The sequence below is a fragment of the Hemicordylus capensis genome, chromosome 4, assembly GCF_027244095.1.
Source record: "Hemicordylus capensis ecotype Gifberg chromosome 4, rHemCap1.1.pri, whole genome shotgun sequence".
Classification (NCBI taxonomy): domain Eukaryota; kingdom Metazoa; phylum Chordata; class Lepidosauria; order Squamata; family Cordylidae; genus Hemicordylus; species Hemicordylus capensis.
In genome coordinates, this window is record NC_069660.1 from 32,780,784 (window position 1) to 33,069,141 (window position 288,358).

The window sequence follows — 288,358 nt, forward strand, 5'->3', positions numbered from 1 at the left end:
TCATTACTTTAGACTGTGTATGCACTTGATGGAATTTTCCTTTCTACTGAACTCTTGGTGGTATAGGAGCTCGCTCAGGATCAGGAACAAACAACCCTAAAACCTTCTGGCTCCAAAAACTGTCTTGACATTTAAATAACAAATATCATGGAATTATTGGGTATATTTGAGCATAACTTTACAAAGTTTCCTGGACTGACTCCAGATTAAAAAGCAAGCAAGACATCAAGAAGCTTAATCCATGGCAAAAAACAATAATGTTAGTCCTAAAATTGTAAACATAGTTTTATTGCCATTCACTCATCACAAGGTAATTCTTCCTCCCAACCATGCGAAAACAAGATGGCAGCCTATGTAGACATGTGCGCAGCCCACATGCCACAGTTTTTATAAACTAGCTATAATTCTTACACCAACAGGCCCAAATGTGCTCATTTCAAATGGACGTGATAATGATTGTTCCCCAGAATTTACCTTGGAGAAAAGAGCTATTAAATTAGAATGAGCTGAGTTCATCGAACCCGGCAGATACAAACACAGGTACTGAGCTTAATATCAGAGTAATAGGATTAGTTCATAAATTAAAAAAATACAAAAAAATCATCTATTTCCATTTTTATCTTCCTCTTCCTCAGAAACTCATCTGAATGGATAAACTGTCCAGCAAATATGCCTAGAAACTCCATGTCATGTCTTCCCACCCCATTCCCATTCATTAAAACAAGGGGTTGGGGTGGGGGTGGGGAGAGCTAACAAATTAAACCAGGACTGGTCTTCTGCAAGCCTGGAAGTCATTTACATGGCAAAAGTCCCACTTCAGTTCTAAGCATCCAGTTGTTAGGTTATTTGAGGGTTTCTCCTCCATCCAAAGAAAAAGAAACTTGGTATGCTGTGCTCATGGTGCAGATTTCTTTTAAAGGCTTTCATACAAAAGAGCTCCACCCCAAGGAAGGCATGGATAGCATAAAATGCCAATAAAATAAGTTGTGTCTTCAGGTGTGATGTGAAGCCCACCTTGGAAACATCTAGGTCTGCTACAAGTATTCCAGCTCCAGTGCGTGCCGCAGAGCCTCAAGGTCAGCATGACAGGAGATCCTCCAAAAAGGCATGTTGTGCTATAATCATACATTAAAAGAAAAGAAAAAGTTCAGAAGATGTTTACTAAATAATTTCCCAAATAGTGGGAATCCTGCAAACCTGGCTGCTAGCTTGAGACATTTCTACAGAACAGAAAAATCCTCTGAGAAATACATGAATATTAAATAACCAGGGATGGGGCAGACATATTGTACAGCTTATCCTAAGCACCTATGGGGGTTGGAAAGTTGTTTTCACAGAGCCTATTTGATTGGTGTGCCTCCTGCCATGTGAGTGGTGCCAAAAAGTCCTTTCCTGTTAAACTCCATGTGGAATTGGTCCTCTCTACATGGAGATAGAGCAGTTGTTCTCCCTCTTTCATAATACTGGAACTTAGGGTGTTCCAACAAAACTGAGTGGCGGTAGGTTCCAGCTAGATAAAAGCATTGCTTCCACTCCTATATCTCAGGGAGATTCCAGATGGTGTCGCTTGGACACTATTCTTCCTTTAAATGGGAGGTTTTGTATGGAGACCCACAGGGCTACAGACTGTCTCCTATGTTTTTTCAACATCTATATGAAACTACTGGGGGAAATCATCAGGAGATTTGGTGCTGGGTGTTACCAGTATGCTGATGACACCCAAATCTATTTCTCCACGTCCATTTTTGGAGGAGAATGGCCTAAAAAACAATGGTACATTTGCTGATAAACTCCATAGCCAACTACTGCAATGTGCTCTATGTGGGGCTGCCTTTATACATATTCTGGAAACTACAGTTGGTACAATGTGCAACATCCAGGTTTGTTTCCGGGGCAACCTGAAGAGGCCATATTACTCCTACTTTAAAAGCATTACACTGCTTGCTCATATGTTTCAGAGCAAAATATAAAGTGCTGGTGATTACCTATAAAGCTCTAAATGGTTTCTTCTTCACCGTCTCCTTCAGAACCACCCCCACCTCTTATTCAGGAGAACCTGCAGCTGCCCCCGTCTCATCAGGTGGGCGACTCAGGGCTGGGCCTTTTCTGCAGCCACCCTGAGGCTTTGGAACAAACTCCCTCTTGTTGTAAGAGCTGCCTTATCTCTAGCAGGTTTTAAAAGAAGGCTCAAGATGCATTTCTTTGTTTCACCAAGCCTTGATCAGCTGTAAGTTGGTTTTATAGTTGTTCTGCTGTTTAAATTTGTTTTAAATTTTGTAACTGTTTTAATTTGGTTTTAATTCTGGTTTTATCATTTGTTTTGTAAATTGCCACTTGACGTTGGTACAAATTTATGGAATTCACAGGCGATGGTCGCAGCCCATAGCTTAGATGGCTTTAAAAAGCAATTAGACAACTTTATAGTGGATACATATATCAACAACTGTTAGGCATGATGGGCTGTATGGAACTTCCGTGTTCAGAGACAACATGCCACTTAATTATCAGCTTTTTGGGGGTGGGTGGGCTGTGGCCTTCATGTTCTGCTTGTCAGCTTTCCATAGGTATCCGCTTCAGCATTCTGTTTCCCACTGAGGATCCCCAGGGGCTGAACTGCAGAGTTTGTGTTCTACCACTGAGTTACAGCCTCTCTGTAATGTAAGACAAGAATAGCAACATTCTGGATGCATGGAAGACAGTTATAGAGAAGACCAATTATAATAATTACTGTCAGTGATAATTTTTGTTCACATTTCATGCTGCTTCTTTTTGCACCATAGACTCAGCCACAGAAGATCAGAGGCTGAGCTTTGATGTGAATAGATGATAACAACACGTAGCATTTATGTCGGACATTTCCATGGTTCAAAGCAGTTCACCTACATTATCTCAGTAATCTTTACAACCAGTAAAGATTATTATCGACCAGTATTATTATCATTATAATGGTAAATGCAGGCTGAGGTTGAGAGAACAGTAGTTTACCTAAGACTACCTAGTGGAATAATGGCTGAGGTGGCATTTGAACCAGGGACTTTCAGTTCATATTCTTAACCACAATGGGAACACAGAAATCTGTCCTATCCTGAAACAGACCCTATGGCCATCTACCTCAGTACTGGCTACACTGATTGCAGGGGCACTCCAGGGTTTCAGGCAGGGGTCTTTCCTGGCCCTACCTGGAGAAATCAGAACCCGGGACCTTCTGAATGCAGAAGCCATAACAGTGGCTATGCCACTGAATAACATCCCCTTCCCACTGTAAGAGTATTCCATGAACATTCCATGACTCCTTCTACTGAGTCATTAATATTATTATTATTATTATTATTATTATTATTATTATTATTATTATTATTATTATTATTCGATTTCTATACCGCCCTTCCAAAAATGGCTCAGGGCAGTTTACAAAGAGAAATAACAAATAAGATGGCTCCCTGTCCCCAAAGGGCTCACATTCTAAAAAGAAACATAAGACACACACCAGCAACAGTCACTGGAAGTACTGTGCTGGGGGTGGATAGGGCCAGTTACTCTCCCCCTGCTAAATAAAGAGAATCGCCATGGTAAAAGGTACCTCTTTGCCCAGTTAGCAGGGGTATGCCCAGTTAGCAGGGGTATATATTCAGTACAATTATACATTGGTCCGTCTACCTCAATATTGTCTACCTTGACTGGCAACAACTCTTCAGGATTTTGGACAGGGTTCTTTCCCCAACTCTACCTGAAGATGCCAGGGCTTGAACATGAGACCTTCGGTATACTAAGCATATGCTCTACCACTGAGCGATGACTCCCCCACCAGCCAATGATTCATGGATACTGGGAGACTAAGGCCTGTAATTTTATGTACTCTTACCTAGAAGTAAACCATACTGAATACAGTATATAAGACTGTGCAGCAGATGATGTGGTGGAAACAGAGCACTGAACTTGGACCGGGAAGAAATGGCTCTTGGGGAAGCCACTATTGCTCAGCCAAATGGACCTCAAAGGGTATGAATGATATCATAAGGATAAAATGGATTAACCTCATGTTCACAGTCCAAGAGTCCACCCTTGCAAGGAGGGCAGGAGACATGAGTGCTAAAAGAAGTATAAAATAAATCCAAAGCAAACTGCTTAAAAAGAAGAAAATGCCAGCCCCACCCACTCCTCATCTCTTTTTCCCACATGGCTCTGCTTCCATATAAATGATCTGTTTTCCTTTCTCTAAAGAGAGGAGAAGTTGGCAGTTCAGCCACGCCTGCTGCTCAGCTCCCATCAATTTATCACTCGCCCGACAGGTGAAGAGAAATGACCCACTCAAGCCAAGATATCATCAGTGCTGCTGGCGAAGCAGTGAAAGGCGCCCTGTTCTCCCCATGGGTTTATAAAGCTCAGGTGTGTAGTCACCCGCACTAATGATCATCATCAATCAAAGGCCCTGACAGCTCCGGCAAAGAATGCATGCCCATTAATGGGAAAGAGGTTTAAAGCAGGAGACACCAGCAAAGGGGACTCATGGAGCACAGTTTCTAAAAGGTATTGCTGAACTCTACTGTCGGGGAGCCTAGTGGCCTTTGATACACTCATGTGCGCTGACCCCCTTTACTTTTGAAGTTCACAGGGGCCCTGTCAAAAGCATCACACCATTATCATTTCACTTTCTTCCAATGCATTTGTGGTGTTCTTTAACTCCTAAAGAGTCACCACATTTGCCTGGGATCTGCTCGGCTCATAGAAATCTACAGCAGCCAAAGGGTGAGCTGGTGGTGGCACACAATGTCCTATTTTGAAGAAGTAGGTGGACATTTTACCACACTACTGCCAGATTCTAAAAGCCAGAAGGAAAATTATGCAGGAATGGGTGTTGAGCTAAGGGTATAACTACATGTGCCAAAACAGTAGATTTGCCAAGATAGTAGAAATCTGCCCATGCAGCTTGCAGGCATCTGAACACAGGAATTGGCAGGCATCTGAACACAGGAAGGAATGCTGCCTTATAGTCAGAGAACTGGTTCATCTAGCTTAGTATTGGGTACACTGATGAGTGGTGGATCTTCAGGGTTTTAGACAGGGCTCTTTCCCAGAACTACTGGGAGATGCCAGATTGAACCTGGGACCTTCTGTGTGTAAAGCAGATGTTCTTCCAATGAGGTATGGAGTTACCCCTGAGGGAAAAGATATTTAACCCTCTCAAGCCCACCCAATATTAACATTTGCATTGTGAAGGAAACATGAGGTCGGTAATTAGTGCTGCCCTGAGACAACAGAATTCAGGTATTTACTGCTTCAGGGGTGTGTTTGTGTGTGTATGTTTTCATATCGTGGAATACCTCCCCCCGCCACAAAATCTCCCTCCCTACATGTAGTAAACTACCAAAACAGAAAGAAAGGCTTAGCATAGCGCTTTCCCTGGGGGCGGGGGCTAGCCCGGAATTCTATCACCCATTTCTCACATTGTCATTATAGCACTGAAACTGCTGAAGGAGAGCTCTGTCCTGCACCACAAAGGTAACACAAGAAGGCCCAGGTCACATGGATGAGTCCACACTCTGGCTCCTCCTGAGGTCAGCATTGTTCTCGTTTCCTATGCTGGGATGAGTTGCAGTTTGGGACTAACTCATGCGATCTGGGCCTTCTCTTGTTACCTTTGCAGAAGATGAAACCATGCCGGAGCAAGTCCCATGCTGCAAAATAATATCATGTAACTTGAGGCTGGTCAGCCACATCATTCTGCATAAGGTGTACATAAGCTAATAATGCAAGAACGGCTCTGCTGGATCAGACCATAGGTCCATCCAGTCCAGCATCCTGCTGCCTATACTGGCCAGTCATATACCTCCAGGAAGCCAGTCACATACCTTGCATGAAGACCAAAGCCCTCTCCCACTGGTGCCCCCGTTTACTGCCCCTGAACTTGTAGATTCCATATAGCTATCAGGACTTGGCAGGTTTATCCTCCAAGAATTTCCTTTTGAAGCCATCTAAGCTAGTGGTCATGGCTGGCTTAATGGCTGACTTCCTGACTAACAAAGCGCTTGCATTCATTAAAGAACAAAGTTACACCAGCACAAGAAGATTGCATAATTGCACACAAAAAGGGTGTGTTTTTTTAAAACAGAATTGCACACTTGAGCAAATGTTTCCTTTCAAATAAAATAAGGCATGCCACAAGTTGTGCAACTGTTATGACTGTGCAACACTAGTCTGGAACACAAGCTCCAGACTTGGCGCATCTGGCTAGCACAACAGATTTGCATTTGTGCAGCATGCTTCCGCAAGTGCTTGTCAGTCAGGAAGTCAGCCAATGTTTTAAATAATATTAGCCATCATGAAAGGATAGTGCTGTGAGGTATGTGGTATAAATACAACATATTCATGCACACACACATACACACAATACAGTATTGTGGTAACAAATCAATGGTGCACTGTGTGAAGTACTTCCTTTTGTCTGCCCTGAATTTATTGCCTCTCAGTTTCATTGGGCTGAGTTCTGTTAAAAGAGAGTGAGGAAAAAAACCATTTTCTATCCACTTTCTCCACATCTTGTATAATTTCATAGGATATTAATTTTCTATTATGTTTTCCTCTTTAGTCACATATTTTTCCTAAACAAAAAAACTCAAACATTTAGCCTCTTGGGCTGAGACTTGTCTTGTGGTGGGGTGGGAAAATATCCACACAGCAGGCTCTGTATTGGAAAAACAGGGTCTTAGGTGTGCAGTCAAGCAACCATGTCACCATACTGGCCCAACTCAAGGCTATACTCCCCAAATCCACCGTTTTGCTTGTTTACACAGTTGTGAGAACTGGCCCTCAGTCTGTGTCTGCAAGTTCCTTTAAGATCTTTACAATTTTATTGTTCAGAGTGCCAGAAATCCCCATTCCTGTTTTCTTTCAGTTGCAACAAATCATTCATTATATTAAAAAAGCAAAAAAGCAGAAAGCAGTCACTTGTTATTAGCCAACTGTGCAAAACATCCACCTCATGGAGCTGCATTCAATCACTCTTCCCAATAGTGTTTGGAAGTGTAACCACACTGTAGAAATGAGAAATGGTCGATCTTGACACACTCACTGATCTGATCTTGCTCCTTATTTATGTACCGAACAGCATCACTGTTAATCAAGAACAGTTTCTACAGCAAGCGGAAACTGTTTGTTGGAAAGGCCTCAATAGCTGCCAGGGGCAAGGAGGGAGGATTTACAGTAGGAAATTGCTCAAGATGCTTTATGGACTTTCAAACAGGAAAAATAGACTAATTGCACATAGCTGAGAATAGGAAGGAATTTCTATCCTTTTTTCTCTAGACAAAGAGGGAGAATAATTAAAAATAATTGGAGTGCTGAACTCAAAAGCGGTACCTTTTTTGCTCCTTGTTCCTCTTCAACACCATCTCCTATTACAACGTACACAGCTTTCCGCCCAAACCTCTGCATTATCCTTTCGAAACAGCTCTCTTTCCCTGAATAATGAAGGGGGGGAAGGAGCATTAATTTTCTGAATAAAGTGGATAGCAGAGTAGAGGATTAGGAGACCTCTAATTTCATCTCTCTGCTTACATTTCCAGTTTGTTTTTTACTTGAGATCGTAGGGGTATATTCATTCAGCCATTCCTTTCGCTCCAAATTCAGGATGAAACATAAATGGAACTGGGCGGAACGAAGAGCCCATTCAGTTGGCTTGTGGGCCAGGAAACTTCCAGCACTGATTTACCAATACTGGGACTGTTGCTAAATTTGGCTATTCATACAACCTAGTTCCATGCATTTCCCTGTGGCAGGAGAAAAATGCTGGTGCAGACACTGAACTGTTAACCAAGGAGGCACAAGGACTTCTTAAAATTAGCATTGAGGACTCAAACCTGATCTTACCTGTCTTTGTTGCACTATAAATATTTTCAATGGGGAAGACTGTGCCCAGTCCGTACAACAGCACTTTCGCAAGTGCAGGTATGAGCTGAGTTGTAGTGACCAAAACGTTTACACAGTTAGGCCTACAAGACAGAAAGTGCTATCAGAATTAAAGTCAGAAGATCACCCACGCCAACAAAAGTTTATCTTTGACACATAAGGAGAATCACAACAGACTATCTTTGTTTTTCTGCTATATTAGCCTGAACTGGAAGCAAGATGTTAAGGTTTGCCAGCAATGAGTCCCATGAAATCAGTGATTAGCACAGTCAGCAGTGGCTAGACTTTTAAATGTTTTTCTCCCCCATAATTTATTATAACTCAAACAAGTCTGAAAATGAAGTACGTCACAAGAAATCACACACCGGGGATATAAATGGTGTAAAACTCCAATAGCATTTACACTGTGTCCCCCCTTGGGTAGTCAGTTCCCTTTATGACTTTCCTGCTCTCTCCAAAAGGTATATTTGGGAGCCAGAAATGGGGCCTGATGGTTCTCATTTTAGATCTCGCTCCCCATACCATGTCCAGATGGGCCCCCCACAAATTTGTCCAAAGGTGTCCTATAAATAAATGTTCCTTGGTTTGTTTGGAGAACAGGAGAGGAAAGTAAAGCTTTGCAGCCTGGAGACGTCTCCTTAAGCCATTCTTACCGGGAATGTATCAAATCCAGAGCTTTCAGAGCATGTGTTAGCCAGAGATCAGTCAGCGCTTCCAGTTCTGCTCTTAACTGCAGCCAGGTTTCCCTCTTAGGAGCTCCTATTAAACCTGCAGATAGAGCAAGCAACATTATTCGTAGCTAGCTCCAAGGGGAAGGCATAGAATAGTTTGCACATGGCTTTGTAGAGCCATGGAATCATAGAGTTGGAATGTACCAGAAATCCAACTAGTCCAAACTGATGCCCCAAAGGCAGAACCATGTGTCTTCCAGTCAAATACATAACCTGTCTGCACAACGCAGAGATCAGCATGCCAAAGGCTGAGACACAGCAATCACCCTGCAGAAAGATGCTTGCAGAAAGAATAAAAAGCATGATGCTGTGACTTGGTCAATTTTATCTTTTCTAGAGTTGCCTCTATGCCATTTATGGAAGAGCTCTTTCCCTCTCCCCAGGTGTGTCCAAAGACTCTGCCCTGAGATCCCATGTAGCTGTCCTTTTAGAACCTTTATCTCTCCCTCAATCTTGTGCACTCTTGTTCATATGACCTCACAGTCCCAGCTCCAGTATTTTGGGGGCCCTCAGGCAAGACTCCCTCAGTGGCTCCTGTTAAATATGAGGGCTAGGGCAGGGGATCCTACCCATGAGTGCCCAGATGTTCTGGGACTAGAGCTCCCACCATTACCAGCCACTATGGAAGGCCACTGTGACTGGGGTTAATCAGGGTTGTAGTCCAACATAAAGCCACCTAATGGCGCAGTGGGGAAATGACTTGACTAGCAAGCTAGAGGTTGCTGGTTCGAATCCCCGCTGGTATGTTTCCCAGACTATGGGAAACGCCTATATCGGGCAGCAGCGATATAGGAAGATGCTGAAAGGCATCATCTCATACTGCATGGGAGATGGCAATGGTAAACCTCAAAGACAACCACAGGGCTCTCTGTGATCGCCAGGAGTTGTCATCAACACTTTACTTTTACTTTAGTCCAACATAATCTGGGCACTCAAGGGTGGGAACCCCTGGGCTAGGGTAGTAATAATACTTAGCATTTTTATAGCATGTGCTCCTCAGACACTATTGTACTGCAATCCTTAAAACAATCTTGTCAGGGAGTACTGCTATCTCCCTATTGCAGCTCTCAGCTAAGAAGCAGTGGCTTGCCTAAGGCCACCTTGTGAGTTCATTGCAGAGGCAAGATTCAAACCAGGGACTCCCTGATCTGTAGCTCAGTCTCTTAGCCACTTTGCTACACTGCATATGGCCACAGTCCCGTCCCCCCGGGAGGTGGATTAGGGCCTTTGCTGGTGCTTTTGGAAGTGGGATGCAGCTCACCTCTTCCCACAGAATACCCACCAGAGCCCCTGGTGGCGCAGTGGTAAAACTGCTGCCCTGTAACCAGAAGGTTACAAGTTCGATCCTGACCAGGGGCTCAAGGTTGACTCAGCCTTCCATCCTTCCGAGGTCGGTAAAATGAGTACCCAGAATGTTGGGGGGCAATATGCTAAATCATTGTAAACCGCTTAGAGAGCTCCGGCTATAAAAGCGGTATATAAATGTAAGTGCTATTGCTATTGCTATTGCTATCCCATCAGAACACCTTGGTGTCAAAGTCGAATCATTCTGCATATGGCCGCAGTCCCCCCAGGGAGGTGGATTAGGGCCTTTGCTGGTGCTGCGCAGAGGACCACCCTGAATGGAGGTAAGTGCTGTGCGCTGCTGTCTCCCCACAGGGCCTGAGGCGATGTGCAGATGATTTGGCTTTGATGCTTTGGAGTGGAATCTTTGCACAGTCCTACTGAGCATCATTCGTGGTTTGATTGTTATGCTTCCTTTGAATGAATTCTGAATTCTTCCAAAGCTATTGCACGCACACAGTTAAAACTAGCCCAAACTGAACCTCAAGATTATATTTTGGGACTCACCTTTATCAGCTGTTAACATTTTACATGCACTTTTAAAACATGTTTAAAACATGCACACAGCTTAAACGATAACCATTAAAGGTGCAGACTATTTCCTGCAGATTAGCAACGGTCTGCAAGGAGCCAATGGTCTGAGCTGAAACAGACGGCCGGATAGGTCCAACCAGTTATTATTTCAATTCCCCTGAAAAGCTGTGTGCCAGGTCATTATTCCCATTATACACGGGAAAGTAATTATTCTGGATAATGGCATACAATACATATGTTTAAAATACCTAGAGGGGAAATTGTCATTTCCGATCGGGGTGTGTGTTGTTTTTGTTCTGGTTCTAGCAATGTGACAGACATAATGATGTAATGCCAGGCTAGTTATGAGAGATGCTGGGCTTTAGCCTGGACAGGGATTCCCTGCTGCCTTGTGATGAGGTTTTGAAGGTAACCAGCAGTTTCACCAGTGAAGTTTTTCCCCCCTGGTTGAGCAACAATGGTCCCTTCCAGGTCTGAACATACCCCAGATATTTTAGATGAGTGTGCTGTGCACAGCAAGAGAGTGGCAGTCTGGTGCAGTTGACAGAGTGTGCAGTGGACTCTGGCCCAGCCATTAAGCTCACTGGCTGGTCTTGGGTCTATCCCAAGGGAAGCCCAGTGGTGGGAGCTGTAATTGGGCAGGCGGGTTCAAAGAACTCAAGCCGCCTAGCTCCTGGGAGCTGCCTGGCTTGTCCCTCGCCCCAACTGGCTTCATTGTTGGCTGGGTGTTTTCTTCGTTCTCTCCCTTGCTGGGGGAGAGAACAAAGGAAACACCTAGCCAACAATGAAGCTGGATGGCAAACAAGCTCCAGATTGGTTTCACGGGCCCTTCTGGATGCTGATCATGCCCCCTGTGTGTGACATCACATCCCAGCACCCAGAAAGGTCCCACAAGGCCCTCTGGATCTCTTTCCCCCAGCTGGCTTCATTGTTGGAAGGGTGTTTTCTTTGTCTGCTCAGAGCAAGGGAGAGAACAAAGAAAACACCCAGCTGACAATGAAGATGGCTGGGAAATAAGCTCCAGAGGGCCACGTAGGCCCTCCAGGACGCTGGCCACTCCCCTGTGTGTGACGTTACACACAGGGGCGTAGTTGGCACACACGAAGGGCCACTGGGTAGAGGGGTGAATACGAGCCCACTCTCCCCTAGCTACACACCTAAGGAAACCAAGCCAGATGTGAAGGGGCCATTGTTCATATACAAAAAGGGAGCGGTCAGAGACAGTGTAACATCGTGGTTATGTAGGATCGTCGGACTAGGGCTTGGAAAACTAATGATAAAGTTCTCTGCTCAGCCATGAAGCTTACTAGGCGGCCTTGAGCTTGTCACCATCTCTCAAGTCTGATCTTCCTCAGGCTTGTTATGGGGATAAAATGGGTGGGGTGGGAGAAAGACCATGTATGCCACCTGAAGCTCCTTGGAAGGATTAAAATAAAATAGTAATAATAATTTTAAGAGTAGAAAGAGTGTGCAGGAGAGGCACAGAAGTCCTCTTACCCTACCTCCTGCAGCTGGTTGCATTAGCTACATTTCTCTGTTCTTGGCTGTCATACTTGAAATGAATGAGGAACAGAGTCTGGCTGGATATAGACTGCAGTGTGTCAGAGCATGAAAACATTGAGCAGCTATCTCCTATGCATTCTGCATTCTATTATTTTTATACATGCTGTTCGCCTGGGGGAAATGCATGAAAATCATATCTTGTTTGGACCCGAGTCATAGGGTAGTGTGAGGATAAATGTATGTTACCCTAAGCTCCTTGGAGGAATGATGGGGCACAAATATGACAGAAATAGGAGTGACTAGTTTCCTTAAGCAGAGTTGTGACTCATTTAACATTAAACATTGGCTCATTTAGATCCACTCCTGATAGCAAAGGTATTAATGACGACAAATAATTACAGATAAACGTATTAGTCATTTTCCTGTAAAATGTAACAAAATAAAAACAAATTCAACATATTGTAATTGAAACAGTGGCCCACATTTGCAGCCTATGCTCACCTCTTGCCTGTGTGCTTCTCAGAGGCATCTGGTGGGCCACTGTGAGAAACAGGATGCTGGACTAGATAGGCCTGGTCTAGCAGGGCTATTCTTATGTTTACACTGTCTGACATCCTCCACAGCCTTATGAAGACAAAGAAAATGCTCTGCCCTTGCAGGGAGCCTGTAGACTAGCTACACTGTACATCAGTTGCCTTATACAGCCACACCACTGGTCCATTCGGCTCCATTTCAAGAGGCAGCTGCTCTCCAAGCTCTCAGGTAGAGAGACTTATCCCTATTACCCAGCCCTATTACTCAAGATCCTTTTAACTGAGAAGTGAGGGATTAATTTAGCATGTGAAGTTTGAATTATTTCACATGATCCTTGCCTGCAGGTGTGCCTAGCCTTCGTGCCTGGAGGAGCAAGTAAGCAAACAACCCATAAGTCCATACAGTTCAATACACACGTGCAAGATATATGCAACCCTTAGCCCCAGCTCAATTAAGGGAAAAGGTAAAGTGTGCCGTCAAGTCGATGTCGACTCCTGGCAACCACAGAGCCCTGTGGTTGTCTTTGGTAGAGTACAGGAGGGGCTAACCATTGCCATTTCCCGCACAAGGTACAAACACATTAATGAATGTGTGAAGAGCAACAACCTCATTCTCTTTCTCTCTCCTCTCCACCTTTTCTTAAACAAATTAGCTGAAACTTGGCCCCTGAAGACATGGGTTAAGAGTATTCCATTAGCAACCTCCTCTTCAGAACTGCACTGTAAAGGTGCCAAACAAACTGGAGCTGATGGAGGAAGGAAGCAAGGCTTATGTCCGTGTGCACATGCCTGTGCCTAAAAGGAAAACAGTGTGTTCTTGGATGCATTGCACTGGCCAGTTTAAACTCTGCAATGTGGCTCAGGCAAAAATACTTCTCCACTTCCATGTAATGAAGAGTCAGGGCTCAGGAGCAATCTTGACGCCAAGTCTGTTGCCGCAGTGACAAGGCTATAGCGACCTCTAAAACAGTCCATCTATTTTTGTAATCTCTCAGCTCATCAGTCAAGAGAACTGGAAATTAAAAGGCAAAACGCTTCCCCTTCTGTGGTTCTTGCATTTCTGCAGATTGCAAGGTATGTAGGCTCCTTGCCTACAGGAAAACAAGTTTTTAGGAAGATGAGAAAGAGCCTTCCCTGATGAGTTTTGGGGAGATACTTACTGCCGACATTGTTTTTGTAGGTGTTGTAGAGCTCTTTCACCCGCCGGTAGCGGAATGCTAATTTCCTCATCCAGTCAACTCCCCCATGGACTCCGGAGCCCAGACAAAGATTTGTTCCAGCGGTTGAACTGTGAAAGCCATCTGCTGAGAAATTATATGTGCTGTGGCAAAGGAAGGAGGAAAAGGGGAAGGAGTGAAATTATAACATACACTTCCCACTAGGATGAAGAAACTAGTAAAGAGAAAAGAGGGGAGAGGAAGACATACTCCAAAGTTCTGGCCTTGTTAAAGACAGCAAGTGCAAAGAAAAGAAAAAAAGGAAGTACTGTTCTTATTACATTTGTCCTGCAGGTTTGCTGGCTCTGCCTATGATTTAGCAATCATTTTAAGGATTCTAGCTCACTAGAAAGGGAGATATATTGAACCACATCCTCATCTAGTTCCCATATACTTTTATCAACATGTTGAAGAAATCAAACAAAAAGCCTACAATCCACCTAGAAGTTCTCATGTGAAATGCCCACTTCAAATTAGTGGGAGTTGTGCAAGAAGTTTAGGAGAAGAGGAAATAGCCACATCGCAGCTCTTGTGCTATTGCTGAGGATCATATGAGGAACATATGATCCTCAGTCACACTTAGGCCAACCTGCTTCTTGGTGCTTCCACCACAGGACCGAGCATTTCCCCAATGGCTATAGTTGCCCTGATGAAGAAACAAGACATCTCAAACATAGGGCTTGACTGCTGGAAGGAAGGGATGCATTTCTCTAGTATTGTTATGTGGATTCTAATACACCTTTGACGTGTCTAGTACTGGGCCATTGCTGGGGGGAAATAAAATAACTGTCATGTTCCAATATGACAGTTCCAATATGAAAAGGCAGAAAAATAGTTAAGATCATGAACTTATGCCACTAGCTGACCTCAAGATATTGATAGCTGTGGATTGCTTGCACTGGACAACACAGCACAGAGATATTATACCTTAAATCTTGCCCATTGTCGTCTGATGATACATCATCTATGTGTATCTGGTCACAATCCTGAAAAACATTTCCAAAAATAAATCAGCCAAGAAGCAAATATTGCTTTGTAAAAACAATGAAGATATTTTGTGCAACTGAACCCATGCTGAGAGAAGATCCCCCAACAATTTCTGGTCAATTACAGTAATCAGATTACAAGCAACATTTCAGATTCCGCATTCCAAGAACATGAGTATTATGTGGTTAGACACAGTAATTCTCTCAGACAATAAGGTCGCTCATAAAACTTTTCATTCACCTAAGGGGAAATTGTTTCCTATTCATTCAAGATAGTGTTGAAACATTAAGGGGGGGAAATCATTGTCTTTCAGGCAAGCATTGTTAATAGCTACTAAGACTAAACCTCCATATTTTCATCTTGAAAAAGCAGGAAGTATTATGGAAGATGAACATACTAACTGAGAACCACGGCACCAGTTTCATAAACAGTAGTGTGGCATGCTCCCCACTTCCTCAACTAGTGGCAAATTAGAAGTGCTACTTGAATTTGGTTTTCTTTGGACAAGAGAGCACTAGAGATTTATGTTACATTTATGTGGATAGGGCCAGAGATTTATGTGGATAGGCCCAGATTGTAACTGGCCCTATCCACCTCAGCACAGTACCTCCAGTGACTGTTGCTGGTGTCTATCTTATGTTTCTTTTTAGATTGTGAGCCCTTTGGGGACAGGGATCCATCTTATTTATGTATTATTTCTCTGTGTAAACTGCCCTGAGCCATTTTTGGAAGGGCGGTATAGAAATCAATCAATCAATCAATCAATCAATCAATCAAATAAATAAAATATATATTGCTTGATTTAAAAATAGAGTTCAATCGGAGGCAAGAAACATAGGAAACATAGGAAACTGCCATATACTGAGTTAGACCATTGGTCTATCTAGCTCAGTATTGTCTTCACAGACTGGCAGCAGCTTCTCCAAGGTTGCAGGTGGGAATCTCTCTCAGCCCTATCTTGGAGAAGCCAGGGAGGGAACTTGAAACCTTCTGCTGTTCCCAGAGCGGCTTCATTCCCTGAGGGGAATATCTTGCAGTGCTCACACATCAAGTCTCCCATTCAGATGCAACCAGGGCAGACCCTGCTTAGCTATGGGGACAAGTCATGCTTGCTACCACAAGACCAGCTCTCCTCTCCTCTCCACAAGACCCCTCCTCTCCACGAGACCAGCTCTCCTCTCCAAGGAACAGGCACTCCTTCAAGATCTGCTACTCCATGTCGGATGCTGAAGAGAAGTTCTGCATCCTGAGCTGCTTTCAGCTGCCATATCACACACAGACACATACCCCTCTGCCTACTCCCTCTAGCTGCTGTATGAGTGAATGAGGCCTTCTGTAAACTCTGATGGATCTCTGATTCAAAACACTGGAGAGATCCTCAGCTATCAGGAGACCACCTTGTAACTCACTAATGAGCCATCAACCACCCATACAATGGGCCATCCAGCTGCAGACTAATGATAGATAGATAAATAGATAGATAAATCTTTATTGTCATTGTCCTGTGCAGAACAACGAGATTGAAAAGAATCTACAACCACTACTACAGGACCTAACAAGAATAATCTAAACATATACCCATACGCCCCCCCTCCCATCAACCCACTAAAAACCCACTAAAAAACTCTAAAAACTAAATACAAAAAACCCCTCAGAAGCTGTGTTTTGCTGCGATGGTTAATGAACCATCAACCACCTAGCTAGCAGCCATAACAGTACTGATACATCACCATCATCATTGGGTAGCTTCTGAAGGACCAGAGCCTTCAGAAGGGTCCACTGCTGATCCCAGATACCACATCTATGCCTTTGGGTGGTGTTGGGAAGCTACTCTTCCAGGCTCAACCAGGTAGGAGGTGGCCCATGGAGGGTGGTTTACTGAGACCTGCGACCTTGAGTGGCTCTGACCACTGGACAGATTTGCAATGTTAATTGTTGTGTACAAATAATCGGTATTTCTAAACGGAAGAAATCTGGATTAGTGATTACGTGTACAGAACCCGCTCTGACAATTATTCCACGTCAGTGAACACAGTACAGGTATATGAACTTCTGTATCAAATCAGTACAAAGTGTAGTGCAGTTCCCTTTGTACTGGGTAACCTTAGGGACCAGGTTCACTGTCTGAAATGCAATTTCTATCCTCTAATTGGCTCAAGAAGATCATACCTTTGTAGTGTGTTGATACAGAAGATCATAAGAAACCAGGAACAGTTGTCCCAGAAGTAATATATTGTATAAGGCATTTCTTCTTGTTTTGCTGACTTACAAGAATTCTTTGGGGATTATATTCTCCCTTTCCTAGGTGTGGCAGAGCTTGCAACAGGAAAAGAGAAAAGACTTTTGCAAAAACCTTATTTCTTGTGCACACCTATAGAAGTATAAACAAACTATGGAAGACCAAAAGAGAAGAAGGGAAAAAAAGAATAAGCAAAGCACAACTTGGAGCTTAGCCAGTATAAAATATGCACTCCAAACCTTATCTTCCAATTTCTTTATTATCTGAGGGGAAGAGGCCTCAACCTCAAAAACTTTGAAAATGTTATTTTAATGGTTTCTTTATTTGGTTTGACATTCCAAATTCCTAAAAAGTCAGGAAGCTTCCTTCTATGACCTTTGCAGAGCAGAAAGAAGAATGTTGGCTGCAAAGCACATGCAAATTGGGAAGTTGTTTTTTTCTCATGTTGGTTTAGTATTTTATGGAGTTGCAGAAGCTACAAACAGAAATTTTTTTATTAGTCATTTTTATGGCACTTTAAAAATAAAACAAGAAGTTCTGTGAGAATGAATTTGCCTACTTCCCTTTCACTATAATTGTGATTGATAATTACCATCTTCAAATTCATGTATTTCTTTTAGTGTTAAACACCAAATGCAGTATGCAGGATACAGTAAAACAGTATTCGCCAGAGCCTCATCTATAAGAACAGGGAGCCTCATGCATAATTGGAAGATGGCAATAAGATAATGATGTCATCATAAAACACACCATTGAAATGTCCCTATGGGGCACACAACTGTACTAAATATGATCCAAATTGGTCCAGGCATTGCAAATTTGTTGCTAGGGGGAACACAGCCATATTGAAAATGGTTCTGGAATTAATTTATGGGACATCCAGGTTTAATGTCCCCTATAATCTTACATGCATACCGTTTGGTACAAATCAGGCAGTTCATAAGTTAGCCCACCTCCACCTCAAAAGTTCACATGTTTGCCATCTTGAATTGGGGTGGATGATGTAATCACAAAATATACTGTTGCAGTGCCCCTATGTGGCACTACTACAACTGTACCAAATTTGGACAAAATCGGTCAAAGCATTGCAAAGTTGTTAGGGGGATACACACACAGACCCACACAAAGACCCAGTAAAATGATCTCCTGAGACTACTTTCCACGAGGAAAGTAGGCTAAAAAATGCAAGGGAATACATGTAGTTAATCAACTAAAAAATACTTAATCAATTAACAGTTGTGTAGTAACATGCAATGTGGCCTTGTAATATCGTTCAAAAGGCCATGGTTTACCCAACAATCTGCTTTGTTCTGATCTGCTTCGATGCTGAAAGCACTTTGCTGTTCTTTTTCACTTGGGATTTGATATGTAAATTTTCCAAATCTATGTGTCCTTGGGATTCATATTAATAGAAAGATCTTGTACATGTGCAGGTATGCCTCTCTAGGTATTCTTTGAAACAATTGTCTTTAAAAGTTGAAGAACCATCAAATTAGAGAGACAGATGCTGGTTTACAGTAGCTGTCTTGCGTGTGCTATATATAAGACAGATTTTTGCTGTGGGCAGATTCAATGTGCCAATTCCATACTGATGGTTATATCTCTAGTTCCTTCCTTCCTTAGTCACTTTTAGACTGCATTTTAAGTGAGGGCTGACTCTACAAACATGGCCTGAGAAAACAGAATTGAAAGCAGATTTCTGCTGGCACACACTTGCACGCCTTTCCAAAATGATAAAAACATTCTCAGCCGTGCATGTGAATTGTGAAAGCCATGCTGGAATAATATTGTCGCAGCCCACTCAACTTCAGTTGCTCTGTGCTGTGCAATTATGTCAGGAGAAAGGTATTTGTAGGGGTATCTGCTTTTCTCATTTGTGAATGAATTGTTCTGTATGCTAAAGTTTGACAACAGTAGCGATCACATTTCTGACTTAATAAAATACCATGACACTTAGTGAGACACTACCTCATAGTCCACCGCTGACCGACACTATCATGTTACTGGGTAAAACATAGCAAAGCTGGACAAAGCAAAAATGTAGACCATATTTTACTACAGTACTTGGTTACCAGACTAATTTTTCATTCTTGCAGATTTTGCTTTTGAGACCCTGGTGTGTGAGGAAGGAGGATGTGAACATCTGGGTGGCTGAGTAGGAGGTTCCAGTTGTGCTTGAATAAAATTTGGTAATGAGGACATTTCCAAACCCAGGCTCTATGTCTGTTGGCTTTAACTGATATGTAGAGATCGCTTAGGCCTTGGTGATTAGCGTACCTTACAGAGGCCATGTGGGTAATTAAAATGAACCACAAACACCACTTGTAGTCTCCCAGAGCATTTGCTACAGTGCTGTACTGTTTAGGTCATCACATTTACTTTGGTGATCAAATGTGAATTGATGCAAATAAGCCAACAAGAGACAGCATGCCCTCAGAGGAATTCTGGATTTAATGGGCTTGAGAAGTTGGGAGGCAGCTCCTGATAAGGTAGGTTGTCGAAACACCAAGCTGAAACACTGAAGATGTTGATGTTCCTCCAGTTAGAACTGTACGCTAGCAAATGTGCACATTCGCAATGCTGCAGGGCTTTCATCCTGAGCAGCAGGATCTATTTTGCCATCATTTGGGACTAGGCTGCCAACATGATTTTCTAAGTCCAATACAAAATTTGTAGGCCCTCCTCGTCAAACATATTTCATTTGGAAATAGAATTCAATTAGTTTGGAAAGTAAACCCTAGCCTAATTAAAACTCTTAAGTTGGTCATTCAAATAAACTTTCCTCTTTTTGATTTCTGTTTTAACATACTACATTAGGAACAACTCTGTTACATAGAACCCTGAATATTGGCTAATGCTAATAAAAGTATTATTTTTGCTTTCTAGAGAACTCTGTTCTGGTGGAACAAGATGTGTGTCTACCTGTTTTTCAATCTGCTAATTAAAAACGTTGGCTGAGATCCTGACTAATAGTACACTCACTGCACAAGCGCAAGACAATTGCATAGCTGTGCTAAAAAGAGAGAGAGAAGAAAATTTCAGAATTGCTTTCTTGCACAAACATTCAGCTTGAAACATATGAGGCACACTACAGGTTGCACATGCGCTGTGCAAGTGCAAACTTGTTTGCAGTAGTGCAACGTTAGTCTGGAATGCTGGTTCCAAACACACAGGCAGCGAGCACAGCAGCCTTGAGCAAGCACACTGTTAAGCGGAATGTCTGCCATTATTTATTTTGATAGTAAATATATCTAGTTCTTTTTGATTCCAGTGTGGCAATTGACTCTAACTGCAGAATGTCCTGCTGTTGTACATAAGAACAGCCCTGCTGGATCAGGCCCAAGGCCCATCTAGTCTAGCATCCTGTTTCACACAGTGGCCCACAAGATGCCACTGCAAGCCTACAGGTAGGAGTTGAAGCATGCCCTCCCTCCTGCTGTTACTCCCCTGCAACTGGTACTCAGAGGCATCTTGCCTCTGAGGCTGGAGGTGGTCTATAGCCCACTGACTAGCAGAGGCGTATCTAGGGAAAACAGCGCCTAAGGCAAACACTGAAATTGCGCCCCCTGTCCAAGCATCTGACACCCATCTTTCAGATAACTTTACCATAATATCAGCTGAAAAATACAAGTCAAGCTCGTTACTCTTTTAATATTTCAAAAACTATTTAGTAGTGGACTTAGCCAGACCAAAAAATGCTAGAAAACTACAAATTTCAGTATGTGGGGGCTCATGAAATACCCAAATACTATGTGGAGATGTACTTGGAAAACTAAACAGAAGTGCCTGTCTAATTCTCTACTATGCATTGTAGCATCACCATTACATAAGTTTTAAAAATCAATGGAGAATTTGACTTTTCCCAGATACTCTGTAAATAATTAAAGGATATGCAGAGTAAACTGTGTCACTGCTTGGAATATATTCTAGTCTTTCAGAAAGACAGTTAAAATGAGAGAAAGAGAGCAAGAAACTCCCAGTGGGCCTTAATATTAAGGGTTTCACACTGATTCAAAGACAAACTCACCATTAATAGCCATATTAGCAAGACATCACATTTAACTCACTTACCACAAGAAGCAAAGTAAGAGCAAATAAATACAATCCTAGCTCTTAAGCGTCAGCTCAGTATTCACAAGCCCTGATTCTCTGTACATAGTGCCAATCTGAATATGTGTACAGTGTCTTATATTATATTTTTATTATTATTATTTTTACCCGTAGCCCCTTTGGGGGGCTTCCTAAAGGCTGGGAGGGTTGCAAAGATTCCCCCTCACCCCGCTGGCCTCTAGGGTCTCGCAGGGACCATTTGAGCATGTGCAGTGGCCGTTTTTAAAAATAATCTTTTTTTTTTTAAAGGCCACTGAAAACAAAATGGCCACCGTGCATGCTCAAATGGCCTCTGCAAAGCCTGGCATGACCTAGAGCCTCACAGAGGCCATTTGAGCATGCACGGTGGCCATTTTGTTTTTGGCAGCCATTTTTAAAAAAAAATTAATTTTACGAAATGGCGCCCCCTTCAAGTGGCGCCCGGGCACGTGCCCTGCCTGCGCTACCCCTAGATACGCCCCTGCCGACTAGTAGCCGATGACAGACCTCTCCTCCATGAAGTTATCCAAACCCCTCTTAAAGCCTTCCAGGTTGTTGGCTGTCACCACATCTTGTGGCAGAGAATTCCACAAGTTGATTATGCATTGTGTGAAAAAATACTTCCGTTTGCTGGTCCTAAATTTCTCGGCAATCAATTTCATGGGATGACCCCTGGTTCTAGTGTTATGTGAGAGCGAGAAGAATATCTCTTTATCTACCTTCTCCACTCCATGCTTCATTTTATAGACCTCTATCATGTCTCCCCGCAGTTGTCTTTTTTCTAAACTAAATAGCCCCAGGTGTTGTAGCCTTGCCTCGTAAGAGAGGTGCTCTAGGCCACTGACCATCTTGGTTGCCCTCTTCTGCACCTTTTCCAGTTCTACAATGTCCTTTTTTAGATGTAGTAACCAGAATTGTATGCAGTACTCCAAATGTGGCTGCACCATAGATTTGTATAAGGGCATTATAATACTAGCATTTTTATTTTCAGTCCCCTTCCTAGTGATCCCTAAAACGGAATTTGCCTTTTTCACAGCTGTGTCAAACAGAGTCGACACTTTCAACGCGCTGTCTGCTGTGACCCCAGGATCTCTCTTTCCCTTGATCAGTTACTGACAGCTCAGTCCCCATTAGTGTGTATGTTGTTGTTTTTTGCTCCAATATGCATCACTTTACACTTGCTTATAGTGAACTGTATTTGCCATTTTGTTGCTCACTTCCCCAGTTCAGAGAGAGCCTTTTAGAGCTCCTCACAATCTGTTTTGGATTTCACTACCAGAAAGAATTTGGTATCATCTGCAAATCTGGCCATGTTGTTGCTTACCCCTATTGCTAAATAATTGATGAATAAATTAAAAAGCACTGGTCCCAATGCTGATCCCTGGGGGACCCCACTTCTTACTTCCCTCCACTGTGAAAACTCTCCATTTATACTCACCCTTTGTTTCCTGTCCTTCAACCAGTTAGCAATCCACACATGCACTTGTCCCCTTATCCCATGACTGCTAAGTTTTCTCAGGAGTCTTTGATGAGGAACTTTGTCGAAAGCTTTTTGGGAGTCCAGGTATACTATGTCAACTGGATCACCCTTATCCACACACTTGCTGACACTCTCTAAGAACTCCAAAAGGTTGATGAGGCAAGATTTACCTTTGCAGAAGCCATGCTGGTTCTCTCCCAGCAGGGCCTGTTGTTCTATGTGCTTTACAATTTAATCCTTGAGGATGCTTTCCATCAATTTGCCTGGAATGGATGTTAAGCTAACTAGCCTGTAATTTCCTGGATCGCCCCTGGATCCCTTTTTGAAAATTGGTGTTACATTTGCTACTTTCCCGTCCTCCGGTACAGAGCTTGATTGCAGGGATAAGTTATATATTTTAGCAAGGAGGTCGGCAATTTCACATTTGAGTTCCTTGAGGACTCTTGGATGGATGCCATCTGGCCCTGGCGATTTGTTAGTTCTTAGTTTTTCCAAACATCATCTCTTGTCACTTCTATATGACTCAGTTCTTTAGCCTCCATCCCTGAAAAGCCAGGTTCAGGAACAGGTATATGCTCAGTATCCTCTGCTGTGAAGACGGACGCAAATAACTCATTTAGCTTCTCTGCAACCTCCATATCCTCCTTAATAATCCCTTTCACTCCCTCATTATCCAATGGTCCAACCGCCTCCCTGCCAGGTTTCCTGCATCTGATGTATATGAAGAAGTTTTTGTTATTCCCCTTGATGTTTTTAGCTATATGTGCCTCAAACTCTCTTCTTGCCTCCCTTATTGTCACCTTCCATTTCTTTTGCCAGAGTTTGTGTTCCTTTCTGTTCTCCTCATTTGGGCAGGCCTTCCAATTTTGGAAGGAAGTCTTCTTCCCTTTTATGGCTTCCTTGACGGTACCCATTACAGTGCTACTCCACCCCAAGGCGCACCTCCCTGTCCTTTCTATAGAGTTTATATCCAGGGATAAAAGTGTCCCACTGGTTCTCACTGTTCCACCATGTTTCTGTGATACCCACTATATCTATTTCTGTATTAGCAACCAAGCACTCCAGCTCACCCATCTTGGCTCGAAGGCTTCTGGCATTGGCATATAAACACCTATACACTGAATCTTTCTTTTGACTCTTTAACCAGCTGCTACAGCCTTCTGACTGCTCTTTATGTGGTTCTGCTCTGTCCCCTTCTGTTTTATCTGAATCCTCGGCACCCTCACACTTTAAAGGATAGCATTGCTGAACCAGATACTGTTCAGCTCCTGTCAGTCATTTTAAAAGCTGCTCTACAACCTTTTTGATTTTAAGCGCCAACAGTCTGGTTCCATCTTGGTTTAAGTGCAGCCTGTCCATTTTGTACAGGCTTTGCTTGCCCCAAAATGTATGTCAGTGCCTAACAAATCTAAACCCCTCCTCCCGGCACCAATGTCTCATCCACTCATTGAAACCCCTCAGCTCTGCCTGTCTCACTGTACCTGCACGTGGAACAGGTAGCATTTCTGAGAATGCTACTTTGGGGGTCCTGAACGTCAAAACACTACCTATCAGCCAAAATTTGGCTTCCAGGACCTCCCATGTAATTCAATGAACCTCAATTTAAACAGTGCTATTACAGTTACACAATCAGGAACAAGACCCATAAATGCAGGCATACATATGTTAAGGGTTGTCATCACATTTGGTAATATCAATTGCGTCTCACAGAAATAGAAGGTTATGCTGCTTGTGAGCCTAATATATGGGATATCACACTCCCAGGTTCTCATCGTTTCTCTCCCCATTCTCATTATAGGGAGAGAAACCATCATGGTTTCTCACCACTTCCGCACATACCAATGTACAAGTAAGTCTGCTGGGCAGATTCAGTAACATCCATTACTCTGTAGATGTAAGCTAACCAGCTCAGTTCATTGTACACCACTGGATGGTGCTGCAGCATATTGCAACTTTGGCAGATCAAACAGTACACCAGTCCTGCCGCACACTCCTCTCTCAGAGAATCTCTTTTCCTGCATTTATTTAGGTCAAACTAGACAAGATGAATCAAAGCTCTCCCGGCATTTTCTTTCTTTGTTTTTACACCAAGGTCATGGGGTGGGGGATACCTGCAAATCTGACTGGACTAGAAGGAGGGCACTTAATCCTTTCCTTGTGGATATCTTTCTGATCAAAATTGCCTCCCTCAGCTGTATTTCTTCTTAGAGGAGAGAAAGTACCTTTTTCCCCAAGGAGGAAAAACAGCGGGGGGGGGGCACAGTGAAAAGGTACCCCACTTTACTGGTCTGATCGAATTCCTAGCCTCCTGCTTTTCAGTAAAGCAAACAAAATGGAGACACTGTTCATGCATCTCTTGTGTGTTTCTCACAGGAGCGTTCCAAATAATAAAAATTGTCTCTCACTAAAGGATGGTGTAGGCTCAGTTGACAAGGGACCACAGGTTTGAAAGAGGCATCCGAAGACCTCTTCTCTGGCACCTGAGGGACATCTGACAAACTGCCAGTGAATGGGAGACCTGCAAGGGCAGTGACCTACAATGGGCCATCCAGCTACAGACGTCTCAACATCTGGGACTTGTCCTCTCCCATCCCTTCATCAGGAGATTGGGGTGACCAGTCCCTCCAAAGTAGGAGGATGCCAGTTACCTGATCCAGTGGGAAATCTCCCATTGGCTTCAAGGAGGAAAGGGCAAGCTGTTACTTATGCATGAGGACCACCAGAAATCGTGTAAGGCAGGTGCTAAGTAAAGGGAGACTGGGATCCATGACATAAGGTGCCCTGGTGCTGAGACCTCTAAAACCAGGTAGAATGCCAACAACTATTGCCAAGTGTATACATCTGTGCTCTTTGTTTGTGCAACTATTCTGTACTAAAGTTCTGCTCAATTATATTAATCCATAATAATAAGTCCTCTGTGCCTGTAAGAAGATGGCAGGTAGAGGTTGCTAGGAGCTCTGTCATCTGTAATAGTCTCACTTTGGGACTATATATCCACCTGGGACACTTTTCTATCCTGATGGTTTCTATCCTAATCATTGGTCTTTCTGAACTGAATGTATCTAATGGCAAACTGGTTGTGGGAGATGCACAGTCTCAGGTGCTTGCATGTGTGTGATGAGTTTGTCTGTATGGACATAGGCTAAAAAAAAAAAGGGGGGGGTCAAATGAATTAGAGTATAACAGCCAGAAGAGAGAAGGATGCAGTAGCATCTTCCAGACAGTGCTTTCTAGAAGGTTCTGAAAGAACCTTCTGCAAATGGGGATCATCTTCCATGTAAGGGAATTCACAAAATCTCTCAAAGTATTTTGTTTGTTATGGATCGAATTCCATTTTAAAAGACCATGGTAATAAGATACAATTAAAAATCAATAACTATTGATTTTTCAGGCCTTCAGCTTCCACTACTGTGGAAATGCCAAACCTGCTCTAACAAGGTACATTTTTTCCAGCAAGAAATGCAGTGGTCTGCTGACTCAAGGGGCTCAGAAGGACAACCGCTTGTGAGTGAGTGACCTCTGTGCACTGTGTCTGCCTCGTTTTTTCAGCACCAAGTGCCACAGTATGCTCTTCGGGTGCAAAGCAAGGACAGATGAGTTGGACAATTTATTAACAAACAGATTATAAGCACAAGAACATTCTTCCAGTTTATGTTTTCCCTGTGCATATACTCAACCTTTGACCCATTCAAAAGTCTGACTCTAATTATATTAGTACACGAAGTCTGCTCAAGCAAATCGCTGCCCCATTATGAGAAAAGACTGACACTACGAAGTTGTTCTTCTTTCTCCACACCAATCTCCTGGAACCAGAGGTGTGTTGTCCAAGGGCATCTAAGCTATAAGCCGATGCAAACATTTCTATGCAGCTGAATAAACTAAACATATTTTTAGTTACGTAATTGCTGGTTTGTGCTGGGGCAATATGCAATCACCTTAGCAAGGGCCTATAGTTTTCTCCATAGCTGTCATCACATTGCAAATATCAGAATTTGGATTTCAGTGTGGTAGCCAAGCAGGGCTTATCCTTGGCAAACTGCCCTCCATGGGCCCCCTCCTTTCTAGGAGAACTCAGAGTGTTGCTTTGTGCCCATACACTTGGGCATAGAGGTGGTCTCAGGGAGCAGCAGCAGAGGGCCCTTCTAAGGGACTTAGGCCTTTGGCAGCTGTCCAACAATGCTAACCCTGTAACCAGTGCTCCTATCAGGTTTCAAGTTTTGGGTTGGTTGTGTGTGTGTGTGTGTGTGTACCAAAGTTCTAATCCTTAAATCTACAGACAAAAGCTTAAAATAATGAATGCTGTATCTGCCAAAGGTGGTTACTACAGTGGTCTGAAGATCTCACCCAACTTACTGCCATATATCGCCAATGGCCCACAGGTGCCATTCCTCTTCTCAAAGAGGCTAGTGCCTTACTTAGGTACTAGGTAAGTACCTTACCTAGCTTGGGTAGAACTGTACCTGTTCTGTTGATGAAACCTGGTCTGTTAGATGAAACTGGAATGATCCAATCAGTTCAAATAATGTTTACATACATTTATGCAGTTTGTAGGTGATTCTTGTTATTGTAAACCTGCATATTTTGGTTGCTCACACTATTTAAACAAGTATTTGGAGTGTATGTAGAGAGGTAATTCAAATGCTAAAGGGGCATGCCAGAAAGGCATCGGGTCATGCACAGAGGATGTCATGACAGGTTTGCTCTTGGCACGCCTCCTTGCTAATTGCATGGGCCACTAAGCTATACACCAAATTGGCCCTATATTCAGGGAGTTAAGACATATTTTTATTTATTTATTGTTGAATTTATATACCGCCTTTCGTTAAAAACAACCCCAAGGTGGAAGAACCCCACATATGGAAGAACGTATGAGGTATTTTTGAAATAGGCACAGATCAGCATTTAATTTACTCATTCATAAAAACATTCTAGAAGAGAGAAGCAAGTGTTCTCAATATGGATGTCAGAGGACAAAAGTTAAGATATAAAATAAAGCAAAATCATTATTACTTACCTCCAGGTCATTAAAGAACAGGTGCGTATCTGCAAGGTTAAAGATCATTTCTTCCATCATAAGACCTATCCGGACAGATGTAGTCGTGTCCTGTTTGAAAGAAAAGCTGTCAGCTATTTTATTTTTCTGTCCATAATTTCTGACTCTTGGGATGAAATGTGGGGAAAGCAGATAGAATGGGAATGATAGAGCATCTGCTTAGCACGAAGGTCCAAGGTCCAGTCCCTGGTATCTCCAGGTAGGGCTGAGAAAAATTCCTGCCTGAAGCCCTGGAGAGCTGCTGCTAGTCAAGAGTAGACAATACTCAGCTACATGGACCTATAGTTTGACTCAGCAGACAGAAGTTTCCCATGTTCTAAGATGATATTGGCTGCAATTCAGAAAAATACTTCTTTAATACAGGCTCTGCAAATGAGTTTTACTTTTAAATAGAATTGGTTTAGTGTAATGGCTAAGACTCTGATCAACTCTTCTGCCTGCCACAAAGGTGGCCTTGGGCAAGTCACTCCCTCTCCACCTCAGTCCCCTCATCAGCAATATGGTGTTAAAATACCCCTTTACCTTAGGGTTGTTATAAAGATTACAAGATCATCATGCACAATACGCACTTTGAACACTCAAATGCACTCATACAAGGGCTAAGCACTACTAAATCAGGCATGTGCACATGTTATCTTCAGTTCTTAGTACATTATATAATCAAGCCCATTGTGAAAATAGCACTGAAATCCATTCTTTGCTAAAGAAATAACATATATGGAAAAGATGCATTTAGGAATTTTTAGACTGAAGGACACTCCTTTAAAAAAAAAAATCACAATTTTTTATTCTGAAATGTTTTGCCTGAACTAAATGGGGAGAAAAAGGTTTGGTAAGTTGAATTTATCCCTTCATTTAGAATTCTTCATTAGGAATGTTATTTTTCTCTCCCTTTCTATCTATAGATGGGATCATGGAGCATTTGGAAACTCTGTTAATGCTGAGCTCCACACAATGGTCCCTCAACTTCAGGAATGTGCATTTTCCACTTCCATACCTTGCAGGCAGCTACTTCCTTTCTAGGTTAGGGTAAGCCAAGATTGGTTGGTTCAGACGCCATGACCAATCTTAGCTTATTACAACCTACTCATTACAGAGAACACATGATATGAAACTCACTTCAACCCTCAGGTTCAGATCTCAGGTTCTAAGCAAGGAGATTAGAATAAATTGAGATTGGTGGGTTGGACATCACCATCAATCTAACCAAGAACAAGCAAACATTTGCACAGGGGTGGGAGGGAGGAGTGCATACTCCAGAGGCTGAGGGATGCTGTGCGGAGTTCAGTTTTAACAGAAGTTTTGTGTGATGTCTCAGCCTGCCCTAAATGAACTCTGAAGCTTCAAGGGTGTTTTTCTCCCACTGTAGTTACAAACCATGACAAAGAAATACAGATTTCTGTAGGCCTTGACCTAGTTTTCTGCAGTTGTGTTACAGCCAGGTGAGGTCAATCAAATGAATACATCTGGCAGAGCTTATAAACATCTTCACAACAGTGTTCCCTCTAAAAGGGATTCCCAGTTGTTGGTTACAACTCCCAGAATCCCCAGCAATGCTTGAAGACAGAGAGGCTGTGCATATGAACAGCCCTACCCAAGTTACGGAAGCACTATCTGGATAAGGCTGCTTGTGTACAGTGCTGGGATCCAGGCTGATTCTGGTGCTGCCTCCTCTACAAGCCCGAGTTTTGTACCCAGGCTTTTACCTGGATTAAAGGGTACAAGTGTACCCTGTACCCCAAAGGTACAGGGTCATGCACCCAGCTCAGGGAAGATCCCTCAATGCACCGCGCTCCTGGTGCAGTGCATTGAGGGATGCTGGAGAACTTCCTTCTCCGACTCCCTGCTCTGCCACTCACCATGGCATTGATAATGTGATGGGCAAGCACAGAGGTGTAACTAGGGAAAACGGCGCCCGGGGCAAGCACTGAAATGGCGCCCCCCCACCGCCCCCCCAACATACTACATTATACTTAGGTTTTTCTTCACAAGCGCCCGCCGCAGCCGCCGCCAAGCCAGGCCACTGACTGGCCGCCAGGCGCCAGCAAAGCAATGGGGGGGGGGGCCGCAGGCGGCGCGGAAGGGACCGCTCGTGGGGAAGGGGGCACCGACGCGCTCCCTTGACTGCTGCAGCGCTGCTGCACTGAGCAAGAAACATTTGTATTAAGAATTAAAAAAAAAAAATTAAAAAATTTGGTCATGGCGGCGCCCCCCCCACGTGACCAGAAAAGATGGCACCCGGGGCACATGCCCCCCCTGCCCCCCCTATAGTTACGCCTCTGGGCAAGCAGCAGAGCCAGGAGACCAAAATTCAACGTGTGCTGGGAGAAGGGCCGAAGTCTGCCTCCCTGCCCGCCCTCTGCTCCGCCCACTTATTTGGACAGGAGTATAGCTTTAAGGTAGGTTTTAACTAATCTTTGTGATGAATACTGTTGCCAATGGCTCGTGTATTTATGCACTAATCAAGGGGTTTGCAAACTGGTTCTCCAGATGTTGCCGGACTACAACTCTCATCATCATAAGTACAGCCTTGCTGGATCAGACCAGCATTTTATCTAGTCCAGTTCTGTTTCCCGCAGTGGCCCACCAGATGCCTCTGGGAAGTCCCCAGCCACAATGGACAAAGGCTGTAGTGGGAAAGTTGTAGTCCAACATCATGTGCGGATCCAATTGTGAAAACGCCTGTACTAACCTAATGATTACATTTTCTTGGTATAGTGGTCATTAGTTAGAAGAAAATGGATGAAGTTCTAGAAATATAAAATACCCATAAGTGGCTACATTAAAGCATAAGGGAAGTTCTGTTATTTGGTTGTTGTTTTTGAATAGGTCCCTGAATTTTCTTTGGATCAGTTCAGACCTTAATTTAATCTATGTTTTCCCCATGTGTGAAATATTATACGGCTTAATACAAACCAATGCATTGTTCTAAGTGCTTCATGTGCACTTGTGGGTAAATATCTTACCAAATATGAGCCACAAATTCAGCCAGATAGGGAAGCATTTGTGTGTCCAAATGGTTGAATGTGATCTCTGTAGTGATAAATTATTGTGGGCAGCATTGGTCTTAGTCCTGTAGCTCCATCTCTCCTCCTTGAGGATAATATGCTAGTTAGACAATCCTAGACATTTCCCCCCTTCAACTATGGTACACAAACCCAGTTTATTTCATTTATTTATTTAATGTTTATACCGCCTCACCCAGATGGCTCTAGGCATTAGCATAAGTCAGGCAGGCAGAAAATCTACAATTTCTCTCAGACCAAAGAAATAACCACCCCCAAAAATGTTCCTCAGTGCCTCCCCATTAAAAATATAGCTTTGTGGCACAATGTCTACTGTTAACTTATCTTTTAAGCTTCATTTCTGTTAGCTTCATACTGGACCTGCACTGGGGAGCTTTTTGTTTTAATTTCCTTTTGCTTTTCCAGTTATTCTTCAGGTCCCAACACACTGCTCTTTATAATTTATTACATCACCACAGGCACTTCAGTCAAAATGTTCTTGTACTTTTGTTAAGTCGTCTCTATTGAATTTGGTTTGATTTTGTTTCATAACCTTTTGCAGTCTGAATAAATATATGTACATGGGAATTTGGCTATATCAAGTATAAAGGGGAAGAAGATGGTGTGCAATTCATAATTAGTACTTCACTTGAAAAAACTCAATGTTCTGTACCAATCAAAACTCATCGCCCAGGCCCAACAGCTGGATAACCGTGTGTGTGTGTTTGTGCATCTAGAACCCCACCCTACTGAAGAATTCAAACAGCCGCAGACTGGCTCAGCATCTCTGCTTGGTATCTCCTTAACGACACTCACATGCCCAGGTCAGCCTTTTCTTACTGCTGTAACTAAGGACTTTACTGGGTGTTACACTAAATGTGCAACCAAAACAAAAAAAAATTAACATTATATTTAAAGTTTCCCTCTGCTCTGTCATGGCTAGTAAGAATGCACCCATGCCCTGACAAGTTCCAACATCTTCTAAAAGTGGTAGCCTATGTTGATGGGTGGAGGGAGGGAAACACAGAATGTGACATCAGTATGTGGGTAGGTTCCACTAGACATTAAGAAGGGAGGCAAAATGTGCAGCTGCTGTTTTGGGGAACAGCTTCACGTATAGCATAACATCGAAGCTTCATTCAGATGTGTGTGAGTGACACTGCGCTCATACTTACAGTGCCAGAAGTGGGGAGGAAGTCCCACCCCACCGCTGTCACTTACCCCCCTTCTGCCTGTCATGTATGGTTACGGCTCCATTTGTGTGAAGGAGTAAGCACCGTGACTATGATGGCCAGCGCTTCTGTGAGCGGCAACCTGGATCACCCCGAGATTGCCACTCATGGAAGTGCTGGCTGTCACGATCATGACACTTTCCCCTTCAAATAGAGCTGTAACCATGAGCTGTTGGCTGGAGGTGGTGAGTGACCATGCCAGGGCAGGACTTCCTTCCCGCTTTCAGCACTGTATGTCTGAGTGCCAAATGTCTGAAGAGGGCTCTAGTGTGGCCCTGATCGGCTTGCCCATTTATGAAGAGATGTATTGAATCAAATCTTGTGAAAATTCCAGTGCGTGTTCAGATGGTAATACAGTATAGGACATTTTCAATAATCCTGGAAAAGTGAGTTTAAGCAGAAAACAGCAGCTGACATGCTGACACCGATCAAGCACCGATGCAATGGGAGAAGCATTAGTGTAGCCCCTGTGCTTTTGGAGAATTCCAGACTAACGCTGCACCAGTGCTTGTATGCACATGGGGTAAGGAATTTTAACAACCTCTGCTTCCCCTGGAAGCCCTCCACGACACCTGAAAATATGTTCTTGAGGAATTCTGCATGACCTTCAGAGACATATTCTTGGGTAGCACAGTGAGCTTCCTGGGATAGGGGAGGAAAATTTGCTCCTACTGCTGAACTAACAGTAGAGCTGAGTTAAAGTTCTCAGAAGCACTTGTGCTTCATCAGTCAGGATGTCAGCCAGTAAAAACTAATTTTGGATGTGCACTAGATAGAACATTCACAAGGCTAGTTAATACTAAAGCTCCTTTTCTCCTGGGAAAAAGGAAAGACAGATTGTGTGATCCACTGTAGGGCTGTTGTGTGTGAGTTTTGCAGCTGTACACATACATTCACCAGACAAAAAGGAGAAAGGAAATTACACGTCTGCTTCTATGCGCATGTGTGGTCTGCAGTGTGTGCAACATGCACCCCCCCCCCATGCTTTTGCAAGTGTGTACAGTTCACACTACTGGAATTCAGAGTTGTGAGCAGTTATGTTTATGGTGGATAGCCTGAGTGTGAAGCTTCAAGGGGGGATGGGGAGAGTTACTAAATTACTAAATTCCAACAATTACTAAAGTCCATTTCCTGCTGCCCAGAAATAAAAGAAATTTTTGGCCCCTGAAGCTGTGGCTTTTGGTTTGTTTGTTTTTAAGGCAAACATTTGCTTATATGTCTTTTAAAGTGTGCACTAAGACCCACAATGTATTTTTTTAACCACCTGCAGCTTCGCCACTCCAGCTGGCTGGACCTTTGCATCCAGTTACTTTCTCCTCTACAGCTCTTGGTGAAATTGTAAAAAGGAAGTTGGAGGCGGACTTATCTTTGGCAATCTCTCAAATGCAAGTCACTCTTTCTTACCTCTGTTTCTGGCTCCAAATCAGCCATAGTTTTAGACTTATATCTTAACTGGTAAACTGTTAAGACTTGTATGCCATTAGTGAACGGGCGGAGATTGAGTGTCCTTCCATTTCCCCCATGTGCCAATTCAACTGACATTCCAAATGTTTGTGCAATGTATTTCTACATCTCTGTCTTAAGTTTTGCTTTTCAAAAACACGACAAAAGAAATCTCCCCCGCCAACTCCTCTTTATTAAAACAATCAGACTTTCTGCACTCCTGCCAAATACTTGCTTATGCAGTGAACAAATAATGACTTTTCCACTAGGAAGAAAGCATTAATTAAGCATATGTGTCAGTCTTCTATTCTGTGGGGATGGGGGGAGGGTTATCTTCTGGAGGTGTCAGCCAGAGGTGAAAGACAGATTAGTACGCAATTGAGGGCCTTCCAAGTCAAATCTCATCTTTGTGGTTAGCTGTTAATAATGAAGTTGTCACTAAAGAAAGGGTTTAATGGTTTTAATTTGATTTAATTACTTGGAAACGCTCGGAAATGGGACTGGTTTGTTTGCTTGTACTAACTAGAAGAAAGAAATAGAGGTTGTGAGAGAGAGAGAGAGAGAGAGAGAAGCAGGCTAAGCCACATGTCTGGATGAGGAAGAGTTATAATCTACTCTCTGGTTGAAGAGTTTCATGCCTTGATGAAAATATTTTAAAAAATCACATCGCTTAATACATAAGCAAGGAACAGAGACAAGCATTTTGCAAGCTTGTCTGAGCTCTAACATATCTTCTCCTCAGTGCCAATTTTTATGTTCTTTCTCTCATGCCCCCCTTTTCAAAATGAGAGCTAAAAGGAGTATTTTATGTCAATATCAAACTATGTCTGCCAGCCAGTCTTAATCACATGGGGAAGAAGCATGTGTGCACATATTTCTCCCCACCTAGCACACCACCTCATCTAATTGCATGGATTAAATACTACTTAAGTACTTTAAATTAAAGTACTTTAAAAGTTTTGAAAGTGCCTACTTTTGGATGAACCACCCCACTGTGCAATTAGATAGCAGCAGGATGGCATGCCAGGTAGGGGAAGGAAGATGTGTGCCCACATGCTCCTCTCTCACGTGATTAGGAAGTGTCAGCTCAAATTTTGTTGGAACAAGCCCTATATATTTACCCAACAATTTTTATCATCACCACTATTATTCACAACAAAAACTCAACATAATACATTAGTGGCTAGGGACCTCAAGTACAGGCCAGTCTGGGTTAAATAATAACCCGTTGTATCCAAATCATGCCTTCCACTAACACCATCTAGCACGTATATAAGGGGGAAAGGTTGTGATTTTCAATGGTTCCCCTTTTGCTCTCTGCCCTCCTTGAAACTGTGTTCCTATGGGTTGAAGGACCTTAATGAGCAGATTTTCAGGGGCTGCTGGGAACTGTTGAGGGAAGGGGAAATCAGCAAAAATAACCGCCCCGCCCCCATCCCTTGAGTGATAGACAGTACGAGCAGAAGGCAGTATGAGCAGAAGGCATCATACAACCCTATGATGCTTTTTACTAGACTATCTTTTTAAAGTGAATTACAACTACAAATATTTATATACTGTTTTCCAACAGAAGTGATTCTGTTGCAATTTACATAGAAGCGATTCTCAAAGCGATTTACATTGAAAAACAAATAGGGAAATAAGATAGTTCTCTGTCCTCAAAGGGTAAAAAACAACAACCCCAAAACAAAAAGTGGACACTAGCAACAGACACTGGAGGGACACTGTGCTAGGCCGAATAGTAGGGATGTGAGTGAACTAGTTTGTGCACTCCCGAGAGGCCGGGGGGTGTCCTTTAAGGGGCAGGGAGGGTGCCCGTTACCGCTTCCCCCCACTGGCGCTCTTCCCAAATGTGTTGGTACCTCCCTGCAGCCCTGGTCAGCCCTGCACGCTGACGCATGTGCACATAGCACACACACGCATGCACGCTGGCCACTTCCAATGGTGCAGGTAAGGGCAACCCTCCCTGCCCCTTAAAGGACCCTCCACCTCCAAACTGACTCGAACACACGGACTTTCAGTTCATGCATATCCCTACTGAATAGGGCCAGTTGCTCTCTCCCGGCTTAATATAAAAGAATCACCACTTTAACAAGTTAGCCTTTGCTCAATTAGCAGGGGAGTAAGATTCCAAATCACGTAGGACTCTCAATGAACAATGGGAAAGATTGCTAATTTACATCTCTACAGAAAGCAAGATTATTTCTGCTTTCTTTTAGGCTTGATTTAGGTAAGTTAGAAACATTTTAATCCAAGCCACACACAACTGAATGCTTTAACCAGCAAACAGGTTACACACAAGAAGGAAGTCCAAATCATCCTGCCACTTCAGGTGAAAAAGACTATTTGCCACTCTGGTGTCCTCCTCCAGCTATAGACTAAAGAGCCCCACACCAAGGAGCCTCTTATTTGGTATAGAGTGCCACGTTTTCTCTGTAGGAAGTGACTCAACCAGATTCTTCCTCCTTCCCCCATTTTGTGCAAGGCTTTTGAGAAGAGAGGAAGTTATCCAGATTCCTCTTTTCTCAAGCATCTTGAGAGGATCACTTGTGTGTGAGTTATCTCCCTTGATGCACTCCCTGGCCAAGGGAGAAGGCAGCAGTGGCAGCTGGGAGCAAATGGAGAAGAAACTCACCTCTCATCACATTTGTTGACCAGGAAGGTCAGAGGACAAAAAGAAAGGAGGAAGTAGCACAGTTTCTTTTCCTTCAGTGAGGAGGTCAAGCTGCACCATACTCCACTGTGCATCCCAAAAAATTCTGGTGCATGGGCAGTAGGCAGAGTATCGCAGTGCACTGAAACAGAGCAGGCCAGTGGTCCACTGGACCTGGTAGTAACCAGGTGTGACAGAGACCTGCACAACTTGTGCTCAAGCAACCAAGCCAAATACAGCCCTAGTCATGTAGTGTAGCCTGATGGGCGCTTGACAAGCCTGTCTGTTTCTGCAGTCTCTTGTAGACAGTAAAAAACCAGGATCTTTATAGAGCTTCTTAGAGTGGCCATATCTAGCTGGTAGGCCACAAATTGTGCAGGCCTGGTAAGAGCCATGAGGAGAAGCAGTGCACAGGATGTGGGTACCAGGGAGCGCTGACAGGCAGAGGACAAGCCAAAGGATGGCTGGTTGGTGTAGCTGGGAAGTTCAAGGTGGTCCCTCAATGTCTGACAACAAACATTGTGCTTGCTGGGTAGAGGGGATGAGTCTAGTGATCTGCTAGCTACAGAAATTCATTGTAGAAGGTAACAAAAACACCAAACAAGGAGGAAGGAAAATAAAAGACTAGAACTGGTAGGCAGCATCTTGATGGGGAGATGTGCAACTAACCTGAGCACCTCAAAGGCTTCAATTAGCTCTTTAATATTAGAGATGATGCAGGCTTAGCAGCTGTTCTGTTAGCAGTGGTTTTCATTCCTGGCATCCTGGCAATTCATGAGAGCCTCCATGTACTCTGACATGCCCTCCCTCCTTTAAGCTGACAAACACCAACTGTCTTGTACAGCTCTGCTAATAAATAATACAATGGCACAAATGAAATAGACTTAAGATTGCCTACAATGACTAAATGTTTATATTATTTAATCTAAAAGAGAACGGAATAAAAGATTTAGCCTCCAGTGGGTTAAAAAAATATCTCCTGCTTCCTCAGAAAATCCTCCCCAAATTGTATTCATCTTGAGTTAATCCACCATGTACTGAGTGAATTAGGCCGTATTTGTTTTTAAAATCTATTTTATAGAATTCCAAAGGATGGTGTTTTCCTTAGGAAGAGCTTATTCTGCCTTTTTCCTGCTCCCTTTTCTTTCTTTCATAAAAGGTGGGGAGGGGTTTGGTGCCTGCTAGTAAGCCATGGTGGGGTTTTAACGTCCCAAAGTACCCAGCACATATGAGTAACAAAATGTAAATAAACACAGCTGAACCAGGAAGAAGATGGAAGGTTTTCTCATTAAAGAAATAAAATAAACAGATGTCCTTAAGCACTTTGGCTTATGTTTGTCAAAGGAATGGAGAACTCTTACATGTCTGAACAGCAGCAGCAGCGGTGCATACATATTAGGCCAATTCTCAAACAAAGCAAAGAAGATATGTCACTCTGAATTAGCTAATAGAGCTCAAGGGGGAAGTGTATATTTGATTTGAACCTTAGCAAACCAAGCAAGTAGATTTGAACCTCTACAATTAGTTTCTAACTGCTAGGTAATAAAACAAGTTTTTTACTCCATAGTGCAGGGTGTTGTAAAAGGGCAGATTTAGCTACAAGAAGCATGAATCAACATCACAGCTGATTACATTTCTATGGAATTTCAAATAAGCCATAATCTGAGAGAAAGGAGCACGACTGTTCTAAGCATGTTACTCTGGAAAAGACAATTTAAATGTTTTAATATGCCATCCAGTTACATATTGATCTTTGATTCAGCTTCTCCTTGACTTTCGGACTATTTGAACTTGACTGTTTGAGTTTGGCCAGGTCAGTCCAAAACAAATAGGAAATCATCCACGATTTGATTCTGGATGAAGGAGCTGATCTTGCATTTCAGAGCAGAGACCTGGTCAGGGGAGGCTAGTGGCCCAGTCTGGTCCCAGCTTCTCCCAGCAGGATACTCTGTGGTGGAGCAGGTGAGAGAATGTGGGCGAGTTGCTGAGCTGATAGATTTGGTTACAGGGTTGGCACTGGAGTTGCCCAGTTGGTGGTGAGCGACTTCAATGTTCACTAAATGACTGGATTGTCAGGAGCATCTCAGGAGTTCATCGACCATGAAAACTATGGGCCTATCCGAAGTGGTCTCTGGACCAATGCAAGCTGCTGGTCACATGATCAGTTTAGTCATTTTCTCTGATCAGGGTGGTGTTCCATGGATGGGGGCTCCTGTTATTTTCACATTGTCATGGATGGACCGCCATCTGGTTAAGGTAGGACTTGCAACCACAACCCACTTCTACAGGGATGAAGGACCCATTAGGTTGGTCCACCCAAGAAGGTTATTGGATTCCAAGAAGGCTTGGAAGGGTTTCGAGCTGGCTCTGCCAATAATTGTGTCGATGTTCTGGTGCCAACTTGGAATAACCAACTCACTATAGCAGTAGACACAATGGTTCCTAAGTGTCCTCTCCAACCTGCTTCAAAATTAACCCCGTGGTATTTGGAAGAATGACAGGAGCTGAAGCAGCGAAGTAGACAACAAGAGCACAAATAGAAAATGACTCAACTCGAATCCCACAGAGCACATCTGAAGATCTATGCTCTGGCAATACGCACAATAAAGAAGCAATTGTTTTCTACCTGAATTACATGCACAAGTTCATGTCCAGTTGAGTTGTCTAGGGTTGTGAGAGGGCTAGTATGAGCCCCCTCCCCCTTGAATCCAAATTTGGAACATCGGTTCCAAACCGATGAACCATTGGTTACACGCTGTGATGCTTTTAATGATTTTTGAAGACAAAATCTCACGTGTTCGTGTCGAACTAGATTTTAAAATCAGGGCTGAGTCTGTTAGGGAGGTTTCCAGCAATTCCTCTTATTATACATCCTCATACATCCTTATACATCCTCAGGAGTCACAAATTGAAAGTGATCCAGTCTGATGTGATCAGACTGGATCACTTTCAATTTGTGACTCCTGAGGATGTGGACAAGCTGTTTCGGACTGTGCATTCTACCACCTGCTCTCTTGACCAACTTGATTTATTTTCTCTAACTATCAGATTATCTGAGAGGGTCTGGTAAACATCATAAATGCTTCTCTGAGGGAGGGTAGGATTTCTCCTTGTTTTCAGGAGACTATCATTAGACCATACTTGAAAAACTTACATTGGACACCTCAGGCTACCATAGGCACATCTCTAATCTCCCATGGTTGGTCAAGGTAATTGAGAGGATGGTGGCCTCTCAGCTCCAGACAGTCCTGGAGGAAACCGATTATCTTAGACCCATTTCAAACTGGCTTTCTATGGGGTTGAGACTGCCTTGGTCAGCCTGATGGATGATCTCCTATTAGGTATTGACAGAGGGATTGTGACTCAGCTGATCCTTTTGGATCTCTTGGTGGCTTTCGATACCATTGACCATGGTATCTTTCTGGGTCATCTGAGGGAGGTGGAATTAGGTGGCACTGTTCTACAGTGGTTCCGTTCCAACCTCTCAGGTAGATTTCTAGATGGTGTCACTTGGAGCCTGTTGCTCTGTAAAGTGAGAGTTACTGTACAGAGTTCCACAAGGCTACCTACTGTCCCAAATGCTTTTAAACATCTACATGAAACTGCTGAGAGCGCTCATCAGGTGGTTTGTTGCAGGGTGTTATCAATGTACTGATGACACCCAAATCTATTTATCCCTATCAACTTCATCAGGAAATGGCATAACTTCCCCAAATGCCTGGCTGGAGGTGATAATGGGCTGGATGAGGGGAAAACTGAAGTTGAATCCAAATAAGACAGAAGTACTGACTGGGTGGGGGTGGGGGGTTACAACCAAGAGATGGTTTGGATCTGCCTGTTCTGGATGGGGTTACACTTCCCTTGAAAGATCAGGTACATAGCTTGGGAGTGCTCCTGGATCCCAAACTCTCCCTGGTTTCTCAGGTTGAGGCAGTGGCCAGGAGCGCTTTTTATCAGCTTTGGTTTTATAGGTAAGTGCTGGTCATTATAGGTCTTTATAGGTAAGTGCTGGTCATACCTATAAAGCCCTAAATGACTTGAGTCCAGGGTACTTAAGAGATTGACTTCTTTGTCATGAACCCAGTCACTATAAGATCATCTGGGGAGGTCTGGTTACGGTTGCCGCCAGCGTGTCTGGTGGTGACTCTGGGTTGGGCCTTCTTTGTGGCTTCCCAAGGGCTTTGGAATGCACCCCATCAAAATAAGAGCTTCTCCATCTCTGATTCTCTTAAGACACACCTGTTTAATTGTTTTACTCTGTGAATTGTTTTTAATTGTTTTTATTCTGTGAAAGTGTTTTAATTGTTTATTTTATTTTTATATTGTATACACCATCTAGAGATAGATATATCAGGCAGTATATAAATAGGATGGATGGACAGATATTAATAATATTATACAGCAGACTAGTCAGTTCTTTCCTGCTGACATGAAAAGGACGTCATATGGGCTTTATGAGACATCAGGACATCACTGTAGCTGCTGGAATGCAAGTATATGGAGTTCTTACAAATGTATGTTCACCAAATGGTAAAGCTACAAGAGAGAAGCCTAAAGTGTGCTCCAGTGATATGTGCATTTATTTGTCCTAGATGGAGAATGGCTCCTTTTAATTTATTGCTAATATGGTAGCAATTTGCCACCAAATTTCATGCCACAGACATGAAATCCTGGATAATATTCTAGAATATTGCACCTCGCACTATACAGAAGAGACAGATATAGTGCCAATCTTTGGCAGCTGAATCTGCTTCTCAATAGAGCAGAAGTCTAAAGGGTGTTGAAAAGATCAGATATTCATAATGAAAGCCCTATTCACACTCAGAGCCTATATAGAAGTAGTTCATGCTTGATTAGCCAGCTGTATTAAATGTTAATGTGTGTTTCCCCCCTTCCATGTGTTCTAATGGTGGTAAGGCTTCCTCACATTTCCCATGGAATTGGATGGTCATCTTTATTAATGATCCATGACTGGTAATGTTGAGTGGGGAAGGTATTCATTCCCCTGATATACAGTTTCATGGCTACAGTAATCTGTTAAGGAACAGCTAGTCTTCCCTGCTTTTTCTCAACAGTTTTCAGATTTTAGAGTACCAAGCATTTATTTTTGAAAGATTTAAATACTTGCAGTTTTTGTGAGGTATTTTGTTTGTCCTTTATCCTGTGGGTGATACTATACTATCACTCAGAACAAACTGAAAACACCTATAGGTCTGATTCATATGTCCTCCAAACTATGACATCCAAACTATGCTTAGCACCTAGTCTCTAAACCATATATTTGAAACTATGTTTGAAGAAGGTTTGCATATCATGGTCGGGAAGCTCAGTAATGTGATTTGAGCTTCTGAACTCCATCGTCTCCCTCCTATACAGTACATAGGGTCCCCTCATCCATTTTCTGACTCTCTCTCACCATAGGGCTGGTTCATATGTACTGCAAAACTTTGGTTAAAGTCGGGCTTTCTGAGTGTCATCTCTGAATCTCAGGAGTATGTGCTTCCTCCTCCTAACCCTGCACAAACATCCACTTCCACTCTAGGTCACAGTAAACTGAGACTGGTTGAACCCACTGATATTGGTTTATGGTAAAGTTACCATCTCCCCAGATTTCTGGGTATTTACTGGATTTTAAGCATGTGCCCCAATATGTTAGTCCAACAGGTTGCCCAGATTCCCAGCTTTCATTAAAATAATAATAATAATTTAAAAAGCTAAGTTCTAGTCCTTGTAGAAGTGGAGTTAAGGAGCAAAACGTGTAGTCACTATTCTATACAATTGCTGAACTTAGAGGCAGATGAAGCACAGGAGGCTGGTTGGGAGAGGTTCACAATACGTAGGAAGCAGGGAAGTCACAGTCACAGAATGTTGCAAATCAGAGTTTTATTGTCCCAGCCAATAAGCCATGGATATTGCTCTCAATGGAGTTGAGATGCCTGTTCTGCTTAATGGTTTTGGCGTAAAGTATATAATGTTCCTTTTCAAGGCACCTTACATGGTCTGCAGTGCTCAGCTCTGTTAAATCCCATTATAGAGCAGTGAAAGTCCTATGTGCATAACAATCTAAAGCTCTCCATGCACTCTACACTTGAAAACTGCAATCCTATGCATGTTTAGGAATAATCCCTTTTGAACTTGATGGGACTTACTTCCAAGTAAACAGACATAGGATTTTACTGCACATCTGTGTGTGTAATAGGGTGTTTCTAAACAATTTCAGTGGCCCACATATTGTGAAGGTTTACGTTAGCATATCTGATCAGCCCATGTTGCTACGACCACCTTAGGAAGCATTGGCAGTCTTGTGCAAGAGCATGCCCACACTTCAGGAATGTAACATACATTGCAAACAACACAAGTTGCACTTCCACTTTATGCTCTTGTGCAAAACTGCTGGCACTTCCTTAGATGTTGACCAATAAGATGTTGACCAATAAGAAACGCTGGAATGTAAGCCTCAGCAGCATGTGAACATTTTGAGTGAGAACTTTAAGGTTTTTTAACCAATAATATTAGAGAAGGCATTTTCAGTGGTGGCACCCCCTTTATGTAATAGCCTCCCCAGTGAGGCATCGTAACTTTGTTCTTTTAGATGCATCTGGTTCCTTTCTGTTCACTCAGGCCTTTTAATACAGGTTTTTAGAAGGTTTTTAAAATGTTTTTGTATTTTATTGTAACTTTCTGTTTTGTTTTGTGTATTAATTGAGGTAGTTTTGATGGTGGTTGTTTTATTGTGAGCCGCCCAGAGAACATGAGGCGACTAACTACGTTGTTGTTGGTTTTATTTATTAGAAAATTTTAAAATGTGTTTAGAACATAAGCAGACCATCATGTTTAGAGCAACAGTCCACCAAATACCTCTGAAGCTCAGAACCAAGGCCCAGTTTGCCCTGGCATTACATAAGGACATAAGAACAGCCCTGCTGAATCAGGCGCATGGCCCATCTAGGATGTGAAACATCCTGTTTCACACAGTGGCCCACCATTCTCTGATATGATTCTGAATATGAAGGTTCCTTTGGCTATTATGGCTAACAGCTGTTGTATAATCTTTTCAAAAGTCACCCAAGTCAGTGGCATATCTTCTAGTATTTTCCTTCTCGAGTTTTGGCTTCTTATTATGTGTTGATATGAAATAACAGGCTATACATGGTAATCTGAGAACTCTATTTGTCACAATAGTGTATAATTTTATAATGGAAATGCACAGTAAGAAAGATATAACCGAGCTGCTTTAGTAAATCAAGGTTTTGTGACCTAACTTGAAGAAAAGCTTCAAGCCATTTGTAATTGGTTATGTTTTCAGAGCAGATATGTTCTTTCACTATAGTTACACATCACAAGCCTGGTCCTCCAAACCATGGTTAGTTACACTTCACAAGCCTGGGGAAATGTTGCAGAATTCATATGTTTCTTCTCTCTCATGCACTATCCATTGGTTCCTGGTTTTCTCTAACCATAATTTGCTGTGACATCCCATTTGGCAAGCTGTGGATAACCCCTTGCCTCCTATTATTGGTCCATGGTTTGGAGTGGATTTGTGAATCATGGTTTGCTGATTCTGATGTCACAGAAATAATGGGCTGGTTGAAACTATGGAGGCTTTGTTAAAGCCAGGCTCCACATGACATCGCTACGCCTCAGGAGCATGCACTTCCCCTCCTGTAAATGCATGAGCATCTGGTTCCTCTCTACATTACAGTAAACAAAGTTCAGTTGCGACATCCAAACCCACCAATCATGGTTTATTTTAATCTGCTTAACTCAAATAAGCCAATGTCAGTAATTTACTTCAACTTAAGTACAGCTCTTGGCTTATTTGAGTTAAGCAGGCTACCATGAACTAGAATTGCCAGATTCAAGCTCTCCAAATTCAGGCACCCTAATTTGTAAATTAGCTTGCAAATAATTTTCATATGCAAATTATGTGAATTACCTGATGCACTGTCCAGTTTCCTTGTATTTGCTCTGGATATCTACCAACAATAGTTGGGGAGGATCTCTTTACCTTGACTTGAACATTAAACACGCAGACTTTTTATCCCAACACTTTCCAATATACAAATTCAGTTTTAATCTTGTCTAATTAGCTGTGTGTAATACTGTCATGGATTCCTCATTAACTGCAAACTACCACCCCAAACAGAAAAGCGAAAAAGGAGACCGAGTCTCATGGTTTTGTGAAAACTTTAACTAGCCTAATGCATTTCAGCTGAGGGCAAAGGTTCAGGGACAAAGGTTCGATTGTGAAAAGGTCTCTTGGAAACACCACAAATGTAAGTAGTCATGAGCTTTACATGTTATTGATCTTATATTGTTCCAAATGTGTCTTTTAAGTGGTTTAATTGTAATTTTAAAAAATGTTATTTTAGTTTGCCCCTGAAGGTGACCTCGGCCAAAATGCGTTGGGCTAATAAAGGTTTCACAGTACTGTGAGACTTTGTCTCCTTTTCCGCTTTTCAATAGGGCTGGGCCTGCCTCCTGCCCCCTCGTGGCCAATCAGAGGGTGGCTGCTGATGTCATGAGGTTTTCCCTTCTCCTGGCAGTGCAGTGCATTGTGGGAAGGTTCTTCCAATTCTCACAGGACTTCCCTGCTCCAAGCTTGCTGCTGCAGTGCTTGTGTGTACGCTAGGCTTGCAGAGCCCAATGGAGGCTCTGCTGGTGTGTTCAGCATGGGGTAATTCTTCCCACCCCCAGATAATTGTACAGCTCTAACTTCTAGCATTCATTATTAAGGTTTTCAGACTATGGAAAATGTTTCCTACTACAATAATGCACCGGAGCTACAACAGCTTTATAATTAGGGCATCTGTGGAAAATCCAGGTTTAGAATACCATTGACACAATTTCAGCACAGCATTCCCAGCTTCAATTTCCTGACTTTCCTACAAAAGTCTTCTAAGGTCTTTATAAAGATTATCATCCGGAAAGGCAACCTTTCTGCACATGCAGTGTCAACAAAAAGCAACCTTGACATTTCCTTCTCATTAAATTTTGTGCAGTGGGGAGGGACTGCAATGACTGTATAGTCCACAGAGTTGTGGACCCTTCAAGAATCCCAGAATCTGGAGATTTTGCTTGATAACAACCTCACTTATTATTTCATTTATTAAAATATGATTATTTTGCTTTTCCTCTCAATAGAGGGCCCAAAGCTGCTCACAAATTAAAACCACCAACAAAAATAATAAAACAGCAGCAGCAAAATCAAAACCAAAGCAAGGACTGAAGCAGCAGTCGTGTTTCATTGGAACAAGGGCCAGGTGGACCAACAGAATGAACAAATAACTGCAGCAGACAAATGTTAGTATATGTTTTCAACACTAATTGCACTGATAAGTCAATTGAAGCTTGTAGCCCTAAGCAAATGATAACTGCATTTTAAAAATATGCAGTACAGTCGACAAACTGAATACAACACGCATACACAAACGCTCCCACTGATCTTGTGAAGCAACTGTGTTCAAAATGGATTAATGGTCAGGTCTACTGCTGACAGACTGATCTGCAATCATGATATGTGATCATTATTTTTAGCGCCCCCCCCCCTTCCCAATTTTTGTAAGTGGCTATTTGCAAATTTCATAAAACTAGTTCTGTTAGTCTATCAGAGCAAAACAGAAGAGTGCTGTGTGGCACCTTAAAAGACTATTTGTGGCATAAGCCAGGGCTCTGAAACTCAGGCCCCCAGCCATTGTTGGACTACAGCTCCCATCATCCTCAGCCACAATGGCTGTAGACCACTGAAAACCCCCAGGCTAGGCTGATTTTTTTTGGCCACTCGGCTTTTTAAAAAAAGTATTACTATACAACTTAGGTGAATGGACAGGGCTCTAGCCTTAGCCCTGCACAAAACCTATGTGCCCCACCTCTTGGCCCACTCTGGGTTTCCACTCCTGGAATAGAACCTGTCAGTTTTTGATTTCATTCAGTGTCACATGCAAAGGTTGCAGGTATATGATCTTTGTCCGATTTCCTGATTTGTTAACGAATTATGGCTCGTACAAACCACCATTTACCACATTAGGTCAAAACGGGAAACCATAATTTTGCGTTATGTCTGAACTGAGCCTTTTAGTCTGTACTGTTTTTATGCCCTTTAGACATTTTTCTGTTTCTCTGCAATCTCAATGCAACTTGAAATATGTTGAAACTGTGTGCCCGTAAAACATCTGAAATGTTAATTGAGTAACAAATTCCAGAATTGTCGTGGAAACTGATCCTAGAATATAGTTCAGGGCAATACATTGTAGGGAACTGAAATTGGCATCCTTAATCTAAAGAGGTAAAAGCTATTCTTTCAGCTTGCGATGGTGTTTGTCTCTCCCAAACATAATCATAACTTTGCTCTAATTGTGCTCCAAGCTGTCTTATTCTGCTGCCATCCTCCACCTTCTAAGTACTAAAAGCCAGGATTAGCATTGTGTATTTTCATGCTTTATCACACCTGTTGTCACCTGAAAGCCACAAAGGAAAAAAGAGAAAAACCTGGAACAATAACGTCGAGGTACATCTGGTGTTCACAGGCCTCTGCTGACCTCAGTTGTCCAGAGATTTGGTTTTAATCTATACAGGTTTTTTGACAGTGGAATTAATGCCTGTCATGTGTGATTAATGAAGGATTATGTTGCAAGATTTGCATGGGAAACCAACTGACTACAAAGAGGATCAGAGCTAAGGCTACTAGTATTACTCCAACTTGGCCACAATTGGCCAAATGAAGGTGAGCTCATGCAATTGATTGTAGCAGGAAAAATCCATTATGACCTTTCAATGTCATCCTCTTGCGACTGTACCCCAAGAATTATATTTCACCATCTGTCATGAAATCTTAGTGTCTTACAGTCTTTTACAAGGTAGTATTGAGACAGAACTGGTTGTCTTTGACACTTATCTTTACATTGTCATTCGCACTATGCTATATTTTTATGTTTTAAGAATTTGTCTAAAGAGATATTCTTTTCATTAAGCTTTCTTTAATGGGCTTCTGCATTCTCTCCTTACTAATGGCAGTTTCTAAGCATAGCTGAGAAAGTTCTGCTCCAAATTAGGTTTGCCTAGTGTGTCAAAGAGCAGCATTTTCTGTTATAGCCCTAGTTCTTTCAACATTCTGCCCAATGAAGTCTCCATGTGCCTGAATTTACTAATTCCCAGAATGTACATAAAATGTTTCTATTACAGAAAGCTTTCCCACACCCTCTGATTTTCCAAATTGCACTGAGGAGGCTAGACCAGCAATCGCCCCAGCCCCGAACCCTGGGGACAGACGCCTCACAGCTGGGATTCCTCGAGGGGTTCCCTGCAGGGCCTGCACTCCCTGGGGCAGCACCCTAATCTGAACCCAGTCTGCTTCCAAGCAGCATCGAGTCAACTTGCTCTCTTTGACCTCTCCAAGGTTCTGCAGACGTGACCTGCCTCACCTTGCAAGCGACCCAGACAGGACAGTCAGGCCCTGTAAGATGACTTTATGGGAGACTGCTTGGGAACCCTATTTAACCAAGGTTTGTTCAGATCAGATTAATGTTCATGTTACGAGCCCTTCAGTAGCACTGGGGAGGCAGGAATTCATACTTGGGAAGGGGAGGGCTTAGCGCTGTAGTAGCTCTAGTCCCATGCTCTTATGTCCTTTTGTTCCCGTATACTGGCAAGGGACAGAGTTAACCTTAGTGATGAGGAATAGCCTGTCCAGGGAGAATCCAGAGACTAAAAGCAATTAGGAGAACACGCTGGAGGTGGTGAGCATATATAGCCACTGAGCACAGAGCCTGAGAGAAGAAGTAGGGAGAACTCCAAGAAGTTCACACTGGAAGGCAATTTAAAACAACACAGAGTCAAGAGGTACAGCAGCTAGCAATGTGCCTGCAAATGTTATAACAGACATCATCATCCAAAAATGCTAGCAGACATGCTTGCTATGGAGAGTAGTCGTCACACCTTAGTCAGATCTCTGTGAAATGGTGGCCAATGTCCTGATTATTGATGTGCTTGTGGAAGGATGTTGTATAGACAAGCTCTGCTATATTGGGAGCTTGCATGCCAGACTGGTGTAATGTGTTAGCTTAAGGATACTAGTCTGAGGGCTACAGGCCACCTCCAGCCTCAGAGGCAGGATGCCTCTGAATACCAGCTACAGGGGTGTAACAGTGGACAGAGGGCATGTCCTCAGCTCCTGCCTGTAGGCATCCAGAGGCATCTGGTGGGCCACTGTGTGAAAGAGGATATTGGACTAGATGGGCCTTGGGCCTGATCCAGCAGGGTTATTCTTATGTTCTTAAGGATGTTGCACAAAGGAAGGGATGTTGCACAAAGGAAGGGATGTCTATTGCCCGAGCAGAAGATGCTGACAGATGCACAACTCTTATTGAGCAACCTTGTCTACGTCCTGGAGAAGTCTTCATTAGCTGCTGTGCGACATCATGGAGCACTGCATGCAACTCCGCAACCTTCTTGAACAAGAGCAATCTTGTTAGTTGCACAAGTGCATTGTTAGTCAGAATGTCAGCCAATGATCTAGCATGTGTGCATGCCTCAAGGATCCTTTCCAGGAGAAAGAAGGGCAAACTCTCTTTCCTAATCTGACAATATCCTGCTGTTGCTCTTTGCAGATATGGAGTTACACCTGCCAAAGAACAGTAGCAAAATATTCATGAGTAGATCTGCTGGCTGGGAAGGCCTCAGCCTCTTGCTTAAAATGGAGCTCTCCCCAGCCAGCAGATATACTGCAAGCCTTTGCAAACTGGCTGGCAAGGGTGAGGAGAAGCTCTGTTTCAAAACAGCATACTCAACTTCTGTTGCTTTTAACAGCTCTCCCCAGGTGGCAGATATGTAAAGGATGGCTCTATTTCAAGTGAAGGCTGGAATTCTCCCAGCCTGCAGATCTGAGGCTTCACACGGTATCTATTAAATCCTTTATATTTATTTATTTTATTTAACATATTTTTATACCACCCAAAACTTACGTCTCTGGGCAGTTTACAACAAAAACAAAAAGTTAAAACATTAGTTGAAACAAATAAATGACAAATTAAAACATTGGTTAAAATAAATTACAACAAAAAGTTAAAACATTGTAAGAATTTAAAACCTTAAAACAGTATTTTAAAATGAAGTTAAAACTATTAAAATGGCATTTAATTAAAAGCCTAGGTGAACCAATGTGTCTTTAAAGATTTTTTAAAAATTGTCAGAGATGGGGAAGCTCTTATTTCAGCAGGGAGTGCATTCCAAAGCATCGGGGCAGCAACTGAGAAGGCCCATCCCCGAGTAGCCACCAGACGAGCCGGTGGCAGCTGCAGACGGACCTCTCCTGATGATCTCAATAGGTGGTGGGGTTCATGCCAAAGAAGATATTCTCTTAAATACACAGGGTCCAAGCCGTTTAGGGCTTTATAGGTTATAACCAGCACCTTGTGTTTTGCCCGGAAACCTATATGAAACTTATCGGAAGCTTATATGAAAAGTTTGTTCCTCAATGAAATGCATACTTTCCCTGCAACCAACCCCACTCAAGTTCTGTTTCTAATAGCATCAGTTGTTGCCAGGATACATTCTGGGAAACAAGCTGTTGTGAACACATCTGGAGAACAACGGTGCTTCCTGTGTTACTTTGAGCGGTTTGTACAGTCTGCTCATAAGAAGGTAATTGTCTGGATAGGTCCTAAATCCTCAGGTTCGCCTAACATCGAAAATAAACTCACAGATTAACTTTAAAGGCAGCAGTTGTAATCAGAAGTTCAATCACAAGGAAAATAAAATTTCCTTGCAAGATCATGAAATGCTGCATGAGAATGAGAAAAGCTCACAATCTTGGAAAAAAGAAATGCAAACACAAAGGAGACACCAGCAGTGTCTCTCCATGCTAAGAAAAGAGGGCAACCACTTCAAAAGGTGCCTCTTTACTATTCAAGATATTAATAAAGACCTTGACAAGATTATTAGCTTTGCCATCAGAAAAGTCCTCCAGAGCCATCAGGAATCCATAAACCTGCAGGGGCAGACAATCTTAATTGGTCCTCTACTCTCGTGAAGCTTTGAGGTTGCAACAAGTCTTAACTCTATTAGGAAGTGATCTGTCCAAGACAAAGGAATGATGTTCACCTCCACTCCTTTCCGCAGTAAACATTAGGTCAAGAGTATGCTCCACTTGGGAAGGAATGCCACTATCAGATGGGACAAGGCTATGGTTGCTATGGCAGTTATGAACACCTGAGCTGTATCTGGGAATGGAGCTCTGGCATGAACGGTGAAATCACCCAACCAACACTAAAACCTGGAAGATCAATACCATACCAAAGACCACTCCGGCCAGCTCAGGCAGAGAGACAGTTGGCCAGCAGGGTGTGCAGTCCATGAACAGAATTCCTATCTTGTCCTGAACATCCAGGTTTGAGGACAGGCACTCAAACCCCGATGACTGCTGGAAGGGACACCTAGATAGGGGATGGATTCAAGATAGACTATTAGGATTCCAGCTCCCCAGTCTTAGTCAAGGCTACTGCAGTATCCTGCAACCTGGAAAACAAAGCTGAGAGAGGACAATCCCCTCCAGCTTGTCCAGGTAGATCTTGGCGCTACACACCAGGTCAGCTATTAAACCAGATTAAAACCTGGATTATTAGAAGTTTATTATTCACTGGTCTGGCATTCAACAACAGCCCCTTCAGACTGCAGGGCTTGCCAACAGCATTATCAAGGTCCCCCAAGCAGGAATGGCTACTACTTGGTGAACCCCCTGCCATTTCCTGTAATGGCCAGCCTGAATCCCATCACCACATCTGTCTTAGCCCATCACCATATCAATAGTGATGCCCCCCCCCACTCCTGCCTTTCATCCAAGAGAAATAAATAACCGGTAAGTTCCTAGACACCCTGACATGGCTAGAACCATGACACTGACACAACTCCTATAACACAAAAGGGAAGGAGGAGGAAGAAAGAGACAAAAACACCTTTCTAATCCTTAAAAAAAAAGACCAAGAGAAGTCCCAGAATAACAGAATTTGGGTCAAGGTCCGGTTCCTCCTATCAATTCATCAAAAAACTAATCCTTGGGTTGAGCTCCCATCTTCAACACAGGGGGCGAAGAGGTACTCCCTATACCCTTACAGCAAAGGTTTTTGCTAGGCTCTTGAATTTCAATGGTTTTGGAATTGTCTTCTCATCCTTCCCTCAGACCTGATGCATGGAGATCCCCCCTCCCTCCACTTACAAGGCAATTGCAGTACTAACCTGTCCTGGTAAAATCCTATTGAGGCTTCTCAGGGCTACTGTACCTTTAATTAGAAGTGGTCTTCTTGTGGCTCCTGCCCCTGTTTTTTGTGGTATTACTGATAAATTGCTCCTTAGTCAGTAAACTCTTGCTCCCTATAGGGGAGTGGGCCTGGAATTGAGATTTCCTTTTATGTTTTCTTTTCTTCAGTTGCCAAATAGCACTTTTTTCCAGTTGAAAAGGGGGGGGGGGAGAGGAAACCATGGCATGCAGTTCATTATTTCTATGAATTACAGCAATTCATCTCCCATGCCCTTTCCCCCATGAGGTACAGGAGCTGCCTAATTAAGTGGCAAATCATCCATAATGCTGCATCCATAATGGTACAGAAACCATAATAAGGAAGCTACTAATTTAAGCTGCAAGGGATCTGTGTTAAACTGGATTTACTTCTGACTAAATATTACATATTAGATATTTAATATAATACATTTATATTAAATCTTGATCACAGGGACAGGCAATGTCAGATAGTATTATGCTTATATATTAAGTCCTATTCAGACATGATGATGTATGAGTACAGATGTCTGTATACAGGTACATATTTTTGTGCAAATAACTGCACTTGCATTCAATTAAAAATGAATCTGGGTACAGGCCCCTCAAATGTATGGTACAGATAGGAAGCATACTGCTGTCTCTATGTTTAACATAAAGTGACTAACTGTACCTAACTGTAAGGAGAGGAAAGCTGGTCTTGTGGTAGCAAGCATGACTTGTCCCCTTAGCCAAGCAGGGTCCGCCCTGGTTGCATATGAATGTGAGACTAGAAGTGTGAGCACTGTAAGAGATTCCCGTTAGGGGGATGAGGCCACTCTGGGAAGAGCATCTAGGAACCTAGTTCCTTCCCTGGCCTCTCCAAGATAGGGCTGAGAAAGATTCCTGCTTGCAACCTTGGAAAAGCCACTGCCAGTCTGTGAAGGCAATACTGAGCTAGATAGACCAATGATCTGACTCCTATGTGGCAGCTTCCTATGTTCTTCCCTGTGTACACACATACATTGTATGAATGTTCAACATAATGTCTGAACAGGGCTATAGTGTCATGCACAGGGGTGTAGCAAGGTTGGAGTGGGCCTAGAGACAAGATTTTAAAATGCCCTCCTCCCCCCACATCCTAAATTATTTTTTTAAAGGTTTTGTAAATTGTGGAGGATGCAAGTCATTTAATGGTACTAGAGAAAGACATGCTGCTCTGGTAGCTCCAGGTCTTAACACTCACATCCATTTCGGAGGATGAATACAACCAAAGGAAGCCCAGGTGGGTGCGCAGCTGGCGGAGTCAGTCATGTGATTTGCTTCTGGGGGGCCCCCCAAGGCAGGGGGCCCCCAGACAACTGTCTCCCCTTGCCCCCTGGTCATGCAGAACCAATTCTGCTTCCAGCTGATTACGGAAAAACAGCAGCTCGGGGGCATTTAAAGATCCTAGTACTGAAGCAACTGGAGCTCTGAACAAATTTATGCCTTCAGTCACATATGCTCTTTTTTCACAGGAAGATAGTAGAAGCCTTCCAAACACTTCAGTGGGTTTCTGAATCACAAAGTTTTACATATTTCTACATGTGGATAACTCTAAAGGAGGACAATAAATCTATCTTGCTAATTACACATATGGCTTGTTATAACTATCATAAAACAAGCCCAGCTGGTAGAGTCATAAAATGATGTCAAATCATATTCCTGCAGCAGCAGCAGCAGCAGCATTCAAAGCTGTTCCAACAGCTGCCAAATTGATCATTCCATTCTAATAAACAGCAGATACACTCTTTCCACTCTGTATTAAAATGCTTAAGCATCCTGCAGCATAAAGCAATTTTTAAAACAATTATTTTATTTTGTTTTATTTTCAACAAATGCAGCACATGTGTAAAAACTGTGCAGCAGTGGAAAAGAACAAACAATAAAAACTTGAATATAAGTCAGAAATTAAGAGCATTTGAGGTTATACGCAAGTCCAGTGTTAAGAAGAGATTGTCAGTTGCTGAGCGTGAGAGTACAACTTTATAGGAGACAACTGAAAACAAAATTCAAGAAATATCATTCCAAAATTTGATTTGAGTGGATGGAGGTTTACAAACTGATATCCTTTATTGACATATTCAATAAATGGAAACCACATTTCCAAAAACTTGTTTTGTTTTGTTACTCCTCTACCTGATTTGACGTGTTAGCTTTTCGGAAAATGTTATCTTCCAGAACCAATTTTGAATGCATAGACCCTTTGAGGATTTCCAGTGTTTAGCTACCTCTATCTTGTTATTAGATCTTTATAAGGTATATCTTTGTGAGTACTTTTGTAAATTAATAAAAGTGCTAACACTGGGTCAGGCTGAAACTGAGCTGGACTATTTCAGAAATTATATGAAAAATGTGCTGCCAATAGCCTTTTATGTATGGGCAAGCCCACCATAAATGAAGGAGAGTACCTCTGTTTTTACATCCCCGCTAACAAAATGGGGAAGACATTTTGGTGATGTAGTGCATCTTGACTGGAGTAAGATGCCATCTATGTATAACCTTTAATGTTGCCTCCCTTATCTGGGCAGATGCGTTTCTAAGTTGTTTCAGCCAAATTGCTTCCCATTCATTATCTTCAAGAGAGGTCCCTAAATCAGTTCTCCACGTTGCTTTTCGCCCTCCTGAGGAACCACAGGATTCAGAGATGAGGGTATTTGTATATAAACAAGGCTATCCCCCTTGTTTTGTTAGTTGGTGAGATGCACAAGTTTTCATAGATAGTCAAAGATCTAGTAGTCTCTCCTTTCTATAGCAACTTGGATGCAAAGGACTGGATTTGAATTTTCTGCATCCAAGTAGCTTGGTTGCCAATCAGCATAGTATCAAGTTTAACTTCTGATATTGGCTTTCCTTTTTCAATAATGTTGCTCAGTCTGTAAATCCCTTTTGATGCCCACTTCTTATATTGTTGACATTTGCTTGGGTCTGCAAACACAGGGTGATCTAAAATAAGGAAGAGTGGTGCCAAAGCAATTTTGAACTTATTTGTCATTATCAGTAAAAGGAAAGAATGTTGTACAAACAAAGACCCCTTTAGAGCCCTGTGGTAGTCTACTCAGGCTGCTACTCTGGAGCTTGCAAAGAAATCTACCGTACTCAGTACTGCTCTGGAGCTTGCAAAGAAGAAACATCTGTGAATTTGTGCTCCTGGGCAGCTGCTTCTGCTACTTGCAGATAAGTTTTTTGATTAAATGTTGGTAAGGGTCATGGAAGTTAAACAGTTTCGAAACTGGTTTACATATGCTTGTGATGTAGACATGCCCTTTGTAATGCTGAAAGAGTGAGTGAGTGAGAGTAAAACCTGCTTTTTGCAAAACGCTTTGAACTGTTCTGCAATTCATGCATCCAGTATCTCTGCCTGCCTTTGCTAGTTCTATAAATAATTTGCAATAATTTGGGACTTGGGGAAGCCTGATACAAGCCGGTATTCAAGGCTACAGGCATACAAGCCTGTATTTGAACTAAATTACTTACTATATATATAAAATAATAAATATATATTGTATTAATATAATACATTTGTTGCAGGACTGTACCACATCTAATTCAGATAGAGGAGTGAGTATAAAAATGTCCCTGTACATGCAGAATTATGTACAGTGAGAAGCATTCTAGCTTAGCATTTTCCATGATGTTAATTCTGAATTTTCAGGGAGATTTGTTTTTTTTAATACACTGTGAAGAGGCAAACATTCCATCCGCACACACTGTTTGAAGTGGTACGGTCCAGCAACAGATGCATCACATTAGGCTGCTGTGTTGTGTCTTCTAATCTAAATAGAGATTATTTGACAAAAGCTGTTAAATACAATACAAAACAGCCTAGCGGAAAAATATATAGCATCTCAACTAGACAAGAGTTTTTCCATCATGTCTGCTGAATAAAATGCTGCTTTTTAAAAAAGAAGAAGAGAAAAGCTTTAACACAAAAAACAGCCCACTGTCCTATCTAACATGAGGTGGAACAATAGTCTCTTCTGAGAAGTTCAGGCTTTGGGTAAGGTGACGCAACGTTAATTAAGTTTTCACATGTTTGAGGGAAATGCCACTAGACTTATATTAAATATGTTCTGAAGAAAATGAGCAACATCTGTCTAAAATGCTGTGCATGAGCTCTTACAATCCCCTAAGTGTTTGGGGTGGACAAACAATAATGGGGGTGGCGGGGAGACACGCAGAGATGAATTCAACAGTACCTTCCCATATCTGGATGCAAAGGTTCCCGTGAGTAAGGAGTGAAAAATAATTATTGTCTCGTCCAAGTCCCACACAAACACACGCTGTGAAAGACAAGAGGGGTGGGAAAAGAAAGAAATCATACCAATTGCTTGAAAGAGTTTATTCATTTGGAATTACATAACTACAGGTTAAGTATCCCTTATCCGGACTGCTTGGGACCAGAAGTGTTCCAGATTTCGGATTTTTCCAGACAAAGGAATATTTGCATAATGAGATATCTTGGGTATGGGATCCAGCGTGCCAAAACAGACACCAACAGAGCAGGCGCCAAACTGAGCAGTAGGGATGTGCACGGACCACGGAGGTGCAGTCCGACACTGGGGAGGGTGGCTCTTTAAAGGCAGGGGGGTTGTACTTACCCCTCCCGCACCTTTCCCCCTCCCGCGCTCCATTTCTTAGTGAAAATTTCGGGATGGCAGCATTCCTCCCTGCCGCCCCTGCCCCCTTGTTGACTGGTAAAAGCGGAAGTAACTTCCGTGCATGCGCCTGCTGCGATGCACGCACACGCGCTATGCAGTGTGTGCAGCGTGCACACAACATGTGACATGTGCAGTGTGTATGTGTGGCACGTGCGTGCGTCAGCGGCGGGCGCATGCGCGGAAGTTACTTCCGCTTTTACCAGTCAACAAGGGGGCAGGGGCGGCAGGGAGGAACGCTGCCACCCTGGGGAAGGTAGAGAATGTCTAGTACTCTTACTTCAATTTCGGTGTCAGCTGCTGGGGAGGGATCATTACTCCTTTTTGATCGGCCTCGTAGTTTTCCATCAGTCCCTCTGTGCTGCCTGTCTGTTTCTGTGTCTTTTACAGGTGTTGTGTACTCTCCTTTGGGGATAAAACAATTTTGATGAAAAGGATTATTATGGTTATACATTATTATACATTATGGTTCTTGTAACCACTACAGAAGAGCATCCAACTTGTCAAGGTACTGGCTTCTCTGGTAATAAGAACAGCTACAGCCTTGTTTGATAAAGCCTTTGCTTCCTTCTCCATTGAGGGGGAAATTTAGTGAATATGGTCTCTAACAGTTACATACACAAGATATTTTCAAGGGATTTGTAAGTGGCACTTCTACATTCTTAGCAATAGCAATAGCACTTACATTTATATACCGCTTTATAGCCGGAGCTCTCTAAGCGGTTTACAATGATTTAGCATATTGCCCCCAACATTCTGGGTACTCATTTTACCGACCTCGGAAGGATGGAAGGCTGAGTCAACCTTGAGCCCCTGGTCAGGATCAAACTTGTAACCTTCTGGTTACAGGGCGGCAGTTTTACCACTGCACCACCAGGGGCTCTTAGCCACCAGACATTCTTAGCCTTTGTCCAATCTAATCTCAGTTTGAAACAGCCATATTTATGTTTATTTTTAGGTCCAATAACAAGGATTCAATGGGCAGTTTCACATGGTACACAGCAAGTTCGGTTGCTGCAAATCACCGATTCCCGATGAGCACATGTTTCCAGCGTGAGCTGTAGTCTAGTTCCTCTGCCGCACTTCCCACTACCACCCAACTCCAAATCTTGGTCCCAGATGTCAGGTGTCTTTGTGCAAGTGAAGATGTTTGCACAAGAGTGGTCTGGATATCAGCCACAGTTTATGATAAAATTTTACAATTTTATAAATTTAAAAGTTGGAAAGGAAGTGAAAAGACAGAGAGGCAACAGGAAATAAAGGGGATGAGGGGTGGTCTTGAGGGTGAATCTCCATGTCCAATAGGTATGACAGGTTTGGAGTTATTTGCCTGTTAGTAGGCAAAGGTCTCATCAGTGTAGGCTGTCCATATGCTTTGATAACTGAGTTTAAATATTGTCATAGCATACAAATTTGATTCTGGTTTTTATCATATGCTTATGTGTCACCTGTCCCACAATAAGTGGTGAAGAACAGGTGCATATATCCCTGAAGCTCATTCTGCTACTTTTATTCTATCTATCTATCTGTCTGTCTATCTATCTATCTATCTATCATATTTATATACCACCTGATACGTGCATCTCTAGGTGGTGTACACAATTTAAAACGCAACAAATATAAAACAGATTAAAAACAATTAAACAATTTCACAGAATAAAAAGTTAAAACAATCTCATAAGATAAAAACAAATTAAATAGTTAATTTCAGTTAAAAGCCTGAGAAAACAGGTGTTTCTTGAGGGTCTTCCTAAAAGCAAACAGAGAAGGAGATGATGATGATGATTTATTCGATTTCTATACCGCCATTCCAAAAATAGCTCAGGGTGGTTTACACAGAGAAATAATAAATAAATAAGATGGATCTCTGCCCCCAAAGGGCTCACGATCTAAAAAGAAACATAAGACAGACACCAGCAACAGTCACTGGAGGTACTGTGCTGGGGGTGGATAGGACCGGTTACTTTCCCCTTGCTAAATAAAGAGAATCACCATGTTAAAAGGTGCATCTTTGCCAAGTTAGCAGGAGTGCTCTTATTTCAACAGGGAGCATACTCCAAAGCCCTGCGGCAGCCACAGAAAAGGCCCAGTCCCAAGTTACCACCAAATGAGCCAGTGGCAACCAGAACTGGAACTCTCCAAATGATCTTAATAGGCAACAGGGTTCATGGCAGAGAAGGCACTCTCAAATACCATTGACCCAAGCCATTAAGGGCTTTATAGGCAATAACAAGTACTTTGTTTTTCCCTTGGAAACATACTGGCAACCAGTGCAGTTCTTTTAAAATCGGTGTTGTATGGTCCCTTCAGGTTGTCCCAGAGACTAGTCTGGCTGCCATGTTCTGTACATATTATACTTTCCAGACGACATTCAAAGGCAACCCCATGTAGAGTGCATTACAGTAGTCAAGCTTGGAGGTTACCAGCATATATACCATTGTTTTAAGGTCATTTATGTCCAGATGTGGGCGTAGCTGACATTTCAGCCAAAGCTGATAAAAAGCGCTCCTGGCCACACTGCCTCAACCTGAGAAATCAGAGAGTTTTGGATCTGGGAGCACTCCCAAGTTACATACCTGATCTTTCAGGGGGAGTGTATCCCCATTTGGAACAGACAGATCTATACCATCTCTCAGGTTCTCACCCCCCCCCAGTCAATAAAGGTAAGGTAAAGTGTGCTGTCAAGTTGATTTCGACTCCTGGCACCCACAGAGCCCTGTTGTTGTTTTTTCGTAGAATACAGGAGGGGTTTGCCATTGCCTCCTACCACGCAGTATGAGATGATGCCTTTCAGCATCTTCCTATATCCCTGCTGCCCGATATAGTACCAGTGGGAATTTGAACTGGCAACCTTCTGCTTGTTAGTCAAGTATTTCCCTGCTGCACCTTCGTCTTATTTGGATTCAACTTCAGTTTGTTATCCCCCATCCAGCCTATTACCACCTCCAAGCAGGCATTTAGGGAAGTTATGCCATTTCATGATGGGGTCCATATGGAGAAATAGATCTGGATGTCATCAGCATATTGATAGCACCCTGCACCAAACCTCCTGATGATCTCTCTCAGAGGTTTCATGTATATGTTAAAAAGCATTGGAGACATTATGGAGCCTTGTTGAACTCCATACTTCTTTAGTTCTTGCTTTGAAGAACACTGGTCCCCAAGCAACACCATCTGGAACCTACCACAAAGGTAGGAATGGAACCACTGTAAAACAGTGCCACCCAATCCCACCTCCCTCAGATGATTCAGAAGAAAACCTGAGTTGATGGTATCAAAAGCTGCCAATATATCCAAAAGTATCAGCATAGTCACACTCCCTCTGTTGACAGCCAATTGGAGATCATCCACCAGGCCAACCATAGCAATCTCAACCACATAGCTCGCTCGAAAGCCAGTTTGAAATGGGTCTAGACAATCTGTATCATCCCAAACTGCCTGGAGCTGAGAGGCTACCACCCTCTCAATCACCTTGCCCAAACATGGAAGCAGGTTTGTAATTAGCTAGCTCTGAGGGATCCCATACAGATTTCTTCAAATAAGGTCTAATAATAACCAACTTAAGACAATGTTTCTCCCTCATAGAAATATTTATAATATTTACCAGACTCTCTCTGATAATACGATTACCAGGTGAAATAAGCAGAGTAGGGCAAGGGGGAAGAGAACAGGTTGTAGGATGCACAGTCTGAAGCAATTTGTCCACATCCTCAGGAGTCACAAACTGAAAGTGATCCAATCTAATCTGATAAGAGGAGTTGCTGGACAACTCCACAATAGAATTAGTATTAACTGTGGAATCCAGTTCGGCCCAAATACGAGATATTTTACCCGCACAAAAATAATTGAAGATGTCACAGTGAGTGACTGATATTTCCAAGTTCAAATTCAAGGAGGAGGGGGCACAGACTCTCCTCTTCGTGAGGCTAGTATGTGCCTGCTGGACGCGAATTTGCAGAAGCAATGCGGGCAGAAAATATTCGCTTCTTGTAGCACGGAAAACTTGTACACTCTCTATAAGTGCAAAAGACTGCCATTACTTTTGACCAGTCAAGATATTTATAGATTTTTCTCAGTCATGCTCACAACATTGTGAAAATATTTCTCCTTATTTCCATTTTACGGATTGAGAATTTAGATAATGAAACAGGGACTTGTCTAAGGCCACTCAAAAGGTCCACAACTGCTCTAGAATTTGAACCCAGTCCCAATTGTGTTCATCGAATCCCACTAACCTATGCATTTATTATTTCCAAAGCTTTTTCTGCAATCTAATAAACTTAATTGCTTTGATCAAGCAAGAAAATCCATGTGTGGAAGAACTACAGCTGATGTGGATACAGATACTCATCTAGATGCACATCCCATCTGTGGTGCAGTGCCAATCAAGATCCTGTTAAACTGTCAGGGTGGATCTTGATGAAGATTAGAATGTGAATCTCCATCCATGATTATTATTAACCCGTCCACTGGATGTTACATAAAACTAGAGCTGGGGGCAGCAGGGGGCGAGCGAGGTAAAGAAAATCCTCCTACTAATTAGCTACATTTATATCTTGCCTAACAAAAATAATCTCTAAATGGTTTAAAAGATAAAAACAAAATGACTGAGTCAACAGAAAAAGATGGCATCATTAACCCTGATGCTTCTCGTGACAATTTTACCTTTTTGTAGTATTATAACCCTTCTTTTAAAAGTGCTTTTAAAAAGAAAACTAATTATTACACAGAATTAATACAGAGCTGTTTTTTAAAAAATCCTACAAGTTCTGAAACATTCCAGGTGTTTAAAAACATCTTCAGGGCTTAGTTTATCTAAATCTTTAAACATTTCATCACCCTGCCCCCCACCTTCAAATTTTGGCCAAGAATTTCATTCCCTTCAGTCAATGAAAACTGAGATGTTTTATACACTGAATGACATTTTTATCTTGGCATTTTCAATTAAAAATCATAAGCATTTTTAGAGCCTATAACATAACCCCAAGCAAAGGTGTGTTCTAATTTTGTTTGTACGAACTTGGAATTATATTTCATTGAAATCAATGGCACTTGTTTCCAAAAACCAGGCACTGAACTGAAGTTTTAATTCAGCTGAGCAGCTTAGCAGAGGTCAGCAGTTTTAGCTATTTGAAATCTTTGGAAGAGGGTCAAACATTTGTTACCTGCCTTGGGCCCTTATTGAATGAAGAAAGGAGAGTTAGAAATGAAACAAAGAAAAGGAAGGTGGGTGGTGATCATGGTGGAGAACGTCCATATTGATGGGATTCATTTTTATAAATCTATTTAGATATTGTTGACCTCAATTTGCTTTCTGCCTTTTATGTGGTCTCTCAACCTCTCAAGCGCTTATAAGGCAGTGTTTTAAAGGGGAATCTGTGCTGTTCATTCCTGGGGAGCTTTTTTGAAAGGAAGTTGAGATAAAAATCTAAGGAGGGGGAAAATATCTCTCTCAAAGTACTTTCAGGGCGATCAGTGATAGTGTTCTCCTCCCCAGCCCTGCCACCAAACCAGTATTAGTTTATTTTTCTTTCTGAGCAACAGCAGATGTACAGGCTTGTTCCAGAAGTGGGCAGACCCCATTCTGAGCATGCATAAAGTGATTATCCACAAATGATGTGGTGCTAGATAAATAATGTGGACAGATAAATGATACTGTCTGTAAATGAAAAATTTCTCTAGGAAAGTGATACTTGAAGACTACATTCCAACAGTACATAGGAAAGGGAGGGGCCACAGTAGTGGTAGTGCACATGCACAATGGGCTCTCTCCACATGTAATACATAGAAGGTTCTAGGTTCAATCCCTGGCATCTCCAGCTAAATGGATGGGGGAGCAGGTGATGGGGTGATGCACAAGAGACCCTGGAGAGAATCATACAGAAAATACTGGGCTAGATGAACCAATGGTCTCACTCTAAATAGGGCAGTCCATATGCTCACAGTTAATGACAATTTATTTATTGAAACTTCTTATATACCCCCTCCTCCCAAGACTCTAGGCGGTGAACAACAGAAATACCAACAACAATCAATTTTTTTTTAATTAAAGGGCAAATGCCTGGCAAAACAGGTGTGTCTTAAGAAGGGCCTTAAAAGCAACCAGGGAGGGGGCTGAACGAATCTGGGGGAAAGAGTGTTCCAAAGAAGAGGGGCAACCACAGAGAATCCCCTCCTACGGGCCCAGGCACTACGCACTACACCAGGGCCTGGGACACTAAGGAGGGCCAGCTGAGAAGACCTCACAGGATGGGATACAACTGGCCAAGAGAGGGGATTCCGGAGATATACAGGTGCTAAGCCTGTAAGGGTTTTGTTGGTGAGAACCAGCACCTTGAATTGGACCCAGAATGATATTTGGAGCCAACAGACGTTAACACTCTAGGAAGCCTGGAGAATAAGATCCCTGCTAACTGGGCAAATTAATCACCTTTTAAAAGTGGTGAGTCTCTTTATGTAGCAGGGGGATTATCTTTATTTAGCAACTGGCCCTATCCATCCCTAGCACGGCACCCCCCCAGTGGCTGTTGCTGGTGTCTATCTTATATTTATTTATTTTTAGTTTGTGATCCCTTTGGGGACAGGGAGCCATTTTATTTATTTATTTATGTCTATGTAAACCACTTTGGGGAAAGTGGTATATAAATATTCATCATATTCATATTATTTTTGAGAAGTATTTGAATTTTTTTAATTTTCAAGGTGCAGCTCATTGTGGATGGTTATCTACAGCTTTTAAAAATGGGCTTCAAATAATGTAAATTCTCTGAAAAGCTACATCTTATAGACTTTTCATTGTAAAGCCTGGGGGCCAGTGGCAGCCCCCATCAACCCTAAGCGCGGCTCCCTGACTAACTGTATATTGCCCTTTGGCAAAGCTGAATATCCTGCACAGTCCCTCTGACACTGTGCAGGGATGGCCACTCTTCACTGTGTAGTGCTGCACTTGGCCCAGCACTGGGGGACTCCTTTAAGGAAAACAGCGCTCCCTTGAGCCCCTGCACTATCTTAGAAGGAATGCACAGAATGCTGGGTAGAACAGCCCTTCCCGGCACTTTACAGGGCTCTTACACTCTCTTAAAGGGCCCTCTCAGCACTGAGAAAAGTGAAATACTGTGTGGAGGTCAGCACAGTGGGAAATAGCTCTCACATTGAAAGTGTCCCCCGTGCCCCAGTGGCCCCTGAATGAAAAACAGTGAAGAGCATTGTTGCCAAAACCTTGGGTTTCTTGCAAAGAAATTGAAACCAAGTCTGTCTGAGTGACATCCTTGCCTCCAGTAATGTAATCCTACTACAACTTCAGTTTAATTGCAGCCGCTGCTCCCTCAGTGACAATTCCTTGCCCATCTCTGGGCCCTGTCCCCTTCAGCCAAGGATAAGTCTTCATTATAGTTTTAGGGACAGAGGGTGAGAGGAAACAAGCAAATCCTCAGTCCTGAGGCCAATGTAGGGGCCAGTCACCAAAGCTATCTCAGGAGCTGGAGATTCACCACTGCAGGTGGAGTTCTGGCTCATACAGAGAGACTGCAGCAGCCGTTTCCATTTGCCCTTTCTACTTTTCTTCTTCCCTGAGTCAAAACTTCCATCTTTCTCCTTGACCTTGATCCCAACATTCTTCCTCCATCCTAGAGCCTACTCATCTCTCCTACTTTCCACCCACCTTCTCTTATATCTGCCATGTAATATTTTGCAGGGCTTTACTTGCAATTTGCAGGCAGGTTTATTACATCTGATTTTTTTTAAAAAACACACATCCATTCTGAAATCAGCAGCTGACACTCAGAGCAGTGTTTGGATGACTTGGTAAGAGGGTCCCTGTAGGCAGAGTCTTCCCAAGTAGGAGAGCGTGCATGAGCATTTTCACTGCTCTCCCCTGTTTCCATAAGTGCTCTTTGCAACAATTTGATGTTGTTGTATGCATTCAGAAGGCAGACCAATGTTTGGCATTTGGGCGGGGGGATGGCCACACAACTGACGCCTACCTGGAAGTCAGCCTCTAGCATCTGTAATCTTGATCTTCTATCCGGCTTTGGTTACTTATTAGTGAGGCAAATACACTCTGCACGTGCTCCACACACTCTGCAATGTGCAAGTCCCTTCAGAACAGGGAATGCTTTTCTTATTTTTATTCCTCTTGCTATGTAAACTGCTTTGACAACATTTTTGTTGAAAAGCAGTATATAAATAGCAACCACAATAAATAGTAAACAATAGTTTGAGTGACCTACCAGAAAGTGATTCGGTGCTCTGACTGTTGATGTTGTGCGATGACTCTTGGAGAGAATAAGTGGACGTTGGGATGGCTGATGGGCTGATGCTATTTGCAGACATGTAAGAAGAATTGTAGGAAGAACTGTAATACTGTGAATACTGGCTTTGGGTGAATCCAGGATATGAAGAGTACTCCTTTGAAAGAAGAGATAGTTACTCTAGTCAATCTGCAGCATAGACTCTGCAGAAAGCAAGCAAACATGTAATAAGCAACAAATGTAATTAAGAGTTACACAACGTGAAATCTAAGGGCAAAGAACAGCTAGGCTTGCAAATATTTTCCCATTCTTGCCACTTTTGAATCCATCACTGCTGTGCCCAACAGTAAGTCATATTCTCCATCTTAAAATTATAAACTCCACCCCACCCCACCCCCAAGCTGCTATGAGCCATGGAGGAGAAAATCTACGGGCATAATTTGTGCCTAAGTTTTCCTCTGTTGCTAACACCAACTTTGGTAGGGAAGGCAATTTGGATGAGACTCTCCTGTACTCTGTGCCGTGGCCCTGATTCAATTCAGGAGGCCCTGTGGCTGCTTTTGCAATAAGAAAATTATGTTAAGAGTTGCAATCATGGTGCTCCCACATAGCATGTAATCTGCTCCTATGTTCTGTAGTTTGCAGTTCAATACATGCTGATTTGCAGCAGCCCTCAAAATCCCAAGCAGAAGAGTTTCCCAGCATTGCTACTTGAGATTCTTTTTAGCTGGATAAGGCAGGGACTGAGCCTAGCAATATACAAAGGATTTGCATTATTATTAAAGGCCAAACTAGATGATATATAGATTGTGAGACTGGGAACAATACACTTGATTTCTCTCATGTAATTGCAGGGGCCTCAATCCAGATTGGGACTGCAGTGAGGGAGGCGGCACCCTTTGCCCCTGCTGCTGTCCAAGTCCAGATTGTCTGCCTCCTCGCACCTATGGGAATTTTTCTCCTGGGGCAAATACCAGCTGTATGAAGAAGAAGGGAAGATCCAGATTGATTCCCGTACGTGTTGTTTACTTCAGAAAAATCAAGCAAGCAGACCTCAGTCATGCAATAAGCATATTGTCTGGTTTGGTCCTTAGGTATAGTCTTTTCCCCTTAGAACACCCAGGTGGGAATCTGCTGTCAAAACTTATGGAAAATGGAATTTAGGATGTAATTCTTAGAAGTTTTCTATGTCTCAGAATTTAATTTAGCCTTGAAAGCTCACTTTAGCATTTGCATTTTTTAAAAAATACGTTTTAAAAAAAAGTACAGTGACTTCATATTTGGTCTACACATCAAGCTTTACCAGTAAGCATTCTCATATAGTATTTCTGCATGAAATGTATCCACACCACATATTTATACACATGCTTTATATATAAAGGTGCTAACATATGCAAAGCGTGAAGTTCACGAACAGGTGTACATCCAAATAAGGAAGAGTGCAAGCAAACTCCGATGGTTTCATATTAACAAGGGTCTCTATGTGACATTTAAAAATGTTTATTCACATTTATTACCTAAAGCCAAGTTTGGAAGGGAAAGAAGTGAGAGCTCTCTGCAAGATGATGGAAATAACTAGCTTTAAAAAAAAAGAAAAAGCCGTTCATATGATACTGCGGTCTCCCCAAAAGAGTTGTGAAATGTTTTCAGCATTGCAACCAAAGTGTTGAGCCAGGGCCAAGAATGGTAGGAGGAGGAAGAGAAGAAAGAGAAAGGAAATGGTTCTGAGAGTATTTGATTGCCAAGTCCCCTGCTAAGCTGTTGAGCTCCAGGAGCGCCCACAGATACGTACTTCCTGCCTGCACCCAAAAATCAGATGTTAAGTATGATTATCAGAGACAGGTATCAAGCAAATTAGTCATATCAATGTAGGCCCAATACGACGAACCTCCTTTTCAGGACATTGATATAAAACAAATATGGTTAAAGTTGTACCTGGTGCACTGTGCTAAATCCTGCAGAACTTGTCAGGCCATTAGGTCCCTGATAAATCCCTGAGGTACCTAAGAGAAGAGAAAGATGAAATGGGAAGACTGGAATTTTATTATTTCATTAGGTCCAATACCACTTTATCTCTTGGGCCTAGTTTGGTCTTCTGTATCATTCTGTAAAACAATAAAAGGTAGCCTACATTACATTGTAGTTAGCCATGTTTGATCCATTAGCAAAATTCCAAACCATCACAGATAGGTAATTTTTGTATTAGGAAGACCAGCACAACCAAAATAACACGAAGTCTTAGGCAAGCTTTCTCCAGACCTCTTACTCAGGCTAGATATTATACAGAGCAAAATGTTGGGGCCCAAATGCTTGCAGTTTAACAGTCTTAAGATGGAGTGTAGGTGGAGTGAAACACACTTAATTTGATTAGCCTATATTAAGTTAACTGTAACATGCCCTCACATCTGCTAACATTCTTCTACTAAGCGGGGATGGGTTGGTCACATAGTGATTTACTATATCTTCGTAGATTTTACCTGATTCCATTTGATAATTTTTACTGTATATTTTGAGCAGTTTTTAATGTTTTACTGAAAAGTGTTAGCTGCCTTCTTTAAAGAAGACAGGCAGAAAAGCAGGATATAATTTTGTATAAAATAATGCATACATAAATACAGATCTGGGGTAGAATGGTCATTTGTATCCACTTAAATGGATGAATGAAGTGGAATCAGAATGAAGTGGAATCTCCACTATTCGAGTTGTATTTATTTAAAAGATTTTTGCCCTACTAAGTCACCACCAAGTGGATTAGAAGAGGTTTAAGAAATAACACACAAACCTGCCCACGCCCCACACACTGCAAAATGCCACATATGTACAGTACCTAACTGATACATATTAAAATTAGTGACAACAGTAGTCTACATCTTGCCTAACCATGCACCCAAGTGTCATGAAAAACTGTTCCTATTGCAGCACCTACTGGCTGATCTCTCTCTCCTGAAAGTGACCTGTGCCACTCGGAAATACATCCCAAAGGACTACACAGTCCTCTTGGACGTATTTTTGGGTGGCACAGTGCACTTTTGGAAGAAGCAGAGGGAAGCAAAAACTACAGGTTACTCAACTGTAACATTAGTTCTTCTAGTGGCCATCTGTCCTTTTACACTAATGGGCTATGCGCCTGTGCAGTCACTGATAAGGCAACCACTTGGAAGTTTTCTGTGGTTTAGTGTTTGAGGATGAGTACGACATGGATCGCGCTGTGCTCCTCAGCTGTTGCAATTTCTGGAGCATGTCATCTGTCTGCTCTGCAAACAGGTTAGAGCCCTCAAAGGGCAGGTCCTTGACCCTAGCACGGGCCTTGTAGTTCAGCCCAGACGAACGCAGCCAAGCACGTCATCTAAGCGCCACGGACGTGGCCGTCACTTTGGCCACGTACTCCACCAAGTGCCTGGTCGAAAACAGTTCCTGTTTAGCCACTTGAATAGCCTCACGGAGGAACAGCTTAGCAGATCCCTCTTGTCCTGAGGCAGGAGATCCAAGAACGGGCCCACCTTCTCCCACAAAAAGTGGTTATATCATGCATTACAGGCCTGATAGTTAGCCACTCTTAAGTGGAGGGCTGAGGCCGAGTAAAGCCTTCTCCCAAAGGAGTCCAATTTCCTGCCCTCTCTGTCACTCGGTGTCGACTGGCCGTGTCCTCTGGTTTGCTGCATAGACACTTCCAAAACAATCAAATTGGGTGCTGGATGGTTTTTAAGAAAGGCTGTATCATTTTGCAACTGTATCCTGTAGAAATTTTCCAGGCACCTATTAGGCTGGGAAAAAGTCACTTTTTCCCCCCAGCGACCCTTCATGACCCCCAACAAAGCTGAATTGAGGGGCAGAGCAGCTGGTACCTTTGCTTCAGAATTGATCAGGCTGAATGACAGATCCAGTTCCCCTTTTTTCTGGGTACTGAGGCTAACCCCCTGGGCCGAAGCCATATGTGCCACATAAGCGGAGTATTGTTTTAGGTCCTCTGACGGGGAAACCAGCTTCGAATCCAATTTTATGTCAAGCGGGGATGACCCCAGGAAGCACAGTCCAACTCCTGAGAGCTGGTATCACTCTCATATTCCGACTCGGGGGAGCCAGAGAGTCCTGGACCTGCAGGGGAGACCACTTTGCTAGCTGGATCATCTGGTACCGAAGCTGGTATTTCTGCTGGCAGCATCTGGATCTGAACAGCAGCCTGCTGTAGCGAAGAAGCCGAAGGAGGAGGTTCACGACGCTCGGTTTGTTCCCGGGGGAGCATTGTGGAGAGCAGGAACACGACCTCCCTTCCGAGTGTGACGGGGGCTCACGCCAGCCCCTCATGGTACCAGGCGTCCCATACAGGGGAGCTTCCACAGAACGAGAGCCGTATTGAGGCCTACCGTAGTCAGAACAGTCCGATCTATACTCTACCTGGAATCGACTGTATGATCCAGAGTACTGGCACCAAGCATTATAAGATGGCTCAACCTCCACCAAGGGAGAACAGTGCTCTGACGCTCAGTACCGATCCAAGTAGGCAGATTCATGACGGTCCCAGGCCCGATCCTGCCTGTAGTCTGATGAGCGCTCTTCTGAGTCCCAACGATCACTACAGTCCCTAAGAGGTATACGCTCCTGGCAGTTCTGAGGGGGCGAACAACACCTAGGGGAATAGGCTTCCCTGCCCGATGAGGCGTAACCAGGTTCATAGACGCCACAGAGCGCTCTCTATTTGAGTCCTCCTCTACAGGTGAGCAAAACCTAGCCGAGATCAAAGACTTTGGAGCAGGATGATCCGAATCTGCTTTTGATTTCTTGGCCACAGGGGCCTCCGAAGCAGGAACTGACAGGGCTGCCTTCTTCCTGGGTATAGGAGGGAGATGTTGACCCACCGGCAAATCACGATGTGACTTAGACTTCTTCTTCTTCCTCTTAGGTACTGAAGTCACAGGGATCAAGGATGATTTCGGTATCACAGGTGCGGGATGATCTTCTGAGTCCTCTGGCTCACTCGAAGTCGAGTAGGAGGTACCGATACCGTATCAAGCCTACGTTTTCAGCCTCTACAGAAGCAGAGACAGAACACTCTGATGTCACTGATGAAGCCATTTTCACAGATTGCTTCAACGATAAGGCTTCCGACAACCGGAGAGCCAGATCTCACAGGGCTGCGTGCAGGCGAGAAGCCCTATTTTTGCAAGCCTGTTTCATAAACTTCTGACAGTGAATACAGGTCTCGACAATGTGGGATTCCCCCAGACACAAGAGACACTCAGTATGAGTATCAGGCAAAGGGATCTTAGATTCACACCGGACACACTTTTTAAAGTTTGTCATGCCCAGCATAAATGCCAAAGACCGGCCAGCCACCACGCTCTGTCCCAGCCAGGACTGGAGCTCCAAAGAAGAAAGATCGTAAAAATCAAAACACCAAGAAAAAACCACTACTATGCGAAGAAATAAAGAATAAAAGGAAGAAAGGGGGGAAAGCAGGGAGAAAAACAACAAGGGGAAAACCAGATCCTACTCGTTGCCAAGCTGCAGACTCCATGATGTTCACTGAAGCGCGGACAACGAAAGACTGAGGGGATGACGAGTGGTGCAGCCACATATAGTGGCTGGAGGTGGGGTTCCCGCCCAAAGCAGGAGAATTGAGCTTGTCAGATTCCAACGAGGTCTCTGCGCAGGTGCATAGTGCATTAGTGTAAAAGACAGAGACCACGTTGAAGAACTGCCCCTCCTTGAATAATCAACGCCATGAAAGCTCTCCAGAGAGGGGACGCTTCTTCCGGACACATGGGAGCAGTTATGCAGGATGTTGGCTAGTTATATTCTTACAAGGATTTTGAAGCCTCAAACCTTTTAGGTCCAATTGCCAGACTGTACTCAGAACCACAGGTCTTTTTCGAAATTCCCTTTTCAAGCACTGGGAACAGGAGGGAAAAATTGCATCTTGCCATAAAACTCAAGGCTGACCCTGGGCCAGCCATTGTGTCTCAGCCTAATCTACCTCACAAGGTTGCTGTAAGGAGAAAAGGCAAGGAGAGAAGCATGTATGCTGTCCTGAGCTTCTTGGAGGAAGAGCAGGATAAAAATTAAATAATTTTAAAACAGGGTTTTTTTCTCCCCGGGGGGCAAGGTGTCTTAGGGAAACATACAGATAGCAACTCTTCTCATGGTGAAAGGGAGGCTGTGGGGAATGCAATGCACCACGCTGAAATAATCAGGCAGACTTAAAAAGTAATAACAATGAAGCTTTGACTTCATGTTAAAGATGAGGGCACCTACCATCTCTCAATTTTGTATCCCTGACGAGCTGTTGAAATGGCCTGCATTGAGCAGGAAGAAGTTTAACTCCTGGGTTCCCCCCTCTGCCCTCTTTCTCTTTAATAAAGCTTGAAAAACCAAATCCCTGACACAGATTCCCATTGTAGGAATTGCCAGCTTCTTTAGCTGTGTTGGAGCCAATACATGGGTCCAGCAGAGTGCTGCTTCAGCCAGAGCACAGGAACAAATGCTTCTCAGTGTCTCCATGCTGTGTCCTTTCTCTGAATATCCGCTTGTTTGTTTTTATTTTAAGACCCTAGATTAAACAGGGGAATGGACAGCTGAACAAACTGCAGCTCGCCAAGTTCAGTCAGTCTCAAAGCACATGCAGAGAGAAATAAACCTCATGCCAAAAAAAAAAAAGGCGGGGGGAATCTGCTTCCAGAACTAATTTGCCATCACATCTGGTCTTTAAAAGCATTCTAGACAAAGAGCAAGGGGGGTGGGAAGCACAGAGGGGTCAAGAGCTAATGATCTCTTGCCATGGTGCCTGCCTTAGGCGTGCCAGCCTGAGCCACGACTTCAGCTGGATATCCTCCACCCAACTCTGCTGATTAGCATGTTCATGCCAAGGAGATCAATCACAAAAGTACTTCCATGTCAACAGCTTTGCATTTCCAACCCTCAAAACACCAAACCAACCAAAAAACACACAGCCCACCAAAAGCTCCCAAACCCACCTACTCTCTCAAGACTCAACACTTACATTAAAATCAGAATCTAACCATGTTTAGAGACTGGGGTGGGTGATTTGAAGACACAGCAATGGAAGTGGCTCATGGGACATTCCTAAGAAACTCAAGCAAAGTGTAGAAGGTCCCTAGCTAAAGTGGAAGAACAACATTTCCCACACTATTAGTGTTGTAACATTCTGCAATACTCCCTTGCAACTGAAGGAGCAAAGGAAGGAGCTGGATTCAAGGCAGAAGTAGACACATTTATGCTAGGCGAGTTAACTTTTAGAAATACAGATTCTTTCAGTTATGGGCTGTTGGCATCAGGAATGTTATTCTTCTTGATTTTAAGAACGCAAGAAAGGCCAAGCTGGATCATACTGGTCTATCTAGCCCAATATTCTGTTTCCCACAGTGGCCAACCAAATGTCACTGAGAAACCCATAAGCAGGAGATGAAAGCTGTTTGCCCCTTTCTTTAGCCTGACTACACAGGCAGCGAAATGAGGTGGTAGTGATGCAAGTAGCAATCCCACATTTCTACTGGAGATCACATTTTAAAGCTTTTCTGTTTAAAAACAAAACAAAACAGCAGAGGAGGTTAGGCGAGACCCTTTCTCCTTGTTGTGCTAGTTTTTTGTTTTTAAATGGGGACATAGTAAAAATGGCACCCTATGCCCGCAGGCTGGAATCGTATAGCCCATTCTACCACTTGATTTGGTTGTATGTGTACACCAGGCTTTTGTGTTATCAGAGACTGGTGCAAAAGGATATTGGGTGACAGAAAGTTGCTCCCTAACGATCCCAGTGAGCAGATTCAATGGACGGGTTTTGCCAACATTCAAGCAAATGTAACATAAAATATAATGAAAGAGGTTAAAAATAGGGATGTACAAAATGTTTTGAGTGTTTCAAGCTCAAAACAAAACACCCTTTTAATAAAGGGCCTATTCTGAGCTTGGAACAAAACAACCCTGTTTCAATTTGAAATGTTTCAACATTTTGAGCACCAATTTGGAAGCCTGGTTTTCCCATGCTGGTTAGTTTTATGGCACTGGCTTCTGATTGGCTTGCTTGCCCATTTCTTTTACAGTTTGAGTGGTTGGTAGCATCCATCATGCCCTACCACCCAACCCACTTTGGAGTCCCTAGGAGCTACTCAGGGTGAACAATGGGGTGTTTCAAGTTTCCCCATTGTTCCCTATGGCCAAAACACTTGAAACGTTTTGAGTTTTGTTTTATCAAAACAACCGGAGTAACCACCATTTCGACAAAACGTTTCAGCCTTCTGGTTTTCTTTTGAGCTCAAAACAAGATCTGTTTTGTGCACATCCCCAATAAAGAACAAACTTTTATACAGCATTTGGAAGTATACCAGAGGACTGGAAAGTAGTTGATGTAAATCTCATTTTCAAAAAGGAAACCAGGGGGGATCCAGGAAACCAGAGGCCAGTTAGCTTAACGTCTGTGCTGGGTAAGTTGATGGAAAGCAAATTTAAAGACAAAATTGTTAAACATATAGAAGAATAGGCCTTGCTGAAGGAGAATCAGCATGACTTCTGCAAGCGCAGGTCTTGCCTCACTAACTTTTTGGAGTTAAGAGTGTCAACAGACATGTGGATAAAGCTGATTTGGTTGACATAGCATACTCTGACAAAGTTCCCCATCAAATGCTCTTGAGGAAACATAGGAGTCATAGGATAAGAAAACAGCTCATGTGTGAATTGGTAACTGATTGAAGGCCAGGAAACAGAGGGTAGGAATAAGTTGACAGTTTTCACATTGGAGGGAAGTACAAAGTGGGGTCCCCTAAGGATCTGCACTGGGACCAGTGCTCTTTAACTGTTCATATATGATCTAGAAGTTGGGTGAAGCAGCCAAGTGGCCAAATTTGCAGATGACACTAAACTATTTTGGGTAGTGAAATCCACAACAGATTGTGAGGAGCTCCAAAAGTCTCTCTCTCTGAACTGGGGAAGTGAGCAACAAAATGGCAAATACAGTTCAATGTAAGCAAGTGTAAAGTGATGCATATTGGAGCAAAAACAACAACCACATATACACTGATGGGGACTGAGCTGTCAGTAACTGATCCAGGGAGAGAGATATCCTGGGGTTATAGCAGACAGCACGTTGAAAGTGTCGACTCAGTGTTTGACACAGCTGTGAAAAAGGCAAATTCCATTTTAGGGATCACTAGGAAGGGGATTGAAAATAAAAATGCTAGTACTATAATGCCCTTATACAAATCTATGGTGCAGCCACATTTGGAGTACTGCGTGCAGTTCTGGTCACCACATCTTAAGGAGGACATTGTAGAACTGGAAAGGTGCAGAAGAGAGTAACCAGGATGATCAGTGGTCTGGAGCACCTTACTTATGAGGCAAGGCTACAGCATCTGGGGCTTTTTAGTTAGGAAAAGAGGTGACTAAAGGGAGGCATGATAGAGGTGTATAAAATTATGCATGGAGTAGTAACCTCACAACACAAGAACCAGGGGTCATCCCATGAAACTGATGGCCAGGAAATTTAGGACCAACAAAAGGGAATACTTTTTCACCCAGCACATAATTAATCTATGGAATTCTCTACCTCAGGATGTGGAAATGGCCACTAGCTTGGATGGCTTTAAAAGGGGGCTTAGACAGATTCATGGAGGACAGGTCTATCAATGGCTACTAGTCTGCTGGCCATGGTTCACCTCCAGCCTCAGAGGCAAGTTGCCTCTAAATACCAGTTGTAGGATAGCAACAGCAGAGGAGAAAGCATGACCTCACCTCTTGCCTATGAGCTTCTCAGAGGCCACTAGTGGGACACTGCAGGAAATGGGATTTTGGACTAGATCCAGCAGGGCTGTTGTTATCTTCTTATGATATTAAATCACTTCACATATGTTAGCTCAGAATACCATCCACGGAACTTGTAAGGTTGGTTAATGTTGTCAGCTCATACTGGCTATGGGCCGCGGGGGTGGGGCATTAAGGCTAGTGGCTTGCCCAAGGTCATTCAGTCGCTGGAGTGAGATTAGCCCTGAGGACTTTGTATCGCAATCCTGCCCTGAGTAGTGACTTTAGCTCTATTCAGATATTATGTTGTATGAGTGTACAGATGTCTGTACACAGGTACTTATTGTGTGTGAACGACTATACTTGCATTCATTTTAAAAGTGAACCTGGGTACAAGTCCCTCAAATGCATGGTACAGGGAGGTGGTGTACTACTATGGAGGTGAGATCTATTAATGGCTACTAGTCGGAGGGCTATAGGCCACCTCCAACCTCAGAGGCTGCCTCTGAGTACGACTTGCAGGGGAATAACAGCAGGAGAGAAGACATGCCCTCAACTCCTGCCTGTAGGCTTCCAGTGGCATCTGGTGGGCCACTGTGTGAAACAGGAGGCTGGACTACATGGGCCTTGGGCCTGATCCAGCAGGGCTGTTCTTATGTTCAATACCACATGTAAATAACTGTTCCTGTGTACAGATCTGTGCCTGTGTACACTGTACAAATGTTGTACAAGCACTGAACACATGTGAATAAAGTACAGAGTTTAACCCAGAGAAGACAGGACCAGTACTAGAGTCCTGGATCACGACACTAGAGCTTAAAAGAATCTCCAGAACTGGAGCATCTTGAAATAGCACCCTCAGAGCCTGTGCCCCTGAAACCGTACTCTCAGAATCAGAACCCCCTGAAGAGTCAGCCCATCCCACACTGCTGTACTCTTTGATATCTGCATGCTAATACTAGCAACAATATCAGAGAGAGATGAGGAGGAGGAAGAGGAGGAGGAGGAGGAATGCTGCCTCTTTAAGGCTTCCATTCTCCGGGCAGGGAGCTGGAACGGAAGAGGGGTAACCTGTAGAGATATGTGGAATATTCTGCCTTTGAAATGGAATGTTTTGAGTATTCTGAGCTCAGAACAGAATACCCTAAAAGGGTTTGTGTTTTGCATTCGAACAGAATGATCCTATTTCAGCCAGAATGTTCTGACTATTCCGACTGCCATTTTGGCGGCTGGAGCAATACAGTGGAATGGGGTCACTGCATTGGAACAACTGGCTTGACTGGTCATTCCGATTAAATGTTTCACACATTTTGCATTCCATTCCAAACTTGGAACGGAACACAAAATGCGTTTTGTGCACACCTCTAGAAGCCTGTGCTCGGAAGTATTTAAAAGTGCAATCTGCCTCCAACTGATGTCAGAGCAACTTGTTCCTGGGAGCTATCCATGGTGCTGTAACCCAGCTACTCTGGCCTTGCCAACTTCTAGGCCTTATGGTTCTTGTCAGAGGATGGGACAGAATTCTTTTCTATTTCACAACTCTTAGATTTAGCTACATTTTGTGAAACAATTTTATCTGGTCCACAGTGGCCCTGCAAAAAACTTTTAACAGGCTTCATAAAAGTTCTGTTCTCTGCTCACCTTTAAGTAAATAAAATGTATTGCACCACAAACAAGTGAGAGAATCTGGGCATAAAAGGCTGGTGCAGACCTACAACTGGTTTCCCTGTTATTTGTGGCTGATCAAATGGGAGTCACTCTCCCTCCTCCCCTCCTGGAAGTAAATTTCCCTCTCCAGTTAAGTATCAACATACTATTAACTGTGGTTAACAGAAAGAAGGGAATTTGCTTCCATGTAGGAAAGGAGCTGAAAGGGAACACATATTCTTGAATATGACTCTTGGTTGACAAACAGCCAAACTATTTATTTACTTATAAGTACATTTATATCCCACTCTTCCTCCAAGGAACTCAGAGTGGTGTACATATTTATGTTTATCTTAACAACCCTGGAATTTAATAGATTAGGCTTAGCGAGATGCAATTGGCCCAGAGTCACCCAGTGAGTTTCATGGCTGAATGGGGATTTAAACTCAGGTCTCCTCATTCCTAGTACAACCCTTTAACCACTACACTACACTGACTCTCATGATTACCTGTCACTAGCGCTGATAGACGTTAACTTTTTCCTCTCAGTTGGATTGTACCCCCATGGATCAGTACCATGATGTGAAGGGCGTTAGGGGGGCTTTAACCCTCCCCTCCCACTAAATTTCTGATCCAGATAAGTTTCCTCCAGATACAAACAGCTGCTATTTGACAAGGAAAAATAGTTTCATTGGAACCATTAACTCACTAGGTGATCTTAGGTAAGCCACTCACCTCAAATCCTCCTATCTGCAATTTGTGATTTTAAAAAAAATACTTATCTTTCAGGTTTGTTGTAAGGATTACAAAAGGACAACACATATGAAGTGCTCTGAACTTGAAAGCACTAAACAAATGCTAAGAATTATTATTCGAACATCTGCAAGGTGCCCCACAAACGCAGCTATATGCACAGTGGGGTGCTCTCCAAGAAATTGGGAATCATGTCTTTGCAGGATTTCCAAGCATATATAGAAGGTTATCTGCATGTAAATCTGTGTTTTATTTATGGAAGCTCAACAGGTGATTTGTGCACAGGGTAAAGAGCTCACCAACACAATACCCCCCTTTCCACTGAACACCTGCAAAGCAGGTAGCAGTCTCTGCTACCGCCATGCCCACTTACCCATAATCCCTTGGGTCAGACACTAATCTCTCAGCCTAACCTACCTCAAAGGGCTGTTGTGCTGATAAAAGGGGGTATCCCATATATGCAGCCCTGCGATCCTTGGAGTAAGGATGGGATATACATTTGAGCACCAAAACCACAACCATTTATTTTATTTTAGATTTTGTCTTTCAAGTTGCAACTGCTACAACCTTACACAAGCAGAACTTTAACCCCCTGTATGAAAGCAAAGAGAGGGGCTGTAACCCAGAGGAAGGACACCTGGTTGTGTTTGCAGAAGGTTCCAGGTTCAATCCTTGGCATCTCCAGGTAGGGCTGGGAAAGACCCCTGTCTGGAGAGCTGCTTCTCATCAGTGTAGACAACACTGTGCTAGACAGTCGAACAGACTGACTCAGAATAAGGCAGCTTTATATGACAATCTAGTTTAGCAGCCTGTCAACCTTCCAGGGCAGCCAGGCAGATGCCCCAGGAAATAAGGCATGATGGAGGCATTTATCCCCTGATATTTACTCTCCTAATCTTATCAGAAGAAGGAGATAGTTTCGGAACATAAACATTTCCTATCTAGCCATCATGTTTAATAGCCCTTGATAGCTCCATCGTACATGAATTTGTCAGCCACCATTCACTGTTTGCTCATCTCAGGCTTTACTGTGTCCTCCACCTTGGAAAAGCCTAAAGGGAAACCAAGACTTCTATTGTGCTCATGTTTATACCCCAGTACCCCAATATACAGATTCCTGCTGCTTCTCTAGCCCTATTCACATGTTATGTTCAATACTTATACAACCAAGTACATAATAACTATTCACATGTTATGTTGAACACAGGTACATTTACTATCTGTGCAGTATACTTTCTGTCTGTAGCATGCATCTGAGGGATCTGTACCCAGGTCCACTTTCAAAATGAACACAGGTGTAGTTATTCACACAACATGTACAAGTGTTGTTTGCAACTGTATACTTGTACATGTCTCCATAGGGCTTCTCTCATTCTCTCTCCACTGACAATTCTTCTCTTTCCAAACAGGTCCTACCATGGTCGCTGTTCCATCCCACCTACCACATTTCTGGTTCCTGCTGAATAATAAGATATTAATCCATGCTTGTTAATAATGGAGTTGGAGACTTCTGAAAGAATAGTCTATACAGAGTAGCTTCAGATGTTAGTAAAGAAGCACACTTTAGCCACTTGTGAGTCACTTGAATGTGAATTCAACTGATAGCATATCTGGTGACATTTACAACATTTAGTTAATTTCAAAATTTTTGCAACATAGCACACTTCTGGGAGAAGAGGAGGCTTTTAAAGGCTCCATTTTTTTGTTCTATCTGGTAGGTTCTTTAGCTTTTTATAATTTTCAGTTTTTAGCTTTTAAAATAACCTTTAATTTGAACCTAATAATGATTGTGGTTTTTAATCTGACAACTTTTTTTGTTTAATTTAGTTAATTTTATTACTTTTATTGTATCTTGTGTCTATCTTATTGTTGTGAGCCGCCCCAAGCAGTAGTGCAGTAGTGCACTGGAGGGGTGGGGTATAAATATTTTAAATAAATAATAAATAAATATTCTTCCCCCTATGGTCACTATGGAACTTTTGAGGGGCAGCAGTCAGAAAAGCTAGAATAGCAGCAGTTTAACACCTGAGCCAATGGGGTGAACATTTTAATTCCTTTTATGCGTTAATGATCTCTGCGATGGTTAAAAACTGCCTTGGGATCTTTGGATGAAAGGCAGAATAGATGTGAAAATAAATAAAAATAAGGCTGGTGCCACAAATGAGAAGGCCCTGCTCCTGGCTGACTTCATTCCTTATCAGGGATCCAATTCAAATGGATGCGATAACCCATTTGGCAACAACACTTCCATCAATAACGTGCATTCAAAGGTGCACTCAGTCTCCCTTAGCTAGTTTCCAAAGCTTCTGCCCTTCACTATAGGATGGGTGCATGAGGAAAACCCTATGCAAACATTATATTGTACATGTGTACAAGCATCTGTACACATTTACATGTTTTTGTGTGAATGAGTGTACATGTGTTCATTTTAAAAGTGAACCTCGGTACAGGCCCTCTCAATTGCAGGGAACAGAAAGGAGTGCACTGCTGGATGTACGCTGAACATAACTTGCAAACGGGTCTTAGTGACACTTGCATTCACCTATGCTGGTGGTGGGTCTGCATCATCCGGCTTTCACTCAATCAAATGAACTCGTTTTAAATCAGAAGCACAAGTCAAGATCTTTCCCTTCTGGATCTTCTCCACATGGAGCACAGTTCACATCTGTGTTCAATCAAATCAGTTGCTAAAATGTCACAATGCCCTCATTCACAGGTAACACAGAGAACATTTAACTGGTAATAAAACAACCTAGGTATTAGAGGCGAACAGCTCTTCAGATATATGGTACTGGAAAGTCCTTGGTAGGAAAACTCTAAAATTGACCTTGCGCCATGGGCTTTCCTAATGATGGATTGTGAAATGAGACATCTGAGTGTACAAGGGCAACACTCAAACTGAAACCATTAGTAAACCCATGAATGAAATGGCCTGTGTCCTTTTCATGACAAACTGATTCCATTTGCCATTCCTTTAATGTTTATTTTTCAAAGAAATGTGTGCCACACTTTAGCGCAATTGCATCTGTGCTTGAACCATAGATGTGGTCCTCTTCAACCTTGGTGGGCCACATGCTGGAAGACCTTTAACTTCTGGCAACTTGTGATGCTGAAGCATGAAGGGAAAATGTTCCCACTACATTCAGTACAATTAATAAGATTTAATTGTTGCACAAAAAATAAATCTGCAATGTAATTAAAGGGTAAACATTTGGACATGTTGTAAAGTCACTATGGTTTGTTTATATTTTTCCAAATTTTAAAAAAGACATCCTAGGCTCAGAGAACAACTTAATCACCTAATACAGTATTTTTACACGAGTCAGTTACACAGCTAGTTTAATTGTAACACTTATTACCATCCTAAAACAAGCAATTTAACAATTAATGAAGATACAGTTATTGATTGTCCATCAGGCCTTAACTGTATCTAGTGGTCTATTCTGCTTCTACCCCAAATGCGCAGATAAATAATTCAAATCCAAAAATCATGGATTTTCCAACAGTCACGCATAATGTGTCTTATTCAAGCTTATGACAAAAGATCCATAAGCCAACCATGCTGCATAAGAGTTTGTGCAGCTTTCCTCTATCTGTGTCGCCCATGCTGATCTTACCATTTCCTTGGCATGCAACTTGCAGGGATCAGATTCTTACATCAGAGCTCTCTGCACCCTAACCCACGCCAAAGCAATAAGAAATGTAGCTGCACCATAACACTCATCCCCCAGATGTAGCTGGACCATAACACTCATCTCACTCATGTTCCCCAGCCTTATTGGCTTTTGGGCATTGTGCTTGAGGAGCATGGGGAGTTGTAGCCCAAAAATATCTGGAGACCCAAGCACTGTTCCCTCTAAGGCGTGTGCATGCTCATACATTTTCTGATGTCTGCTCAGTTAGTTTTAGATCCCACTCAGGTTGAATCAGGAAGGCCCTACTCCGAAAGCAAGTGCACACACACGGCCTTGATACTGCTGCCCAGAACAAAACTCATTCCACACACGGATGAAAAAAAATTGAGAGAACATAGGACCCAAGTCTGCCAAAAGTTCATAAAATGGAACATAAGAAGAGCCCTGCTGGATCAGACCAAAGGATCATTTTATCCAGCCTCCCATTTCCCACAACAGTCAACTACCCGATTTCAGAAAAGCCCACAAACAGAGCATGAAGGCAATTGCCCTCCTCTTCTGTTCCCTCAAGCAGCTGGTATTCAGCAGCATACAAGCCCTATTCATATGTTATGTTCAACACACATACAGTGACTCACACATTACATTCACCACCACCACCACAACATGCACTTCCTGTCTGCACCCTGCATCTGAGGGGGCCGGTACTCAGGTTAACTTTTAAAATGAATACATGTACAACCATTCACACACAAAAATGTACATCTGTAGAGACACTGGTAAAATGTAATGGCCCTATCCAGACTTTGAGGCTATTCTCATTACACAAGATGTTTGGGTAGGAGAGAGTTTACCCAAGCAGCCTATGTCATCTGGGTCACCAGAGGCCTCCCAACCCAGCTGCTGCAGACCTGAGCAGCCCTGATCCACTACCTGGGCAAAAGGTGAGGTAGGAGGGGGAAAGGAGTTCGTCCTACCTCACGTTTTGGTCATCTGCAGCACTGCAGCTCTGAAAATGGCCACTGGGATTGGTGGCCATAAAGCACTGTGGAAAGTGCAGCCAGGGAGAGAAGTGCTGCTATACTGCCACAGGCTGCTTCTTTGCTGCCCACGCAGTGTGCGGTTGGATGCGGGAGGAGTTCCTCCTCCCAATCCCACTTCAGGAGTCCACTGTCACACTGGTCATATAGAGGTGTGAGTCGTAAAGCCCCAAAGAGGCTCAAATTGTCTGGGGGAAGGTAGGTAGGATCCGGCCTTCCCTCCAGTTCCACCCCCAGTTGGTTTGTGAACAACCTCATTATGTTGTACAACTGTCCAGATGTCTGTACATTTGTATATGTTTGTGTGTGAATGACTGTTCCTGCATTCATTTTAAAAGTGAACCTGGATACAGGCCCCTCAAATGCATCCTACAGACAGGAAGTGTACTGCTGGACCTGTGTTCAACATAATGTGTGAATCACTGTAATTTTGTACAGCTCTGTATCTGTGTACACTGTCCACTTGCGTATTTATTTATTTATTACTTATCTTACTTATTTATTATTAAGTACCATCTTACTTTTTTTTTTAATTTCTCTGTGTAAACTGCCCTGAGCCATTTTTGGAAGGGCAGTATAGAAATCGAATGAATGAATGAATAAATAAAATAATTATCAAAAGGGGTGGGGTGGGGAATACAAGATCTCTCCTCTAGCCGTGAGTGGTGCTGAAGCGCACAAAAATGAACAAGCCACCAGGCCCTGTAGCTCTCTCTGCCTGAAACTTGTCTCAGAGGAGCAGAAGTAAGATGTCAGGGCCCTGCCAACAGATTCTCTGCTTCAATCACATTGACATCCTACAGAAAATATAGAATAGTGTAGGATGTTATGACTAATGGCACAGCGGGGAAATGACTTGACTAGCAAGCCAGAGGTTGCTGGTTTAAATCCCTGCTGGTATGTTTCCCAGAAACACCTATATCAGGCAGCAGCAATATAGGAAGATGCTGAAAAGCATCATCTCACACTGCTTGGGAGATGGCAGTGGTAAACCCCTCAAGTAGTCTACCAAAGACAACCACAGGGCTCTGTGGTCGCCAGGAGTTGACACCAATTCGACGGCACACTTTACTTAACCTTTAGGATGTTATGGACCCCAAGGCCATACACTCCAAGCAGCCATGACTTATGCACCCCTGGGAGCTTGATAACACTCCTGCTTTGCAGCCTCAGGAGAGTCACAAAAATGGCTATGAAGCATTTGGCCAGGTATAGCACTTGGGGTGTGTATATATAAAAAACAGAGGGGCCATATGTTGTGCAGGTTTGGAGTATTAGAATATAACGGAATATATGAGGAAATGAAAATAGCCACAAAAGAAGTAGAAATCTTCAAATTCCAGATCTTTTCACAGCCTGCATGCTTTTAAATGCAGATCCCTAAACATGAGGCCTAGAATTTTTTATTTTTATTTTTTTGGTTGAAGAATGAAAACACACATTCTCAAATCCTAATTCTGTCACATGTGGAAATTTCATCAAACAAAACACCATGCTTATTTTTCCTGCATCACACTTGATGTGCATAAATCTTGGACTAGATTTTATTTCTGCCCTAATTCAGGCCATGTTCCAGTGAAATCCCATTGGGAAGGAATTTTCAGCACAACAAAGCCAAGTTCAATACAACCACTGGCAGTACTGAAGCTCCCATTACTGAAAGCTGAAAATGGAAATAGTAAAGCCACCCTGTGAAAAAAGTAACTATGCCAAGCATGTAGTTAAGAGGTTTGGGTCTTGGAAAAGTCAGCATGCTGAAGAAGTTTTAAGATTTTTAACTTGTTTTAGTTTGTGCGTGTGCATTACAACCTTGGTATTAGAATATATATACACATAGCAGTAAAGCTGATGCCGTTGCCAGTAACTGAAGGGCTTTCCCCGCCAACTAGCAACCCTGGTTGCTACGTAGGCAAGCTGTTTAGTTACTATAGTCACAAACCATAGAAGGTTGTTCCAAAGTCAATGCTTTTCTTTCCAGTACTTCCATACACTGCAATAAGCAAGGATTGCAAAGTATGTATTTTTTTCATGACCAAGATTGAAACAATAGAAGATCATTTTTCACAGCAATTGCTATTTTAAAATACTTGCTGACAGCTTTTTAGAAATGTGTGGGTTTTGAACTCCGTTAGACTTACATGTTTGAGTCCAATTACATACAGCACCACTAGGCATACATGGGGCTGCTGAAAAATGGTTCACATGATGTGCAATGCATGCTGGTACTGCTGCACACATTGCTGGCAACCCTGGCACTGTGCTGCAAGAGCACAGTTGCACGACTCAACCAGAGATAGGGCTGTAGTTCAGTGGTAGATAATCTGCTTTACATGCAGAAAGTTCCTGGTTCAATACCGAGCATCTACAGGTACACCTAGGAAAAACTCCTGCCTAAAAACTTGGAGGGCTGCTGCCAATCAATGCAGACAATACTGAGCTATATGGACCAATGATCTGACATTGCGTAAGACAGCTTCAGTTCTATGTAACTACTTAAAACCGTGTGCCCACAGTTGCACAGTGCTACTTACATTGGCCTCCAACATAAACAGCGTTGCCTAACTGTGAGTGTGCTGTTTTAAGCATTTGTGCAACAACACTATTGCACAACAACGCCAGGGCTGCCTGAAATGTGTGAAGTGCCTCTTGGTGCTTACCAATGGCAGCATTGCACATCATGTAGGCCAGTGTGCATGCTGCATTTTCACAAATATCAATGAAAACTAAATCCTGTGCCAAAAAAGTGGACTATGACCCGACTGAAGTGTGCACATGTGCACCAGAGCCCCTGGTGGCGCAGTGGTAAAACTGCCGCCCTGTAACCAGAAGGTTACAAGTTCGATCCTGACCAGGGGCTCAAGGTTGACTCAACCTTCCATCCTTCTGAGGTCGGTAAAATGAGTACCCAGAATGTTGGGGGCAATATGCTAAATCATTGTAAACCGCTTAGAGAGCTTCAGCTATAGAGCGGTATATAAATGTAATTGCTATTGCTATGTGTATGTTTAGTTCTATTCCCGGATTCCTCCCTCTACCTAATGCAACCTAATTTGCCCTGTATTTGTACTTCTTTCCTGTGGAAAGTTTTAAATTGCTGCAGGATCTTTTGTGGTGATTTAAGGAGATTTCATTTATTTATAATCACGATTCTATCCTGCCTCTCTTCCATTCTGTAACATAACTGGATGTACATAAAGTGCCCAGGAAGTCTACCATCCAGGCAGTGATCAAACCCAGATCTGCCCCTGCTAACTGAGCAAAGAGGCACCTTTTTAAAGTGACGATTCTCTTTATTTAGCAGGAGGAGAGCAACTGGCCCTATCCATCCCCAGAACAGCATCCTTCCAGTGGCTGCTGCTGGTGTCTATGTTTCTTTTTTTAGATTGTGAGCCCTCTGGGGAAAGAGAGCCATTTTGTTTGTTTGTTTGTTTATATCTATCTATCTATCTATCTATGCAAACCGCTTTAGAAACTTTTTGTTATTGTCGTATTGCAACACAGTTGCTGTACCATGTGCCTTCAAGCCATGCCATTAAGACCTACACACAAATTACACAGAAATCAATGAGTCATTTATTTGCATGCAGCCATGGGCCTGTTCACACATAACCTGATTACTCATCACTCAGGTATTTGCAGCTGAATATGTGAACAGATTCACACCACATAAAGGCATCTGAGCTGACATAATGGGATATAAACATTCTGCGTGTACTGGCTCAATCATACATGCAAGTCATCACTTGCAGAGTAGGAGAGGAGAGCTAGTCTTGTGGTAGCAAGCATGACTTCTCCCATTAGCTAAGCAGGGTCTACCCTGGTTGCATCTGAATGGGAGACTACATGTATGAGCACTGTAAGATATTCCCCTCAGGGGATGGAGCTGCTCTGGGAAGAGCAGAAGGTTTCAAGTTCCCTCCCTGGCATCTCCAAGATAGGGCTGAGAGAGATTCCTGCTTGCAACCTTGGTGAAGCCGCTGCCAGTCTGTGTAGACAATACTGAGCTAGATAGACCAATGGTCTGACTCAGTATATGACAGCTTCCTATGTTCTCATGTTCCTTAACCACCACCACCCAACAATGAGTCATGAAGTGTGAACTGCCTCACTTTGATGGAAGGGTTACAGACTTCGGACAACACCCCAATAAGTACTTTTGCAAACAGAAGAAATTCCACTTGCTCATTGAGGCATTTTACATCAACCCCACTTCCCTTTGCACTTGCCATGCCCCCCTAAAATGTGTCACCAAGGGTTTCAGGGCCCTCAGGAGTGCTAATTTTTGGAGGTGCAGTGGACTGCAGAGGAAAAAGGATTAGCAAATTCCCCCCCTCGCCTGAGCAAAACATCTTCCATTTGTGAAAATACTAGTGGGGATGCTAACCTAACGTTTTACACTTTCCTGAAGATTATGGACATATGGAGTTGCTTTACCATTAAGTTGTCAGACCATTAGTCCACATACCAAAGTACTGTCTACTCAGAGACCCTCCAGGGTTTCAAAGTGGAGGGCTTTCCCATACCAGCACTGTCCACTCCAACCAGCAGCAGCTTTCCAGAGAACTTTCCAATCTCTGCTTCCCAAGATTCTTGCAAGTAAAGATTTCAGGAATTAAATTGTGACCTTTTGTGGCACAATGCAGCATTCTAGAAAAACTACAAATATGGCGGGGGAGGGGAGATCTACTGCTGAAAAGCATCAGAACAGCATTAACCCGCACAGTAAGAATGTCAAAATTAAGGTAGCTTCATCTTAACACAGAAGGAATTCATGCACTGCACCCAGCAAAATGTACAAATTCCCATATTTGTACATCATATTTGGCTATGGAGAAAACTGGACATTGTAAAAGGCTGTTCACAGTTCCTAAGTGCCTGACAGACAAATGTTTCCTGCAGTAAATATATTCTCCAAGATGATACTCTGCGATCGAGAGGTTAAGAGCTCAACAAAATTACCTCCCACCAAGAATGCTCTAGTGGCTTGTTAAGGGTTCAAAATTCTGCAGCAATCCCTCCATTCACTGAGCAAAGGAGTACATAAAATGTTACATGGCTGTCAGTGGGGGATACTTCAACTTGAAAGCAACCTGCAAAAGCAAAAGATAACTAAACCCATATGCAGGCCTTGTCATATTGCTCAAACTGTCTGCTGTTTGGCATAACGATTCCTTCCAATAAGCTCTGCATGTATCTGTATCTTGGAAAGTTTGAAAACTGCAGTAAAGAGCACCTTAAAAATCTAGATGGAATAGGAGCCAATCTGCAGCACAGAATTATGTGGCACAGAGTGTATTACACAGAAGTGTTTTGTGCTTTAGCATGTATTGATCTCTGCATAAAAACAAACAGCTCTCCAAAAAAAGAAGAAGAAGAAGTTATTTTATGCAGCCACTTAAAGAGCAATTGCAATTATGAATGGTCCTATTCAAGAAACCTCTCTCTCAATGGCTGATCAATTGTTTTTTAAAAGTGTGAGCAGTTATACCATAATACAATTATTATTGTAAACAGTAACAAATATTGTTAATAGTAACAATAAGTTAAGACTGAGCTGAAACGGCATTTTTGCCACCCCATGTGTGATTTTGGTGATTTTCAAGTGGGGAGCAAAATCGAAGGAAAAGGGTATGAAAGGAGGGGGCTGACTGGAGGTGGCAGTGGTGCTTGCTCCTTCTGACAGCTGCCACCAGAATGCCCATGAATAACACTGTGTCCAACAGGAAGCTAGCAGCTACCAGAAGGAGTACCACTATGGAATTGGTGGCAGTGGCAAAAATGGGGAAGTCAGCAAAAAAGGTAAGCCTGTATCCATCCCCCAACCCCACCACTTTGATTCTGACTCCCAGAAAGTGAAGCCAGAACTTCTCCCCTGAAAATTTTTGGCACAGCCCTAAACCATATAGGATATTATTCTTATTTCTATAGCACTATCAATACCCATGTTGCTCTGCAAAGTATAGGGAGTCATGGACCTGCCCAGAGAAGCTTACAATCTTAACATGGGACACAAGGGAGACAACAGTGGAAGAAGAGGGAGATGGGCATATAAAGGGGAAGCAAATATGATTTTAAGTTTTATGTTCTTAGTTTTAGTTACCATAGGGTATGGGAACTGGGGCATTGTGCCAAAGGGGAGCCTCATGGAAAAGGTGGGTTTCAAAAGATATAAGAGAGGTGTTTTGAAGGAAGAGCAAGTAGAGGTGTTCTAGAATGCAGTTCCAGGCATAAGGGGAAAAGAAAGGGAAAAGGTGTTTGAGAGGGGGAATGAGAGAGCTTCAGATGTTAAGGGTGGTGGAGTTGGAGAAGTGAAAGTCATGGACAGAGATGTTGGGATATGAGAGCAGAGGGAAGGCTAGAGGGGGCAAGATGCAACACCACAGAGGACTAATCTTTCACCTATGTTTTGTTATTTTCTTTGGAACTCCCTGATGATAGAGTTCTAGCCAGCCATCTGCCGGAACACCTTTTAGCATGAGTGGAACTGCTTTTTGGTTGTTCTCTTTCGTATTTGCTTGCTCCTAAAATTTGCGTTAAAAACGTATTGCTTATATCAGGAATGGTTAAATTAAACAATAAGGGATGCAAAAAGAAAATTTGAGGAGCATATAGCTAGTAGTGTCATAGGGAAGCAGAAAACCTGCCAGTTCATTGGAAGCAGAAAACCTGCCAGTTTTGGAGGCTCGAACCAGTTTGAACCATTTCGAATAGAACCAGGCTCTGTTTGGATCGAGCTCGGACCGGCATTGCCAATTCAATGCCCTGTTTGGTTCAAGTTTGAAATGAAACGGTTTAAATTCAAACCTGTTTGCACATCTCTAGTGTGAATAAGGTGGTCCAATTGACGTAGTATACTTGGACTTCCAAAAAGCTTTTAACAACGTTCCCCACCAAAGGCTCTTGAGTAAAGTTAGCAGTCATGGAATAAGGGGACAAGTTCATGTGTGGATTGGTAACTGGTTGAAGGGTAGGAATAAATGGACAGTTTTCACAACGGAGGAAAGAAAGAAGTAGGGTCCCCCAGGGATCTGCATTGGGACAACTTGTTTATAAATGAACTAGAAGTTGGGATAAGCAGCAAAGTGGACAAATTTGCAGATGAAACTATTTAGGGTGTATTTAGCTCCTCACAATCCAAAACAGATTGTGAGGAGCTCCAAAAGGAGCTCTCCAAACTGGGGGGGAGTGGGCAACAAAATGACAAATGCGGTTCAATGTAAGCAGATGTAAAATGATGCATAATGGGGCAACCCCCCCCCCCACTTCTCATATACCCTGATGGGGTCTGAGCTGTCAGTGACTGATCAAGAGAGAGAGAGATCGTGGGGTCATGATGGACAGCTCGTTGAAAGTGTCGATTCACTTCACGGCAGTTATGAAAAAGGCAAATTCCATGCTAAGGATCATTAGGAAGGGGATTGAAAATAAAAATGCTAATATCAAACCTTATACAAACCTGTGGTATGCACACATTTGGAATACTGTGTACAATTCTGGTCACTGCATCTTAAGGAGGACACTGTAGAACTGGAAAAGTTGCAGAAGAGGGCAACCAAGATGATGAGGGGCCTAGAGCACCTTCCTCATGAGGCAAGGCTACAGCATATGGGCCTTTTTAGTTTGAAAAAGAGGCAACCATGCAGAGACATGTTAGAGGTGTATAAAATTATGCATGGAATAGAGAGAGTGAACAGAGATAAATGTTTCTCTCTCTGTCACAGCATTAGAACCAGGGCCCATTCCATGGAACTGAAGGCCAGGAAATTCAGGACCAACAAAAGGAAGTACTTTTTTTAAACAGAGCATAATTAATCTATGGATTCTCTGCCACAAGATGCAGTGATGGCCACTAGCTTGGATGGCTTTAAAAGAGACTGAAGACAAATTCATGGAGGAGGAGTCTATAAATAGTTACTAGTCTGGTGGCTATAGGCCACCCCCAGCCTCAGAGGCAAGATTCCTCTAAATACCAGTTGCAAAGGAGCATGCCCTCACCTCTTGCCTGTGGGCTTCTCAGAGGCACCTGGTGGGCCACTGTGTGAAACAGGATGCTGAACTAGATAGGCCTTCAGCCTGATCCAGCAGGGTTGTTCTTATGTTTCATATTTTCTGAGACCACTATTATCTAGTATGGAGGCCAGAAGTATATTTTCCACACTCTAACGTCTTCACAGGTAGATTCCATAATAAAGGCGACATCACACAGAGGTAAGAGCATCAATGTAATGGAACATATGATCTTAGGCATCTTCAGCACACAACATACAGACTCCAAAGAAATTTGCAATACTGAAGCATGTAATCATTAACACAACTTTGCTTCTCCAAAGTTGCACTGGCTGCTAATCCACTTACATGTCAGCTACCAGGATGCACACTAGATGGAAATACAAGCTACAACATCTCAATATTCCCCCACCCTTCACTAGATATGGTTGCTGCACACTACAGTTACAGCAGGCTGGTTGAGCAGCACGGGGGGGGGGGAAGACTTGCATTGGTTTTGATTATTTGATAGTGGTTTTGATTATTACAGCGAAGAGTGCATCTTCCTTAGCTTTCCTAACATTTGTATCTAACAATCTAAACACACACACACTTCAAATATTTTATTTTTAACCCTTACTACCTTTCTTTCCCCCCAGGAAAAAACTAAACAACTTCACAACAACCAACGGAATACAATGTTATGGTTCATAGATCAATATAAACAAATCCTACACACTCTCCTCCTCCTGCTTCTCACTTGCACCTGAGAAAAACAGTCTCCCCAATACATACCAACATTTCTCCTACTCAGTCTTACTAATGCTTAAAGAGGCATATCTTCCAGATCTGCTCAGTGTTCCCTCTAACAGGGATTCCCAGATGTTGTTCACTATAACTCCCAGCATTCCCAGCTACAACGGCCTTTGGCTGGGGTTTATGGGAGATGTAGTCAATAACATCTGGGAATCCCTGTTAGAGGGAAAACGGGTCCTGATGTATCTTCAGTTAATGAGAGGGGGAGGTACTTAGTTAAATGCTGCAGCAACCCTGAAACTGGATGGTGCTTTCCTACTTAGTCATTTAACAGGGTGGGGGCTAGGCTGTAGCTGTAGCAACAGGTCTGATGAATGGTGACTGTTATTCTAGATACAGCAACTGCTTTCATAGACCCAGTGAGGGATCTAGCTGCAATGGAATAAAGTTATTCTGCAAAAACATGCATGCATGTCCAGCTGCCAAAAATGCACTCTCATCAGGGAGAATCTTTTTCAACTGTGTGCGGAATGAGTTTTGTTCTGGGCAGCAGTATCAAGGCAGCATACTGATAGCAGCCTGCACCAAATCTCCTGATGATCTCTCCCAGCAGTTTCATGTAATTGTTAAACAACATCGGAGACAATATGGAGCCCTGAGGGACACCATACAAAAGTTCAGATTTTGAAGAACAGCAGTCTCCAAGGGACACCATCTGGAATCTGCCCGAGAGGTAGGAGTGGAACCACCGCAAAGCAGTGCCTCCAACTCCCAACCCCCTCAGACGCTCCAGAAGGATATTATGGTTGATAGTATCGAAAGCTGCCGAGAGGTCCAAAAGGACCAACAGAGTCACACTTCCTCTGTCCATTCCCAATTGGAGATCATCCATCAGGCTGACCAAGGCAGTCTCCACCCTATAGCCAGCCCAAAAGCCAGTTTGAAATGGGTCAAGATAATCAGTTTCCTCCAAAACTGTCTGAAACTGGGAGACCACCACCCTCTCAATTACCTTGCCCAGCTACGGAGACAGGCTTGTAGTTACTCAACTCTGAGGGATCCAAGGTAGGCTTCTTCAGAAGCAGTCTAAGAATTGCCTCCTTAAGACTTGCCTCCTTAAGCCTACCTTCCCTCAGAGAAGGGATTTATAATCTCATTTATAATCCACATTTATAATCTCTACTAGGATCTCTACAACAACCCCCTGCCAGATAATATAAGCCATGTTGGGCAAGGGTCAAGAGAATAGGTGCTAGGCCGCACTGTTCCAATCAGCTTGTCCACATCCGCAGGAGTCACAAACTGGAACTGATCCAACCTAATCACACAAGAGGAGTTGCTGGACATCTCCACATCAGATACTGAAGTAATTGTAGAGGTGGAGTCTAAGTCGGCCCGAATATGAGAGATTTTTTCCATAAAGAATTCATTAAACACATCACAGTGGGTAAAAGATGGTTCCAGATTCTGATTCAAGGGAGGAGGGGCACATACTAGCCCTCTCACAACCCTGAACAACTCTGCCGGATGTAAACTTGCGGATGCAATATGGGCAGAAAATAATAGCTTCTTTGCCGCACGTATCGCCTGAGCATAGGTCTTCAAATGAGCTCTATGTTGCAATCTGTCAGATTCAAGCTGAGTCTTCCTCCACTTGCGCTCCAGTCGTCTACCTCATTGCTTCAGTCCCCATAGTTCTTCCGTATACCAAGAGGCCAATTCTGAAGCGGGTAGGAGATGACACTTAGGAGCAATCATGGCTACTGCTCTGGTGAGTTTGCTGTTCCAATTCTCCACCAGGGTATCAACAGGATCACCAGCAGAGCCAACACTAAATCCCTTCAAGGTTTCTTGAAATCCTATTGGATCCAATAACCTTCTCGGGCGGATCATCCTAATAGGTCTCTCGCCCCTGTGAAGGTGGGAAGTGATTGTGAGTCCAACCTTAACCAGATGGTGGTCTGTCCATGACAATGGGGGAGTCACAGGATTCCCCACCCACGGAACACCTCCCTGATCAGAGTGAAAGACCAAATCAAGCGTGTAACCAGCAATGTATGTTGGCCCTGAGACCACTTGAGATTGGCCCATAGCTGTCATGGCTGCTATGAACTTCTGAGCCACCCTGGACAAATTGGTCCCAAAGTGAACACTGAAGTCTCCCAGCACCACCAGCCTAAACCTTTAGACAGGAATCTCCTGTTGTGGATTTGGATTAGCTCTACCGAATGTTGAATGCCATTAATAACCATAGATTGCAGTCTGGAAGCTTGTCCTACAATACCTTTCTACTTTTAAAATATATTAAATACAGTTGGGGAAGGGAGAAAGGAAAAGCAATATACAAGTTTTTAGATGTCTATTTTATTAGCATTTTTGGCCTATGTCTCTGTATTTACTTTACTGCAGTTGCCAGTTTGATTCAATTCGACTAATGAAAATTGGTTCCTTTCCCATGATGTATCGATTCAAAGTTCTTGGTGTTTAAAATGAAAGATGAATTTCACATGTGAGAAGTTTTACGCATGTATCTTTCTCTGGGCTATCACATTTCCAGTGCACTCCATTCCTGCCATATGTGCGAACAAGAGACAGCTGCTTACTATAGACAAAATCTAGAATTCCTTTTCCACAGATGGAAAGCACTAAACCTATTGCATACCGTGTTCTTGTCTCAGACAAAATTACAGTAGTTCACCAATATGAGAGAGTGAGAATGCACAGCAAATCAATTTTCTCCCAACACAAGTGACTAACACTTCAAGTCTGCACTGCCTATGAAAACTTATCTTGCTAAGGTCATGCCCTTACTCGTGCTCTTCAAAAGCAAGATCAAGGTCCATCTAGTTCAACATCCGCTTCCCACATAGCCAACCAGATGCTTCCAGGGAGCCCACAAGCACGAAGGCAAAAGTCCTCCACTGCTGCCGCCCTTCCGCAACTGAGATTCAGTGGTCTAGCAGTTCTGGACAGTCAATATGATTAAAAGTCATCAACAGATTTCTCCATGACCTTGCCAAATCCTCTTTTAAAGCCATCTAAGGCAATGGCCATTATCATTATCTCATGACGCTGAATTCCATAAATCAGTTATGTGTTCTGTGAAGAGGTTTCTTGAGATGTACCTATTGCCATCAATTTCATTTGAGGACACTGACCAACATGTCCCACAGCATTACAAGGGTGGAGAAAGAGCTGCACCTTCCCAGAGAAACTTCTGCAGAACTTAGTCAAAGATTTGTCACACAGTTGATCACACACTCATGGGCGGGCAACAACTATTGCTTCTCTCCCCTCCCTATTTTTTAAGCCAAAAAGTACTTTTGCAGAGAGTAAAGAGCAGCAAAAATTGCTCCTTCTCTTCCTGCACAAGTGATCAGGCATGACAAGCTTTTGGTTGAGTTCAATAGCAGCCTCTCTGCGAGGGCATAGCTCTTGCTCTGCCCTTGTAACACTGTAGAACATGTCGGCCACTGAAAGTATAATGGATAAATATAGTGTAGTATAGTGTATTTATAATGGATAAATATAGTGTAGTATAAAGTATAATGGATAAAAACGTCTATCCACTTATGATGTTGCATAATAAATTATTGAGCCCATTCACATGATCATGAAAAAGATAATAGAAGGCAGCATACCCAAGAACTCATGGTGGTGTGAACCCAGAGGAATCTCTCCAACCCAGCTCACTCAAATCTGGGTAACCCAGAGCTTCTGCCTTGTTCTTAACTCAGGTAGGACGAAAACTGAGTGCTGCTACCATAATGTTTTGGTCATCTGGGTGCATTTGCCTTTGGTAGCAGCAAATGCACTACCAAATTCCAATTTGGGAAGCAGCAGCCATGATTATAATAGAGCGCTGTGGCTACAGGGGATATCTGTGAATGTGCTGTGCTGTGATCCTTTGCTTGCAATGCCTTCAGTACAGCTGGTCCTGCCTCCCGCCCCTTTGTTGCCAATCAGGGGACAGCTGATGATGTAATTAAGTGTTCACAGTCTCCTAGTAGTACAATACATGCTGGGATAGCTCTTTCGATCCTTGGACCCAGCTCCTGACTTCAAAAATGGAAACCGCGGCTGCCTGAGTTTACAGAGTTGAACAGAGGTTCTTCTTGTGTGTGAAGACCAGAGTTGGAACTTTTTGCCCCCCAAAACCACCCTCAGATTATCAGGGCTCATTAGGTGATCAGCTACTGCACATTACTACATCAACTACCGTAATAATAAATTGGTCTCTCAGGTACAGCCTATCAGATAACCTTATTTTGTGAACTTTACTACTTCTAAGACTATGAAATATATATTCCTCAAACTTGGTGATATATTTTCCCTTTGCTTTTGACACTGCTTTCAAATAGGGAGGCAAAGTTTTCCAACTTCTTTCAATTAGTGTGGAATGTGAAGATGGATCAAGGCTTTCTTTTTAAAAGGTACCCACTAACTGAAAACATCTGAAACAAATATGAGTGTGACATAAACTGATGAATGCCTCAAAACTAGAGTGCTCTTGTGGGTTCCCTAACTTTGCTTATAACACCGGGAATGTAATCAAAGTGCTGGTGAATGAATGCCTAGCTGGAGAGACATCCAAATTAGATGTGATGGTGGAAAACATGTTTCTTTTTAGGTGCCCACCCTGCTCATATATAAAGTGGTGGCAGCCATGGCAGGTCTTACTTTCGCTGTAGGAGGAAAGCTTGGGAAGGGGCACTGAAACTTCCCCACTCCCATTGTTCACTTAATGCCTGGAGCAACTGGCTGTTCTCGCTTTCCAGCTTTGATATCAGAAGTGAGCTGAGAACCGATAAAAGGTGGAGAAGACAAAAAGCAAGAAGTAGGTGGGAAAGTTTTTCACTCCAAGAAAACGGCTACAGCCCAAGATAGCCTAAGGCAGATCCCAACCACATGTTCAAATCTATACTCTGGGGTGACATCTAATTACAGTGAAAGCAGTTTTATAGTCCTGTTTAACAGTGCTGAAAAAATGGGTCACTACGGCTTTAAACAATGGTACACGAAGCAATAACTAAATGGGATTTCCCATCTAGACAGAAGCATATGAGGAGGCAGCCTTTCTGACCTCCCCGCTTTCTACCCTGCATATCTTCCTCACCACATAATCACTTTATAACAGCCTTTAAACCAAAGTATATTTAGCTAAATATTTATATTTAGCCTTGAGTGTTCTGAAGTCCTTGAAAAAGAGGGACCTTGCTGTTCAAGGGAAACTTATTTATATTGTTAAAAAGTGAGGCCTGAACCCTCCTGAGAGGAGGCCTCTCCCCCCGCCCCTGACTCCTTGTGGTATGAAGCACAACGCTGCCGCCACCATCTTAGACTGCAACTAATGCAAACCAGCTGTGAGGGAGAAGCTCCGGGGAAAAGGGACAACTAATTTTCTATGGAGGTTTTCATTTTATGAAGCTAAAGCATCTCAGTGACAGCTTGCCTAACACAGTCTCTCCATCTCCTTCACTTTCCACTATGTTAGCAGGTCTAATGTTTATAAGGTACAGAGTAATTTACATTTCTCAAGGAAGAGCTGAAATTATGCCACTGAAGCACATAAGCAAGTTTCAGAGGCAAAGACCTCCAGGGGATACACGTAAAAATACCAAAAAGCTCTGTCAATGAAACATCCAATCATCACTGCTAATGTGTGCAATGAATACTGGGGGAGATTCTTAAACATGTACAGGAAGATTTATGTCAAGTATTCAATTGAAGCAATACAGTATATGGTTTGCAACCAAGCCACAGATGCTTGTTGATTTTTATTTTGGTGGATAGTCATTCTTTAACCTGAAATGGACTTTGATCTCCATCCATGCTAAAAATAAAAAAACTCAGTTGCAACATGCCATTACAAAGTCACCTTTGTTAAAGGAGGACAAAGGCTTCCACACCAGTGTCAGCAAAGTCTTTCAAAATTGCCCTGTCTAGAGGATGTGCACTTTTATTATGGTGTGCTTTCCCCTGATTCTTGATCTTTCATTGCTGGATTATTGTGACTTTAGGTTGTTTGCGGGTTATGTTTTGATGATTTTTAATTATTTTATTTTAATTGACTGTGATTACCTGCATATTATGGAATCTTATTTCGGCAGACCGCTTTGAACCCTTTTGGAGGAAAGCAGTTTATAAATCCAAAAACACTATCACCACCACAACATGGTCTGCACACGGTAAATGGTTGTACCTGGTTATCAGAAAAATTGGTAGGAGCACAGACTCACAACATGCCGACACATTTCTACTATGCATCCTGCTTTTGCTGGTGCCAGGAAGACATGGGCTGGTTTTAACTTCATTTTTATGTATTTTTAGGGGCAAACACTCTTCAAAAAGGACAGAACAGGGATGGGCAAACTGAGCTCCTAGCAGAAAATAGTGGCTCGAGGAGGCAGAGTCAGTCACAAAATGGCAGCTTGGGGTGGCAGAATGAGTCAAAAAATGGAAGCTTGTACAGAAAATGACACCCACAGAATAACAGATTTTAAGATCAAATCCCCTGAATTCCTGGAGAATTTTATTGCATGACGGGAGGGGAGCAAAGAAGCTGCTTGGTAGGCGAAGAAAATGGAAAGAAATTAATGAGAGAGAAAGTAAAAGCAGCCCTGATCATCTGAAAAGAAAGAGATTAAAAAGAGAGCAGCCATGCCTGCACTCAGCCAGCCAATCATATTCGTAGTATTGGCTCGAAGGGAAGAGAAGGAGAAGGAAGCCCAAAGGGCCCAGAAAGCTACTTCAGATAAATCTGGGAGATACCTGTAGCTCCTGAGCTACTCCTGGGAATGTATGCTTCCCCCTATCTTTTTACTCCATTTACATACACTTTCTCTTACAGGGAGTGGAATGCAGCTTTCTACCAACTATTTGTGCCCAGAGGTGCATCCAGGTAACTCTGGAGACTGGACCCAAAGGACTTTGGAGCCCGCGCCCACTGCAAGTTAAGCACAATATTTTAACATGTAGGTTCTTGAGGGCACAAACTACACCACCCAGGACAGACTAAAGAGGATTTGGGGGGCCCCAGGGGGTTAGTCCAGGAGGGGTAAGAGTCCAAAGTCCAGGAGTAAGAGCGCCTCTGTTTGTACCACCTTCTTTAAAGCAGCCCCTTAAAACAAAAATAGCATAAAAGGGGTGGATCCAAAGGTGTTTTCCCTCCCACAGATGTGCTGTTTTACAACTTGCAATAGAGCAGTGTGCAAGAAAAGTGAAACTAAATCCAAAAGATATTGTTTTGCTTGTGCTCCCCTGCATAAGCATGAGAACTCCTGAACAGTCCACATAATTTAGTGCCGTGCAAACTCTCAAGACTGGCCTTCCCCACCAGGGCATTTTCCAGACTAGCTGCTGGAACAGCAGCAAAATGCCTCCGTTCGGGCAAGTTGCATTCGGAACGTAAACAGCAGGGGGGGCAGTCTCGAAGCAACTAACAACCTGGAAAAACAGCAGCTTTTTCATGCTGGATATACGATGTCCTTGCTCTATATCGCAGCGATTAAATTTGCAACAAGGCATTGGAAATGTGAATGTCACCCTGCTGTCTGCATAGGGACTGCGGTGTCACGACACAGGAAGTGTGGAAGCACACATCTTAGATACGTCCTGACCCCGTTGTAGGGTCTAGTCTGGAAAACGCCCTGGATTCTTTGAAGAGTTTGGGGATCTAAAACAGAACTGAAAGGGACCAAAACAGCACCAAGTTCCATGTTTTCTTAGCAAGATGGGACCAGTCATACATCAGCTCCAAATCAGATTACCACATGTACATAGTCCACACTTCTAGAAGCCACAAAGCAGAAAGCAGCTACCCTGCAAAAAGATGGCTGCTGAACAAACAGGTGTGGGCAGTTTTAGCAAATGAGCCAAACCAAATGCTACAGGCAAAGTCAGAAACCAAGACAATACACATTTTTCCTTGGCTGTAGGGTCAAGCACATCTGTTACATTGAGAAAGAACGCCACCATCCACCCTGCCCCACCCACAATGAATTACATGATTTGATTGGCACAGGAGACTGCCACTACAGCTGTTCCACCCTCTCTCATCACCACCCTTTTCTGATTAGTCTTGCTGACTACACAGCACTGAGGCTGTACAAGGTGTTAGTGAAGCCATGCATTAGAAAGAGACCCTGTTTTCCTTTAAGTGACTTGTTACAAGCAAGGCACAGAAAAAAAGAAAGACCAGAAAAGAAACGAAAAAAAGCCCTGCCTACCCTCCCAGGTGCATTAAGTGTGGGAAAGTTTTTTAAGAGCACATTCCTCAGTAGCAACTAGGAAGGAAGGCTCTGAGCATCCCATCCAGACCTTTCACTGGCACTTTGGAAAGGTAAACAAACCCCAGAGATGAAGAGCTAGTTAAAGAAAAGCAGGGGCGGGGAGTGCCTTTCCTCTCTTGAGGAGTTAAAGGAAACTTGGTTTGGATCAGGAAAGGAGCTGTGCATCTCTGGACAGTGTTCCCGAGTTAAAATGAGTTTAACTTCAAAAACTGCCTCAGGTTTTGTTTTTTTAAAAAGGGAATATATAAGCACTAATGAAGCAACATTCAAAGAGTGCCAATAATTCCATGGGAGACACAAATTTGACCCTGAAGGCTACTTGCACATATAAGTTGGATACCTTAGATATAAGTTGCAATATTCTAAAGATATTGGTGAACAGTCACATGGAATATTAAAGCAACAGCACTGCATGCAAAAGTCACTTCCGTAAACAAAAGAGATTTTCCTCCCATGTTTCTGAGCTTGCAGAGTCCTTCTGGGGCATGGTGAGCACTCTGAACTCTAAGGGCTGCAACAGCATGTGCAACAGCATGTGCAAAGAGGGGCTGAGGGGTGGCATGCAGGCTATCAGCATGTTCCCCCAGTCCCTTGAGGCATGCATACTTTATTTATCAGCCTTTGTCCAAAGTAACAAAAGTTTGCGAAACAGTACTCTAGCTTCCCCCCAACACATGCACTGTAACCTGCAGGATAAAATGACAGCAACCACTGAACATGATCAAAACTGGAACTGCTTGATGGTGCAGAATTTAGTAAACAAAACTTCTCAACTACATAGAGCCATACTTACCATGCATCTGGTAGGTGTAGGGTGTTTGTCCCGGTGTTGCAGTGCTGAAGCTTGATCCATAGCTAAGGAACCCGGTCTGCCCTGGTGAATGGCTCAGACTGTCTTCTGTTTTGATGCCTTAGGAGGGCAAAGCAGAAGTCTGATTAACAGAGGACACTGTCACTAAAACAAGCATAGGTATCCAGTAGGTTACACTGAGTGTGCGTAGCAGGTACAAGGTCACCCAGTGAGCTTCATGGCTGAGAGGGGATTTGAAAAGGAGTATCAAGTTGAACTAAAGTTGAAGAAGAATTATATAATTTGAGTGGCATATTACTGAGAATTCCGTGAGTATATTTCTCCACCTGATTCCATGTTTATTTGCAAAAAAGCAAATACTTGATGAGAAAACAAAGATTAAACTAATAATATACTGAAGTCCCGAGCTTCTGTTTTAAAAGTTAGTACAGTCTGAATACATGCTTGTAGAGAACATCAGCCCTGTAATACAATGAATATACTTGGATAAAGGGACAAGTTCAATTGTGGATTGGTAGCTTTACAAGATGCTGGACTAGATAGGTCTTGGGCTTGATCCTGCAGGGCTGGTCTTAATGCTCAAAAACTATTTATACCCATTGTGGGCAACACAACATTGTTTATGTCGACTAGAATTGTCCTCTGCAATTCTAATGGGATTTGGGAGGCCTCACAGACGTGGAAAGTCGTGGAAAATATCTTCAAGATCACTCACCTCACAAATTTCTTGATCTAAAGACTTAAGAGTCTTTCAGGTCTTGTAAACTGGACTCCAAGAAAGCATTATAGAGGGCACGTGAGTCCACTTCGCAGTCCCACAAAGATACCATCCCTTTAAAGCGATATCCCTGACATATTTTTTATAACAAATATTAAATTTGAGTAGTTATCAAATATATCCCACTGGTTCTTTTAAACTCTGGCTTAACTGGGCTCTATTTGATCGCAGTACCAATATCACTTTTGCAAGTAGGTTTCTGCCCCTTGAAAAAGATGTTACCCCAAAAATGGCCCTTACTGGGTGTGATGAGATGTATATAGGAGCTGGTGAGTGAGTGTGTGCATGTGGGTTACCCTACTAACCAGGCACAGAAGGTTCGGGCGGGGTGTGTTTAAGAAAGGCAGTGGAGACAGAGAGGGGAGAGAGAGATTTGGATTTAGTTGCATGGAAGTAGGAGGTGTTTTTGAGCTGGGGGCTGAGAGTTTGTGGTGTGTGTTCTGAACAGGAGAGATTGTTCAGGGTGTGTGTGTGTGTGTGTGTGTGTAACTTGAAGGGTAAATGTGTGGAGGCTGGAGAACCAGCAGTGTTCTGGGCAGCTCCTAGTAACAGACAAGAAGGTCTGGAGAAATTCACTAAGTTTACAAAAACAAGTTTAAATACCTCTGTCCCAGTTATCTCACCTTCCTATACACTATATTTTATCCAGAACAGCTAATGTACCTACTAACTTGGTAGAGAAGCTTGTGTGCCCTGCTTTGCAGAGATCTTTATTCTAATCAGTAAATCATAAACTTATTCTTGTTTTCATTTTATACGTCAAGTTTTGTTTCATTTTATATCGTGAACATAGATACCTATCCTGTGCTCATGAGGCTACGCAGCCAAAGATGTTGAGTACAAATAATTTATAAGGTGGCAGAGAGGGAAAGTAAAAGCTGAATGAATTCCCAGAACCTGGAGACTAAACTGTCATAGAACTATAAAAACAAATCACCTCCCTGGAATTAAGAGGGGCATCAGGGAGGCACCCTGACACTGGGCAATGAATATGTCCCCATTATCCAGCTTTAGGGTCTCAAAGTTATCAGGACCCAAAACTGATCACCTCTGGAAATTTTCAGTTCACACCCCAGCCTACCAATGATCTGAGTGAACTAAAGAATTATTTACTTAACATATCTCTTCCAATTTATAGCACTAATCTTTCCTGTGTGGAAAGTATTTTACAGTGTTTCTCACTTCTTTTCCAGTAACACCGCAAAAGAACTCTTCAAGGCAGTTAGTCACCTTTGACATTCAAAAAGACTTGCGGCACTTGAAATAGTAATTTTGCTGTGAATTTTCAGATGGAAGAGCCTACCTATGTCAAGGCGTGAAGTGGGCAGAAAGTTGGCTGGTGGACATGGACACACACACCAACGAAGAGGAAGAACCAGCTTTACAAGGTGAGAACAGCAAACAGCATAACAGCAAACTGAGGCACAATGCCCAATTCAATTCATTTTTTTAAAAAGCATAGGTTAATGCTATTGCCCCATTGATTTCAATTGGATTCAGGCATGCTCAGCTCTTGCTGGATGGTGCTCTATCTAATGGAAATAGAAGCATGAGCACTGGAAAACATACTTGTACACACACACACATATATCCTGCTCATCCTCCAAGGAGCCCAGAATGGAATTCATACTTATGTTAATCCTCACAGCCACCCTGTGAGGTAGGTTAGGCCAAGAGATAAATGACTGGCCAGAGTCACCCAGTGAGCTTCATGGCTGCATGGGGATTTGAACCTGTGTCTCCCCAGTTCTTAGGGCAACACTCTAATTACTACAATTACCCTTTGTAGGGCAATAGTCACATGTAGCCTTTACTTAGACCAAGGGAGACAGTAACCGATTTGTTGATGAAATTTAATTCAGTAGATCTACATTCGATCAATCCCTTGCCTTATTTTTTAGTTAAAGGCTACTATACTAGGCACCCTTAGATATCAGTATAATCAATGGGATGTTCTTCCAGTTAAACATAGTTACAACTGGGCTGCAATATATTAGTGTCAAAGATAATAAAGACTGCTTCCATGCTCTGTGCATTTATAATTCTAAGGTCCTGTGGTAAACTTCTGGTGGTGACAGACTCCCCAATCTGACTACTTCCCACACTCATTTGGCAGGAGAATGGATTACAAGGAACCTGTTACCACAAACACTGAAGGGTGATTTATGGCCCAAGCTCAGTACTACCCCCTTTTCCATAACCCTGTAAGTTACATACGTTTATTTTGTTGTGCTTCTGTTTGTGAACTGTGCTGGTCAGTGACTGTAATAAAGGTTGTTGTACTACCCTTCAAAGGCTGGGGTGTGTCTGTGTGAAACCCTACTCACATGTCATGTCCAACATTCATACAATCTGCGTATAGCCTATAAAGGTACAGATCTGTATACAGGTACAGTTATTCACATCTTATGTTGACTGCAGGTACAGCAGTACATTTGCTGTCTGTATCCTTCATCTGAACGGGCCTGTACCCAGGTTCACTTTTAAAATGAAATACAAATATAGTCATTCACACATCTGAGCAAAACAGTGTCTGAGCAGGGTTTGTGTGTGCAAGCAATTGCCCCAGGCTGCAGTTTGGATCCTTTGGTCCAAATCGCAGGACCAAAGAGAGGGGAGGAGAGATCATACAAAAAAGAGACTCCACACAATTCGGTGTGTGGATGGAATACCTAATGCGGCATTCATCCCTTTAGCGGAATGGTATGCTCTCTGTGGAACCTCCTGCCGTGAATGGAGAATTAGGCTTATCGCAAGGGGTTCTTGTGTGCATGGATGTGCACGAAATGTTTCAGACAGGTGGGGGGTGGAAAGCAGTAGCTTTAAGGAGCAGGTACGGAAACCTTTACCTGCTCCTCCACTGCCCCACCACCGTTCCAGCGCTGCTTTCCTGTTCCCATCAGCCTGTGCACGGTGTTGACATGTAGGCGATGAAACATTTTGTACACGTGTGTGTGTATCCCTTCTGTGAACAGAAGGAGTTTCTGCCAACAAAGCACTGCTCCACTAAAGGTCTGTATATGACCCCTACTTTACACTGCATGTTGACATTGTAATGGATGGGAGGGGCTTGCATCACACCTTTACCATGCAAACTGAGCGCTGGCCTCTGTTTTGGCTTGGAGATGGGCAGGGGGTTAGATCCCATTAGTAGCCACCTATGAATTCAAAGAATGAAAAAGTTGCCCTGCAGAAGTGCTCTGGTGCATAAATGTCCTTGGTTTTTCACAGCCATTTAAAAACTAGAAAAAAGAATGGAAAAGAATGCCCTGAGGCAAATTACTCGGAGGATAACAGCATCCCATGCCAAAATCAAGCCAAGTTGTTTGGGCAACTATGATGGATTATGTCCTATTATGGCAGACTCCATTGTTGCTGCTTGGGTTGGACTTTTTGTGGGCGCATGCTAAAAGAAATTGCTGTGCATAACATGACATTCGTATTTTGATTACGATCAGCAACACACACACAAAACACTCAACCAATTACAGACCTGACCATGATTAATCTTCAGTGACAGGCTCTTTCTGGAAGCCTGTTGTCAGACAGAGAAATAACTTGGCACCAAATTAATTTCCACATAGCTCTCAGTTTTGTCTAGGAACTTGAGATAGTTTTATTTCTTTGAGCCAAAAAAACAATAGTACTTCATTGTTCTTGGTTGTCTGCCAGGTGGGCTTTTTCAAAATGTACAGTATCATATGCATTATGGGTGACAGCGGTGGGGGCAGGGAAGAGGGAGAGACAATTGTTCAAAAGATAGAGAAATAGGTAATCTATATATGCAGCATGTGGGCTGCTTTGTATATGCCCTGAAGACACCAGCCAGTAGCCAATGGCCAAGCTTTCACGTGCTGTTAACAGGGACAACTGTTCAGAATTTATCTTGGCATCCATCCAGCTGATATAGCACACAAATGTAATTCTGGAAAACCAAATCTAAATGTTTCTCTGACTTCCTTGATAGAGAGATAAATGTTATGAAGCCAAGCCTTTTCAGGGAGACTGTTTGGAGAGTTTCATAAACGGATCTTCATAAAATTATTATTATTATTTTATTATTTTTACATTTATATCCCGCTCTTCCTCCAAAGAGCCCAGAGCGGTGTACTACATACTTGAGTTTCTCCTCACAACAACCCTGTGAAGTAGGTTAGGCTGAGAGAGGAGTGACTGGCCCAGAGTCACCCAGCTAATATCATGGCTGAATGGGGATTTGAACTCGGGTCTCCCCAGTCCTAGTCCAGCACTCTAACCACTACACCACCCTGGGTTGATACCTGCTCATTTGCACAAACAGGTGATAACACATTAAAATGATGGGCATGTTCAGAGGTTAGAGATGGCGATTTTAAAGTGGGTATGAATTAACTCAAGCAATCTTAAAAGCACAAACCTTGGGGAAAATGAATGATAAAGGGCTAGTAATTCTGGAACACGTGCCTAACTATGACTTGAAAAGAGCGAGAAGTTTCTGGTCTCAGAAATAGGGCTCTCGCACACTAAGAAATGCAATTGAATTTCTTCTTATTCATAAAAATAATGCTACTACCACAATGATCAGAAGATACATTCAATCAAAAAATAGCTAACACATTCTGAAGTGGTTCAGATGTCACATGGAGTCAGGATTAAACCATGATTCAGTGTGATGTCACTGAGTCTCAGACCCACTCCCCTATTTCCCTTTGCACCACGAGGTAAGGAAGGCACCACAATGTTTGAATCCAGCAAATTTTGGCTTAGTTTAAACCAGGATCAAAGTATATTTTCCAGTGGTGTGCACAAAACCATCTGGCCCAGTTCAGTTCGAGTTCAAACCAGACCTGGCCAGTTTGGTTTTGTCCCTCATCAAAAATCCCACTCCCCGCATTTGTTTCAGATACCCCATCACCTCTGCAGACACCTCATCACCTCAGAGAAGCTCCCTGGAGGGAGTAAGTTTTTTTTTTAAAAGGCTTGATTTTTTTTTTAAATGACTTGATGAACCCCCAAACTCTGTGTGTGTGTGTGTGTGTGTGTGTTTGGTTTGGGGTCGAGCTGAACCAGGGGTGATTCAGCTTGACCCCGAACCTTCAAACTGAACCGGTTCGATATCAAACCAGTTTAGATTCAAACCTATTTGCACACCCCTATCCCTTTCTCCTCACATGTGCAAAGAGAAAGTGTGGGAAGTGTGTGAGCATGAGACTTGTGGACATCTCATGGAGGCATATGTTTACTTTTGGTTCTGCATCATATTTGAACTGGGCCTCTGCATCATACTAAAAACATTCAGAGGAGTGAGAGCATTAGAGACCAATTCACTGCTTACATCATTTGTGAAAGCATCCTTTCTCAGAATTAGGAATATGAAGATCCTATGAATATTTCCCCATAATTCTAAAGGGCTCATAGATGGTAATGATTATGGGAAGCTATATTTTGTAATGCTTCAGGTTGGGAAAACATCACCAGACTTTGACCAACAATGACCTGTGACCTGGCTCACTCACCCTACCTGCATGGAAGGGAATAGACAGTAGGCCCATTCACACAATCCTAATCAGGGTAGGAGAAGTGCCTAGCCAGGGTAGGTGAGGTGAGCATGCTCCCAAATTCGCTGTCATGTAAACCCAAACGACGAGGTAGGAGGAGGGGAGAGTGATCATATGGGAGGAAGGAGCATTCTCTTCCCAGCATTTTACCAAGGGTGGACAAAAAATCCAGCTCCTGTTTCCACAATCACTCTCCTTGTTGTTAGGGTTTACAGGACTGTCAATCAGTAGTGCTCTCAGCTCTCCTATTCTCGCTCGAAGCTTCTCCTACCCTGATTAGGATTGTGTGAATGAGCCTAGTGTACCCTTTCCATGGTGCCAGGCTTACATGTCTCTACAACCCGCATAATCCCCTGCCATACTGGCCAATAGCCAGGGATTATGGGAATTGTAGGCCAACATCTGCAGGAGGGCCAAAGTTGAGCAGCCCTGCTGTAGGGTCTGGTCCTGGTCCCAGCCCCAGTGCATGAGAAATAGGCCTGAACCAGATGTTGCAAAGGCTGTCAATGAAGCAAATTATCCAAGTAAGAAGTGAGATCTTTTCTCCTCCTCAATCTCTTAAAGGTTGCCCTTTTCCCTCAGATACAGTTTTAAGTATAGTCTTCATGATTCCACACAGGCAAGGCTGGACTACTTTTCATATGATGAGTGTAACATGTAGCTCAACCCCAAGTCCTGGTACCCACTAAGCACCTAAACTATGTTGCCTGCTAATGTCTCCTATGTGCATACTAGTGCACATGTGTGTTCATTTTCTGATATAGCTTCCAACATACTAGAACAAGGCTGCTCAACGTCGGCCCTCCAACAGTTTTTTGGACTACAATTCCCATAATCCCCAGCCACAGTGGCCAATAGCCAGGAATTATGGGAGTTTTAGGCCAACATCTGCAGGAGGGCCAAAGTTGAGCAGCCCTGCTGTAGGGTCTGGTCCTGGTCCCAGCCCCCAGTGCATGAGAAATAGGCCTGAACCAGATGTTGCAAAGGCTGTCAATGAAGCAAATTATCCAAGTAAGAAGTGAGATCTTTTCTCCTCCTCAATCTTTTAAAGGTTGCCCTTTTCCCTCAGATACAGTTTTAAGTATAGTCTTCATGATTCCACACAGGCAAGGCTGGACTACTTTTCATATGATGAGTGTAACATGTAGCTCAACCCCAAGTCCTGGTACCCACTAAGCACCTAAGCTATGTTGCCTGCTAATGTCTCCTATGTGCATACAAGTGCACATGTGTGTTCATTTTCTGATATAGCTTCCAACATACTAGAACAAGGCTGCTCAACATCGGCCCTCCAACAGTTTTTTGGACTACAATTCCCATAATCCCCAGCCACAGTGGCCAATAGCCAGGAATTATGGGAGTTTTAGGCCAACATCTACAGTATCCCTACAAGTTAAAAGGGATACAGTTAGTATCTCTGCTAACTTGGCAAAGAGGCACCTTTTAACGTGGTTATTCTCTTTATTTATCAGGGGGAGAGTAACTGGCCCTATCCACCCCCAGCACAGTACCTCCAGTGACTGTTGCTGGTGTCTATCTTATGTTTCTTTTTAGATTGTGAGCTCTTTGGGGGCAGGGATCCATCTTTTTAATTTATTATTCTCTGTGTAAACTGCCCTGAGCCATTTTTGGAAGGGCAGTATAGAAATCAATCAATCAATCAATCAAACAAACAAACAAACATCTGCAGGAGGGCCGAAGTTAAGCAGCCCTGCACTAGTGACCTGATTATTTATGAACCAGCTTCTTTTATCACTACTCCATTGGAAGGCCTTTTGTCACTGATGCTATTTCTCCAATCACTCAGCTTGGCAATTTCCAATTACTCAGCACCGACTAGGTACTGAGCTATCCAGAACTTATTTTGCCTGTATCAGATCACACCAAGGCTGCTTGCATCACAGCCAGCTGTAACCAAACCAAAATGAAAACAGAACAAAAATGAAGAAGTGTGTGGTACACTTCAGGGGCAAGCCCATCATCTTAGGTTTACTGGCTGACATCGAGACCAAATTATTAATGGGGGTCCCACTGAAAGTCATGGGACTGCTCATGAGCAATTTAGTCTCAACAACTGCTACTGTCTTGGATGACTGTTTTGAATTGACTATTGCATGTGCCAATTACTATTTACAAAGATGTGCAATGGAATACAACACATAGAACACACACACAAATCACAGTGCCCTTTATATGCAGCAAAAATACGCACAGTGCAAGCCCATGAACTGGAAGTTCCACTGAGAAAACAAAAGAAGCCCTCTGCCTTCCAAACATATCTAATATGATATCTATTTACACAAGATGAGGCATGGCTGTTCCACATGGTGTGCACACAGGGTCTGAGCTGCTGAAAACAGTAAGGCAGAGTCTCAAAACAAACATCTGTTCTCTATTAACTTTGCTACAGTTTATGCCTGAAAATGTGTACTGCATCTATATGCAAAATACACACATCGTTTAGTACTCCCTATGCTTTACTGTAGAGAAATCCCTTGGCCTGCCACCTACTGAAGATGTACCACCCAGGAGCTGAATGCAAGACTTTGCGCCATCAGTACCCCATGCCAGTACTTGGGAAGGAATGAGAAACAAACAATTTGTCTAATACTACCAGCTGACATATCATGCAAGGCAATGAGGGCTGTAGGAGCACCAGCACCACCACGCTGCTGCTGCATCAGTATAAACACAGTAGATGGTGTTGTGAACCAGGGCAGTTTCGCTCTAGCATCAAGTTGTGCAACAGGACACCCATTATTTTCAATAGGCAGCTGGTTGGGCAAGTACATGTGTTGGAGTACATGGGCCAGAAGGGGTGTCTGCCTTCCCCTCCAGCTTGAAAATATTGAGGTCATTCTGACAACCAGCCCTACCTGGGTAGGACAGGGCAAGCCCAGGTAGGGTGGGTCATCTGCAGCCCCAAGATCGCTCCTGATCCTGTTTCCCCTCCCCTGTGTAGCCCAGATTGGCAATGAAGACTTAAAGTGAGGTAGGAATACAAGTGCACGCCTCCTACCTCACTTGATGGTCATTTGAGTGCTGGCAGCTACTCCTGGTCTACCAGCAGGCAGCCATCTCTATCATAGAGCCGGGGAAAGAAGAGGCCAGAAAGCGCTGAGCTTTCCTTCTGTGGGTACATGGTTTGCTTCCCCCATTCCTGACCGCTGCTGGGCTTGCCACCACACCACTCATGTGAGTGCATGGGCCACAGAGCCCAATGGAAGCTCAAATCTTGTGGGAGGGAGGGAGCATGTAGAGAGAGCCTTCTTCTGCATGATCCCCACTGCATGCTAAGGTCATCTGAGGAGGTCCATCTTCAGTTACCACCAACAAGTCTGATGGCGACTCAGAGGCAGGCCTTCTCTGTAGCTACTCCTGGCCTATAGAATGCAATCCTGGCAGAAATCCATAGTCTGAGTTCATTGTTGGCCTTCAGGAGAGCCCTTAAGACCTATCTGTTTGGCCTGGCCTTCCAGGGTTTTAAAACTGTTTTTAAACTGTAAAGGTTTGGCCTGGTTTTCCAGCGTTTAAAAAAAAAGGTTTTAATAATGGTTTTATGCTATTATAGTTTTTGATTTTAACAGTTAATTGATTTTAGTTTTATTTAAATGTAAACCAGCCTGAGCCATTTTTGGAAGGCCGGTAAATGATCAATCAAATTAAATTAAAATAATGTAGGTTCCATCCTTCCCTCCAGCTCTCCCCAGTTTGGTCATGAGAACAACCTCATTGATTAGTTGCCTTTCTCTCCTCTCCTTGTATCTTCCCAAACTTTGTCTCCCCCAGTTTTTATGTTTCTGATAATAGATATCCTCAACAGTGGCCCATTGGATACCCCACTAAGAACTGCTGCACAGCTGTATCTATTCAGAAATTAATAAATTACATCTTTCAAAGACACCATCAGCAAAGCAAGACACCATCAACAAAGTTTAATCAAGTAGACATCACACTACTCACTGTAGGAAGGTATTCCATAAGGCTGCCCAGGTGGTGGGTATGCACTGTAACCGGCAGTTTGCTGGATTCCTGCACTGTACTGAGTCTGTCCATATGTGGCCATCGTTGGAAGAGACGGGATGGTTACTATATGGGGATAATGTCTATTTTAAAAGAGATAGAGAAAAAAAATCTAAGACACAATGGATTATTTTCAACAACGTCTGGTTGATTTGAACAGTAATATTCAGTGCTATATCAAGTCATGTTTTTAAATCACTCACTGAAAGTTTTGGGGCAATCATATGGGGCAGTACAGTTTTATCTTGGGCTAATTTTTCCTGGATACATCTAATCTAGAGGGAAGATCATGCAATGGACAATTACCAAGTACTTGTGCACTGGGAAGGTAATTGGGCAATACACACAGGGAGAGCCAACGTGGTATAGTGGTTAGAGTGCTGGACTAGGACCAGGGACACCAGAGTTCAAATCCCCATTCAGCCATGATACTAGCTGGGTGACTCTGCGCCAGTCACTTCTCTCTCAGCCTAACCTACTTCACAGGGTTGTTGTGAAGAGAAACTTAAGTATGTAGTACACCGCTCTGGGCTCCTTGGAGGAAGAGCAGGATATAAAATGTTAAATGTTAAATAAGGTACACATGGTAAAAATCCAAAGCAAAGTAATCTTTCTGTAGCTGCATATGGTTTTTAAAAAAGGTTTTTAAAGTGTATTTCTTTAAATCACTTTACCACACATCTTCCACCTGGTTAGGATGCTCAGAGTGACAAGATCCAACAATGGAAATATAGATACAATCAATACAAAGTTAAACTAATTAAATAGTTAACACAGCATTAGAACTTTATAACAGCTAAACTAATTGTTCAATAAGCAGTACACACTCAAAAAGTAGTTTTCACTTGTCAGAACATTTTCTCATGTAGCTGATTGAATTTCTCTAGGCAATAAGTTCCAAGGCCGGGAGTTGTTATTAAGGAGGTCTAACCCTGCACTCCCACTTGCTGCACTTTATTGGGTGCTGGCAGGGGCGTAACGATAGGGGGGGCAGGGGGGGCACGTGCCCCAGGCACCACTTGGGAGGGGGCGCCAAAAAGTGCCCCTGCCAGTCCCCTGCTTTTGGCAAAAAAAATTTTTTGTGTGATTTCCCCCCCCTCGTCATTACGGAGATCTCCGGTGGGCGGGAGCTCCCATTGGCTGCCGGAGAACACATGGCCACCATGCTGGTTGTCTCAGTTCCTCCCTCCCTGCTTGCTGCACGCAGGAGAAGTGGAGCGGAGTAGCTTGCGAGAGCTGCTGCTGCTGGGGACGTTCCCTGAATCTGCCTGCCTGCCGTTTGCCCACCACACTGCCCTCTGGCTGCATTTTATTCTTCTGTTCTGCATTAACAAAGTAAGTTTCATTGCTCAAATCTCTCTCTCCCCTGTGTGTGTTGTGTGTGAGAGAATGCCCCTACTCCCTTGCATAACGTCCTCCTTTTAGCTCTTCTGTGCTTTGCATAGCAGGCTTCACCCCACCCCACCCCTAAACCGAGGGTAGCTGCCTGCAAGTGGAGCCAGTGGCGCTCTCCTGGCTTGCATTGTGTGAGTTTATGGCTTGCAATGTGTTTCTGGCTTGCAATGTGTTTCTGGCTTGCAGTTTCTGGCTTGCATTGTGTGAGTCCCGGTGGGATTGCAAAAGGAAACTCACGTAATGCAAGCCAGGAGAGCGACTTGTGGCTCCACTTGCATTGCCCGAGTTTCCTTTTGCAATCCCACCTCTGCAAAACAAAACTTATGCAATGCAAGTGGAGCCACAAGTCACTCTCCTGGCTTGCATGCATGAGTTTCCTTTTGCAGAGGTGGGATTGCAAAAGGAAACTAGTAGTACTAGTACACAAGATCTTTGCAGCTCTGCTAGTAATTACAACTTCTGGATCATCCCTTAGCATGGGGGGTGGGGTGGCAATTTAATTTGGAACTCATTAATATAATTTTTGAATAATGTTCAGTCTGTCTGGATTAATACTAGGTTTATTCTTTATAGCAGATTTTTATTAGCAACATACAGTCTACAACATTTTCAGCCTTGTTCATTTGGTGCATATTGTAGATGTTCTGTCTCCAAAACATAAGTACAGCATCTATATTTTTGAAGGGGGGGAAATCCCATTTAATACAGTGTGAACAAATTGGTCCAAAAAGTAGCAATGGGAAGTTTTTCTTTCTGCCCCTGTAGCTTTAATAAGATAGAGTGCACAAATATCACTTGATTAACAGCTGCGATATTAATTTCCCTTTTTGGTTGCTTGACTCACAGAGAGAATCATGTCAAGGCAGTGGAGAACCAATTAAATTGATTTTAATCTTTGTTAGGGAAGATAACATGCCTTTTTCTCTCCTTGTTTAAATAATTAAAGTTTCAGTAGGTATTATTTCTGGCTTTAAAGAAATTGGTATCTTAATGTAATGGAATTCTTCTAATTACATACTTAATAGTTTTTAAAAAGTTAATCACGGTTTTTCATTCAATGTGTATTTTGTTTTACATAGTAAACTTATATTTTCCTTTGAGAGAGTTTTAAAAATAAGAGGAAATTGGGAAGGCTTTTTTAAAACAAAGAAAAATCTCACCCCTACTTATTCATGATCTTTTTGATTTGCCTGTGTAATTTCAAGCAAGTCAGATGTAATTGCAAATAACATGCAGAAGATCCCAGGTAGGGCTGGGAGAAACTCCTGCCTGAAACCTTGGAGAGCTGCTGCCAGTCAGTGTGGGCAATAGTGAGCTAGGTGGACCAATATCTGACGCTGTAGACAGCTTCCTACGTAATCAAACCATAACTTGCCCTTACGTTCAGTCCAATTGGATGCATTCACATTCACAGCTTACATCCAATAAACTGCTGAGTAAGCCCTCCAAACTAGGATCACACAGTGTGGTTTGCAATTCTGGTATATGAAGGGCCCAAACCTCAGTTTTGCTGTTCAGGTGCATAGGCAAACAGTGATTTAATTAAACCAGGAGGTTATTTATTAAGACTGTGTATGAGAGGGAAGCAGAAAGAGGAGAAGATCATGGCTCAAATAATGGTGGCTGAATGTGGCCATTGAGTTTCCCAGGAATACAACCAACGTAAAGTGTGCTACAAATAGACATTATTATAGAATTAATAAACATAGAATATCTATGATAGACTAGAATATATGTCTATTATAATTTAAGTCTCTATTATAATATAAGCATAAATCTTGAATACACTAGAATATCTGTGATGGAAAAGACTAGAATACCTGTCTTGTCTTTTCCATTTTGGGACACAAAACCTATTACTATGTTTAAAAGCATTTATTTTCTGGCCATGAGGACTGCAAACTTAGGCTGTTAGTATGCAAGGCATTTCTTTAAAATATATATTTCTAAAGAGCCTTGTAGCCTCATGTTTCCTTTTTCCTGTCCCAGTATACTTGCACGGATGCAGCCCACAACCCACATTTGACTATGACTGTGACACATTTCGATATTTCCGGGGGGAAGGACAGTGGGGGGGGGCGCAATTTCAGTGCTTGCCCCGGGCGCCGTTTTACCTAGTTAAGCCTCTGGGTGCTGGGATGCGCAAGCCCCCTCCTGTGGACCTCTGTGAGTAAGTTCATGGAGGTGTTGATGAACTGGGCTGGATTATGACCTGCTGAGGCCCTAAGCTATGTTAAGCTTAAAAGGCCCTGTAGCATTACAAAGTGGGTCTGAAGTCCTGCCCCGGAACATCACTCAGTCACCCACCCCTTGCAATGCTGCTCATGGTTACAGCAGCGCTAGTCTGGGAAGTCCCATAATATTTTTGCATCTTCATTTTCTATAACTTTTACAATTTTATGGTCCCACCAATTTTTGGCTACAGGTAGCTTGTATTTTTTGCAGATGTTCCAGTGTATCATCCCTGCTACCTTGTCATGCCTTTGTTTGTAGTCAGTCTGTGCAATCTTTTTACAACAGCTTATTAGGTTGGCCACTGTTTCATCTGCTTCTTTACAAAGGCGGCACTTGCTGTTTGTGGTTGATTTTTCGACTTTTGCTCTTATTGCATTTGTTCTTAGTGCCTGTTCTTGTGAAGCCAGTATTAAACCCTCTGTTTCTTTCTTCAAGTTGCCATTCTTAAGCCATTGCCAGGTCTTGGTGATGTCTGATTTTCCACTTATATTGTGCAAATATTGACCATGCAGTGGCTTCTTTTTCCATTTTTCTGCTTGGTTCCTTACTTGTTCTTTCTTGTAGGCCTGCTTTGTTTCATTGGTGTTTAATAGTTTCTCGTTATTGATCATTTTAAGTGCATCTTCTTCACTGTCCTTTATATATTCTTCAAGGCCTCTTTTCTCCTCCTCTACTGCTTGATGGACTTGCAGCATTCCTCTTCCACCTGAGCTGCGAGGGAGGTATAGCCTATCGACATCACTGCGGGGGTGCAGAGCATGATTGATGGTCATGATTTTCCTGGTCTTCTCTGGTCTGCTAGCCTTTGTTCTGTTATTTCTGTATCTGGATGCTTCTCTTTCCAAATTTGGTACATTCTTTTTAAATAACCTCTTCTAGTTGGACTAGACTTGTAATAGCAGATCATTATTTCCTTGTTGGCATTTTTCGTATATTTTTTTCGGTTAAGCGACGTTTCTTCCTGTAACTTCACTGCGGGGGTGCAGAGAATGATTGATGGTCATTATTTTCCCGGTCTTACGATCTAGCGTCTCTAGCTTTGCCTGGGTCCAGTCTATTATTCCTGCACTGTATCTGATAATAGGTATAGCCCATGTGTTTATGGCTTGTATGGTGTCCCTGCCATTGAGTTTGGACTTTACGATTTTTCTAACTCTCCTGACGTATTCACTTTCAATTTTTCTTTTCACTTCAGTGTGTGCAATGTTATCAGCCTGGAGAATGCCCAAGTATTTGTAAGGTTCTTTCTCTTCCAGGTTCTTGATCTTGCTTTCATTGGGCAGTTCTGTTTTTGTTATTTTCCCGCTTTTCATTATTAATGCAGCACACTTGTCTAGTTCAAACTCCATTGCTATATCGCTACTGAATATACGGACAGTGTTTAGCAGTGATTTGATTTCTGACTGGGACTTTCCATACAACTTCAGATCTTCCATGTACAGCAGATGGTTGATTTTACTTTATGTTTTAGATGTTTGGTATCCGAGTCCTGTTTTGTTGAGTATTTGTGAAAGTGGGGTCATAGCGATTACAAACAACAGAGGGGATAGTGAGTCCCCTTGGAAAATGCCTCTTCTAATGCTAACCTGTCCAAGTGTCTCGCCATTGATTGTTAACTGTGTACTCCACATGCTCATTGCTTTTTTTATATAAATATCTGAATGTTTTTGCTGACACGTTTTTTCTAAACATTTTAGTATTCATGTATGAGGCAATGAGTCGAAGGCTTTCTTGTAGTCAATCCATGCAACAATTAGATTTGTTTTTCTTCTCTTGCAATTTTCTAAAATCATTTTGTCAATCAGCAGCTGGTCTTTTGTCCCTCTGGTGTTCGGGCAGTTTCCTTTCTGTTCAACTGGAAGCTGCTTATTAGTTAATAAATGTTGCATTACTTCATCTGCTATTATTCCAGTTAATAATTTGAACGTGGTTGGCAGGCAGGTTATCGGTCTATAATTACTTGGAACTGCACCTTTTGCTGGGTCTTTCATTATGATATTAGGTTTTTAAATTATTGTTATTGTTATTATTGTTGTTGTTTACATAGTCAGAGAGGTATTATTGACAGGTTTGGTTTATCCAGACATCGAGTTCTTTCCACAGACCTGGAATGGCTGAGTTTTATTTTCAATGTTGTTGCTGTTATTATTATAGATATCATCACAGAATATAGGCTGTTCCCAGTAAAGTTGCTTTTTGTAATTGGCTGATGGTGATTTCTGTGGCCCCTATGGTGTTGAGGTGCTCTTCAAGTTGTTTTGGAATTGCACCTAGGGCGCTGATTGCCACTGTGATTATTTTGGTCTTCTTCTGCCACAGCTCAATTTTTAGGTCTTTGTATTTTGTTATTTTTTCTTATTACTATTATCATTTAGATTTCTATACCAACCTTCCAAAAATGGCTCAGGGCGGTTATGATTTTACTGTTCTGGTACAGAAGTGGATTTTATATTGTTTCTCTTTTATTGTTGTTAATTATAGAAGTTATTGTAAGCCAACATGAGTCAATTGTGAGAATGGCGGGGTAAAAATTATAAAGACATCGTGCCAGACCACAGTTTGCACCATCTGTTTAGAAGCCAAACTGTGGTTTGAGTTTCCAGACATATAACAGACAAACCATGCCCTGAAGCTGCCTGTCTGCTTCCATTTTCTGACCATTCAGCTTTATGCATTTATAAGTTCATTTCCATGTCTATGATGCAGCAACCTCAGGAGGCAGCATGATGGCTGGAACTGTGTTGTTGAGAAATGGTGGTCAGATTCAGAAGAAACCAGGAGGTCCATTCACCTCTGTTTTTGCCAGCTGAACGTCTGAACACAGGGAACTATAATTAAAAGAAAAAATGGACCTGTGGTCCACCACCACCCCCGGCCGCCATTTGTTACCTTCCGGTTGTAGTGAATTACGGCGCTGATAACTACATTTCTACTGCGCCTCTGTTGTGTCTGATCCGGGAGTGCAGTTTGCCTTTGCCTCCAACTGGAGTTGAGGGAGGAAGGTCCTTACTCGCTCCAGCTGCTATTGGCTGTGTGGGCTGTTCTTCAGGAAAGAAGGGAGCCCTCACAGCCAGTTCCCCAACCTCTCTGAAGTCTCACGGCTGTAGGTCTGAACACAGAGGAGAGTGGGACAAGGGCAGATTGCAGAACTGCAGATCCACGGGACCCGTGGTTCCATATTTTATCTGAACCGGCCCTGTATATAACTATTTGAAACAACAATGGTTTGCCAATTCAGATATCCTGCCAAATTACAGTTAGGACAAATAACACCTAGCTAACTCACTACAAACCATGGTTGCCAGCCGAATCACAAACCATTGTTTGTCAATTCTGCAGATAGCATTTCAAATACAGTTAACTTTCCTTAACCATGGTTTAGTGTTCATTTGAACTGAGCCACTGTCTGAAGTTTACCCTTTCAAGTATTTTATTTTAGTCAATATGCAGTTGATTTCCAACTCAACAACAAATGGTACATTCCACAAACATAAACTAGAATTTAAAGTGTTCTTACAAAATTAATGTGGGCTACACTGTTTGATAGATTAAAATTATCATTAACTAATTAAAATCTTCTGTTTGATCAAAAAGGCTAACTGGACAGTAAATTTTTAACATATGGATTATTTTTAGTGTAATTACTTACAAGAACTATGGATGGCAGGTGTACATTCTAGGAGCGTTCCCTCTGTGTAAGAGGGATGGGAAATGCCATAGCTAAGATGGCACCTACTGTGATATGCAAGGATATTTTGTAAAAATAAAAGCTTTATTTGCACATTATATCCAATATGTAGTTTCCCAGACTATGGGAAACACCTATATCGAGAAGCAGCAATAAAGGAAGATGCTGAAAGGCATCCTCTCATACTGTGCGGGAGATGGCAATGGTAAACCCTTCCTGTATTCTACCAAAGACAACCACAGAGCTCTGTGGTCGCCAGGAGTCGATATCTACTCGACGGCACACTCATACAATCTGTGTTCAATGTACATAGGTACAAATCTGTATGCAGGTTCAGATATTCACACATTATGCTGAACACAGGTATGTTGAACATGTTAAGCCAGGCCTGCTCAATTTAGGACTCCCAGCTGTTTTTGGACTACAACTCCCATAATCCCCAGCCACAGTGGCCAATAATCAGGGCTATTCCCTGTAGGCCAACATCTACAGGAGGGCCAAACACCCTGTGTTATTCTGAACACTTCCTGTCCATGCCTTGCATTTCAGGGGACCTATGCACAAGTTCTCTTTTAAAATGACACAGTACAGTCATTCACACAAACTCATTTGCATACGTATAGACATCTGAATACAGGTACAACATATCTGGTTTTTTTCTTCTACATTGTTTTTTTAAAAATTAATTTGCTTGTTTATCCATCTATCATATTTATATACTGCCTAATATGTATATCTCTAGGCAGTGTACACAATCCAGATAAGAATATACAGTAATTTTATGAAAACTTATGTAGTTACAATCAACACATACATGATTTATTTACTAATATTCCTCTTATTCAGAGATAGTCCTAAAACAATACAATTCTTCTTCTCAGCCATCACAGATTTATTCAGGCTTCCTTACTTTGTAGCATAGAGATGAAGAGGATACTGAGGTGCAGCTTTAGTGTTGCCTACAAAACAAAATCAGCAAAATTAATATCAGCTAGAACAAGGCCAATTAGTCCATCACCAGCGAGTTACTCTCCATAACCTTTGTTTTGATTTGGGGTATAGAGCAAAAACCAATGACAATCATAAAGTAGCCCCATAATGTGCATGTTATTTTAATGTGGATAACACATGAATTGGAAGCAATAGTACTGTATGCACGAAGGACTTCAGATTCTATTCGCTCTGAAATGAAATTTTTAGATCTTTACAAGGGCTGTTTCACAACTGAGGGGAGACATTGACAGAGGTACAATGTATGCAGCATAAGGGCAAAAAGGTCAGGTTAACAAAAAGGCGCATCTCAAGGAATCTCAAGTCAGAATTAAAATAGTTAACAATTCAAAAAAACATGTGCTTGTTTTGTCAAAATGTTTGTTGTTTATTTGTTAAAGAAAACTAACCAGAATAAACTTAATACAATTTAAAAGCCTGTTTAGTGATGGTGGTGTTTAGTGATGGTGGAGGCTAGCACATCATGATAAAAATATCCTCCACAAAATTCATGGTTAATTGAACTAGAGCTGGTTCACCTCCTAATGACTTCAGAAGTATGTGCCTGCTTTGGTATTAAATCAAACAACTATGCCCCTGTGGGTCTGGTCAAATGGAGGATATTATTCATTATGTATTCTATAGCCCTTGGTATGCACCAATTAGAGATAAGACCTTAAAACAGATCATTAACAACTTTAGGGGTTCCATTATATTGATATTTCTTTTGTCACCCACCAGGTTGTTATGACCTGCGGTTACAATAAACTTACTAGATAATATGACGGTTACAATAATAAACTTACTAAATAATATGGCCAAATAATCATCCCATTTTGGGGGGGGTGAACATTAATCTGAATTTTTATTCAGAATAAATATAATAATCTATTATATATTTTGAATAATTTGTTTGAGCAAAATAAAGTCATACTTCCCGATGACCTACGAATATCAAATTATGCATGTACAATCATGACACGTAAGTTAGCTGAATGCACTGTTTTTTACACTGGAATATGCTGGGAGGAAATTTAAAGATTTTTATTTTATTTTAAAAAAGAAATTCTGAATGTAATCATCATATTTTAACTGTTATTGTTCTCAACAAATTTTTAACACTCAATAATCAGATCAACAGTTCCAAAGTGACATTATGCCAAAGCAGAAGATCTTCTTGGATTCAAATTTACTTTTATACAAATTTACTATATATGGTAATTATTCCATAAAGTGAAAAATGTTTGAAGTTGAAATCCTACACATTCCAAACTGTTCTTTTATTTCCTTTTTGCAAGCATATTAATACAAAATTCTATTACATGTATTTAGATTACACTTATAGGAAAGTTCAAGAAATTAAATATGGCTTTGCCTGGTCAATGACTGGCCTCACCTACTAGTTGCTTCACAATTTATAGTGGGTATCTTCCTTCTAAAAATGAAACCTAAATCTTAGTAGTGATGAATATATATTATGGTTATATCGGACAACAAGAATGCACTTTTACTAGAAAATGCTAATTGAACAGAATTGTTTAAAAGTGTGTTTGAAGCCTTCTCTGGGAAGAGGAGAAACAGACCTGAGAAGGTAACAAGCTTTTCTAAAATAGCAAACTTTTTCTTCTACAAACAAACAGGAGGAGGGGGAGATTGAGGGACTGGTATTTCTTTAGGGCATAAGTCCCAGTGTCTGCGTCTGGTTTTTGCCAGAGCTTGTTTTTGTGTCTGTGTTGCTTTCAGTTTTAGTTTCTTTCTTGCCTGGAGAGAGACAGTACGGGGAGCAAGCTAGGGCTAATCACACCTGGTGGGAAGGGCCACATTCCTGATGAGCCTATATGCCTCAGTTTGAACCCTACTCTCTACATATTTCTTGCACCAGGTAAGAAATTCAGCATATAGGTGCTTATTTGCCAATACCAGATGTTTCTGAGCCAAGATGGGTGAGCTAGAGTGCTTGGTTGCTAATGAAAACATAGATATAGTGGACACAATGGAAACATGGTGAAACAGTGAGAACCAGTGGGATACTGTTATTCCTGGATATAAACTCTATAGAAAGGACAGGGAGGGATGAATTGGGGGTGCAGTAGCACTGTATCTTAAAGTAGGGATAGAATCTAACAAGCTAGAAAACATAGGAAAACTGGAGTCCTCCACAGAAACTCTGTGGGTGACAATAGTGTGTCAAGTCAATTTCTACTTCTGGTGCCCACAGAGCCATGTGGTTTTCTTTTGGTAGAATATAGGAGGGGTTTACCATTGCCTCCTCCAATACAGTATGAGATGATGCCTTTCAACATCTTCCTATATCGCTGCTGCCTAATATAGTCTGGGAAACATACCAGCGGGGATTTGAACCAGCAACCATTTTCCTGCTGCGCCACTTAAGGTGACCCATGGGTGACAAGACAAGGCCTGAAAGGAAATGTGCTACTAGGGAGGTGCTATCAACCTCCTGACCAAAATGCTGATAGTGACTTGGAGTTATAGAAGGAAATCAGAGATGCATCCAAGAGAGACAGAGCTGTAATAATGGGTGACTTCAATTACCCACACACAGATTGGGTAAATTCACATTCAGGTAATGACAAAGAGGCCAAATTTCTTGATACAATGAATGACTGTTCCCTAAGACAGTTGGTCATGGAACCAACCAGAGAGAAGATGACCTTGGACTTAATCCTGAGTGGTGCCCAGGACCTGGTGAGAGATGTCAGTGTCATGGAACATTTAGGGAACAGGGACCATAGTGTGATCAAATTCAGCATACATGAAGGAGAAAATCACCAAGGAAATCAAACACAGACACGTTGAACTTCAGAAGAGGAAACGTCTCTAAAGAGGAGTTTGATGAAAAGAAAATTGAAAGGGAAAATCAGGCGAGTCACTTCGCTCCAGAATGCATGGAGTTTATTTAAAACCACAATAATAGAAGCACAGATGGAATGTATACCAAAAAGGAAGAAAGGTGCCACCAACTCCGGGAGCATGCCATCATGGTTAACAAGTCAAGGAAGCCATAAAGGGGGAAAAGACTTCCTTCAGAAATTGGAAGGTCTGCCCAAATGAAGAGAATAGAAAGGAAAACAAACTCTGGCAGAAGAAATGCAAGGTGACAATAAGAAATGCAAAAAGAGAGTTTGAGGAACATTTAGCTAAAAGCATCAAGGGGAATAACAAAAGCTTATTTAAAACACCAGAAGCAGGAAACCTGCCAGGAAGCCAGTTGTACCATTAGATGATAAGGGAATGAAATGGATTATTAAGGAGGATATGGAGATTGCAGAGAAGCTAAATGAGTTCTTTGCATCTGTTTTCACGGCAGAGGATACTGAGTGTATACATGGTCCCTGAACCAAACATCTCAGGGATAGAGGCTAAAGAACTGAATCAGATGGAGGTGAAGAGAGATGACATTCTAAACTGTCTGGAAAAATTAAAAATTAATGAATCGTCACGGCCAGATGGCATCCACCCAAGAGTCCTTAAAGAACTCAAATGTTAAATTATTAGCAATAATCAGATTCTGTACCAGAGGACTGGAAATTAGCCAATGTAACTCTAATTTTCAAAAAGGGATCCAGGGGGATCAGAGAAATTACAGGCCAGTTAGCTTAACACTGTTCTGGGCAAACTGATGGAAAGCATTCTCGAGGATAAAATTGTTAAGCATATAGAAGAACAGGCCTTGCTGAAGGAGAACCAGCATGGCTTATGCAAAGGTAAATCTTGCCTCACTAGCTTTTTGGAGTTCTTTGAGTCTGTCAACAGGCATGTTGATAAAGGTGATTATTATTATTTCGATTTCTATACTGCCCTTCCAAAAATGGCTCAGGGCGGTTTACACAGAGAAATAAAAAAATAAATAAATAAGATGGATCCCTGTTCCCAAAGGGCTCACAATCTAAAAAGGTGTTCCAGTTGATATAGTATACTTGTACTTTCAAAAAGCTTTTACAAAGTCATAGGATATGGGGATAGGTTCATGTATGGTTTGGTAACTGGCTGAAGGACAAAAAACAGAAGGTAGGTATAAATGCACAGTTCTCTAAATGGAGGAAGAAAGAAGTGGCGTCCCCTGGGGATCTGTACTGGGACCAGTGCTTTTAAATTTATTAATAGTGATCTAGAAGTTGGGTAAGCAGTGAGGTGGCCAAATCTGCTGGTGACACTAAACTATTTAGGGTAGTGAATTCCACAACAGATTGTGAGGAGCTCCAAAGGGATTTCTTCAAACTATGGGAGTGGGCAACAAAATGGCAAATGTGGTTCAGTGTTAGCAAGTGTAAAGTGATGCATATTGGGGCAAAAAACCCTAGCTTCACATATACACTGATGGGGTCTGAACTGTCAGTGACTGACTAGGAGAAAGATCTTGGGGTCATGGTGGACAGCTTGTTGTAAATGTCAACTCAATGTGTGGCAGCCTTTTTTTAAAAGGCCAACTCCAAGCTTGGAATGATTAGGACAGGGATTGAAAATAAAACTGCTAATATTATAATAACCTTACACAAATCTATGGTGCGGGCACATGTGGAGTACACTGTACAGATTTGGTCACCATATCTTAAGAAGAATATTGAAAATAATATTGCTAATATTATAATGCCCTTATACAAAACTATGTTGCAGCCACATCTGGAGTACTGTGTACAGTTCTGGTAACTGTACTTTAGAAAGGACATTACAGAACTGGAGAAGGTGCAAAAGAGGGCAACCAAGAAGATCAGGGGCCCAGAGCACCTTTCTTATGAGCAGGGTAGATTTGATTTAAATCAAATCGATGTAAATCATGATTTAAATCACTAGTCAGTAAGATTAGATTTAAATCATGTTTTTTTAACATAAAGACTCATTCTTGCTGGTATAATCTTAATATTTACAACCAGATGAAAGTTTCATTTTTGGTCCTCTTCTAGATAGAAAAATTGCCCAAAATAATCTTACAGAAACCTCTGGAAGGGCATGACACTGTGAATGGATTAATGGAATTCATTTACCAAAAAATTTAAACATTGCATATATACAGCCTCATGCTACATAATTAAAAACTAATCCTTATTTTCATGATGAATAACCTTTGGACTATAATGTATCTTAAATAGAAAACTATCTTTAGATAGATTTTCCCCCCCTCAGAAAGCATTTTATTTTAAAAATCCAATTTAAATTTTAAAAAATCCAATTTAAATAAAAAAATGTGATTTAAATATAAAAAATCCAAATGTTTTGATTTTTTTTTTAATCATTGATTTTTATCCACCCTGCTTATGAGGCAAGGTTACAAAACCTGGGGCATTTTTTTGTTTAGAAAAAAGATGACTGAGGGGATAGAGGTCTATAAAATCATGCATGCTGTAGAGAAAATTTTCACCCTCTCTCATTAACACTAGATCCAGGGGTCATCCCATGAAGCTGATTGCCAAGAAATTTAGGACCAACAAAAGGAACTACTTTTTCACACAATGCATAATTAACCTATGGAATTCTCTGCCACAAGATGTGGTGACAGCCAGTGTTTTCTCTAATTTTTTTCATCTGTGTGAAGAATGAATTTTGTTCTGGGCGGCAGTATCAAGGCAGTGTGCGCGCACATGCATTCAGAATGGGGCCTTCCTGATTCAACCTGAGCAGGATCTAAAATTAACTGAGTGGACATAAAAAAATGTGTGAGTGCACACCATGCACGTGCGCACACCTTAGAAGGAACACAGGTGACAGCCAACAGCCTGGATGGCTTTAAGAAGGGTTTAGATAAATTCATGGAGGACAGGTCTATCAATGGCTACTAGTCTGCGGGCTATAGACCAATCAGACTAAGAGGCAAGATGCCTCTAAATACCAGTTGTAGGTGAGCAACAGCAGGAGAGAGGACATGCCCTCAGCTCTTGCCTTTGGGCTTCCCAGAGGCATCTGGTGAGTCACTGTGTGAAATAGGATGCTGGACTAGATGGGCCTTGGGCCTGATCCAGCAGGGATGTGCTTATGTAATCTTCCTGATTAGTGATTTAAATTGTGATTTAAATCACTAAAATTGAGTCTTGCAGAAAAGTGATTTAAATCTAATCAACCCTGGAATTAATTCAGGTAACTTGGGCCTGATTGTTCTTTCAGGGTCTCTGGAGTATCTAGCAGGCTAAACTTCAGAATAATTTGACGATTTATGAGGTACTGCAGAACCACAGCACACAACTTCAACAACTACTTGTAGTTGTGGTTAGGAAGCCAACAGCACAATCCTATGCATACTGTACAATGTGGGCATCCTATGCACATTGTACATTGTACTCACCGAGTACAATGGAATTTACTTCTCCCAGGTAACTGTATATAGGATTGCAACCCAAACATCTTTGTAAGGACTGCATAAGCAAAAACCGTCTTTGGGTTTTAGCCTATAACACATATTGCCATCTTGATTGCCAACTTTATACTGCAACAAATAGGCTAAAAACTGGGACTGGGGAAGAGGCTCGTATATTTCTGTATAATGTATATATTTCCATCACGAGCAACAATGCAACTCAGTATGCCAGACTAACTAGCAACTCAGGCTACTTCATGCAGTAGCATGAAGGACAACATTCATACAAACAATCAATTAAGGCCAGAAATGAAACTTTGCATTTCTACGTGTAAACATTCTCTCCAGCTGTGAAAGGGTGAAAGAACCCAGATTTTCATCAGACAGGGACATTTCCAGCCCTTTTTATGAGGTATACAATATAACACATGGCCAAACACAGCATGTGCTGCAACTTCTTGCATATATTCAGGGAAATAGGACTCTGCTGCTGCTAATTTAATTTGCTGTTTAGCATTCAGTTACTACTGAGCAAGAGACAATCATAGAGTTACCCAAATTTGCCCCCATCACCACAAGAGGATTATCCTCATTAGGAAGTCATCTAAAATGAGAGAACTTTAGTTTATTCAGCAATTCATAAGATAGTGAATTAAACATCTCAGGCATGTTTTATTTAATGAAATATGCAAATACATTGAAAATCAAATATAAGGAAAGAATCCTATGGGCTCACATAATATTGTTATTCTGTAAACCCTGCAAAAACATTTCCAAAATATTCTGCACGTGTTTTTACAGATGATATATTTCTATATACATTGCTGGTTCTCCCTTGGAAATGATCCTCTAAAATAATGTTGCTTGCCTTTGATGTTTTATTGCCTTTGAAAATCAAAATTTAGCCCCATGGTTCTAAGTTGTCTGCTTTCAGTTGATCTTTCCTTTTCCCCTGTAAGAGCAAAGAACATGGATCCACAGACAAGTATAGTCCTATTCAGACATTATGCTGTATGTGCATTCAGGTATCTGTATACACGTACATGGTGTTTTTGTGAATGACAGTATATACTTTCATTTTAAAAGTGAACCTGTGCACTGGTCCTTCAAATACATGGTACAGATAGGAAGTGTACTACTGTATGTAAACTGAATGTAACAAACTGTATATATAGAGAGAGTTGTACATGTATACTGTACCAAGATTGTACACACATTGAACATAATGTGTGAATAGGGCTTGTCTAGTAATATATTTACTAACATTTTACACCTTTCTCTTACAAATCTGATCCTGCTGATACCAATTGTAGTAAATTGGGAACAGAAAGAATTGCTCCGTTCAGAAACAACAGTCAATCTATATTTGGGCAGTATGAAAAGCTTTGGCTTTATACTCTCCTTGGTCACTAATCATGAACTCCTATCCCCTCTCTGCCTGGTTTGAGCAAGCTAAATTTTGCCATGACACCCTGATCAGGCAAACTAGGGTTACTGCAAACCATGCTTTGCTTCCAATCCAGAACTGAAAATCACAGTTTGAACTGGGTTTCCAATTCTGCCTTGGAGGCAATCAGTGGTTTACCAAATACTGACATCATAGCAAGATGTGGTTTCCTCAAACCAGGAATGGAGGGATCAGAGTGCATTAACCCTACACTTGTTCATGATAGTGAAATCATGGTTAAGGGGTCACGCCAAAACTAGGCCAGAGTCTACCCACTCCACACTCAGTATAACCATTCTTCTCCTCTGTCTCAGGCATTAAAAAACCTACCATATACGAAACTATATTATTTATTTAATCAGACAATTGAGTGCATATTCCCTGAGCCATTTTTGGAAGGGTGGTATAGAAAATGAATGAATGAATGAATGAATAAAATATTCTACTACTCAATTATGACCCCTCAGGCCTGTAGATATGCTTCAGTTCCATGGGATCACAGAGAAAACGCAGAATGTTTGAGTGTGAGCAATCACGCACATGTCACATGAGGCAATGTGAATGAGAGGGAGAGCGGAGTAGCAGCAGGGCTGCATAGCACTGAGGCCCACACTCTGTGGCCCGGACTGGCATCACTAGACAACACAAGACAAAGAGGGGCTCTCTCTCTCTGTGCTTCCCGTGCAGATTGGGGCTGCCGCTCCCTCCCCCACACCTGACGATCAGCTGTTTGGCGGGTGGGCAGGGCTTGTGGAGGCTTCTCTAATCTCTTCTGTCTGCCTCGGTGAAGCTCTCCAGAATGGGAGAGCTCTCATGCCTGCCACATGAGTATGGAGAGGAAAGGATGGAAGCAGAGAGCCAGCGCTGGTCACAGATATATCAGTGCGTTGTGCGGCGTGCCCTCTGTCCTGTCTGCCACGGCCTCCTCGGAGAACTCTATGCCTGCCTCAACAGAAAGCATGGGGCTTGTGTGAGTTATCACTCACCCTTTCCGTATTTCCAGATTGGTTTGGCATCGGGCACAGATGTAGGGAAGGGTGGGTGGGGGCACCATATATTTAATTTGAAACATATTGCTCAGTCTGTTTAATTTTAATAAATGTTTGGTTTTTTTCATTTGAAAAGAGTCTAACACGAGGCTTATTTAATGGCAGAAAATGACAAAAGTCTCTAGAACTGTACCCCCACCTGCCCCCCAACCATAATTCCACCCATATGTGGAGAAATTTACCTTTTGCCTTCATAAAAAACGTGGCACGCTTGCTTGTCACCTGGGCTGTCCAGGCCCAGCCCAGGCTTGCCACAGCCGCCATGGCCTTCATAGCCATCCGGCCTGGCTGCTCTTGGCCCTCAGCCCCCTGCAACCGCACACACAAGAGGAGATCGGGTAAGCAGGCTACAGGCTAGCTGCAGCTGCCTCAGCGTTTTGCACTCGGCCCCAGCACAGATCAGCCCAGCGATGCACACTCCCCAGCCCCCTGTGGGACATTTGCCCTCCCCGGTTTGGAGGACCAGACTTCCCCTGGACATCCAGTCCAAAGGATGCCTTTGTCCCGAGTAGCATTATCATCTTAAACTCTTTAAGAGTTAGTGCTCATAGGCTCTATAACTGAACTCAATCTAGCTTCTATCTCACCATTCCACCAAAGAGCAGGTACATAAACATATGACACCACCATCTACTAAGACATACCATGGGGACCTCTGTCCCCATGTTTTCTGGTCAACCTAGCACAAATTGTAGCTTCCCTCCTGGGTCAAGACTGCAGCTGCAGAGGATGGGGGTGGGATTCCAATTGGGACCAGACTGGTGGCAAAGGGTTAAATATCCCCTTCTTCCCCACACTTTGATCCCAATTCCCTTACCTGTTGCAGCTGCTACTTAGGAAATAAAAACCAAAGGCCAACGACCAATGTTCCCTATAAGGCATGTGCCTGCACACACACATTTTTTAATGTCCGCTCAGTTAATTTTAGATCTCATTTAGGTTGAATCAGGAAGGCCCCACTCTGAATGCATGTGTGCCCACACTGCCTTGAAACTGCCGCCCAGAACACAACTCATTTCACACAGAGATGGAAAAAAAATTGGAGAGAACACTGCCAATGACATGCTTAACGTAACATGGAGTCTGGCCTGGAGACCTTGGAAAACTCCGGTTAAGTTGTAAGACAGCATACACACAGGATCATCCTGTTATAGTCATTCCATACATCTGCTGAGCTTACAGGTTACTATTATTTTATTGAAATCTGTATATTGGAAGGGTGGTATACAGATTTTAATATAATACTAATACTACTACTACTAATAATAATAATAATGCCCCCAGTGAGGCACTACCTTGGCGTGGTTGTGGGGCTTGCGTGCTCTGAGGAAGGTGAGAGCTATGCCAGAGGTCCAACCATACTGGACAGGTCTCACCAGAGGAGCCAGACAAAGAGTGCCTCTCCCATCAACAATATGGTGAGACATAACTTTAATAAATCTATACCAGATCGGTCGTTGCCCGGGTCAACAAGGACCGTGCCAGGTGCTGGAGTCCCTGGACATCTGGTGGGAAGTGGGCAACAGGACTCAGGATCATCAGTTGAGCAACCAGGGCTGAAGACAGCAAAGTTACTGGAAGAAACGTCGCTTAACCGAAAAAATATACGAAAAATGCCAATAAGGTAATAATGATCTGCTATTACAAGTCTAGTCCAACTAGAAGAGGTTATTTTAAAAGAATGTACCAAATTTGGAAAGAGAAGCATCCAGATACATAAATAACAGAACAAAGGCTAGCAGACCAGAGAAGATTCATAATAAGAAATAAAGTATTCACAGGAGTTGAGCTGGAAGAACTGCAAAGAGCAACACAGGCTCAAGATATGGAAGAAGAATTACCACCAATTGAAGAAGTTGCTCAGGCGCAGGTGGAGGAGGTGTTGGAAATAGAGGATACCACCGTTGCTGAACTGTTTCAAAATCAAAACCAGGCAACCTTCCCTTTGCCTTCACCTCAAAAACCCAAATGCCGTTTAACGGGAAAGCAACAAGAACTAAAGCAAAAAATAACTGAGCACATGAACCAAACAACCACCACGGTTCGACTTCCAGCTCTAAAAACAGTTGCCAAAAAACAACTTGCTCAGGTATTAAAAGATGTCAATGCTGCACTTGCAGAAATAACAACCAATAATTTGCAAGAAACAAACCAACTAATGTACAGTGCAGCAACAATAACAACACAAGAGCTCGGATATAAGATCAATGGACCTGTCAAAAAAGAAAGTAGTACATCACCTAAATGGAAGATTAGATTAGAAAATAAAATCTCCAGGCTTAGATCAGATGCTAGTAAATTGAAAGATATGAAAGACAAGAAACTGAAGAATGAAAACACCAAACAGTATCTGATCCAAAAAATACCACCTAGATTCAAGGAGAATTAGAGAAGTCCTGGAAATAATAAAGCAGCAAATAACAGCAGTGTCAAAGAAGATTAGCAGATATGAAGCCAGAACTACACAACACAGGCAGAATCTCCAATTCCAGTCGAATCAGAGATGTTTCTACCAAAGCATAGAAGGAGAAACTGCAAGAAACGTAGAAACACCAAATAAAGAAGAAACAGTGCAATTCTGGGGGAAATTATGGGACAATCCAATAGATTATAATAAAAAAGCAGGCTGGATGAAAGAGGTCAAAAATGTAACCAACAAATGCAAGATCTAATAACAACACCAGAATTAATAAGTGAAAGAGCAAAGAAAATTAAAAATTGGACTGCTCCAGGTGACGATGAACTGCATGGCTTTTGGCTTAAACACCTAACAAGCCTTCATAAACAACTATCAAAACAGTTCAATCACATTTTGCAAGGAGGTGATATTGAACAATGGCTAACAACTGGGAAAACTCATCTCATCATGAAAGACCCAGCAAAAGGTGCAGTTCCAAGTAATTGTAGACCGATAACCTGTCTGCCAACCATGTTCAAATTCTTAACTGGAATAATAGCAGATGAAGTGATGCAACACTTATTAACTAACAAATAGCTTCCAGTTGAACAGAAAGGAAATCGCCCGAACACCAGAGGCACAAAAGACCAGCTGCTGATTGACAAAATGATTTTAGAAAACTGCAAGAGAAGAAAAACCAATCTAAGTGTTGCATGGATTGACTACAAGAAAGCCTTCGATTCATTGCCTCACACATGGATACTAAAATGTTTAGAAACAACTGGTGTCAGCAAAAACATTCAGATATTTATTTTAAAAAGCAATGAGCATGTGGAGTACACAGTTAACAATCAATGGCGAGACACTTGGACAGGTTAGCATTAGAAGAGGCATTTTCCAAGGGGACTCACTATCCCCTCTGTTGTTTGTAATCGCCATGACCCCACTTTCACAAATACTAAACAAAAGAGGCCTCGGATACCAAACATCTAAAACATCAAGTAAAATCAACCATCTGCTGTACATGGACGGTCTGAAGTTGTATGGAAAGTCCCAGTCAGAAATCGAATCACTGCTAAACACTGTCAGTAGTGATATAGCAATGGAGTTTGGACTAGACAAGTGTGCTGCATTAATAATGAACAGAGGGAAAATAACAAAAACAGAAGGAATAGAACTGCCCAATGGAAGCAAGATCAAGAACCTGGAAGAGAAAGAGCATTACAAATACTTGGGCATTCTCCAGGCTGATAACATCGCACACACTGAAGATAAAAGAAAAAATGGAAGTGAATACATCAGGAGAGTTAGAAAAATCCTCAAGTCCAAAATCAATGGCGGGAACACCATATAAGCCATAAACACCTGGGCTATACCTGTTATCAGATACACTGCAGGAATAATAGACTGGACCCAGGCAGAGCTAGAGACGCTAGAACGTAAGACCAGGAAAATCATGACCATCAATCATGCTCTGCACCCCCGCAGTGATGTAGATAGGCTCTACCTCCCTCGCAGCTCAGGTGGAAGAGGAATGCTGCAAGTCCATCAAGCAGTAGAGGAGGAGAAAAGAGGCCTTGAAGAATATATAAAGGACAGTGAATAAGATGCACTTCAAATGGTCTATAATGCGAAACTATTCAACACCAATGAAAGAAAGCAGGCCTACAAGAAAGAACAAGTAAGGAACCAAGCAGAAAAATGGAAAAAGAAGCCACTGCATGGTCAATATTTGCACAATATAAGTGGAAAATCAGACATCACCAAGACCTGGCAATGGCTTAAGAATGGCAACTTGAAGAAAGAAACAGAGGGTTTAATACTGGCTTCATAAGAACAGGCACTAAGAACAAATGCAATTATAGCAAAAGTCGAAAAATCAACCACAAACAGCAAGTGCCGCCTTTGTAAAGAAGCAGATGAAACCGTGGCCAACCTAATCAGCTGTTGTAAAAGGATCGCACAACTGACTACAAACAAAGGCGTGACAAAGTAGCAGGGATGATACACTGGAACATCTGCAAAAAATACAAGCTACCTGTAGCCAAAAATTGGTGGGACCATAAAATTGAAAAAGTTGAAGAAAATGAAGATGTAAAAATATTATGGGACTTCCGACTACAAACAGACAAATATCTGCCACACAATACACCAGATATAACTGTAGTTGAGAAGAAGGAAAAACAAGTCAAAATAATCAACATAGCAATACCAGGAGATAGCAGAACAGAAGAAAAAGAAATAGAACAAATCACCAAATACAAAGATCTACAAATTGGAATTGAAAGGCTGTGGCAGAAAAAGACCAAAATAATCCCAGTGGTAATTGGCGCCCTGGGTGCAGTTCCAAAAAACCTTGAAGAGTACCTCAACACCATAGGGGTCACAGAAATCACCACCAGCCAATTATAAAAAGCAGCTTTACTGGGAACAGCCTATATTCTGCGACGATATCTATAACAACAGCAACAACATTGACAATAAAATTCAGCCATCCCAGGTCCTTGGGAAGGACTCAATGTCTGGATAAAACAAAGCAGTCAATAACACCTATCTGACTGTGTAAACAAGAAATAATAATATGTGGCCATAGGGGCCACAGAAATCACCATCAGCCAATTACAAAAAGCAACTTTACTCGGAACAGCCTATATTTTGCGACGATATCTATAACAACAGCAACAACATTGACAATAAAATTCAGCCATCCCAGGTCCTTGGGAAGGACTCAATGTCTGGATAAAACAAAGCAGTCAATAACACCTGTCTGACTGTGTAAATAAATAAGAATAAGAATAAGAATCTGAGACGACCAAGACAAACAGAGCTGGGTCTCCCTTTTAAGCATGTGTTGAGTAGCTACTCCACAGCTATCTCCATAATCCAGCACTGCAAACTCATGATTCACAGCTGCACAAATGGACTGTGCATGCATGTTGAGTAAGACTGGGAACGCAATGCAAGGCTCTCGCAGAACCTCATTTTGGAGCCTGCTGGGAGGCACAGCTTCCACAGATCACATACTGATGGCAGATGAGGTTTGCCAGGTGCCACATTAGCATCTTCCAGACTTTCTGTCTGTTCAGTGTTGCTTTAAGCCCCAGGAAGGATCATGATCAAGGTTTCTACTAAATCATTAATGCCTTAAAACAGCACTGAAGGTAAAGGGTTAAATACTGTAGTGAATAAGCCAGTGCCTTCTTCTAGTTCTGCTCCAACAGGAAGATTGTTGGGCCCTAACCGCAGCAAACAATAGCTGGAATTGTATACCAGCAAAAACTAGTTCAGCCGCATCATTCGCCAATAATTTTAAAAACAGATTTAAACATTCTTTCTGCTCCCTTCACTTGGACAGTATGAACAAAGGATGGGGGCGAGGAGAGAAGATGGGAACTGAGGGAAGGCGGATAAGTTTCCATCCCCTAACCTCAACCACCAAAAGAATGTGTCCTCGGTACCTGCCAAGTATGAGACTTCAGACCACAGATCTGAGGGAGAGAAGGGTGCATGTGTGTCTGTGAGAGAGAGAAATAAGTATTCGGCAATGACAGCAGCAGTGTCAGCATCTGAGATCTAATTTTTTAAGACATGCCAACACAGCAGTATTACCAGAGGGAAAGCTGTGTGAGAAAGACTCACATATAACAACCATATTTATGGTTGTTTTTGTTGCTTCAGACCAATACATTTATTATAGCATAAGCTTCCATAGTCCAAGGCTTGACAAATCCCCAGCGCTAGGGAGCCATGGCGCCTAGAAAATATAACTGCCTAGACTAGGATATTCAAAGGAAGAATGATCTTATATGAACTTGCAGATGCAAAAGCAGCATACTCGAGGGTGAGAGGGAGGTACCAGTAGATTTGGGGAAACCTGCAAAATTTGTTGGTTTCACAACAAATCTGAACTTTAAGAAAATCTAAGAGGGTAATCCCACCCTCAAAACTACCACAATGCAACTCAGTGGAGAGGAATGTTCATAAACCTAGAGGGCACTAAACAGACAACCAGGTGGGCGGAGCTAATGCATATCTGTGGTGAGGGCTGGGAGAAAGGAGGAAGGAGGACTTGAACAAAAAGACTGGAAAATGTCTCAGTTTGAAGAATACTCCCTCAAAACATTCATAACCCCTTCTGCTTCTGAGGGGGAAATATGTCTAAAACTCTTTAGTTTTCTCATCAGCCATTTTACAGCTTTGTATTTCTTCTGACGGAGAAGGGATTTGACACATTTAAGCTCTTGGTGTGTGGGGAGTAGTGGTGGTGGGGGTGGTAACCCCACCCCCCAAATAACACATTTACACACACACACCCTGCACAGTGTGTCATGAAGTCCAGTAATTTTGTCAAGTTTGGGGGCTGGCTCCTAAATCTAAAAAAAAAATTGTCAGGGTATACAATATAATACAATATTATAACATACACCAAAGGGTATGTTATAATACATGTATTAGTCTTTAAGTTGCTACAGGACTCTTTGGATAAGATCCAGGCTAGTTTTGTGCTAGCATAAATGCTGTTATAATATCATAATGACATATTGTGTAGTCACTGCACAAGAAATCCACCTCTCTTTTGCACTGGTTCTTATGCGGCACAACCTCTTGTGCTAGCAGGGAACTCACTGAGCAACATGCATTTTCAGAGGTGTAGCTATAATTGAGCGGGTGGGTTCAAAGAACCTGGCCCCCCAGATCCACCTCTCCCTATTTTCTTCATTAACTCCCTCACTCCAATCTACGCCCCTGTGCATTTGGGTGGCTCCTCTTCCGCTAGTGCAACTCTGTGAAGCATCGCAACCACAAAAGGTCCTCTTGTGAGCACCACTGTGGTTGCTACCCATTGTTGTTTTCGCAGCAGCACTCGTACTCCCTCCAACACCAATGGAAACGGGCCATCTTGTGTGCTTGTAACAACTCTATTATTTCTCCAAAGATCATGGTTTGAGCTCCACCTGACACCCTGTCAGGGTCCTTCCTTGATGCCTCTCTCAATTCCAGGGAGGTGATTTGTTTTTTTATATTGTCCTATGACAATAGAACATGACGATATGACAACCTAATGGCGCAGCAGGGAAATGACTTGACTAGCAAGCCAGAGGTTGCCAGTTCGAATCCTCACTGGTATGTTTCCCAGACTATAGGAAACACCAATATCGGGCAGCAGCGATATAGGGAGATGCTGAATGGTATCATCTCATATTGCGTGGGAGATGGCAATGGTAAACCCCTCCTGTATTCTGCCAAAGACAACCACAGGGCTCTGTGGTCGCCAGGAGAAGACACTGACACGACGGCACACTTTCTGACAATTTAGTCTTCTGGGAATGTATGTTTTGGTTTAAAAAAAATTTCCCCCTCGCTGCCACCATATAAATTCTTGTTACCCTGCTCACGGTACTCAGCATCTTTGGCTGCGTAGCCTCACAAATGCAGGATAGGCATATACGTTCAGGATATAAAACGAAACAAAACTTGGAGATATAAAATGAAAACAAGAATAAGCTTATTATTTACTGATTAGAATAAAGATCTCTGCAAAACAGGACACACAAGCGTCTCTACCAAGTGACTAGGTACATCCTCTGTTCAACTTTGAGCGTTTCTTTTCATCTGGATAAAATGTAACGTATGGGGTGGGGGAGGCACCTGGGATAGAGGTAATTAAAACTGGGTTTATAAACTTAGTGAATTCTTCCAGACCTTCTTGTCTGTTACTAGGAGCAGCCCAGTACACTGCTGGTCCCCCTGACTCGACACACTCACCCTTCAAGTTCCATACCACACTCCCGAACAATCTTTCCTGTTTAGAACACACAAACCAATCTCTCAACCCTCAGCCCAAAACACCTCCTACACCCACGCAACTAACTCCCCTTCTCCTCTCTCTGTCTCACCTGCCCTTATTTTAAATCCCTCCCTGTTTGTACCTTCTGTGCCTGGTTACTAGGTTAACTCGCACACACTCACTAACTAGCTTCTACACATAGGGATGTGTGAACTGGTTTGGGGATGAACCGAACCCCCGCCCCCCAGTTCTGTCTGGTCCAGAACCAAACCCCACACCAGTTTGTGAATTTTTTTTTATTTTAATTTTTTTTTAATTACCTGTAGCCCCTTCGGGGGGCTTCCAAAAGGGTGTGTGTGTGTGTGTGTGTGTGTGTGTGTGTGTGTGGTGTCCGCAAAGGTTCTCCTTCCCTCCACCGGCCTTGTTTATCACTGCTGCGGCCCGTAAAACCTTTCTTTTTGGCCCATTTGGGCCTCTGTAATTTGGCGCAGCAGCCATTTTGCCTGCCACTGCGCATGCACAAATGGCCTCTGCGAGGCCTGGCATGGCCCAGGGCCTCATAGAGGTCATTTGAGCATGCAAGGCAGCAATTTTTTTTGCAGTTCGCACTTGAACTGAACCGGGCCAGCCAGTTCCGTGCACACCCTATCTACATATATGTCCCATCTCTCTCTCTCTCTCTCTCTCTCTCTCTCTCTCTCTCTCTCTCTCTCTCTCTCTCTCACACACACACACACACACACACACACACACACACACACACACACACACACACACACACACAACATGCTGCTGAAGGCTCTTCTCCTACTGAACATTAAAAACTGAGTAAAACAGTTTGCCTTTTAAAAAAAATGTGTTTAATCGAAGGGCTGCTCCGTGGGTGGGGGGGAATGCTCAACATCTTTGGCTATGTAGCCCCATGAGTGCAGGATAGACATAAGTTCAGGATATAAATGAAACAAAAGGTGTCCCCTATAAAATGGCTTGTCCCCGCCACCCCCACAGTGCCTCCATTTCTGTTTCAGAAATCTAAAGTCTAATAGCCCCCTTCTGTGCCCCCCTGCTCAGTTTTTTTCCTGGTGTCACCCCTGGTTTAATCATCTCACAACGAGAATATAAAACTGCTGAAATTTAAACTCATACTCAGCAACATTTTACAAAATGGTAGGACAGTTACAGGGTGATGGTAGTGAAGCATTGCCTCAGCATGTCCCTCATGGATTTATATATGTGAGATCAATTAACAATGCATCCATTCCCCAATTTTTTTTAAAAAATTAATTTATAGAAATCTGGTTTCAGCTCACTCCCCAGAGGAATTATGTGTGCACATCAACAGGTTTTGGTTTTTTAGAGAGATTCCCAACATCTCCCTCCCCCACAAACAGTACATGACATCCTGCCCAATTTTACTAAAGGAAGTCATATTGAAATTTATTAGTCCTTTAGAGTAACTACTGAGTAGTAATACTGAGTATTTTACTCAGGATGCCAGCTAGGATATTACTACTATAGTAATATCGTACGTGTGGGGGTGGGTGGGGTGGGGGTGGTTAGTAAACAAGTAAAGTAGCCACTCTCCTTGGTAAACAGAAACAGCTGAAAAATATATATTGGTAAAGTCCAAGGCCCAAATCAGAACATGTAGGACCAAGGTGAACAATTCACATTTAAGACATCCCTTTCCTTTCTAACGTCCGACAAAAGATACAAAGGAGCTGATGAGTCAATGCTGACATTTATGATGCAAAGAGATGGCACAAAGTTACTAAAAGCCATGATAATATCAAAACAGTCAGATTACATCTAGCATGTGCAATCAGAAAAGCTCCTTGAAGTGGGTCTGTCAATGGCTCATATCAGATCCATCAAGGCTAACCATTATGACATTAAACACTCTCTTCTCCAGTCATTTTTAATCTGCTTCCTTATCCATGCATTAAAAAGTATATGCAAGGAAAAGTCATGTTGAAAACAGCCCTTATTGGACCGACAGGTCAAGTCTGAATAAGAGCATCACTTCAGGAAATGCCATGGGGTGGGAGGAGGTCGAAATAAGGGCCTCATACATATGAAGCAAACATTCCATCACTGAGCTAAAGAACTTTCCAAATATTTTAAGCAAAAAAGCAATTATACAACTGAAGATAATCACTCCCAATATAATTAACAGGAAATAATTAGAGTTGCTTAATGCATTAAAAAGAAACGCCTCTTAAGCCCTAATTCTCACAAACCTAGGCCACATGCCCACCTGTCCTGCTTTTTCAGCTACACACACACACACCCATCTGCTAGGTGTCTAAAGGTAATAACCAATAAAAAGAGCCACCAGCTTACCTTCTATGTCATCTGGAACCGTGGCATAAGTGTTAGAAAGGTTAAGCTTCAGAAAGTCAGGGTGTTCTCTATTTACAGTCAAGCTGGGTGATGTCACTAGATCTAGCATTTCCTTATACCTGGAGGAAAAGAAAAAAAGCCAGATAATTTATTCATTAATTATGCACACTCGCTAATGATTCTACTTTTTTCCCTAGGAGTATAAATATTAAAGCTGATTACCTAAACCCAGGCTTCATATAAATTCTACATAAACAACATTGATGGGGAAAAAGTTTTCATCAAAGGGAAAATGCCGAATTAAAAATCAAGCACTCGCTTCCCTTAGAGATTACACCTATCTGATTAAATGTTTCTCCCCTCAACCTGGATTTTACCATCAGAAGATTATATTTATGTATATCTTAAATGCCATCAAGAACAAGCAGTACATTTTATTATTATCATCACTTTCCAATGCACACAGCAGCACTGGAGAAGCCTGTGGCTTACAGAAATGTTAGGAGCAAGAATGGCACTTGAGTGCATTGCACAGTTAGCGAACATTTAAAAGAAAGGAAACAAGAGCATAGGACAGGTCCACGGTCCTCTTTACTGTGTGTAGGCACTCCTATATACAGTTTGCATAAGCACTGAAACCCACAGCATTTAAACAGACAAAACTCTTTTCCTGTTCTCACAAGCTTTTAATTAGAATTTTAATCATTTGTTTTATATTGTTTTTATCATGTTATGTATTTTAACTTGTGATTTTAATGTTGGGATTTGTACAATGCCTAGAGATTTACATATCAGGTGGTATAGAAATATGATAGATAGACAGACAGATAGATAGATAGATCGGCTAACATCCTGACTGTGTGCAGTGCATAATGGGAAGAAATACCCATGCTGCGTAAGGCTTCCTGACTATTGTAGCCCCGGCATTTGAACAGGGGGTGAATTTCACTGATCTCTCTTCCCCTAGATGTGCCCTGAGCCAGGGTGATCATGGGAGGTTCCCAAATCTACTGTTAAAGTCAAATGCTCAACATTTTAAGAAGAGTCTTGTTATGTTCCCTTTTTTAGCCTACTTTCAGAATGCTTATGAGATCACCAGACATTTTGTGTGTGTCCGTCCGTCCGTCCATGTGTGTGTGTCCCCTATCAATTTTGCAACGCCTGGACAAATATGAACCAAATTGGGTACAGTTGTAGGGACATCTCAATGGCGCAGTTTGTGATGATGTCATCCACCGCGATCCAAGATGGCAGACACACACTTTTGAGGTGCAAGTGGGCTAACTTGTGAACCGCCTAACCAATTCAAACCAAATTTGCTACAGCTATAGGGACACATAGGGATGCCCTAATGGCGTGGTGTGTGATGATGTCATCTACTCCAATTCAAGATGGCGGACACATCAATTTTTGAGGTGCAAATAAGCTAACTTGTGAACCGCTTAACTGATTTGAATCAAAATTGCTGCAGCTGTAGGGACATATAGGGACACCTCAATGGCATAGTTTGTGATGATCCACCCCAATCCAAGGTGGTGGTCGCGTGGACGTCTGAAGCACAAGTTGGCTAGTTTGTGGACTGTCTAACCCATTTGAACTAAATTGGGTACAGTTGCAATGAGTGGCACACAGGGTTACCTCAATGGCATAGTTTGCGATGATGTCATTCAAGACACCGATTCAAGATGGCAGACACGTAAACTTTGGAGGTGCAAGTGGGCTAACCTGTGGACATTCTAACCAATTTGAACCAAATTTGCTATAACTGTATGGACACATAGGGATGCCCCAATGGTGTAGTTTGTGATTATGTCACCCACCCCGATCCAAGATGGTGGACATGTGATCTAACTAATTTGAACCAAATTTGGTCCAGTTGTAGTGAGTGACACACAGGGACACCTCAGTGGCGTAGTTTGTAATGATGTCATCCACCCCGATCAAAGATGGCGGACGCATGAACATTTGAGGTGCAAGAGATCTAACTTGAGGACCTCGATTTGAACCAAATTTAGTCCAGTTGCAGAGACAGAGAAAGGAAAGTAGTCTGATTAGATTAGAACTGATTAGAACTTGTTTTAAATTTGGATGAAAGTGACCAGTGCAAGGTTCTCTGGGGAAACTGACTACTACATCAACATAATGCAGGTGGGTTTAATATGAAATAAAGGATTATTTACTGATGACATGATAGAGGTGTATAATATTATGCATAGAGTAGAGAGAGTATACAGAGAGAAAAAACCTTCTTCCTCTCTCACAACATAAAAACCAGGGGGTCATCCCATGAAACGGAAGGTCAGGAAATTTAATACTGACAAAAGGAAGTACTTTTTCCACACAGTGCATAATTAATCTATTGAATTCTCTGACATGGGATGTGGTGATGCCCACTAGCTTGGATGGTTTTAAAAGGGGCTAGGACAAATTCAGGACAAGCGTGGAGGAGGCTATAGGTCACATCCAGCCTCAGAGACAAGATGCCTCTAAATACCAGTTGCAGGGGAACAACAGCAAGAAATAGGGCATGCCCTCACCTCCTGCCTGTGGGTTCCTCAGAGGCATCTGGTGAGCCACTGTGGGAAAACAGGATGCTGGATTAGACAGGCCTTGGGCCTGATCCACCAGGGCTGTTCTTATGTACAGCAAAGATTGGAACAGGAAACATGCTTCTTAGAAAGCTGCTGCAAGAAAATATTGGCTAAGTTCTAGGCATCAAGAATACCCATAGGGCCATAAAAAATTACAAGGTCTTCTGTATTTTTAATTATTATTTAAGAACCAGTGGGGTTTCATAAGGTGCAATGGTGATTTATTTTGGAGTAATATTGAAGTCATATGTTTTAAGGTGGGGTGTTACAGTTAGGTTGGATTTCAAAACTGTGTGGGCTGCAGCTAGAACCATGATTGCTTTAGCATTCTAGCCCTGTTCACATGTTAGTTTCAACACTTGTACACTCCATGTACAGTGTATGCAGGTTGAGATTCACATGTTACATTGAACACGGGTAAAGTGAAAAGTGTGCTGTCAAGTCGGTGTCAACTCCTGGCGACCACAGAGCCCTGTGGTTGTCTCTGGTAGAATACGGGAAGGGTTTACCATTGCCATCTCCCACGCAGCATGAAATAATGCCTTTCAGCATCTACCCATATTGCTGCTGCCTGATATAGGTGTGTCTGGGAAACATACCAGTGGGGATTTGAACTGGCAACCTCTGGCTTGCTAATCAAGACATTTTACCGTTGCACCATTAGGTGGCTTGAACATGGGTACAGTAGTACAATTCCTATCTGTATTTGAAATTTCAAGGTCCTAAAATGATCTGGTTTTGGAGTCTGATTTTAGACTGTATCAGGGACATGGCTAATTACATTTTATCTTAGACCTATTGAGAATACTTTTCTGTTACATAAAATATATTATATTACACAAGGATTTGGAAATGGTATTCACCTTTTGACAGCTGCTAGAATGACTATCTGTTATAGGTGTATGTACAGCCACCTTCCATATGAGAATGATTATTAAGGGTATAAGAAATGGTGCATTTAAGTAAGCTGCACAACCTAAAAGGCACTCTTATTCCTCTGTGTTTTACAGGTTGAGGCCTTGCATTCAGAGCCGGCCATGGCAGAATCCCTGGCTTGAATTAAGACCAGACAGGGCCCTGCAGTAAACTGAACACTCCCCACAGCTACACAGAAACAGAAAATAAATTTTATTCCGAATCTTAGCTTTTCATTGCCAAGTATACCAGAGTCCTCTGAAGCATCAGAGATGGGCCCAGTGCAGGCTGAACGGGAAAAGATCTAGACGTGTGCTCGCTTGCTCTCCTGCCCTTCCTCCACTTTCCTTTTCACAGCTGTATAGAGCAGATTGCACCATTTGTCAGTCCTGTCGTCACTCTACGTCCCCTGAGGCTACAGCATTAAGGTAAAGCATAACGGAGCTCTTAGAGGAGTATTCCACAACAGTGTCAGGGAGCAGAACTTAGGAGATGACAGCTGGGCAGTAGGGGAAGCAGCACAGGGGAGAAGAGCGACTTCAAAAGGCTCCCACTGCTGCGAATGGATTAAAAGCATATGGAAGGTTCCAAGTCAGGGCCTGAAGCAGCTCACCTTTCTATTTACCCCTGCATGCTTTTGTTCAGCTACCTAGGCTGCAGACAACTATCTACTCAGAGATAAAGATCTAACATTCAGGAGCAGAAAGGTAACAGATGGCAGGGCAGAAATCATGGAGAGCAGGGCAGGGATGCTATATAAGGCATAGATGCCAATTAATGTTTAAATGGGCTTCCTACATGTAGTGACTCATTTATGTATTAACACTGGCATGCCAGTTAATCTTGGCTTCAACATTAATATGCATGATAACCAGGGCCGGATTAAGACATGCCAAGGACCTAGACTTAAAAGGCCCCATAACATTACAAAATGGGTAAGAAGTCCTATGTTCCTATGTAAGTCCTACTCCGGAGCATCACTCATTCCTCCCTTCCTGGACTGCTGACAGTTACAGCAATATTCATCTGAAGAGACAAACATTGTAACTGTGATGGCAGGTATTGGTCTAAACCAGGCCCTGGTATCATAAAATTCCTATATAATTTAGTTATTTCTGCACAAATCACTAGAGATGTGCATGAAACGGGTTTTGTGTTTTGTTTCGAGCTCCAGCCAACAAATCCCTTTAACATTTTGATGGAACAACCAGTCGAGCCAGTTGTTCTGACGGAATGAGTGCCAGTTTGGAGGGCTGTTTTTCTGGGGAAGGCTGTTCTACCGATTGGGGTCAGTGGGTAGACCAGTCCTCCAAGGAGGGCCAACACTCTAAGTCCAGGGTGGAAGCCTGGCCCACGCTCCTCACATAGTGGAGGCCTGGTTCACCCTCCTCACATGGTGGACCAGAACTCTGCACAAGACTTGGTGCGCTGGCCCGCCTCAAAGGACTGGTCTACCGGCCTCATGCAGTGGGTAGACCAGGCCTCCAAGGAGGCCTGTTCTACCTGCTGACCCCAATCGGTAGACCAACTGTCCCCGGAAAAACAGCCCTTCAAATGGCACTTGGAACACTCAAAATATAATATAATACTAGCTTAACCCGCGCAGAGCATCTGCATGCTAGAACTTGATTGCTCCCCTCACCCCCTGCCACAGCCCCCCCACACCTGAGAGATCTCTCCACACTCCTGCTCCCCCTCCACCCCATAGCTTCCATCCCCCTCACCCCTACTGGTCACTCCTCCATCCCTTTACTCCATCCCCCCTTGGTCGCAGCTGCAGCGTTGCTGGCGTCTATTGGCCAAGCTGCAGCCCCCTATCCCCAGAAACCTCCTCACCCTCACTGGAACCCCGCTCCTGCTCCTTCCCACAGCAGCAGCAGCGGTTGACCAGGCCCTTTGTCACTGCCACCACCGCCATGACCAGGCCCTTCCTTTTCGCAGACCCCTGCCCACTATCTTTTTACATATATAGATTCCTCTCCTCTACAATCAAGAACATCTTCCGACCAGAAATGGTTGCATTCCAACTGACCTTAACCATCACAGGCCCCTCCTCCCTATCTGTATATTGAATCCCACTGCCCAATCAGGTGCTCCTGCTTGCCCACTCTCGTAAGAGCTGCCACACACAGGACTAGCCACAGATACACCTTAGAGAATTATATGGTGCCGCCATTTTCTCTGCCCGTCAGCTACCACCATTCTTTTCTCCCTGCCCGGTGGCACCACCTCCCTCTTCCCCTGCCACCAGCTCGCTTGCGAACTCTTGCGAGAGCTGCCACACATGGAATTAGCAATGGGTATGCCTAAGAGAAATAGAGAAATAGATAAGTCATTCAGTAGGCTTCAAGGCTGAACAGGGGTTTGAACAAGAGTGTCTTTGGTCCAAGCTCAAACACTATTTTCTGTTCTTATTAGGCTCCCTCACATGGTGCACACACAAGGCTGCATTTGAAAGATGTTTGATTCCTGGAAAACAGTGGACCACATTCCATGCAAGGCAATGCTAGTGTTTCCAATCGGCCAGCACTGTAGCACATGCATAAGCCAGTCCCAGCAGAGTTGCACTAGAGTGCAGTTACGTAACTGTTTAAGAGACACGTGCACAACTTACATTGTTTGTAATGCAAGTAGCACTGTGCAAGTGCTGGTGCTCTGTTTTAAATAGTTGTGCAACTGCACCCTTAAGCAACATCGCCAAGGCTGACCTCCATGTGCGTGGCAACACTGACTGATCAAGAATGCCAGCGTTCCCATGTACACCATGTGAACTATTATATTTTTATTCTCTTTTGGACTAAGTATCAGTAGGATACTGAAATTAATGGATGTGCTCAGTCACTACAAATACGGCATTGGGATGACCCCAAAGAATCTACTCAAGAGGCACAATTTTATCATGTCAGTGTATTTGTATTTATTGTATCTGTTGTGCCCCATAAGATCTGTGTTTCAGTGAATTTCAAAAGATACTTGATGAGACATCACCCCTTATGCTTTGGTACCACCTCCATTCTCCTCAGGCACACATTCCTTCTTCAGTCACAAGAACATAAGAACCACCCTGCTGGATCAGGCCCAAGGCCCATCTAGTCCAGCATCCTGTTTTGCACAGTGGCCCACCAGATGCCACTGGGAGCCTACAGGCAGGAGTTGAGGGCATGCTCGCTCTCCTGCTGTTACTCCCCCACAACTGGTCCTTCCCTTTAGTGAGTATCTCTCCATCTCATTGTACATTTACTGATATCAACAGGAACCATGGTTAGCATAACCAGCAGTTTGCAAACCCATTCTAACCATGGTAAGGATTAATCATGATGAGCATTAAGATTAGTGCATATGTAACACTAATTTCCTTGGCTCCAAAAAGGTGAAGAGTGGAGTGAGAGAGAAACATACAAGACTGTGAGGGGCGGGGGGGGGGGGGAGGAACACAGAAGCATGAAGCACTCTTGGAACTGTACCTCTAATTCTTCAAGCAGCACCCAGGAAATGCCAAAACTAGTTTTTAGCAGCACAACCAGAGCTTCTGTAATAATGTATACACATTTTGGTGCAACTGCTGTAGATACCTACTGGATACAGACACACGCCCCTACTTTAAATTGCTTTATACATAATCTAATGCAATTCTGTGCATATAAAGAGTGAGAGAAATCTTGTGATTGAGTGAATCACATACAGATAAAATAGATGGCAATCAGCAAAAATTAATTAATTCTTGAAGAGTTTTCATTAACTGTATCATACCTCAGGGCTTGACAAATCCCAGGTGCCAGTGAGCTGTGGCACCTAGAAATTTAACTGTGGTACCTAGACTAGGTTATTCATAGATATATTTATTTAATACAATCTTCATTTGTCCCAGGTTGCCTGTTTCTGTTCTAAGTATTTTACTTGTAAAAGGGATAAAAAGGCGGCCATTCACCCTCCCCGTTCCACAGCGTCAGTCACTAAGTCCAGTAATTTTTATCAAGTGTCCATTATCTGGCTTTTAAATTTTTGAGGTGGTTCCTAGATCCAAAGAAAAGTGGCCAAGATCTAGTTAGGACTAGTTAGTTAATTAGCAAGAACATTTCTGCCTTTAAGTGGTCAGGCTGGGGGTGGGGGAAGAGGAGAGAACCAGATGGGGCCAGAACGATGTGCTGAGTTCTTGGCCGCAGTAGGAGAAATCTCCAACTAGGGTTTATTATAGGCAAAGGCCACACCGTTCCATCAAATTCAAAGCTTTATTGATCACAGTACCAGGCCTCCATCAATCACCAGGGTGAGAGAAGAAGAACTTCACAAAATGGTGGTTACAGATTATATACCAAAGCCTGATCAGTTATGCAAATACATTTCGTCAGAATGAGTACCCATACATTCTGCTTCTTCAGACCAGCATTGACCAATCATGGTACTCTGGACTAGATACATTTCCTCTTGCTACTGCGCATGTTGAGCCTTCAAGCCACAGAGAGGTGATTGTTGTTTTACACTAACAGCATCTTTCCCAAATACCACAGAGAGCAAAACTTTGGTTTACTTCTCCATCTTAGATTTCTTTCTTCCATCTTAGATTTTCCTCCAACGCTGCCTCTATCAGCCCTATCCCTTTTTACTACCTGGCATTGTGGGCCTGCTCAGGAGTGGGGCTTATAATGGACTACAAAAATATACAATTATGGACACTTTTGAATAACTAGGAATGCTATCATATGTGGTCAAAAGGCAGATTAAGGGGGGGGGGAGAAAAAGACTTAGTGCCATGAAATGATATAATCTATTATGAAATCGGAGACCCATTAGCAGAAGACAACACACTGATGAAATGCTGAAACGAAGGAAGTCAGTCAAGGTATGAACTTTAATTTACGTTAACATGGAAATTAACATGGAGTAGACTTAAGTATAGTTATATAAATTTAAAGTGGCAGGTATGAGCACATCCCATTGCAAACAATTATGTCTGTAGTTAATTGAATTCAGATGCACTTTGCTATCTAGTTTCATTGAGATTCACTAAGCTACATAATTTATATGCAAGTACAAAGTCATTAGCCTCTGGCTCTAGAATTATGTATGGAGGTAACTTGTCCCAGGTCACACAGCAAGTCAACAGCAGAACTGGAAATTAAACCCAAGAGCTTCAACTTTGAGTCCCCCCCACCGCCCAAAAAACATTTCCATTTAAATGTTACAACAGCAAACTTTCCAGGAGTTTGCTGAAAAAATGCATCCATTTTCAGTATCAGTAAAGGTCATATGACATAGAACAGGAGCTTCTATTTACTGTGTAGGAAATCATTCAAGTTGAACTCAATGCATGCAGGACTCTTTCATACACGGTAGCCTAGATCAAGCTGACACAAGGTGCAACCACTCTTCCTGGCCAGTCCAAAATCACAGCTGTGGCCTCTACAAGCAGCATAGCAGAAAACTGCAGAGCCTGGTTGGAGCGGCTCCCAAGAGGTAAGTTTCTGTGAAGAGCTCCTGTAAATTTAATTGCTGCAAGAGAACTACAAACACCCAACAGGCAAAGCTTTCCCCAGTTATCTCTCTCCTGGCCTGGGAAAAAGCTTTGCTGGTTGAATTTGTACCTATTCTGCAGCTGTTAATGGTAAAAAGATCCCTGCAAGGGGGTGAAGTGGCAAATATACAAAGCAATCAGCCTGGCTGCAACCTGACTTGGCTTATCATTCACAGGTTGCTACAAAGCAGGGTCTTTCCATATCTTAACACTCGACAATCCTATTGACCCAAAGGACCTTTGCTTTTCATGTGTTAAATACTTGCATGGAAAAAGAAATGGGCTTCCAGTGCTTTTTGGCCAGTCTAGACTTCCAGATGCAGTACTACCAATTTGGATTCAATCCGCAGACATCAATTTTCAATGTTGCTTTGCTATCACACTTTTAAACAAAAGTTCTCAAAGTGGTTTCAACTGAAAAATAAAATAAAATAAAATAAAATAAAATGGTTCACTGTCCCAAAGGGGCTTACAGTCCAAAAAGAAACATAAGACAGCCACCAGCAACAGCCACTGGAAAGATGCTGTGCAGGGGTTGGGCAGGTCGAGTTCCTCTCTTCCTGCTAAACATAAGAAAATCACCACTTTAAAAAGGTGGTCTTTGCTCAGTTAGTAGGAGTACAATATTTCTTTATATTTCTTTATATGCAATAGTGATGTAAATTCCAATTCAGTTACTTTTCTTAATGAATATGCGGGATCAATTTCCTTCAATTATTTGATTTCACAAGTTCATCAAGTGTAATATAATTTGGTAATAATGCCTTTTTGAAATGCCAAAGTTTCAAGAACTAGAAGAGAAGAGGGCAGTTACTATCCACCCAAAGGCTTTCCTCACACTTTCCCCCTTAATGAAGAGATTGCTGGTACTGTTAGCAGAAGAAAAACTAGGATTCCTTCCTTACCAGACATCATCAGCGCAATCAGGCCTGACAGATTCTGTGTGCATTCATTCACAAACCTAGAAGAACCAGGTTCTTCTTCACTTCTGCATGCACAGGATTGGCCTTGATGAATTTGGGTGCATAGATATTAAGTTCCATCCAATTAAATCAATGCCATATCCCTTACCATGACTGCCACATTAACAGCGCAGAGTAGGGATGTGCATGGAATTATATTTGCGTTCCTTTCTGAGTTTGGAGCAGAACACAAATGCCTGGAACATTCCATCAGAACTGGTCAAGCCAGTTGTTCTGGCAAAACGGGCTTGGAAGACACTAAATGTTCTGAGCACCACTCCAAAATGGGACTCTTCTAGCCTCTGTGCGAGCGTGGCAAGCATTTGCGTGGTGATGCTGACCATGCAAATGGCTGTCGGGTGTATGCACAAAGGCCAGAAGAGGGCCATTTTAGAGTCCAAAATGGTGCTCGAAATACTCAAAATGTTCCGACTCAGAACAGGGTCATTCCGTTCCAAGTTCGGAACAGGCATTTCAATTGAACAAGCCTGGAACACTCGAAACTGCCCGTTTTGAGTAGGAACATTCTGAGCCCAGAACATTCTGTACTTCGCTAAGCTGCGCAGCCCTCAGGGACCTCTTCCAGGGTGAGGGAAGATTGGCAAAGAATAGAAGGTGCTCAGTACAACTCTGCACTGCTAAACTCTGCAAAAGCGGTTTACACGCTGTGCCACTGCACCATGAGTTAGTGCCAGTGTCTCCATTTTTGTTTTTTGTTTTTTGTAAATATACTTGGTCAGTACTCAAATCTATCATCGAAGTCCCAAATCTTCTAACATGGATTTAACTTTTCCAAAAGTGTCAGTATAAATCTTTTAAACAATATAATTATCATGAGCGCTAATATTTTCCAATATTTATGTTATACAGGTTTCTTTAACACTTGGAGAGTTATCCTGGGCTATTTGTTTCACCAAATCTGCCAACAGATTTTGTTGTAATAATCTTTTAACAAGAGAAATTTAGATAACATTTATAAAAACAAAACTGATTTTAGATATATTGTGTATTTTAATGACCCCACATGAAAACAAGAAAATTAGATTTTTTCCTAATTAATGGAGTAAAATTTAAGCTTGAGACAGACAGTTGTTGTGAACTGAAGGCAGGTTCAGGGAGGAATGGTGCCAACATCCCATTTTCATCTGTACATGTTCGGCAACATTTGTAATTGGTTCAAATCCATGCAAAATGGTGAACGCACCATGAGAAGTGAACCTCTCTCAAAATACATACAATGATGTATGTATGGGGATGGATAGGGCCAATTGCTCTCCCCCTGCTCAATACAAAGCATCACCACTTTTTAAAGGGGCTTCTTTGCTCAGTTAGCAGGGGAAACTAACCCTATTCACAGATGTTGTGTGTACACATGTGCATGTTTTTGTGTGAAGGATGGTGCATGAATTCATTTAAAAAATGAATCTGGGTGCAGGCCACAAAGAGGAAATGTACTGCTGTACATGCATTAAATATAAATGTGTAAGACTTGTACAATCATACTGTATGTGCATGTACTGTACACAGACTGTACATGAATTGAACATAACATGTGAACAGGGCTGCAGAGTCAGTGTTCTAAAGCCCACATTACACCCATCCACTTTTTCTGGTCAGATTGGTTTTGCAGGTTCCTGTAGTGCTTTGAGCAGTACCTGGGAAAGAGTCAAAGCTCATCAAAACTGCTGTAACGGTTGTGCATATGCATCATGGGTACCCACTGGATAAAGTCTTGTATAACCAAAGCAAACTTCAGAAATTTTTCTTCCTTCTTTTACAGTAGGATGTGTGCTCATCTATGATCATCGCGTAACTCTTACCAAAAAAGGGGGGGGGGGAAATGATGTCAATTTTGTTCTCCTGCTTCTCTCCCAGCCTGCATGTCCAAACAGTCTCTGCCCCCAACTACAAGATGATTTGTAGGAGGAAATAAGGCAGTCCACACAATCAAAACCCGGTAGGACAAGTGTCCTGCCCAGCTTCAGGAGCTGTGTGCACTCCCGAATTTTGATCATGTGAGTAAACTAGGTAGGAAGATGGGAAGTGATCATGTGAGAGATGGCACCATCCTACCCAGCACCTCTTATGCAGCATTTTAACAAGGTAGGGTGAAAAGCCATCCTATCCAGCGCCTCTTACACATGCAGTCACTCCCCCATCCTCCTACCTAGTTGTTTGCTCACACACGATCAAAGATCGGGAGAATGCACAGCTCCCAAAGTTGGGTTCTACTCAGTTTTCAATCATGTGAACTGCCTTAATGAATTCATTTATGAGCAGGACACAAAGGCAGATACACAGAAGCATTCATTATTGCAAGCACTGGCGTATCCACAGCAAGCACATCTTTTAAAAATTATTTATTTATTTAAAATGTTTCTATACTGCCCAAAACTTGCGTCTCTGGGCGGTTTACAATTAAAATCATTTAACACCTAAAATCAATTAACAATTAAAATCATTTAAAACTTTGAAACATTTAAAATTCAGTATTAAAATTTAAAATTATAAATCTAATTAAATATAAATCTATAAATCTACGGTGTAAGCTCTGAGTTGGCTCTCAAGAGTGTTCTCTTGACACTGTTTCTTTTTAAATCCAAAACTGTAACAAATATTCCTTTAGCAAGACTGACAATATATTAGTGACAGCAAAATGGTTTTTCTTTTCCTCCCCAAGGTGAACCTCCAGGCACAATTCCACAGACTGTTTATACTCCTGAGCACTAGTAGCTGTCTTCTGCTGATATGACCAAATTTAAAGCTGCATCAGATTTTTAGATTTGATAACTCCTTTGTTAAAGCTATGCACAGGCCTCAGGGTAAGCAGCAGATTCTGAGTCTCTTAAGTCAGTGACAAGCGGAAAAGGGAAAAAAATATCATACATATCATACTTTAAAACACTGAGTAGGGATCATTACAGTAACATTTGGTGATAGATATGACAGGCCAGTAAAGAGAGCATCCCCCCTTTCCTTCCCCCAAGCCTAGGTTTTAATTGGAAAACAGAAGGGTGGACCTGTTTCAAATGGTACGAGCAAGCCGGCTGAATTTTCACTTATTAGAAGAGGAAAGATTTCCCTGAATTTCCTGCAGAATTGCAGGGGACTGAGGGAAAGAAGCAAGATGCAACACTGTCCATATTATGGATACTCATAGCATGTCTTGCTCTAAACAGGAGATATCCCAGAATATCTCAAAGGCATATCCCAGGAAAGAAAGAAAAATGCTATTTGTGCATTGGTTAAGCAGCAAAGTCAAATTGTCAAAATGTCAAATTGGATCAAAATCTTTATCATGCAATGTGCTACCTGCTTCCAAGCAACAAAGCAAATAATCTAGAATTTTGTTGGTGAAGGTGGATGAGAAACCACACAACCGTCCAGATGTGTGGCATTCACAGAATGCTGCAACCATGCACATCCACTGGTAATATGTGGATTCAGCTTTTGAAACTGCAGCATTGACTGACATTTAGGTATTTGCAATTATATCCCAAGAGCTGTGCCAGTGGGATAGGCAGCCAGAAGTTAACTCCAATAATACTTTTCCTGTGGCTGCCACATACCCAGGAGGAAACTATTTCTAAAGGCACAAAGGAGGTGTTTCACAACTGCAACCCAACAAACAATGAATAAAGCTGGTCTTGTGGTAGCAGGCATTAATTGTCCCCTTTGCTAAGCAGGGTCTATCCTGGATACATTTGAATGGAAGACCACATGTGAGCACTGTAAGATATTCCCCTTAGGAGACAGGGTCGCTCTGGGAAGAGCACCTGCATACTTGCATGCAGAAGGTTCCAAATAGTAGTGTGCATGGTTCGGTTCGGGCACACTGTTAAAGCCCTCCAGACCAGTTTGGAAGTCCGGCGGTCTGGAGGTTCGGATGGGTGGGGGACTGTTACTTTAAGCGGGGTACGACGGGGGCAGGGGCGGCAGGGAGGAACTCTGCCGCCCCAAGAAGATTTTTAAAAGGACAAGCACCGGAGGGGGAAGAGCGGTGGGGGGGTGTAAGTACTACCACCCCCCTGCTTAAAGTAACAGTCCCCCCCATGCCGAACCGGGGGGGACTCCGGACTGTGCACACCCCTAGTTCCAAATTCCTTCCCTGGCATCTCCAAAATAGGGCTGAGAGAGACTCCTGCCTGTAATGTTGGAGAAGCCGCTGTCAGTTTGTGTTGACAATACTGAGCTAGATGGACCTATGGTCTGACTCAGTATATGGCAGCTGCCTATATACTGTAAGTACACACACTTCAGACAACTAAGAACAACACAGCACCAGATAAATGCATGCAAGATCTAAAGCTATTAAGAGAGAACCCAGAATAGGCTCTGTGTTTGAGGACACCCTCCAAGCTGCCTTTCATGGGCCCACTCCTATCTGGATGTCATCACCACCACAAGGCCCTGGCTATGCAGCTGTCTCAGGGAATAGCAGTGATCCCTTCCGAAGGTCCTAGGACCTTGGCAGCTGCCCAATATTGGCCCTGACAGCACCACTACAGGTAAAGTGAAGTGCAGGTAAAAATACAATTACATTTAATTGCAATTTTAAATTTGTTAAAATTTAATTTAAAAAAGACGTAAGTTTGGGCGGGGTATAAATTTGATAAATAACTAATTACAATTTAAAAACAATTCAAAATTAACAGCAACCCCCCCCCACAGCTTAGAGAATTTAAATGCCAGACTTCTTTTAGCCTGTTTTTTTTTTTAAGGCAATGGTAACACCATTGCCACGTATGTCACCCATTCCAGCCTCTCTCATTTTTCACCCAATTTTACCTGTTGACAAAAGAGCCCCACTCCCATGGGATAACTGGGACGAGGTGGAAAGCTGTTGTGCTAGCTACTTTGCGAAGTCTTGAGCTTGTGTTCCATACTAGTGTTGTATGCTTGCACAACAGTGGCACATCTCATTGCTTTAAATGAAACTTTTCAAAAATTGCAAAAATCCTTATTTTTTTAGCACACCTATTTATTGTGCTAGTGTAACTTTGATTGTTACGCAAGTGCTTAGTTGTTCAGGAAAGATGCCAGCCAGTATTATTACAGAAAACTAGAGGAACTTTAAGATCAGCACAGATTTTTAAAAGGGGTGGTGGTGAATTATGCTAAATTATTGTGAGCTCTGTACAACTCTGCAAAGGTGCAGTATTTTTAAATAAAGAACATCAGTTACATTCTGCTCACAATGAGATTCTGGAATCCAAACTTTTAGAAGAACACATACCTGGCAACTCCACTTGGAGTTGACAAAAACAACAACTAATTAGACACAAAATATCTTTAGGGCAGAATGCAAAAGTCCAAGGGAGTTTTTAAAAACAATAAGAGCAAGTGAAATTTTAATAATTATGCTGCATCTCATGCCAATAAAATCTATTTCCAGCTGCATGCTTCATTCGGGTGTCTTTGGAGTATATCTGCCTGCAAACTCAACAATTGCAGCAACCTCAATCCCCCCTTTTACTATTCTGCTTTTGGGAGGGGGAGAAGGAAGAGGAAGGGGGAATGGAAAGTTTCTTCGCACCAAGAGGAAAGAAGAATGCGTAACTCAGTGAACTAGGACCATTAGCTAGAACAAATGCCAAAGTGAAACATTTTCCAGGAAGCCTGGTGCTGAAATGTTTTTACACTGGGGAAGGGAAGCCCGGCTGTAGGGAATGATGTTGAGTTTTTCAGACAAATTACATAGGTTTGCTGTAAGTTTGAACATGCATACTGACTCATAAAAATTATGCCAGCCATTTCCTGAGGAACAGATTTCAATACATATGGTCACGAGGGGCCCTTTATGTAGCATTCCCATGGTAATTTTCAAAAAGTGGGGTGGGGATGTAGTCAAACAGATGAAAACAAGGCCTGCAGCCTCTATACAAGATGTCTTAGGCCAGAGTGAAGCTCCCCAAGGAAGGCGAGGTGAACATAGTCAAATTTGCACAAAATGTGTGTATGCTAATTTATAGGTATAAATGCATGTTTAGAAATAACCACTATAATTCAAATAGAAATACAGCTCACCATAGTGAGGAAGACTGTGACCGAGTAACCTGTGTGCCTACTTCATCACTTGTCCACTACTGAACTTCTCAAGATCAAAACAGAAGAAGCGGGGTGGGGGAAAGGTTCAAGGGTGCTGAATAAGTTATACCCGAATACATTTCGGGGATCAAATACTCTTTCCCAGAGGCAATTGTAAGTTCTAATATCTTTCTGGGGGCTATATCCCACATCTTTGTCACACAGATATTCCGGCTGGTGTGGGAAAGATATTATTATTATTATTATTTTTACATTTACATCCCGCTCTTCCTCCAAGGAGCCCAGAGCGGTGTACTACATACTTGAGTTTCTCTTTCACAACAACCCTGTGAAGTAGGTTAGGCTGAGAGAGAAGTGACTGGCCCAGAGTCACCCAGCTAGTTTTCTGGCTGAATGGGGATTTGAACTCAGGTCCTAGTCCAGCACTCTAACCACTACACCACGCTGGCTGGTGTACAATTGCCTCTGAAGAAGAATGTTTGATGCACAAAATGTGTTGGGCATACTGAGTAAATAATGTAACAACATTTATTCAGCACCCTTGGGAATCCCCCCCCCTTTTGGCTTTTTGGTGCTACATCATGTTTTCTCTCCCCTCTTTCTTTTATCTAACTTCTCAAGGCCCCTGCTCTCCTTTTCTTGGACCCTTTAGCTTGAATTCATCAGATAAATGAATTTATTCTGCAAATACATGCTTGGATCAATTTCTCTGCAATTTGAGGTGCTCAAAGCCCTCTCAAGGGACTGTCATGTCTGCAACTTTTATCCAATTCAGACAGGAAATGACAAAGTTATTGATGTTTCCCATCCCCCACTGAAGAAGCATCCTTTCTTAAATCCAGTCTGCAACTGGTTCCAGCTGCAAATCTTCAAAGACAAAAAATGTCAGGTGTGCCTGCAAAGAAACCTGAAGACCTATTTGCCTGAAATAGTCCTCTGAAATAGTCCTCTGAAGCCCTCCCAAGGGACTTCCATGAGTCATGACTTCATCCTCTCTCTCTCTCTCTCAAATTTGTACACCGCCCCAAACTTTCATCTCTGGGTGGTTAACAATAGCATAAAACCAGTTAAAAACATATACAAAAACTTAAACACAACTCAACAATTTAAAAAGAAACCAAAGACTAAAACCCAAAAATTTTAGGAAGCTGAGAAAGCTTGGGCGAAAAGATGGGGTTTCAGGTGTTATTTGAAAATTGCCAGAGATGTGGAGGATCGTATCTCAGCAGGGAGCACATTCCACGATCTTGGGGCAGCGACCGAGAAGGCCCATCTCTGTGTAGCCACCAAACAAGTTGGCGGTAACTGGAGACGGACCTCAGATGACCTCAATGGACGGTGGGGCTCGTAGTGAAGAAGACGCTTGCTTAGATACCCAGGGCCTAAGCAGTTTAGGGCTTTATAAGTTATAACTAGCACGTTGTATTTTGTCCAGAAACCTATTGGTAGCCAGTGTAGCTCCATTTATCCCATTCCAATAAGAAATTACCATCATTGTAGAACTGGAAAAGGTGCAGAAGAGGGCAACTAAGATGGTCAGGGGCCTAGAGCACCTTCCTTATGAGGCAAGGCTACAACACCTGGGGCTTTTAGTTTAGAAAAAAAGACTACTGAGGGGAGACATGATAGAGGTCTATAAAATCATGCCTGGTGGAGCAAGATGATATAGAGAAAAATTTCTCCCTCTAGAACCTGGGGTCATCCCACCAAACTGATTGCCAAGCAGTTTAGGACTGATACAAGGAAGTACTTTTTCCACATAATTAACCTCTGCCAGAAGATGTGGTGACAGTCACCAACCTTGATGGCTTTAAGTGGGGTTTAGATAAATTCAAGGATGACAAGTTTATCACTGGTTACTAGTCTGAGGGCTATAGCTATCTCCAGCCTCAGAGGCAGGATGCCTCTAAATACCAGTTGTGGGGGAGTAACAGCAGGAGAAAGGGCATGCCCTCAACTTCTGCCTGTAGGCTTCCAGTAGCATCTGGTGGGTCACTGTGCAAAACAGGAAGCTGGACTAGATGGGTCTTGGGCCTGATCCAGCAGGGCTGTTCTTATGTTATTGTATCCCAAACCATTTTGGTCTATGGACAAAGCCTTGACTTCAAAAAGTATTTTCCACATTGGATGTGAGCCAACACCAGACCAGAAACTGGACAGAAGGTCATTCGTAGAGCATCTGCTCTGCATGCAAAAGGTCTCAGGCTCAATCCCTGGCATCTCCAGGTAGAGTTGGGAAAGGCTCCTGACTGAAGCCTTGGAGAGCCATGCCCGTCAGTGTAGACAACAGTGAGCTAAACGGAGCAAGGGTGCAAAAGACAGCTTCCAATGCCCCATTAACACAGAGGTCTGTCCAGGTCAAAAGAGGACACAATCACCCTAAGCTCTGATCAGCTTGAGCCCTGCTATATATACTTCTAAGGCTAGTCTTGAGGAGCAGGGCTATCTCTGGAACAGCCTCCATCCTGTAGAACTTATTCCCCAAAGACACTAATCAAATTAGCTCCCTTCAGAGTTTTAGGGTGGTAAAAGACCCTTTAGTTCTTCAGGGCACTGTGGTCTAATAATTCTACTACAACACATGGTCATCCAGATGTTCCCAGGATATAGTCTTGTACATTATACAGCCACTTTGCTAAAACTAGTCAGATCTAGGCTCAGTCAGTACTTGGACTGGCAACTACCTGAAAACTGCATGCATTGAAACTCCATGCAACTTGGATTCTACAATGAAAGAAAGGCAGGACATTAATATCATAAATTGGCCATAGATTCAAGACAGAACTGCTTCTTCACACAACATATATTTGGTTTAAGGAATTTGCTGCCATAAAATGGGGTCATGGCTACTAGTTTAGATGGCTCTAAAAGAAGATCTAACAAAGTACAAGGAAGAATGACCCATCAGTGATTATTAGCCATAATGGTTATATGAGACCACATGTTCAGAGGCAGTATGCCAATGAATACCAGCTGCTGACAGGCAAGAACTGGGAAGGACTACTGTCCAGCTTGTGAGCATCCTAGGGAATCTGGATGGCCACTGTTATTAGCAGGAATAAATGGATCTTTGGTTGGATCTAGCAAAACTCAACACATATTGTGGAATGTGTTGGTCAATATGTTTGACATCAATCTAGTCTGACTTACGGAACCAGTTTTTCCCCAAATTTTGATTCTGAAGCAATATGTTCATTTGGACTGAATTCAGCACAGATGCTTGCAAAGGGGCCCAGTCCTCTTATAAAGGCATCCTTAAATACTAAACACTGTTGAACTGCTTAAATCCTGTTTTAAATATGGAATAAATAGTATTATGGTCTGATATATTGTTTATAGCATTTTACATTTTTTTGATAAGCCATCATGTGTGTTTGCTGGGTCCAAAACCACAGGTAAATATAATTGTAAATACATACAAATCTTAGGGAATAATTCACTGGAAGTGCCCAATACCCAGCAGAAAATATTGGGAGCACAATTTTGTGCAATAAATATTTATTTCACTGAGCTTGTGCAGAAAAAGAAAATTAGAGGGTGAATTGTGCCTTTGGTGGTACTTTCTATAAAAACAGGAGCATATGAATTTATGGTTCTGTAGTGAGCCACCTAATGGCGCAGTAGGGAAGCAACTTGCCTAAGGAGCAAGATGTTCCTGGTTTGAATCCCTGCTGGTACCTATATCGGGCAGCAGCGATATAGGAAGATGCTGAAAGGCATCATCTCACACTGCGCAGGAGATGGCAATGGTAAACCCCTCCTGTTTTCTACCAAAGAAAACCATATGGCTCTGTGGTTGCCAGGACCTGGCACCGACTCAACATCACAACTTTAGTGACAGCATGACTAAGATAAAGTTTGTCAATTCTTTCAAAGAAATATGCATTTTCAAAGAAAGAGACATCTTACAAAGACCAAGACGTAAGACCAATGATGCATGTTCAGCAAATACAGCAGGCACTGGCCAAATGTTCCTAACCTTTTCAAGTTCTGACTCAACAAAACAAATAAATTAATAATAATAAATAATAATAGCAGCAGCATTTTAGCTGCAACTCTGATAGGTGTATTTTGAACAATCTTCCCCCCGCCCCCAGACTCCATAGTAGCTAAACAACAAAATGAGAATGGTCCACAATACCATAGCGTAGGGGTTCCTAATCCTGGGTCCACAGATGTTGTTGGACTACAAATCCCAAGGCTGAAGACCACTGTAGCTGGAATGAAGATAGCTGTAGTCCAACATCTGGGGACTCAGGGTTGGGAACCCCTGCCATAGAAATAAGGTGGCCTTTTCTCCACCAAATCGTAGTGTGTTGCTCAGAGACATCTGCACGGAGCAGAAGTTCTATTCAGTTTACATGTAATCAGTTGCAGAACCACCTCACTTTGAAACCTAAAAGCCAGCTTTTGGGCTTTACACACTAGTGTATACAATTGGGAAAATAGATCATCTGAATCCATCCCTTGTTTGCCAAAAGGCCAAATTGTCCTCCTATTAAAAGTAGATTATGTGCAAAAGAAAAGAAGCCAGCAGACGAGGGTGACTTTTAGCAATCCAGTTTAGCAAATCTGAAATAAGGTCTCAAATATCTAGGGAAATATTCTGTTTAAGAATGAAAAGGCATGACTGGACGTTAAGACATTTTGCTTGAAATCACTATCATGCATTTACTCAGCATGAGAGCCTGAAATGTATGCAATCATATATCAAATCTTAATGTGAAAAATCTGTGGGAGTTCATTACTACATGAGGAATCGGGCTGCCGGGACTGCAAGCTCCCGACTCTCCTGATTACTCATCATCATCTATTAATAGTTTTGTTCTCCCCGAGGAATTCTCTTTCTGTGGGTTTTAAAGCTTTCCTAAACCAAACGCTTGGTTGCTATGCGCACTGTTAACTGCCAATTGAGCATATTTATGGTTGAAATGGAATTTGAAGCTTTTTCTGTCACCCAACGATAGCACACAACACACAGAGTGACAGATTCTCCTAGGGATAAATTTGTTCCATGTTTAGAAATAATCCCTTCCTACCCTTTGGTCAAGTCTGAAGCATCTGTATATCCTGGTACTTGATACTAAACTCTCTGGCAATCAAAAAGCCAATTCCCCCCATTTCTGGTACAGAAGGACATCTGAAAAGTCAGATTATCACTTAAAAAGAGAAATTTCATGTCAATGAATTGTATGCATTTGAATTAAATGGATACATGTGAACATTTGCAAATGAAGAAAAAAGCACTATTTGTTTTGTGATGTGTAGAAGCATGTGCCATCTTAAAAGAGGTATTCTCCCTTGTATTGGGGGGGGGGGGAAATGCTTTCTAAGACGGTGCCTGATCTCCACGACTTTTGTAAGAACTTGTACCAAAACAGAAGTCTGCTGTCCAGTTAAACTGGAGGCACCTTTTAAATCAAAAATTTTTTTACCAATCAGTAGACTATCTAATGAAGAGTCTCTTACAAGATGCATCCTAACCTTAAGAAACACTTATTTGAAATAATTTTTACTATTATTGTTTATATATCGCTTTTCAACAAAAAATGTTCTCCAAGCCATTTACATAGAAAAAGAATAGTTAGGAAAAAATGGTTTCTTGTCCTCAGAGGGCTCACAGTCTAAAAAGAAACACAAGCTAGACACCAGCAACAACCACTGGAGAAATGATGTGCTGGGGAGGAATAGTTTAAAATAATATCTGTTTAATATAAAGGGAATCACCACTCTGAAAGGTGTCTGCCCAGTTAGAAGTGGGTTTCCTGTTACATTCCACTGATTTCAATGGAACTTGCGCATAAGGTTGCAGATTATTTCACACACACGCACGTACACACACTCACACACACACACACACTACAATTCTATAAAGTCACAGAGGCAGGTCTCACGATCAAGGAAACCCACCTTCATAGAGTTTGTGTGACGGAGCCAGCGGGGGCTGGGAGGTCATTGTTTGATTATACTAGGGTAGCCAGGTCCAGATGGTTAAAAAAAAGTCGATATCCATCATAAAAAAAGTGGAAATAGAGGATGCCTTTCACACACAAAAAAGAGTCTCTACTTTGCATAAAATTTGCATATGTGTTGGTATTTTATGTGCATATTTTGGTTAATTTGAGAATAAATAGAGCTCACCACTGTGAACCTGGCGACCAGGTGAGCTGTTTGTCTGCTCAGTCTGCTGTCTAGGCGCACAGTTCTCAAGGCCCCTGCTTCTTAGCCATAAATTCATCTTCTAGTTAGGTTTGCCACACACAGAAAGGTCATTCACTATCAAAAACTGTGTTCTACCTGGGTTTAGGAGCTGTGTGTGCCCCAAATTTTCAACTGTGTGGAAGCAAGGTAAGAGAAAACCTGGATAGAAGTGATTGTGTGGAAGCAAGGTAGGAGAAAAAGCTACTCAGCTTTTCCTCCTACCTTGCTTCCACACAACTGAAAATCGGAAGCACACACAGCTCCCAAACCTGGGTAGAGCACAGTTTTTGACTGTATGGATGACCTCACACAGTCTTCTGTCCTCCTCCCCATGGATCACCCAGCCTGCTCTCCCCAGCAAGGACAGCAACTTCACCTCTTGGCTCGAGGCAAAACAGCCAGCTACCTGCCGCACCAACTTCTTTGCATGCAGACACAGCAGTCCGTGCACAGTCTCTCACTTACTTGCTGTTCTCTACAACTACAAACATTTATAGATCACTTTTCAACAGAAGGTTTCACAGCGGTTTTCAAAGAAGAATAAATAATAAGATACTCCCCTGTCCGCAAAGGGCTCACTACCTAAAAAGAAGCACACACGAGCATCAGCCATTGAAGGAATGCTGTGCTGGGGTTGGATAGGGCCAGTTGCTTTCCCAAGATAAATAGAAGAGATTCGCCACTTTAAAAAGGTGCCTTTTTACTCAGCAGTGGCAGTCAGTCACCACCACCACCACCACATGAAGGAAGCAAGCTGCACCTGCATCATGTGGCTCTGCAACCGGCCACTAAAGAACCATCTCCACTCTGGCCTCCCCATTGGATGGATGGCCAGTAGGAAGGGGAAGGAGACAGAGGAAGAGGAGCTGCTCATGGGAGCAAAGTGTTCTGAGCAAACAGAATGAACTTTGGAGACAACACAGGCAAAGAGTGTCCTGTAGTCCCCAAATAGTCACATGTCCACCATAAAAGTCCCTAGTTGGCAACCCTAATAACAGTACAAAATGTATAATAAATTCGGTGAGTCAATCACTAGTCATGTATTTGCAAGTAATATGTGCAAATAAATATAGGTGTTATTTACTCAGAGTGTGGTGCCAGGGTGAACATGTTATACTGGAGGACCGCATGTTTCTTTTGCGAGGTCTGATTATTATTCCAAGCAGAGAATGATCAATGTAGGAATAAAGACTCAAAGGGCTCACAATCTAAAATGAAACATTACGGAGATACCAGCCACCGCCACTTGGAGGGATGTTACGCTGGACTGAATCAGGAGGGACTGTTCTCCTGCTGCTAACCTTAAGAGAGCCACCACTTTTAAAAGGTGCTCTTTTGCTCAGTAAAGCTTCTCTCTCTCTGAGGCATGGTGAGCTGAATCTGCCAAGAGGGAGCTGCTTAGCATCATGAACAGCCTGGAGTTTCAGTTTTGTGTGTGCTCTCCTTTCTTTCTCCGAAGCAAAGGAAGGAGACCAGACGTTTATGTTACTGGCATACAGCAAACCATAATGTGCCATTTCATCTTAACTTGGCAAACTATAGTTTGCACAAACCATATTTTGCCCTTAAACCAGGAGTAAACCACGATTAAAGGCTGCTTGTGCTCATAATGCTACACAATAGTTTGGTGTTACCTCCGAGCACCCTCTCAAGGCTTCAATTGCATCTGATTACATTACAGCAGGAATTTCCAACCTTGAGTCCCCAAATATTGTTGAACTACGACTCTGCCATTGGGGCTGGGAGTGATGCGAGTTAAAGTTCAACAGCATTTGAGGACCCAAGGTTTGGAACCCTTATATTACGATATGTAGCAGCAGCACCACCAGCACCTTCTATTCTGCTTCAAAAGATCCCCTCAGCCACTCACTCCTCCTGGCTACTATGAGGCATAACTAGACTGGTTTCATACTGCAAACAACAGAGAAGGGCAGGTCTCTCTCAGTTCCTCTTTCTTAAAGTTGCAGGCAGAAATTCATGGAAACTATGATTACTGAACCTACTCCCACCCAACCCTTTTGATCCCTATTGTGATCACAGCTTGTTACCTACTCTAAATTCTAAAGCGTGTGTTTTAAAGAGCCCTGAACTATATGTTACTACTTCTCTAACTCTTTGCCATCCTACACTTTCCTCTTCAACTGCCAGCACTTACCACTGAAAATGCATGCAACTGAACATGTAGCTGGAATTTTGGACACAGCAGGAAATCAAACTATCTGCAAACATCTTGCATAGTGAGGGTGTAAAAGAGCTAAACTTCCCATGCCACAAAAGAAGCTAAGTCATGGATTAAAAATATGTATCATAGTTTATGAAGCTCGTCAAGAGTAGGTTTCCAACTCAGCTCTATAAAAACCTGGCCAGTGCCACATAAAACACGGGGTGTATAAGTCGCTGGTATCCATTGGTATACAGAGAAAGAAATGTGCCTAAAAAATTTAACAGCTGGCGTGTAGCATAGTAGATTTATGCAGTGGGTTTATAGAGAGTTATCCAACTTCTGCCAGAATATAAAATGAGCACTGGTGGTCTTAAAGCTAGAGCAAAAAACACAGCAGCACGTGAAACACTCCCTGGTTTCTGATCCACTTTGACTGTCAAAATCATGAACATGTTTAGTTTTAAAAGGAATTTTTTTTTAAAGGGTTTTCATGAGTTTAAAGCTGCCCAACTAGGGGTGGGAGAAATGAATCAAACTCATGAAAATAAGTTAACATTTATTTTAAAATGCATGCAATAGGAATCCTGTGTTAGACATTCTGAAAAAGCTAAGATCCAGTGTTACATAAGTGTCTATGAGTGTGAGCCAGAAGTCACTGGTTCAAATCTCGGCAGAGCTGTAAACTTCCCAGGTGGTCTTGGGCAAGCCAATACAATTCTCAGCCTCCCACCAGCTATATGAAGGTAATAATACTGACATACTTTACAGGGTTGCTGTAAGGATTACAGAGATTATATATCTGAAGTACTCTTAATACTCATAAAGCTCTCTATAAAGTCAGTCTTGCCTTTAAACATTCGCTTGGTCACTGCTGGTGACCTGGAATGTGCGTCAGGGCAAGTGGCATTGGCCAGGCTTATTTCTTTTTTTAAACCGTTTTTGCTGCACATCTGAGAGCAATGGCAGCTTTAGTCATGTTTGAAGCTCTGACAACATTCCCAGCAGCTTAAAACAAACAAAACAAAACAAAAAAAGAATGCCCTAGTGTGAGACAGACAGGTTTTTGTGGTCTCAGAAACTCACTCACTGCCAGGGAGATATCACTTCCCAAAGAGGATGGTGGTCTTTAGGTCTCACTTTGGGAACTGTAAGTCTATGATGTTTGCCTAGAGTGAATTAAGGTCTGTTCTTGCCAGCTCACTGGAAGCAGCATCTCGTTCCTAGTCTATAGAGGATTTTCCAGAAGGTTGTCCTGCTGAAACTGACCACACTTGGGTGCCAGTCCTGCAGCACTTCCTGTCTGTGTCCTGTCCAGACTGAGCTTCCTCCCTTTTATGTCAGGAGGCAGTGGGGATCGGATTTCCTCCAACGCCCTTCCCTTCCTGTTTCCTGCTTCTTCACCCAACCTCTGCTGTCAGTGACTCACAAGGAGGCACAGTAGCACGGGCTCGGTTGCTTTGGCTTCCTAACAACCAGATGATCCTACAGGAGGCACCTGCCAGACACATTAATTTATTTTATTTTATTTTATTTATGTATTTGATTTTTATACCACCCTTTCAAAATGGCTCAGGGCAGTATACAATTAAAACAAAACCATTAAAATCAGTTAACAATTAAAACAAAAATTATAAAACAGTATAAAACAACAATTAAGCAATCACAACAATTAAAAACCCTGAAAACCAGGTTAAAACATTAAAACATTAATACTTTCATGTATGACTGAAGCTGCTACTGCCTGCAGAAGTGTACCCTGAAAAAGTTTTAATACACACAAGTAGTTCTAACTAGAATGAATGGACCCTTCTTTCTGCTTCTAGGTGACTCTTACCTAGGCCCCTCACGCATGTGCTGTTAATTTGGTTTGTATATAACCGTAAGCACATGGGCTACCTACATTGAGTGGTTGCCATTTTGAAACATGGCAGAATGCACCCCCAACATTAAAAAAACACACACCCAACAACCCCTTTTAGGTCCTATAGGACCCACTCCCTTGTGCTGCCTTATGCGCTCTAAAAGGAGGTAGGCAGGTCTTACTTGCCCCTCTGTCGTTCCTCCGTCACCCCATCGTAGCACTGCATTAAACACCACACAGCTGCAGGGCTGCTCCCAGCAGCCTGCGGGTGGCGTTGGCACATAAATGGCATCTGTGCATGCGCTGACACCATTTGTGTGGTCAGCAACACCATGCTGACCATGCAAATGGCTAGTCTCTATTTTATTGTATGAGCTTGCTGGTTCATAGACATGCCAACTCATGAAATTTCAAACGAAGGAAATAATCTACCTTGTGCTGTTGAAGGTGTTTCTCCTGCCAATCCATTTTATATATTGATGTAGCCATCAAAAACAACAAAGCTATTCTACTTGCAGTAATTCAAATCCTATTCCTAAAATGGAAGACATCAAATTGCTTCTTGTATTCAGACTGGATAGCAGCTGTTGGCTTTCTGTAAAACCTGAACTAGGCACTGAAGCTACCTGAAAATTCAAATGTAGCCATTTTTGAGAGTAAACCAGCAACACTCTTGATATATCAGGTTATGTTTTTCCAATGATTATTTAAAATCCAAGTGGTGAATGCTGTGTTCTATCTAGTTTTCTTTTGTATTTGTTGTTTGGCATATACATTGTATGTAGATTAGAAATGACATGCAAAACTGTGAACATTTGAGATGGGTAGCTTCAGTGCCTAGTTCAGATTTTACAGAAAGCCAACGGTGGCTATCCAGTCTGAAAACAAGAAGCAATTTGATGTCTTCCATTTTAAGAATAGGATTTGAATTACTGCAAGTAGAATAGCTTTGTTGTTTTTGATGGCTACATCAATATATAAAATGGATTGGCAGGAGAAACACCTTCAACAGCACAAGGTAGATTATTTCCTTCGTTTGAAATTTCATGAGTTGGCATGTCCATGAACCAGCAAGCTCATACAATAAAATAGAGACTAGCCATTTGCATGGTCAGCATGGTGTTGCTGACCACACAAATGGTGTCAGCGCATGCACAGATGCCATTTATGTGCCAACGCCACCCACAGGCTGCTGGGAGCAGCCCTGCAGCTGTGTGGTGTTTAATGCAGTGCTACGATGGGGTGACGGAGGAACGACAGAGGGGCAAGTAAGACCTGCCTACCTCCTTTTAGAGCGCACAAGGCAGCACAAGGGAGTGGGTCCTATAGGACCTAAAAGGGGTTGTTGGGTGTGTGTTTTTTTAATGTTGGGGGTGCATTCTGCCATGTTTCAAAATGGCAACCACTCAATGTAGGTAGCCCATGTGCTTACGGTTATATACAAACCAAATTAACAGCACATGCGTGGGGGGCCTAGGTAAGAGTCACCTAGAAGCAGAAAGTAGGGTCCATTCATTCTAGTTAGAACTACTTGTGTGTATTAAAACTTTTTCAGGGTGCTCTTCTGCAGGCAGTAGCAGCTTCAGTCATACATGAAAGTATTAATGTTTTAATGTTTTAACCTGGTTTTCAGGGTTTTTAATTGTTGTGATTGCTTAATTGTTGTTTTATACTGTTTTATAATTTTTGTTTTAATTGTTAACTGATTTTAATGGTTTTGTTTTAATTGTATACTGCCCTGAGCCATTTTGAAAGGGTGGTATAAAAATCAAATACATAAAGTGTTTCAGCTTCTCAAATTTGAGGCGCCAAAATGCTCGGTGCACATCCCTATTCTTTTGTTAACCAGAGGCAAACGTACAAGGTCATAGAATAAATAGGAGGTATAATTATTTGAGTTGCATTTTAATATAACTTTTAAAGAACTTTAAAAGAGTCCATAAGTTTAAAGCAAGCAGGCAAGTTAAACACCTTATAATATGTACTCAAATGTGCTTTTAAATTCCATTAAATGTCAAACAGCCGTTTAATAGGTGATTGAGAGAGTGGTGGCTAATCAGCTCCAGGCAGTTTTGGAGGAAACTGATTATCTAGACCAATTTCAAACTGGCTTTAGAACAGGCTATGGGGTTGAGATGGCCTTGGTCGGCTTGATGGATGACCTTTACCAGAGTGTGACTCTGTTGGTTCTTTTGGATCTCTCAGCGGCGTTCGATACCATCAACCATGGCATCCTTCTGGACTGCCCGAGAGAGCTGGGGATAGGAGGCACTGTTTTGCAGTGGTTCCACTCCTATCTCTCAGGCAGATTCCAGATGGTGGAGCTTGGCGACGGTTGCTCTTCAAAACGGGAGCTATTATATAGAGTCCCTCAGGGCTCCATTCTGTTACCAATGCTTTTTAACATCTATATGAAACCGCTGGGTGAGGTCATCAGGAGATCTGGTGCAGGATGTTATCAGTATGCTGATGACACCCAAATCTACTTCTTTATGTCAGCTTCATCAGGTAATGGCATAACTCCCCTAAATGCCTGCCTGCAGGTAGTAACGGGCTGGATGAGGGATAATAAATTGAAGCTGAATCCAAGCAAGATGGAGGTGCTTATTGTGGGAGATTGGAATTTGAGGGATGAGTTACAGGCTTGCACAACATAAGGCCCAAGGGTAGGATTCGGCCCGCAGGGACTATTTTACTGGCCTCCAGATCTCCTGTGACAACATAGGAGCTGGAAACTACCTTATAGCACCATTCTATGTATGTTTTCTAAGAAATATGTTCCATGGTGTACCCAGTGAGGCTTACTCCCATGTAAGCATGCCTAGGATCGCAGGCTGAAAGCAACAATAATTTATAGAGAGGAGAGGACTTGGCATTTGTTTGTGGCTGGCATGTACTCCAGGTGCCCCATTGATTGAGCAGGGACAGGACCAATTTTCTGGCCATTATCCTTGGTTAAAACTACGGGTTCACTGATGGGGGAAGGGGAACAGATTCACAAGTTTTAATTTCAATGTAATAATGTGCTAAAAATTGATCTCTGCCCCTGCACGCCAAGTTGTGGATGGGTTCCAGCCCACTAGTATATTTGAGTTTTGCAGCCCTGATTAGATCTTCCTGTTCTGGATGGGGTTACACTCCCCCAGAATGAAGAGGTACACAACTTGGGAGTGCTACTGGGTCCAGGCCTCACTCTGGTATCCCAGGTGGAGGCTATGGCCAGGAGCGCTTTCCATCAACTTTGGCTGATTCAACAGCTGCACTCATTCCTTGAATAGAACCATCTCAAAACATTGATGCATCAGCCATTAACCTCCAGACTTGAATATTGCAATTTGCTCTATGAGGACAAATTTGTACATAGTTCAGAAACTTGAGTTAGTTCAAAATGCAGCAGCCAGACTGGTTTCTGGGGTAACTTGAAGAGACCATATTATGCCTGTTCTCAAATAGTTGCATGGGTTGCCAATATGTTTCCGGGCAAAGTGCAGGTTACCACCTTTTAAGCCCTAAATAGCTTGGGCCTGGGTTATCTTAGAGAGCACTTTCTTCTGTATGATCCCTATAGCACATTGATGTCATCTGGAGAGGTCCATCTCCAGTTACCACCAGCACATTTGTTGGCGACTTGGAACCGGGCCTTCTCTGTAGCTGCTCCTCGTGTAGAATGCACTCCCAGCAGATATCCATAGTTTGGGCTCATTGTTGGCCTTCAAGAGAGCCCTAAATAATTACTTGTTTGGCCTGGCCTTCCAAATATTTAAAATTGTTTTAAAGTATTTTTAATTGGTTTTAAATCTCTGTTTTAAATTTGTTTTTATATTGTTTTAACCTGCTTGTTATAAATGGTGTTTGTTTTTGTATTTTACTTGTTGTGCACCGCCCAGAGCCTTTGGATGGGGCGGTATAGAAATATAATAAATAAATACACATATAAATAAATAATAAAGTTATGCATTATGGAAATTAGCAACAGCCATTTCCAGCTGATTATGTTATAATGGTCATGGGGCAACAGGCAACTGGACAGCAAGCTGGGAGCCTCTTTCCATTCCACAGGAGATGGGTAGTAGAAAGAGAAACAAGAGCCATCTCTTGACTTTCCGGTGAGGGGGCAAAGGAGCTTATAAAGGCCATTTGTGGAGCTATCCGAGGCGAAGGAAGAGCTTTAGTTGAAAACTCTGAGAGGTCAGAGTGAAGTAACTCACTCCCACTAAGGGCATTCTCTTTGCTTGCCTTTCATGGTAACTGGAGGGTTATCAAAATCTCACAATGCTATCATTACTATGCCAATAGCTCAAGAGAGCTTGCATACACTATATGCATATTATTACCAGTTATGGAGATGGAAATGCAGGAAAATAAGTTCCTAAGTTATTGGTCAAGCATGCCTTCACTGCTCCTTCTCCTGGTGTAGCCCATTGTTGTGTTGACCCTTTTGGAAATATGTCAGCCCTAGAAAGAACTCCAGTAATATCACAAACCCTCTACTTATTATGTACTTTGTTTTCTAGTTATGATTTGGCAAATATTTTTGCAAGGCTGAGAGATACTGCAGTATCAGGCCAACACTGATCGGTTAGACATCTGTAAAATAGTTCATACAGTATTCCCTCCTCCAAGGATTGCTTCAAAAGTGCTGCAATTATAGCCACCATGATTCTCTTGATGAAAATGTCATTGGAATTTTAACACTGATGATGTTGAAAAGAAGGTTTCGTGCATGTTCTCTATTTTGCCTGCCATGATTGCACCAAGCATGACAGCAGAGGAAAATACCCGGTTGGTGAGCCAAAGAACAGTAAGTAATTACAGGAGTAGAATCTGGAAGACAATTACCATGGCTAAAGACATTTGTCTCTAACAGCATGTTAGTACCTGTGTCGTGATTTATGAAATGTCAGTTATAGCTCTTTCAGCAGGACTAAGCTTTGCAAGCTGTTTTGGCACTCACTCTCTTACGATAATTGAGAACGGCATGTTCTGGTTGTTGTACCATTCCTAGTTAGCAAGGAAAGAAAGAGCTTCAAAATATGCAAAACTTTTACAGCAATGTCAGTTGTATGTCAACGAACTCAGGTTAAACATACACATCTGCACATACGTGCACACGCACACAATACAGAGCTTAAGTTCCTGAACCTTTTTACACTCATGCATATATATAGACCAGACTATGGGAAACTCATATATTGGGCTGCAGCAATATAGGAAAGATGTTGAAAGGCATCATCTCATATTGTGTGAGAGATGGCAATGGTAAACCCCTCCTGTATTCTACCAAAGACAACCACAGGGCTCTGTGGTTGCCAGGAGTCAACACCAACTTGACGGCAGAACTTTACTTTATATAGTACAGTAAGTTTGTCTTGGAACATGTACAAGACTGGGGCAACTCTGTTTGGCATACTGTCCTCCTAACATATTTAAAGTGAGCGTGAGAGAGAGACATAACATCTTAAAGGGAAACGGTGAACAATGTAAACTGTGTTCTCTTCCCAAACCCAACATCTCCCCATAGTTCAAGGGGTCTAACATATTTTAAACGGACTCAAATATTAATTGCACAGAATCAGACCATTTGTGTAAACAGTTTCACCAATGCTCTGTAATGCTCCACATATTTCGTCCTCCTGGGTAGAAAATAGAATAGAAACTATAAAAGATTATCAACTGGAATCAAAAGCAGTTAAATTAGAAGTGCTATGTAATTACCTCTCTTACTCAAGCAGTAGGAAGTTGCAGAATTTTTACCACTTCCTTGTAAAGAGAAAATACTGGAGACTTAATGGCACTTGGTAATATCTGTGTATTTACAATAGTAAAGTTGGACACGATAATGGGGCTGTAATAAAGTGAAAGAGCAAATGTTTTGTACACAATCCCTGACATCTTCAGGCAGGACCAGGAAGACATTCTGCCTGAAATCCTGGAGAGCTTCTTCTGGTCAGTACAGACAGTATTGAGCTAGACAGACCAGTGGGCTGATTCAGTATAAAGCAGCTTCCTATGAAACATGGAGGGAAGGCAAGCAGGCAATGAGAGACATAGCAAGCTGCCTTATACTGAATCAGACCATTGGTTCATCTATCTCAGTACTGTCTACACAGACTGGCAGTGGCTTCTCCAAGGTTGCAGGCAGGAATCTCTCTCAGCCTTATCTAGAGATGTCAGGAAGACTTTTGTATGCAAGCATGCAGATACTCTTCCCAGAGTGGCCCCATCCTCTAAAGGGACTATCTTACAGTGCTCACACATATGGTCTCCCATTCAAATTTCAAACCAAGGTGGACCCTGCTTAGCAATGAGGACAATTCATGCTTGCTACCACAAGACCAGCCTTCCTCCCTTAAAGTCTTTAAAGTAGTATCATTTCCCCAAAAGCAAGAGCATAATCTTAGAACCATCACCAATGTTCCTTCTTGTTTGCCAGTTGCATAATTCAGACTTATTTCTCCTCAACTGGCTACATACAGCTTCTGAACCGTTTCCTTTAGCCCTCACCAAACAGGCACGGTGTGTCCAGCAGTTAGGAGCCAGCAGACATCATTGCTTATTTAAAGCAAAATGTTTTCTCACATCAGTGGTAATTGAGGAATAATATTTTGCTGTTAAACTATATATAATCCTACGGAAATGGGTTATCTCCTTGCTTCATATGTAATAACGTACAAAGTGTATGTTTTGTTTCATCCTTTTAGCAACTCTGCAACATAGGCCATTCTTTCAATTGCATAGATTGGGATAACTGAGACTGGAAGACAGTGACTTGCTCAAGGATACTGAATAATTTTAGGTTACAATGAAAGCCATGTAGCATTAATAAAGAGGGAATCACCAAGCATGGACAGAATGCATTTTCCTCACCATTCAGTAACCAAAGCCTGCCCCCATATATATGGAATCTCTATGCATCTCCAGGGTGGCTGGAAAGAGTATTAACATATGCTACATGCCTCTTTTTTGCCACATAATACTTCCACTATCACACCTCTGGGCTGCACGTGGGAAAGAATTGTTTGAAAAAAGTATTGGGTCCAAAGAAACATTTGCAAATAGCATGGGCCTTGAACAGAGCCCACATTATGTAAAGGTAGCAAGTTGCTATCATGATATGAGTGATCCTTGTCCCCTGAGTACTTCAGAGAACCTGGAGGAGGGAGGGTCTCGCACTTTGTGCTGGGAGGAAGGAGAGGGACTGTCTCCTCTCCCTGGCATACACAGAGGATTTCAAGGAAGTCAGCCTTTAATTTTGTACCAAGCTGGGAGACCCTCAACAAGATGTTGCTTCTGGCCATCCCCAAACCCCAGGGCGAAGACGAATGATCTTACCAAACCATTCTTCCAAGTCTTCAGGAGCTCAGGGAAAGGGTAGGGTCGAGGATGCCTTTGGCATGGATCTGGGGGCCCAGCTCCATGTGCCTACTCTCCTAGAGGACCCAATATTTTTCCCCAAAGGAAGAGAGGGCCCATTTTACATCTCTGAAATGGCTTGGCCTAGAGTTCTGAAACTGGGCTCAAATGTAGGACAGGTTAGCAGGATTGGTCTATTGATCTTGAAGTGGACCGATCAATCTGATTGTTAATGACTTTTTGAATTTTTTTTAAACTTCAAAGAAGTCCTATAAGTAGCTCATAGCAAAAGATCACAAAAACATCTGGAATTGAACCCCCCACCCCATGTGAAGGAATCTGCCCTTTGCCTTAATAAAAAAAAGGACAACATGCCCTCCCCATCTTTTGCCCAACCCTTTACATTCCCAGAATGGCTGGGCTAGTCTTTTTTCCTTTTGGCCAAATGTATTCTGGCCCAGAACACTAGGTTTTTGGTGAATGATCAAGAAGAGGTATGAATCCTGTGGGAATTGTGTAGTCTTCTTTCCCCACTCAAATGCACTCCAGCCCAGACCAGTGGGTTTGTGGCAAAATGTATATAGACAGATTGATTGATTAAGTGCCGTCAAGTCAGTGTCGACTCTTAGCGACCACATAGAATCAACAGAAAGGATGCATATTTTTCAGGGCCCCCCCCCCCCCATAAACTCATCGGGTCCAGGGTCCAAAATTACCTAGCTGCACCCCTGGGTAGGGTCACTGACTCACATTGCATCTTGTTCTGGAAGCACCAGAAGCAACCAGGCACCCTTTTGTAATTTCTGAGTATCTTTAGCCTAGTGCTAAGCTTTGCCCACCACTTGGCATATGCTAAAGGTCTTGGAGGAGTGGAGGGGGCTGTCACAAACAATGGCTACCTATCAAGGCCAGCCAAAATGCATGGACCACTGTGCCCCACGTTGGTAAAACCTGAATGACTATGATTAAAATTAGTCATTTAAGCCATAGTCATCCATAATGACTTTGGATTAAAAGCTGGACAGCCAACTGTTGAAGCTCTTGACAACCCCATGGGTGCTAGCTGTGGGGAACAGAGAGGCTGGTTGTCTTAATATCTTCACTTTTACAGATGTACCCCCTTGCTCAGTCTATAATAAAATGTGCAGGCAAATCCATTTGTACGTATATTCTAACACATAGAAATAGGGATGCTGGTTGGTCTTTAGGGAGACTGCTTATTCATAGGCCAAGATGGTTGGCTGAAAATTCCTCAATGGAATTAGGTCAGAAAATGATTTCCCGCTATCTGGAGATCTCTCGGGTGTTAGTCATCAGAGATTGGGGGAAGGTCTCATAGACACATAGAGTGATAGGGAGGAGGGCTGAGTGGGTGCACACACACGTGTAAGAAAGAGCTTGCAGACTGGAACTGAGAGAGATAGAGGTGGAAAGAGCTGCAAACTGAAGGCATCGAATGGGTACAGGTATATATCTCTGGGACTCTGATATGGAGCAACAATCCTGCCTAGTAGAAGAGTGTATACTGAATGATTGCCTTCACTTATGCACTACAGCAGTGTTCGTCATTGTAAGACCCAGGTGTGGTAGCCCCCATCAACCCTAAATGTAGCACACTATTTATGTGGCAGACAACTACAACTAATTGTTTATTGGGCCTGTGTGAAGCTTCAGCCAAAGCTGCACAGTCCCCCTGGCACCATGTGGAGGTAAGAATTCTCACAGTGCAGTGCTGTGCTATGCCTAGTGCTGGCAGAGGGACTCTGCACCATCTTGGATGGCATGTACAAAGTGCTGGGAAGTATAGCCCTTTCAAGTGATTTCCTCCTAGTTTAGAGCCCTTAAGAGCGGGCTCCATCTCTCTTAAAGCACCCTCTAAGCACTAAGAAAGCACAGTACTGTCTGGAGGTCAGCACAGTGGGAAACGGCTCTCACATTTAAGGTTTTATGCCAAAGTGGCCCTCACTTGAAAATCATTGCTCTACAGTATTTGTATATTTGTAAATAAAACAAACATTATAAAAACACCACAAGTCCCCAGTGTTCTATCCTCCAAAGGAAACCAAAAGGGGCATTGTTGCCAGCTGGATACCACTGCCCCAGAACGTCTCATCACTCAGGGAAGTGGGGAGCACACAACAATATATTTGTCTGCCACATAAGCCATTTCTTGGGCAGAAAATTCTGCAGAAAACTGCAGACTGTCAGCAAATCAGATTATGAGCCGTGCTTTTGGAACTCAAAAGTTGCTTCATTTTCACCATGATGGCGCCCCCCCCCGCTTTCCTGCTCCCCCCGAGCTGATCTGTGACTTCATTCACAAAAGCAAACTCTGAAGACTCTAATCAGTACTGCTGTGTTTTGGAAAGGAGAATATCTGAGCTGAGGTGAAGAGGTCAAACAAGGGCACAGTCCAAAGTAATTTTAAGTGGTTGAGCTAAGTATGTAGGGGGCTAATGGAAGCTGTTTTAATTTATTGCAGTCATCCCCAGTGAATATAAAGACAACATTTTTCTACAGCAGCTTGATTAAAAAGTCTGTAATTCCCATTGTGCATATAAAAAACAAAAAACACTAAGGACAGTACAGATCAAGTATCAGGAAAGGGCTCTTTCCACTCTAACTGTGAGTAAATATTATAGGACTGAGAATTTATTTTTACATGCCCATTTGCAATTCATTTTTCTCTTCAGGGTTCTAGCCAAATTATATTCTCCACAGTCACATCACAGCCACCCTTCCCAAAGTAGTTCGCTATCCTCCTTTGAGAATTCCTTCACCTAAATGAATTTCCTTCTCTCAGGATATTGTTGGCAAGGCAAAAAAGGGCAAATATATTTTCATGGACACGTTTTGCTTGCTTTTTCTGTTTTGCTGGCCACGGAACTATAGTCATATTCCTAGCTATTGGCAGTGGCAGAATATATGGAGACTGTTGAACATGGTTGGGAGCCAGATGGTCTTTTGTCAGTGCAAAAAGCAACCTAAAATAATATATGAATGGGCCTGCAGAGTTTGTTTTATGGTAAATGCTCCCTAGCAACTTCCTTTAGGGGGATTCTGCATCTTAGCTCAGAAACTCTATTGGTCTAATAAAAAAACTTCTTTTTCCCCACTGTAGCAAATCTAATTGTGCCCCACAGAAGTTGGAGAGAAGGGCAAGTGAGATGACCACTAGAGAGACAGGGCAGAAGTCTCTGTTGCTTACATTCTTGCAGTTCCCAAGGTTTGCAAGTGACTGAAAAATCACTCGAAAAATCCACCCTGCCAAAAACAAACAAATTATCCTGATCCTTAATTGCCAATAGTATTTTTGGTGGACATTTATTAATGTAAACATTAACCTACATGTTACATCTGAACTAGGGATGTGCGAAATGGTCCACGGTTGGAACGTTCTGACTCAAAACGAGCTGTTTTGAATATTTCGAGCTCAGAACAGCCCTTCAAATGAAGGAAGGCCTGCCCTGAGCTTGGAACGGAATGGCCCACTTCACGGATTTAGAATTCCGTTCCAAGCTCAGAACAGAACGCAAAATCAATTTTGTGCACATCCCTAATATGAACCAATTTTCTAGGTTTTCTCTCCTACACCAGATCTATACGCTGGATGCACATTTGTGGCATAGTTGGGAAATAAGATGGTAGGGTCCAGGGGTAGTAAAACTGACTTCATTTCAGACTGCAAGGTGGGGAATTCATTTTTGAATACTTCCTTATGCAAATCTCCCAGTAAATAAAGAGGTAGCACAGCAGAGAGAAGAAGGTCAGAGTTTCTTTGGCTCAGATGTGCTAGGAATAAAATAAATATATGCAGGGAGTTGTCCTTCCACCCAAACATAAAATGCCTCCATATCACCTGAAATAATACAGCCCACTATTACCTCAAGACTTTTACCACCTGACTCCCCTGTATACATAAGCAAGGCCTAATTTAAGCATGAACAAGAAGAATTTACCCATGCTGGACCCAGAATTTACTTTCTGCCGCACATCTTACTTAAACTGGCTCCTCAGTTGATATTCAACATAGTGTCCCATTTGGGTTATGGATAGGGAAGAGGTCTTGTGGTAGCAAGCATGACTTGTCCCCTTAGCTAAGCAGGGTCTACCCTGGTTGCATATGAAAGGGAGACTTGATGTGTGAGCACTGTAAAATATTCCCCTTAGGGGATGGAGCCACTCTGGGAAGAGCAGAAGGTTCCAAGTTCCTTCCCTGACGTCTTCAAGATAGGACTGAGAGAGACTCCTGCCTGCAATTTTGGATAAGCCGCTGCCAGTCTGGGTAGATAACACTGAGCGAGATAGACCTATGGTCTGACTCAGTATATGGCAGTTTCCTGTGTGCCATCAGTACATGTTCAGGGAAGGTGAAGGAGTTTAAATAAGGCACTGGACAAATGAAACACTTCACAGACAAGTTCTTCATGTGCATCCAGCATAACATTTAAATCAGGCTGAATTCAGGAAGACTGAGGTAGTACAGTAGGATGATATAATTCTTGGACTGTACCACATCATACTATTGGCAGAAGATTGCATTTTTGAATACTTTCTCCCATTGCGGGGGGGGGGGGGGGGGGGCTTCCTGCATGTAAAAACACAGCAGATCAGGAAGATATAGTTTACTCTACACAGAGTGTTTTGGAAGGGCATTCAGAAAAGTGACAATCCTACCTGCAACCTGAAATGGTACAAGCCAGAAATCTGCATGTATAGAACCAGCTTTAGAATGGTCCTCAGTACCATTTCAGTCCATAAGGTTTGCCATCTGATGTCTAGTTCACGCTGTACACACCATTTGTGTTAGTTGTGGCTACAGTGTTACACTGGTGTTTCCAACTCATGACAAGGAACCTTGATTAGCTGCCAAATGTGTGTGTAGGGATGCACATTTGCCCTGTATATTTTATAAGTTTGCTGCAGGAAACGCTCGGTACAGGAATCAGTGTAGTGGGACAAAAATGAGCATCCATGAAACAGCTCTGAATACTTAAACAGAACTACAAGCCTAAACCTTAAACCTATGAAGCAATTAAATGTTGCATTCCAAGAGGGAAGAAGAAGAGATAAAGGCATGGACACACTTATCCCATTATCTTCATCACACAGTTATCTAATACTCCCCTGTCTACTGGCATCCACGTTTTCTCCAAGCCCATGCATTGATTACTATACTCTTGAGCAATTACTGTCTTTGTTATGACAGCAAGGTGAAACCTCTCGGCACGATTTCAATAGCATTAATTAATAATGTGTCCAGTAATTACCTAGTCTGCTCAGAACAGAAGAGTCGTAAAACCATTTATTCAGCTGTCATTTAGTCAACCCCACCAAAAACCAAAAAAACCCTTCCCATCTTGCCCTAAGCTTTCTGTGAATTATCCACATCTTAGTGGTAGCCAATTTGCACATGCAGATACCAATATCTGGAAGTTAAGGCTGGATACAGCCTACACTTCTATATAGTAAATATGATATTTAGCAGAGGTTTTTTTTTTGGTGGAAGAAAAGTAGTTCCATAAAAAAGAATGGGGTATAATTAAGTAGGAGCTGAAAACCAGCTGGGCAGAGTTACTAATTATTTGTGGTATTATAATTTTCTGTCTCAGCCCCATGATTCCTTTTTCCTGTCATTTTGACCCATTTTCTCTCTCTAGCCCACTTTCACTGTGCTCATCTCCCCAAATAAAAATAACCATATCTAGCTCTGCAACATTTAGATTGCAATCCTAAGCATAGTAACTAGGGAGGAAGTTTCTGAATATACACTCATAGGATTGCACTGCTGGGGAAGGCACAGGTTAGATTAAAATGAGCTAATTTAATGTACAGATCTATAACTACTTACAAAGAATGCAAGTCACAGGTATATTCTTAGAAGAAGCATTCCTGTTTCTTCTTACAAAGGATGTAGTGCCTCTTCTAACACAGAACTTGTTGCAACACATGCATAGATCACCTCTCCTTTAGAACCATTTTAATGTTTCATCAGATTTGTAGTCATATGCATCTTTATTAGTAATCAGCCAATATTTATTTAATTAGGAGATAATCCTAAGAAAAGCACATTCTTTGCATATATGTTGAGTTATATAAACAAAAGTATATGCCAATTTGTTCACACATACACTCTCATTTGAAACACATTTTGATTATCCTTAGAGCAAAACTTTGTCAACTGGAAACTATTTTTTCTATCACTTAAGTTCAATCAATCAATCAAGTTCTCCAATGTCTGCTCTGGTTACGTCACATATGAGTAAAATTTATTCCAATAATGTGTGTTTTTGGCAGTACTAAAACTGTTTATTATTGTCTAGGGTGCACTGAATCTTTGCCCGTGAAAACGTTTGGGATGAGTTTAAGGGGGCAAGAGGTTACATTAACTCCTTTTGCTTATCTTTTTTGTATGCGATTCATCACACTGTTCCCTCTAACATGGATTCCAAGATGTTGTTCACTACAATTCCCAGTATCCCCAGCAGCAATGACCTTTGGATGCGGATTATGGGAGTTGTAGTCTACAACATCTGGGAATCCCTGTTAGAGGGAACACTGATCACCTATTTGCAGATGCTTCTTCTCATGAACTATAACTTTGGTGACATACAGAGGAGGGGAGAGGCTTCTTTCTGAGGTGATCACAATCAGTCATGGACTAAGTAGGCAATTTGCTCAAGTCTCAAAGCCAAATCAGAGTGATGGCTGGATGGCCTTTGCTCTCATTATGAATAAGCTTCCTGATGACACTACATCATTGATAAGATTTGGTATAGCCAAATCAAAGTGAAGGTAATGTTTCCTGTCCTCACTCTGAATCAGCAAAGAATTCCTCTCAGTTTTTCAGTCCCTGGAAACAATAATCAAAACAACGTGTTCACATATTTCACAAGAGGTTAAGTTTTACAATATGCACCCATCAAGACATCATATAGGTGCCTGTTCATTATTAACCAGGGTGGGGGAAGTTTATGTGGAGTGGTGGTTTTAAGAGTAAGACAAATGTTCCAGCTGTCTCCATAACCCAGCCAGAACACGTTTTTCCATCTTTCTTGCCACACAAGTTTCACTTATTTACAATTGCTCTGTCTTTCTAAGGCAGCTGTTGGCAGCAGTCTGTGACATTAAAGCAGAGTTGTTTGTAACCAAGAGCCAAGCTGTAATACAATTTTCATAACAGAGAAAGTGTTTCTTGTAGTTATGTAATATATAGTCCATAATTAAATGGACAATACAGTCTATTAAATAAGTCCCCTAAGCTGTAAATAAGGCTCCCTTCTCTCATTTGTGTTTGTTTCCTTCCACACCCATATAATATTGTAAACAACTCAACAAACATCCTATAATCTTAAATGCAGGATGAAACACTGATGTGTGGAAAATGCAGAAAAGTACTACTCAATACTGAGGGATGAAGAACATGCAGCAAGAACTGCAACACTAGTGCAGACATACCCTTTTTTTAAAAAAAATCTGCAGCCTGCTAAACACTTAATCCTACTGAAATCAAGTCAGATTTACAAGTGAAAGAAATTTACCCATGTGGGAATTATATGCCGCTGACATCATGTTTGAGTTTTATTATTTTTAACCCACCCTTCCTCCAAAGAGCTCACAACAGCATATATTGGGTTGCTGGTGGCTGTGTATGCGTTAATATATCAGGTGCAAGCCACACTGGTTTACTAATGCTGCACACATAGGATTTGGCACCCAATTTAAATGCAACAGCAGCTATTTTACATGCCCGATACCACTTTGAAATTGAACCTCAGTGGGATAATGGCCTTGTTAAGATAATCATGGACACACCACAGAGGTCTTCAGCCACACACACCTCACTCCCTCTCTTACTCCATGCACAAGGACGAAGGAGGACAGAGAAGGCTTCTACTTTCACTTTTGATGAACGGTGAACCACAATTCCCATTACATATAAACCATGGTTTATCCTGGTGTGTTATCCAGAGTTAGAATCAACCATAGTTCCAAGTTCATATTGCATGTGGAGGAGGGGGAAGGGGAATGCATGAGCCTAAAGCATGGCTCCACAATTTCAGCCTTCCTGCAGATGTTGAACTATAATTTCAGTCATCCCTATTAGTCACTGTGGCTGAGGATGATGAGAGCTGTAGTCCAAAAGCAGCTGGAGAACCAAAGTTGTGCATTCCTGGCCTAACGCCAGATATAGTTCATTCTTATAGTGTGTTACTGTAGCACAAGAGTTATTATTACAGTTGAACTGGGCAATATTTCTATTGTCATAAACCGGGCTGCAGAAATCCACTAGTCCACTAGTCTGTGATGAGTGAAAAATGATGCCCAGCGAATGAAAAAAGTCCTGATGAGCTATGTGCCAACAAAGCTTCATGAGTAAAATATTTTGTCTGGTTGAAGTACAGCATGTTCTATGCACTGCCGAAGAGCTGCAAGAATAAGAGCAATGCTTTGCACATTGCCAAGTGCACATTGCTCAGGTGCCAAATGGGATGAGAGCCGGCCCTGCTTACAAGTGGGACCTTGAGAAGAGAATGCTAGGGTCATGGCTGACTATCATCAACTGACTGGTTGAACACAGAGCTGAACACACACCTGGTGATATTTTTAAAGCCTTGTACAAGATAGGCAACAAAAATTTGTTGCTGAAATTTTATAGCTGGAAATAATTTTCCAGCCCTCATCAAGACTTTGGACTTCAAACATTTTTCCTATATAAGTAATATTTATTAACAGAAAGGCTAAACGTGAAATTTAGTTAGTGCCAGAAGTTTGTCAGCGAGCTTTAACACATATTAGGTTATAGCATGCTTCTCATATACATGAAAAGAGCTATGTCAAATGTGTATGCACATGCTGCAGAAAATCCACCGCATTTTCTGGGGATCTTGCAATTAATGGACAGCACTAATCAGACTAAATGTTACTTTCCCCAATTAGAAAAATCACAAAAAGCCAGTGTGGTATAGTGGTTAGAGGGCTGGGTTTGGAATAAAGAAACCCAGGTCCAAATCCCCACTTAGTCATGAAGCTCATTCTAGGGCCTTGGGCCAGTCTCTCTCCCTCTCAGCCCAGTCTCCCTCACAGGGTTGTTGTGAGGGTAAAAGATGGGGAGAAAGTCTGGTTTCTCCACTAGTATTTTTATTGTGCTTTTGCTGCTTTATTGTATTGTTTTGGATTTGTTGTTTTAATTGCTGTAAGCCACTTTGAGGTCAACTTAAAATAGTGACCTACACATGTACAAATAAATAAATAAGCCTAGGTACCTCCCTACTACTACAGATATTTATATACCGCTCTTCAACGAAAGTTCTCAAAGCGGTTTACAGAGAAAAATAAACACATAAATAAGATGGTCCCCTATCCCCAAAGGGCTCACAATCTAAAATGAAACATAAGACTGACCCCAGCTACAGCCACTGGAAGGATGCTGTGCTGGGACTGGATAGGGCCAATTGCTTTGCCCCTGCTATATAAAGATAGTCACCACTTTAAAAAGATGCCTCTTTGCTCAGTCAGCAGGGGTTTAATTGCTGTAAGCCACTTTGAGGTCAACTTGAAATAGTGACCTACACATTTACAAATAGATAAATAAGCCTGGGTACCTCCTTTCTCTAGGTACTTCCCTAGAGAAAGGACGGTCCTATAGCTCTGGGAGCAAGAATCTACTATGGTAACAAGGACAGAAAAGATTGCAGAACAATGTTGTAAGGAAATGGTGAAAGTTCTACCACCAATCCAAGGCTTTCCAGCTGTTGGATTCCAACACCCATCATCTTACAAGTCCCACAAACACTATAGCTGAAGGTGCTAGGAGTTGTCAAACAACAGCTGGAGCACCTCTGGTTGGCCACCCATGGTCTAGCAGAATGTCTAAAAGGTATGTGGTTATGCAGACCCAGGTAAATGTTTAGAGGCAGAGCATAAATATTTCTGTTGCAAAGCAGTTACCAAAAGTAGACAGAGTAAAAATACTCGGGCACTGAATGGGATGAGTTCAAAACACATCTCAGTTTAAATGGTCTTTCCAATATATTAGGTGAAAAACTTATACATCTGCTACCATGAAACAGGCTGTGCCTATTCCATGCAGGCTCAGAAAACTGTAATTGGGTACAAATCACAGAACTCTACATCTTCCTCAGGTATCTTCTTTTCTTTCTCTTCCTTTATTTCAGGTGGGTTATTATCATATTTTATTTATTTAATTTATATACCTCCTGACTCCCAAGGCTCTAGATGGATTTAAGCTTATTATCTCTTATAGCTATAAAACCAGGCTTTGCTTTAAATACTGGTAAAGCCTGGTGAAAAGGAAAGCCCAGAAAGGAAGGAGAATGTCAGTATGATTGACAACATGAAGGGGTGGGGCTTCATTCTCCTGCATGGCTCCCTACCTCTCCCCAAGCCTAACAGAATAAGTTATTTAAATACGGCAAACGTGCAAATATGCACAATTTATACAAGTTACAGAATATAGTTTGGTTTTTGCACAGAGGTTGATTTCCATTTTTTAGCACAGAGAATAGGTGTTATTATAAAGCTCTCAGAACCATTAATATTTTTTTTACATATTTCAAGATAAACATTTCAGTTTTAATATTAATGTCTTAAATTTTATTTATTCATTTAATTATTTGATTTCTATAGTGCCCTTCCAAAAATGGCTCAGGGCAGTTTACACAGAGAAATAACAAGCAAATACGATGGAACCCTCTGCCCAAAGGGCTCACAATCTAGAAAGAAACATAAGATAGATACCACCAACAGTCATTGGCGGTACTATGCTGGGGGTGGATAGGGCCAGTTACTCTCCCCCTGCTAAATAAAGAGAATCACCACATTAAAAGGTGCCTCTTTGCCAAGTTATCAGGGGTAAACATTAATGTCTTTAATATTAATTTCTTTAAAAACATTAATATTAAAACTGAAATGTTTATCTTGAAATACGTAAAAAATATTAGTGATTCTGAGAGCTTTATAATAATATCTATTCTCTGTGCTAAAAATGGAAATCAACCTCTGTGCAAAAACCAAACTATATTCTGTAACTTGTATAAATTGTGCATATTTGCTATCATTGTTGTCAATGATATCACTGTTATTGATATTACCAACATATTTTTAAAATTACCTTCTCACTTTTCCAAGGGAAAGTGGGGTACATTTCTTCTTCCAAATATATAGAGTAAGGGCTCTTCCAGACATTATAAAATCTGTATGTTTATCTTTGGCATGATATTCATGAATGCCCTGGTCTCCCTCAATTGTCTGACTTCCCCCCCTTTCCCACACACAAAGGAGAGGTGCACTCTAAGGCTAGAGAAGGAGAAAGCACAGCTTTTACCACCAGAGAAGGTCTAGATGCATCTGCACAGAGACATTTCGGTGGGGGGAGGGGATGTGGAATCCTAGTAAGATGTCTGCTCATAAGAAATTGAATTTCAAATTTTAAGCAAACATGAGCTTAGTGTAGTGTAGGATACACATTACATTCACATAGCTTATGCCTTCCCATAGTTAGGGGTGTGCACAAAACCGGTTTTCCTGGTTCAGTTCGGATCTGAACCAGATTCAGACTGGACTGGCTTGGTACTGTCTCCCCGCCTCCAGACTGGGCACTGGCTCAGTACAAATTAGAACCATTTGGGCCCAGTTCAAAGCCCCTAATGTAAAATTGATTTAATTTAAAGTAAAATTGCTTTAAAATTCATACTCTCAGCAGCTGTGGGGCTGCAGCGGTTCCCCCAACCCCTACTGGCCTCCCCAGGAGTCCTGAAGGTCAGTCTAGGCCTTCTTTGGCCCATTTATGCTGACGTTTCTGATTATTTAGCAAAGCACCAAGGAAGCTACCACTCCAGTTACAGAGTGCAGAGCTTAGTTGTTGCAGCTATTTAAGTAACATGCATGGAGATCACTGTAGAGACTAAACTAAATTGATTTATTGGTAAAGTAAAATTGAGATAAGAAAGATCTATCCTAGTGTTTCCATCTTCTCTCCAGGAGGAAAGGAAGAGAACTGACTCACTACAGGAAGTACATGAGGAGAGAAAACAGGGGTCATAGAGTTGAGGGAAGCAGGGACAGGTAAAGGAGACCCTCACTAGCTACCTCTACTCCCAATGGCCCTAGTGGTCATTAGGATAGTCGGTACAAAAGGTTGATGCACTGGAACTCCATGTCCAATGCACTGTTCATACTGGTCTCTCTCTGGCCCCTTATGGGCAATGGCTTTCTAGAGGTGGCAGGACGCCAGCCCTCCTCTTTCCTACCTGTGCATGTGGTGTGTGTCTTTGAAAATTTTTCAATTGGGCCCATGAAAAATTATTTCAATTTCCTTTTAACTTATTTTTGGGCAAAATTTTCCCCAAGAAAAGGGGCTTCCCGCTCATGGTTGAAAAAGAAGGGGCACTGTGGGGAGAGAGCCACTGGGTTGGGGGTCGGGCGGCAGCCTGACACCCAAGAAGAGTACCCACTGAACTCTTCTGCTGGGATTGCATTTGAATAGATTTATCTGGGTTTCCTTCCTTCTTTTGCTCCCCCAGTCAATCTTGCAGAAGACTGATGATATAAAGTGGGTGAACTGCTCCAGGAAGTCAATTTTCTGCAAGATCACTGAGTACCTCTATAAAGAAATTTTTAAAAAAAGAAAAGCGAGGCTTTAAGAAGAGTCTATCAGTATGACCCCTCCATACGTCTCACTCAGAAGAAACGTCGAGATGTTTCAAAGTATCTCAAAAAGGCACCCTAAAACGTCAAACTTTTTAGCACAAAGATAATGCCAGCTGAAAAATCTGAATCATGGATGGATGGCACCTTAATGTCTTGCACTGACTTCGACATAAATCCCCCATGTGTATGAACGCACACCCACCCTTCCTGTGGTGAAACAAAGTAATATTGCCATGTGGGAAGTTCCCATGAGTACAATTCTCATTAGCTACATATATAGCCTCTACTTGAGTGCAGCCCAATTACAAGCCTAACAGCAACTCCACACATGACCAATGTGTTTGCATGGTGGGGAGCAACGTATGACCACATGAACCCTTAGTCTGAACACCTCCTTTGCAGGTTACTCAAACCCCCTCCTCACCTTGCCTCACATCTAGACCACTGCATCTGACCACAGCTCCTTTATTTTCTGGGCCATACAAAAAATATTTAGCACTATAATTCCTGAACGTGAAATAGAAGAAGAAAGATTTGCCCAATACCATCCAACAAATCCATGGCTGAGCCAGTACACAAAATGCACTGTAAAGCCTCAAATTAGTACTCAGATAAATTGATACATGTTAATTGCCAATCAGTTTCAATTTTTAAAAAACATACCCACAAATATCAGACACACTTTCCCTATAGGACATTAAGAGACATGTCTTTGCACAGCAGTAAATGGTCATTGGGTGCAGTAAATATTTCCACTTTCCAAAAGCAGAAACACAGTGGGCAGCATCCCAACCAATATGTGCAATATTGGGTTGGATGAGTGATAACAGGCTGAAGGTGAATCCAAACAAGAGGGAGGTACTGTCTGTAGGGGGTTGGGATCCGAGAGATGGTTTCGATCTGCCTGTTTTGGATGGGGGTTACACGCCCCATAAAACATCAGGTTCGTACTCTGGGAGTGCTCCTTGATCCCAAACTCTCCCTGGTTTCTCAGGTTGAGGCAGTGGCCAGGAGTGCTTTTTATCAGCTTCGACTGATATGCCAGATACATCTATTTCTGGAGACAAGTGACCTTAAAACGGTGGTACATATGCTGGTAACCTCTAGGCTTGACTACTGTACTGCACTATGTGGAGTTGCCTTTGTATGTAGTTCGGAAACTACCATTGGTACAGAATGTGGCAGCCAGATTGGTCTCTGGGTTTACCTGAAGGGACCATATAACACCAATTCTAAAAGAAATGCACTGGCTGCCAATATGTTTCCGAATGAAATAGAAAGAGCTGGTTATTACCTATAAAGCCCTTAACAGCTTGGGTCCAGGGTACTTAAGAGAGCGCCTTCTCTGTCATGAATCCCTTTGCCTATTAAGATCATCTGGAGAGGTCCAGTTACGGTTGCCGCCAACTCGTTTGGTGGCAACTCGGGACTGGGCCTTCTCTGTGGCTTTGAAATGAACTCCCTGCTAAAATAAGAGAATCTCCTTCTCTGTTTGTTTGTAGGAGGACCCTGAAGATGTACCTGTTTTCCCAGGCTGTTAACTGAAAATTTTAAACTTTAATGTGTTTTTATCTGTTGTGATTTTTATCGGTTTTATGAATTTTAAGTGTTTTATATATTTTTATATTATGCTTAAATCTGTATACTGCATAGAGATTTCTAGATCAGGCAGTATAGAAAATAAAATAAAGTAAAATAAAAGTGCGCGGATGGAAGTTCTGCTTGTGTGCAAGGGAGGAGGGGCAATATTTACTCACTCTGCTTTCTCTCTGCAGCTTGCTGAACCACCTGCAGGATGAAGAAGAAAGAGGGGATGGGGGGAAATCGCTCCTCCCCCCTTGCGCAAGTGGAACATATTGCATTCATGCAATTACTAGTTTGGATGCTGCCCATGAGATCTAGGCTGAGAAGTGAAACTGAAGTGGATCATCTCTGCAGAAATCTATATATTTAATTCTCTTAGCCAGCATGTCTATCCTCCTGGATTTTGCGGCGGAACTCTCACAACACATTGTGAAAGTTCCGGCCTTGGGCGAGACTTGAAGGGAAAGAAAAAATGGTGGCAGTGGTGGCAGCGGGCCACAAAATGGCCAGAAGAGGTGGTGGTGGGACGGCCTGGCCAGGCCATCCCGGGTAAGGAGGCGTCAGTGGCCTCGGCTGGCTGCTGGGAGGCAGCAGCGGGACGGCCTGACCCGTCCCGGGTGAGGAGGCAGTGGCGGCGGCCCAGCCTGGGCACTGGGAGCAGGAGGTAGCGACGGGATGGTCAGGTGAGGGGAGACGAGGGAGCCAGCAAGAGGGCAAGGGGCTGGGGGAGTGAATGGAGCAGCCTGTGGCGAGCGTGGGGAAGGGGGAGGGAGAGGAGGAAAGAGAGAGGGGCAGGGGGGGAAAGAGAGGGGAGGAGCAGGAGGGAGGGAGGCAAGATAGAGTGGGACAGGATGGGAGGGGGGACAGCCGGCCCCAAAGAGCGCACAGAAGCTCTGTGCGGGTCGGCTAGTTATGAATAAATTGAGCAACTTCCAGTAAGTCCCACTGAAATTAATGGAACTTAAATTAGTCAAATCCACAGCTGAGCCTGGATTTAACCAATTTAACTTGTCATGTCAATTTCAACACTCCTTATCCACCAGTTTATTTGCTGGTCTTGTGGTAGCAAGCATGACGTCCCCTTAGCTAAGCAGAGTCCACCCTGGTTGCATATGAATGGGAGACTAGAAGTGTGAGCACTGTAAGATACTCCCCTCAGCTCTGGGAAGAGCAGAAGGTTTCAAGTTCCCTCCCTGGCTTCTCCAAGATAGGGCTCAGAGAGATTCCTGCCTGCAACCTTGGAGAAGCCACTGCCAGTCTGTGAAGACAATACAGAGCTAGACCGACTAATGGTCTGACTCAGTAAATGGCAGCTTCCTATGTTCCTACCTCTAACTAATCTGGATGCTGCCCATTGCTTCTAAGTTCCCTGATGTGCTGCTTTGTCTGCATACAGTTTTCTGCAAGAGCATTAAATGATTTAGACCAAGTGCCTTTATCATATGCTTTTTCAAATGGATTGTAGAAATCGAGCTTCCTGATAATTCACTTGCAGTATGCACAGTTTCCACATAAGAAGTGGCCTTGCAGGAAGCTGCATATTTACAACTCATCTGATAAAAAAAGCATACATGTTTTCTTTTCTTAGAAATATTATTCTGCCTTCCATCACTATGCAATACAGTCACCAGGTATTACAATGTTCTCTTCAGAAACAGCTCTAATTACAAGAGGGCTGTGCATTGCTTTAAAAAAAAAACTGGAATCAGATCTAATCCAATGTTAGTGCATCAGCTTGCTGATATAACGGGGGATACTTGCATCCATTCAATTGGACAGTGCATCAAAAGACTGGATCAAGTCTGTGTAAAGGTAAAGTGTGCCATCGAGTTGGTGTCGACTCCTGGTGCCCACAGAGCCCTGTGGTTTTCTTTGGTAGAATATAGGAGGGGTTTACCATTGCCCTCTCCCGCGCAGTATGAGATGATGCCTTTCAGCATCTCCCTATATCGCTGCTGCCTGAAATAGTAGCAGTGGGATTTGAACCGGCAACCTTCTGCTTGTTAGTCAAGCATTTCATGTACTGAGGGCCTAATCTGGTGACAAAACAGTGGGCTCTTCAACCACCTTTGAAATTCAAAAAGCTGTTGCCTTCATAGGCAGAAGTCGTGTTTAAAAACTGCTTTCATCCCCAGGAGCCATCCCATAATGTTCCAGAGAAGGAAGCTGTGTCCCTGCCCTTATGCAGCAGTACTACTACTGCAACAGCTTTTTGAGGTTCAAAGAAAGGAGAACCCACCGAACTGCCACCAGGTAAGCCCACAACAGCAGGGTGTATCAGACACCCTTGCATCTGATCTAATTTAACCGGGCCCTATCAGACAATTGTTTTGATCACAGCCAAATCAATGAAAATATTTCCAATAGCACCTGCATCGAATTAGATCAAATTAAGTGCCTGATTTTATCCACAATCCTAATGTAAGTCACCATTTGCTACAGAGAAATTCTCCTAAATATTTTATTTATTTCAACTCTCACCCTAATAAAAAGTGCACTTTATTAATCTGGTGTGTGTGTTTGCGGGGTGTCTGTGTTCAAATGCCTAGGTGGGCTGCCTCGAGTATTATACAAACTGCAAAGTGGGGAAAAAAATCATTAACTATTTCCCTCTGGGAGTACAGGAACAGAACAGCCGCAAAATAATCAGGTTAACAGGGTGTGTGTGTGTGTGTGTGTGTGCGCGCGCACACACACAGAGAAAACACTGTGCAGTAGGTACTAGTCAGTTTCCTATGCAATGCAATTGGGGTACAAAATAAACCCTAATGCTGTCAGACTATATACTGCAATTTAAGGGGAAGCATGGAACACCATAAGATCAGGCCCAAGGCCTATAGTCCAGCATCCTATTCCACACAGTGGCCCACCAGATGCCTCTGGGGATCCCATAGGCAAGAGGTAGGCAAGATTTATGTGCATGCCCTCTCTCCTGCTGTTTCTCGCCTGCAATTGTTACGAGAGGCGTCTTGCCTCTGAGGCTGGAGGTGGGCTATATCCATCAGACTAGTAGCCATTGATAGACCTGTCCTCCATGGTTTTGTCTAAGCTCCCTTTAGAGTCAGCCAAACTATTAGCCATCACCACATACCATGGCAGAGAATTCTACAGCTTAACTATGCTGTGTGAAAAATGTAAAGGGAAAAGAATTTCTATCTACTCTCTCTACTCCATGCATAATTTTATACACCTCTCTCATTTTATACACCTCTCTCATAGTTGCCTCTTTTCCAAACTAAAAAGCCCCCGATGCTGAAGCCTTGCCTCATAACTAAGGTGCTCCAGGCCCTGATCATCTTGGTTGCCCTCTTCTGCAACTTTTTTCATTCTACAATGTCCTTCTTAAGATACAGTGACCAGCACTGTATGCAGTATTCCAGATGTATCCACACCACAGATTTGTATAAGGGCATTATAATATTAGCATTTTTATTTTCAATCCCCTTCCTAATGACCCCTAGCATGCAACTTGCCTTTTTCACAGCAGCTGTGCACTGAGTCGACACATTTCACATTTGGGTAAACATAAGAACAGCCCTGCTGGATCAGGTCCAAGGCCTATCTAGTGCAGGGTCCTGTTTCACACAGTGGCCCACCAAGTGCCGCTGGGAAGCCCACAGGCAAGAGAGGAGGGCATGCCCTCTCTCCTGCAGTTACTCCCCAGCAACTGGTATTCAGAGCCATCCTACCTTTGTGGCTGACCTATAGCTCTCAGGCTAGTAGCCATTGATAGACCTCTCTTCCACAAATTTATCCAAGCCCCTCTTAAAGCCATCCAGGTTGTTGGCTGTCATCACATCTTGGGGCAGAGAATTTCACAAGTGTGAAAAAGTACCGGTGGATGCCATCTGGCCCTGGTAATTTGATAATTTTTAGTTTTCCTTGAAAGTCTAGAACATCCTCTCTCGTCAGTTCTTCAGCCTCCAAGCCTGAGAAGCTCAGTTCCGGAGCAGGTATATGGTCAGTATCCTCCACCATGAATACAGATGCAAAGAACTCATTCAGCTTCTCTACAAGCTCCTTATCCTCCTTAATAATCCCTTTCACACCCTAATCATCTAAACTCCCTGGCAGGTTTTCTGCTTCTGACATATTTGAAGACGTTTTTGTTATTCCCCTTGACACTTTACCTATATGCTTTTAAAGCTCTATTTTTGCATCCCTTCTTGTCTCCTTGCATTTCCTTTGCCAGAGTTTATGTTTCTTTCTGTTCTCTTCATTTGGGCAGGACTTTCACAAGCTCTAGTAATGAAAGTCAAGGAGCACAGTGAAAAAATGGGACTACAACTAGATGTAAAGAAAACTAAACTAATGACAACGGGTACAGCAACCAGCCTCAAAATTGACAATGAAGACATTGAATTGGTAGATAGCTTCAGCCTTTTAGGATCAACCATCAAGAGTAAAGGATCCAGCAGTCAAGAAATATGCTGCAGACTAGCACTTGGTAGGGTAGCAGTGAAGGTCTTGGAAGGATATTTAGATGCCGTGACATATTTACACCTACAAAGATTAGAATAGTTCGGGCAATGGTTTTTCCGTGACACTCTATGGATGCAAAAGCTGGACTTTGAAGAAGCAAGATAGAAAAAGCATTTACACCTTTGAACTTTGGTGCTGGAGAAGACTTTTGAAGATACCATGGACAGCCAGGAAAACAAACAAATGGCTTATAGAACAAATCAATCCAGAATTTTAACTCAAGGCACAAATGCCCAGGCTCAAACGATCATACTTCAGACACATTATGCGAAGATCCAGCTCCCTTGAGAAGTCCATAATGCTGGGGAAAGGTGAAGGAAAGAGAAGAAGAGGATGACCAGCAGCAAAGTGGATGGACTAGATTACAATAGCAGTGACTGTACCACTGAGAGACCTTAAAGGCCAAGTTAAAGACAGATCATCCTGGAGAGAATCTATATATGTGGTCACTAAGAGTTGACACCAACTTGACAGCTTGTAATCCATCCATCCATCCATCCATCCATCCATCCATCCATCCATCCATTTTCTGAAGGAAGTCTTCTTCCCTTTTATAGCTTCCTTGACTCTTCTTGTTAGCCATGCTGGTGTCCTTCTGAACTTAATAGTATATTTGTTCCTTCCTGGTATACATTCCATCTGAGCTTCTATTATTGTGATTTTAAATAAGATCCATGCTTTCTGGAATGATTTGACCCTTCTGACTTTCCCTTTCAGCTTCCTTTTTACCAGTCGCCTCATTTTTGAGAAGTTTTCTCTTCTGAAGTACAACACAATTTACAAAACATTACAAGACAACTGATCTCCTTAAGGTTGATGAATACAAGCAGTGTGTAGTTGCCGAAGACTGAAATAAAAGTTTTATCAAGATTTTCCACTTCTCTAAGCCAATTTGACCCCATTTTTCAGGAAAGTATTAGAACATTACAATCCCATTTAAAACATTTAAATCTTCACTGCCAAAAGGCAGCTCACAATAAAAATTTAACAGAATCAACATAAGAAAAAAAAAATAACAAGCAATAGTAAAATCCCAGCACTGATAATCTGCCAATACAAATATCAAAGAACCAAGAAAGCCAGCAGAAAACCATTCATAAAGAGGCACAACACAAAAGTTATGTTTTAACTATCTACCAAAAATAATGAAGAATGGCGGGGTGGGGTCACAGAAGTTTCTGAAGGGAGGACATTCTCCATTTCTTCTCTTCTATCCTATACTAAGATGAAGCTGGCTGGTTAGTGTTGGACTAGGACCAGGAAGACACGAGTTCATAATCACCATTCAGCCATGAAACTCACTGGGTGACTCTGGGCCAGTCATGTATCTCTCAGCCTAACCTACCTCACAGGGTTGTTGTGAGGATAAACATAACCATGTACACTGCTCTGAGCCCTCGGAGGAAGAGCAGGATATAAGTGTATAAATAAATAAATAAATAAATATACTGAGTCATACCTTCAGTCCATGACTATGTAAAGAATTACAGGTTGTTCTAGTAAGAAGTAATCTGCCTACTTTCCTTTCACTATCCCTACACCTGTACCAAATTTGGTTCAAATAGGTTAAGCAGTACACAGTTGCACCTAAAATGTTCACGGAGCCGCCACCTAGGGTCAGGGTGCATGAAATCATTACAAACTATGCCACTGAGGTGTCCCTGTCTGTCACTCACTACAACTGTGGTTCAAATTTGGTTCAAATTGGTTAGACAGTCCACAAGTTAGGCCACTTGTGTCTCAAGTGTTCACAAGTCCGCCATCTTGACTCCGGGGTAACATCATCACAAACTATGCCACTGAAGTGTCCCTACAACTGTACCAAATTTGCTCATATTGGTCCAGGCATTACAAAATTGATTGCGGGGGGGGGGGCACATAGACGGACACACACACGGAATGCTGGGTCATCTCATAACCCCACTGGAAAGTAGGCTAATAAAAGTGGACAGCCGTGACCCCCAATTTCAGCAGAAGCGCCAATGATGCTGCTCTAAAATGCCATTGCTATAGCATCTCACAGAGCAGATGACTTTACAGAGCAACCCAACAGCCAGATAAGTGTGGCTTGGCCTATCGGGGGCGGGGGGGGAGCGGACAAACAGACCCTGCTTCACTTTTACCTGATTCAGGTAACTAACAACCTGGTTCAGGTTGTTAGTTAATAGCAAGGCTGTACTTGGGGAAGTACTTGTGGCTTATTCTACCACTGCTTGGTTTCAAAGTCAAAGACGAGGTGAACAACAATTACACAAAGCAGCAAGTTGTAAGGTAAAGGTAAAGTGTGCTGTCAAGTTGATTTCGACTCCTGGCACCCACAAATGTGATAGGGTCTGAAATCTATCATATTCCGTGATTGGGTTTTTCCATGGTAAGCTTTTAAAAATGTCTCAAGCAACCATATACACACTTGCTAAGGAGCAGAATGCTTACTAAACTAACATTATACTGTGAAAAAATAATGCATGTAAAACCGGCTTGTAGTCTGTCTATATGAGAAACTACTGTCAGTCTGTGTGAACAATACTGAGCTAGATGGCCCAGTGGTGTCAGTCAGTATAAGGCAGTTTCCTATGTAAGATTCTAATAAGTATGATTTTAAAAATGCAGTTTTCCCCCCTTCAGTCATATTCCCATTCTACAAACCTTTTTTTCTTTTTTCAAATAGTTTTATTGTCCCTACTGTCTCTAGCAAAACTGGAACAACTAAATTAATTGAATGCCTTTAAATTTAAAACTGGGGGGAAAGGGTGCCAGATGTAACTTTTATAGATCACTTTTTGTATTTTTTTGTACCAATAACATTAAGAGAGAGAAAGTAGAGATGTCAGTTGCCCTATAATTTGTTTGTGGTGGGAGGAGGCTCTAGGAATTAACTACTTAATCCAAAATATCATATGGTCTAACTGCATCCAGCAGGGGCCAGGATAATTTTTTATTAGCTTCGGCTGATACGCTAGCTACGCACATTTCTGGAGGTAAGTGACCTTAAAACAGGGGTACATATGCCGGTAACTTCCAGGCTTGACTACTGTAATGCACTCTATGGGGGCTGACTTTGTACGTAGCCTGGAAACTACAACTGGTATAGAATGCAGCAGCCAGTTTGGTCTCTGGGACAATCTAAAGGGACCACATAACACCGATTTCACAAGAACTTCACTGACCACTGATATGTCTCCTAGCAAAATACAAAGTGCTTGTAACTGCAGGTGGACCTTGTTATCCACGGGGGTTCCATTCTCCACTACAACTGCAGATAACAGAACCATGGATAATGAGGCAATGGGAATGGGGGAGTTAGGTTCCTGGAGGCTGAAGAAAAAGGCAAAAATGGTGGTGGTGGTGGGAAATCAAAATGAAGCTTTGGGTCTCCAGCTGTCCACAGTTCCAAATCATTTTTCCACAAAAGTATCACAGAAATATTTTTAGCAAATGAACCACGAAATGGCTCATTTTCTCAAAATGGTGGCCAGAAATGACCTCAGAGGATTTTTCCCGCCACCCCAAAACCGTGTTTTTAACTCCTTTTTAACTGTCAATATTGAGGTTGGGTACCTAATCCCTAACTGCTAATACTCGGAACCTGCACACCCGGTACTTCTGGCCACTTGCAGCTGAGGATGGCAACAGGGAGGCGGAGAGGTACACTGCTGCCCCAAGAGGCCTTGATACAATGGAGCGCCGGCAGGGGAAATGCAGTGGGAGGGGTAAGTGCACCCTTCCCCACCCTTAAGGGAGAACCCTCGCCGCCTCCGGAACAGTTCCGGGGACATTCCTATCAGAAAGCACTCTGAGCAGGGTTACATAAGTTAGCCAAAGCACATGGATTGCGGAGTGTGTGTGTGTGTGTCTATTTTCTACTGCAGTGGTCTTCGTTATTTTTCAAGTGGAGGCCACTTTGGCAAAAAGAACTTCAATGAGAGAGCCATTTCCCACACAATACTGCACTTTTCTCAGTGCTGGGAGGGTCCTTTAAAAGAAATTGATCCCTCTTTTAAGAGCTCTAAGAAGGGCAACACTTTTCAGCACTCTGTGCACACCTTCCAAGAATGTGCAAGGGCTCAAGAGGGCTCCATTTCCCTGAAAGGAGTCCCCTGGCACCGGGCACTGCACAGTGAGAATGGTTACCTCTGCATGGTGCCAAGAAACCTGCACACACAGATCTTCACACAGGCCAAACAATTAATTACTCAGGGAACCACACTTATGGTTGTTCCCTCCCACAGGGATTCCCAGATGTTGTTGACTACAACTTCCAGCATCCCCAACTGCAATGGCCTTTGGCTGGGGATAATGGGAGTTGTAGTCAACAACATCTGGGAATCCCTGTTAGAGGGAACAGTGTTGATGGGGGCCTGTTAACCTCTGCTAACTGAGCAAAGAGGCACCTTTTAAAGTGATGGTCTTATATTTAGCAGGGGGAAGAGCAACTGGCCCTATCGAGCCCTAGCACAGCATCCTTCCAGTGGCTGTTGCTGGTATCTGCCTTATGTTTCTTTTTAGATTGTGAGCCCTTTGGGGACAGGAGACTGTTTTATTTATGTATTATTTATTTTTCTATGTAAAGTGCTTTGTGAACTTTGGTTGAAGAGTGGTATATAAATATTTGTTGCAGTAGTAGTGTCACCATCTCCCCCTGGGCCTTAGGAACATAGGAAGCTGCCATACACTGAATCAGAAAGAAAAATGAGGAGCACACACGGATGATGAAGAAGGAAAGAAACCATATACATAGGAACATGTATATAGACCGTGTATATAATCTATAGAAAGGTTACACACCATAGATTATTATCACATTGCCAAAGAAACCCATGGTATCAAAAAAAATGCCATACAAACCAATTTCTCACACATCTGTGATAATTTTCACAATGGACAATTGTATGGACATATAGACAAGGAAAAAGCACACAATGGCAAAGAAAGAGTCCCAAGAGGTAGCTGAAGAGTCAGAAGGTGATCAAAAGTTCCATTAGATGTATAATGAATCAAAAGTTTCCTGTAGTGTATCACAGGATCAGTTCTTATATTTACTCAGTCTTGCTACTGCTCCATAAGATCCATTCTTGCTGTGATTCGTTGTGACAGGTATCCTAGGCAAGCAGGTATCCTAGGCAAGCAGGTATCTAGGTAGTTTGTAGCCTGTTTCCTCCTGCTCTAAGCAGGGCATCATCAGGAGAAGTTTTTAGCAATTTGTCTTAGTGGCTCATTCTACAAAGAATCAAAAAACCACAATAATACAGTGATCCCTTCACTATTAAAATACTTTAAACACAATCGTTATCTAAACTCAAGGAGAGAAAAGGTTTACTTACTTTGTTACACCTTACTTTAGATAACTTTCATTATTGGCTCTTTTCCAGTAGTTTCGCATTGGAACTCTACTCTTACAAGGTCATTCTAAAAAGCAACTCCTGCAATGCTGCTTAATATACCCTTCAAGCTCCCTCAGTCTTATACATTTCCGTTAATTAACAACTAGATATTCATTATCCAATCAGTCACATAAATACCTCAGATTGCAGGTAGTAACACACATGTGCAGAGAACGCCAACATCAAAGCATCACAAGAAAAAAGATGTTACCTATTCTATTACAGATAAAGGTTCAGAAGTCTACAAGAATCTGCAAAATGTGTAAACGTTCCATTATTTACAAACTTAAGTAACACCAAAATGCACCTACATTTATCTCTTCTTCTTGTTAGTCTTACAAGTAACTGGCCAGGTCATTGACCTGATTTAAACCCAATGGTTCTAAAGTTTTAAGTTGGTATATGAAAAAAGCTTCCTTTTGCAGGAGAACAGTTTTAATATCCAAGTAGGAGAATTCTCCTACAATACACTGAATCAGACCATCGGTCTATCTAGCTCAGTATTATCTAAACAGACTGGCAGTGGCTTCTCCAAGGTTGCAGGCAGGAATCTCTTTTAGCCCTATCTTGGAGGTGCCAGAGAGGGAACCTGGAACCTAGATGCTCTTCCCAGAGCGGCTCCATCCTGAGGGGAATATCTTGCAGTGCTCACACGTCTAGTCTCCCATTCAAATGCAAACAGGGTAGACCCTGCTTAGCCAAGGGGACAAGTCATGCTTGCTACCACAAGACCAGCTCTCCTCTCTGGGAGGAGAGGCCTTACAATGAAGAACACTGCTCTACTGAGAAAGGATAAAGAAAGTATGGATGGGCCTGCGGAGGTCACCATGTGGCACTGTGGTGGAGAACCTGCCATCAGGACCAGCATTTGACATTTTGCTGCCTGGAGTGGAGTACAAAAGAGTGCCCCCATCCCTCTTTTCTCTCAAATTAATCCTCCCCAATTAATCCTTTCTTTCAAATATCTCCCGTTCCTAATAGAAAAGGCAGGAAGGGGTTGAGGAAAAGTACCATGGTGCCATTTCATCTTCCTTCCTTTGCAGACCATCCATGGGAGGCAGTGCTAGGTGGGCTCCTGTGACCTGCTCAGGATAGTGTCCACAATCTGCTGCATCACCATGCTTTATGGTCATCAATTGCCTGACACCTCCAAATGTCTCACTGACCTAGCGCAGATAAAGCAGATATTCCAGGTCAAAAAGGTGCCAACCTTACTTTTGCAATCTGTATTTATCATCCATGTGGTGGTACACAGCGTAGATTGAGCTTGCCATAGCCACAGCAGCATCCTGTAGTACAGGAAAACCACTACATGTAGGGAAAAGCTTTATTACTAAAAACAACAGTATATGTATTTGACCTTCCCTATGATAAAACCAAATGCCCTTAAGATACTCTAAGTGGAACCACATGTGGTTCTGCTTCCATAACCTCCTCTCTCCTCACTAGAAGGGACCCTGTGACACTGTGCACCAGGGTGGAAAAGGGTGTGAAGCCCCTTGCCTAACCTTGTCTGTGAGGATGGCGGGGCTAACTAGAAGGTCTGAAACTATTTTTTAAAAATACATACCCAATATTATTTGCAAAAATTACAGAAAACAAGTCCAAAACTAGCAAAGATAAGTTTACAAATTTTAGATTTCCAAGTTATATTCCTCCAAAGGAAAATGGTCTTTTTTTCTGGATCGCTGTAAAGTTGAGCTCTGATGCATCTCACTACTGATAGACATTTCTGGAAAGTGTGTGTGTATGTGTGCGTGTGCGCATATTTTAAACCAAGGAGTTGCCAAAGAGCAGACTCTACAAATATGCTGTTATGTTAAATATTAACATCCATTTGTTTTGTAGGTTGTAATGCGATCTCATGTGGTGTGATCCCATATGGCAGCAATATGCATGTGAATAGGAACCACATGAGGGGGGACCAATTCATGTGGATCTTACTCACCCAACTGGGCCAGGCGAGAGCATGGAGAAAAACCAGGTGAGAAAGACTCTATTCATGATTCTATACTTTCCAACTCTTCCCATTTACCAGAGACATTTCCTATTTTCTGGAACATGTCCCTGGTAAACCTGTTTTTGCCTCTTGGAATGCCTTGTTCATCCCACACACACCCCACCTGCTGGCCAGATATGAGTTGTCGTTCTTCGGGATTCAGCTCCCTCCTCAAAGTCTCTAGAAATTAAATCTCTAAGTGGATGTGTGTGGATGCATTTTATTCCTAGTGCGCCTGCATGTATGGGTATACAACAGTGTTCCCTCTAACGGGGATTCCTAGATGTTGTTGACTACAACTCCCAGAATCCCTGGCTTCTGCTTGGCAATTATGGGAATTGTAGTCAACAACATCTGGGAATCATAGGAACATAGGAAGCTGCCATATACTGAGTCAGACCATTGGTCTATCTAGCTCAGTTTTTGTCTTCACAGACTGGCAGCGGCTTCTTCAAGGTTGCAGGCAGGAATCTTTCTCAGCCCTATCTTGGAGAAATCAGGGAGGGAACTTGGAACCTTCTGCTCTTCCCAGAGCGGCTCCATCCCCTAAGGGGAATATCTTACAGTGCTCACACACCAAGTCTCCCATTCATATGCAACCAGGGCAGACCCTGCTTAGCCAAGAGGACAAGTCATGCTTGCTACCACAAGACCAGCTCTCCTCTATTCTTCTCCAAGGCTGCAGGCAGGAATCTCTCTCAGCCCTATCCTGGAGATGCTGCCAGGGAGGGAACTGGGAACTGTCCTGCTCTTCCCAGAGCGGCTCCATCCCGAGGGGAATACCTCACAGTGTTCACACATCAAGTCTCCCATTCAAATGCAACCAGGGTGGACCCTGCTTAGCTAAGGGGACAGGTCATTCTTGCTACCGCAAGACCAGCTCTCCTCTCCTAATCTCTGTTACAGGGAATACTGGTGCACAACACTAAGGAATTATGCCAGTGATCTTCACTATTTTTCAAGCAGGGGCCACTCCGGCAAAAAACTTTCAGTGCAAGAATAATTTTCCACTTTCGCAAATGCTGTACTTTCCCCAGTCCCGGGTGTGGGGCTTTAAGATAGGCTTTTCAAACCTCAACAACATCTTAGAAGGTGTGTACAGACTGCTAGAAAGTAGTGTTCTTTCCTGCACTTTCCTCATAGAGCTCTACACTTCCCAGTGCTCTATGTGTGCCTTCCAAGATGGTACTGGGACACGAGAGGGCTCTGTTTCCCTTAAAAGAGTCCTAGCAGCACCGGGGAAAACATAAAACACTGGATTATTCAGTGCACAGCATATAACACATGGAATCCAACTTTCAGCAATGTGTAATAGTCGGGGGGGCGGCGGCTTGGGCAATAATTCTAGGTATGAGAATTGTTACATATGTATCCTTATTTTTATCAGTCAGATATTACAGGGCTTGGGCTTGGCTTATCTACTTTGGCAATTCCAAATAAAACTTCATTACCTGCTTTCCATTTGTAGGCATGCTTAACATAAGAACCCAAAGACCGCCCTGCTGGATCAGGCCCAGTGCCCATCTAGTCCAGCATCCTGATTCACACAGTGGCCCACCAGATACCGCCAGAAGACTACAGGCAGGAGTTGAGGGTATACCCTCCCTCCTGCTGTTACTCCCCTGCAACTGGTACTCAGAGGCATCCTGCCTTTCAGGCTGGAGGTGGTCTATAGACCTCCGACTAGTAGCCGATGACAGCCATCTCCTCCATGAAGTTATCCAAACCCCTCTTAAAGCCTTCCGGGTTGCTGGCTGTCACCACATCTTGTGGCAGAGAATTCCACAAGCAGATTATGTGTTGTGTGAAAAAGTACTTCTGTTTGTTGGTCCTAAATTTCCTGGAAATCAATTTCATGGGATGACCCCTGGTTCTAATGTTTTGTGAGAGGGAGAAGAATTTCTCTCTATACACTTTCTCCACACCATGTATGATTTTATAGACCTCTATCATGTCTCCCCACAGTCGTCTTTTTTCTAAACTAAAAAGCCCCAGGTGTTGTAGCCTTGCCTCGTAAGAGAGGTGCTCTAGGCCACTGACCATCTTGGTTGCCCTCTTCTGCACCTTTTCCAGTTCTACAATGTCCTTTTTTAGATGTGGTGAGCAGAATTGTACACAGTACTCCAGGTGTGGCCACACCATAATTTTGTATAAGGGCATTATAACACTAGCAGTTTTATATTCTCTCTCCTTCCTAATGAACCCTAGAATGGAATTGTTGCCCACTCAACCAGTTTGAAAAGATCCTTTTGGAGCTCCTCACAATCTGTTTTGGATTTCACTACCCAAAAGAGTTTGGTATAATCTGCAAATATGGCCACCTTGCTGCTTATCCCCTACTTCTAGATAGCAATAGCACTTATATTTATATGCCGCTCTATAGCTGGAGCTCTCTAAGCGGTTTACAATGATTTAGCATATTGCCCCCAACATTCTGGGTACTCATTTTACCGACCTCGGAAGGATGGAAGGCTGAGTCAACCTTGAGCCCCTGGTCAGGATTGAACTTGTAACCTTCTGGTTACAGGGCAGCAGTTTTACCACTGCACCACCAGGGGGTCTTACTTATCATTTATGAATAAATTAAAGAACACCAGTCCCAGTACAGATCCCTGGGGGACCCTACTTCTTACTTCCCTCTCCATGTATACCTACCCTCTGTTTCCTGTCCTTCAACCAGTTAGGAATCCACACATGTACTTGTCCCCTTATCCCATGACTGCTAAGTTTCCTCAGGAGTCTTTGATGAGGAACTTTGTCAAAAGCTTTTTGAAAGTCCAGGTATATTTTGTCAACTGGATCACCTTGATCCCCACACTTGTTTACACTCTCAAATAACTCCAAAAGGTTTGTGAGGCAAGATTTACCTTTGCAGTAGCCACGCTGGTTCTCTCCCAACAGGGCCTGTTCTTCTATATGCTTTAAAATTTTATCCTTGCGGATGCTTGTCATCAATTTGCCTGGAACGGGTGTTAAGCTAACCGGCTTTCAATTTCCGGGCTTGCCCCTGGATCCCTTCTTGAAAACTGCTGTTACATTTGCTACTTTCCAGTCCTCTGGTATGGAGCCTGATTGCAGGGATAAGTTATATGTTTTAGCAAGGAGATCGGCAATTTCACATTTGAGTTCTTTGAGGACTCTTGGATGGATGCCATCCGGCCTGGCTTCTGGATGCCATGCTTGCAGTCAGAATTCTACGTAACACTTTCCAGGTTGCTTAGCCACACTCCCCAAACATTCATAGGCATGTCCCTATTTTCAGTCAATGAAATGTTGGAGGGCTAGGTGGTCCTGGCATTCACACACATATTGCAGCCATGTGGAATTGCACCACAGAGAAGCCGCTGTGGGTGAGTTTGAAAAGGGCTGCTGCTTACAGTAACAGGTGCTGCTGTGTTCTTGCCAAAGTTTAGTCCTGGAATACATCCAGTCCTACATGCTCTTGGAACACAGTGTTAATCAATAGGATTGGGTCCTTTGAATAGTCTCTGTCTAATTATACCCTTATTTGCCCTTCCTTGTTTATCATCTTTCTCGGATAGAAGGCTGAATTGAAGTAGAGGTGAACAGAAAGAGAGAGAGAGAGATTAAGACAACACTTGTGTATTTTACAGTGGCTGAGGTCACTGTGTAAGAAAGAGTGTGGGTGAGTTTTCACTAATGGGTTTAACCCCAATTTCTCAAAAAATGATTATGCATATTGTTGCAATTAGACCATACGATTCAACATATTTTGGATTAAGTAGTTAATTCCTAGAGCCTCCTCCCACCACAAACAAATGATAGGGCAATTGACATCTCCACTTTTCTCTCTCTCTCTTTTAAAAAAAATGTTATTGGTACCAAAGCTTACCATGGAAAAACCCAATAACGGAATATTTATTTATTTATTTATTTATTTATTTTTATTTTTACATTTCTATACTGCCTTTCGTTAAAAGAAAACCCCAAGGCAGTTTACAAAAATTAAAACATACAATAAAAGCAATAAAAACATCAAGCTAAAAACATATAAAACAAGCATAAAAACAAGACAACAGATAACAGATAAAAACACAGAGAAGCCGCAGTAAAAATGATTATGCAAAAGCCTGGGTAAAAAACCAAGTCTTTAAAAGCTTTCTAAAAGCCGTGATGGAGTCTGAGGAACGAATGGCCACTGGGAGAGCATTCCAGAGTCTAGGGGCAGCAACAGAGAAGACCCTGTCCCGAGTGTACGAAAGCCGGGCCTCCCTCATTGTCGGCACCCGGAGCAGGGACCCCTCAGATGTCCTTGTCAAGCGGGCAGCAACCCTTGGGAGCAGGCGGTCCCTCAAATACCCCGGGCCCAAACCATTAAGGGCTTTAAAGGTCAAAACCAGCACCTTGAATTGGACCTGGAAACGAACTGGCAGCCAGTGCAGCTCTTTCAAAATGGGGGTGATATGTTCCCAACGGGCAGCTCTGGATAACACCCTCGCTGCCGCATTTTGCACTAGCTGCAGTTTCCGGATACTCTTCAAGGGCACCCCCACGTAGAGCATGTTACAGTAATCCAGCCGCGACGTGACTAAGGCGTGGGTAACCGTGGCCAGATCTGCCTTCTTGAGAAAGGGACGCAGCTGGCGCACCAGCCGAAGCCGTGCGAAGGCACCCCTGGCCACCGCCTCCACCTGAGCTTCCAAAAGCAGAGCCGGGTCCAGTAGTGCCCCCAAGCACTCCTTCAAGGGGAGTGCAACCCCATCCAGAACCGGTAAAATCTCCTCAGGTTGATAGGTTTCAGACCCTATGATAGGGTCTGAATATGATAGGTTTCAGACCCTATCACATTCAAGAAAAGACAGCAAAAGTGCAAGATTAGCAGAAAATGTTCCAGCTCTGTAAAGAAAGCCTGAACCTCTTTTAAAAATCTGTACCCAGTCTTATTTGCCTGTACCCAGTCTTATTAGCCAGTGTGGTGTAGTGGCTAGAGTGCTGGACTAGGACTGGGGAGACCCAAGTTCAAATCCCCATTCAGCCATGAGACTTGCTGGGTGACTCTGGGCCAGTCACTTCTCTCTCAGCCTAATCTACTTCACAGGGTTGTTGTGAGGAGAAACCTAAGTATGTAGTACACCGCTCTGGGCTCTTCGGAGAAAGAGGGGGATATAAAATGTAAAAAATAATAACAACAACTCCAGAAAACAAGTCCAAATGCCAGCAATAGTTTACACCATTTATCATAAACAATAACAAAACACAACCCACCACTCAAATTTTAGCTTTCCAGGTTCTTTAGCATCTCAGTCCTCCTAAGGAAGGTAGTCTTTTTTCTGAAATAACATGGGTGCTCATGTGTCCTAGAAGCAAGACCATTGATGCTAGACATTTATTTCTGTAGAGTGAGTGTGAGTGTCCGTGTGTGCGTGCGTGCATAAAATCAAGCAATACATAAGTAAAAGAGGAATAGCGGTAATACATTTTCTGTCTCGTCTACTTAATATCATCCCTATGTTGCCAAGAAGCCACCTAATGGTGCAGCGGGGAAATGACTTGACTAGCAAGTAGAAAGCTGCCGGTTTGAATCCCCACTGGTATGTTTCCCAGACTATGGGAAACTCCTAAATTGGGCAGCAGCGATATAGGAAGGTGCTGAAAGGCATCATCTCAAACTGCGCAGGAGGAGGCAATGGTAAACCCCTCCTGTATTCTACCAAAGACAACCACAGGGCTCTGTGGTCGCCTGGAGTCGACACCGGCTCGACAGCAAACTTTACCTTATGTTGCCAAGGGGCAGATTCGACAAGTGAATAGAATCCATTTGTTCTGTAGGTTGTAACATAATATTCATTTTTATAAAAACTGCCTTGGTTTTAATCTACTAGTTCACACATGCTTTAGTTCAACAATGTGCACCAAATTAACTTTTAAAAGGTATGGATGAAAACTGATAAAAGCAACTTCTGTCTTTGAAACTGGCAAGTGAGAAAAAGGAAGAAAATGCCATTTAAATTACTTGGAGGGAAAATATTACAGATGACCTATTTGTCAGTCTGGAATGTTTTCTTTCCTTTACCTGTACTGAAGAACATATACTGTCCTCTTATATTTTAAAAGGAAACAAGTCTGCTTTAAATATCCTACCCAAATGTCCTGCTAGACTTTTGATACTTCAGATCTATAGATAGTTTCAAACACATTTAAATACCAAGTATTTGAGCTTTTACTATAAAAGTGAAATGCTTGTGCCTTACTATGTTATTGTTCAGGAACTTTCTTGTTTTAATATTATGAAAGATTTTCAGGAGAGAGATGTATCGGGTTTTCTGGCCAGTTTTATACTGAATATTTGTTATTATTAGTAAACAAGCATTTCACATCTTCATATTTCTATGCAGTATCATATCTTAAATAGCCATAGGTGATTGTATTGGTTGTTATCCAGATCACTCAGTATTATTTCTTGTCTTTATTCAGCCACTTTCCCTGTATCCTCTTCTACTGACTTACCAATGAAACATCAATATACACTAAGCATATATCTTGCCTTAACATGGCCAATGCCAAGTGTAATTTTATTGGCCTTGGATAGAATTTTTATTATACAAATGATCATCTTATATCTACAGGAATGATTACCTGTTTCAGTTATAAAGTGTTATAACTGATCCCAAACCTTTAGAATATGAAATGTAAAATCAACCCACCAAATATGTTAATCAACCAGAAAGATCTCTTGCACTATTTAGCCCAATGAAATAAATGGAAGCCACTCAAGAGTGTATTACTTCTACTAGTATGACCATTACTTTTTCTATACTGCTTTTGAACAGAACGTTCACAAAAATTGATATAGAAAATAAGATGCCACGGTTCCTGTTCCATAAGGGCACAATCTTAAAAAATGCATTTTAAAAAATCATAGTAAAGAGTTCCCCAATGGGCAAGGCTCCTAAAATCACTCCCCAAGTATTTTTTTTAAAGGTGTGTGTGTGTGTGTGTGTGTGTGTGTGTGTGTGTTTGAATAGGAAAGAAAACTTTTTTTGATAAATCAATGTGTAAAGTTAATGGGCCAGAAGTTATAAATGAAGACATTTCTTACAGCCCCCGGCAGTTTGCAGACATTGTAAAATTGAAAAGGATTGCCTCTATGGCAGCAATATGAAACAATGGTACCCACCAATATTAACAAACATGTTCATATGGTACCTCTAGTGAACAGTTAAAGCTGCACACTAGCAACAGTGATTCAATCTGAAGCGTCTGCCTATTTATTTTTTGCTTCCTACAAAAAGATGATATCAAGTGTTTTGTACTTGCCAGCCGATTGCATATTTTTCTAGACCAATGAAGAAATTGCAACAGTATTTTTTGAGGACAGTATTTAAAGATAGGGGCCACAATTCATTTCATTTTTGCTGATTTGCCCTTTCTATTGTGCCTCCTGAAAGTATGTTCCTGAGGGTCCCGCAATCTGCAGGAACATAATTTGGGGAGGTGCAGTGAGCTGTAGAGGGAAGAGAAGGTCAACAAAAAACACCTCTCCCCAGTTATCTGCGCAAAATATTTTTTGGCACATGCAGTGACAGTCTGAATATCAGCCATTACATTTAATAGGGTTTAAATGAACATAAATAATTCTGTGCTGGAATGTGGCACAATATAGCTACTAAAAAGCTTAACATTTCATATTACTCAAAAGCTTAACATTTCTTATCATATCTCATACACACACTCCCTCTCTCTATATACACACAAAATAATTCTCCATACACTGTGTCACAGTTAATTTTATTTATTTATTTATATCCTGCTCTTCCTCCGAGGAGCCCAGTACATGGTTATCTTTATTCTCGCAACAACCCTGTGAGATAGGTTAGGCTGAAAGATTCATGACTGGCCCAGAGTCAACCAGTGAGTTTCATGGTTGAATGTGGATTTGAACTCGGGTCTTCCCGGTCCTAGTCCAACTCTCTAACCACTATGCTATGCTTAGAAGTTAAACACTTCTAAGTCCTTTTGAAATCACCCAGAGAATTAAGCAAGTGCTTAAAATTGTCTCCACAAATATTAATGGACCTTAGCAGGGTTTTAACTATGGTTGACTAATAATAAACAGATATTAGGTATAGGAACAGAAACAGGACACATTTTAGGATAAATAAGATAAAAACAGGCAAGACAGGCTCTCTGTGTTGCGATCTCAGTAGTTCTTCTCTTGAAATCCCAGATCTTTTGATATTTCTCTGAGCCGCTCTGAGCCATTTTTGGAAGGGCAGTATAGAAATTGAATTATTATTATTATTAATTTCTAAAGCCAATTCTGTAAAAAAATATTGTGTATACTATAAAATATTTCTAAATATTTCTAAATTAGGGGGAAAAATTCTGTAAAATATTGTCCTTGCTCCCTGATTTTAAAAAATGCTTCTCTCTTTTTCAGGCTGCTTACAGGGCAATAGCAAAGTAGAATAAATGGCTGAATACAACAGAAAAAATCTGTTTGCACACACAGAGTGAACTGAGTTTTTCTATGCAATATTTACAATAATTTACAAATATTTGCAATGAAATATGTGCAAATATATTTTATTTTTTACCCACAAAATGCAAAATTTTGAGTGCAGTTTTTCTTTTTGACCCATTTCTTTTGCCATTAACATTCTACTAAAATATCATTAAAACTATCTGCTTAGTATACATTTCAAACAGCACAATCAGAACAATGTGTGGCGGTGCAACAATGGATCAACTACAGAAACAAACACCCCAGTACATCCTCCTCTCTTGTTCCTCTAGCAGAAGCAAGTTGCAGCTCACATCTATATCTTATCCATATATTTTGTGTATTACTTGCTGTATGTTTCCCTGTTTATCCAAAGTTAGATTTTTAGAAAGGACAATTAAAGCAAGGGCAAGAGGCCTCAAGCTCATTTCTAAAATATTTCAGAATAGGACCCATAGAAATTTATATTATTTTGCTTTAAAGTGCTTCTGATCTACCACTTTTCTTTAGCTTCTATCACCCACAACATTTATGCCTAAAGGAGAACACCCTGCCCTTCATTGTATCCACCTAATAGAATGCTATAATATTCTTTGTTTTATGCATGAGAAACCCCGAACTCGCTTAAAACATTGTTTTTGAGAGAGTGAAATAGAGGTCTTCCACAAAAAGTTGTTTTCCCTCTTTCCCCTGTGAAATTACAGGAGAGCCACCAGACCCTTCTGCAGTGGGTAAATGATCTGAGCCCCCAAGGTACAGTCACTGAGATATGGCTGTCGTTATTTCTTCACCACCTAATTGTAGGATTTAACCTCACCTGATTAAAACAGGGTGTTTGTTAAACACCATTAAGGAGTTAAGATCTATAAATTAAGATGAGGTATTGTTCTCCCGGTTTGGTGCCTGTTTCCCAATTGTTTTCTAAATGTACTTTTGAGCTAATAAATGTAACAAACAAGAACCAAGCTCACTTGAGTTGGTTTTTTTGGCCACTCAGGAAAGAAAAAGCGAAGACAGAGAAAAGGCTATTTCTTTTATGTTAATTGCACTGTGTTTGTTTAGCTCAAAGTCTTATTCTTGTTCAGGTTGATGCTTTGGGAAATGTGTTGTACTCAAAGGAGTGGTTAGTAGGTGGGGATGACAGTGCACCTATTTAAAACAAGCCAAATTATTGTTGACTAAATGTGTCTTTAAACAGTTTCTGAAAGTGCTTATGATAATTCCAAACTAAATTACATGGCACTTCCAAATGCAACAAAGTTAAATGACTAGGATTAATTGAAATAATGTATACTTGGGTTGTATGAATTCGTCCCAATGCTTTTGTGGTTTCATAGAGGCGATGTATCAAGATCAGATCAGCAAATGTCTCACATCAAAGCAACTATTTGCATGTAAAAAAAAGATTATTAACTAGTCAAACCAAGAAGCAGTCAGGAATATATATTAATGTGTATCTACATACTGTGGACAGTGGCATCCAAAGTATTCCTTTACAACTCACCAAATTACCTCTACAGAAGTCTATATTTTTCCATTAAAAAATAAGATTTTAATCTTGTTACAGTTTACACTCTGTACGCAAAAAGAAGACATGAACCAGCCAGTGCTAAGCACTTTTAAGTCCCATTTATTTCCACACTTTAGGAAGATTTTACCCAAAGAGTTTAAATTGACAATTTCATGTTGACTATTTAACCTTAATTGTTGTAACTCATGGGGGTGGGGGAGGGAGAGAAAGAACATTCTCTTATGAATGCAGTTGCTTTTTGTAGAGATTTTCAGATCTCTGAAATACTAGAATTTTTTTTTTTTGAAGGAACTGTAACACTTTTTCTCATTAAGTGGCACAACCTGTGAATTTGCTGCACAAGGAGATTACCGGAAAGATTAGTCATCAATACGCTTTAGGCTTCACTAGCTGAAGTCTAGTGCTTCACCAGCTGAAGATATCTTAAACCCACTTGTAAATAGCAAAATCTGTCAAAGAAAATAAGGGAGAACACTCACTAAAAATTGTACTTGGCCACAAAATTCATGCATGACAGTAAACATGTAGATGGCCAGCTTCTCAACTATTAACATCTTAATGTAGATAAAATGTTACTAGACCAAATAATTAAAATCACTCCACCATATATATCAATTCCTTTTAAGTGCTGTGTTGAATTTAGTTATGAAAGGTAAAAACACACAGTGTAAACAGATGTAGGATTAATGTCCATATCAAATGAAATTAACTCCAGTTTTGGCTAAAGTGCCAATCACCACAGAAACCAAGTTGTTTCCTTGAAGTAGGGTTCTCAAACTTGGGTCCCCAGATGTTGTTGGACTACAATTCCCATTATCCCCAACTACAATGGCAAGAGTATTGTAGCTGGGGACTATGGAAGTTGTAGTCCAATGATATTTGGGGATTAATTTTAAGAACCAACTTTAAGAACCCCTGCGTTAGGGATATTATAGTATTCAATGTTCAGGTGTGAATGTGAAATCATAAAGCAACTCAGCACAAAACAAACAACCCAATACCTAATTGCTACTTTCAACAATAAGTCTAAAGTATTTCAGTCATCTCATGATACTACAGATTCATGTCACCAGATGTACTTTTCAAAGCAAGAGGAAAAAATTATGATAAAACAAAAACAAGAAAAACAGCACAAACAAGAAAAACGCAGTAGCAGTTAGGACTCATGGAATGTGGATTTAAAATAGCACTGTGACACATTTGGGTTTTGTGAAGCCTAGGGCATGTGGGATGCATCTTCTAAGAAACACTACTGTGTGTTAGCAGCTTTAAAATCTCATATCAAGTCAATGTTAAGGTGATGTCAAAAATGCCACTGAAACATAGCTGGTATCTTTAACACACTGCTGTACTTCTAGGCCTTGTATTCCATTTCAGTAATTTAAGAAAACCCACGTTGTACAGTCCATGTTGAAACCAAATTGAACAGAGATGTACATTAGTTTTTTAAAAACACACCAACAATATGACCCAACTATAAGAAAAGACATTTGTTAGAGTAAAACACTAGGGGGGAAAATGCAGGGAACACATAACTAAAAATATACCATTTAACCCATATTCATCTTTCCCCCCTCTCTTTTCAACATGGGTACACAGAAGCATCCAAATGCATACAAGTATGTATTAGACAAAAATAAGTAGTCATGTTTGGGAAAGACGTTATGAGAAGTTGCAGCCTTTAGAATATTCCTGGAAGCCATTGGTAAACTTTACACTAAGAGGACTGAACACCACAATCACGTTCTGGTCAATTGCATTAAGAGCGCTAAGGGACACATACACCTGAGATGGCCTCATACAAAAACGATATGGAACAGGAGAACATTTAATTGGTTCACCACACATACTTTAAAAGCTCAACTTTTTATCAAGAGAAAATCAATTTAAAAAAAGAAATTGAGAAACACAGCAAGCTGTATATCAGCAATAATTTCCTTCAGAGGCCATTCTCTGAACTCAAGTATTTAATTTCACACTCAAAAGCATATTTAATATGTACAAGTCGCACTAACTTTTCTTCTTGAGACAGTAAATCAATTGGTGGTTTGTAATAAAGCCTAATTATAGATAAGAGTTTTGTTCATGTGCTCTTAAACCCACATCATTATTAAATGTGAATATGGAGTACAATAACTAGATCTTTACTGGGCAAAAAATATCATTATACTTAAAGAAGATTAAAACACACACCAGGAGGAAGTTACATCTATAGCTTAAATTGTTTATGATTTCTTTAAATATTTTGTTGATAACAATCACAATTGCGTGTGCAAACCTACATTCCACTTGCAACTTTATTTTCTCTCTTTTTTTTAAAGAACGCCCCCCGCCCCAGCTCCCTGTGTGGCAAGTACTAAATATCGCTCACATTAAAAACTTGAAGCAGATGTAAAACTATACCAACATTTGTTATCATGCTCTTTTAAAATTATAGTGGTGTTACTAACATCTCAATTAATGCAAGTGATTGGGAGCATTCAAAACTATTCACTCAGAAGATATAGCAAAATAATAAATAATGGAAATCTTATGAGTACACATCTCTCTAAAGTCTGGGAAAGAAAGTTACCCATACATAACAGACTGAATATTATTTCTTTCACCAGAATATTTGTTCCCCCCAAATAAATGTTCCTATATAATCACTGACGGATACCTACACAGTTTTCACACACAGCTGAGACTCTTTTCCTTAGGTCTGCATTATACCCCCATCACTTAATTAAATAATTGCAAGTACTTCTATTAATACACAATAAATGAAAAAGAACATATAATTACTATTCACCTATTCAAGATAACATAAGAGGTTTAGAAAGCCTTTTGCAAAGTCTCTCAAATATTGCAAAGAAAGATGCTCCAGAAAATACTTTTGACAAATATCCCAAATACAATTTCCTAACGAAAGAGAGAATAAATCTTCCAAATTCCCACACAAGTTGATTGATATGAAAATGAATAAAATGTCCAAACACCCAGTCACTGAATAGCAAACGTGAGGTGGGGGCGGGGAGAACCTCTTATACTCACCACTCACTTTTAGATAAAATGCTAAGAGTTCTCCACCAAACCCACCGAGTGTGCTGACGGGACACAAGTATTTCAGCTTGATGGGAACTATTTTGAATGTTCAAAGTAGTGGGGAAGGGGGAAATGAATGAATAAAATGCACTTAATATATTCTTTCCTCCAGGAAAACCTGCGCGGGTGGTGGGGGGGGGGACCTTTGGGAGAAGATGTGACATCCAAAGATGTAAGCAAGCAGCCTTCTCTCGAAAGTCAGACACCCCCCCTCCTCCCCCCACAGATACCCTCCAGTGTCCCACCGGGGTGGTTCAACGACGGCTCGGGAACGCCACTTGTCAGCCCCGTCTGAAGCCCACGACGGTCAGACAAGCGCGCTTTGGGGGTTGCCAAGTGCGCAAAGCACCGCTACCTTGCCTTCACCCAGCGCCCCTCTGCAAAATTAAAGACCGAGGAGGAAGAGCCAGCTGTCGTCGGGGGTGGGGGGGGGGGGGTCTTGTCCACTCACCGCAAACTGCTGCGCAGCGTCAGGCGCCGCCGTGCTCCCGGTCCCCGCACCCGCCTGCGCGCGAGGAGAGCGAGCGAGCCTGCGGTTAGCGCAGCAGCTGCCGCTCCGGCTGGAAAGTCCACAACCGGTAAGCGCACGATTTGCTTTCCTTCAGAAACGTGCCCTCCAAACTCCTCAAGAACTCCCAGTGAGCATGTGCGCGAGGTTTGCACATGCCCATTCAGAAGAAGGATGCTGCTGCTTTGCCCTTACCTTGCCCTTTACCTAAAGTTCAGCAGCTTTCGCAGCAACAATAACAAGTCATCGGGCGGGTTATCGGTGTGTGTGTAAAAAAAAAAAAAAAAAAAGAGCGGACGAGTGTGCTGCAAGAAGGGAGGAGGCGAGAGGAAGGGGAATATGGAGACATCAGTGATTTGTAATGTTCAAGAATTTCGGCGTGGAGGGGAGGGAGAATGTCTTTTTTTTTTTTTTAAAGGCTACCCTTGGTAAAGTTGCTTGCAAACAGAGCATCTCCTATTACCTTGTGAGGAATTGTAACTCGAGGAGGATTTCTAGGAGCCTGCTCTTGATGATTACATGGTGCAAGATACTTGAGATCTTCAGAGCATGCAACCAGAATCTGCTAATACGTTAACTCACGCACGTTCTGATTTTTTCTTTAACCCGTTTCTTTCTTCCTCGATCCTAGTCTCACGGGTCGCTTTCTTGAAAGTCAACCCCCTTTATTTTAACAGAACACAAGTTTGCAGCACGATATGTTTACTCGCAAGTGAGTTGCACTGAGTGCAATGGAATTTACTCCCTAGTAAGTGTTCTTAGCCTTACTTTTTTTAGAATCAAGGCGTTCATCTTTTCGATAATTTTTCTCTACTCAGTTTACTAATAGTGGTAAAACTAATCAAATTGAGATTTCCCCCCCTTTAACAATAAAAATGTATGTTTGTGAATAGGTTGATAACATTGCAATACCAGTTCTGCTTGACTTTTATAAGAGAGGACTTGTAAAATAAAATTTGAACACTCTCTATGCTTTTTGATGACTGTACTTCAGTGCCACTATTGGTTGGCTTTAGAAAGTGGATGTTCATTTTGGTTTTATGTGGTTTTACCTTAAATTTGTCTTCTACTGTTATGAGCTGGCTTGAGGGCCCAGTTATGAGCCAAAGGGCAAGACAGAGGTTTTTAATTAAGTAATTAATGCGGTCATTTGGTTAAATAAATCCTAGTTGATTCATTATATTTGATTTAGTCCCTTAATTGGTTAAATCTGCATATATTTGCTTGTGAATATAAACAATCATTCAGAAGACAAGACGTATACTCTGTTTTTAGACCATTTTTGTGTCAGTTTTAGAAGAGGCATCCTCTCTACTGTGAGAGAAGGGGAAATGCCTCTTCTTAGGTGAGATCTGCCAGCCAAGAATTTGGTTGAATATATTAAAACTGATTCAAGACTTAACACTGCAGCCCTGAATTAACAGGTATTCTTTAGGAACTGAAATCTAGAGCTGGGCTCGTCAAGAAGTTAATGTCTGGAGATTCCAATTATATTGCCCACATTAAAGATGCTGTTTTGGTTTTAACCTAAAAATGTTTATGGCATAAGATAAAGGCATCTAAAGGCTGCCTGCTCCCATATAACTTGATAATTCCTTTTTATTAGAGGCCCTTCACCTGGTGTCCTCCAGCCCTCTGTGGGGCAATTTAGTATAGGGCCTTGTCAGTGGTGGTACCCAAGATGTGGAAAACTCTCTTTAGGGACACTCAGCTATCACTTACTCAGTCAAGTTTTAGGCATGAAGTAAAGATAGGCTTTTTCTCTCAATTTTTTAACTAGGTGATGTCAGACCCCTGCAAAGATCATGCACTAAGTAATCCAGGTGTAGAGTAGTCTTGACAAATCGCAGGCAGCAGGGAGCCATGGTGCCTAGAAATTTAACTGTAGTTCCTAGACTTGGATATTTAGAGGTAGAGGTGCAGGTTGTATACTTGCACTACAATCTTATTCACATTTGCATTTTTAATGCAAATTAAAACATATTTGTTTGGTCTGGCTTTCCAGGGTTTTTAAATTTGTTTTAATATTCTAACCCGATTTGGGGGCTTTTAATCACTGTAATCGTTTAATTGTTGTTTTAAAATGTTTTTAAATTGTTAATTTTTGTTATATTGTTTTTAATTTGTTTTAGATCTTTATTGTTTTAGTGGTTTGTTTTAATTGTAAACCACCCTGAGCCATTTTGGAAGGGCGGTATATAAATCAACCAATCAAATAAATAAATTTATTTTATTTTAATTTTATTTATTTTTACATTTCTATACCGCCTTTCATTAAAAACACAACCCCAAATAAAGAAATAAAGAAGAGTTCATTGGGGCTTCCTCTTAAGTAAATGTGCAGTTTTACTTGGAAATACATCATATTGACTTCTGTAAGTGACTCAGCAGAACATTCTTCACATGTTGGTCTTCATATGTGGGACAACCACCATCTCTACAGGTTTTCTACCATGCGAGATCCCTGAACTGAAGTGACTTCACAAGTCAAGTCGAAGGTTGCAATCCCCAAAACATTCCTCAGAAGTCAGATCTCTTGAACTCAACGGGACTTACTTCCAAGTCAATTAGTTTCAGTTTACTATGACACATGCTGGGAACAAATGAACCCATGCTTCAGGCTTTGTTTTGATACACCAGCGTCTATCTCCTAGAGAAGAATGCAGTGAAATTGACATTTATTATTCAATTTATATACTGCTTTTCATTAAAAATAATCCCAAGGCAGTTCACAACATATTAAAATACAAATCAAAACTTAAACAGTACAAATATTAAATACAAATATTAAAAATACAACTCTATTAAGAAATTTAAAAGCAAACACCCCATAAAAACAATAAAAGGCAGCAAACAAAAGCAGCATCAACAGGAAAATAGCACCCTTTATATAAAAGCCCAAGTAAAAACCCAAATCCTTACCTCCTTTCTAAAATCTGTGAGGGCATCACACACTAATTTTTGCCCCAATGGGCAAATGCTTTGTATGTACAAATGCTTGAATAATATATTAGGAGGTTTCATATATCAGTCTAAAACACTGACAACTTCTCTGTGTACAAAGATACCATCTGTCATGGCCCTGTCTGTCACAGCCCCTGCTCACAGCAACAACTCTGAGTCAGATGCTGAGGAGGCAGGACCAGCACTAGGCCCTGGATCATGGCTCCAGACTGGAACCTGAGAACCCTCTGGGGCTGGAGTTCCCTGAGGAAGCTCCCTCAGAGCCTAAGCTCCTTAGGGCAGCAGCTCAGGAACCCAAGCCCACTACCAAACCCAGCTGGCCTCTCCCACACCCTGATGCCCCCAATATCTGTACAATATCTGCACACCATTGCCAACAGCCACCTCAGGAGGAGCAGCTAGAGCAGAAGAGGAGTGCCGTACTCCAGAAGGCTGCTTTTTTACAGGCTTCCACTCTCCAGGTGGGAAAGCAGAGTCCAGGAGCAGTAGTCTGATCTCAGAAGTACCTAAGGGCACAGTTTGCCTCTGACTGATGTTGAGTCCACTGTTCCTTCTAACAGGGATTCCCAGATCTTGTTGACTATAACTCCCAGCATCGCCAGCTGCAGTGGCCTTTGGCTGAGGACTCTGGGAGTTGTAGTCAACAACATCTTGGAATCCCTGTTAGAGGGAACACTGGTTGAGTCAACTTGTTCCTTGGGAGCTCTCCGAGGTCGCCTGGCCTGGCCTTGTGGGCAACCAGGGCAGGGCAGGACAGCATCCAGCCCTGCCATGCATTCATGTGACCATCCAATTATGTCCATAATTCTAACATACCAACCAACAACAACATTCCAAAAAGTAACAGTAAATAGCTGCTGTTTAACAGTGTTTTGTCAATGGTGTGTTAATTGGTATTGATGTGGGCAGCTTTGTGTGATAGGTTAGGGGGAAAGGTGTTTTAATTGTTGTAACCTGCTCTGAGATCATGTGGTATAGGGCAGGATATAAATGTAAATAAATAAATGTTAGACATAGGAACATAGGAAACTGCCATATACTGAGTCAGACCATTGGTCTATCTAGCTCAGTATTGTCTTCACAGACTGGCAGCGGCTTCTCCAAGGTTGCAGGCAGGAATCTCTCTCAGCCCTATCTTGGAGAAGCCAGGGAGGGAACTTGGAACCTTCTGCTCTTCCCAGAGCGGCTTCATCCCCTGAGGGGAATATCTTGCAGTGCTCACACATCAAGTCTCCCATTCATATGTAACCAGGGCAGACCCTGCTTAGCTATGGGGACAAGTCATGCTTGCTATCACAAGACCAGCTCTCCTCCCCAAGACAAGGCCTACAGCCACTCAGAAGGCCTACCAGTACATTGGAAGTCCATCATAAAGTAATGGGCCTATCATAAATCAATGTGAAACAGCAAAATCCAAAATATTGTGAAGTCTAATTCTCTTGTAAGTTATCAATGTAACTTTTGATATATACTTGGTGTACTTTTGCATAAGAACATAAGAACAGCCCTGCTGGATCAGGCCCAAGGCCCATCTAGTCCAGCATCCTGTTTCACACAGTGGTCCACCAGATGCTGCTGGAAGCCTACAGGCAGGAGTTGAGGGCATGCCCTCCCTCCTGCTGTTACTCCCCTGCAACTGGTACTCAGAGGAATCCTGCCTTTCAGGCTGGAGGTGGCCTATAGCCCTCCAACTAGTAGCCATTGATAGACCTCTCCTCCATGAAGTTATCCAAACCCTTCTTAAAGCCATCCAGGTTGTTGGCTGTCACCACATCTTGTGGCAGAGAATTCCACAAGTGGATTATGCGTTGTGTGAAAAAGTACTTCCATTTGCTGGTCCTAGATTTCCTGGCAATCAATTTCAAGGGATGACCCCTGGTTCTAGTATTATGTGAGAGGGAGAAGAATTTCTCTCTATCCACTTTCTCCACACCATGCATGATTTTATAGACCTCTATCATGTGATATAGCATGGATGATATATATTGCACACTGTAAATGAGAGCTTTGTACAATGTTATGGTTTTAATAGACCATAGCCATTTTGGAAGGGCGGTATACAAACCAAATAAATACATAATAAATAAAATAAATAATAAAAATAAAATGTTCCCCTTCAAAAGAAAATGGTTCCCAAAATCCAAACTATAAGTCTGATATGTCTAAGGTTATTTATTAATTTAATTCAGGAGGCTGGTGTATCCCTCAGGGGCCAGGACCCCTACAGTTCTCCCCCTATGACTACAGCCCTGTTGTTGGACTTTGTGGGAATTGTCTCCAGAGTAATGGAGATTCTTTGTGGTGTTCTTTTATTTTCTGTCTAATTAACATCACCTTGTCTGAGAAAACATCAGCCTTTGGAACATAGCTTTCTAGGAGGAAACATCAGATTGTTTTATCCAATGGAACAGTAAGGAAAGGTCTTCTGCAGAAAACTGAGGCTCCATGGAAAAGCATTAGAATTAAAGATTTTCTAATACTGCAGCCCACTTCTAGATTTCATCCCAACCTCTGACAATGCAACACAAACTTTATTGTAACAGGACAGCTGGTTTTGCTATAAATTTTTATCCCCCAGAATAAATGCCAAATGTGTCCAAAATGAGACAAAGCATCCAGCATCAGTTAAGAACCTGCCAACTCTCCCCTCCCCACCCTGCCCCATGAAATACTTCCTGGCACCATATTAACCCCACTATTTCCACATAGGTTCTCTCAAGATGTTGGTTGTTCTTCTGCAGTGGGGTTGTTATCCACAACTAGGTCACATTCTGAGCTCAAATAGTGGCTGCATTTTTTTTTTTGCAGGGGGTGTGGAACCAATTTGGCTGCAATCATACAGATACAGTGATTCTGGTTAAAGAGTTAACCAGGATAACTGAGCCCTGCAGAGCTGATTTTGAGAACCCAGAATTTCTGGGCAATTCTGGTCAAATCACTGTGGCTAACCCACATATAACCAGGATAGATAAGAATAACTGTGATTGTGTGAACACAACTTTGATAGAAAAATACAAATAAGTTGGATTTACAAAATGCAAAATTTAATACAAGCTGTTTGACAAAATCTGATCTGGTCTGGTCCAGGGGAACACACATGGTGGGCAGCTGGACTGCCTACATTTCTAATCTACATTTGAAGTTGGTAGAATGTTGAGTGAATGTTGGCAGATCAGCTCGTGCACTGAACTTTAGTGGGTTCAGATGACATGCCTGCCAGGAACATGCACTCCTCAGGAACTGGACTTGTGATGGTTTGTGTGAAACCTATTTCTAGAAGCAAAGTATTACCAAATGCAAGCCCCCACAAAAAACACCCCTATTTTTAAAAAGAGAAATAAAGAACGGTAGCAAAAGAAGAGAAAGTGAATAACAGAGATTGTGTACACAAGAAATTATGGCTGAGGTGTGGCCAGTTCAAACATCATGTGGAAGCATGGTTTAATCATGGTCTGACATGATGTTTGTGAGCCTAGTTCATGTTTTATATCATGGCTTGTTCATAATCTCTTGTTAGAACAAAATGAGATTTGTTAGAACAAACTGGAGTTTGGATGTCATGGCAAATCCCAGTTTGTTCTAAACAGGGACTGAAAGTTTAAAACTTAAAACTAAAGGGAAGGAGGAAGCGTGAAAGCTCACTAACCTTGTGCAATACCATCATCAAACCATGGTTCTTCTGTGTGATGTCTGAACCATTCCCGACAGAGATACAGTAAAAAATTAAAAGTGAGTCCTATGTTGTAAGTCAGGATTAAATGTGATTCTGGACTTGCAAAGAATCAAGACTGTTGGTCTAGCATATCTCTGTTAACTGAAATATGATTTTATCCACCAAATGTGTGTTGCACAATAGCCCTGTACAGTAGCTTAGAACCACAGGGACTTGCCCATGGCCACACAGTGAACCTTATGGCTGAATGGGGAGTTGAGCATGGGTTTCCCATATCCAGACTGATCAGTTGTAGTCAACTATACCACAAAGCTTCACGGGTTCTCCTTGCATTTCTCATTGGTCATCAGAAAGAGGAACATGCCTTCATCCAGATGATATTCCCTTCAAACTGAGATTCCACAAACTGTTTCTGCAAGCACCCATCCTGTAGGAAGATGTGGCCTCATGGACCATCTCCATTGACCTTTTGGGTAACAGCTATTACAGTGGGCCATTATTGACCATTAAGGGAACACCTGTTGCTAATGAGGAAATAGAAGGCTACAAAAGAACCCTGAAAGACGTGGTAGTCTGTTCACTTAGAACAACAGAATTACAAGATCCTGGCCCATAGTGATTTGAGGTCAGAAGAAAACACCTGCTGGCTATTACTACTTCTATTCATAGGAATATTTATATGCTGCTTTTCAACAAAAGTTCTCAAGCTAGTTTGCATGGAAAATAAATAATAACTAAATAAAATAGTTCCCTCCCTGTCCCAAAAGGGCTCACAGTCTAAAAAGGAACATGAGGTAGACACCAGCAATGGCCACTGGAGGGATGCTGTGTTGGTGCTGGGTCGGGCAGTTGCTCTCTCCTTGCTAAATAGAAGATAGTCATCACTTTAAAAAGGTGTCTCTTTGCTCAGTTGGCAGGCAGACCAGAAGACCAAAGGGTTCAACCAGGCCCAGCTCTACCTTAGGGAGGGTCCTTGGCCAAGTCCTTGGTTGGATCCCCCAAGCCCAAGTCAAAACTCACCTTAATATTGGCAGCAGCTCAGAGTGCATCTGTGAGACTACCATTGTTTAAAACAGATAGATCATTACCCTTCACCTTGTTATTGCATAACTTTCATACACCAACAGGGCACTGTATTATTATATTTATTTTTTAAGATGGCAGCCATCCAGAAGTGCTCTGGGTCATTGCTGCCCATGCTATCAGGCTAGGCCCTCACAAAGTTTTTGGGGAGATTTATTTTCATGACAGTGCCAGTGACTCAGAGTGCTTCAGGCAAACCCTGTGGCCTTGGCCCCCCAGCTAGTACATGGTCTGGCCAGTCCCAAATAGTAGACCTGGGTTCAAATGTTAAACATAAACAGAATGTGCAAAGGATCCGGCTGCACAAGAAGGGAAAGAGCCCCCCAAACTTAGGGTTACCAGCTTATATGACTTGACTGGGGGGGCGGGAATCTTTTCTAATACCAAATATGGATATCTGTTATTTTCTGTGTGGGAATGCTAAACCCTCCTCCCATTATACTTTTCCTAAGAGTGTTTTATTATTTTATTTTAGCACGAATCCACTTAATCTTTGGTTGACTTGCAGCTAGATTTCAGCCATCTGCTTCTATTTTCTCAACTGCTTTAGGGTTTTTAAAAGCTCACTTTTCATTCTAGGCAACAGGCAATTTTATAATGGTGTGCATTTAAGTGAATTAGCATATACAAATGCTCAGTGGCCAAAAGAGGCATTGCAACTGCAACTAAATAAAATTATCAGTCATTATGAGTTGGTTCAAAATGCAGCGGCTAGATTGGTCTCTGGGGTGTCTTGGAGAGACCATATTATGCCTGCTTTAAAGCAATTGCATTGGCTACCAATAGGTTTCCGGCCCAAATACAAAGTGCTGGTGATTACCTTTAAAGCCCTAAATGGCTTAGGACCGGGTTACCTAGCAGAGCACCGTCCGTCTTCTTTCTGCATGATCCTCACCACACATTGAGATCATTGAGGAGGTCCATCTCTGTATGCTGCCAGCTCATCTGGTGGTGGCTGGGGAGCGGGTGTTCTCTGTGGTCCCTCCTAGGCTGTGGAAGAACGCTTAAGACACATTTGTTTTTCAGCCAGGCTTTTAGTAATCTCTGAATGTTTAAATTTCTAAATTACTGTTTTTAACAGTTTGTTTTCTTTTGTTTTTCTTGTGTTTATTTTTGTAAACCACCGCCTTTGGAGTCAGGTGGTTTATGAATCAAATTGAATTAAAATAAAATAAATAAATTATTTTGGCAAAGTTAGCCTAGATAATGCACAATTGTAAATCTGCACACTTAAATGGATTATCATATGAAGAAACCTAAGGAGAAACCATTTAGTCATCCAATATCTCATTAGTGGTAGTGATGGTTCACCCATTCTGGATTCTGATCCCTAATATTATCTGGGAGGGCCTTACTCTGCTGCAGAAGGTCACAAGTTCAATCCCTAGCATCTCCAGTTAAAAGGCTTTCTGGGATCAGGGCCTTGGGGAACAGCTGTTACAGGACCTTAAAGAGCTGTTGCGAGCTGGAGTAGATACTACTGAGCTAGATGGACAAATGACCTTATTCCGTATAAGGTATCTTCATATGTTCAAGAGGAGGAATATCAGAGGTTGCCTTAGTAGAATGGAAAACTGTCAACATTGATGGAGGTGGTAGAATTCCATTTTGAGCCAAAAGGTCGCAGCTTAAGGCACTGGATTAAAATAATCATCATATAGTAATCCTTTGTAGTAGACTGTTTATGTCTTCAGCCACTGAATCAATGATTCTGTCTTTTTCCTTCAGTAACATATTTGACGTGGCAGCCTTTAGCAAGTATGTTTTGGGGATTAAAAAACCGGTTTATATGCCAGTCATTAACCACCTTGACAAAAGCCAACTAAAGTGCACTAAGAGGTAACTAATCCATGTTCAAGGATCCTAAATATATTGCTGGAAAGATACCATCAGTTTCCTGCTTCTCTAGCCTGTGACTATTTTAACCTTGATGTTTTGTGGAACCCTGGGGGCATTGGTCAAAAATCTGGGGTTCTCCCCATACTGTTACATGTCTCAGTTGTTTCAAATCAAGGAACACCAGAGCCTCCCTGAGGGTCATAATGGAAATTCTCTTGTTTTTCCTGAATGTTTTCCCCATGCTGTGTATGGAAACCAAAGCAGAGTGCAAGAGATTTTAGAGAGGTGACAAAGAGTCAGAATTAGATTTGCGTTCCCCAGATTTTCAACCCTGCTATGCTCATTTCCGTAGACCCTACTGCCTCTCATTAAACATCAGATGCAAGTTGTGAATGAGGTATACATGTGTGAAAGCATTCAAAACACTCCAAGATCTATATATATTGCTACTACAATATCCTGGATAGGTCATATATCCGCTGCGCTGGCTCTATATTCACTCCTGAAAAAAAGAAGAACAATCCCTTGTGGCCAGTGCTCTCGAAAGAACATTCTGGCTAAAGGACATTCTAGATGCCAGGGAGAGAAATACATATGGTGAAGAGCCGCATGGGGAAAGGATTATATTCACAAACTCCCACAGTGTTATGAGTGAGCACATTGTATGGTTAGTGCATCATGTAGCAACCTCATGATTTATCATGCATTTCTTATTTGCAGTATTTGAGGCATGAATACAAACAAAAGCAAACAATGCAAAACATAAAGCTGCACACAGAGCTGGATTTTACTTTTATAGCTGTTTCCAAACATGAACAATGATTGGGCTGGAAAGCTCTTTTTTTGGTTTCTTATGAAGTGTGTGACATCTAGTTTGGAAGAAAACTTCCATTGTCTAGAATTTTCAGAAGCAATTAAAAAAAAAAGATAACTACATTGTATTTCTTTGTAAAATGTTGTCCCATTTGACTACTCTTTTAAGGTAACAAGAATGTAGAACTACAAAGCACGCTAAAATGATGTAGATGGTACAGTAAAACAAACCAGAATGGTTTAGAACTAGTGTAGCATAGGGGATAGATAATGAAATGGAAACTAGGAACTCCCTAATTCAAAACTACTCTCTTGATGTAGATTTACTAATTGACCTTAGCAAGCCAATATCTCTCAGCACTCCACCTGTAATTTGGAGCTAAAAATACTGACCAAACATGCTTGTTGTAAGGAGGAACCCTAGTCCATACATCCATTAGAACAATATAGTATAATGGATGCCTGTGGGGTTGCCCTTGAGAATATTGGGAAACTGCAGTTAGTGCAAAATTCTGCAGCTAGGCTTTTTTATCCAAAGCTGTCCACTAGAACCATACTGCACTGATTCTGAAAGAGGTACATTGGCGGCTAATTTGTTTCTGGGTCCAATTCAAGGTGCTGGTTTTGACCTTTAAAGCCCTTAGTGGTTTGAGACCTGGATATCCAAAGGACTGCCTAATCCCAAGGATTTCTGCCTGCTGTCATCAGAGGGGGCTCTGCTCCATGTGCCATTGATGCGGGAGACTCGGCTGTCATGTTGGGACAGGGCCTTCTCCGTTATTGGCCCCAGGCTTAGGAATGCTCTCCCAGTGGTCTTCTGCTACTCAGTCTCCATTACAGCTTTTAGAAGGCATGTAAAATCATGGCTTTTTACCCAGACTTTAATATGACTGTTTTCTTGCTGCTGCTGTTTCTGTGCTGTGTTTCATGGTTTTATTATGTATGCTTTCTTAACCTTTTAAATAGATCTGTATTTTTTCTTATATTCCAATTTAATATTTGAATTCTTATAACTGTTTAATAGTTTTGTATTGTTTTTGAATATATTGTAAACTGCCTGAGATTATTTTAATGAAAGATGGTATATAAATCTAACAATAAATAAACAAATTATAGCTCTTCAGACAGCAGGGAGAGGATTACATTTTTAATGCTTCCCTATGTGAATTGATTGATTGATTGATTGATTAAGCGCCATCAAGTCAGTGTAGACTCTTAGCTACCACACAGATAGATTCTCTCCAGGATGATCTGTCTTCAGCTTGGCCTTTAAGGTCTCAGTGGTGCATTAATTGCTGGGTTTTCTCATAATGTGTCCAAAGTATGATAGTTTGAGCCTGGTCATTTGTGCCTCAAGTGAAAATTCTGGATTAATTTGTTCTAGGATCCATTTGTTTGTTTTCCTGGCTATCCATGGTATCCTCAAAAGTCTTCTCTAGCACCAAAGTTCAAAAGTGTCAATACTTTTTCTATCTTGCTTCTTCAAAGTCCAGCTTTCGGATCCATAGAGTGTCATGGGAAAACCATGGTCTGAATGATTCTAATCTTTGTAGGTATAGACACATCATGGCATCTAAATATCCTTTCCAAGGCCTTCATTGCAACTCTGCCAAGTGCTATTCTGCAGCATATTTCTTGACTGCTGGATCCTTTACTGTTGATGGTCAATCCTAAGCAGAAGCTATCCACCACTTCAGTGTCTTCATTGTCAATTCTGAGGCTGGTTGCTGTACCCATTGCCATTAGTTTAGTCTTCTTTACATTTGGTCGAAGTCCCATTTTTTTCATTTTGCTCCTTGACTTTCATTATTAGAACTTGCAGATCATCTGCATTCTCAGCTATAAGAGTGGTGTCATCAGCATAGAGCAGGTTATTGATGTTTCTTCCTCTAACTTTAAAACCATGCTCATCTTCTTCCAATCCAGCTTCTCTCAGTATATGTTCAGCATATACAGTAAGTTGAATAAATAAGGAGAAAGTATACAGCCTTATCTTACTCCTTTGCCGATCTGGAACCAGTCTGTTTCACCATGTTCCGTCTGGACTGTGGCTTCCTGTCCTGTGTATCGGTTTCTCATGAGAGCAATGAGATGTTCTGGGACACCCATTTTCCTGTTCCACAACTTGACATGGTTGATGTAATCAAAGGCTTTTCTGTAGTCAATAAAGCACATATTGACTTATTTTTTGAATTGTTTGGCTTTCCATACCACATGGATAGACAAAACAGAATGATTGTTGATGTAGTGCCGGATGATGGGAGCTTCAGGTCGGATGGTACTCAACATGCTACTGAGGAAGAGCTGAGGATCTCTCAGAGTACTGATGGTGTTTATGATGTGGTTAGATTAAAGCCTTTTGGGTGTCTAGTGGCTGATGTTGCTGTGCGGGAAAAGAAAATCCGAAGCTGCAAAGACAAAATTGAAACAGGAACGTGGAACGCAAGAAACATGAATATGGGAAAGCTTGACACAGTGAAAGATGAAATGAATCAGCTACAGATTGACATCTTGGGCATCAGTGAATTAAAATGGACTGGAATAGGACACTTTCAGTCAGAAAATCATACCGTTTATTATTCAGGACACGAAAAACAAAGACGGAACGGTGTTGATTTCATAGTCAGGAAGGATATAGCAATGACAGTACTTGGGTACAATGTGGTCAGTGACCGACTAATATCAATTACATTTCATGGACAACCCTTTAACATGACAGTTTTTCGAGTCTATGCCCCAACGACTGATGCAGAAGAAGAGGAAGTTGATGAGTTTTATGCTGTAGTTCAGTCTGAAATTGACAGAACATGCAAGTAAGATGTGCTGCTGGTGGTTGGAGACTGGAACATCAAAGTTGGAATTGGTAAGGAGGAAAGAACAGTTGGACTGTATGGCCTAGGAAACAGAAATGAAGCAGGAGAACAACTCATTAGTTTCTGCCAAGCCAATGATCTCCTCATTGCTAACACATTCGTCAAACAACCAAAGTGGTGCCTATACACATGGACATCACCAGATGGAGTACACAGAATCAAATTGAATACATTCTTTGTGCAAGGAGGTGGAAGTGCTCAGTTGTAACAGCAAAGATGTGCCTGGGGCTGATTGTGGAACAGATCCCTATGTGAATAACTTCCTCCAAACAGAAAACCAGCACAGCTGCCAGAGCTCTAGGCTAGAACCTTTCTTGCTGATGTACCAGTTTGCTATTTGTAGGGAGATTGTGTTTTAATGTGGGAGAACATTAAAAAGTGGAATTCCTTACTACTGCCGGTGCTGGTGCTGGTGCTGGTGCTGCTACTACTACTACTACTACTACTACTACTACTACTTATATATCACTTTTCAACAACAACAACAAAATCTCAAAGGAGTTTACTTAAGAAAAAATTATCACCATCATCACCAATAACCATAATCATCAAATGGTTCCCTGTTCCGAAAGGGCTCACAGTCTAAAAAAAGAACAGAAGGGACACACCAGCAACAGCCACTGGAGTCTGGGGTGGGGTGGGATAGGGACAGTTACTACCCCCCTGCTAAAAATTAGAGAGACTCACCACTTTGAACAGTGCCTCTTTGCCTTGTTAGCAGGGGCAAATACCTCTTTGAAGCGAATTCCTTCACCTGTTTGAAGTGGTACAGGACCTTCTACCATGTCATTCCATTGCATGTGAAGATCAACCTGAAATTATACATATGGGGGGAAATTAGACTTGTGTGCTATAAAAATGTTAAATATATACAAAACATAAAAATAAAGGTAACCACAACCACAGAATGACTACTACATACAAAAGAAGTGGTCTTATACCAAACCAGGCCATTGGTCCACCAACCTCAGTATTGTCTGCCTAGCAGCAGCTCTCCAGGGTTTAATTCAAGAGTCTTTTCCAGCCTTACCTGGAGATGCCAGAGATCAAACCTGGGACCTTCTGCATGCAAAGCAGATGCTCTTCCACCAAGCTATGACCTCCGTTCCCATATGGCAGACTTCCAGGGAAAGTACATTCTAGCACTTGTGAAATAACAAAATCCTCCTATGCTGTTCACCTTACAGCAGTTTTTAAATATTAAGAGGGACAACACAGGTAATATCTTTCCCTCCCTTCCTGCTCAATTCATGTTGGTAGAGTAATACATGTTTTCCAGTTACACACATTTCATATGAATATATGAAGCTGCCTTCTGCTGAGTCAGATCACTGATCATCTAGATCAGTTCTGTCTACACTGACTTCAGGGGCTTTCCAGGGTTTCAGATGGGCATCTTTTCGCAGCCTTGTTTGTAGAAGCCAAGGAGCAAACCTGGGACTTTCTCTATGCAAAACTTAATCAGGCACAATTGAAAGGTAACTGACATTTAATTATATACTGAATGAATAAGTTCCAAAACAAACACAAATCTTTTAGTAATTCAAGACATATTAATTAAGGTATTGGCCATATACTAGCCATTCACATGACCAAAAACACGGGGAGCGGGGAGGACTGGTAGGGAGGCAGGCCATGGAATTCTCTGCCACAAGACTGCCTTGGTCGGCCTGATGGATGATCTCCAATTGGAAATTGACAGAGGCAGTGTGACTCTGTTGGATCTCTCGGTGGCTTTCAATAGTATTGACCATAGTATCCTTCTGGAATGTCTGAGGGGATTGTGGGTGGGAGGCACTGCTTTGCAGTGGTTCCACTCCTACTTCACAGGCAGATTCCAGATGGTGTCTCTTGGAGACTGTTGTTCTTTAAAATCTGAACTTTCCGATGGTGTCCCTCAGGGGTCCATATTGTCACCGATGTTGTTTAACATCTAGATGAAACTGCTGGTTTGATTATCAGGAGATTTGGTGCAGGGTATTATCAATATGCTGATGACACCCAAATCTATTTCTCCATGTCAACATCATCAGGAGAAGGCATAACCTCTCTAAATGCCTGCCTGGGGGCAGTAATGGGCTGGATGTGGGATAACAAACTGAGACTGAATTCAGATCTCCCGAGTTCTGACCCCACACAATAAATATCTCCTCACAATAAGGTACTTATTGTGCGGAGGTATTTATTGTGCGGGGTCAGAACTCGAGAGATGATTTTGATTTGCTGGTTCTGGATGGGGTCACGCTTCCTCGGAAGGAACAGGTACACAGACTGGGGGTGTTACTGGATCAAAACCTTACCCTGGTGTCCCAGGTTGAGGAGGTGGCCAGAGGTGCTTTTTATCAGCTTTGGCTAATATATCAGCTACTTCCGTTTCTTGAGATGAACGACCTCAAAACAGTGGTACATGTGCTGGTAACCTCTAGGCTGGATTAATGCAATGTGCTCTATGTGGGGCTGCCTTTGTACGTAGTCCGGAAACTGCAGTTGGTCCAGAATGTAGCGGCCAGGTTGGTTTCTGGGTCATCTAGAAGAGACCATATCACTTCTGTGTTGAAAGAACTACACTGGCTGCTGATACAGCTCCAGGAAAAATACAAGGTGCTGGTTATTACCTATAAAGTCCTAAACAACATAGGCCCTTGGTATTTAAGAGAACGTCTTCTTCACCATGAGCCCCACTGCTGGTTAAGATCACCGGGAGAGGTTCATCTGCGGTTCCTGCCAACTCGTCTGGTGGCTACTCAGGAACAGGCCTTCTCTGTTGCTGCCCCTGGGCTTTGGAATGCACCCCCTGTTGAAATAAGAGCCTCCCCATCCCTGGCAACTTTTAAAAAGGCACTGAAGACACATTTATTCACCCAGGCTTTTAATTAGATTCAAGGTTTTAATTTTTAATGTTGGTTTAAATGATTTTAATGTTAATGATGATTTTAATGTTTAAATAATTTTAATTGTAAACTGTCCAGAGATGCAAATTTTGGGCAGTATAATAAAATGTTAACTAAATAAATAATTAAAATAAGATGTGGTGACAGCCACCCGCCTGGATGGCTTTAAGGTGGGCTTAGATAAATTCATGGAGGAGAAGTAGTCTGAGGGCTATAGGCCACCTCCAGCCTCAGAGGCATGATGCCTCTCAATACCAGTTGCAGGAGAGCAACAGCATGAGAGAGGACATGCCCTCACCTCTTTCCTGTGGGCTCCCCAGAGGCATCTGTTGGGCCACTGTGTGAAACAGGATGCTGGACTAGATGGGCCTTGTTCCTGATCCAGCAGGGCTGTTCTTATGCTGCTACCTGCCTCAGCCAGACACTATTGCCTCCTAGCTTTGTATGTGCTTGGGCTGCCTACGTGCACACATGACTGGGTACCTGAGTAAAAGGTACGCTTGCGCCAGAGGTAAAACCTTGGGCTACCCAGCAGGGCAGCATTAGGATCAGCCACAATCATGGGTCAGCGCCAGTATTGGCCTCAATCCTGGCACTTCACATGAGCATTTCTACCCCAATAGATCTGTGCAAGCCTGGGGAGGGCTGCTCGTGTGAATAGCCTTATTGAGTTCCAATCCTCAAATTCTTATTTTCAAGATATATTTGGGCTTTCTTTTATTTTCTTTTTAAAGCCAGAGATGAAGTGACTACATATGAAATGTTCAACACATGCCACTCACCTACTTCTATCCTAGATATTGCCCTGATGGTTCCTAAGTGAAAACACGTGCATCACACTGAAAACTAAATAAAACTTTATTCACATGGTTGGCTCATTACCATCTTAATCACCACTTTGCAGGATTAAATTAAAATTAAAAGGCAAGCCATTCTCTCGCAGCTCCAGCCCCTCCCCATTCTTTGCAATGTGGAAATAATTTTGAAACAAATTTGAATTATTTGGAAATAAATTATCCAGATTAACTGAATTGAGACTGTTTTACTGTTAATGTTATTTGTATCAGTTTTACATTTGTTGACATTGTTTTAACTTAATTGTTTTGACATTGTTAATGTTGTTAATCTGTATTGAAAGGTGATTATGATGATGATTGTGATGATTAGCCACCTACATTTCAGTGTTGCGGTAAAGATTGCTGGGATAATGTATGTGAGGTGCCCCAAAATGCTACACATATGAATTAATAACAACAACAACAACAACATATACATCTAAAGGAGAACCTCTGGATGCAGACCCACTGGGAGGTCATACAGCAGGAGGGGAGGGGGGGAAGTCTCCATGATGTAGAAGCTAGAGAATCCATGCCCTTGTAGGGAAATATTGGGGGTGATCAAAATGATCTCTTACTTCAACCAAGACGTAAAAAAGGGTTAACACAGAATAAATCTAACTGCAGAGGGCAATGTAGAAGTTCCCGTCCTGAAGAAGAGTAGGATGGGGTTAGTTGCAGGGAGGGAACGGGGTAAGAAGGTCTCTATGATCTACAAGTAAGAGAATTCCTGCCCTTGTAGGGAAATATTGGGGGTCAAAATAATCTCTGCCCCCCAAAACGACCTCAAGTTAAGGTTAACACACAGTGAATTCGGCTGCAGAGGGCAGTGTAGAAGTGCCAGTCCTGAACAAGAGTAGGATGGGGTTAGTTATACTGGTTGAGGGAAGCAAGCCCCGCTCATGTTTCTCAGCCTACAAGAGGAACTGCAAAGTTTCAGCCAAGAGCCAACACAAGAAGCTGCAACCCCCACCTCCATCATAGTTATTTCAGAGGAAAAGGGAGGTTGATCTCTTCTTTCCTTCTGAAACAAATATGAGGTGTCAAAATTGGACTGAGAGCCCAAATCTATCCCCACAAGGTCCATTTCAGAGGCTGAGCACTCCTTTCACTCCCAAAGCATCCACTGCAGGTAGGGATTTCCACCACGAATAGTACACCCCCACTTGTTAATTATATTGCTTTTTTAAAAAAAGAACTAGTTATAAAACGCACGACACTGTACACAGATTGTGAGCCGATTCCTCAGTGTAGAGGAGGAGAGACTCTGTATTTTGTTGCTTTGCTTTTTACTGTCGTCAAATTTGGAACATTTGTAACTCATAAACAAAATGCATGTTAGCCATTAAAGCCCAAAATTAGACAGGCAGTAAAAAGTAACCTGAGAGGAGAACTGCAGCTACTGATACTATTGATGCTGTTCTTAAAACATATGGCTCCCAATCATTAACACAACACACCAAAATAAAGCCCTGCATCCGATGGACTTCTGAGCTTTTCATCACTAACTGATGAAATATGCTCTCTTTCTTTCTTCTGGGTACTTTCACACAGTCAAAATTGCCTCTGGGCCAGCTTAAAATTAAACCAGCCCAGGGCAAAATTCATGGTATGTGTGTTCTGTGAATATGTGGCATAACAGCCATCAGATAGTGGTCAGACACCAAATCCAGAGGGAACTTTACAGTCCAATCACCATTTTCACATGGATTTCTGCAGAATATACATGCAAGCAATGGTCCTAGTGAATTCAAAAGTGAAAGACTCCTTCCTTCCCCAGCTCTTCTCCAAGGGAGAAGGAAAATGTGTTTTCCAGCTCCTCTTCATATGCGTTCTCCAATTGGGAGGTTGGCAGCCAGCAAAAGCCATAATTGGGGCCCCTACCATCGTGGATGATATCTTCTGTGTCCATTTGTAGCCATTCTTTCTTTCCAGCTCCTAAACTTCTTTATTATTAATACCCATATGAAGTACTGTACATTCTGTTGGAACTTGGACTTAGATGATTTGAGCCATGGATTGATTAGGTGACCATAATCAAGAGCTGGTTCACCATGTACTGGTTCACATGCACTGCCAAAATCTATTTTGGTGTAATGTGTGAACCATTAGTTCCCTGTATATAATGTGGGGAAAGTAGTGATTTACATCATAAGATTGTTCTCATGTTCCTTTAATTCCCACATTCCTTTTCAAATGTGGTGTAATGTGACTTTTATTGCAGCCTCATGATACACTAATTGAAGTTTGTTGTCTGTGTGTCCCCACCCCACCCCTGATGCATACTTCTTGCCTACAGTATTCACTCAAGATTCACAACAGTATTAAATCAGCCTCAGTTCCTTGTTTGTAAAATGCAGTTATTAATTCCTCATGTTGGGAGAAATGTGATAGGAAAAGTGACTCTCTTTCTATGCTGAGCTGTAATGCTAGAGTATGTTATGTATCAAAAAATTTTTTAAATATTTTTTGGGAGGGGGAAATCAAAAGTGTGTCTTTGCAGAAAGGCATGTAAAAGATACTACTGACTGAGCATTTAAAAAAATTATGCTCCAATTTGTTTCATTGGTTGCTTTTATGGTTGTCCCCCACTTCTTCTTCTTCTTTTCCACCGGGGCTACTTGCAGTGGCCCAGAATGTCAATATAATACAGGTCACAACTATTGAGTACATTACAAGTAGCAGGTTACACTTCAAAACCTTTGGTTCACAGAACTCAAGACTATTCATCATTTTTATTATTCTAAGGGACTGGAAGGGCTTTAGAAACTCTGCCTAGGAAGCAAAGATTCTGAACAGCTGGACATAGTTCCTGCTCATATTACCGTAGCTTTAATACACACCACCACTATATTGCAGTAAATAGTCTGGACTTTCTGTAAGTGCTTCTTTCTGGAAACCTGTTTCTTACAAAACATTATTTAACAAAGGTGAATGTATTGACTATTCTTAAGTTAAACAATGTTTAAGATCAGATTGCCCAGTACCTTACATAACAGTGTTGATTGTCACCGTTTGGCTTGCCAAACTGAAGAACGGTGAATGTGAATTTGTAGCATGTCTGGCTTGTGTTTTTACTCTGTGTTTTATATTTGCTGTTTTAAATTGTGTACACCGCCTAGAGATTCACATATCAGCCAGTATATAAATATGATAAATACATAAAATAAAGTAATCGAGGTCGTGCACACAACCAAATTTTCTCCTGGGTGTGCCACTGCGTGTCCAGACGATCTGGATGCAGCGCAGATCTCTGGAGACTGGTACTCATTTTCTGGGTCTCCAGGAATTCTACAATGAGCAATGTGCAATGAGCTTGGTGCATTGAGGGATTCCCCAGGACAGTACCCGACTCTGTGTACACTCAGGCTGTGTGCAGCCTGAGCATACTCACGGCCCCGGACCCAGGGTTAAGGGCACACTTGTGCCCTTAAACCCTGGCTAAAGGGCAGGGTTTAAAGTCAGGCTACCCACAAGGGCAGCACCAGGATTGGCGCTGCCAAATTCAGGCTAGGGTGCCCAAGCCTGAGTTTGGCTGTTTGTGTGCACAGCCTCATTATGTGCTAAAGTAATTGTGGGACTGCTTCACTTCACTCCCAATTAACCACCGAAGGCTCCTGTTGTATGATTCCACAGCATATGTTTCAGACTGCAAGCAATTATGCTTCAGGAGCACCTATCTATCTAAACAGACTGGGCAGGCACTGAAACCAATGAGACCAACTATTCCTGACTAACCTGAGTCTCATTAATTTCAACGGGGCTTAGTCATGATTAACTGAATCTGGATGTTCCCACTGAATGGTCACTGTTATACATTAAATGTCTAAGTATGTACATGTCAAAGGGACCAATCTCTTCATCCCCCCCCCCAAGTTATTGTTTAATGTGTGCTAATAAGGTTATTATAGATATTTGATATTAAACCTTTTAAGGAATTAAAAGTTTATCCTCTTAAAATATGGTGGCCGACATCCAGATTAATGCTGCACAAGGGCAACAAAGATGCACACATAGACAAGAAGGCTGTGTAGTTGAACGGATGCTCAGAGTTGCGCAGTATCTTATGGTCTTGGTCCACTTGCACAACTGGGATAGCAGATAGCTTTATATAGTTCCCTGCATCATATATGTAGAGGTTTCACAGCAGGAGGTACAGCCAAGTTTGCAGGCATGCCCTGTTGTACCAGTGCAACACTCATCTGGAAAAAGAGTTCCAAACATAGCAGAACTAGCTAGCATGACATCCTTGCAGTAGTGCAACATATTTGTACTAGGGCAACATTAGTCTGGATGTCTGCCACTCCCCCCCACCCCATTATAGCTTCAACTATGCCTGAGAGCAGGCCTTTGGCTCATGCTGAATCTTGCCCTCCACACAAAATGTAATGTGAAATTGCACCCTCAATGAGGGACACTCTCATACTGCTGCTGTCATGGTAGACCTGTGATCCCAGGTCCATGCCGTGACTGATAGACATTCAACCCGGATTGACCTATGGTGTTCAGATCTCAGATTAACGATTCTGGTTCAATGTCAGTTGATCACAGAACAGATCTCAGATCGCTAGTCTTTTGCTGCCCATGGGAGTGTGCGTGACACAGAAAACTGGGATTTGCCAGTAAACTGACATTGCTTTGATAGTGTGAACTGGCCCTAATAGCACAATCTTATGCATATTTATTTAGAAGTAAGTCCCACTATGTTCAATGGGGCTTACTCTCAAGTAAGTGTGTATTGAATTGCAACTAAGAGTCTTGTCCTATGCATTTTTACTAGAAATAACTCACTGAATTGGTAAGTCCCATTGAATCCAGTGCAACTGAACAGTCTGATTTCAGAATAAACATGTTTAGGATCAGACTGCAAGTTAACCAGAAAGTTCATGCACAGGACAGAAACTGTTTTTTTGGAGCTGGGCTTACAGTGTTTTTGCTTTTTTTTTTTTTTTAAAGACCACAGTGTTTGTAGATGTTATGGAAAAACAATTCTCTGTAAAATGCTATTCCCGAAAGTCAACTCCAGTCTTGATCATTTTCCACCGAGGCGTGCAACTTCCCAAGTTGCTTTCCTCCCAGTGCTCTTCAGATGAACTTTACTCATATGGTGATGTCGCTCTCCTTTTGTTTTTCAAACACTCCCCCCCCACCCCGCCAAGCAAAGTAAGTGTTTCCCCCCCTCCAGCCTTGTCTTCTGAAAGCACTGAAGCATGTTGAATACAGGCAAGTAATTTGTCCCCTCAGGCTGTCTGTGTCTTTATTAAAAATTACAAGGTGGGAATCCACGGCAAGGCTGAGACAGAACATATGTTGGAAATGCAAAATTGGATGACAATGAGCTGTGGCTAATCTCATTCGCTCATTGCCAATAATGGAGGCACCATTTCTCTCTCTCTCTCTCTCTCTCTCTCTCTCTCTCTCTCTCTCTCTCTGGATCAAATACTATCTATCTGTCATTACAAACAATTACATCTAAATCAAGAACAATTTGATTAAAGGATAAGGTTGAATAACAACCTTATGGTAGGAAAAAGTATTTCAAAGGGCTTTTCTTTGTGAGATTTTGAAATACTGTCTGTTTAACACTTTAGCTGGTAAATAAAGTGATTTATGTCAGAACTGATAGTGAATACAATAGCTTCAAAAGACAGAGGGAAGATGCTAACACTCTTGTAAAATTCTTGTGGGCGTAAATCCAGTTTTAATGAAGTCATGCTGGAACATTAATGTATGTACTTCTATCTCCCAAACAATACTGTCTTTGTTAAAAGAGAAGATTGGAAAGGTTTTTTATAATGGTGTGTATGTACTGTATGCTTGGAAATGCCTATCTCTCCCCTAATTTTCTTAAAACATAAGGGGCAACATCCAGACCAGTAAGTCATGACTAATTGCCATTTAAATCAATGAGACAAGTTAGTCATAACGAACCTAACTCCTATTGACTATGAGGAAAATGACTCCGAGTAGGCCCATTGGAACTGAAAGGGCAAATTAGGCGATGGGACTACTTTGAGTCAACTTTCCTCAACGTCAGCCAGTGAGACTTAGTCACAATTAATTTAGTTTAGAGGCTGCCCAATTTCTCTAACTTTATTTCTTAAATATATCCTTCTAGCACCCACAGTTGCTGTTCATTACTGGAAAACTGCTATGTGCCTCAAACATGACAAAATTGGTTCCCAAACAACAGAGGTATAAATGCTCAAGCAGGGGGCGGAGGCGGAATTGGAAACTCTGTCACTTGATGTTAAATGTGGTTTGGCCTTTGTGCTCTCCTTACTCCCAGTGACCCCCCACTTAAAATATACTTTCAGCATTCTTTCCACAGGGGAGTTTTTATACTGGGCACATATATCTCACTTTTGTCACCAGAGGTTCGTTATGGACATTGTGAATGTTCTCTTGGAGAGGGCATAAATATCAGTTGGGAGCCCACTTGGGATCACTGGCAAACGTTCAGACTAGTGTTGCTGTTGTGCTTGTGCAGGGACATAGCGCAACAATGTTGCACAAAGAAAGGAACATCTGTTCCAGGCTAGCTTTTGTGCTAGCAGAGGATGTTGTTGACACATTGTACAACAGGTGGCCCAGCCTGGTATGTGTCCCAGAGAAGGTCTTTCACAATTGGTTGCACAACTGGAGCAGAACAACTTCATTGCATTCTGGAATACTGCAGCTTGATGCAGTTCTGCAAACCCCTTAAGTGTGTGCAACTCACTGCCTGAGTGCAACACTAGTCTGGATGTCAGCTGCTGAACCTCTTAACTTTGGCTGTAAGGGGCAAATGTCCAAACTGCCCTGTCATCATGGAATTTAAATACTACTTAAAGTCATATTTTGGCCTCAATGAGGGAACAGTGGAATGGTGCACCGGGGCAGGGTGGGGGGAGGCCAGCGTGGTGTAGTGGTTAGAGTGCTGGACTAGGACCGGGGAGACCCGAGTTCAAATCCCCATTTGGCCATGATACTTGCTGGGCCAGTAACTTCTCTCTCAGCCTAACCTACTTCACAGGGTTTTTGTGAGGAGAAACATAAGTATGTAGTACACCACTCTGGTCTTCTTGGAGGAAGAGCAGGATATAAAATGTATAATAATAATAATAATAATAATAAATAATAATAATGAAACAAAGCAGGCCTACAAGAAAGAACAAGTCAAGAACCGAGCAGAAAAATGGAAAAAGAAGCCACTGCATGGTCAGTATTTGCACAATATAACTGGAAAATCAAACATCACCAAGACCTGGCAATGGCTTAAAAATGGCAACTTGAAGGAAGAAACAGAGGGTTTAATACTGGCTGCACAAGAACAGGCACTAAGAACAAATCAACAACAAACAGCAAGTGCCGCCTTTGTAAAGAAGCAGATGAAACAGTGGACCACCTAATCAGCTGTTGTAAAAAGATCGCACAACTGACTACATACAAAGGCATGACAAGGTAGCAGGGATGATACACTGGAACATCTGCAAAAAATACAAGCTACCTGTAGCCAAAAACTGGTGGGACCATAAAATTGAAAAAGTTGTAGAAAATGAAGATGCAAAAATATTATGGGACTTCTGACTACAAACAGAAAAACATCTGCCACACACTACACCAGATATAACTGTAGCTGAGAAGAAAGAAAAACAAGTCAAAATAATTGACATAGCAATACCAGGGGATAGCAGAATAGAAGAAAAAGAAATAGAAAAAATCACAAAATACAAAAATCTACGAATTGAAATTGAAAGGCTGTGGCAGAAGACGACCAAAATAATCCCAGTGGTAACTGGCGCCCTAGGTGCAATTCCAAAACAAATTAAAGAGCACCTCAACACCATAGGGGGCCACAGAAATCACCATCAGTCAATTACAAAAAGCAACTTTACTGGGAACAGCCTATATTCTGCAACAATATCTATAATAATAACAGCAACAACACTGATAATAAAATTCAGCCATCCCAGGTCCTTGGGAAGGACTCGATGTCTGGATAAAACAAAGCAGTCAATAATACCTGTCTGACTGTGTAAACAACATAATAATAATATAATATGGATGGTATTGTCCAAACTGCCCCACAGGTTTTCTTCTGAAATAAAGATTAAAGTACATGCTTTTACTAAAATCTGCAAAATGAGTAAGTGAAAGAATTACAGTTGACTAGCTCAACAAAATTAGAAACAGAAAATGGAATGAAAACTCCTCTTACTCTGAAAAATTGAAATAGCAATTTTCCTCACAAGGTCACTAGAAGGTTGAAAGAGATATGAATAGGAAAGCATTCTGCTTATTTGTAAACAATTGCTGACTTCTGTTGCACTGGGTAAAATGTAGATGGCTACTGAAATTTATAGCAAGGGACTCATTTATTTCAAAAGAAGCAGAATTTTAAACGCATTTCAGAATTTCAACTTGTGATAAGTTGCTACAGAAAACTATTTGAATGCCAAGCCAATGACTACAGGAGACTTTTTCACACAATGGTCCACTAACACAAGAATTGCTGCATAGTAGTCATTTCTTTGTAAATCTCTATTCCACTGTGTCAGTTCGGAGATAGTTTATACATTCCACAGAACTGGGTGATAAAACTTTTCCTGGCAGACTGTACAAGACTGTACAATTTAAAGGTGCAGGTGTGGAGTTTCAGCTCTGTCTTCCCCCACTCCCATAAAAAATGCTCCTGGCATGTAGAACAATATTTTTAGCTTTTAAAATAACTTTTAATTGGAAACTTAATACTGATTGTATTTTTAAACCTGACTTTTAACTTGTTAACTTAATTTGGTTAATTGTATTCCTTTTATTGTATATTGTATCTATTTTATTGTTGTGAGCTACCCCGAGCAGTAGTGTACTGGAGGGGTGGGGAATAAATACTTTAAATAAATACAATAAATAATAAACAGGGATACACAATTAGAATAAATCCTTCTCACTGATATGCTAGTTTTCTACATTCATTGAGTTTTGGATGAGAAGAACATAAGAAGGACCCGCTGGTACCAGACCAAAGGTCTGTCTTGCATCTTCTTTTCCACATTGGCCAGTCAGATGCCTCTGAGAAGCCTCAAAGTGGGACACAAAGTGAGAAGCAAATAGCCCTCTCCCATTGTTGCTTCCTTGCAGCTGGTAGTCAGAGGCATACTGCCTCTGTATTTGGAGGCCGCATATAGCCAATATCATAGCCATGGGCAGGCTTGTCCTCCATGACTGTGACATGCAATCCCTCTCCTGCAGTCTAGGGAACGTTCTACCACTTGATTCTCCTCATTGTATAAACTGGCCCAACATTTCTTCCTTAATGACATTAAGCATGAATGAAATGTTAATAAAAATGCATAGTATGTTTAGGATCTTTGAGGACTAGGAGGAAAGTACAGCTGCTTTTCTGCCTTTGGAGCCAAATTCTTGTCACAGATAAGGAAGGTTGACACACACTCTTGGAAACACAGAAATTGCTAGTGTCTTGTCAAGATTACAGGGCATGGTGGTGGCTCTGAGTGTACAGATTAAAAAACAAACAAACCTCACATGGTAGGCAATTCTTAGCAACTTAATAATAAAATATTTAACATCTACTGAATCACAAAATGCTTTGGGGGAAATAGTCATTAGTAGTTGAGTATGGAGAGGTTGAGATACCCTCCAATGATAAGAAAAACAAGGGGTTCTCAAAGTTGGATCTCCAGATGTTGTATTACAGCTCCCATCATTTCTGGCCACAACAACTTCCTGTGGCTGGGGATGATGAGATTTGTAGCACTACAACATCTGGGGGCCAAAACATATTTGTGCAAGAGTGGCACTTTCTTGATGGATGATGTACACATTTTCATTCATTCATTCATTCATTCATTCGATTTCTATACCACCCTTCCAAAAATGGCTAAGGGCAGTTTACACAGAGAAATAACAAATAAATAAGATGGATCCCTGTCCCCAAAGGGCTCACAATCTAAAAAGAAATGTAAGACAGACACCAGCAACAGCCACTGGAGGGATGCTGTGCATTTTGTATTGTATTTGGCCAAACCTGGGAATAAAGAAAAGGAAGCTCCCTGCAAAGAAGAAACAAATGCTCCTTTAATGCCTTCAAAAATGATGTTATAGAATGATTCAAAGTGTGCAGAGTGTGTCATCCACTACCAGCTGTCTGTGCCACATAGAATGTGTCTGAAACTAATAATGCATGGATCACCATGCTAAAATATTTTCTGTAAGATGTTCTGTAAAATTGTACACTTTATAAAGGTGTAAATCCTGCTCAGGGTATAAAAGTTGTGGTTCCAATGAATGCATCAAACATTACCCTCAGCTCACTAAACCCATCAGAGCGTATACAGACCCTGCATGAAACAGAAGGGGAATTCTCATATGTGCACGCCATTTAAAGTCTTTGCCAAACATTCTCACCTTATTTTCTACGGTGACCCCATCACTTGATAGTACAGTCGCTTGCAAGTTGGAGAAATTTCTTTACGAGCGGCACATAAAATCCACACCTCCGGTCATGCATGAGAAACTGCTGAAAAGAGTTTGGTTTAGCCCTGAAAGTGTTCCTGGCTGTCTTTTAATGGACAAGGCCCTTAAGGCTGTTTTTCAGAAATTTTGCAGTGTGTGTAATTCCTGGTCCCCACAGATGTTCACAGGGAACGGATGACATACATTTGGCAGTGCTTGGTTAGCTACACTAATTACTTAGTCCCCATCTTAAAAAACAAGAAAACCCTATCATAATACCAAGTTCTCCACAGAAACTCAGAACAAAATGCCCAGACAGGTAAATATGTGCCTGCTATCACCTCTCTATCCCTGAAATAAAATGGAAAGTCATAGCTGCAGCCATGAAAAGAACTACGACTCCCACAATCCACCATGCCGGTTGGGGTCCTGAGGACTTTTTAAAGCAGATGACACCACAAGAGGTAAGCGGCCAGGTGGCTGGCTCCAGAAGAGGCCATTGCGCTGCTGCCTGCTGCACCCAGGCCCAGGGAAGGGGGCCCTCCTGTTGCTGAGGAATGCATTCTTATAATGCCCAATAGAGGGCATATCAAGTTTGACATGCCTGCCGGACTGACATGGCTGCACAACCCTAAAGCCTCCCCACGCCATGATCCTGACCCAGGGTCAAATGAAGTGCTTAACATAACCTTTAACTTGACCCATAGACTGTATGGCATGCTTAGAGAGTATGGCCCTCTAACAGTAATGCATACAAGCTTTTCCTGGCAGAAGTAGGAGAGCTGGCTGTGTGGTAGTGAACATGAATAGTCCCCTTTGCCAAGCAGAGTCCACCCTGGTTTGCATTTGGATGGATGACTACATGTGAGCACTCTCAGCCATCATATATTCCCGTAGAGCAGGCCTGCTCAACTTCGGCCCTCCTGCAGATGTTGGCCTACAACTCCCATAATCCCTGGCTATTGGCCCCTGTGGCTGGGGCTTATGGTAGTCCAAAACCAGCTGGGGGCCCTAAGTTGAGCAGGCCTGCCGTAGAGGATAGGGCTGTAGCTCCGTGGTTATCCTGTCCCATCCCAAACAAGGTCCACAGTCTGGTGGCCAGTGAAGTCAGTCAAGCAGAGGGGCAGTGTAGTAAGGCTCAGGCAGTGAGGCAAAGCTCAGGCAGCACAGTGAGGCAAGGCAAGGCATGTTGACCCAACAGCAGGCAGAGGCAGACTGAGCCCTGAAATACTCAGTCTGCCCCAGCTGGGCTCCACCTCTCTGGCCAGAAAGCAACTTCTGAAAGGGGCAGGCTCCTGGCTTGAAGCCTGGCGCTCCTCCTCCTCTCCAGTTGATCCTGCCTTGTCTGCTGCCAGCATTCATTCATTCATTCATTCATTCATGGAGGGATGAATGGATTGATTTCTATACCGTCCTTCCAAAAATGGCTCAGGGCGGTTTACATTGAAACTAAACTAAGATAAATTAACTATTAAAATCAAATACTGTAAAAACAGCATACAACCATTATTAAAACAATTAAAACAGTTTTTCAGACCCTGGAAAACCAGGCCAAACCTTTACGGTTTAAATACAATTAAAAAACCCTGGAAGGCCAAGCCAAACAGATCTTGAGGGCTCTCCTGTAGGCCAGTAATGAACTCAGATTGTGGATTTCTGCCAGGAGTGCATTCCACAGCCCAGGAGCAGCTACAGAGAAGGCCCGCCTCTGAGTCGCCACCAGACAAGTTGGTGGTAACTGAAGATGGAGTTCCTCAGATGACCTTAACATGCGGTGGGAATTGTGCAGAAAAAGGCGCTCTCTAAGATAACACACTGACACATTGATATTGAGGGAGGCAAGGATGAGGGGGGCTAGATCCTTTAGGAACTCCAGCTCAGAAGGTGTCATCTCATGGGACCCCATTCCTGGTTCCCACTAGCTCCAGTGGGGGTGGTTCTGGTCTTGCCTCCTCAGGATTAAACTCAAGGGCTTCCTCAGGCTCTGGATCATCACTGGGGCCTGAGGTTGTGTCTGGTGCTGGCTCTGCCTCTTCAGGGCTGTTCTCTAGGGTTCCCTGGGGCTCTGGGCTACCCTCGGGGTCCAGGGCCTGGTCTGGTGCTGGCCTCGCCTCTTCAGGGTCTGATTCCCCAGAGTCACTGGTGAGGGTGGGGCTCATGACAGTGGTAGAGCATCAGTTGTGTATGCAGACGGTCCCAGGTTCACTCTCTGGCATCTCCAGGTAGGGCTGGGAGAGATTCCTGCCTGAAACCTTGGAGAGCCAATGCCAGTCGGTGTAGACCAGTGTTTCTCAAACTTTTTGGAGTCAAGGACCGCTAAATTCTTTGTGCAGAGTTTCAAGGACCGCTACATTCTTCATGCGCAGTTTCCCGGACCAGCAGTTAGTAAAGGGGTTTCAAGTCTGTCTATCTATCTGTTTGTCTGTCTATCTATCAGACTTCTATACTGCCCAAAACTTGCATCTCTGGGCAGTTTAGAATGAAAATAATATAAGCATTAAAATAATTAAATTTGGAATATTTTGCAAACATTGAATATTAGGGGTTCTTAACCTTGGGTCCCTCAGTTAAACTCCCATAACCCCCAACAACAATGGCATTTGGCCATTATGGCTGGGGATTATGGGAGTAGAAGTCCACCAACGTCTGGGTACCCAAGGTTGAGAACCCCTGAATCTAAAAGCCTGGGTGAACAAATTTGTCTCCAGTATGTCTGGAGTAGAGGTGCTTGTGATTACTCAATGGAGAGGGGATGTTGGGCCATTAGAAAAATTCAAAAGCTACACGGGGCCAATGAAAACAACATACAAGCAAGCCCCACTGATGCAAGAGGGAAACAGTGTTCCCTCTCAAGGCGCCTCGACCACAACAGGCAGCTGGGTTTCAATCAACCAACCTTTGGCTGCAAACAATGAGCATGCAAGAACCAGCAGCCCTTCAAGTGGCGCCCACTGCCATACTTTTTCCTCCATGCCCCCGCATCGCATACAGTTTGAAGCTGTAAAGATAGGGAATAAGATAGCTGTAGGAAGATCTCAGCAGCACGTGGAGGCAAGGCACAAGAAGGGTCCCATGCCTCCGTGATACTCTTCCTCTTCTGTGCCATGTGCAAAATTGAGGAAGTGAGTGCCTTGATTTCAGTTGGGGGGGGGTTGACTCCCAGTCAGGGACCGGCACACAACCCTTCGGGGACCGGCAGCGGTCCAGGGACCGGTGGTTGAGAAACACTGGTGTAGACAATGCTGAACTTGATGGACCAATGGTCTGATTCAATATAAGGCAGCTTTGTATGTAAGTAAGCTGGTCTGGAGTATCAGTGAGGAATTATACTCTGTGGTTTCTTGTTCATAACAATGAAAGCCAAATCTTACACTTTGTATATTTTGTGGGGTGTTTTGTTGTTGTTGCAAGAATCCCTGTCTGTCTCATCAGCCATATTGGACTCTTCTGTCATCACCCTTTGGAGGCAGAGAAGATTTGTCACTGCACAAGTGTTCATTCGCTCCTCCCTGATGTTTCCTCATGAGATTGTCAAGTCGCCAAGAGAGGGATGCTTGACCGTCTGGCTCACCATCACTGTGGAGTTCCCATGAAAGCAGAAGGCAGCTGCAACACCCTTTGGTTCTCACCACATCACAGCTCACAACTTCCAGTGAGAGCCCAGTATGTCCACACACAGGCACCCTCTCTCCCAACTTCTCGTGCCAATGAAATCATCAGAAAAAAACAAAAGGAAAAGGGATGGGTGAAGGATGTCTGTCTGTACAAACTGAAGGCAAACCCAGCTTTCCTCCAGTTGCTCTTCTGTTAATATCTTTTCAGAAAACTGCCAAGTCCTATGAAATGGTATGCATCACCCCATGAAGCAGACACAGAGAGAAAGGCAGGAAATTATGGCTGAGCATGTGTTTTCTTAGGGAGTTTGTGCTTGCTGCTGGAAGATTCCGTGCCAGCTATTGTACAACCCAGCAAGAAGCAACCCCCAGCCCCCACCCCCCTGTAGCTGGCTTCCCCTTAAACACAGCCAAATTACTGTGGGATGACAACTTCTAAAGGAAAAAACTGCAAGTGAAGCCAGCTTGGCTTCCGGCACCGCCATGCACACCACAGCTAGCCACCCGCCCCATCCCAGTGACATTCCGGCATGCTTCAAAGGTACTTCTAGTGGCACAATCCAGTGATGCCAAACAGTGTTGGAGGTGTGGTTTTTAGAGAACATCAGAAGCAGCACAAATTCATTGCCCTGATTCAGATCTGAAACCCCCTGCCAAAGCAAGTTGGAAGAGCCTCCCCTACTTACTGACCCTTTGCCTGCCCATGCCCACTATTGTTGCAGTATGGCACTTGACGGGTTAAAGGGACGGGTGGAGTTAACGTGTGAGAGAGGCGGATTTAGATGAAGGGAGGGCTGCCTCCCCTGGGGCGGTGGTGGGGGCAGCTTCTTCAGTATTGTTTCTTCTAAATGGCTTCTGGTCCACAGCTGGTGTTTGTAAATATATTTTCTGGGGTTAACAAAAATTTAGTAGTGTTTATGGTAACTGCGGCCAGGTTATCATAGCCATAGCCAAGCACTGGAAAAATAAAAATGTCGATGGATAACTGGTATACGCATCTATGACATATTGCAATTTCAGAAAAGTTATCTCATATTATTCCGTCTTGTGCGAATCAGACCACAAATAACTCTTTTTATGTTATATGGTCAGATTTTATTCATTACACCAATTGGGAGAATTATGGTTGTCTTTTTACCCCAGATAATATTGGAATGTGGAGGGATGGCTGAATTGGGGTTTGTTGTGTGATGTTTTGCCATTTGTGTTTGGATTAATTTTGTTTAGCATTGTACATTTTCTTCTAATAAAGTTTAATTTAAAATAATGAAATAAAATGGCTTCTGGTTTTCTTTCAAACACTACAGCAATTGGGTGCTGTCCCACCCTTGCCATAATCCTTGTCATTTATGGTGCAAATAATTGCTTTCCCCCTCCCCAGTACCATGGTTTGGGTTTAGTACACCAGCATGGACACAAAGAGCTCTAAAAATGATGGCTGGACATGAACCTAGTGGTACCCCAAACATGGGGTTAGTGGGAACAATAGCATGGGGCGGAATTCAAGGGTTGGTGTTAGTGTTTAGGTGTTCAGATAACCAGAATCAGAGGCCTGAAGAAACATGAAAACACACATGTTGATCTAGCCTCTGCACAATATGTAGGGAAGACATATCTCTAGATCAGGGGTAGTTCTTGGCCCTCCAGCTGTTGTTGGACTACAACTCTCACCATCCCCAGCCACCATTTATTGTGGCTGTTCTCATGAGCAGCCAAGACCATGCTTGGGCAGTGAGGACCGGGCTTGGCTGCCCATGGGAACTGCTGGGAAACAACCAGCTCCCTGTGGGGTTTAGCTCTCCCTTAACCCCATTTACTTGACCGCTTGTCAGCTCCGGCTGCTTTCAGCCGGCGCTGAAGCACAGATGGGCACCCGCTGGCTGCTAGGGAGATCTCCGCAATGCATTGCACAATCTCGCTGTGCATTGTGGGGTTTCCTGTGTTGTCCCGCCCCCTCACCTCTGTGCTGCCTCTTTCACAGCCTTCCCCACTGTCCACCAGCTAGCCCTCTCCAAAAATCATGAGAAAGGGATCTTTATAGCTGGGAATGATGGGTGTTGTAGTTCAACAATAGCTGGAGACCCAAGGCTGCCTACCCTGCTCTAGATGATGGTTCACATATTAATTTTATGGCTGTCTTTTATGGCTTAATTTTATACCATCCTTGAGTATACATTAGCGTTGAGAAATGTATTACATGGATCAGAGGATCATTGATATGTTCATTATTTATTAAATAAATAATGGTGGCAGCACTTTTTGGAGCTGCTGTAATTGCAGAAATCACAGATGGATGTATCTGTGCATGGCAGATTCTTGTGATGCAAACGGAAACAGAGGCCAGCATCCTACCTAACGCTAGTGCAGCTGTGCTGTGTTCCAGATGAAGGCTAGAGTATGTTCATGGAATTAAATGGAAGTGTCATTTGCATTTGGTTATACGGTGGTAACTAGTTGCTTCATGTAAAAGGGAGCACTGAATAACTCAAGAACATTGGGATATGAGTATTCTGGGGTCTTCTAGGTATATCATAGCAGAACCTTGAAGAATACACAAGTATAGTAGATGTCTGGATACAGCAACAAAATAAACTACATTCAAACTGCTTCTTTTCTTTGAAAGAACAATAAGAACAGGAAAAGAGCCCCACCCCACCTTTTTTGCATCTGCCAAAAGTTAAGTCATTATCGGTACAAATAGCATCTCCAGTTTCTGTTTGGGTTTAGAAACATTTATGAATTGCAATCAACTGAACTTCTAAACTCTGAACTTCAACCTCCATCTTCCCTGACCAGACTATGTTCCATATGTCAGTAGTGGAGGGAGGACAGTGACACACCTTTCTTAACTACCTTATGAGAAAAAAAAATTATGCTGTGGAAATGCAACAAATATCCAGAAGCTGTCTTGCTTGTACCCCCATCAGAATGGACTTCCAACCCCAGAACCAAATACACATGGTAAGGATTTAATTGCATGCTGAGTAAATACAGAGGAATATGGAAAGCGCCTTTGTCTTCTTGCACCAAGAGGCATTGTTAAATATATAGGAGTGCCTTTATTTTCCACCCTCCACACTGGCCAATTGCCTTTGGGCCAAAGACCTTTGCTTCATCTCAGGGGCCTTTGGGGAAACTTTCACTGGCAGGTGGAGAGAGCAGGAGATGGAGGAGCTGCCATGCAAGTCTCTTGGCCAAAATACATGGCAGTTCCTCTTCCTCCCACCCTCCTCATCATGTGTTGGGAGCATCCCTTAGAAGCTCTGCATTGATGTAGTGGCCCTTGGGAGATGCCCCCATTTGTAGATGGGGGTGCTGAGCAAAGAGCAGCAATGTGAAACTTTTGGCTGATCAGCACCAGTACTGGGGTTTCAGGAGTCAGGTTGACTGGGTAGCCTCTGATGGGTGTGGGCCCCGGCCCATGCCCAACCTAGCCAATCTGTGATGCCACCTCTCACCCTATGCCCCCTTGGCTATCATCCCTGATTAATGGCCAGTGTGGCTGGGGATGATGGTAGTTGTAGTCCCACAACATCTGGAGGGCCAAAGTTATGCAGCCCTGATTTAAGCCAGTCAAAGGCTTCACTGTGAAATCCACCATAGACAGATACTGTCCATTAGAGTTTTTGCTCATTAAAGTGAACACACACTGAGGCACAGTAATTACACCGAGGGAATACAAGCATACATGACATCCAACAACTGTATGCCAAAGACCTCCTCAGTTACTATGGATATTCAAGAGTGTAAGTCATGGAAATGGTGACTGACCCCAGCTGTATGGAAACAAAGGGATTAGCTGCTAATATGGAAATTTACCTGGCCAGGTTTTCAGATCATAAGGGAGGAGAGGAGATTGAGAAGAGAGGGGGGAGCTCCTTGGGATGTGAGGTAATGTAGCCACTGATGAAAGCTGGAGGAGTTAATAGTACCTGAGGACCAAAGGGGAACTGGATTTTCTGTAGCCAAAAGCATACATCATGAAATGGCCGGATGACTGTTCTACATTTGCTAGAACATTTGAGTTAGCAAGAGAGAGAGAGAGAGAGAGAGAGAGAGAGAGAGAGAGAGAGAGAGAGAGAGAGAGAATGAGAATGCAGGCTTGACTGATATGTATATTGAAGCACTGTGATCTGTGCCCAGCCCCTGTACTGGGGAAGCAGCAGTCGTCTGCACTGCTATGTGATGGGGTGGGAAGGGAGATGGAGGCCGCCAGCAACATATTGTGCAATGTCCTATGGGCCAATGGAAAAGTCACATTCTCTGATTTATGCACTGTTTTGCTCCAATCATTTCTGGAGGGAAAACAGTTTAGGAGGCAGCCCAAGAAGTGCCAGACTGTGAAAGAACGAGACAAGGCCTCTTAGTTGTATTTCACTGGCAGAGTTTTTGCATGGAAGTCTCAGATTCAATCATCAGTGTCTCCAAGTAGGGTTGAGAAAGACTTCTGTCTGAAACTCTATGACTGCATTCAGACGTAACGGCTAACCACAGTTAATCGTGGCCGAGGTTGTAACTCCATTATGCCTGAATACACGAGGTTATGGGCTGAAAGCTACCTCCAGTTTGCCTTGCCAACTTCCAATCTGAACTTCCAGTTCCCTAAGGTTCGCCACTGACAACTGAAGGTTTTCCACCGGTGTTACATCCGACTGCTTGTGCAGCAATAATCACGGTTTTGCACCAATCTTCAAACCATAATCATAGAGGTCGCAGCACAGACCCACCCAAAAAGTGTCTTCTCCATTATTTCAGTCCTTCTCGCTGGCAGCCTCTCGGAAAACCAGCCCTGCCCTTCCTATCAGCTATGTAGCTATTTATTATTATTATTTTTATTATTTTCATTTTATATCCCACTTTTCCTCCAAGGAGCTCAGAGCGGTGTACTACATATTTAAGTTTCTCCTCACAACAACCCTGTGAAGTAGGTTAGGCTGAGAGAGAAGTGACTGGCCCAGAGTCACCCAGCTAGTATCATGGCTGAATGGGGATTTGAACTCGGGTCTCCCTGGTCCTAGTCCAGCACTCTAACCACTACACCACGCTGGCTATGGAGTTGCCAGGCTACAGGGATGCCACCATGCCCCATCCCAGACTGTCAAGCTGCACAGACACTTGGAGATAGACCCAATTCCCACTTGCCCCCCCGCTACCTGGCAAGCAGTATGGAAAGGCATGGGATGACAGGATGGTCACTTTGCTCCCCAAGAAGGGACAAACAGTGATGTATGTTCACAAGCACAAACTTTGCAGGTGGCAACATAAGCAGAATACCTCCAACACAACACTGCAAGGGGAGAAAATGGCTGGGGAGATGAGGGGGACCAGGGATCAGGTATAAAAGGCAGACTCAAGTAGGGAACCTAGAGCAGCAAAGTTCTTTCCCCCCACATTTATGTAGGAGAAGAGGGGTCCAGCCCTTTCCCCTTGGGGGTTATTGGTCCCTAGGCTTACTCATGAGAAGAACCATCTGTGAGGACTAATGTAAAATGCACAAGATGGGACTAGTGGTACTAGGTGGTAGTCACAGTGCATGCTGCAACATTATCCCATTATCCCATGTACAGCTCCCTCACGAGAGGGGCAGTCTAAGGGAACTCAATACCAAACCAGGATGCTCCATGCAGGAAAGCCGCAGGGATGGGTACGTGGGTGACATCACATTTAGCCTGGGCAGAAAATCCAGGCTATATGGTGAGGAAGTGCTGGGATTGATCCCGATCCCGGTGCTCCACACGACAGCCCTACCCTGGTTGGGCTGGGCAAGCCTGGGTCGAGCTGGTCATGTGAACGGTCCTACTACTCTATTTATTTAATTTATTTAATTTATTTATTTTATTTATATCTGTGTGAACCACGTTGGGAACATTTCTTGAAAAGTGGTATATAAATATTCATTGTATTCATATAATAGTTCAAATCTAGGTTTAATGTGGGCTACCCACATTATCATGATTGTGTGAACCCATGCCAATGCAGGAAACTAAGATTCATCTTGGGCCATCAACCACCATGGCATGGGTTCACACAATTACTCTGTAAGTAACCCACATTAAACCTAGATCAAAACAACTGTGTGAACTAGGCCACTGTTTTAGGCCACTGAGTGAACTAGGCCATGTGTTGAAGTAAGGGATGTGCACGAGCTGGTTTGGCACCTCCCCTGGGAAGCACTGAACCGGCTCGAGTGCTTGCATTTTAATCGGCTTGGTAGGGTGGAGAAGGGTTTGCTTTAAAAGCAGGTAAGGAGCTCCAAATGGCTGTACATGGCTGTGCAGGGGCGTATCTAGGGGTAGGCCAGGCAGGGCACATGCCCCGGGCGCCACTTGAAGGGGGGGCACTATTTTTCTAAAATTAAAAAATAAATAAAATGGCTGCTGAAAACAAAATGGCCACCGCGCATGCTCAAATGGCCTCTGTGAGGCCCTAGGCCATGCCAGGCCTCGCAGAGGCCATTTGAGCATGCACAGTCACCATTTTGTTTTCAGTGGCCATTAAATTTTTTTTTTAAAAAAATGGCCACCGCACATGCTGAAATGGTCCCTGTGAGGCCCCAGAGAGGGGAGGGAAAACCTTTGCAGACCCCCCCACAGCCTTTAGGAAGCCCCTCAAAGGGGCTACAGGTAATTTTTTTTAAAAATTAATATAATATAAGTCACTGTACACATATTCAGTTTGGCACTATGTACAGAGAATCAGATGGGTGTCAGATGTTTGGACAGGGGGCGCAATTTCAGTGCTTGCCCTAGGCACTATTTTCCCTAGATATGCCTCTGTGGCTGTGGCTCTGTTCCCTTTAGCCTCAATGCAGTGTTAGCATGCACATCGAGACTGGGTACCACCACCAGAAAAGTGGCGGGGTGGGGATGAGCAGGTAAGGAGCTCCTTACCAGCTTTTAAAGGGAACCACTCCCTGCCTCACCAGAGGCTGCATGAATGGCTTGTGCACATCTCTAGTTGAAATGCTTTTTTCTTCCTTTTGCTTCTTGGTGTTTCCATATCTATATATCTATATATCTATATATATCTATATCTCCATCCACAAATGTATGAAAATAAGGATTTTAAAAACAACGATCAGTAGATCTGGACATATCTGCCTTCTTTGCCAGAGACAAGAGGTAGTTATGCACAACAGAACTTATGCTACAGCTGATCCAGTGATATATGATTGATCTGCTCCTCTACTATTACATGCATTTATTATGCAGAGAGTGCCCACTGTGTTCTAGATGTTGCAGATGCTTCTGTTGTCAGTTTAAAGCACTATAATTTAATTAACTGCAGTAAAAACACTGGGGTTTTCCACATCTGGAAGCAGATGCCTAATTTAAAGTCTGATTAACAGTTTAAAGGAAATATATTCAACCTACAGCTAATTTTGAAAAATTGGCATATGAATCCAAATGTGGCTAATATATCAAAGCTTTTGATGATTGAAATTCAATCTCATCTCTAGACAGTTTGGGATCTGGATACCTAAAGTAGCATCTATGCATGTCTGAATCAATTTAACTGCACACTGCAGTCCTCAAGGGAGGCCCTGATATGTTTTCCACCACCATCTGGGTTGTGGTTGGTGGACCTGATGCTCAGAGTCTTCTCTGTAGTGGCACCCAGGCTTACCACAATTAGCTAGCTCCCTGTTCACACACTTTAGGTGTCAACTAAAAAAGCTTTCTATTCAGATGAGCCTTTCAATATGATATGTATGATTTTCTCTCTCTTACTCTACTGCTCCCTTTTTTCATATGGTCACCACCTGCTGAACTTCGTTGTTTGTTTATGTAAATGTTTTTAGGGTTATTGCTTACTGATTGCTTTATAACCCCTGTTAACTGGGCAAAGAGCCACCTTTTTAACATGGTGGTTCTCTTTATTTATCGGGGGAGAGCAACTGGCCCTATCCATTCCCAGCACAGCATCCCTCCAATGACTGTTGCTGGTGTATATCTTATGTTTCTTTGGGGACAGGGATCTATTTTATTTATTTATTATTTCTCTATGTAAACTGCTTTGGAAACTTTGGTTGAAAAATGGTATATAAATTGTTGTTGTTGTTCATTAGCGCTCTTGGAAGTTCCCTTGTGGAGCTGAACGGATATGTTCATTTTAAAATGAACTCCAACAGCAACTCCAAGTCAAAAAACCAATGCTATATAAAATATGTTTTGCAATGGTACTTGATGTGGTAGTATAAAATGGAACTCTGAACTGAACTTAGGTCATGGTCAAATTGAAAAGATCAAGATAAAGACAGCAGAGTGAAAGAGGAAACATGATAGACTGGATTACACGGAATGTTGGAAACCAGAATTTATAGACAAGGCACGCAGGACACAAAAGCAAACCAACAAGTTGGATCTAATCTTCAGGCTGGTTGTGCAGCCAAGAAAGAACATGTCAGAAAAGAGAAGAAAAAGTGTGTCACAGGAAGTGGACAACGTTGCTGCTGTTAATCAAGATGCTTTTAGCTATCTGCAGTTGTTATGAGTTTAACTAGCATCTTCTCATTTCTTTGGTTAGAGGTTCATTTAGATACCTGCATAGGTGTGCAGCTTTTGATAGCATTTGAATAGTTAAGATGTAAAATAAAGTCCCATTACCTTGTTTGTACTAAAAAGCTGATTGGTTAATAATATGCTGTTTCATCTCATTACACTTAATTTTCTATCCTACCCTAACCCAGGGGCTCAAGGCAGATCACATTATTGACAAAAATAATAATAAAAAGCATAAAAGTAAGCTTTAAAATATGCTCCATATAAAACAGCAGTTTAAATAAACCCAAAATGACTGCAAGATTAAAGTCTCATGTATCAAGTTTAATCCCCAGCTAGCCAACCCAATAAAAACATCTTTCAGTGCATACAGAAGAATAGGATGGAAAGAGCAAACTATGGGAATAAATTCATTGCCACAAAATGTGGTGATGCCCAATGGTTGAGTGCAGAGCTACACAATCAGTAGAATTACATGGTGGAGTTCTTGCTGGAATGTACTACTTTGTACACATATTTGAATTGTGTATTTGAAGGCCTATTCCAATTGCATATTTGAATTCTTCTCCTAATCCAGCACATAAGGGAGAAGAGTAAGTGAAAATGATTTTGATTATGCAGGTTTTTTAAAACATAGAAAAGCATTTAAAAACATGCATCCCTCCTCCTACAAACTGAAGTTCTAATATCCAGCAAGAGGCACATCATGTGATTTTGCTGATCATTTAATTAGAGTATCTGCTGGAACATGTTCTATGGCCAGCTTGAGCTTGAATACACTGGTTGCCACTTTTCCCTGAAAAATTGTGTCAGGACATGGTGATATGTAGAGCAGAAGCAGCAAAAGGGTGCTCAACCTTCCCCTGTTTTTTTGTTTCCCCACACAACTCTCTTCTTTCTCCTATCCCAGAGTTCTTCATTGTAAGGCCAAGGGCCCCATGGGAGCCCCCATCAACCCTAAGGGCAGCTAAACTAATTGTTTATTGGGCCTGTGCAAAGCTTTGGCCAAAGCTGAATCCTCTGCACAGTCCTCTGGCACCATGCAGAGGTGACAAGTCTCACTGAGCAGTCTGTGCCATGCTTTGCCTAGTGCCAGACTAGCAGGGGCGTAACTATAATAGGGCAAGGGGAGACAGTTGTCTGGGGGCCCACTGCCTTGGGCCCCCCCCAGGCAAGTCACATGACTGACTCCCCCAGCTACACACCCAACTGGGCTTCCTTCAGTTGTATTCATCCTCTGAAACTGATGGGAGTGTTAAGACCTGGAGCTACCAGAACAGCATGTCTTTTCTCTAGTAGCATTGTCCACAATTTACAAAACCTTTTTAAAAATAATTTAGGATGATGTTCTATTGTGGCACATAGGCTATCTATCTATCTATCTATCTATCTATCTATCTATCTATCTATCTATCTGTCTGTCTGTCTGTCTGTCTGTCTGTCTGTCTATCTATCTATGCTTTTTGTTTCCACTATTCAGCCTCATTTAAGATTTCTTTACTTCATGAGCTGAGCTTCAGTGGGGGGGGGCATCTTGTCTCTGGGCCCACTCCAACCTTGCTACACCCCCGTGCCAGAGGGCTTCTTTAAAAGAAACAGAATCCTCTCAAGCCCCTGCACCATCTTGAAGGGCATGCACAGGCTGCTGGGAAATTTAGCCCTTGCCAGTGCTTTCCTCCTGGAGCTCTTAAGAGAAGGCTCCGCCTCTCTTAAGGGCTCTTCCAGTAGGGTTGCCAGGTCCAGAGGACACTCTTCACCAAAAAAACTCTTCTTCAAAAAGTCTCCACTTGGCATAATTCTTTCATATGTTTATTGGTATTATATATGCATATTTTTGATAAAAATCAGATAATTTGAGAATAAATACAGCTCACCACTGTAATGCTGAAGTCCAGGTGAGCTGTCCATCTGCTTAGTCTGCTGTCTAGGTGCACAGTTCTCAAGGCCCCTGATTCTTAATCCTGATTCTTCATCTCCTTCTGCTTAGGCTTACCACACACAGTCCTCTGTCCTCTTCCTCCGCACGGGTCACCCAGCCTGCTCTCCCCAGCCAGGCCAGCAACTTCATCTCTTGGCTCAAGGCAGGGTAACCAGCTAGGTATCGAGCCAGCCTCTTTGCATGCTGGCACAATGGTGTGTGTGCAGTCTCCCACTCACTTGCTGTTCTCTACAACTACAAACATTTATAGACCGCTTTTCAACAGAAGGTTTCATAGTGGATTTCAAAGAAGAATAAATAATATTCATTTATTCATTCATTCGATTTCTATACCGCCCTTCCAAAAATGGCTCAGAGCAGTTTACACAGAGAATAATAAATAAATAATATGGATCCCTGTCCCCAAAGGGCTCACAATCTAAAAAGAAACATAAGAAACACACCAGCAACAGTCACTGGAAGTACTGTGCTGGGGGTGGATAGGGCCAGTTACTCTCCCCCTGATAAATAAAAAGAATCACCACATTAAAAAGTGCTTCTTTGCCAAGTTAGCAGGGATTATGATGCTTCCCTGTCTCCAAAGGGTTCTCAATGTAAAAATAAATGCAAGGTAACACTAGCACCAGTCATTGAAGGAATGCTGTGCCGGGGTCGGACAGGGTCAGTTGCTCTCTCCATGATAAACAGAAGAGATTCACAACTTAAAAGAGGTGCCTTTTTACTCAGTCAGCAGAGGTAGCTGCTAATTGAGTAAAGTTAGTTAGCTAACTGCTCACTGCCGCCACCACTGCCACCACATGAAGGATGCTCCTGCATCACGTGGCTCTGCAACCTGCCACTGAAGCAGAACCTCCACTCTGACTTCCCCATTGGCTGGGTGGTCAGTAGGAAGGGGAAGGAGACAGAGGAAGAGGAGCTGCTCATGGGAGCAAAGTGTTCTGAGCAAACATTCCAGCTGCTCTCCAGAATTTCGGACACCACAATACAAGCAAAAAAGTTGTTTGGTCCCCAAAATAAACTCTATTCCTCCTAATGCAAAGAAAGGTTTAGTTCCCCAAATAGTTGCATGCCCTCTGCAACAGTCCCAGTTGGCAATCCTTTCTCCCAGCACTGAGAAAAGTGCAGTAATGTGTGGAAATCAGCACAGTAGGAAGGTTTTTTACCAAAGTGGTCCGTGCCTGAAAAGTAGTAAAGATCACTGCCCTAGACTGCTCCTATCTATCTATCTATCTATCTATCTATCTATCTATCTATCTATCTATCTATCTATCTGTCTGTCTGTCTGTCTGTCTGTCTGTCTGTCTGTCTATACTGCCCTTCCAAAAATGACTCCGGGCAGTTTACACAGAGAAATAATAAATAAATAAGATGGACCTAGACAAATTCCAGACTTTGCATCATGTTGACAGTGCATGTGGGGGTGGGGCAGGGGAGAGGATGCAATGAATTGAGTTGACACATCAGATCAGTTCAGTGCATCAGTGAGGGGTGGGATGGGCGGGCTTACCTGAATCTGAGCAGTGGGCTTCCTTTTATTTTCTAACTGGAAATTGGCTGCCTTCTGGGCAGCTGCAGTGGTGCCACTTTAAAATGCCAACTTCCCTCCCTGGCAACTGGTGCACAATGCAGCACGGGAGAAAGCTACATCACAACTTTGCTTCTTTCCCCTGAGACCTAACCAGGGGTGGGGGAAGTTAGAGGATGTGGCCATTTCCCCCCAGTAATGCACAGGGGAAAGGGAGAATTCAACTTGTGGAATTCTCTGCCACAAGATATGGTGACAGCCAACAACCTGGATGGCTTTAAGAGGGGTTGGGATAACTTCATGGAGGAGAGGTCTATCAACAGCTACTAGTTGGAGCGCAATAGGCCACCTCCAGCCTTAGGGGCAGGATGCCTCTGAGTACCAGTTGCAGGGGAGTAAGAGCAGGAGAGAGGGCATGCCCTCAACTCCTGCCTGTAGGTTTCTACCGGCATCTGGTGGGCCACTGTGTGAAACAGGATGCTGATGGGCCATGGGCCTGATCCAGCAGGGCTATTCTTATGTTCATATGATGCAACATCATGACATTGCTTGCTTGCTTCGCTGATGCATTGTGGACTGTTTGTCAGGGAAAGAAGGCAGCATTTTAAAGTGGCACCACACAGCTGATTTCCAGTTAAAAAAAATAAAAGGAAACCTGCTGCTTGGATTCAATGTTTCTTTTTATGTTTCTTTTTAGATTGTGAGCCCTTTGGGGACAGGGATCCATCTTATTTATTTATTATTTCTCTGTGTAAACCGCTCTGAGCCATTTTTGGTAAGGTGGTATAGTAATCAAACAAATAAATAATAAATACATACATTCAGGTAAGCTCCTCACCCCCCACCAATACAATTCAATACAATACAATTCAATATTGTCTTGTATTGATTGTATCTGTTTATTGGGAATTTTTTTCATTAGATTGTACTTGGAAAATTTTCCAATAAGGCCTGTATTACATTGGTTCAGATTACTGGCCCAATGCAATGCACAGCCCTACTCTTCATAGCTGGCACATTGCTCAGGACGTACAGCAGAATACAATCTGACAATTGCTAAGGGAAATGGCTCTGCATCTGGGGGATTTCTTTAAAGTTGCAAACATCATCACAGAATCATTACAGTTTGAATTATATTTTGTAAGGTCAGTACCAATATTCTACCATTCTTCAGACTGCATTATTCAGATTGGGGGTAATTGTAATTCTTTATATCCCAGGTGCAAAAACAGCTGGTTCCGGCGCTGCCTGCACAGTTCACAGATCATTCGGGTGAGGTATGGAGTTCAAGATAAAGAGAATTTAAGGAACATGCTGCACAGCATGAAATGTAAGCTGCCTTCCCTGTGCTTTATGAAGTTGAAAGACACTGCCAAAATCTCTCTCCGAAATTTGCTTTGATGGAACTTTTATAAAAGGAAATTAGATAGAATGCAAATTTATAGTGAAGTTAAATAAAACCCCACTGTTCCCTAAATACATCTAAGTTCTTAGAAAGCAAGGCATTCTAAGGGAAAACAGATTCTTAGATTGAGAATTTATATCAGTTTGAGCTAACATTTTCCTTTCTTTCAGTCCATTGAACAAGACTGGACAACTACGCCGAGACCAAGCAGCGGAGCTGAATATGCCCATCACACAAATAGTTGGACCCATTCTGTGCCGGAAAGGATGACACCTCTATGGCAACATTATTATCTAAATCAAATTAAGGAGCTGGTGCTAGGAACCAAAAGGGCTTGCAGCAATTGAGCCGAAGCTTGGACTGCAACACACATTGTGAGTGTGCTGCTTATTTAGGGTTGCCAACTAGGAACATTTACAGAGGACATGCAACTATTTTGGGGACCAAACAACTTTCCCCCCATTTGTTGTGGTGTCCAACGTTCTGGGCAGCAGCTGGAACATTTTGTTCGCTCAGAAAACTTTGCTCTCATGAGCAGCTTCTCTTCCTCTGTCTTGTTTCCCTTCCTACTGACCATCCATCAAGTGTGGAAGTGGTTCTTCAGTGGCAGGTGGTTGCAGAGCCACGTGATGCAGGAGCATGGATAGGTGGGCCCGGCAGGTGCTGCTTGCTTCCTTCATGCAGTGGCGGTACTGAGCCGTTAGCTAACTTTACTCATTTAGCAGCTTACCCCCGTGAACTGAGTAAGAAGGCACCTTTTAAAGTGGTGATTCTCTTCTCTTTATCACGGAGAGAGCAACTGGTGCAGCATTCCTTCAGTGGCTCATGGTGGTGTTAACCTTGTGTTTCTTTTTACATTGGGAGCCCTTTGGGGACAGGGGAGTATTCTGTTATTTATTCCTCTTTGAAAACCACTGTGAAACCTTCTGTTGAAAAGTGGTCTTGAAATGTTTGTGGTTGCAGAGAAAAGCAAGTGAGCGGGAGACTGTGCATGCACCATTGTGCCAGCATGCAAAGAGACTGGCTTGGGAGCCAGCGATGCTGCCTCGAGCCAAGAGGTGAAGTTGCTGGCCTGGCTAGGGAGAGCAGGCTGGGTGACCCGTGCGGAGAAGGAGGACAGAGGACTGTGTGTGGTAAACCTAACCAGGAAGAGATGAAGAATCAGGATTAAGAATCAGGGGCCTTGAGAACTGTGCACTTAGACTGCAGACTGAGCAGATGTACAGCTCACCTGGACATCAGCTTCACAGTGGTGAGCTGTATTCATTCTCAAATTATCAGATTTTTATCAAAATATGCATATATAATGCTAATAAACATATGAATATTTTATGCCAAGTGGAGACTTTCTGGAAACTTTTATTGGTGAAGTGCGTCCTCCATTTCTACGTTTTTGGAGATGGGTATCGACCTTTTTCATCATCTGGACCCAGGAACACTATACTTGTTCCAGGGCCCCCAAATATAGCTTTGGTGGACCTCCAATCCACCCCCCCCACAATAGCTTCTGACTAATTCATTCCTACTTACAGAATGTTGTTCATATCTGCCCAGTCAATATCCCATCTTGTGTAGCTCGTCTTTATCTTTCTGATAGGTTGCACGATAATATGTCACCATTAAGGCTGCCATCTCTTTTCACTCTTGCGTCTGGCCTTTGTGGCTTGGAAACGTCTTTTCAATGTCATAAAACCTCAGGTTGTAAAATACATAATGTAACTTTAACAACCACATCTGTTTTAAACATTTTTGCTGTAACAACCCAATGTGAATTTAATGACACAGCTATAAAAGTAAAAGTTGAAGGAAATTATCACAGATTTGTAAAGCCATAAGATAGGACTGCATACTTAGGCGAGAAGTCAAATTACAAAGAAGCGACCTGTTTGCATTAATAGTGGCATAATATTAGCATATGCTTGCATTTAAACATCCCGTTATAATTCTAGTGGCTTGCACTCACATTTTATTTCACATTGTCTGTGATAACAGCAATTTGAAGAGCATTAGTGTCCTGTAGTTAAAGTTTCTTTGTCCCATGAAAGAATGAGAAAAAATGATTTATCTCCATTGCTTCTCTGGTATATTATTATGCATTTGTTAATATCACCTCATAAATTAACAGATAATTGCATACATATTCCAGGACAAAAGGGCTTTTGACGCAGGAATGTAATTTTTAAACTCAAGTAGGACCTTGTTCTGTTTTGGGGCTCTTGCATTTTCTTTTCGGGGGGGTGGGACTAGACACGATGGCAGAAGGTCTGTGAGTGAACTTTCTGCTGCTTCTTAAAGTGTAATAGCAGTTGCAGGCTGGGATCATCCAAACAGGATTGTGGAGTTGAGAGATGTGTGGGTTTAACAGCCTCCACACAATTTTTATTTCTATGTGCTGCTATCGGACCTACCTCCTGAGAAACAAGGCAAAGGCAACAAGAGACCAGGTCTCCAATTCGAGACACCCAGACCAGCCAGCCAGCCAGCCTGGACACTTCCATAGGGATTAGGGAATTTTATTTGACCCACTCTGACCTACTGCTGTAGTCAGGTTTCCATTCTGGAAGAGCTATAGGTCAGTGGTAGAGCACATTCATTGCAAGCAGAAGGTTCAGTCTCTGACATTTCCAGTTAAAGGATCAACTAGCAGGTGATGGAAAGACCTCCGACAGACCCTGGAGAACTCTTGCCAATCAGTCTAGACAGATCTGGGCTAGATGGACCCATGGTCTGATCCAGTATAAGACAGTTTTCATATGTCCATATGTGGCTGGTCCCTGTGCAGTTCTCTCCTTGGTTCAGAGCTGGGTTGTGACACACAGGCTGAATCCCTGCTTGACATATTTCAGGTGCCTTTAAAGACTTTAAGGGGACTCCTGTCCTGGGAGGTACTTTTCAACATGAAGACAGGTGGAAACTCAACGTGCATCGCCTTGTACTGCCAAAATGATGCCCTTCCACATATAATGCTGGATAGAAGTGTTGACTAGTGAAAGCATGTTACTATGATTAACATCTGAAGCAATGTAAGATGTTTCAGATATGTGACTTTGTGTGTGGCGGGAAGCACCACAAATAAAACGGAAGGACAATAGCTCAGTGGAAAAGCATCTACTTTGCATGCAGAGGGTCCCAATTGCAATCCCTGGTATCTCCAGGTCAGGATGAGAAATACCCATCTGAAACCCTGGAGAATTATTGCCAGCCACGTAGACAATACTGAGCTAGATGGACCAATGGCTTGACTTGATGTATAGCAGCTTCCTGTGTAATCATATGTAAGGAGGAAAACAGCAGCTACACACACTTACAAATTCACTCTTAGAGTATAGAGTTCCTAAATAATAACTTGCCCTTTGTGACTTCTTCAACAGACACAGACACAGACACACAGACACAGACACAGACACACACACTATTGAAACTATTGAAATACATAAGAACGACACTCTAAGAATATGTGCAGCCAGGAACAGTGGCCAACATCCAGAGCAACATACCACAATTGGGAGGGTATTGTGCCAGCACAAAGCTGTTACACCAACTAGTTGTGTTATATTTGGAGCTTGCCATTCAAACTAGAGTTGCACAACGGCAAGCCTGCAACTGCAACTTACCTCATTTGCTTTAGTGAGAACATTAATGCAAGAACACTATAGCACAACAGGGCTCTTGTGCAAACCCCATTTTTAGCACATCTAAGCCACCCTCTTGTTCTTGTGCAACATTACATGTGGTTCCTTGCTCTGGATGTTGGCCACTGATCTTAACTCAATGCTTCAGTCAAGGCTAGAAACCTTTCAGAGATATATTTTGTTATGACGGTTTAGATAAATTGATTTTAATCAATAAGCATTTAATGGCCCCTAGGAGTCGTAGCTGAGTGATTAGCATTAAGTAGGGCTGTGTCATGAATGTTTTCAGAGTGAAAGGAGAGCCGAGGGAAGGATAATTTCTGAAATCCCTTGTTTACTTTTTAAATGTGCTGTTTGCTACCTTCTTGCAGCTGCCTCTTCCTCTGATCTGCAGCTTTGATGCCATTTTACAAATAAAGGCTTCTTCCTGAGAAGATCCCAGCCAGTCAGGGATCACATAGGTAGAATTATAAGAACATAAGTACATAAGAACAGCCCTGCTCTATCAGGCCCAAGTCCCATCTAGTCCAGCATCCTGTTTCACACAGTGGCCCACCAGATGCCGCTGGAAGCCACAGGCAGGAGTTGAGGGCATGCCCTCCCTCCTGCTGTTACTCCCCTGCAACTGGTACTCAGAGGCATCCTGCTTTTCAGGCTGGAGGTGGTCTATAGCCCTCCGACTAGTAGCCGATGATACACCTCTCCTCCATGAAGTTATACAAACCCATCTTAAAGCCTTCCAGGTTGGCTGTCACTACATCTTGTGGCAGAGAATTCTACAAGTTGATTATGCGTTGTGTCAAAAAGTACTTCTGTTTGTTGGTCCTAAATTTCCTGGAAATCAATTTCATGGGATGACCCCTGGTTCTAGTGTTATGTGTGAGAGAGAAGAATTTGTCTCTATCCACTTTCTCCACACCATGCATAATTTTATAGACCTCTATCATGTCTCCTCGTAGTCGTCTTTTTTTCTAAACTAAATAGCCCCAGGTGTTGTAACCTTGCCTCATAAGAAAGGTGCTCTAGGCCCTTGATCATCTTGGCTGCCTTCTTCTGCACCTTTTCCAGTTCTACAATGTCCTTTTTTAGATGTGATGACCAGAATCGTACAAAGTACTGCAGGTGTGGCTCCACCATAGTTTTGTATAAGGGCATTATAATACTAGCAGTTTTATTTTCAATCCCCTTCCTAATTATCCCTAGCATGGAATTGGCCTTTTTCACGGCTGTCGCACATTGAGTCAACACTTTCAATGAGCTGTCCACCATGACCCCAAGATCTCTCTCCTGGTCAGTAACCGACAGCTCAGATCCATCAACGTTTACGTGAAGTTGGGGTTTTTCATCCCAATGTGCATCACATTACACTTGCCAACACTGAAGCACATTAGCTATTTTGTTGCCCACTCCCCCAGTCTGGAGAGATCCTTTTGGATCTCCTCACAATCCGTTTTTAAAATTTTATTTATTTATATTTATTTTTACATTTATATCCCGCTCTTCCTCCAAGGAGCTCAGAGCGGTGTACTACATACTTGAGTTTCTCCTCACAACAACCCTGTGAAGTAGGTTAGGCTGAGAGAGAAGTGACTGGCCCAGAGTCACCCAGCTAGTATCATGGCTGAATGGGGATTTGAACTCGGGTCTCCCGGGTCCTAGTCCAGCACTCTAACCACTACACCATGCTGGCTCTTTTGGATTTCACAACCCAAAAGAATTTGGTATCATCTGCAAATTTGGCCACCTCGCTGCTTACCCCTACTTCTAGATCATCCTCTATAATAAAACCCTTGGTGTCCGTCCGTGGACGGACACCAAGCGTGTGTCTGTGCCTCCCTGGCCTGTTCTGTGCATGTGCGGAGCGCATGCGCAGAACAGAGCAAGGGAGACACGACCACCGGCACCCAGTGGCCATCTTGGGCGGCCAGAAGCGGCCGCCCTGAAAAAATGAAGCCTGCAGGCGGCGGTGCACGGCGAGTGGAGGAGGCGGCGGGGGAAAGCCAGGCAAGCGGAGGAGGCGGCGGCGGGCCCGGCCGGAGCCGCCGACTCACCCGGAGAAGGCGGCAGGCCCGGCAGGGGAAGGCCGGGGAAGACGGGGGCGGCGGCCCGGCGAGGCGAGTGGCCGCCCCGAAGAAGCGAAGCCTGCAGGAGGCGGTGGACGGCGAGTGGAGGAGGCGGCGGGGGAAGGCCAGGCGAATGGAGAAGGCGGCGGCGGGCCCAGCCAGAGCCGCAGACTCACCCGGAGAAGGCGGTGGGCCCGGCAGTGGAAGGCCAGGGAAAACGGCGGCGGGGGCCCGGCGAGGCGGCGGGGCCGGCTGGGAGAGGGCGAGGGCGGGGGCAGGGGCTACGGGGAAGGCAGAGACGGCAGCGGGAGGCAGCAGAACTCTCCCCTACTAGCGCCCATTATTACAACAGGCTAGAAAACACTAGTTTATGAATAAATTAAAAAGCACTGGTCCCAGTACAGATCTCTGGGGGACCCCACTACTTACTTCCCTCCATTGTGAAAACTCTTCATTTATCCCTACCCTCTGTTTCCTGTCCTTCAACCAGTTAGCAATCCACACATGTATTTGTTCCCTTATCCCATGACTGCTAAGTTTTCTCAGGAGTCTTTGATGAGGAACTTTGTTGAAAGTTTTTTGGAAATCCAGGTATATTTTGTCAACTGGATCACCTTGATCCACACACTTGTTGACACTCTCAAAGAACTCCAAAAGGTTTGTGAGGCAAGATTTACCTTTGCAGAAGCCATGCTGGTTCTCTCCGAGCAGGGCCTGTTCTATGTGCTTTACAATTTTATCCTTAAGGATGCTTTCCATCAATTTGCCTGGAACAGACCTTAAGCTAACCGGCCTGTAATTTCCTGGATCGCCCCTGGATCCCTTTTTGAAAATCGGTGTTACATTTGCTACATTCCAGTCCTCCGGTAGAGAGCCTGATTGTAGGGATAAGTTATATATTTTAGCAAGGAGGTCGGCAATTTCACATTTGAGTTCTTTGAGGACTCTTGGATGGATGACATCCGGCCCTGGCAATTTGCTAGTCTTCAATTTTTCCAGACAGTTTAGAACATCATCGCTTGTCACTTCTATCTGATTCAGTTCTTTAGCCTCTGTCCCTGAATAGCCTGTTTCAGGAACAGGTATCTGCTCAGTATCCTCTGCCATGAAGACAGATGCAAAGAACTCATTTAGCTTCTCTGCAACCTTGATATAATCCCTTGCACTCCCTCATTATCTAACGGTCCAACTGCCTCCCTGGCAGGTTTCCTGCATCTGATGTATTTAAATAAGTTTTTGTTATTCTCCTTGATGCTTTTAGCTAAATGTTCCTCAAACTCTCTTTTTGCCTCCCTTATAGTCACCTTGCATTTCTTTTGCCAGAGTTTGTGTTCCTTTCTGTCCATTTGGACAGGCCTTCCAATTTCGGAAGGAAGTTGACGTTACCTGCTATCCATGCTGGCATCCTCCTGGACTTAGTGTTACCTCTCTTCCTTTTGGGTATACAGTCTAACTGGGCTTCTAGTATTGTGGTTTTGAGTAAACTCCATGCATTCTGGAGGCAAGGGACTCTCCTGATTTTCCTTTTCAGCTTTCTTTTCACCATACTCCTCATTTTGGAGAAGTTTCCTCTTCTGAAATTCAAAGTGTCCTTGGGATTGGTATTTTTGTCTGAAAGAGTTTTCAGTCATGTGCACTGTTCCCTCTAAGGTGTCTGCATGTGCTCACAAGATTTCTGATGTTCCGGCCAAACGACCCCCTCCCGCCTGGTAAACTAGAAGACTCCACGAGTGAACACTGATTGTTTTCAGGGAGCGTTTGAGGCTATGCCCCCTTTGCATGTGATGTGTCACATGATGGCATCACATGCAAAGGGGGCGTGACCTCGAGCTCTAAAGAGTGGAGTGAGCTCTTCAGTCTCATTTCAGGGCAGGCTTGCTGCCTGAAAGCATCTCTTCTCCCTTTCTCTCCCTCTTTGGAATAGGGAATAGATGCTTCCAGGCAGCAAACGCTCCCTGAAAATAATCGTAAGTCAGTGCTCAGGGAGACTCCTGGGGGGGTCTCTGCCCCTGCTCTCCCCGGACTCAGATCTCTGTCGAACGACTCATGAGTCACGGCTGCATAAGTGTGGCTGGCAGCGGACCGCCGGGGTGGGATTTAAAATATATATATGTATTTTTAAAAAACCATGTTAGGTGGGGCATGGCAGCCACTTTGCACCCCCTGCAACTGGCACCTAGGGCATGTGCCCTGCCTGCCCCACCCTGATTACGCATCTGCATGTTGGCAGCGATCCGGCCGCCCTGAGCTGAAGCCTTGATCATCAGCAGGGACACCGGCTAAGCCCGCTCACCCCGCAGAACCCCCTCTGCCAGGTCTCACTGATGGTGAGACTCACCTCTATATCTATTTCTGTGTTAGCAACCAAGCACTCCAGCTCACCTATCTTGACTCGGAGGCTTCTTGCATTGGCATATAAGCACCTATACACGGAATCTCTTACCTGGCGTATGCTATCTTTCTTTTGACTCTTTAACCAGCTGGCACAGCCTTCTGTCTGCTCTTTATGTGGTTCTGTCCTGTCCCCTTCTGTTTTATCTGAATCCTTTGCACCCTCTCACTTTAAAGGATGGCATTTAAAGGACTGGATACTACCCAGCTCCTGTCGGCTATTCCCCAGGCATCATTTAAAAAGCTGCTGTGCAACCTTTTTGATTTTAAGTGCCAGCAGTCTGGTTTCATCTTGGTTCAAGTGCAGCCCGTCCCTTTTGTACAGGCCTTGCTTGCCCCAAAATGTATCCCAGTGCCTAAGAAATCTAAACCTCTCCTCCCAGCACCAACATCTCATCCACACATTGAAACCCCTCAGCTCTGTCTGTCTCACTGTACCTGCATGTGGAACAGGTAGCATTTCTGAGAATGCTACCTTGGGGGACGCTACCTATCAGCCTAAATTTGGCTTCCAGAATCTTCCGTCTACAATTCCCCACATTTTGTGCTGACGTGCAATTATGATGTCATCATAATCATGTTTATGTCATCATAATTATGATTATGATGTCATGTCATCATGCAGCCAGATTTGGTTACTAGATGATGCCACAATGCCCAGTCAGAATGAGAGCAATGCTTCTCACTCTGAATTGGCTAATGTTTCCAGCCCATTTTTCAGGCCTCCTCAAATAGTTGCTGAAATGGGGTGGGAGTTTGATTGAGGGTGAAGTTTTTCACAAAACATGCCTCCCCATTTAATTCAGTCCTCACACTAAGTGCTAAAACACAAATTGGCTATTGTTGGTGAGCATGACAAAGAATAGAACTAAGAGCCCAAGTTACAAAGGGAGCGGTTCTGCTATAATGAAATCTGGGGGTACTTAAATCCTCCCCCATTTTGCTGTGATTTTTTTGTACAAAATCTTAGAAGTTTAAAAAACCCAAACTGTCCCATTCTCTAAGACTAAAGAAACCAGTTCTATGCTTATTGCTTGGGTAGTAGAGTACATGAAGATGAACCGTCAGCTGAATGACATTCATTTTATACCACCCCAGCAGTTTAATGGGCTTGAAGCTAAAGGCTGATTCCATTCCTGACAAACACACCAGTATTTGAAGGATACAGTGATGCAGTGCTTCTCAATGGACAACTGTGTAAGGACTGTGTAAGGAGGAGAGCTGGTCTTGTGGTAGCAAGCATGACTTGTCCCCTTAGCTAAGCAGGGTCTGCCCTGGTTGCATATGAATGGGAGATGATGTGTGAGCACTGTAAGTTATTCCCCTCAGGGGATGGAGCCGCTCTGGGAAGAGCAGAAGGTTCCAAGTTCCCTCCTTGGCTTCTCCAAGATAGGACAAGGTGTTTTTTTTTAAAAATAGGACGAGATTTTTTTATTGAACCAACAAACTACCAAAGCATACAATACATTGCCAAAGCACAATTATATACAAAGTGGTTGTTTGTACATGATATATCTACAAAGATTTACACACAAGCATTTGGAAACCCACAAGGTTATGAAGTATATGCAGGTAGTACTGTAACTCGGGGGTGGGGGATTTCAAGGCACATCAGGTAATGGGGGGGGTTACGTTCGACGTCCATTTCCACAATTTGTTCCATTGCTGTTTAGAAGAGATACACTTGTCTCTTTGCACATAACCATACAAACTTTACCAGAAGAGATTTACTGTCTCATCTGTGTGAACCTCTTGGTCGCGTCTTCCCTCCCTATTCCAATGCAGGAGCATTGCATAAATGACATACAGGTTTACTAGCCTGATTACGAGAAGGGGAACGTTCCAATTCCCTAGTATGAGGGTACCCGTTCTGTCCCGTTTCTTTGAAGGTTTCTTTCTGGGACCTTGAAAGGAGGTTCTATTGCTCAAACCCGAGGTTAGTTCTTCCCAAGTCTGTTTTTCCAAATCAGGCCACTCTAACAGCTTGCTTACTCCCTGCCACACTCTTTTGGCCACCACACACTCTTTTAAGAAATGTGAGTGGGTTTCCCTGAATGTTTTGCCTAGCTCACTAGCTTTCTGTTTGCAGGTGATTTTAGGGCACTCTTGCTGGTCCTCTGGGAGCCATGGCTTAGCCGCATTAAGTGGTAGTACTTGATGGCGCCACCTTGTTTCCCATAAATGGAAAGGGACTTTTTTCTCCTTAAAGAGAGCGATAGGGTGATCGGGTTGCAACAAGTACTGTGAAGTGCGGTGTTTGTAGCGTTTACGTTCTAAATCAGGTTTTAAGAAACTCACTTCTAGAATCTCTCCATAAATTGTTTTCCTTAGCTGCTTAACTGAGGAGGATCCTTTAAATAGTTCCGGTTCAACCTTCCATTTTTTAAGTGTGAATAACAAATCTCTCAAGTAGTCTGGGTGTTCTATTTTTAATACTTGTGTGATATTACCATTGAAAGATCCTTTTCCCCACCATGCTATGCCCCATGCTGACTTGCACCAATGCAGAGCGAAAAGCAAGACCCAAGTTTTTTGCAGGAGGTTGGACATATTATGGACATTCACAAAAATCCAGTTTCCAAAATTGTAGGACATGAATTCAGTTACAAAATAGGGTTGTAGGGCAGGTAGGGCTAGGCCTCCCCGCTCAACCTCCTTAAATGCTACCGCACGGGCCAAAGGGAAGGACGCTGTGTGCCATACTAGACGGAAGATCTGCCTTTCAACTCTCCGAAGGAGATCGAGCGGGGGAGGATAGACTACCGCCAGGTTATGCACTGGGGGTATCAGGTAAGTCAGGATGTAAACCGCTTTCTGGTATATGGCAAGGCTCAATTTTTCCCACATGGTGATTTTAAGCATTACTTTTTCTTCCCAATCTGTCCAATTTAGGGCTGAGAGATATTCCTATCTGCAACCTTAGAGAAGTCACTGCCAGTCTGTGAAGAGAATACTGAGCTAGATAGACCAATGGTCTGACTCAGTATATAGCAGCTTCCTATGTTCCTATGACAATAGTGATGACTGGCACTGCAGGTATGCCACAAGCTGCCAACTGTGGGCCCTTGTGCTAGTTTTAGCATACAGGCATTCCTTGGAATGTGAGGGTTCTGTTCTCCCTCGCCTACTACTGCGAGTAATGAAACCACAAGTAACGAGGCATTATGCCTATGGGAAATGGGGGGTTAGCTTAAAGGAACAAAAAAGGTTTAAAAATCGTGAAAAATCTGAATAAATGCAAACATAATTGAAATTCTGTACTAGACTGTGCTCCACGGGGTCTACATATGCCCAGGGATGCCCTCCAAATCCATGAAATGCCCCCACAAACCACAAAAAATTGTGGGGGAAATCTTTTAAAAAGAAATGAGCCGCAAAATGGGTCCAGCTTACAAAATGGCAGCTGGAAGTGACCTCCATGGTTACTCTTGGCTATCTAGGAACCACAGATACAAGGGTTTTAACCATTTCATATCCACGGATAATGAAAACAGGTGTAAATTAGACACCTGTGAATATGAGAAACCACAGATACAGAGTCCACATATAATGAGATTTGCCTGTTTCAGTTTTACAATCCTAGTGGTGGATACTATGAACTGCATCCTCAGTGCAATGGATGGACCATAGAATTATTGAAATACGCAACCATTAAAGTATGAATGTTTGACTCCCCACACCCCCAACCACACATCGTTTTGTTCTTTGTCTCCTTTGGAAAATGTCCCAGGACATATACATCTCTTAATATTGTCACAATTTACTCTAACAATCTTTAGAAGAGATGCAAGCATAGTGGCTGATATACTGTACAACATTGTGTTTGCATTTTAATGAAATGTATATGCAATGGCTGCCCACAATTCTTGAGTTTTGCGTAAGAACACTCTTGTGCAATTGCATACAAGTTTTGTTAAAAGGCAAACAGAACATTGCACAGTATGTCAGCCAGTAAATGCATAGATTTTAAAGTACTTATTAAATTAAAAATAGCTCCTCATTATTATGTCACCTCCAGATGCATTTGAGATCACCCACAGCCCTCTTTATATCATAAAGGATGCCCCTCCTATAGCCTCCCAAAGTAATGTTGCCATGTGTCTGTAGTGTAGACTCTAACTAGTCCACATTCTCTAGCACAGACTTGAATGGTTGAGTAACCATCATCCCCCTTGCAATTTCCTTCAAAGGAACTGTCCTTTCTCTTGTCCTTGTTTGCAATGCACTGAAAAGATTGTTGGAACACAATGAGATGATAGATCAGATTTCCCCCTTGTACTTTGGCCTTCCTAAACTCCAGTGAAATGCCTTATTGATTCAAAGCACTTAAAGTGCAGTAGAAAGGGTCTTCCTATGCCAAGGAAATTTTCCCTCTTTCCCTCTTTGTGGTGAGTCAGATAACATAGTAGCCACTCATTTTTGTGGTCAGGGTTATGAATAAGCTTGAAGAACTAGCAATGTCATGCTTGTTCTCTTTGGCTGTCTGCAATCCTGCAGCTAGTTACTCATCCATAAGCCACAATGAATCTAGCAGGCAAAATATTAGAAGCAAAATGTTCAAACTTGGTGTGATTCCAGCACTAAAGATTTCTCTGTAAATGGCACCACACTCTGTGCTAATTTCCACACTGTGTCACATTGTTATAATATTGCATGAAGATTTCCTTGATGCTAAAGGTCAAGACAAACATACAGGAGAACCTCGCTATTCATGGGGGTTCCGTTCCTCGCCTATTGCCGCCAGTAATTGAACCACGAGTAACGAGTAATTATTGCTATGGGGAACAGGGGGTTAGGTTCCAAAGTGGAGGGGAAACACGAAAAATGGTGGGAAAACTGGCAAAATAACATGAAAAAACTTACTTTGGCATGCTCCACAAGGTCTGTGTGTTCCCAGGACCCACCCATGTGCCCAGGAATCCCCCCAAATGCCCCCCAAAACTGAAAAAATCACAGAAAAAAGTCAACAAAGTCCATTTTTTAAAAACAGAAAGGAGCCACAAAATGGCTCCATAGAGACAAAATGGCAGGCGGAACTGTCACTTCCAACCCTGTGGATATGTGGGCTTTCACACTTTCGTATCCATTGATACTGAAAATGGGTGTCAATGAGACACCCCATGGAGACACAGAGCTGCAAATAGCAGTTCCGCAAATAAAGAGGTTCTTCTGTACTATAAAACCAGAATTCACATTCTTCGGCCATGGTGTTAGCTGGGCTTCCTTTCAGCTCCATAGCTCGAATGACAGACATAAGCACAGCATCAAAACTGTTTATTGCACAAACATGAATATACACTAAGGCTGTTCACACAATCATTAAGAGCATAGGACAAGTGCCCTACCCAGCTTCAGGAGCTGTGCATGCTCCAAATTTTCAATTGTGTGCTAGCAAAAACCTAGGTAGGATGAGCGGGGAGTGACTGTCTATGAGAGAGGAGCTGGGTAGGACATTTCCTCCTACCTACATCATTAAAATGCTGGGTGCAAGTGCTAGGTAGGACAATATCATTTTGCCCAGCTCCTTTCTAGCAGATGATCACTCCCCCTCCACCTGGGTTTTTGCTAGTACAACTCCTGAGTGGGCAAGCAGCATCCCACATCACTGGTCTCACAGGTAGTATTGCTGGCTGCTTGTTGCATGGGTAACCAGGTCTTCCTGATGACATCTGTTGGTGGAGTGTGGGGCTGCTGGCTATGCCATGCTGTGGTTTGAAGGGGTGGAAGGGTGGCTGGTGGGACAGTTGTAGGTAGGCATTGCAGTTGAGTGTGGTGTAGTGTGTTGCTAAGCAAAGTGCAGCCAAAGATGTTCAAGTTTGGGAGCCATGGAGTAAGGTTGAGATGCTGGAGCGCCTATGTGTGATGTCCGCTCTATCTAGGAATGTCTGTGGTGGATGCGCTGGTGACAGTATGCAGTTACCTCCTATGCAAGTAACCAGAATAGGTGAGAGTTGTGGGTTCACACAACCAGTGAACCTTGGTTTGGGACATCCTGAGCTCCACCATCGTACTTCAGATCCTAGATGGTCAATGCTGGTTTTCACCCCAGGACGAAAATGAGATTCCCAATGTGGAGTGGGTTCACACAATCATGCCAATGTTAAACCATGATAACCAATTTACACCAGTGTAACCAAACACTGTGGACTTTGGTGGGTTACATATATAACCCTGATTGTAGTTATTAACATTGCTGTACCAATAATAAGAGCCACCTAATGGCGCAGTGGGGAAGTAACTTGCCTACGGAACAAGATATTGCTGGTTCGAATCCCCGCTAGAATGGGAAACACCTATATCAGACAGCATAGGAAGATGCTGAAAGGCATCATCTCATACTGTGTGGGAGATGGCAATGGGAAACCCCTCCTGTATTCTACCAAAGAAACCCACAGGGCTCAGTGGTCACCAGGAGTCGACACCGACTCAACGGCACAACTTTACTTTACCAATAATAAAGTACAGTTGGGCAACAAGAATTATTGCTGCCATGGGTGCCTCTTTGATTCTGGACATCTTGTGTGTTGAGTATGAACAATATTTCTGCTTCTCCCCTGGAAAATATTTATTTGTTTGTGTGTTTGTTTATTTATTATTTATTCAATTTTTATACCGCCCTTCCAGAAAGACTCATTAAAACAAAACCATTAAAATCAGTTAACGATTAAAACAGAAATTATAAAACAGTGTAAAACAACAATTAAAACATCATAAAACAGCAATTAAACAATAAGAACAATTTAAAAACCCTGAAAACCAGGTTACAACATTAAAACCCACTAAAACAATATTAATTAAAAGCCTGGGTGAACAGGTGCATCTTTAAAGACTTTAAAAATATGAAATGCTTCACAAATTTGCGTGTCATCCGCAATAAACAAAAGAACCCAATCAATTGTTCTGCAATTCGACTCAGTTGATATTTTCTTTCACAACCACACAAGCATGATTCCTATCTTTGCACCATCTAGCTCGATACTCTTCAATGCAGACTTTGGACATACACCAGCTATAAGGGATTCCCTCCCCTCTGTCCATTGGCAGACACCGAAGCCTCTAAAACCACTTTTTACCATCTGTACAGCACAGGTGTAGGGCGCTGCATAAGCCCCCCCCCCACAACCTGATAGATTTAGCACACTGCATGCATTGTTCTGCTTATGGGCCACTAATTCAGAGGACAGCTGCTCGAAGGCAGCCATCTGCATCATGCTTGATACGAAAGGGCAGCGACAGTCGCAAAGGGACAGACTCTTGAGTTTGAGTAACAGCTGACATAAGCTAATTTATTAGACATAGATATTAGCAGGTGCTAACCTGTCTCCGACTAGAGCTAATGAGATATTCTCACTTGGGAACCAGCCCAAAGGACCATAACAACTTAACATTATTCTACCCAGTTTGCTAGACAACATGGCTGTTGTATTGCTGATGTTAGTCTACTAGATAGTATAGATGAGAGCATCATCTTAATCACAGAAAGCTGCTTAAATGATAAGAGCACACGAAAAGGCACAAAATGAATATCACATAATCATGGTAGCTAATGAGTTGCAGTCCTCTGTTGCCAGAAGTAGTGCTGTATCCCTGTGCCTTCAGGCTGCTTCGTGCAGTGGTCTGGGTGCAGAGGAGAAGGGGAGAACAATACTCTCCCCTTCCTTCAAAAACCCTTTTCAGTTGTATAAATCTATTCCTGAGGGCTGCACAGTGATCCTTCCCCAAAGGATGTTCAGGTTCCATAATGAGTGTGCAGTCATGAATGCTAGCTGGGATGCTATTTTATTGGGCAGAAAAGAAATTGCTAATAGTCCAGGAGGTCAGAATGTTTCTGAATGGGTTGTTAATGTCCATGAACCACCCTGATGGGGGGAAGCATTCAAGAGTCTTCTAAGATGGTACCAACCACCTGATGGGAAGAGCTGATGTGAGAGTGTAAGGTGACTCATCCTCCCCAGCCAGGTGCAAGACAACAACAGAATGACTTGAGAGAGTCTGGAATAGGCAAGCACCTTGGTGTGCAGGGTCACACACCATGCATCCAATGTAACCTGTTGTTGCTTGTAAGAGTGCTCTGCTATTTGAACTCCACCGAATGCTCCACTTGTATATTTATAAATAAACCAAATGTCACAAAACCACCACTCTCCTTCAAGTAACACAGCACCTGTGGAACTTCTCATTGCTCAGAAAACTGTGAGGAGAAGGCACTTAACAGTTCAATAACACTAGAACATGCATTTTCTTAAGTAAAATAAGTGCTTTCAGACTAGGAACATAGGAAGCTGCAGTGGACCATAGGTCCACCTCACTCATTATTGCCTACACAGATTGGCAGCGGCTTCTCCAAGGTTGCAGCCTCAGGCAGGAATCTCTCTCAGCCCCATCTTGGAGATGCTAGGGAGGGAACTTGGAACCTAGATGCTCGTCCCAGAGCAGCTCCATCCCCTGAGGAGAATATCTTACAGTGCTCACACTTCTAGTCTCCCATTCATATGCAACCAGGGTGGACCCTGCTTAGTGAAGGGGACAAGTCATGCTTGCTACCAAACGTCCAGCTCTCCTCTCCTCTAGACTAGATTATCTTTCTTCCCAGCATAAATATATCCTCCAGACTGCCTCAGACATATTAATTTTCCTGTGATGTTCCCAACCCTCCGTTTCCTTACATGAGTTGACATCTTTCCTGTTATTGATGTGGGATCACTTGCAAGGTCTTCCTCTTGTCCACATATGCAAGTCACTTAATAAGATAAGTAGTAATGTGTAAAATAACAAGAGTGTTGATTTAAAGTTCTCAGATGACCAGTCCTTCAATGAATAGTTAATAGCTTATTGACATGAGTTGGGTATTAATGAGGAATGTAAAGGCTCCAATAACACCCATATAGATAGAGTCATTTCCGATGGCTGGATCTCCTTTCAAAAAATTTGATCATCATCTTGCTAAGCTACACAAGTATTTCAACTTTCCTTATACATTTTGGGTCATCGTTTTTGGACTGATGTACCTCTCTGCCACTTTTGAATCTTGCTTGTATTGTGTTTATGCCCAATGTGATAAAATATTAATCAAGAAATTTCTTTAAAATATAAAATATTTTGAAATAAATTAAAATTTGTGTTGTATGCTTAATTTTGGCTATTGAAAACCAGTTCTGTAGTTTAGTTATTGCAAAGCAGTAATTGTTCATCATATAGCATAAAACACATACTTTTTATTCAATAATAAAAGATTAGCATCAAATGCAAAAATAAAGGGAGGAAAAGAAAAGAAAAATTTGATCACCCCTACAGTCTACTTCATTGCTGCCCACAAAATCTTGTCTACATTTAGTATTAAAGGCCCTTCTCTTGAGTTTTCCATTTACTCGAGGCACAAATGACCAGGCTCAAACTATCATACTTCGGACACATTATGCTAAAACCCAGCTCCCTTGAGAAGTCCATAATGCTGGGGAAAGTTGAAGGAAAGAGAAGAAGAGGACGACCAGCAACAAGGTTGATGGACTTGATTACAACAGCAATGAATGCACTACTGAGAGACCTTAAGGGCCAAGTTGAAGACAGATCATCCTGGAGAGAATCTATCTATGTGGTCGCTAAGAGTCGACACCGACTTGACGTCACTCAATCAATCAATCAACCTACCAACCAATCAATGAGAGGTGGGTGGTAGTGGGACAGTTAGTTGTTGTGCCCTGCATGTAGCATGCCTCTCAAGAGAGGCTGTCCTAAAACAGAATGAGACTGTTCTCACAATCAGCCAAGTCCAGGCTTTCCAGCTAAGCCTGGGCTTGGCTGCCTGTGGGAACCACCGGGAGCCAACTGGCTCCTGGCGCTGCCTCAGCAGCCAACCTGCCTAAAGACCCCGCCTCATGAACGAGGTCAAGGGAGCGAGCACTCCCTTAACCCCATTGAGCTAATTGTCTGTCAGTGTTGGCTGCTTTCAACCGGTGCTGAAAGGCTGACAGGCGCCCGTCCATCACTGGGGGGATCCTCACAGTGCATGGTGCACTTGCATGGTGCATTGTGGGATTTTGTCGGGGCTGGGGTATGTGCGCTCCCTGAGGCAGTGGCAGACCGTCTGGGCATGCAATCCACATGCCCAGACGGTCCTTGGAGATTGTCTGTGGGGAAGGCGGGCTTACATAGGAAGCTGCCTTATACTGAGGCAGACCATTGGTCCTTTTAGCTCAGTATTGTCTACACAAACTGCCATAAGCATGCCATCTAAGCTGGTTTTTTTAATCTGATGTTTTTTACTGGCATTTTTGGTAATGATCATTCTGTGCAGGTTTTCCTGTTCTGCTGTATTTCTGCCCTCCCCCTTAAAAAACTCAACTCTGCACTTCTGTGCAGAGGTGCTCTTACTCCTGGACTTCAGGGCTGAAATCCAGGACCAAAATCTAAGGCATCCACACCACCTGGGGACCCCCAAATAATCTTTTGTCTGTCTTGGGTGGTGTGGTTTATGCCCTCAAGAACCTACATGTTAAAAAATTACGCTTAACTTACAGCGGGGGATGGGTAAGGCCTTTAGGTCCAGGCTCCAAAATTACTTCAGTGCACCTCTGCTTCTGTGCCATTGTGTGATGGGGCATAATCAAAAATCATGTCCCCTCTTGCACAACAGAAACCCCTGGCACATCAGCCCAGAATTAGTCTGGATGTGGTTCATTGTTTATAGCTGTTGTGAACCACCCTAGAAGTTTTGTTAAACTGAAGGGTAGCATGAACATGTTTAAAATAAAATGATATTCTGTGCAATTCCTTCACAGATGTTTCCCAAACCATGGGATGGATAATGAAGATCAGCAAGATCCTTAGCAAGAGATAAGCTAAGCTGCCACAACAAAGCAGAACTCATTCCAAGGACTCCGTTTTTCTTCAAGTTCTGATAGGTTTCACAAGAAAGTACTGCCAAACTATTACAGTCCTCTTACATCTGAAGAATCTTGTCTCTGATGGTTGGCAGCCTTAGATGCCTGAGGAAAAACATGCCAAAGCACAGAAGTCAAGTTTTCTTGTTGTTGAAATACAATTTTTTGTTACTTGATACTAATTCCCATGCTCTGGCAGCTTAAAGTTGTGGTTATTTTACTGCTGCGTACATGCAAAACAAGAGATTTCTGCCGAAGGATGGCTGTTCACGAGATGGGACATAGCAACATTGTAAAATATATATATTCTATTCATTCAGAAGTGGGCAGGCAGAATTTGATTGCCATTTATTTTCAGAAACCACAAAATAAAAGTCAATTATCATATGGAAGCTACTGTTTTGCTATGATTGATAAAGAAAGCCTTTCTCTCTCTCAAAGCTAGTTCCCACCCTGGGTTCTGTCATACTGCAGCATAACATTCGAGCGTGACCAAGTTATGTAACCCTAAGTGTATTAAATCATTAAGCAGGTGAAGCAGTGACAATCTCCAAACAGGGACTCTTCAGTTCTCAATGGCTCACATTGTGGGACAAAGGAAATAAGCAGCAAGCCAGGGAACAGTAGCAATAGCAATAGCAATAGCAATAGCAATAGCACTTACATTTATATACCGCTTTATAGCCGGAGCTCTCTAAGCGGTTTACAATGATTTTAGCATATTGCCCCCAACATTCTGGGTACTCATTTTACCGACCTCGGAAGGATGGAAGGCTGAGTCAACCTTGAGCCCCTGGTCAGGATCGAATTTGTAACCTTCTGGTTACAGGGCAGCAGTTTTACCACTGCGCCACCAGGGGCTCAGTAAATGAAAGAACAAGCCCCAATGCTTATTCTGGACACACTGGGTATGCTTAGCCATGCTGCTGTATTAAGTACTCAAATTTTATTTCTTCCGCAGAAAGTACTTCACTTGGACTGCCACCATAATGGTCTGCCCTCAGGGCTCCTGCAGACTTCAAAGGCAGCCCCGATGCTGTTTTGAAGCAGTGATTGCAAAAGCTGTGTTTCCAGAGGTTTGCCCATTTCTGATAATGGGGAAGCCCCTGAAATGCAGTTTCTATAAGTCCTGCTTCAAAACAGCGCAGGGACTACCTCTGAAGACTGTAGCAGCCCCAGGGCAGACCAAAACAGAGGAAGTAGACTGCACATCATGTCAGCCATTGCCATGCATGGCCAAACACTATTTCCCAGTTATCACATCTGACTGCAGGAACAAGTTACACTAATTAAATTACTGGCTTTCTACATTACAAGGTCATTCATACAGTCAGAAACTGTGTTCTACCCAGGTTTGGGAGCTGTGTGTGCTCCTAGTTTTTGGTTGTGTGGAAGCAAGGTAGGAAGAAAAGCTACCTAGGTTTTCCTCCTACCTTGCATCCACACAATCACTTCTACCCAGGTTTTCCTCTTACCTTGCTTCCACACAACTGAAAACTTGGAGCACACACAACTCCAAAACCAGGGTAGAACACAGTTTTTGATTGTTTGAATGACCACTACAAGTGCAAAATGTCAAGACTTACTTATTATTAATGCTATTATGAGATTTTGTATCCCACCTCAGTTGCATATGAATGGGAGACTAGAAAGAAGTGTGAGCACTGTAAGATATTCCCCTTAGGGGATGGAGCCGCTCTGGGAAGAGCAGAAGGTTCCAAGTTTCCTCTCTGGCTTCTTCAAGATATGGCTGAGAGAGACTCCTGCCTGCAACCTTGGAGAAGCCGCTGCCAGTCTGTGTAGACAATACTGAGCTAGATACACCAATGGTCTGACTCAGTATATGGCGGCTTTCTATGTTCCATACTCAAGGTAGGTCACAAACCAGTTGTGTTATATATTGCTAACAGGTGCTCAGTTGAATCTGACACAAGTTTTTACTTTTTAATGATACTTCTCTCCCTCTTTTCCTTTGATATGGCTTGTGTATTTATGAATATAAGCATAATAATTTTGTAACATATAAAATAAAAACAATAAATACATTTGGGAGGAAAAAAAGTAAAAGTAATGGATAAAGCAAAAATGGCAGAGTAATTCACACAATGAAATCCCTCTCCCCACCAATGCAAACATATGTTTGAATATACATAACAACCAAAGGTGCACCACATAGATATACAGTGGCTGACATCCAGACTAACGCTTCAGTAATGCAACAAACAAAGATGCATGCATTCGGGAAGGCTGAAAGCTGAACAGCAGGTGCTCAAAGCTGCACAATCGCTTGAGGTCTTGGTCTGCTTGTACAACAAGGACAGTGGTTCACATCATTCTTTGCAACATATATAGACTGAGAAAGAAGTATCACAGTAGGGAGTCACACCACAGGTTGTGCAAGCAGTAGCTGAATCAGTTGCACCAGTCAAATACTAATCTGGAATGCAAGCCCGCAACTTAGTGGAGCTAGCTAGTACAACACCCTTGAACTAGTGCAACATGTGCAGTGTTTGTCTTGATGTCAGCCATTGATTGGTACCCTTTCTGGTTGAAGGCAACCATATATGGATGCTTTATATAGCTTTAGCCTGCCTAACACATACAAGCACACAAAGAGTCTGTTGGTAGGCTCCTGGCATTATGTATCAATGAACCAACCTTTGACAATGGGCAATAAACTCAGAAGTTGCTTTTAATGAAACAAATGGTAAGTGGAAGGAAGAGAAGGATTGAAAGTGCCTGATGATGTAGCTATACATAATTGATGAGGCTCCTAGCATGGCTTCAGTATCTAATAAATTATTCAAGACTGACTCATTAGGGAAAGATTTCATTATGGGATAATTTAATTAAATGGTGGACAAAAAGAAGAAGCTGTAAGATAGCAAGCCCTTCTGTTGACATGCATGATTTGAAATGCAAGTGGAGGAGAACTGAGTTTGGAAAGGAGCCTGCTGTTACTTGGACAGATGGCTTGGAATTTCCAGTGTTCTGAGACACTTTTTAGCATGATGCCACAGTTTGGGTTCCATGATTCCATGCCAGTTGTTGAGGCCGTTTTACCAGACTTTTCTCTAGCATTCATAGCTATTCGTACAGTGTCACATTTAAGATTAAAGGCCAGTGCAGGCATTTACATATCACTTGGAGTAGCCTTACTGTGCTCAGGATGCAGACACATGGATGAAGTAATGTCTGAATATAGCAGCTATTTTTTTTGGGTGGCAATTACTGTGAGGATGGCAGCCAAAAAACATGCCACCATGCCCATGTGACTTGCCCTGGGAAGCAGCTGCTGCTTCCAACAATACACTGGATCATGTGACCTCACCCAGTCAAATCTGACTGACCACACGATTTCATCAGGAAGCCTGTTCAAACAAATTGGACTATATGATGATGTCATGAAGCCAAATCAGAATGACAGCAGTCCTTCCTACCCTCACTCTGAACTGGCAAACATTTTGACCCAGTTTCACAGGCCCACTCAAATAATTGTAAGAGGAAAATGTTTTGTGGTCAGAATATTTATCATGAAATGCATCCCTCCATTTTGGCCCATCCTCATACATAACCAGTGAAAATAAATCATTTGTCATCTGCTGTCTGTTAAAAAGTTAGTTTGCTTCCCTCAGATACAGAAATTTAATTACTTGAATGGCTTGGCAATGTGACGATAATAGTTTACAAGAGGGTTTCCCCCCTCCCGTGTCACTATTTTAGGCTGTAGGATGGCAAATGTTCTTAGTATAACTTTTCTCAGCCTTTTTGGTGATACAATAGTTTGAATTAATTCACATTAAAAATCACTACATTTTTTAAATCAAAGTTTGCTTGGGACTGAATTTATTTGGGTTGGTGACCAGCTGTTCATTCACAGTAGGCATTTTTCAAGATGAAACAGACAAGGTCAGGTGCATGCACATTGGAAAATATTAGGAATGGAACATTTAAAATGACAAGCATAACAAGACCAGAAAATTCACATTTTTCAGCAGATACATTAAGTATCTTTTTTACTTCTGTGAACAAAGATGCATACAGCTGTCCTGCACTTGTGTAGTTGCTGGTTTACATATTGTGTAGTCCCCCATCGTTCTAAGCGAGGTGCAGATACGCCGCAGCGTTCTAAAAAAAAGCTAGTTGCAGAGGCGGGGCACCTCTGTGCCTGCTAAGCACAGTGTCATCAGTGTTCCAATGCTGTTCCATTGGGAATGATCCTGTGCTTAGGAGGCACAAAGGCACCCCACCTTCACAACCAGTGCATGCCTAGTTTTGTGTAAAATATTGCAGCATGTGTGCATCTCACTTAGAATGATGGTAGACCGTGCGGTAAGCAGGTGAATGTATGTGTCGTTCCAGTGACCTACAACAGACTTTATCAAAATCAGTACATACTACCATCTGTTTCCTTTGTCTTAAAGCTAAGGACTAAGACTGAAGGACTATCTTTCTGCTGATTCTGCTAGCTCAGTCCCTTCCCAAGAAATCTGGAACCCCAACATTTATACCTGTACAAATGCTTCCCCACTCACACACCTGAGATGTAATATAAACAGGTTCATTTATAAGAGTATGAAGAAAGGAACAATAACATTAAAAACAATCGCTTTGTCAAAGACAAGTAATTATACCCCATAAATCCAATGAAGCTTTCCACCAAAGACTAAGAAGTCATTCAGACAATAAAAAACTGATTTCTACCTGGTTTTGGGAGCTGTGTGTGCTCCCAATTTTTGGTTGGGTGGAAGCAAGGTAGGAGGAAAACCTGGGTAGAAGTGATTGTGTGGAAGTAAGGTAGGAGGAAGAACTACCCAGGTTTTCCTCCTACCTTGTTCCACACAATCATTTCTACCCAGGTTTTCCTCTTAACTTGCTTCCACGCAACCAAAAATTGGGAGCACGTACAGCTCCCAAACCCAGGTAGAAAACAGTTTTTTATTGTGTGAATGACCTCAATAAACATTCGTCGTATACCCTTCAGACATCGCAGGAACTGGTTTAGAACTGCAGTTTGCAGTTAACATTCTAAACTGGGGACAGCATCGCAGACAATCCCCCATTCCGTTTTGGGAAATTCCAGTGGCAGGTTAGAGTTTCCCCTCCCACTTACTGGTCCTCTGAGCTTGGTTCCACCCACTTGTACAGCCATACCTGTACCAGGCTGTGGACATCACTTCACAGCTCCAGGAAATCACTCACGGGGGGGAGGGTTCTACGGGCCCAGCGCGTCCAGCACAGATGGTAAAACTGCCATCCATCTCCAGCACAGATGGTAAAAACAGCACAGTGGTAAAACTGCCACCCTGTAACCAGAAGGTTACAAGTTCGATCCTGACCAGGGGCTCAAGGTTGACTCAGCCTTCCATCCTTCCGAGGTCGGTAAAATGAGTACCCAGAATGTTGGGGGCAATATGCTAAATCATTGTAAACCGCTTAGAGAGCTCTGGCTATAGAGCGGTATATAAATGTAAGTGCTATTGCTATTGCTATCTACCACCGCCATTGCTGCAAGGGTCGCAGACTTCAAGCAGTGCTCCCTGGTAGTGCTGCTGGCCCTTTAATTATAAGAGCAGCAGGGCCTGGTGTGCATGTTGGCAGGCAGAGGAAGTAGGAAGTGTGCAGGGTTCCATTCAGCCAGGGAACACACCATGGAGTGCTGCGTAAGTCCTAGAGTGTAACTGCTGTTGGTGCTGCTCTGAGCTGGCCACTGGTCACATAAGCTGTAACCACAGTTATAGCGGCGGATGCATGCAGACAACTCGACAGCCCCTTCCAACAGAGGTTTAGAGTGGTGAAACTGAGGAGTAATCCCAGCTCCAAATTCCAGTTTGATAAGTAAACTGAACCCTGTGCTTTGGTTGCAAGGATGTGGTTGCATGCATTCAGACATTTTGTGGCATAAATCGCACAAAACTAGAGTTACTGGTTTGCCAGTAACCTGTAACTCTGGTTTCGTGCAATGTCTGAATGCAGCCTTAGTCTGGAGGTAACCTCCAAGTTGAGCATTGCTCTTGGCAGGATGCAGTCGCTCTAGCACACTTGGTTCTGAGGGATGATCCTCCCTGGTAAGTGATTTCGGCAAAGGTACAAGGAAAGAAACCACCTAATGTCACAGCAGGGAAATGACTTGACTAGCAAAGCCAGAGGTTGCCAGTTCAAATCCCTGCAGGTATATTTCACAGACTACGGGAAACACCTATATTGGGCAGCAGCAATATAGGAAGATGCTGAAAGGCATCATATCATACTGCGTGGGAGGAGGCAATGGTAAACCCCTCCTGTATTCTACCAAAGAAAACCACAGGGCTCAGTGGTCACCAGGAGTCGACACCGACTCGACAGCACAACTTTACTTTACCAATAATAAAGTACAGTTGGGCAACAAGAATTATTGCTGCAATGGGTGCCTCTTTGATTCTGGACATCTTGTGTGTTGAGTATGAACAATATTTCTGCTTCCCCCCTGGAAAATATTTATTTGTTTGTGTGTTTGTTTGTTTATTATAGCATAACATAGGCATTACCAGATCTGCCTGCACCACTGTTGGGCCCTAACAGACCTGATGCTGCTACTGTGCAAAAAGGCAGTACTGGTGCTGTGGCCCCTTGCACAAACATGTTGCATGCTACTTCCATTATTCCCCATGGAAGTAGCACGCAATATGCGATTGCATCAGAGTCAGCCATACTGGTACTGCTCTCAGAGAGCTCTCTTGCACAGCAACACAGCTGCTCTTTCACAGCTTTCTTGCACCATTCTCTTCAAAGCAGCAGCTGTGTCACTGAGTGTTTTAAGAGACCTGCAGTGGCATGGGCAGGTCTGGCATCGCTCACATTACGCTGTGTGACATGTAAGCCAATGATTGCTGCTCAGGAATAAAGAATTAGCAAAGAAACAGGAAACAAGCAGTTTCTGCTGCCTGCCTAGGACAGCAAAAAGTGGGAAGGTTGTCTTGTGCCTTCCAGTACATGTCTTGGAGGCTGCATTTGGTTTGGTGGGTCACAATGTGTGTTGATGCCTTCATAAGAAGCATCTGGCCTTCTGCCTTCAATCTAGTATGTGTTGCTAACACTTTGGCTCTTCTACTTCCCATAAGGCTTTGCACGACTACTTGGTTAGATCTTTGGTGACTCTGGCACTTAAAGCAGAATTAGCAGGAATGTGCTGCTGGCACTCCTTCCCAGGTCTGATAATTATGGTGAAATTGACATTGAGGCGTGCAGGCCAATTTTTCTTCTTCTGGATGTCACGCTCACAGAGGATTACTGCAGCAAAACTGGGTTTGGCAAGTGTCTTGGGAAGACATTGCAGAGATAGGCTCATGGGAATACTTGGTACTTGGAGGCACCCAGGGTCTCCACTGATGATGAAATGACGGATTGGTATTGTTACATGCCCTCCAACCCCACCTCTCTGAGTGTAGGCAGAATGTTCATTTGAAGTCCTCCCTGCTTTCTTCCCTTTGGCTGGCATACTGTGCAATGTTATGGATGTGGTGGAACGTAATGCTTGTGCAGTGGCACAAGAGTGCTGTTGCACAAGCACAAAAATTATGCAAATGGAGTTGTGTGACACAATGGCGGAGCTATTATATATAGTGGCTGCACAGCTGTGCAACTCTATTTGTGCCATTTTTGCATTTGCACAACAGCACTCTTGTGCCATTGGCAAACAGTACTTTCCACCGCAGGCATAACATTGCACAGTGAGTCAGCCACTGCATCCTGTGTTAATGTAACAACCCAGCCTTAGAATTGATAACGAAGACATTGAAGTGGTGGGTAGCTTCTGCCTTTTCGGATCAACCATCAACAGTAAAAGATCCAGCAGTCAAGAAATATGCCAGAGGCTTGCACTTGGTAGGGTTGCAATAAAGGCCTTGGAAAGGATATTTAGATGCTGTGACGATGCCAATTAGAATCGTCTGGACAATGGTGTTCCCCTTGATACTCTATGGATGCAAAAGCTGGACTTTGAAGAAGCAAGATAGAAAAAGTATTGACGCTTTTGAACTTTGGTGCTGGAGAAGACTTTTGAGGATACCATGGATAGCCAGGAAAACAAACAAATGGTTCACAGAACAAATCAATCCAGAATTTTCACTTGAGGCACAAATGACCAGGCTCAAACTATCATACTTTGGACACATTATGAGAAAACCCAGCTCCCTTGAGAAGTCCATAATGCTGGGGAAAATTGAAGGAAAGAGAAGAAGAGGATGACCAGCAACAAGGTAGATGGACTCGGTTACAATAGCAATGAATGCACTACTGAGAGGCCCAAAGGCCAAGTTGAAGACAGATCATCCTGGAGAGAATCTATCTATGTGGTCGCTAAGGGTTGACATCGACTTGATGGTGCTTAATCAGTCAATCAAAAATACTGAAATAATTCTTGATTCTCGGGTCATATTTTAACTGATTTAAGTTTTGTTGTCTGGAATTAAACTGATTGATCTGATCATTTCAAATACTGAACTCTACTTTGGTTGGGGCCCTTGATCAGTTGCCCGCCCCCACCCCCTGCCGCAAAGTACCTGGTCCATCCAACACAGTATTGTCTACCCAGACTGACAGTGGCTTCTCCCAAGTTACAGGCAGCTGTCCTTTCCAGCCCTACCTGGAGGGATTGAAATTGGGACCTCCTGCATGCAAAGCAAATGCTCTGGCCCCATTCCTATTTCACCGTGTGTAATAGCATTTGAACAGCAAGTACTAAAAATGTACTCAAGGTGGCCATATATGGGGACAAGCTACTTCAGATCATATTTAAACCCCACCCCTAGAAATATGGCGATGATCTATTACTGGAGAATCATGGATGTCAAAGTGGGCCAGCTCTTCAACAAGTGTTACATGCTGTTTTGTGAATTAATTTTTTGTGAACTCGAGTAATATTTGCAGTTGTAGGAAGGTTGATTTTGTATATCCATAGTCTTTTCCATCACATCCAGTCAACAACAGTGACTCTGCTTGGACCCTAAATTAGGCAACTTCATGGTAGAGGGCAGACACATGCAGAAACCCACTGCCCCCTTAAAATATTTATGTGTTTATGATCCAGTGTGCCCACACTCATACAATATTGTATGAGACACAATACTGAATAACAAACACTCCATGTTCCAAGTCTGTTTATTTCTGATTATCAGATGCTGGCAACAAACAAGAGGCTCCCTCATGGCTTCATCATGTCGTACTAGATGGTCTTTGATACCATAGATCATAAACAACTGTGAACTATAGATTTGTGGGAATGCTCTCCATTGGTCCTTGATCATGCTCTGTCTGCCCTGAAACCTGGAGTGTAGCGCCTATTGAGCAAGGGGGGGCAATTGTCCCCAGACCCCAAGGGTCTGCCCCCCAAGGCTCCCCTCCCCCTCCACTAGGGTGCCCCAGGGTGCCCCCTCCTGCTTGCAGCCAACTGGGAGCACAAGGCACAGCCAACTTGCCAACTGGGAGCACAAGGCACGCACCCCTCCTCTCCAGCCAGCATTTCATGCGTCCAATACAGTTTCATTTCTCCTGCCAGCAGTTGGTGGAATCACTGAAAAGGGAGTTCCTTTGGGCTCCTTTGAGCAATTCCACCAACCACTGACAGGGGAAATTAAACTCTGTCGGGACTATCACAGCCCCATTCTCGGCACTGCCCCTGCCCCTTGCGTCTGACGTCAGACACAGGGGGGCGTTGCTTGGGGCGCACACACTTTGTGCGTGCGAAGACACCCGAGGCGGGGGAGCCACCGGTCAGACTTTGTCCCCTGGCCCCAGCCAAGCTCCCTACATCCATGCCTGAGGCCCTGCATGTTGCTGTCCCATATGGTAGCCTGCTCTGCTGCAGCAGATCCCTAGGCCACCAAGGCCCTGGAAAAGCCCTGATTCCTAAATTAGGAATTAGGATTAGGAATTAGGATTAGTCACTGGCCTTTCCCAGCAGCAGGAAGTATAAGAGGCTTCCTAGCTGAGGCAGGCCTTGCCTTAGTATAAAGTTTTCCTTGTTCTGATGTGTCCGTCTTGCTGCTTCTCCTGTCTGTTTGGTGTGAGCTCTGGCTTGTTTGAACTCCTAATTATCTGCTTGACTCTCTGGCTCTTGATGGTTGATTGGCTTGACCTTTGGCTTGTTTCTGGCTCCTGTTCGGACACTCTGGCTTTGACTGCTACTTCGCTTGACCTCCAGTATGTTCTTGGCTCTTGGTGACTATTTGGTTTGATCCTTGGTGTGTTCCTGACTCCAGGCTTCTGTCTTGGTCCTCCTGTCTTCTGAATAGTGTGACCTTTGCTGAGCTCCTGACTCTCCCAGTCCTGGCTTTGGACTTGTGCCCACAGCCCAGCAGCCTGACATCCATCCACCCACCCACCCACCCATCCATCCATTTCTGTCTGTCTGTCTGTCTAGTTTATATGCTGCCTGATATCTGTACCCTTAGGCAGTGGGCATAATTTAAAATACAAGTATAAAACAGAATAAAACCATTACAACAATTCTATGAAATAAAACAAAGAATTTAAAACTAACTAACTAACTAAAAGCCTGAGAAGACAGGTGTGTCTTAAGGGTCTTTTTAAAAGCAGCCATTGATGGCGAAGCTCTTATTTTGACAGGGAGTGCATTCCAGAGCAGATGACATGCTTATTCCTGGTGGGGAGTCCAGAAGGTGATGAAATGATGGGTGACTGATCATTATCTTCCTGGATTATCCAATGCTAATGATTAAAACTCATAATCTCTTTTATTGGCTCTTAGCCCAGTGCAGAGCTAGGTAGGAAATGGCGGTGGCTGGGGCTGGCCCCAGTGTGGATAGGAGGGTAAAGGAACTGCTTCATCTGGGCAGATGTATGGGACTGGTCCAGGCATTGGCCAGAAGAGGAGGGACTGGACCGCTCCTCCTTCCATCTAATTCTTGCAGAGTGACACTCAGGATATCTCTCATTGTCTCTCTTCCACTCACATTATTAATAACGCTTCCAGGAGGGAATGATCCCCAGCTTCTGCTTGTCTTCCAGCACCAGTGGATCACTCCTAAAATGCCAGCACAAGCAACTTTCCCAGGGGGTCCAGCCCCACATATTGAGAACCTAGGGACTAATATCACCATTCCAAGCCAACTTGATTTTTGCAATGTGTGGAAGCATTGTTAACTTGAAATGTTTTTATAATGATGATATTCTTATTTGAAATTACCTCACTTTTACAGGGTCAGGCAGTGAAAGAATAAATGAAAGCTAAGGTGGGTAGTAAGACTTTAGACCAAAGCCATTACATTGCACTCTGGCTCTCTATATTATTTTCATACCTCCTTTATAGGCAAAGACCTTGCCAGCTCCCTACTTAACTTCTGAAATGATTGTATATAATGCCTTCAATAAAACATGGCCCCTGGTTTGCATGCACAGAAGGTGTTGGGTTCAAAACGATGGCAACTCAAAGCCAGGGGGCATTATCTAGGTGCTAAAATTGGCTCATGGGTTCTCTTTTCCCAGAACAGAGGAATATTTCTCCCAGGTCTGGTGGGTCATGGCTATGGATGAATGACATTTGATGGAGGTGTTAACGAAGTACCCAGGGTTAACAGACCCCTCTCTCTCTTTGACATATGGTACATATTTTGCTTTCTAGGAACTGAGAACTGGATTCATTAAAGGACTGAGTTTGCTCTAAAAAAAGGCTTTACATTTGGAATACTGGGTCCAATCAGTGGTCACTTATACAGGTGTACCTTGTTATCCATGGGGGTTCAGTTTTTTACACAAATGAGCCACAAAATGGCTCCTCATTTCTGGCCGTCCCAAACCCACAGATACATGGAATTAACCTTTGTTGGCTCCTTTTTCATGTATTCTGAGGTCTGGTGTCAATTACCCAACCGTGGATATGTCCATCTTCTCCTCCTGAACTCTTTTGTTGGTTAGCAGCAGAGGTATCAACTGAACATTAAACGAGAGGGGAAAGTATTCAAATGTAGAGTGGAACCTAAAACCTTTCATTTGGGAGGGAGATTCCTCCCAATTGTTCTTGTGTTCTAGGAGCTGCACAGGGAAATATCATTACTTCTTTAGAAAGCAATCAATGTGCTGGTATGGACAATACTGTTCTTGCCCACGTGACCAGGGCATGGGCCACACCAAGAGTGCTCCTGCCATGATACTGGTGGAAGACATCCCAACATGCTTTCAGTACATCCCTTTATCACATGGGGATGTACTTATCATGTTTATACAGGTATTTAGAGCGCAAGTAGAGAGGCCATTCAGCTGTTCATTTGAATGGCCTCTTTACATGTACTGCAAATATCTGTTTAAACACAACAGGCACACTTTTGGCCTGACTCTTGCTGAACGTGTGTGCCAGGATGGTTCCATCCTGTTCGAGCCCAGAGTGTTTGTGATATCAGGAGCCATTAAAGAAAGGGATATACTCAACAGACCTTCAAGGAAAGGATGAATGGGAAATGAGCAACAATCACTGCAGCTGTTGACTCAAAACACAAACAAGGGACTTTGCAGGGGATGTAAAGGCAAAGGCAAAAGATTTGAAGTGGGATCCAGTGCTCCATATAAGGAACACTGAGGCTGAGAGAGATGTGATTAGCACATGACTAGCCATGGTAGATTTTTTTTTAAACTTGCTGTCATACTTGCTATTGTTAAATTACTGGGCTTCAGAAACCTTGCTAATATAGATCACCCAGAGATCTATCCAGAGATCTACCAGTAGACCCCAGTCTATCTTCTATTCACGGCAGTATAAGTGAGCACATATTCAACACATACATCAGCACAACATTTAGAATTCTAAGGGCTGAGGTTTGCTCTTAAATGAGAAAGGTAAAGTGATATTCCTAACACCATCCTTAACACCTTGAAGAAAAGTACATTTTAGAAATACTGTCATCCATCTCATAATAAGGAGATACATTAATAGTACTGTGAGGGGTGTTCCTTCTCTTCTGGCGACTCACTGTAAGAGTAATGAATTATGTGTTAAGGAATTATTGTTGATTTCACTGAGCTCCTTAATGTCTTGCTACTCTCTGAGCACAGTAGTATGATCTGAGTGCAGTAGCATGTAAAAAAGAAAATTAAGTCAGAGGGTGGAGAGATCTAGGAAGCAAAGTATGTACATCTTTATATACCAGTTCACTGCGTTTTAGGCCAGGCCTCTCAAATCAGTATATATACAGTTTTAAAAACCAGTTTATGAAAGGTACAATGCAATAAAGCCCGAATCACATTTCAGCATGAAAACTAAAAAATGGAAAATAAAGGAATGGAACAAGGAAAGCTTCTCATTCATAGTGATGTGTAGTCCATGACATCAAGTAAGAGGTAACAGGGCATAGTGAGAACAATTTTATGGAAGTTGTATCCTCCACCAAAGCCTTGCCTCCTCATCGCAGATTGTCTGTGTTTACTCTGTGGTGAGGGAAATGCATACTCTACTTTAAAACCTTCAGATATCCCTGGGGCTGAGTCCAGGCATTCTGAAGAGGTTGAGCCTTTATAAGTTCTAGACCAAACTAAGCCCATTTCTGTTTTACATTTAGCACATATTTAATCTCCAGTTATGTTTTATAGGGTGGAGGTGGGCATAGAAGCTTTGCTCCAGGTTTGCAACAGATTGCTCTCCAACTCCATTGAGCAGCTAACCCCTTATGGGGCATTTAATGAGCTCCCATTGAAATGACTCTTAATATCAATTTGAGGGTTTCCCCCCCTCGTGTTAAGCTGAAATGCCAATTAATGCCTTCTCTGAAAGCTATAATTATAGCAGGGGGCAAATTATTCACATATAGACAACCCAGCCTCCCACAGTACCAAATGTGTGCCTTGTGCCATATAGGTATAGAGTCCATGATAATCCTAGCAACCATTCCCCCTCTCAGGAGCTCAGTGATTTTGGAGGGATCCACCAAGGCATCAATCCAGCAGTGTACAATAAGCAGGAAATTTGGTGGATCAGCCATGTTACTTCCTTAGGTGATGAGTTATTTAGGCTAAAGAATGGAGGAAGGCTCTGGGTCTTATACAGGCTAATGTGGAAATTGATTGGTTCCTTTTTAACACCTGACATCCTGGCTAGCATAGCTAGGTTCATGTCATGAGCCTGGATCTGGAACCTCCTCACAATTAAGGGGTGAGGTTGACAGTTCAGGAGAGGGAACAGGGCAGGAAGACCCTATGACCCAGCCTCCAGGCAATTTTGCACCACCAGGACCCCCACAACAGGAGAACTGGGGAAGCAGAGCCAGTATCCCCACATGATCTGAGGTCATAGCTCTGCCTTCAGTGTCAGAGGAGTGCCTCAAGGACCTGCCAGCCCATGTAGGGCTTCCATAGCACCATAGGAGTCAGCACTTAAAAAATTGGGCAAAGCCCCTTTAAACAACAGGAAAGGATGGGGCCAATCCACTCTACTTGCTCAACTGTTGTAAAAACCGGCTGTCTACTCCAAGCATCTGCTGGAGCAACCTCCAACTTGTGCCTGTTGTACCAAGCTCTCTTGAGCATTGGCTTGGAGCTATCTGAGGTCCTGACCTCCTTTTTCCTGGGAGCTGTCTGAGGTCTGTTTCCCTCATGGATCCTTGCCTAGCTGAGGTCCTTGCTGGCTTTGAACAAAATGGTTCAAAGGTTTCTGGATGTTGGTTTGAAGGGTCTGCTGTTCCCTTAAGCCGGTTGGTTAGAAATAGCCAGACTCTCAGGGCTACTGTTTTGGGCCCTGTAGCACATAACATACTGCCTGCCTCCAATAAGGCTGGGAACAAATTACATTGTGTGGTGTGACTAAAAACACATATTTGTGGACCATCTTAACACAACTTGCATGCAAAATACAACCAATATGTGAAATCTAAGGGGCACAGTTTTCTCCAATGGCCTT

At 42.6% G+C, this 288,358-nt stretch overlaps 1 protein-coding gene and 3 long non-coding RNA genes across 13 annotated transcripts; 2 read left to right on the forward strand and 2 right to left on the reverse strand.

Moving 5' to 3' along the window:
• Positions 1-260: 260 nt before the first annotated feature.
• Positions 261-210,271, reverse strand: EYA2 (EYA transcriptional coactivator and phosphatase 2). Of its 10 annotated transcripts, XM_053247336.1 has the most exons (17): positions 210,044-210,073; positions 167,921-168,043; positions 136,789-136,907; positions 117,377-117,425; positions 109,089-109,231; positions 98,793-98,909; positions 66,077-66,144; positions 64,121-64,298; positions 56,173-56,297; positions 55,434-55,517; positions 27,577-27,666; positions 14,695-14,753; positions 13,711-13,871; positions 8,559-8,673; positions 7,867-7,988; positions 7,357-7,457; positions 261-1,115 (listed from the first exon to the last, which is right to left on the reverse strand). In XM_053247336.1, exons 3-17 carry the CDS (start codon positions 136,895-136,897, stop codon positions 1,035-1,037), a joined length of 1,602 nt encoding a protein of 533 aa, XP_053103311.1. In that variant the 5' UTR covers positions 136,898-136,907; positions 167,921-168,043; positions 210,044-210,073; the 3' UTR covers positions 261-1,034. The 10 variants fall into 10 exon arrangements, with proteins under 10 accessions (XP_053103311.1, XP_053103321.1, XP_053103315.1 ...); XM_053247346.1 differs by lacking the exon at positions 167,921-168,043 and having other exon boundaries at positions 210,044-210,271; XM_053247340.1 differs by lacking the exons at positions 167,921-168,043; positions 210,044-210,073 and adding an exon at positions 209,838-209,856.
• On the forward strand, positions 44,092-101,845 carry LOC128323714 (uncharacterized). The gene is made up of 4 exons (XR_008306440.1): positions 44,092-44,224; positions 45,093-45,251; positions 100,878-100,976; positions 101,638-101,845. It is a non-coding gene; the product is annotated as an uncharacterized LOC128323714 (long non-coding RNA).
• On the forward strand, positions 110,361-140,517 carry LOC128323713 (uncharacterized). Its single transcript, XR_008306439.1, has 2 exons — positions 110,361-110,483; positions 140,390-140,517. It is a non-coding gene; the product is annotated as an uncharacterized LOC128323713 (long non-coding RNA).
• Positions 210,272-212,316: 2,045 nt separating the features above from the next.
• Positions 212,317-213,867, reverse strand: LOC128323712 (uncharacterized). Its single transcript, XR_008306438.1, has 2 exons — positions 213,433-213,867; positions 212,317-212,750 (listed from the first exon to the last, which is right to left on the reverse strand). It is a non-coding gene; the product is annotated as an uncharacterized LOC128323712 (long non-coding RNA).
• Between the last annotated feature and the right edge of the window lie 74,491 nt (positions 213,868-288,358).

Coding starts and splice junctions, on each gene's coding strand:
- EYA2 (XM_053247346.1), bottom strand. CDS start 136,897: ATGCTAGATCTAGTGACATCACCCAGCTTGACTGTAAATAGAGAACAC. Junction 98,910..109,088: donor TTATGGAATACCTTCCTACA/GTGAGTAGTGTG, acceptor TGCCCTCCTAAG/GCATCAAAACAGAAGACAGT. Junction 27,667..55,433: donor TTGCATCCAGATATGGGAAG/GTACTGTTGAAT, acceptor TCTTTCAAACAG/GACACGACTACATCTGTCCG.